Genomic DNA, 203,367 nt, shown 5'->3' with positions numbered 1-203,367 from the left:
TTCTCTTCACAAAGCTCTATTAGCCTTTGCCCTGCTTCGTTTTGAACTCCAAGGCCAAACTTACCTGTTGTTCCTTTTATCTCTTGACTCCTTACTTTAGCATTCCAATCCCCTATAATGACAAGAACATCTTTCTTTGGTGTCAATTCTAGAAGGTGTTGTAAGTCTTCATAGAATTGGTCAATTTCAGCTTCTTCAGCATTGGTGGTTGGTGCATAAACTTGGATTATTGTGATGTTGAAAGGTCTGCCTTGGATTTGTATTGAAATCATTCTCCTGTTTGCCACATCCAGCTTACCAAGGTTCATAGATTTCACATTCCAGGTTCCTATGCAGTAATTTTCTTTGCTGCATCAGACTTTCATTTCATTTCCAGGCACATCCGCAGCTGAGCATCCTTTCAGCTTTGGCCTAACCACTTCATTAGCTCTGGAGCTAATTGTACTTGTCCTCTACTCTTCCTCAGTAGCATGTTGGACACCTTCTGACCTGAGCAGCTCATCTTCCAGCATCATATCTTTTAGTCTTTCGTTTCTGTTCATGGAGTTTTCTTGGCAAAGATACTGGAGTGGCTTGCCAGTTCCTGCTCCAGGTGGATCACGATTAGTCAGAACTGTCCACTATGATCTGTCCATCTTGGGTGTCTTCAGAAGCCCATAGCTTCTCTGAATTGCTCAAGCCCCTTCTCCACGACAAGGCAGCAATCCATGAAGGTAAAACACAGTGTTTAAAGGTAAAGGTAAAGGTTCCCCTTGACAATTTTTGTCTAGTCGTGTTCGACTCTAGGGGGCAGTGCTCATCCCCATTTCCAAGCCATAGAGCCAGCATTTGTCCGAAGACAATCTTCCGTGGTCACATGGCCAGTGCGACTTAGACATGGAAAGCTGTTACCTTCCCACCGAGGTGGTCCCTATTTATCTGCTTGCATTTGCATGCTTTCGAACCGCTAGGTTGGCGAGAGCTGGGACGAAGCGATGGGAGCTCACTCCGTCGCGTGGATTCGATCTTACGACTGCTTGGTCTTCTGACCCTGCAGCACAGGCTTCTGCGGTTTAGCCCGCAGCGCCACCACGTCCCTAAACACAGTGTTTACCAACATTAAATTGCTCACTGATATGGAGCAAGGCACTTAACCCAACTTTTCTCAAATACAAGAAAAGTCTAATGGTAACAGATGTAAAGAAAAGAAACCACATCAACATTGACAGTTCATTGATAAATCTCATTCTAGAATTAGATCTGTGAGGTTCACCACATCCATCGGCACTGAGGGAGAAAAGTCCTCAAAAGAAAAGGCTTGCACCATTACTATATAGGCAGTTTCCTGTTGGAGAAATTTTATCCCCATCACCATTTTATTTTGGAGCATTTCTACATTTTTATGTGGGGGCAGATTGGCTATACCCACTCACCCCTGTTTTGATTTCCAAAGGGCACAAGGAATGAAGCACTCCAGCTGATTCTGTGGGTTGGTAGCAATCTTTCTTATCTCAGATCAACATTCAGTATTATATGTAAAAATTAAGACAGTCAGTGGCTAAGTGTCTGGAACCTGTCACTCCTATTGCTGAGAATTGATCACATTTGATGTCAAGGTCATTGATATTGGAAATTGATTTGAGTAACAGATTATCAAGATCTTCAGTATGTAAAATCTCTCAAAACCAACATTAAGTATCTAAATCACCAGAGAATGAAGTGCAGAAAAGAACTAAAAAGGTCTCTCAAATGCTTCATGTTCAAGGTAACTGATACTGAAAAGATCTCAATGCCAAGTATCAGTATGTATCTCCATTTCAGGAGTCTAATCACTCAAAGTATAAATCTAAATTGACATCCCATGTCAGTATTGAACTGTTGAATCCAGTAGTAAATATTCTCAAAATGAAGGGAAAGACACAGATAAAAGCACCAAAAATAAAATTGAAATAGTTACCTCTACTTGATCTTCAGGTCCAGATGGTCAGGATCCAATTAATGAAAAAGAAAAGTCTGAAAAAGAAAAGGAAAAGAACATCACAGAAAAACCTAAATTCTTCCAAACCTAAGGAGGATAACATGTTTTCTCCAGAGCCGACACCTTCATTAGCAATATCACTGGATTCAGATGTTAGTGACACTAATTCTCCTTTACCATCAGAAGATATCAGGTCCTTTTCAGACTAAATGCTAAGAATGGTTACATCATGACATAGAGAAATTCAAAAACCACCACCAAGATCTGATCCAGTATTTGACAAAGTGCAAAGAAATGCTGCTACTCCAGTCCAAATAGCAAAGTTCCCATCATTTTTAGACTTGGTCAAGGAGTCTTGAGAAAAAATCAACCTTTTTGCAAATTTCATGGAGAGTTGAAAATTTACATAAAATTTTAGATAAAGAAGTACAGTATGTTTTCTTTTTAAGCATCCACAATTTTATTTATTTGTTTATTTAAAATATTTTTATCATGCTTTTCTCCTTAAGAGCACTCAAGGTGGCTTACAATAATTAAAATAAAATGTAGAAGTTAAAAATAGCAAGTATACAAATATTTAAAAAGGAATTAAACAAGTATATTAAAAACAGTGAAGAGAATCAATACTAAAAACACGCTTAAGAACAACAGAGCACAACAATCCATAAAAAAAGGCCTCCCCAGGCTGCCATTTATTAAGGAAAAGCCTGCTTGAAGAGAAAGGTCTTTACCTACTTGCGGAAGGACAGCAAAGATGGGGCCAGTCTAGCTTGTCATGGGAGGGTATTCCAGATTCTTGGTGCAGCAATAGAGAAGGCCCTCTCCCATGTCCCCACCAAGCATGCCTGTGAGGGTGGTGGGACTGAAAGAATGATGATCTCAGTGCCCGGGCAGGCTCATAGAGGGAGATGCATTCTTTTAGATAGCTTGGACCCAGGTTGTTTTGGGTTTTATCGGTTATAATACCAAGTTCCATCATTGTAGAAGTGACCCAAACAAGATCAAAGGGACAAAATACCACAATACCAATTACCAGAGAAGGGTGGGAAAAGGATGTTATTGGATGGAGAATTTATTCAATGTTTGCATTGAGAATAAAAGCAAATTATCAAGCAGCTATGGCTGCATACAGCTTGTTCCTATGGGATAAGATCCAACCTCTCTTAACAGAGTTTGTCAGAGGACAAGAAGACATTAGTTTTTATCTTCCAGCAAGAAGCATGTGCATTGGCCACATACCAGATTCATTCTGCTCACCATTCCACAGATGGTGTAGCAAAAAAATATTGGCAGTCATAGCATTAAGACATTACTTGTTTAAGATTATCTGGCATTACAGAAGATTGCATATTAAAATCTTACCTTTTGACAGTGAGGGGTTGTTCAATGAAAGTGTAATGGGTGATGGGTGTAATGGGTGATCTGTTTAAAAAAAGAAACACTGCTAAGAGAGTATGGTTCTTGTCTCAATATCAGTACCCGCAGGAGAGACAATATAGGCCAGTGTAATGGGTGATCTGTTTAAAAAAAGAAACACTGCTAAGAGAGTATGGTTCTTGTCTCAATATCAGTACCCGCAGGAGAGACAATATAGGCCATCCTGGAGATTACCATCAAACATATCACCATGAGAATGACAAAGAACACTAAAGAAATAACACCCTAGTCCTACAACCAGTCATCACAACAGTCTAGATTTCAGCTTGCAGGCCCCTAAAAAAAACCTGGAAAAAAAAGAGCACTTTTTACTTTTTCAGCACTGAGATGAACAGCAAGTATGTACTTTTTAATCATCGTAGCTCAGGACTATGCAATAGAATTATATACCCTTCCACCAACATGGTAATTCATAACAATGATGCCATCTCAAATATCGGAGGAGGAAATAGCAAAGCTACTGGAGAAAGATGCAATACAAGGTCTTCAAGAACATAGGAACATGTAATTTTATTCTACTTATTTTATGCCTCCATCCCCCCCCCAAAAAAAAACCCCAGAGGTTGAAGACATATTTTGGACTAGAGAGACATCAATTCCTTAATAAACACACAAAAAATTCAGTACAGTGACATTCTCCACAATAATTCCTTTCTTGAAGAAGGGATACTGTTTTGCTGTGATAGATCTCAAGGATGCATGTTTCCGTATTTCTTTCTGACCAGACCATCATCACTTCCTCAGTTTTGCTAGTGGTAAAAGGATATTCAAATTCCTGTTCTCCCTTTTAGTTTATGTACAGTGCCCAGAGTTTGAGGAATCAGTATATTTTTGTATATCGATAATTAGCTGATTGTGGCACACTCAAAGAAGAAGAAAAAGAAGGATGTGACAAGGAACCACTACCTGATTCCTTGAGAGAAGACTCCACCAGGGCAATTATTGTCTCAACAGCTTTTTTTTTTTCATGGATCCAAGTGGAAAAAATCTGTATTGCAGTGACTTGATTCCACTCCATTATATTTGTTAAACATTATAGATTAGACACAAGAACAAAGCTTGATGCATCATTTGGTTATGCTGTAATATCTGTTTGCGTGGGTCCAATTCCAAAGGCAGATATGGCATCTGCCTCTCCAGAAGCTTGGAGTCAGATTTGGATAATGAAACTTCCAAGAGCACTCTGTTAGAGAAAACAAACCTTGGAGCCCAAGATAACAAGTTACACAGAATCTCTTATCTGGTAGCTTCAAATCCTCCCCTTTATAAACAGAGCAAAGATGCATACGTAGAAGGAAAAACATGGAAAGAGTTCTGATAAGACTGTGTATAAGCATTGGTCAGACATATATACATGGCGTTATATACATAGGCATAGATCTCTCAGAGCAACATAACATTCACAGAAAGAAAGTAATGATCACCAGACTCTCAATTGAGTGGCAAAGTGCTGTTCTCACTTTCTTGCTTAAATAGTGAGAGTAGCTTGTCACTGCAGACATAGCAGCTGAATGTGGTCGACAAGCATTACCTAAGCTTGTTCCAGGTGCATGCCATCAGTCATCCATTGACTTGATGTTTACAGGTGTGACTATGCATTCTCACTACAATATTAAATTTAACCCCTTGTTCACTTAAAGGAACAAATCTTGACAATATCACCAGTGAGTGTGACATCCTGCCAGCTGGTAAGTGAGCTTGTTAGTCACTCAGTGAGAAGAATAAAGACAGATTTCTTGTCTATAACTATACTTTGTGTGGTCATTTGAATTCACACAACCATCCAACCTTCCCTCTGACTGCCATACATGTTATCTAAGTGAGCAGCACACAAAGGAATTGAGGAATGGTGGAACATGTGCAATGTAAGTGAGTGGGGCTTACATTGCACATGTTCAAGACTTGTTAGATTCTGGAAGATTCCAAGGCAGAGTCCGGGCAGGCTTAGAAAGTCCCATTAGTGTGAATTCATAGATGACAACTGGAAGAACTATAGTTACAGGTAAGTAACCTGTATCTTGAAAATTCTGTATGAATTTCTAAGTGGCCAAGATCGCAACAGAGAAGTACACTATGTTACCTTTTAGAAAACTACTTGGTTGTTTTGAAGGGACTGTGTGTTTTATAATTTAACAATGCATAACGAAGAATTAGTGAAAGTAGAAATTTATGTGAGGGACGTGGTGGCGCTGTGGGCTAAACCGCAGAAGCCTGTGCTGCAGGGTCAGAAGACCAAGCAGTTGTAAGATCGAATCCACGCGACGGAGTGAGCGCCCGTCGCTTGTCCCAGCTCCCGCCAACCTAGCGGTTCGAAAGCATGCAAATGCGAGTAGATAAATAGGTACCATCTCGGTGGGAAGGTAAACAGCGTTCCGTGTCTAAATCACACTGGCCATGTGACCACGGAAAGATTGTCTTTGGACAAACGCTGGCTCTATGGCTTGAAGAGTGGGATGAGCACCGCCCCCTAGAGTCGGACACGACTGGACAAAAAAATTGTCAAGGGGAACCTTTACCTTTACCTTTATGTACATAGCTAATCTATTCAGTTTGTAAGGCTCTTCATAATACTGAATCCTTTTCTTCGAATTACTTCTTTTCATAGTCAGCTTCTGGCCTTTATTTCAATGATCAGTTCCAGAGATTTTTAAAATATAAATGGATTCCAAGGTATAGTTCTGTGTCTTTGATTCAAAGGCAATCTTGAAAACCATGTATAAAGGTAAAGGTTCCCCTTAACGTTTAGTCCAGTCTTGTCCAACTCTAGGGTGTGGTGCTTATCCCCATTTCCAAGTCATAGAGCCAGCATTTGTCTGAAGACAGTTTCCGTGGTCACATGGCCAGGGTGACTAGACACGGAACACCGTTACCTTCCCACCGAGGTGGTACCTATTTATCTACTTGCATTTTTACATGCTTTCAAACTACTAGGTTGGCGGGAGCTGGGACAAGCAACAGGATCTCACTCTGTCTTGTGGATTCGATCTTACGACTGCTGGTCTTCTGACTTTGCAGCACAGAGGCTTCTGGGGTTTAACCTGCAGCGCCACCATGTCCCTTGGACCAGAGCATGTCTTTTCATGTATACATAAAAATCATATATACTTTTCCACAAATAATGGTGCAGGAATATGAATTTTCTAAAGAGCATTTGGTAATCAAGAGAACAATTGGAACCAGTGCAGCAGGCATACTTTCATTTAACCGAGAGTATTTGATTTTTAATGCATCTGTAGATAGAATGCCATTTTTAAATATATAATGAAATGTAAGATTTTGTTTTTACTGTATATTCTCTCTTTTTCTGTACCTTCTAAAGACCAGTATTTTTGTAGACAACTAACCACTTTCCATAAGGATGGGAAGGTGAATCTGTAAAATTAAAATAGTCTTCAAGTAAAAACTGGCTTTGAGACATTATTTCAGTGATAGATAACATAAAACACAAAGATCTTAGTGGGCAAAAGTTGACTCCTGCCATTCTTGAGGACACTCAGTAATAGCTATGAAACATACGCCTTGTTCTGTTGAACAAGAGGGAAGTTTCTTGAGTGAAATTTAGCTGCATCAAAACTTATTATTTTATGAAACAATTTCAGTGTAGGCCTTTGGTTCTGGATGGTATATCAAAAGCCATAAGATGGGCAGGATCTCTCCCCCAAAGTGGGGAGACACAGGTTTGGGCTCAAAATAGTGCTGTGTTCTTCTTCACATTGCAGTACTGATGTTGGGAGAGGTTAAAAAAATTGAGACTACAGCAGCTGAACATTTAGCTATAGCTGCTGTATGGGGAAGATTTAGACAAGCTTTCACCCTAAAACCTTATGGAAAAGAACAATGAACGCTCCTCCCTTCTACCCTATTGGCAGCAGCCCAGCTGGTCTTAAGAAAACCTGGAGCACTCTGGGTTTGCAGCTAGATTGCCCTCTCAGGTTTTCTGTGGCATTGGACAGACATTAAGACTTCTTACCAACTTACCAATGTAATACAAAGAGAATCTGGGATGGGATTAAGACAGAAAATAGGCAGATGTAGCCATTCTTCATAATTTAATTGAAATTATTTGTTGCAAATTGAAGGGACTACCAACGGAGTCAATTCTGGGAGAAGAGGATCAAAATGTGAGATAGTTCCAGACTTCTTTTGTATCTGTTATTTTATCATATCCAGTAATCTGCATACAGAGTAGGGATGTACAAAACCATATAGATCTAGTCCAATTTTATTTTCCAACTTCTACATCTTTCTGTTTCGTTTCCTATGCACAAAAATTATCTTTGTATGGAACTTCCTCAATACATATTGTTGCATGCTATTCATCCATCATGTCCGGAACTACTTCACTTGCCCTCTTGGCTGGCTTCCTTAAAATAATAGCTAAATGTGCTAGGTTACCTGTAATGTGATGAACTTCAATTGCTTGAAATCTAAAGAGTTGAATTTTGCTCTCCAAAGAACCCCATCCTTCACTAGTCCCTCTCAGAGAGAATAATCTGCCAACACCTATCTTTGTTTGTTGTGTCATTCCCTAATTCAAAGTGGATTCTGTACACTTTTCCAAAATAAATGCACTTACACATGCAATTCATGAACCAGGAACTGCATTCACAAAATCCAGAGAGGTACAGAACCTGAAGAATGTGTTATGATCCACATACCTGCTTTGTTGTTGTTTAGTCATTAAGTCGTATCCGACTCTTTATGACCCCATGGACCAGAGCACACCAGGCCCTCCTGTCTTCCACGGCCTCCCGGAGTTGGGTCAAATTCATGTTGGTCGCTTCGATGACACAGTCCAACCATCTCGTCCTCTGTCATCCTCTTCTCCATTTGCCTTCGCACTTTCCCAACATCAGGGTCTTTTCCAGGGAGTTTTCTCTTATCATGAGATGGCCAAAGTATTGGAGCCTGAGCTTCAGGATCTGTCCTTCCATTGAGCACTCAGGGTTGAATTCCTTCAGGATGGATAGGTAATAATATAATTCAAGATGGCAAAAGTAATTAGGTGATGACAGGAGGGAATAACTGCCTAAAGAGCCAGGTCTTAAGTTTGCTCTTTAAAACACCCAGTGAGGATGCCAGACAGATCTCTGTAGGCAGACTGTTCCAGAGGTGAGGGGCTACTGCCAAGAAGGACCGGTTTCTTGTTCTTTCTTTAAAGGAGAACATGGTTAGTGGATGTCCTATCTCTCATATACTGATGTCAAAACTCCCTTTGTCTGGTTATTTGACTAGGTTATGGTCTCTTTAAATAACTACATGAATGAATGTGTTTTTAAAAATAATCATTTCTTCCTTCACTGCCATCAATGTTTAGTTGCCCCTATGAATATGTATATATGCCCCTTCACTCAGGCGCTTAACATCAACATAGCCAACCCTTAGCTATTGAGCTCCATACCACTCAGCCTGGATTAATTTAATAAGTTTTTATTAAAATATCAGAGTCTAAACATTGACTACAATTCTTGCCTCTCTCTCCCTGAAACCCCTCTTTTTTAAACTGCCCTCTTCTTGATCTTTCTAACCCCCCAGATGCTTCAAAAAAATTAACCAACACTCTACTCTAGTATCTCCCAGTCAAACAATGTGATTCTTACCAACATACCACACTCTTCACTCACTCCTTCTCACACATATTTTCATAGGCTGCCCTCCACCGTCTTGTTGGCAGCAATTGAAATTTTTTTTATTCCAACAGACTTGGTGTTTAATATCTCACTTTAACATAGCTACTTGCCCTACATTCACTGCTAATAGATCCTTTTTAATGTTTTCTTATATGCTTTTACATGTCCTAATTTTGATTTTATATTATGATTTTAATAATTCCTCGTTTAATAATTTTGAAATTGATGTTCAGTGTTGTTTACAGTTCTTCATGGGATGTTAATGATTTGTGAATCCCACTGCTGGGAGAAAGGAAGCACAGAAATGTAATAAATAAAATTACGAAACCAATATATTTCAAAATAATACACTTATTATTACCACACAAATAATACATTTAAACATAACTAGGCATCACAGTTGGCATAATGAAATCCTAGTGGGATGGAGAGAATTGGTAGGATTGTATCATGATGATGTACAGCTTATCATAGTTTTTTTTATGAAATGCCTAGGAATCACATAGGTAACATTCCGCCACATCACAAATCATCACGGCAGAGGGAGGCTTAATGCTTCCAGGGAGCATGGTTCCTCTTGAAAACACATGTTCCCAACATTTCTGGTTTACATTACAAAGAGTGGTGCGGGCTGTTGCATGTCCAGGACATGGAGAACAATGCCCTGGACATGCAAGATTGCCACCCCCTCATAAAAGAATAATTCACTATACAGTGGTGCCTCGCATAGCGAGGTTAATCCGTTCCGGATTAACCTTCGCTATAGCGAAACATTGCTGAACGGAATTAAAAAAGCCATAGAAACGCATTGAACTTTGTTCAATGCGTTCCTATGGCTTGAAAACTCACCGTTCAGTGATGTTTCTTCATAGCGCCGCCATTTTCGCGCCCTCGTTAAGCGAGGGCAGGGTGCGAAAATGCGGCGCAGACCTTCCGGCGGCCATTTTGGAACCGCCGATCAGCTGTTCTCCCCGGCTTCGTTATGCGAAGATCGCTAAGCGAATCGCTTAGCGATCTTCGCAAAGCGAAAAAACCCCATAGGGGCCATCGCTGAGCGAATGCTCCAGCGATGGCCCAGAGTGCCTCGTTAAGCGATTTCATCGCTCAGCGAGGCACTCGTTAAGCGAGGCACCACTGTATTTTAGATACAGTGGCATGTTAGAAGAAGAAATGGCATACTTTACATCAAACTTACAGGAGCCCCATCCCTGGAAATGGCCTGTGATGCACCTGCCCTTTGGACAAGTTTTATGGGTAAATGTGATTACTCAGATTGTTTTTTGCTTTCCTGGCAATAAAAGGTAAAGGTTTGCCTTCACATTTAGTCCAGTCGTGGCCAACTCTAGGGCATGGTGCTCATCCCCGTCTCCAAGCCATAGAGCCAGCGTTTGTCCATAGACAGTTTCCGTGGTCACGTGGCCAGGGTGACTAGACATGGAACACCATTACCTTCCCACTGTGGTGGTACCTATTTATCTACTCACATTTACATGCTTTCAAACTGCTAGGTTAGCAGGAGCTGGGCCAAGCGATGGGAGCTCACTCTGTTGCGTGGATTCGATCTTATGACTGCTGGTCTTCTGACCTTGCAGCACAGAAGCTTCTACAGTTTAACCCGCAGCGCCACCACGTCCATAGACCCTACCCTAAATACTAATTAATTGAATGCATTTCTTTTGAATCTCAGCAGTCTTGAGTGATAGTTGATAATAGAAAAAAATGGCTATGGATGTGTGGATTTACAACTGCCTTCTTTAAGCATGCTGACAGCCTATCTTGCTGCATGGAAGCATTTATCATGGCTCTTGCCCAGTTCCCCTTCTGGCTGCTTTTATAAGCCAAGGGCAAAGATCCAACACAGACAGTGATTCCATCACTCTCAGGATCCTGTCCACATTCTAAGGCTGCACAGACTGAAAAGTATCCATTATAACAAGAGAAGCATGAGCCAAAGGTCTGCATAAGAAGACCTGCATAACAAAGTTATTCAACAAGACCTGCATAAATGACTAAAACTAAATTAGAGTGAATCCTAGAGGACATTGCCTTGGAAATACACAAATATCCCCGATTCAGTGGCTGAAATCCTGTTCCATAACTTCCATACATAAAGCCAGTAACATCACTGGCTCTGGCAATTTTTAGTAATCAAAAATTTCTGTCTCCCTGCCAAAAGTCCTGAGGCTTCAATGGAATTCCCCTTTATTATTGGGTGCTGAAAATCACCACTGTCAGCAGTATGATCTTACTGGCACCTGCTTGTTAGGCATCCTTCAGTCTCGAAAGACTATGGTAACGTGCTCTGTATGGAGGACTTGGAACAGCGTCTAGTGTGCCTGAGGAGGCCAATTCGAGAGTGACAATCCCTTCCACACTGAAGACAAATCCAATCTGTCCCCTGTCCAGCTCCCTGGTTTTGCTGCTTTTGTAACTTCCTCTTTGCCTCGGCCTGCTGGACAAGGGTCTCTTCAAATTGGGAGAGGCCGTGATGCAGTGCCTGCCTCCAGGCTAAACACTCAGATGTCAGGGTTTCCCTTCTGTTGAGGTCTATTCCTAAGGCCTTCAGATCTCACTTGCAGATGTCTTTGTATCTCAGCTGTGGTCTCCCTCTGGGGCGCTTTCCCTGCACTAATTCTCCATACAGGAGATCCTTTGGAATCTGACCATCAGCCATTCTCACGACATGCCTAAGCCAACGTAGACGTCGCTGTTTCAGCAATGTATTCATGCTGAAAATTCCAGCTCGTTCTAGGACTACTCTGTTTGGAACTTTGTCCTGCCAGGTGATGCCAAAAATCTGTCGGAGGCAACGCATATGGAACGTGTTCAGCTTCCTCTCCTGTCGTGCACAAAGGGTCCATGACTCACTGCAGTACAGGAGTGTGCTTAGGACACAGGCTCTATAGACCTGGATCTTTGTATGTGTTGTCAGCTTCTCATTGAGCCATACTCTCTTTGTGAGTCTAGAGAACATGGTGGCTGCTTTGCCAATGCGTTTATCCAGCTCGACATCCAGAGAGAGGGTGTCAGAGATGGTTGAGCCAAGGTACACAAAATCATGAACAACCTCCAATTCTTGTGTGGAGAAATAGAAGGAGGTGAGTCCACGCCCTGGCCCATGACTTGTGTTTTCTTCAGGCTGATTGTTAGTCCAAAGTCTTGGCAGGCCTTGCTGAAACGATTCATGAGTTGTTGGAGGTCTTCGGCAGAGTGGGCAATGATGGCTGCATCATCTGCGAAGAGGAAGTCCCGCATGCATTTCAGTTGGACTTTGGTCTTCACTCTCAATCTAGAGAGATTAAAGAGCTTTCCGTCTGATCTAGTCCGGAGATAGACACCCTCGGTTGCAGTTCCAAAGGCATGCTTCAGCATGACAGCAAAAAAGATCCCAAAAAGTGTTGGTGCGAGGACACAGCCCTGTTTCACTCTGCTTCGGATGTCAAAGGGGTCTGATGTTGAGCCGTCAAAAACTACAGTGCCTTTCATTCCCTCATGGAAAGATCTGATGATGTTAAGGAGACAAGGTGGACATCCAATCTTGGGAAGTATTTTAAAAAGGCCATCCCTGCTAACCAGATCAAATGCTTTTGTAAGGTCTATGAAGGCCACTAAGAGTGGCTGTTGTTGTTCCCTGCATTTCTCCTGCAGCTGTCGGAGGGAGAATACCATGTCAGTGATGGATCTATTAGCTCGAAATCCGCACTGTGATTCTGGATAGACTCTGTCTGCAAGCACCTGGAGCCTCTTCAGAACAACACGGGCAAGCAGCTTCCCTACAACGCTAAGAAGAGAGATGCCACGGTAGTTATTGCAGTCACCCCTGTCTCCTTTGTTCTTGTACAATGTGACAATGTTTGCATCCTTCATGTCCTGTGGTACTCCACCTTCCCTCCAGCAGAGACGAAAGACTTCATACAGTTCAGTGGTGATGATCTCCTTACAGCATTTCAGCACTTCAGCAGGGATGTTATCCTTTCCAGGTGCCTTGCCGGAGGCGAGGGAGTCCAAGGCCGCTTTTATTTCTGCTAGGGTTGGTTCACTGTCCAGCTCTTCCAAGACAGGCAGGCACTCAATGTTATTTAATGCTTCTTCGGTTACTACGTTCTCTCTGGAATATAGTTCAGAGTAGTGCTGTACCCAGCGTTCCATCTGCTGTGCTCAGTCCTGGATGAGCACACCTGTAGCAGACTTCAAGGGAGCAGATTTCTTCTGTATTGGACCTAAGGCCTGCTGGATACCGTCATACATTCCTTTGATGTTACCTGTGTCCACTGCTAACTGTATCTGAGAGCAGAGCTGGAGCCAATAATCGTTGGAGCATCTCCTGGCAGCCTGTTGGACTTGGCTACGAGCAGCTCGAAGAGCTTGCAAGTTGTACTCGCTAGGACAGGCTTTGTATGCTGCTAGAGCTCTTCGCTTATCCTCAATGGCTGGCATAAACTCCTCTGAATGGGCTTCGAACCAGTCAGCCATCTTTTTGGTCTTCTTGCCAAAGGTGGACAAGGCGGTGTTGTAGACAGTGTTCTTGAAGTGTTCCCATCATTCAGGTGTATTTGCATTAGCCGGACCTGGAAGGGCTTCCTCAAGTGCTTGGGCAAATTCCTTCACTTTTCTTTGATCGCAAGTCTTGCTGATGTCAATGCATGGTCTTCCTTCCTTTTTCGTGTGATATACTCTCTTTGTTCACAGTTTTACTCTACTACACACCAGGGAGTGATCAGTATCACAATCAGCACTCTGGTAGCTGTGTGTGATCGTAATACTAGGAAGGCTGGAACGTCTAGTGAGGATTACATCGAGCTGATGCCAATGCTTCGATCTTGGATGTCTCCAGGAAACTCTGTGTTGCAGCTTCGTGTTAAAGAATGTGTTGCTGACACAAAGACCATAATAGCAGCAAAACTCCAGCAAGCGTTGGCCATTTTCATTCATCTTTCCAATGCCAAAACGGCCTACACAAGTGGGCCAAGAATTATGATCAGCACCAACTCTAGCGTTAAAGTCTCCAAGAATGTGGCACCTGCAATGTTTTGGAAATCAAATAATCTCCCCCATTTTGCTGCCCCATGGAAACTCAGGACCTTTGAAGTGAGAGGAACTGGGAATGTTGTGTATTGTAGTTCTGAAAAAATGGAATGGCTGGTGACATCATTAGCCTTGTGTGGTGTAAGTTACAGAAGAACAGGATTTCAGCCAGTTCTCTGAAGACATGGTATATCCCCAGCTGAAATAATTGTTATGGGCAATTATTTTTCTTAGCATAGGAAATGGGGGGGGGGGGAGGAGATAAGATGTTACAGCAAAAGATGTAAGACGTTCTCAGACAACATTTTTTGGAAGATAATCAGTAATGTGATGTTTCACAATGTATTTTTTGGGTGAAATGCTTTGACCGGTTTTGCCAGGAGCCAAGTTCCACTTTCTGAATGTGGAATTTTGGCAGCTTTATCAAGCTGAGGGTGCTGACGGATTGAGAAAAGTTGTTCTTGTTGAAATTTTTAGTTCTACTACTACTCCTTTTTCCTTCTCTAGCAGAGATTGGACGTCATTGTAGCAGGAAAAAAAACCAATGCTGTGGTACATCCAAACCAGACTGAGGTTCTTTAGCACATAAGTTCTCCTTTGTGTACTACTTTTCTCATTCATTACACCTTGGGTGATCATCTGTAACAATCTGCACTTTCAGTTTCTCATTCCTTGACCAAAGTATTTGACCTTATTAGTTTACAAGTTTTATGGGTTTTTTATTTCATTCCCTTTAGTATTTCTTTGTCAGTTACCTTCACAATTAAAGAAATTCTGATAACTTCACATTTCACATGCTTTTATCTTTTTCATAGTTCTTTGTGTAAAAGTCACAATTCCATGACATACACAACCACTATGGTGACTGTCCAGTGGACACATCAGCTCTATCCTTAACTATATCAGGTCACCCTGTCAAGAACTCTAGGCACATTGTCCCCCTCCCACTGACAATTGCCAAATATGGATACATATATTCATACAGTAGAGCACCATAATTTTGAAAGTCATAAATTGAGTCTGCTGGTTAGTTTATATGTCAAGCTTTCAGATGCCAGTCATGGAGCACTTACTGCTGCCATAATTTTGCTTTTCTAGACTTATTTATGGGTCAAGAAAACAGAGATGCTGGTTGGGGTCACTATGCCCTTGAATTTATAACCATTCTTTTTCCTTTCTCTTTTTTATAGTTCTTCATATTCCATCGGTTATCCAGAGTTCCCTTCTCTTTCCCTTAACTAACGATCTGCTGGCTGAAGCATTATTTATGGCCTCTTGCCTTAAGAAATGTTACCTGGTGCCATTCTGCCTTGTTCAATGTTATCATTATCTGTTTAGGGCCTTACATCAGACTGATCTCTGTGATCTGGAAAATTCCAATGAATGAGCATCATGCAGATTCTTACTTTCCCCTATTTTTCAGAGTTTCTACATAGAAGCTCTCAAAGAAAGTAGCTGACTTCATTTTGTGTTTTCTAGTATAAAACTGTACTGGTCCCAAAGAGTAAGAAATATTGGTCAAAATCCTGTTGCTTTGTGTAGTAAATCACACCAGAGTGGGCCCATTTAATCAACTGGAATTTGGTGAATCAACTCCTCCATGAATTCTATTGATTCAAATGGATTTACTCTATCTGCAACTTTAGCATAGCAAGTCAGTTACAGTAGGCCCACATGAATCGATAGAATTTATGGAGGAATTGAGTCATCAAATCCCAATTGATTCAATGGACCTGCTCTCAGAATTTACTTCCCTTCAGCTCCTGCAAGCATAGCCAATTGTGACATTCTATGGGAACTACAGTTCAGCAAATATTTGGAAAGCAACAGGTTCCCACCTCTCAGGGTGCATCCTTAGATATATTCCTTCTTTAGCGGGCACCAGAGACTCAAAAATCGCCTGAAGCTTGGGAGTCCATCTTGACCCAGCACTTACCATACAGTCCCAGGTATCATCTGTGGTCCTCACTGGCCATCTACATCTTCAGCCGATTGCCCAGCTGCGCTCCTATCTTGATGTTGGGATGCTCACTACTCTTATTTATGCACTCGTAGTCTCAAGATTAGACTACTGTAATGTGCTCTATGTGGGGCTGCCCTTGAGAATGATACTACAAATGGTCCGGAACACGACCACCAGACTATTAACTGGGGTGAAAAAATATCATCATATTTTCCCCACTCTGGCAGCCTTACACTGGTTGCCCATTTGTTTCTGCATTGACTTCAAGGTATTAATGCTTACATATACAAGAAGCCCTAAACGGTTTAGGACTTTGATACCTGCCAGAGTGCCTGCTCCCACCTAGCTCTGCTTGTGCCACTCGATCTAGCCAGGCTGGGCGGCTGAGGGGACTGACCCCGAGAGAGGCCCAGAAGGAGGGGACTAGAAATCTTCTCGGCCTTCTCGGCAGTGGCCCATTGCCTTTGGAACATCTTGCCCCTTGAGATTCGCCTGGCACCCTCGCTGGGAGTTTTCAAGAACAAGCTGAAGACTTGGTTCTTCAGGCAGGCCTTCCCCCTTTCCATCACTTAGCTCTCTGTGTTTTCCCATCTTGGACTCTGCACATCTCTCTTTTGTTCTGATATTGTCTGTTTTAATTCTTGGTTTTATATTGCTCAGACTGTAAGCCGCCCAGAATAGATTCATTTAGAACTTAGATGGGCAGGGTAAAAGCCAAACAAACAAACAAATGTTTGTTATAGGAGCATTAATGATGGTAACAAGTCATTGCATGCTAATCCAAAGAGCAGGTCCCCTCTAGCACCAGGTATCTTTTTCCAATAATGGCCAACAATATGTGCCTCAACAGTTCACAAGGGATCTTCTGGTGTGTATCTTCATCTACTAATGGCTTGCAACATGAAAACTACATTGCACATTGCACATTCCAATTGGGATTGCACATTCCATTGTATATTGTAGTGATATCCCTTTAAGACAACTGGAACAAATTCTGAGAGGGAGGCACTCTGGGAGGGCAAAGAAGGAAATAGACCAAAGGAATGGAAAGTGACCATAGTATGTGTAGGGGAGCATAGGAAGTAGATTTCTTAGATACAGTTTATGCTAATGAAAGATATATAGTATGTGCTGCCCAGTCATTTCCAACATATGGTGATTCTCTGAGGGTTCCCTAGGTATGTAACAGTAGGTATTACTCAGCCTGGGTAGCTGAGTGGTTAAGGTACCTGTCTGCAGAGTCAGAGGTTGGCATTTCAGTTCCCCACTGTACCTCCTAGGGGAAAAGCCAACCTGCGTAGCTGTGAGCAAGCTGCACAGTCCCAGGGCACCTTCAGAAGAAAAGAATTGTAAACCACTTCTGTATATTCTTTACCTAGAAAACCCTGGAAGGGGTTGCCATAAGTCAGAATTGATTCAACGCCATGCAATTTTTATTAATACTCAGTAGTTTACTAGTCTCACCTTTCGGTGGTGATCTGAAACTGTGCAGAAGGCATGGCAGCTACACATGTGATATGAACTGGCTCAACCTCAGGAAGCACAGTCGGGTTTCAAACTCCTGGCTGTGCAGCCAGGTGCTGTAACCCACTGTACTACACCAGAGAGAGAGAGAGATGTCAAGTGGTAAATGATTCCAAAGAAATTGCCGAGTGTGTAGCTTCTCCAGGCTCTCCAAGTTCTCCAGTTCTAGTGGAACAAAGACTCAGACGAGATCGTTCCCATCACCAAAGTCTATTTACAAATAAGCAAAGACGAATAGACAAACCAGCCGCTTCCCTGCTTTCAGAGCAGCTGAGTTCAGGATAGCATAGGCTCTCAAACTGAACCAAATTGTACATGTATCCATACAAACGTATACTCACAATAGCTTCACTTTTTTCTAATTAATTGCACCTGCTGTGCTTAACCTTTACTACCCATCTGTGTTAATAAATTCTAACTCTATTACAATATCAAAACCTTGACAAATCCAGCAGCATTTAATCAAAGAATCTGGTAACTCTGACATAAACATTGCAGAATTTCCCTACCACCAATCTCAGATATAACCTTGACCGGTCAGACAAAACCTTTCTTTGTGGCAGACCCCTATTTATGCAACCTCTGACCAAAGAATTTAGACTAGCACCATCTCCTGGTGATTTTAAAGTGAGTAGTAAAAATGTTCTTATTTTGGCTACTTTCACGTTTTACTGTCTCTGATGTCTTTGGTTTTAAATCTCTGTTCTGCTTTTTTACTATTCATACTGGTCATCTGGTTGTTTTGAATCTATTGTAAACTGCTTTGGGGGTTCTTTCTTATGACTGAAAGTCAGTCTAGAGTTGTTTTTATAAATAGCATATACGGTATTTATCAATGCATTTATACAAAATAAAATCTTGCAAAAGCAGATTAAAGTGCAATGTTTTATCTGTATCTCAAGCAGGGGTCTTCTGTACAGTCGATGTATTTGTAACACATTTGCCAGAGACAGGTTCATTCTGTAGTCTATGGGTTTGGATCATGTGGACTTTCAGATATTGTTGAATTGCAATTCCTGTGAACTTCAGCTAGCAGAATCAGCGGTGAAGGATGACTGGAGACCAACAACATCTAGAGGACTACAAGTAGCTAATCCCTGCAATAGTCTCTCATGCCCCTTCTTCTATGTACTGTATGTATATTTGTTCAATTAAATTACATTCTTCTTTTTTTTAAAAGTTACTGGAAATATATTGCTTACATACCATGTTTCCCCCCAAATGACAGGGTATTACAGTATATTAATTTTTGCTCCAAAAAAGACATTAGGTCTTATTTTCAGGGGATGTTTTATTTATTTTTTTCATGTACAATCTACATTTATTCAAATACAGTTGTGTCATCTTCTTCTGGTTACTGCACAATGGTGGAGGGTGGGGGTTTCACTTAACTGGAGCTTATTTTTGGGATAGGGCTTATATTACGAGCATCCTGAAAAACTATACTAGAGCTTATTTTCGGGGAGTTAGTTTCCAACCAGTGCCTCCTGAGTATCAGATTCTGTTGTAAACACAGAGAACCATTTCCCCCTTCAGTTAAGTCTAGAGGAGAGGATTGCACATTTGAACAAATAAGTAAATAAATAAATAAATAAATATAAAAATGGTATGCACCCCATTCTCTTTTCAAAGTTATTACCATTCTCCCTATTTAGTCTCAGTGGGTAGAACTGTAGTCAGAAATTCACTGCGGTGCAAATTCTTAAATCTTTCTTGCAGCATTTCACTGACTCTAAAGCATCTCATTTTAAGTTTTCTGTAAATTCTGTTTCAAGGTGAGGCAAACATAACTGTATATTGCCTTCTTTAGAAGTGTATCTTCATTTATTGACTGGTGGTACTATACTGGTTCTTGATGTTGAGGACTTTTCCTACTAACTCCTAGCAGAGAATGCTGGAGGGGAGTGATAAGCAGAAAGACAGGGGGACCCAGGTATTTCCTGTGTAACTACTTTTTCATATATACATTGCCATTCTCAATCTTTATTTCCTTTCCCCAAAAGATTAATTGTAGTCTTTCTCCTTGAAAGAGGAGCCCTTTTTAAAATGGCTGCAAATACATATGAACGTATAAATGCCAGCATTAAATTGATTCGTTGAAATATGGTGCCAGAAAGATGAACAAGTGAGTCATTTGGGGCACATCAGGTGAGATTCTCTGGAAAAGACAAAAATGCAGAGAAAGATCCAAGGCAGCAGGAAAAGAGGAAGACCAAATGCGAGATGGACTGACTCCTTAAAGGAAGCCACATACTTTGGTTTACAAGAGTTGAGCAGGGCTGTTCAGGACGGGCCATTTTGGAGATTGCTCATTCATCATAAGGGTTGCCTACTTGATACCATGTAACAACAACAGAGGTTTTTGTAAATTAAATTAGGATTTCATGTTATTTTCTTCTGCTTCATTTCTGAATGGATTTCCAGAAATAGTAAAAAGTAAGCTTTATTTTCTTGTTACTAGTTCTCAGGGTATTTGCTTCTTTAAATAAAAAATAAAAGTCAGAAGGAAAACACCTTAATGTTTCTATCAGAAACACAAAAATTCCAGTATTTAGAATATGGGAGACCTGAAAGCTGTTCTCTGTGACTAGGAGAAATGATGATGACTCGCATGGCCTCATTTCTTCATTTCACACCTCATATTAGCCATCGGAGGTAAAAGGTCTGTGGCATTTTATCAGCTATCTTTGTACCTTCGGTGTAATGTGACTCATAGTTAAAGTGTGAGTATTTGTAACCATGATAAATAGTCAGCACACCTCTGTTGTATTTTGTAAGCTGGATGATGCTTTGGGCAAATGACTTTATAATCTTTTTAATTGCAGCCATGAGATACAAGAAGAGGCCTTGCAAACATTCTGGGAATTATAAACCAAAACATCTGGAGGCCAACAGTTTCTGCCCATGAGCTGTAAGGTGCAGTACTATCCTGCCTGTGGTATGTTACTGTAAGAGTCACAGTGTGACTACAGTGGAAAGGTGAATCAGAGTGATTGAGTTTTGCTGCAATTTGATTTGCAGCCTGTAGAAATATTTCTGGTTTCGGCTCAAGATCAACTAACATTGTTTGCGATATAAATGCTTGTACTCTACCCCAACAACTTCTTACTTTCTTACATGTCCACCATATGGGAAAAAGATCCCCTTTCTTCATTACATATCCAACAAATATTAGACACTTTATACATTTTAGACAATTTATCAGGAGTTAAGTACCACCTATAAAACATTTTATATAAGTTTTCTTTAAGTGTTATTGACTTTGTGATCCTAACATTAATCTTCCATAGTTTTTCCCATTCTGCCACAGGAATTTCTGAACCAATATTCAGATCTGTTGGATTAAAGTTAGGATTAGGGAAGGCTAGGCTGAAACAGAAGCTAACATTACTTCAAACAAAACAAAACTTCTTCATCTGTTGCAGAAGTGTGTGGGCTTGTGGGCTCTTGTCATTTTGATCTTTAGATACAGCCCTTCCTTGGGAATTTCACCATTTCTCCCTTGGGCTTGTAGGTGCTGCTTCCCTTTTTAAAAAAATCCAAACCAGGCAGTTATAAATGTGTTGTGGAGAAATACCACCCACTTCTTTTCTCATGCACTTTTTGGAGATAAAAGCTGTGAAAGACACAGACAAACAAAATCATACAGTCCAAATTAAAAAGTCAAATCTTGGAAAGGGCGTTTTGGACAGCAAGTCCTAAAATACTTCAATGGTCATGCTGACTGGAGGGTTCTGGGAATTGTGGTCTAAAAAAGTAACTTCCCACACAGTACTATAGAACAGTAGGATGCAGGTGTGCTTAAAGGGTGGCAGAATTGGCAAATTCCTCTTAAAGGCCATGCGAAATACAAGGAAGTAAAGATAATGCTTCTCTCGCACCAGATATCAAGCTCCTGTTAAATGCACGGGAACAGGTCAAGCCATAATTCTGGTCAGTTGGCAACTATATCAGGGAAAGGTTCAGGTTTGGGTGAAAGCAAAGAGGTAGGGGGTTTGAATGCTGGTGGCAGCAGTTAATCTTGTAAAAATCTAAATAATTAAAGTCCATGGGATAGGGGTGTATTTACCCATCAACCAAAAAAAGAGAAAAGAAAGGAAAAAAGGAGAACATAGATTTGCACATTGTGATATACTGTATATCTGCACTAATGTTAAATTGGATTAAAAAAAAAGAATTGCAGTGCATCTCACTATGAGGGGAAGAGAGTGACCTGCTGACCTGTATGTCTGCTGCTCAGGTGGTGATTATATCTTTCAAGGTTCTCTCCTCCCTTGCAGGTTCTCTACTCTACGCCTGGTGTTGTTGAATGCCAGGTCTGTATCTAATAAAACCCAGCTAATTTACGATCTTATTCTGGAGGAAGATGCAGACCTGGCTTGCATAACCGAAACATGGATTGGCGGAGAGGGGGGTCCCCCCCTAGCCCTCATTTGCCCGCCCGGTTATGCTGTCCAACACCAGGGTAGACTAGAGGGACGGGGGGGGGGAGTAGCTATCGTTTACAAGTCTACCCTAGAGGTAGTTAGGCGCTCCTCGGTGGTAAAGCCGGGTCTTGAGGCCCTCCACGTGTGGATTGGGGCTAGGGACGGAATTGGGATCTTGCTGGGTTACCGTGCTCCCCGCGACCCAGCCATTTCCCTTCCGGAGCTGGTGGACTTTGTCTCCGCGGCATTGCTGGGTTCCCCGAGACTATTGGTCCTGGGGGACTTCAACATGCATGCGGGGGCAGAGGCTTCCGGACCAGCTCTTGAGTTCCTGGAGACCATGGCCTTCTTGAACATGTCCCAGCATGTCAACGGCCCTACACACGTGGGCGGCCACACACTAGACCTGGTTTTTTCCACCAACGGGAGTGAGAGTGGTCCGATGGTGACTGACCTCGAGTCGGTCCCCTTGTCATGGTCGGATCACCACCTAATAAAATGTGTCACCAAGATGGCTCTCCCCCCTCGCAGGGAGCAGGGACCTATTGTCATGGTCCGCCCTCGAAGGCTACTGGATCCGATTGGATTCCAGGATGCCATGAGAGGAGTTACGGCTGACCTGGCTGGTGCTCCTGTCGAGGCACTGGTTGACGGCTGGTTCACCGCCGCGGCTAGTGCCGTAGACACGATCGCGCCTAAACGCCCTCTCCGCCGCAGAGATCGCCCGGCGCCCTGGTTTAACCAGGATCTCCGGGCGTCGAAGCGGGTCAGGAGACGGCTAGAGCGCAAATGGAGAAAGGACCCGACGGGTTTCAATCGTATAGCTGTTAAGGTCGCTACTAACCTTTACCAGGCTAAGGTAAAGGCTGCCAGTCGAACTTACCTTGCTAACCGGATAAGCGAGGCGTCTAACCAGCAGGCGGAATTATTCCGTATAGTACGCGACCTATCCGGAATTGGCCCGGGTGATAGGCCTCCCCCTAGTTTTACACCGGACCAATTTGCAGCATTTTTAAAATCTAAAGTGGAGGTCATCCGCCGGGACCTCGCTCCTTTTTTGAATACAGCGAGTCGAGTTGAGATGTCCAGCGCTCCGTCTTGTCCGGTGATTTTTGATACCTTTCAGCCTGTTTCGTCCGATACTGTCGCCAGGACGCTTGATCGCTGTCGTGCCACCACCTCCTCCTTGGATCCTTGCCCGGCCTGGCTAATCAAAGCAGCCAGGCCTTCAACAACGGAATGGGCTACTGTAATAATTAATCGGTCTTTCCTTGAGGGCAGATTTCCCTCTGCCCTCAAGGAAACACTCATTAGGCCCATTAGAAAGAAACCTAGTTTGGCGGCGGACGAAATTGGCAATTATAGGCCCGTCGCCAATGTTTCTTTCTTAAGCAAGGTAGTCGAGAGGGTGGTGGCTGATCAGCTTCAGGCGTTCCTGGATGAAACAGATGCCCTGGATCCATTCCAGTCGGGCTTCAGGCCGCGCCACGGAACAGAAACGGCATTGGTCGCCCTGTGTGATGACCTATTGAGGGAGGCCGACAGGGGCAAAATGTCTCTGCTGGTCCTCCTCGATATCTCAGCGGCCTTTGATACCATTGACCACGGTATCCTCCTGGGGAGGCTCAACGAGTTGGGAATAGGTGGCCAGGCTTTCGCCTGGCTCCGTTCCTTCTTGGAGGACCGCCCCCAGAGAGTACAGCTTGGGGAGAATGTCTCGGCCCCGTGGAGCCTCAATTGTGGGGTCCCACAGGGGTCGATCATCTCCCCAATGCTGTTTAACATCTATATGAGGCCGCTGGGGCGGGTCATCAGGGGGTGTGGAGCGATGTGCCATCAATATGCGGATGACACGCAGCTCTACATCTCCTTTTTTCCAACTGCAGGAGATGCCGTTCTGTCCCTTCAGCGTTGCCTGGGGACCGTATTGGAATGGATGCAGGAGAACGGGCTGAGGCTGAACCCGGACAAGACGGAGGTACTAAGGGTGGGCGCTCCCACAGTTGGGGACTTGGGAAACTCCCTCACTTTTGGGGGTGTGACTCTGCCCGCCAGGGATGGGGTCCGCAGCTTGGGGATCCATCTGGACCCGGCGCTCACTATGGAATCTCAGGTGGCGTCTGTGGTCCGTACCGCTTTTTTCCATCTTAGGCGGATAGCCCAGCTGCGACCCTACCTTGATGTGGGGGCGCTTACTACCTTGGTGCATGCGCTCGTAATCTCAAGATTAGACCACTGTAATGCGCTCTACGTGGGGCTACCTTTGAGGTTGCTGCGGAAACTACAGGTGGTGCAGAATGCTGCGGCCAGATTACTTAGTGGAGTGAGAAGATTCCAGCATATCTCGCCCACTCTGGCCGCACTGCATTGGCTGCCCATCCGATTCCGCATCGACTTCAAAGTGTTGATGCTTACCTATAAAGCCCTAAACGGTTTAGGACCTCGATACTTGGTGGAACGCCTTCTCCCACCAAGATCTACCCGTGTCACTCGTGCGAGCCAGGAGGTGAGGCTGAGGAGCCTAACGCCGAGAGAGGCCCGGAAGGAGAAGACCAGAAATCGGGCCTTCTCGGCGGTGGCTCCTCGCCTCTGGAACAACTTACCTCCTGAGATTCGCGTGGCTCCCTCGCTGGACATTTTTAAGAAACAACTAAAAACATTGATGTATAGGCAGGCTTTCCCAACAGAAAACTCCTGACGATTTTTCTTTTCTTATATCTTTCTTTGATTTCTATCTTAGTCTAGGTGCAATGTTTTAAAATTATATTGTTTCTTTTATTGTAAGCCGCCTAGAGTGGGCTAATATGTCCAGATAGGCGGGATAGAAATAAAATAAATAAATAAATAAATAAATAAATAAATAAATTTTTAAATCTGGCTTGGACAGAACAAACTTTGAAATGGAGGTCACCTTAAAAAGGGGGAGCATCTTGTGGCAGCCCTTCAAAAAAAATTTGTCCTTTATAAAGGAGTACAAGGGCAACCCTAGGTCTGGGATTTTTACATTCAAACAAGAAAAGGCAGTGGTTGGATACATGCATGACCAGGAAGTGAGAAGAGGCAGGAAGAGTAGAAGCCACAGTTAGGAAAGAGAAGATAGCAATACAAGCTGCATGCATAATTGCTAAGGAAGGAATGAGAAGATGTATCCTGAATTTTGTAGTAAAAGAGAGAGAGAAGTATGCAACTGTTGTGCTTAATTAATTTAGTTATCCCTTGTCTGTGTGCTTCAACTATTAACTGTGGCTTAAAATTATACTGTTGCAAAATGTGCATTGGCACCTTCAGTGCTAAACCGCAGGTTGTCTCTGATTCCTCCATATTTGAACACTTAAGCATACTCTTTAATAACACATTAGCCTCCTCGATTGGACAATTCAATGGGTGTCTGTGCAGAAGATCCAGAGGCATTTCCTCCCAAATAAGTCAATGTAAAATGGCAGAACAATTTCGGAGAAAAACCAAATCCTTTTGCTCTCGACACAAAGAGTCGCTGTCCATGCTGGCTAAGGAATTCCGAGTGCTGCAGTCTTAAGGGTGCAATCCTAACTGGCTGAGGGCTGGCTGTGCTGAAGTCAAACCTTTCCCAGGCTAAGGATGTTTGAAATTACTGTACTTAGGACTCCCCTGACTGTGGTCTAAACTTTATGCTGCCATGGTGGTTATAAATCTGGGCTGAAATGGGTTTAGATGTGGTGTAAATTAGCTTTTCCTCTGCTCCACCATTTGCGGGGTGGGGAGTTGGGCTCTTCTGCAGGCTGAACTCAGCCTATACAACAGTTGTACCAGGAGAGGTGAGATTAGCCAGTACAAGGGCATTTCAGCCAACATAAGAGGCTTCTTTCAATCCCAAAACCATTACAACTGATATATCATTTGGCTTGGGTTGCACTGTAAGAAACTAACTTTCCAAGCTGTGTTACTTTATTTTCAGCTCAAGGCATACATTGCATCCAAGACTGATCAAGTGATTTTGGCACCCATGGATGTCTGTTCTGTTCCCTGGCAGTATCAACACAAAATCAGATTATATTAACTAAGCAATCATTTGCTGCCCTGAGGTGACTGCCTAATAGTAGGGCTTGGTCCCTTGTTCCAGAAGAGTCATCTTAAAATACTTGTCGTCCAGCCACATGGAATGTATGGTATTTCCTTCAAATCCATCAGGGCTATCAATAAACTGGAACACAGAGGTAATGAATCTCTGTTTTGCACATCTTTAAAATGTAAATTGACGTTGGTGTGGTTACATACATATGGTTCTTAATTCTTAGGTTTCATGAAGCAAGATTTTCTTTTTCTGAATGTGCATTTGGAAATCCAGCTACTCATCCTGCAAGTTCCCATAGTCAGCTCCAAGAAAAGGTAAAAAATAGACCCATATCAACAAACAGTTCTTTAACTATTTTCTTACAAAAATAGGTCTTTTGTATAGCTACTGGTTCTTAACTGCCTACTGAAGACCCAACCCACCTAAAATGCCTTGACTTATTACTAGGATAGCTAAACACAGTACAATCTTTTGGGTCATATTTCAAAATCCCTTCCCCCATTAACCACCTGAGCTACGAGGGGGTGCTGAAAAGTACTGAGCCTTTCCCAGAAAAAAAAAAAATCTAGGAAGCTGTAACTGCCACACTATCCTACATATTCTCCCAGGAAGTCAATGCACTTGCGACATCTGTCCTGCAGCTTCTTAAGTCCCTGCAAATAAAATTCTTCCGACTGCTGGTGTGACCACTCATTTGCAGCATTAGTTGCCTCCAGAACACTCCCAAATCGTTGTTCCTTTAGGTATTTTTTTAGTTTGGGGAACAGATAATAGCCAGAAGGAGCCAGGGCAAGAGAATAGGATGGATGGGGCATCACTTGAAAGCCTGAGGACATCAGTTTTGCCATTGTTTCACCTGCAGTGTGTGACGAGGCATTGTCATGCAACAGGATGACACCTTTGGACAGCTTTCCTAGACGTTGTTCCTTGATATTTTGCCTCAGCTTCGTCAATAGAGCACAGTAATATTTTGCTGGTAGTCCACCAGCAGAACTCCCTTCTTATCCCAAAAAACTGTTGCCATTTGCTTCTGCACTGACTTTTGCGCTTGGAACTTCTTTGGCCTGGGGGAACCACTGTGCCTCTATTCCTTAGACTGTTCCTTTGTCTCAGGATCATAACAGTAGATCCATGTCTCATCACCGATTTCCAGTTTGCCCAGGAAATCTGACTCATTTCTTGCAAAAGGTTCCAAAACAGCCACCGATGACCCACACGTTTCCTCTTTTGTTCGGTTGTCAAAAGTTTGGGGATCTACTTTGCTGCCAGCTTTCTCATTTCCAAGTCGTTGTGGATAATGGCACCAACTCTCTTGCATGATATTCTCAGATACATAGCAATACTTTTGGCTGTTCTTTTGCGGTCCTCCATGATCATGTCATGGATGGCTTTCACATTTGCAGGCACAGAGACAGAAACAGGCCTTCCACTGGGTTTCTCATTTTCAACACCAAAATGGCCAGCTTTAAATTTGACAACCCAGCGTTTAACTCTTGCATATGAAGGGCCACTGTCACCCACAGTTTGTGACATTTCATCATGGATCTGCTTTGCACCTTTCCCTTGGAGAAACAGGAACTTGCTTATGGTCCTATGCTCTTCCACACTGAACTTTTCTGGAGGTGCCGCCATGTTCACTTTGGACCTGAACATGAAAGATAAGTTAAAATAATAGGTAGTTGATTTTTGCACCATTGAATACAGACAGATTGGCCAATACACCCTGCAATGTATAGCTTCCTAGCTCAATTTTTTCTGGGAAAGGCTCAGTACTTATCAGCACCTCCTGGTAGTTTCACGGATGGTGTCAAAATAAGAGGGAACAGGAAAGGTGATATAATTGTAATGAAAAAGTGTGGTGAATTGTTGTTTTCCTACCCTGATCCCACTGAATGCAATGGGCCTCACATCTGAGAAATACTGTATAGCTTTTCTTTTAAAAAGCATTTGATGAGGTTAAGGAGACCAGATTATTCCAACCCCAGCTGTCTAGAAGTGGGCCTGCCATTTTTCAAGCTATGAGATGCCACTTGCAACATGTTCCCCCCCCCCCGCCTTCTCCAAGCGGAGGAAAAGCTTTATTTTCTGTTATTTCAGAGAACTGTTAGAGGCAGAGGGGTGCTGCAGGGCTGGGAGAGTTGGCAATCCTACTTAATAATGCCTGCCATTAATTACCCCTGCTGGCACACAGGTCCTCGCTCTATCAAACCCTGTGGCACGAAAAGATCCAGTTTCTCAAGAAGCCAGATTTGCTGGCACCCAACCAAGGCTGGGCTGAGCTTGGCTTCCCGCCTCATTTTTTTTTAAAAAAAATCCCCCTCGCAGGGAACCGGAGCGGGCGGGCCGCCTGCAACCCTCTCGGGGCTTCTCCCTCCGTCTCGCCCCCTCCTCCGCCCGAGCTCTGAACGCAGATCATCCCCCCCCCCCGCCTCCCTTCATCGGCTTTGACTCGGGTTCTCTGGCCCTGGCGGGTTCTTCTCCTTTTCCGTTTCGCGGTTTGGTCTGCCTAGGCCACCGTAGCTCCGGCGGAATCAGGCTGGCTGCGATCTGTCAGTAGTCGTGTGTGCGAGAGTCCTGCGCCAGAAGGGAACCGCGTTACGGTCGAGGCTGCTGCTGCTGCTGCCGCCGCCGCCGCCGCCGCCGCCGCCGCCAGGAGAGCGATCGCCAGCCTAGAACTTGGCGAGAGGAAACAGCTGAGCGAGGAGGGAACCCGAGCCGAGGCAGAAGCACCGGAGCCGAGCCTTTTGGGGGAGGGGGATCCGGCTGGAAACAGCAGCAGCAGCAGCAGCAGCAGCTCCGTCAGCCTTCCCTGCACGGACGCTCCGCAGCCCTTTCCAACCTCCTTGGCCGTCCACTGACAGGCGATCGTGAAATCCAGCCAGCCTTATGATGCCCTCCAAAGCCAGCCCGTTTTCTCTGCTCTCCTCCTCCTCCTCCGATCGTTAGCCATTCGTATTATTTTGGTTAAAACCTTGCTGGAGAGAAGAACTCCGGAGCGTCCGCGTCGTTTGCCTGCCCTGGCTGCCGCCTCCTTCTCCTCCTCCTCCGCCGGTTCCCCATCTCGGTGCGGTTCCCTTGATCCCCTGCAGAGCAACGTGCCCCGCGGAAGAAAAGCAGGGAGAGGGAAGGAGCTCCGGGAAGATGAGGACGCCTTTAAAGTCCACCGTGGCTTTTTTATAAAGGAGAAGCGCGCGAGGGGGGGGGTGTCTATCGCCTGCATGGACGAGCACCAGGAGAAAGCCATCATCTTCACCTCCTCTTTTCCCTCCGCTGAGTGCCGCTGCCTCTTCACCAAGGTAACAAAGGTTGATCCATAGACTGTCGAGGGGTTTCTTTTCTCTCCCTCACGTTTAATTCCGTGGGTTGGTTCAAAACTGCCCGAGTGGATTAAACGCTCTTTAAGCGCTTCTCGTTCCTGGCTGTAACGTTCATTTAGAAAAGCCCTGAAAGGGGTGGTTTAGGTTTTCATCCCGCTGACTTGGAGGTTTCTCGCCTTCCTTCCCTAAAGGAAGGAGGAAGGGCAGGAGAGGAAATCTTTCCGAACTCAGCTTGGAAAAAAATTGGATCCACCAGTTATTTTAAACGGAGGGAAAATTTTTGGGCCCCGAAGGGCCTGCAACTCTGGACTGAGGGCGACACTTTTCTGGCTAAATGAGGAATGTGGTGTGTGTGTGTGTTTGAAATAGTGTAAAGAGGGGAAATCTAACAACTCCAGCGTGTGAATTGGTCTAGCTGCTAGCACTGTCTTGGTTATGCACTGATTCGACATCTGACTTCCATTTCCTATCATTGCAGTCTAAATACCACAGCAGTGTATAATGCATTGTTACTCCACACACACACACCGGTTGTGGTAGGAGGAGTGTCTTGGATATGTAATCCTGACTCTAACTTGTGTCAGTTAATCTCTTTAATCACAGTTCCCATGTCCAGTGTGGAAGTCTGACTAGGGATTGCTGTAGTAGAAAGGCTGGGTCAGTGCTCTCCCTTTAAATCCTAACATACATAGCTGAATGTCTGTAAATGGCTTAAAATGGCCTATTCTTTAAATAGTGGCAATTCCCACAGACCTTAGTGAAAGACTGTGGCCCTTGATGTATGCTGCCTGCTATTTGTTTTTAGATAGGTGAAGCTTAAGATACCCCTGGAGATGTAATAATTGGCTTACCTTGGTCTTTCCCCCTCCCTTGTTATTTCTCAAAGGTTCATATGGATCAGAGTCTTTTGAATGGACAAAAGAAGAATCTGGAGTAATTGTAGTATAAAACTGTAAAACAGCAAGTCCTGCAGCAGGAGCCCCGTGATGAAGTGAAGGGGGAGTGCCTGGAATCTCCAAAGAGAAATGGGAAATCCTGCAAGGTTGGCTCCTTAACTGGGGTGGTGGAGGATTGTGTTTGAGAGGGGGCAACACTCCCTCCCTGCTTAGGCAATGATGTCGGTGGAAGGATCAACAATTACCAGCAGGATAAAGAACTTGCTGCGATCTCCCTCTATCAAACTGAGAAGAAGCAAACCAGGCAGCAAGCGGGAAGACATTGGAACCAAGGTGAGTTTTTAAATGAGGCCACCTCTCATTCCGAGTCCACTAAAGGCCTCCATTTTGCCTCAGTATTCAGGTGTTTTAGGAGGAGTGATGCAAACAGGGTTTATGAATGACCTAGAACAATGGTTCCTAACCTTGTATCCACAGATGTTCTTAGATTAAAACTCCCAGAAGCCTTCACCACTAGCTATGCTGGCCAGGATTTCTAAGAGTTGTAGTCTAAGAACATCTGGGGACCCAAACTTGGGAAGCATTGACCTAGAATGATGCTGATGGCAATACCTGCTGAACTATATGTCACACAGTTTGAAAGAGCACATCATTATTTGCTAGAGCATGCTTAAAGAAAGACTGGGGAGTTGTGGGCCTCCAGATATTGAGGAACTACTGCTCCTGTCATGGCTTGTTGTTGGCAAGGCTGTTTTTTAGGTTTTTGGGAACAGAAATTCAGCAACATCTGGACGGCCACATGCTGCCCAGGCATGGTCTAAAGTAATCTCTGTGTACTGAAAGGTAATTCAGGTGATAATTGGCCTGAATAAATCTGGTGGAACAACGGTGCTTTTGTAGATGATGGAAAGGAAGATGGATGGAAAGGAAAACAGAAGGTGACAACTTTCATAGGGAAGAAGTGCTAAATGTCTTCTTCACTAAAACAAAATATTTTCTTTATGTTGTATTTCATGTTCTAAGACTTGTCTCTTACCAACAACAGGTGTGTAACAATGTGTTGATTTTCAAGAGAAGAGATGCATCCTATGTTTCTAAAGCTTATTTTGTTTCCTGACGCATGATTGATTAATTTTGGCTGACAGGATTTAAAGTGTCAAAGAAGTAAGTCTGTAGTTAGGTGCTACATTCTTCAGATATAGTTATTATAATTTTGCATACAGTATTTTCTTCAGTGTTTGCTGCTTTTCTCTAGTAATAGTTTAGTGACCAAGGATTTTCTCCTTTGTTACATTTCCTTCAAGTTGTTCTCATAACATTAATGTGGGACACAGCCATGACTGTCTTCTCCTTCAGAAGATAAGCTTGTTTAATTTGTGTAATCAATTAAAGAGAACAATCAGCTTCACCATACTTAGTGATGATTACAGTAAAGGGTTGGGAATGCAAAGTCCTGGGCATTTTGTCATTGCCTAATTGCATTTTGTTAAGGAAATACACATAAGAACAAATGTCTCAGTTTCTGCATTCATAAAATCCAGTTGCACCAAATTTTGACTTAGTAATGGGTTCGTGTTCAAAGCACTTTGTACTGTTCGGATTGATTATAGCACTGTGATGTAAGATATATTCTGCATGTAACAGTTTTTGCAGTTGACTATATGCAAATGCTATTAGGTGGGATGGATTTACTCCATATAAATGTGGGTAGTACCGTCTATTAAGTTTTTAAATTTCGAAAAGTTTTATATAGTGGCCTTTTAAAATCCAAATGCCATTTTGGCTGTGTGTGGAGTTGTAATGCATTAATGGTAGTGAAGCTGACAATTGTCTTGTTCAAATATTTCCCCTCCCCTGCAACAGAAAAGGTGCACCTTCATGGCATCTTCAGTTTTCAGAAGTCATTTCTATAAAAGGTGCAAGTAGCCAGAGGTCGCTTAGGTGTCCATGTGTTTTTAAGATATGAATACCTTAAAACAAACTCCTGCCCTTCTAATGCATCTCATGGGGTTTGTCTAATTGCTAAGTGGAAACAATATTCCCCCCTTTCTTCCTCTTGACAATGGGTCTAATCCGCCTGCACCTCCTCAGTTACTGTATTTTTTGCACCATAAGACTCACTTTTTTCCCACAAAACAGGGGGGTGGAAAGTCTGTGCATCTTATGGAGCGAAGAAAACAGATTATATTTTCCTGTTTTCTTCTCCTAAAAAATCGGTGCGTCTTATGGAAAGGTGCGTCTTATGGAGCGAAAAATACGGTATATCTTTCGTGAATATTCAGCAATTGTATCCAGAACTGGGAAGGGTCTGAAATTGTTTCCAGTGTGTTTCCCTGTGAATTAAGTCAATAAAACATATGCAAATAAGTATGCAGACTTATTTTCTTAGCCAATGAATCAAATGTTTGAAGTAGAAGTAATTTATTTGTGTTTTGCAGTGTTATAGGTTTTTGGTAATTAGGACATAACAGAAACTTCAGTTCCCACCCTTCATGATACTGCTCATGGAAGGTGGGAACTGAATCTAAATCAATCAGTTCTACCTGGAGGAACCTTCCATGTGACAAGGCCTAATTCAGTCAGAGTTCCTACATCTTAGCTGCAGGGGCTGGGTGGATGGGGTAACATACACTGTGTACTTTTATATCAGGAGTTTCCAAATTTTTCAGTATGAGGGCCACAAGAGAGAAGCCTGGGGAGGGGCGGGAGCTTCATTTTTTCCCTGTGGCAGATACTCTGTTTCCCCAAAAATAAGACCTAACCTGAGAATAAGCTCTAGTATGATTTTTCAGGATGCTTGTAATATAAACCCTACCCCCAAAATAAGCCCCAGTTGAGAGAAACCCTGTCCTTCACCATTATGCAGCAACCAGAAGATGACATGACTGTATCTGAATAAATGTAGATTGTTGTACATGGAGAAGAAAAAATAGAATATCCCCTGAAAATAAGCCCTAATGTGTTTTTGGAGCAAAAATTAATATAAGACCCTGTAGCGTCCACCCTTATTATGCTAAATAAGTCATGTATTATTCATGTTTTATGTTGATATGTTGAGAGGTAGGGCCACAAGAGAGGTTAAAAGGCAGAGCCTGAGAGGAGGAGTCAGTCAAGAGTGAGTTGAGTCAGTCGGAGTGAGAGTCAGAGAGAGAAGGAATAGATACTAATAGAGTTAGAGACTGGCCAAGATAAATAGAAGGTGGAAATTATAAGGCAAGAGAATAATATGTACATATGAAGAACTTCTGTGATTAATAAATTGGCTTCACTTTAAATAAATAAGTTTTGTTTGCATTCACAATACAAGTGTCTGATCAAACGTCATTATTTTGTGGATTGAGGTAATCCAATGGTGGCAGTGAAAAGAAAACATGACTGGAGCCTTCGTGAGGGCACAAAACGTAGGTGCCTCAAGGAGGTGAACATCACAGACCCTCTTTTATTTTCCTGGAAACATGGTAGGCTGAGAGTGCGCGCGCGCATATGCGCATTAGGGCAGGGGATGAGCGGGAAACCAATCTTGTTGCCAGACACTTTTAGGAGATGCAGGGTAGGAAAGGTCCAAGAGTCTGGACTGGTTCGGATTAAAAAGGCAAGGCGGACTGGATGTGGCCCACGGGCCATAGCTTGGAGACCCATTTTATACATACAGATAAAAGCTAGGAAGAAGATGAGGGATGAACCTTCCTTCTCACACATGCTAGATTTTTGTGTGCAGGGACTTAAATGTTGCTTTTTGAGTGGTGAAACCTTAAAAGTGTCCTTCTACACTGGTAAGGTAGGTGAAGTGAAGTCACTCCCTAGACAAAGGTGTTCTGTTTTTGAAAGAAGTGTTACGTGTGATAGTGCTTTCTTCAAAATGCTGAACACACATAATAATTTCAAGCATTATTTCTTTATTCACTGCCTTCTTTGGTATAATGGCAAATTCTCTTGGCAGTGTGTTGACAGTTTTTGGCTTAAAATATTTATGGCTACTCAGGAAAAAATCAGGAACCTTCAGAGCACAATTCTCCTCATAGTAGACCACTCTTTTTTGTTTGTTCTCCTTAACTGGCACTTACTCCCTCAATAACTCACTTAGAAGAGAAGAAAATAAAAATCTTCCATTTTCTCATAGTTCTGAATCGATCACAACAAAAAGAGCATTCTGTAGAAAATAATGATTGGTTACATGAGCAGAGCTTAATTGTTTAATAGCCGCATACTGATTATCTTCCATGACTGACATAATTCAGACTGCTAACTGTATAACTGCACACAAACTGACAGGGTAAAAAATGTATTGGATTTATACCCTGCTCATCTAATGTCAAGCCGCCACCCTGGGCAGCTACAAAAAAGTAGCATAAATTTACAAACAAAATGAAAACAATAAACAAACAGTGCAAAAACAACAACAACAACAACATCCAAGAACTCGCTCTAAAAACCTCCTCTCTAACAGACATTGCTAAATCTCAAGATAACAAACCTAAGACGACTGAATCAAACAATAAATGAACCCGATTGGGCAGACAGGAAATCCCATGAAATGCGAGCCGGAGAAGAACTCTTGAGTAGAGAGACATGGCTCTCTTCAAAATCTGAGGCAGAGAGGGAACAATGGGTTGCTGCTGGATTGATTGACAGTCACCCCCCCCCCGTCCAGAAAGGTCCCTCCCAGCCAAAACCTCTTAAAGGCAGCATACGAAGATTGCTAAATTCCAACAAATTCTGCCAGTGCTACCAGCCTGACAGACATAAAAAACATATGGAAAGTGGGTTAGACAGGTCACAACCAAGAGAGCACATAGCTGGAAGAAAACTGATTCAGCGCTTTGCGGACTCCATCAGTGTGTGCCTTCTCAGCTTTTCCTCCCTGGATCTTGTTAGGAATGGGAAAGTATTTTGCTGGATTTGCATTTCTGTAGAGAAATACCAATTTTACATATCCCAAGACTGCTGATGGAGTAGAACACATGTTGCCTTGGAAATCTATACATCTGTGAGGCTTATGGTGAATTTCAGAGAGGCAAACATGAAAATAAAACTGTGCATACATTTTAAAGATATGAATGATCAACAATGCCTAGCCTACATTTTTAAAAATGCACATGAACCTGCTTTAACCAGTATAAAGATGCATATATAAATGATGAATGACAATAGTAGTGAGTGATTTGCACATTCCTAATCCTATTGCTTATTTTCATGTATTTGATGAGGGAAAGAGGGAAACCCCACTTGCTTCAACCAATGATGGTGAAAGATTTGGAAATAGGTCTGGAAAGAAACATTAGGAGAGGCAGAACATCAAACCCTCCAACTTATAGATACAATACTTGATAGTTGGAACCAACTACAATTTGTTGTGATATGCCATCAAGTTGTTTCTTTTATGGCCATCAGGTGAATTGGTGTCCTCCAAAAGGTCTTGCCATTAAAAGCTCAGCTCTTAAAAACTGAAAGCCTTTTGGAGTTAATCTGTCGCATATTTGACTCCCTTCTTTTCTGCTGCTTTCAACTTTCCCCTGCATTATCTTTTCCAATGAGTCTTCTCTTCTTCTAATGTGCCCAAAGTATGATGGATTGAGTTTAATCATTTTTGCTTCTAGTATGAGCTCAGGCTTGATTTGCTTTAATACCCACTTGTTTGTCTTTCTGGTGGTCCATGTTATCTCTAAATCTCCAATCCATTCCTACCATATTTTGAATGAATTAGGTTTTTCCCTCCAGCTTTTTTCTCTATCCATCTTTCTCATCCATTTGCATCAGCTGGGAATACAATAGTACCATACCATATAGGAGTACCATAGCATAGTAAGTCTGTTAGAGTAAGCCCATATGAAGCAATGGAATTTATGGGGGAGTTGATTCACTAAATCTGGATTGATTTAATGAGCCTACTCTAGTGCAATTTATTGTGCTAAGCAAGAAGATTTGGACCAATGATTTTTTAAAAAATACAAATTTTAGAGCTGTGATTCAGTTTGTGTACTAAGCTAGCAGCCCTCCTGAAAATTTTGATCCCCAACTTTGTTGACTTAAAGACCTGTGATGTAAAAGCCTGCTGTAAGCCATTTTCCAGAAACCTGTGTGCTTTGCTCAGAGTAACAAACTGACTTCTAGGAGTTATAGCCAGACTTTGGTCAACGAAGAGAGGAAATATTTTAACACAATTTTTATACTGAATCTACAATCTTATCTTGCATATGAGTCTGCTTGTGAAATAAACAACCCCATAATCTTGCCAAGTTTTTTAACTTCTTGCTTCTTCTCCATTCCCCACCCCACCCCCCGGGCAATTCTGCATCATCTAAACATGAAGAAGAATTCTAGAAGATTTGTAACGGTCTAACTGATGTACTGTATTCTTCATTCCTGGATTTTGTTTCTATTCATGGAGCACAAGGCTTTTTTTGCCTTTTTATTTCCTGTTGAAAAAAAGTCTTCTTTAATCCTGTCTTCTCAGACTCTTCCAGTTCAATAAAATTGGGTGGGCAAACTTTTAATCAGATTGTGCATTTGCTGCTTTTGTCTATGGCAGGGCCAGGGTGAGCGAGGTAACTAGTTAAACTACTGAGTACATCCAGTCTTCAGGAACAACGCTGTGGCTTGTTCCTTTCAGGCCTGAAGGATGCCCTTCAGACTTGATTAATCTCAATTTACTCAGTTTCCGACCTGGTAACCGAGTGTGCGTGTGGTATTTCTCACTCGCTGTCCAAGTCTTGCCGCTTGTTTAGAGAAGGATGCTGAGGTGCTTCCTCATTAATGACTGGGGCTGTGATGGCGAACTTCCCAGTCCATGTGGTACCTTCTTTGTCTTCAAAAGACTTTTTTGGAAAATGTTTAGAGAAAACTGTGGGTCCAAGGGAGGCAGGGAAGGAAGATGTAGAGTCCTGTTGTAGCCAGCTGGCTCTTATCCCCAGTACTGCCCTGTAATCTCAAGCAGAGAAGTGGACGGGTAAAAGAAGCCTACATATTTAAAACCAGCTTTAGCAGGAGTTTTAATTGACCGATGCTTAGTGATTTGAGGTAAAACGATATTTTTTTTTTGAGTACGGATGCATAGTTACTATCTGTAGCTGCTGCCTAGGCAGTGTATTGTATAGTAAGTGTATTAACCAAAGTCAGTACAAATACTTTTTTCAGTCCAAGTTTGTGCCCTTAATATTTCAGCTACACCAGAATCAGTAAACTGGGGCTTGGTAGAGACAAATCCTCTGATGTGATATCTTCTGGGTATGATTTCAAACTTTAGCATGTGCTAGTCTGGACCTTGTTCAAAACTGAATTTGCTGCAATGTTCCAAGCCCTGTTCCTAGACATCTATATACAAACCTGCATGTCTATATATATTATTTCAGTCCTCTTATAAATTTTCTGTGCCCACTAATGACTCTAGTGGGTCTAGCACTGTGTCAAATAGGTGCTCTGCAATTTATTTTTAAATTGAAGGCGTTTTGCCTTTGGCAAAGTTTGAAAAAATTATATTTTGGGATTATAACTCCCAAAATTCCTTTGTCAGAATAGCAGAGCATTTCCAAGGTCTTACTTTTGACATATATGCGCAGTGCATAGGCCTCACTCATTGTGACTTGTCTAAACTATTTAACATTGAATTTTGAATGTGTGTGTGTGTTTAGTCGTTTAGTCGTGTCCGACTCTTCGTGACCCCATGGACCAGAGCACGCCAGGCCCTCCTGTTTTCTACTGCCTCCCGGAGTTGTGTCAGGTTCATGTTGGTTGCTTCGCAGACACTGTCCAGCCATCTCATCCTCGGTCGTCCCCTTCTCCTCTTGCCATCACACCTTCCTAACATCAAGGTTTTTTCCAAGGACTCTTTTCTTCTCATGAGATGGCCAAAGTACTGGAGCCTCAGCTTCAGGATCTGTCCTTCAAGTGAGCATTCAGGGTTGATTTCCTTTAGAACTGATAGGTTTGTTCTCCTTGCAGTCCAGGGGATTCTCAAGAGCCTCCTCCAGCACCACAATTCAAAGGCATCAATTCTTCGGCGGTCTGCTTTCTTTATGGTCCAGCTCTCACTTCCATACATCACGACAGGAAAAACCATAGCTTTGACTATTCGGACTTTTGTTGGCAAGGTGATGTCTCTGCTTTTCAAGATGCTGTCAAGATTTGTCATCGCTTTCCTCCCAAGAAGAAGGCGCCTTTTAATTTCAGGGCTGCTGTCTCCATCTGCAGTGATCATGGAGCCCAGGAAGATAAAATTTGACACTGCCTCCATATCTTCCCCTTCTATTTCCCAGGAGGTGATGGGACCAGTGGCCATGATCTTAGTTTTTTTGATGTTGAGTTTCAGACCGTTTTTTGCACTCTCCTCTTTCACTCTCATTACAAGGTTCTTTAATTCCTCCTCACTTTCTGCCATCAGAGTGGTATCATCTGCATATCGGAGGTTGTTGATATTTCTTCCGGCAATCTTAATTCCGGCTTGGGTTTCTTCCAGTCCAGCCTTCCGCATGATGTATTCTGCATATAAGTTAAATAAGCTGGGGGACAATATACAGCCTTGCCGTACTCCTTTCCCAATTTTGAACCACTCAGTTGTTCCATGACCAGTTCTAACTGTTGCTTCCTGTCCCACATATAGGTTTCTCAGGAGACAGATAAAGTGGTCAGGCACTCCCATTTCTTTAAGAACTTGCCATAGTTTGCTGTGGTCCACACAGTCAAAGGCTTTCGCATAGTCAATGAAGCAGAAGTAGATATTTTTCTGGAACTCTCTGGCTTTCTCCATAATCCAGCGCAAGTTAGCAATTTGGTCTCGAGTTCCTCTGCCTCTTCGGAATCCAGCTTGTACTTCTGGGAGTTCTCGGTCCACATACTGCTGAAGCCTACCTTGTAGGATTTTGAGCATAACCTTGCTAGCGTGCGAAATGAGTGCAATTGTACGGTAGTTGGAGCATTCTTTGGCACTGCCTTTCTTTGGGATTGGGATGTAGACTGATCTTTTCCAATCCTCTGGCCACTGTTGAGTTTTCCAAACTTGCTGGCATATTGAATGTAGCACCTTAACAGCATCATCTTTCAAGATTTTAAATAGTTCAACTGGAATGCCATCACCTCCACTGGCCTTGTTGTTAGCCAGGCTTTCTAAGGCCCACTTGACTTCGCTCTCCAGGATGTCTGGCTCAAGGTCAGCAACTACATTGTCTGGGTTGTCCGGGATATCCAAATCTTTCTGATATAATTCCTCTGTGTATTCTTGCCACCTCGTCTTGACGTCTTCTGCTTCTGTTAGGTCCTTCCCATTTTTGTCTTTTATCATGTTCATCTTTGCGCAAAATGTTCCTCTAATATGTCCAATTTTCCTGAACAGATCTCTGGTCTTTCCTTTTCTGTTATCTTCCTCTATTTCTTTGCATTGTTCATTTAAGAAGGCCCTCTTGTCTCTCCTTGCTATTCTTTGGAAGTCTGCATTCAAGTTTCTGTAACTTTCCCTATCTCCCTTGCATTTTGCTTCCCTTCTCCTCTCTGCTATTTCTAAGGCCTCGATGGACAGCCACTTTGCTTTCTTGCATTTCCTTTTCTTTGGGATGGTTTTCGTTGCTGCCTCCTGGACAATGTTACGAGCCTCTATCCAAAGTTCTTCAGGCACTCTGTCCACCAAATCTAGTTCCGTAAATCTGTTCTTTACTTCCACTGTGTATTCATAAGGGATTTGGTTTAGATTATACCTGAGTGGCCCAGTGGTTTTTCCTAATCTCTTCAGTCTAAGCTTGAATTTTGCTATGAGAAGCTGATGATCAGAGCCGCAGTCAGCCCCAGGTCTTGTTTTTGCTGACTGTATAGAGCTTCTCCATCTTTGGCTGCAGAGAATATAATCAATCTGATTTCGATATTGCCCATCTGGTGATTTCCATGTATAGAGTCGCCTCTTGTGTTGTTGGAAAAGAGTGTTTGTGATGACCAGCTTATTCTCTTGACAAAACTCTATTAGCCTTTGTCCTGCTTCGTTCTGAACTCCAAGGCCAAACTTCCCTGTTGTTCCTTTTATCTCTTGGCTCCCTACTTTAGCATTCCAGTCCCCTAGAATGAGAAGAACATCTTTCTTTGGTGTCAGTTCTAGAAGGTGTTGTAAATCTTCATAGAATTGTTCAATTTCAGTCTCCTCAGCAATGCTGGTTGGTGCATAAACTTGGATTATTGTGATATTTTGAATACTTTGAATACTTTGATGAAAAAACTGGATATATTACAATGTTAATGCCCTGAAGTTCAGTGGTGGAAGAGATACTATTCTGATAAACATGCTATCATCAGGATCTCTAGTGTTTTTTTAAAAAACTGTTTTCTTTTTTTACTTTTCTTTTTACTTAATTACATGTGAATTTAATTAAAGTGACATATATTTGTTGCCTTGGTTAATGAAGCCATTCTCTGGAATAGAGATGGTGACAGTGTGGTTCTTGACCAAATTCAGTGCAAGTCTCAGACTGATTTCAAAAGCACTTTGTAAGCCATCAGTTCATCCCTCAGCATTCTGCTGCTTAGGGACTGGGAAGGAGAATTAGAGGAGGAGATGGCAGAGTCAATAGGGGAGTATGACAAGAATTGGCTTTGCCCACTTTCTACTGTCTTTGCCTACCAGCTGTGTGCAACCTGTGACAGATTAACCCCCAAAAGACTGTGGCTCTTCTCAGAAAAGCAAGCAAGCAAGCAAGCTCACATACCCATGATCTGAAGAAAAGAAAGATCAAGCAGCTATTGGGCAGAAAGTACGATCTTTTAGAGAGAAAAATAAAACATTATACTAGATCAAGGACTATGCTTGTCAGAGAGCCTTGAAGAAATTAATTCCCTGAAGATCCCATGAGTGTGGACATTAGAGCACTTTCCAAAACACTCTGAAGTTTGAAATAACACAGACATCATCTCTGCATTTCTGGTATCTGAAATCCTTGAAGCTGTTTCTTCCTTTTTGCTTTGGAAGTTCTCTTTCATTGTTTTTCTTCATCCTCGGGAGATATTATTCACACCAGTGGAACATGGAACTGCTTTTTGTTGTTCATGAGCATGCTAGTGTTAATTTGGCTTTCACAGAAGCTAGAGTGTTTCCTACATGTAATTCAGGGGTTGAGTTTGCATGTCATTTCGAGAGGGGCTCCTCTCTGATGCCTGGGACTTTGAAGCAGGGTGGCTCTCTTGATACAAGTAACGAATCAATGTGAAAGCACGAAGCTGTGTGCAAAGTCTGTGCCACACTAAGAGCCAAACATTTTAATCTGCCTCAGGAACACCTTTTTTCAAGTTGTAAGATTAGGAGATTTTGGAATATGATGCTTAAATTGTCATGTAGGTTACGCATTCCATAAAGTGCTTAATTATGGAGAGGGAAGAAAACAGTCAGACCCACAAGATTGACATGACAAAGAGGGCACTGGTCTCCACTAACAGCTTGGATTCAAGGAGCATGAATAATGCACCCAAACTGGATCATCTGCCACAAGAAATTCAGTAGTTGATATTGGTCACAGATGACTGCCTGCTTGGATTGTGTGGTTGGATATTTGTTCCTAGTCTTACATTTTATTGTTTCTTTCATGTGAGTGTTGCTCTGAGAAGTGCCTGGCAGTAGATGCAATAACCACACCTACAATGCTTGATAATTGTGCTATCTTAGTACATGCGCTCGTAATCTCTAGATTAGACCACTGTAACACGCTCTACGTGGGGCTCCCTTTGAAGCTGACGCGGAAACTTCAGGTGGTGCAGAACACAGCGGCCAGACTCCTCAATGGAGTGAGGAAATCCCAGCACATCTCTCCTATTCTGGCCAAGCTTCACTGGCTGCCCATCTGTTTCCGCATCGACTTCAAAGTGTTAATGCTTACATACAAGGCCCTAAACAGTTTAGGACCTTGATATTTGGCGGAACGCCTGCTCCCACCTAGATCTACCCGGATCACCCGCACGAGCCAGGAGGTGAGGCTGAGGAGCCTAATGCCGAGGGAGGCCCGGAAGGAAAAAACACGAAATCAGGCCTTCTCGGCGGTGGCTCCTCGCCTCTGGAATAACCTTCCTCCAGCGATTCGTGCGACCCCTACGCTGGGCATATTTAAGAGTCAACTAAAAACATGGTTATATGTTCAGGCCTTCCCTCCTGTCAATACTTAATTTCCTTTCTCTTTCCATTTATTATTTGTTTTATTATATGTAGTAAATTTTTTATGCTTTACTGTATACTTTTTATGGAAGCTGCTCAGAGTGGTCGATTTGACCAGATGAGCGGGGTATAAATCAATAATAATAATAATAATAATAATAATAATAATAATAATAATAATAATAATAATAATAATAATAATAATAATAATAATAATAATAATAATAATAATAATAATAATAATAATAATAATAATAATATCTATTCAAAGTCAGAGTGGCCTTGGCTGCCATAGATAGATAGATAGATAGATAGATAGATAGATAGATAGATAGATAGATAGATAGATAGATAGATAGATAGATAGATAGATAGATAGATAGATAGATAGATAGATAGATAGAAATCTATCAGTCAGTCACTCAGTCAGTCAATCAATCAATAAAGCCCCCAAAAGTTAAAATTTTGGACTACAGTTTTCAGAATCTTCCTGAAGAATTCTGGGAGCTATCATCTAAAAATAAGGAGATTTTCCAAGCCTTGTCCATGCTTTTTTCTGTCTAACTTCCCTTGTTTTTGGCTGTTTAAAACTGTTATTATTATTGGGGAAGACTGCTTATTTCTGTAAACAGTTGGCAGCTGGTCTTTGCTTAGGTTTTGAAATGATGCACGTGTAGCATTAAAATACCGTACATAAATGGAGACATATACAGTACTACTTTCCCATAGTTCTCCTTTTCTGGCTGCTGTTACAGAATTTTTGCAGCCTAGTAACAGTGGCATGGAAACAGTGTAATTACTGCTTTTCAAGCCAAGAATAAAAATTTAAAAGCTGGAAAAAAGAAGAAAGATAGGCTCATCCTGGTTGTAGCAGAGAAAAAAATGTAGCTCGGTTTCAGCATTGAAGAAGCACGTTGCTAAAAACATTGGCTGTGATCCAGAGGGACACGTCCATTGATGGAGCTGGTTCCCTCGGCAGAATTGGGAGACGATGATTTCCTCTCCTCTAGCAGTCCCACCAGAGCCATTTCTGGGACAGCACCCAGGATTGCAGTGAGGGGGGAAGGAAAGAAAATTATATTATGGGGGGCATTCCAACACCAGCACCACGTTGGATTTGAGCTACTAAAGAGGCACAACTTGTAACTCTTCAGAAGCAAGAAGTCTGGTAGGATGGCAGCTAGACCATAAGCACACCTTCAGATCTCTTGTTATCTAAAGATGGATAAGGAGAGCATAAAATGGGATAAATTATTGGTGTCTGTCTTCACAGTATCAGATATAGATGCTGATATCTGAGCTTGAATGGCCTTCTAAAACAAAAGGCAACTGAGAAAACTGAGGCAATAAACACCACCAAAGGATTTAGGATTCCTGACAGTATAACAAATAACTCAGTCTGGATGGAATTTAGTTAAGACTGCCTAAAAGAAACTTGATTGATTGATTGATTGATCGATTGATTGATTGATTTATCCAGCTTTTAACCCGCCCATCTAGATTCTTTTTTTAAGAGTTCAATTTTTATTTTTTTTTCTTAAACTACAACATAAACATAAATTGTTCTCTTATTGTCCCCGACAAAAATTGTAAAACCCTCATTTTCCACATCTTCCTCCATTCTTCATCATTTATTCTTTATCCTAAGGCTTGTTCCCACACTAACTTGAATCCTTCTTTCTCAGTCTCTTCTTCTTCTAGCTCAAGCAGGAATCTATAAATTTTACTCACTGCACCCTTTAAATGAATCTACTCTGTAAGTGGCTTACAGTCTGAGCAATATAAAACCAAGAATTAAAACAGATAATATCAGAACAAAAGAGCGATGAGCAGAGTCCAAGATGGCTAAGTGAGCTATGAACTAAGTGATGGAAGGGGGGAAGGCCTGCCTGAAGAACCAAGTCTTTAGCTTGTTCTTGAAAACTACTATCGAGGGTTCCAGGTGAATCTCAGGGGGCAAGATGTTCCAGAGGTGAGGGGCCACTGCCAAGAAGGCCCGGTTTCTAGTTCCCTCCTTCCGGGCCTCTCTTGGGGTCAAGCCTCTCAGCCGCCCAGCCTGGTTAGATCAAGTGACACAAGTAGGGCTAGGTGGGAGCAGGTACTCTGCTAGGTATCAAGGTCCTAAACATGATATTGCAAGTACTGTATTTCACCTGTAGTTGAAGGTATGGAACAGTTAATGGCTTATAAACATTTATCTCATAGGGAGGTGTTAGCAGTTTTATTTTTTACAAGTATCACTTAATTTTCTTTGAGGAGCTTGGTGAGATTGTCCATATGGTTATCCCATTTTCTGATTCTGGAACCCACTAGGGGCGACACCACTTCTGAAAACGAGAAGGGTGGGAGTCAAATGTTATAGAAAGTCCACTTATGCTTTCATTTTCTTAGATTTTCACTGGCAAAACTAGGCTTACAAACTGTTTTCTTGCACAGCTACCATTTCTGGAAGCTCTCAGGAGCTGAAAATTACTTTTTGATTTGTTTAAACTTTGGTGGTGGTGGGACATCAGGGGCCCACAAAAAAGGCCTTGGAGAGACGCCCCACCCCCCAGGCTGCATTTTGATAACCTTTGTTCTACAGTTTGCTGCCAATTATCTCTTTCATACTCTACTTGCTCATAGTTCTAAGATCATGATGATTCTGAGGCATTATATGTTCTTGCTACTTCTGAAGGTTTTGTGCTGGCTGCAAAGATACAGGTGTTGTGTTACAACAAGCACTGAACATTTCCCTATCTCCCAATGGCTAAAAGGCTTTTGAAAACTCTGCTTTTCAGAGGAGCGTTTCATTGTAACCATGCCTGATTTTACGTGTTGTGTTCTGCATTTTATCTTGAAACTATACCTCTTGTAGTTTCTTTATTGTCTGATAGTTTTATTTTAATTTCATTGCTATTGAGTTTTATTTTAGCACACTGTAAACCATCTAGAATAGTGTGTTGCACTAATGGGAGGGAGGGATGGAAGGAAAGCAAGAAAGAAAGAAAAAGAAAGAAACACTCAGCAGTAGACACACTCTCTCATGCTCCACCTGCTTATTCTTGGACAACTCGCACAGCTCTGCAAGAAGCAAGGGGAATGGTGTGACTACATTTCCAGACATGATTGGAAGGCAAGACATCTGTATATTTATAGTGTGTACAACAGAGATGGTCCAAAAGGCCAGAGATGTAATTTTAAATATTGATGAGGAATATTGACATTTGTTTTGTACACTTGGATATGCCTGTGTAACCTGAACAGCAGCATCCAATGGAAGGGAAGTATCAGCAAGATTGTTTAAGATAGACAGTTACATAATATGTCAGTAGCAAAACAAACTACATTGGGCATCCTCCTCTCATCCTCCTCTCTCCCCTAATGAGGTCTGGGAGTACTCATTGGCTACAATATGCTGGCTGCTTGATATGGTAGGAGGGGGACTGGATCATTTTTAGAGGTGAAATAGAGGTTAATGGAATAACATATGGCTGGCTGGAAAAGTGAATAAGAGGGTCATTCTGCAACATTTTGTTACACAGTAGGTCCCATTTTTTGAACTTAAGGTGTGAACTGATGAGGTTTTGTCCCAGTGTTTGGTCCACTGCAAGGACAGGCTGGTTTGCTCCTTTTGCTCGTAATCAGATTATGTAATTGTTAAAATGAACCATCCTATCCCCAGGGTGTTCCTATCCAACACATGCAATCACTGGAAATGAACCAAAGTGGAGCTTACTGCTTAAAGTTTCCTTCTGTTTTCAATTTCCCAATATTGTTGAGTGGCTTAACATCTTAACCACTTCATGATATTGAGAAATTAAGCACTTCCTCTGTTCCTCTCTGGAGAGGCAAAACAAGGAGCTGTAAGTTTAAAAAAAACTCTAGTAGGACAGCATACAGGCACTATACATCTTAGAATTCTTTTTTAAAACAATTAAATTCTTCCTCTTGGATTCAAGAGGAGATGAGTCACTGATGTTTTTTCCTTCATTTTCTTTTCTTTTCCTAAAGGAGGTAGACCAAATAGGATCAATTGCAGCAAATGGCATACCAGACCTCTACCTGTCCTTAAGTGATCCTATTTAGCCTGCCCGTTCCAATTGAGCTATGTAGATGAGCACCTGCAATACTAGGACTTCCTTAATTTGGTGTTTAGCTTGAATAATTTGTTTGGTATGTTACCATAGTGATGTTGTACTGTGTTACAAAAAAAAATGCTACCTTAAGGGTGTAGTATTTTTCCAAGATTCTCGCAAGAAATGTGTAAGCCTCTGTTGGTGAAACTATTCATGTGGAATGAAATTATTGTGCAGTCTTTTATTGTTATTGGTTTGTGTGTGTGTGTGTGTGTGTAGATGTTGCATTTGGGTACTGACTATTTTCCCATGCCCTTTTTAAGGCAAACTTAGGGCACTATGGAAGTTGTTTAATTTTAGCTTTGTTAGAATCAAGAGATAGAGTTGTAACACTATTGAGCACTCATCTGATTACTGCAGAATGTTTGCTTGATTAGTTTCATTTCTAGTTTGTCTACCTGGTAAAAAGAAGGAAAGAGATCCCATTTAGCTAGTTTGAAACTAAGCATTAAAATGCTAGCCTTGTCTTGCAGTTACGTTTGCCACTGACATGTAGAAAATAAAGGTTTTTGCCCACATTCTATAAACTTTAGGTAACATATAGTTATAAACATTGGAGGTGCGTCGGGGAAGAGGCTGTATCTCAGTGGCAGAGCCAGACATCTTTTCTATGTAAAAAATGCTAGAGACAATTTCTGTCACCTTTGCATAAGGTTTGGAAAGGCTGTTGTCTGAAAACCTGGAGAACCACTTCCTCTCTGTGTGACCATTTCTGTTAGATCAGTAATTTACAGACATGGAGCGCCAGATACTATTGGCCTTCAACTCCCCAAAGTCCCAGTCAGCATGGAATCTTGGGAACTGTCGCCCAACAACAGATAGCGACCCAAGGTTCGGTATCACTGTGTTAGACCAAAAATCTACCCCATCTTTTTATATTCCTATTGTGGGAAATTATTATTGACTAGGCCCATTTTGTCAGAATTATAAGTACAGTTTTAAAGATGGTTGTGTTTTACTTCTTTAGTAATTCTTCTAAACAATTCCAAAGTGGCACAAGATAAGACATCCCCTAAATCCTTAAACTACCTTTGAGCCTGAATCTGTGTCTCTTTCCGGTACCAGGAAGGAGATAATCTCTCAGGGATTAATCACCTTTCTCTGCTGCATTTCACTGTGGATGGCTGGTTGCTGAGATTCCCTTTGTTTGCAGTCATCAGGAGGGTGAAGAAATGGCTTTAAAGCAAAGCAAAACAAAATATGCTGCTTATATGCCACCTCATAGCACTTAAAGCACTCTCTGGGCGGTTTACAAGTTAATTACGCAGGCTACACATCCCACCCCCCACCCCCCGCAGCGAGCTGGGTACTCATTTTACCAAAATGGGAAAGGATAGAAGGCTGAGTCAACCTTGAGCCGACCACCTGGGATTGAACCGGGTTGTGAGCACAGTTTTGGTACAGCAGTACAGCAGTTTAACCACTGTGCCATGAGGCTCATTTAGTGGGAGGTATTGGTAAAGCAGAAAGGAAGAAAACTATCATCTCTGGAAAACGCCCATGTATTGTTCTTCTGTTTTTCTATCTTTCCTACTTTAAAACCAAGACAAATCCAAGTGAAATTGGGGAAGTATTAAATTGGCTGGATTTCAGGAGTATTTTGGAACAAGGACTTTCCTAACACTTTGGAGCTACTGTTTGGGGGAGGGGGGGAAGATGTAGAGCAATTTCCTAGTATTAGCCGTTGATTTTTGGGGTGTGGTGTTGGGAAACCTTTGGCTGCTGTCTTCTGCAGAGTGCCACTCAGGTTACATTGATGAAGAAGCGTGTCTTTGTGTGGAAAGGAGTAAATAGAGAGAAAAGGACCTCCCTGTGTGTTCTAGCTTATCCGTTACTTCTGTGATCTGGGCAAACCTTCCTTCAACATAGACGGCTATACTTAGAATTGGCAATGTCACTTTCCTTCTTTCCAATGTTTTCTCTTCACCCCTGTGGTAGAGGAGAGAGGAGAGTTTTATCTGTGTTCTTGAGAAATAAGAAGGTAGTCACAATTTAATGCATCTCTACTTTGATGAATTATAACAATAATTGAGGTAATTTCCCTATATCAATGTATTTCTCTGATAAACACTATCCTTATCTTAAAATAAAAGTGAGTGTGACATACTTTTTCCCAGAGAAGTTTACTGCTAACCATTCGGATGTCCAGGGCCTGAAACCAAAAGTTAACTTACATCCTGTCCACACTGGGAAAGTTGGCGTGATCTTGTCTACACTTAAAAGGTTCTTAACTTAAATCTGATTAGTAGCTCATCTGTTTTAAATCTCACTTGAGGGATCCTTCCATCCACACTGGAGATTGTGCGGTGGGCCCTCTTCTCCGGTGCTACAGGTCCACAGAGCACGTTCACCTAGTTTACTAGCAAACAAGTCTTACCTGGCTTATCCATGAGTAAATTTAGCTGACTTCCTTGCAAGAAAGGAAGCAGGGGGAACAGCAGCCAAGCACGGCTACAATATGAGGAGAAAATGTTGGGATGAAGATTGGGTAGACAGAAGCGAAGTAACCTTCCCTTTTCCTACTTTTCTCCTCACCTGGGGCTCTGGTGAGGGTGTGCTTCCTTCTAGGGTGGAATCCATGGAGCCTCTTTCTCTGTCTTTTCTCTTGACCGTCATTCAGGAGGCTGGGGTGATTTTCCCTTTTGTTGTGATAAAGTAAATGGCATATCAAAATGGCAATGCACCATGTTAATAGAATTTAACTGTGTCACTCAGGGAAATAATTTTTTAAAAAGAAGACAAAAATTTAGGAGTTTCTCTGCCTTCCCTTTCAATGCCACAACCCACCTAATATGTGACAGGTTTCTCACCACAGTTAACCCCACCCCACCAGTGCTATTTTGGTGAAAGGTACCCATCGGTGCAGGCTAAACAAAGAGCTATTTTAGATTGTGCTGAACTGTGTGTGCCAAGAAGAATGCATGCCCTAGCTCTATGCCCAAAATATGTTTGACAGCTTTTAAAGGGGCAGGATGGATTGTTTTAAGTAGAAACACATGAAAATGTAGTCTTTTTTTCTGATCCAAATACAGTAGTTCCAACAGAGACCCATAGAACTATCTACATGCCAATGTGGATGGGCTGAGATTGTAAAAAATATTCCCTTGGTGTCAGCCTTTGGCTATATGCTATTTTTTAAACAGACGAAACCCATCTGGAATAGAAATTTTGGCAACAAATCTATTTCATTTTGCCATTGGGGTAGGTTTTTATCCCAGTCAATGTAATGCTCTGGGAGAAAAAGTGTCACATGCTGTTCTTTTGTTATCCAGGATGCAAAGAAGTAGAAATAACATACTCTGTCACTAGATTGGCCTCATTTTGCGGGAAGGAGACATTAAAATCTCTTTGGTTTCAGGAAATGTAAGACATATACATTAGATTTCTAGCCATCACAACCCTAACTCTAGTACTGTATTAACCTTCAATATTATAAAATTCAGTGCCTTAAAATTGTCATGGAATCTGAAAATACCCCACAGTTTGCTCAGTGCATTTTTAAAAATCTTAGTAGTTTGCTTGAGACTCATCTCCCTCCATTTCTGTTTGTTCCAAATTCTTCTTCAAGTGATGTGGTTATGGTCTGGTTGCAGTTGGTCTTTGGCAAAACAGCACATACACCTGATGATAATACAATCTGCCCGGGATATCGTGGGGAGTGGGGGAGGAAGAACCTTTGCCCTTTCAGCTATTTTGGATTAGAGCTTCCATAATTTCTCATTGACCATGCAGACCTTGAAGAGTTAAAGTCTAAGTCAGTGGTTGCCAACCTTGGGTAACCAAGTGTTCTTAGATTGCAACTCCCAAAAGCCTTAATCACTAGCTGTGCTAGCCAGGGTTTCTGGGAGTTGTAGTCCAACTCCTTGGGTTACCCAAGGTTGGAAACCACTGGTCTAAGTCCTTTAGGCCAGTATTTTGTTTGCCAACTCTAAATGTCTAACCTTTCAGTGTGTGGCACTTGTTCCAAATCACTGGCAACCAGCCAGCTCCTTCTTGAGCCACTATGTGAGTAGTGTCAGGCTTCTGGGGCCTTATATATCTTACCTTATCCTTATATATATATATCTTTCCCACAATGACTTGGCCTAAGGCCCCAGAAGCCTGACACTACTCACATAATGGCTATATATAAATCTCTTCAGCCACACCCCAACAACACCTTGGCCCTGAGGGCCCCGAGGCTAGGCATTATGCACATGTCTGTCTGTGAAGTTCCTGCACTATATAGGCTGGTAGGTGTGAGTTCAAGGAGAAAAAATGCTGCTGCCACTGCATTGGCTGTTGAGGGCAAAAGGTTCTGATCTGTGTCTGTAGTTTTTGGAAGTGGGAGGTACTGTTTATAGGGCAAGAATGTATGCAACAGAAGCTTGTTTTGTGTCTCTTCTGAATATGTACCGTTTGCTTTGATGTGCCTTTTTGGTCATTGCAGTTTGTTCTAAGTGCCTTTGCTAAAATGGCTTTCCATTCTTTAAAAAAAGTAAAATGGGGCAGGAAATGAGAATAGGGGTATTACTAACATCCCACTGTAGTCAGAAGCAGAGTGGATTGATTTAAATCGGCAAGAAGTTGGTTGCTTTTTAAGGCTAATATTGGTTTAATAATTGTGGTTCAAATCTACCCTATAACCATTTAGTTTACAACTAAGCACAGGGTTATTTATGTTATGATTTCATATTTATAACCAGTCCTTGAACCTGTTTGTCACACGGTGTACATTTTGCATGCTTTTGTCTTTTTGTCTTCTCCTCCTCCTCCTCTTCTTTATAGAGGAATTGTCCTTAAAATATTCAGGAAGGTTTTTTCTTATGACTAGCATCGAAGGACATTTTGTGAGATTAAGTAAGAGTGTTTACAGATCTATACACAGGGGGTGAAAAATTTAGTAAGCAAAAATGAAGAGCCCATAGGCATAATCTGATAGTACACAAAATAGGATAATTTATTTTCGTGCATTGAAATGCCTGCTATGGTAAGTAGACTGTTTTTAGGCGTCATCAAGTCACATCCAATTTATGATGACTGTGGTAGGGTTTTCTTGATATCTTTAAGAAGTGATTTTATTATTGTCACTTCCTAATGAGTTTCCATGGCCAAGTGTACATCTGAACTCTGGTCTGTCTCTCTCTTGCTGTGCTGGTGGAGCTGTGCAGCAGAATGTTGGCCTTTGATATGTGAGTTCAGTGACTAGCATACCTGAAATCTCGTCCTTGCAAAGGTGGCGGCGGGGGGGGGGAGGCAACAAGAGTGAGCCTTATGTGCCATTACGTTTTTCCACTGAGAGTAAATAGTAACTTGGAAGTGGGATTGATTTTCTGCAGAAAATGTGAAAGGTCATTCTGTTTCAGTAGGAAATAGCATGGAAGGAAAGGACCCAGTCCAGATGAGACCATCTTTCTCTGTGGCTGTCAGTGTTGCATCTGATTTGACAGGCAGCTGAGGGGTGAAAGGCAACATATAGGTCTCAATTTCCATCTAACATCTGGTGGCTAATGACCTTATCACTTCACACTTGTCTGTAGTTCATAGCCTTTTATTTTAATGCTTGTAGAACTCCATCATGCCAGATCTGGTGGGTCGTTAATTTGTTCAGATGGACCATTTAAGACCATGCAGACAGTTGATTATGAGAGACTGAGCTGGTATTTGTTGCTTTTTTACTTTGTGTTTTTGGTTATGATTTTATTGTACTTTGCTTCAGATCTTTTTTTTCCCACTGGAAAGATAGATTATAAAATCTCTTTGTGTGCCAGTAACTTAAGTCAGGATGCCTGATGCAACACTATACAGTACTGATTGCTGTGCCTTATAAATAGCTCTGTGGAAGGGAACATTTTGCTAGGTACAACACCACTGACTTGTGCAGCACATCTGAAAGATGCCGTCCTCAACAAAATTATCCGGTCTACATTCAGCAGTTCCCAACTTTTCTAGTCTTACATCACACACCAGTCCCTTTATCAAAAAGCCTGAGTTCTACTTTGACAGAAACAAGATATCCCGCTTTTCTCAGGAAGGGCATTTATATGTTTACTAACACTCTGCTGTTGTGTCCAGCTATGGCAAGGTGGTGAGCAGCGGGGACAAGAGATTGGGAGAAACACTGTTTGAAGTTACTGTGAGGGATTATCAAAAGTTTGCAGATGGATAATCTGTGGTAATATGTCATATTATGTCAGTATGTCATATGTTCAGGTGGACATGTGTAGGATTATTATATTCCAGTTCTCCAGATCTACGTTGCCGGTTTCCTACCAATTTGTTTCAGCCTTGGCATCATTTATGTAGTAATCAGTAGAAAGCTGGTATAGTGGAATGTGGGTCTTGGAAAAGGAAGATGCAAGTTCAGATCCCAGCTTAATCACAAAGTTTGCTTGGTATTCTTGGCCAATCAGTACTTCTCAGGGTACAGGATTACCAAATTATCAAATAAAATTGGAATAAAATTGGGTGAGAGGAACCATATAGAAGGGCCATATGCATTTGTGGCACATATAAATAAGGAAATAATGACATTTGCCATACACAGGGATTCTGGGACATTCTTATGAGTGGGCTCATAAGACACTACCATCCACACTGCAATCCATAAGAATACTAGAGAAATCCCCCACAAGTGACACAGTCACAATTAACTTTCAGTAGAAAGTTGGGGCAAACTGCAGAAATCAAGGTGCCATTTAATTTCAATATACCGAATTATTATTTTATTATAACTAGAAAATAACCTAACTTAACTTTCTCTCCCTGTTTAACTTTTCATATATCCCACATGTATTTAAAAGCAAGTGCCAAGCGAATGTGGTGCCTCCTTCCTAAATCCCATTCCTGTTAGCTGCTACAGTATCTGGTTTCATTGTTATGGACTATTTTGTAGTAGGAAATGAGAGTCATAGCAGAGCTTGAAAACTTGTAAACTAGACCATCCAGAATCTCTCAGCCACAATAGTGACCATGTTGACTGAAGGATTCTGAGAGCTATAGTCCAAGAAGCAAATATATCAATTTCCTGTGAGATGTAAGACCCATTTTACTTAGTAGGATTTATGTGTGAATAAATAGTTCAGAGAGACATACTGAAACAACAATGTTAGAACTGGATCTCTGAAAAGACACTTTTAAAATTTCTTATCATGTTTGAAACCTCTTTCCAGAAATTTAAGATTCACAAAGCCATAATCTCAACAATAGCAGCAGCAATAATAATAATTAGAAGCTTCTAATAATTTATATCTCACTGCTTAATGTATGGCTTTATTGCTTTCTATGCAGTTTTGAGATGGCTTGGGAAACAGATTTCAGCTTTTTGTACAAGTATTCCCACAGTTGCAGCACATGCCCAGGGCCTTTCTTTTAGACAGCCTCTATGAAATGCTGTGAAACTGTAAGATGGCTTCTCTCCCATGGAAAAAAACTTGTTTTCTACCAAATAAGTGGCCCAAACTATGGCTGTATATTTTGCCTTCCATCTCTCATTCAGTAAGAGCAAGAAATCTCATAACTGCTAAAAATATAGAATTCCATGTTTAAAATATTTGAGCTGTTAAATGTTCCATGTCTGCAAATAGTGCTCCCTCTGTCAATAGGATTTCAGCCAATGTGGTATCTGTGCTCTTGAGTCTATGAACCATGAATCTAGTGATATTTAATAACTAGTATTACCAGATTAGCAGCATTTATTTATTTATTATTTATTTTATTTGTCTTATGCATAGGCTGCCTTTGTCTTGATTAGGGAAATCAACGTGACACAAAGTATTAAAAGAATAGAAAGAACAGTAAGTTCTACATTAAAAAAATTAAATTATAAAACTGATGAAAATATATTGAATAATTCCATTCCTTGAAATGTACAGCCCAAATCTGAGAGCTTTGCATTCTTATGATGTCACAGGGATGAAGAGCTGTAAAGACTGAACTGCACATGGATCAGGTGATTATGGAAATGGTCAGAGGAGCTGTTAAGGTAAATGTTAGTAGAAGCTGGTTAAAACCGGCTAACTAGCTAACGTGGCATTCCAGAGCCGTGTGTGTGTGTGTGTGTGTGTGTGTGTGTGTGTGTGTGTGTGTGTGTGTGTGTGTGTGTGTGTGTGTGTGTGTGTGTGTGTGTGTGTGTGTGTGTGTGTGTGTGTGTGTGTCCAGTCAGCAAAATGGACCCAAGAGTTGCAACATTTATAGCAATTCTTGTAAATGTTGCAACTCACAACTGACACAGCCTTACTTGAAGCACATGTGACACATGAAAAGATTTTCTTGACCTGTGAAGCTGCTGACAAGTACGGTGCTGATAGACATGCTTCGTTCTGAACCAGTGAAACCTGGTTGAGCCTGGGAATGAGTGAAAATGGGTGCCTAGGCGTTAAAGCCATCTCACACAGAAAAAGCTAACTTTCTCTCCCTCCAGTATTGCTCACCCTGCTATTTTAGGTTCTCCTGCTTGGAGGACCAGAGAAGTATAGCAACACTGATGCCAGCTGGTGCCCTGAGACCTGGCACCCCTAGTAGTAACAGTGGAAAAAAGGAGGTATGCTGAAAGATTTGAGGATCTGGATTAAAATGAAAGATTTCAGTTGCTGAAAATTAGAGGAAGGAAGCACAATTAGCTGGAATTGCTTTTTTACCTGTTTCTAGAAGAGTGCTCAAAGTGGGATTCGTGGATGTTCTCCCACAGAGATACAGTGGTGCCTCACTTAACAATTGCCCCACATTATGATGAACCCACTTTACGATGATGTTTTTGCGATCGCAATTGCGATCGCAAAACGATGGTCTAAATGGGGGAATTTCGCTTAGCGATGATCGGTTCCCTGCTTCGGGAACTGATTTTCACTTTACGACGATCAAAAACAGCTGATTGTCGGGTTTTCAAAATGGCCACCGGGTGCTTAAAATGGCTCCCCGCTGTGCTTAGGGACTGATTCCTCACTATACAGGCTCCGAAAATAGCCGCTGTATGGAGGATCTTCGCTGGACGGTGAGTTTTCAGCCCATTGGAATGCATTGAATGGTTTTCAATGCATTTCAGTGGGCTTTTAAATTTTGCTTTATGATGTTTTCGCTTAACAGCGATTTTCCTGGAATGGATTATCATCGTTAAGTGAGGCACTACTGTATATACATTTCAGTACTTGTGCTGGGGACAAGTGTCTGATCTACTTTGATGAAATTCTGCTGTGAAGAAATAACACACAGAAAACGCATGTGGATTTTATGCCCCAATGTGTCATTTAAAATTCCATAGATTACCTCTGGAGAGAACTGAGACTTCTGGGATTGCTAGCTTTATTGGTTTATTGTTTCCGGGAGGCTTTAAAAACCTAGGGGACTCCTTAGTTCATGCATCACTTTTTGTTGCCTTAAGGATTGTTGGCCACCAATCCCTTTTGTGTAGGATTTATTTGGTCACCCAGGTGGAGCAACCTGGTACACTGTAGCTAGCAAGGCCTATAGGAAGACAAGTGTAAATAGCACTGTACATTTTCTGGCATCAAAGGGTGAAGCTGCAAGGGAGAGAAGATGAAGTTTTGGAAAACGTAATTTTTGCAGAGGTTAGTGGCACTCAAGAGATGTTTATGTCAATGAAGGTTTGTTCTGGGGAAGAGTAGAACCATTGCTCATCGGTTACCAGAAAAGCCACAGGAGAAGAATGGATAGGAGGAAGAGCTTATGAATGAATGTTCAGGCATATTACTTTATTTTGTCTGGGAAGTAGAATAGACAAGGGGACTGTGACAAACCCAGACCTACTGGGATATGTCACACAGTTACACTAAGCTGCCACCAACCATTCCCTCTAAGAAGTCACACAGACCAGGGATGGATTTTTAAACAATAAAAAGAATAAGGTTTATTTTAAATACACACAGGGAAAAATAAACAATCAGGTGAATAGGATAAAGTAACGTGGCTTATTCTCACTCATACAAGCATACAGTTTGGTTCACCCAGAACCCTTAACTTGAAGCACAGACCCTGAACCTATCAGTTCTGGCTAACCAACAGACACCTGAACCTATCAGGTTGGTACTCTGACACACAGTAGTACCCTGTCTGACACACAGACTCCCACAACAGCTTCTTCTTCCCAGCTGCTGCTTCGTCACAACCCAGTGTCTCTCAGCATCTCTCAGCATCACATATTTATACAGTACAGCCCCTCCTCCTGATGTCCCGCCTTCCACTCCCCATAGGATGGAACTTTCCCTCCAAACCCATGACAGACAGGTAACATCAGTGCTGTTATGTAACACCTCCCCTCTTTATAAGTTGTTTTGTAGGGGGAAAGCTAACGTGCTTTTCACCAAAAAACAACCTGAATAAAACACACAACAACAGTTATACATACCATATTATACTTACTCATACTTACACTTTAAGTTAACCATAGCAATTATGCATTTAAACATTTACCATTAACATTACATCAATTTACCTTTATTCATACAAACCAAATTCAGAAAAAACATAGGTACATTTTACTTTTTGTCCACCAACATATGTACATAGTCCATGTTTCTTTCGCCGTCTTCATTCTTCAGGTCTTCTTGATAAGGCGTCAGCAACACAGTTCACTGACCCTCTGACCACCTTCACTTCAAAGTCATAGTCCTGTAGGTTTAAAGCCCACCTCATAAGTTTGCTATTGTGGGTTTTCATTGTCTTTAACCATTGCAATGGTGAATGGTCAGTACACAGAATAAAATGTCTTCCCCAGATGTAAGGCTTGGCCTTCTGGATCGCGTAGACTATGGCCAAACACTCCTTCTCCACGGTTGCCAAATGTCTCTCACCTTTTTGAAGTTTCCTACTCAGGTAGGACACTGGATGCTGGTCACCATTCTCATCCTCCTGGCACAGAACTGCTCCTACCCCGCTGTTAGACGCATCGGTGTAGATGATGAACTCCCGGTCGAAGTCTGGAGCACGCAGGACAGGATAGTTGATTAACGCCTCCTTCAACCTCTGGAACGCCGCCTCACAGTCGCTGGTCCACGGGATGCGGTCATCAGCCTTCTTCCTCGTCAGATCGGTCAGCGGAGCCGCAATCTCGCTAAACCTCGGGATGAACTTTCTGTAGTAGCCCACCAACCCAAGAAATGATTTGACTTTTTTTCTTGGTGTTGGGTCTAGGCCAATCACGAACAGCTTCTATTTTGGCCTCCAGGGGTTTTATCATTCCTCCCCCTACCATGTGACCCAAGTATTTTATTTCTGGGCTACCCAGCTGACACTTGCTGGCCTTTACTGTTAGCCCTGCTGCACTTAACCTCTGCAGCACTAACTCCAGGTGTATCAGGTGATCTTCCCAGGTATTACTGAAGATCCCTATGTCGTCAATGTAGGCCACTGTAAAGTCACTGAGCCCTGCCAAGGTCTGGTCCATCAGCCTTTGGAATGTGGCTGGTGCATTTCTGAGACCAAAGCTCAGGACTCGAAACTCATAGAGACCAAAAGGGCTGCAAAAGGCAGTCTTTTCTTGATCCCTGGGATCAATTCTTAATTGCCAATATCCCTTTACCAGGTCCAATGATGAGATGAACCGACAACCCCCTATGGTTTCAATCAGGTTGTCTAGCCTGGGCATTGGGTAGGCATCAGGAGTGGTTACACGGTTTAACTTCCTGTAATCGACACAAAACCTAATGCTCCCATCAGGCTTGTCCACAAGGACTATCGGAGAGGACCAAGGACTAGACGAGGGGACGATTATGTTCTCCCTCAGCATCTCGTCCAGCTCCTTCCGCACCTTGTCCCTATAGGGTCCCGTTACTCGGTATGGGGATACTGCCTGCGGGGGTGCATCCCCTGTGTGGATCCGATGCATCACTCCCTTCACTATCCCCGGCTTGTTGGAAAACACCTGTTGATATTTACTAAGCAGCATTTTTAGTTCTTGCTGCTGGTCTTGGGTGAGTGCAGGACTGATCTTTACCTCCTCTGGGTTGTATTTTACTTCCCCTCTACCCTCCCAGAAGGGTAATTCAGCTTCCTCACTCTCAGCTGCTTTTATCGCAAATAAAACCCTCTGTTCCCCTCTGTAGTAGGGTTTTAGGGCATTCACATGAACCACCCTCCTTGCTTGGTTCTCCTCCTGCTCTATAAGGTAGTTCAGGTCTGACATCTTGGAAATGACCCTATATGGTCCTGCCCATTTGAGCTGCAGTTTATTCTCTCTGCAGGGCCTAAGCCAAAGCACTTCCTCCCCTGGGTCAAAGTGCCTCTCTCTAGCTTTGTGGTCATACCATGTTTTCTGTCTGACCTTCTGAGCTTGCAGGTTTTCTGCTGCCAGCTCTAGATTTCTCTTTAGGTCATTCATCAAGGTGTCTATGTATGTCACAACGTCTTGTGGGTCATCCTGGGTGATCTGCTCCCAATTTTGTTTGATCAAATCAAGGGGCCCTTTCACCCCTAAGTGTGCAGCAAACATGTCAGAGTGACCCCTTTGTAAGATCATGGGGCGATACTTTTCAGGTACCACCAGCTGACTTCTGATCCCATCTCCCCCTTTTGAGATATTCCTCAGGGTTTCTCTATATAAACTCCCCTTTTTCTCCAGAAATCTCACTGGGGTTTCAGGTGTTAGCTGGGCGTCAGTCACCTGTTCAAAACACTTTTGGAGAGTGGCGTCTGCCTTTTGCTCCTGTCCAAATCTGCTGTCTGTGGTTAAGGTTTCCACCACAGCTTCTGAACTCCCCTCTGCTTCCGTCTCTGGCTCATCATTACCCCCCTGAACTGTCCCCGTGGTGGCTTGTGAGCGTGTAATCACTAGCACCCGTTTCACATGTTCAGCCAGGTCATTTCCCACGAGCACGGCTGCTGGCAGAGTCGATGAAATCGCTAGCCGCCAATCTCCCCTCCAGCCTTGAAAGTTGACAGGTACCTCTGCTACTGGCAGAGAGATTACCTGCCCCTCAATCCCTGCCACCTTCATGCTCTCATTTGGGATTATAAACTCCCTAGGGATGATATCTGGATGGCACAGGGTTACCTGGGAACAAGTGTCCCGCAGCCCCCTATACTGACGGTCAAGTATTCCTACGTCCACCCCTGCTGTCTCAAACAACTGAGAATCTGTTTTTATCAGCAAGCAGCGCTTTACCTCCACAAGAGGACCATTTTCCTCAGCCTGATCAGCAGAGGTAACTGTTCCAGACTGAGTAGCCATGGCAACAGGCTCCCTCAGTGACACTGAGCCTTGCTCTTTCTGGACACAGAACACAGCTTTTGGCTTGGTCCCACTAGACTCCTGAGGCACCATTCCTTTTAGCTGCTTTAATTTCTCACACTCTGAGATTAGATGACCCTTTCCCTGACAGAAATAACATTTTCTGGTGTATTTTGATTCTCTCTCATCTTGTTTTGGTTTTCCCTCCAAAATCTGAGGTCTTAGTTTCATGTCTGAGGGCTTCCCTTCACCATGGGCCCCTCCCCCTTGCTGGCTTTTCCCTGGTCCCTGAGAGTACTTGCTGTAGGTTTCTTTGGGTTTACCTACAGATTTCCCCTCACCCAAGGGCTTTCTTATTTGGGAAATAAAATCTGCGATCTCTGCGGCTGCTGCCACAGATTTCGGTTTCCTTTCCCTCACCTGGAATTTCAATTCCCCATGCAGGACTGAATAGAACTGTTCCAGTGCTATCAAGTCTTTAAGCTGCTCATAGGTCTCTGTTCCCTCCTGCGATAGCCATTTCTCAAGCAGCCTCACCAATTGGGCCCCCACTTGGGTAAAAGTCTGTTCTGGCTTCTTGGTTAGGGACCTGAATCTTTGTCTCAGCTGTTCCGCATTTATCCCATGTCTTGCAAACACCAGTTTCTTAAACTCTGCAAAATCTTTCATCAGTTCCTCAGGCATCTCGGCATAGACCTCAGCCAGGCTACCACTGATTAAAGATCGCATGATGGTCATCTTCTCAGTTTCCCTCACTGAGAAGTCCACAAACGCTCTTTCCACTAGGGAAAAGAACACCTCAGGACAATCTCCCTTGTGGTACACAGGGAATTTCTTCAGGTCAGCCTTAGACAATTGGCCTCCCTCAGAATCCCTATTATTATTATTGTTCTGGTTCATCAGTTCCAGTTTTCTTAATTCAAACGCCATTTTCTCTCTCTCCATTCTTTCTTCCCTCTCCATTCTCTCTCTCTCTCTCTCTAATTCAAATTGCCGCTGTTTCTCTCTTTCCCTTTCCTCCATTTCCCTCACCCTCAGTTCATGCTGTTGGGCTATGAGTATTTTTCTAAGTTCTGGGTTCTGCTCTCCTGTGCTGTCACCTTGCACTGAGCCAAATTCATCCTCAGAACCTTGGTCAATCTGGGGGTCTTTCACTTCACTCATTTCTGCCATCTGGCTTCGAGTCAAGGGCATAATCCCCCCTCAGAACAGGCTGCTTTAAAAAGTCAAGCCTCAAAATAAAACGACCACTTTTTTCCCTTCTTGCCTCAGAACCAGCTCTCCCTAGAGATTGCTGCTGTTCTTCAGCACTAATCTTGCAACAGTATCGAGTCAGAGCCTACCCCCCTCTGCTGGGCCTCTCAGCTGGCAAGCTAGCTTGCTGTTGCTACGCAGTTTTGCCTCAGCTTTTTCCCGCCAAAACTAGGCTGCCTCAGAGCACCTTAATCTAAGTCTCCCCAGTTGGCACGTTCTTCCACTAGCGCACCTCCCCGTGAGGTACACCTAGAAGATTACCTACGCGCCTCAGACTGTCCCTGACTAGACCCCCCTTGCTCTGGGCACACTTGCCAAGTCTTTGCTGGACCGCTGGACAACTGGACCAGTCGTATCCCACACGCTGGACACCAATCAATGTGACAAACCCAGACCTACTGGGATATGTCACACAGTTACACTAAGCTGCCACCAACCATTCCCTCTAAGAAGTCACACAGACCAGGGATGGATTTTTAAACAATAAAAAGAATAAGGTTTATTTTAAATACACACAGGGAAAAATAAACAATCAGGTGAATAGGATAAAGTAACGTGGCTTATTCTCACTCATACAAGCATACAGTTTGGTTCACCCAGAACCCTTAACTTGAAGCACAGACCCTGAACCTATCAGTTCTGGCTAACCAACAGACACCTGAACCTATCAGGTTGGTACTCTGACACACAGTAGTACCCTGTCTGACACACAGACTCCCACAACAGCTTCTTCTTCCCAGCTGCTGCTTCGTCACAACCCAGTGTCTCTCAGCATCTCTCAGCATCACATATTTATACAGTACAGCCCCTCCTCCTGATGTCCCGCCTTCCACTCCCCATAGGATGGAACTTTCCCTCCAAACCCATGACAGACAGGTAACATCAGTGCTGTTATGTAACAGGGACTTCGTGCAGAATGAGTGTCCTGCTGAAAACCAGAAAATGGCCTTAACATCATCACCTGACTTTGGGATTTTAATAACAGCATATAATTTTGGAACTACCCACAATAACTTGATGCACGGCCTTGAAGAAGATGATTTATCATTGAAAGCTCACTGTTTGTTTTTCATCTTTTGTTTTGTGTTCTTAATGGTCAAATAAAGGTGTCACCTGCTCAGAAAATTAATTTTTTCCTTTAAAAAGTATCTCCCTTTTCTTAAAGGGAGAGTTTCTATGTCCATCTGGGACAACACAGGACATAGTTGAGTCTTTCTTGAGTGTGTTCCATCTCATTTCTGATCTCTGTTTTTTACTCTAAGACAGTTTTATTTGTTCTTCCCCCGAAGTCAAGAGTTTGTAGGCCCAAACAGAAACGCAAGCTCATTGACAGCCTAGAAATCAAGCTCTTACTTTTCCACTTTATGGTGACAGTGTGAAAGTTGGGCTTGGGGCCAGTGTTTATGTCAAAGAAATGCTATGGTTTTGGCTTCCCAAGAGCTGGATGTCTTACATCTCCACTTCTGTTTACATAACTGAGGCTGCAGTCTTGTACTATACTTATGGGGGTGTTAGTCTCATTTGAAACAATGAGATTTATTCTGAATAGATGTAGATAAGATTGTGTTATAAATTATGTAGAGGTGTTGGGATCATGTGGGTGTAACTGACAGACAGCTATTACTATCCTGAATGAGGGAAACATGACACTATCGTGAATGCAACCAGGTGATTCCAGGCATCCAATGAATACCAGCTATTCAGACACAAAGTTATAGGGTATCCAGGTCTGGGAATATAGGGTATGGATTTTCTTTCCCAGTAAATGATAGTTTAGACAGACTGTGTGTCTCCTCTTTTATTAGCAATAAAGCACAGCACAGACGTTGATAAGCTGAAGTGTGAAATATTAAAGTGAGTTAAAAATGGCTATTCTAGATTGGAAATTTGCATCTCAACCCCATGAACTAAAAAAAAATCATTGTGTGTCTGTATTAGAAACACATGAATAGAACTCATTTCCTTTTCTCTTAATTCCTCTTGTAAAATAGGAGGCCATGGCTGGGCCTCCAGATACCCAGACCTATTCAGTTTCTGTTCACCTCTGCCTGCCCACACCAGTCTTTCCAAAGAGCTTTAACGTTTTTGCAATTGTTCACATCTGGCAGCAGGAACATACCTACATGGGATGTTCTGGAAACTTGTATATACTGTGCACCTGAAACATTTCACTCTAGTGCATGGATTCCTTATGTGTGAAATAGATATTTGCTGATGCAAATCGCAGCCGATCCTCAGGGAGATTAGGGAGAGAACTGTCATTGAATCTGGCTGAACCAAGACTTCAGAAGCAAGGTGGCTTCAGTTTGCTTGTGCATTTAAATTTTTATAGGTTTAATCCAAAACTTATGATAGCTCTATTTCTTTCTCTGGCTTCTTCTTTTTTAGGATTCCTAGTTTCACTGTTGCTTGTGTGTGTTCAACATGTTAAGCAAAGCTTCCACAGTGATATTCTATAACAGGCAGAAATAGGAGTGTTGGGAGATGAATGCTCACGAAGCTGAATGGGGGTCAAAGCAGAAATCTGTCAGGAACGTGCAGCTGCCAAGCAACTTGTAGAGCTTCGTGATGTGATGTATGTTGTCCCTGCAATAAGAGGCAATGGAGCAGTTTTCTAGCTGAGCCACAGAAGTAACAACCTTTACTTGAAGCTATTTCTAACTACTGTAGTCTGAATGTATGTGCTTCAGTGTTGGATTACATCGGTCTGGAAATAAATGCTGGGGCTTCTTTGTTTCTTTTACGGTTAACAGTAGCTGGGTTTCAGCAGCGTTGATACCAATAATGTAGATCTTTTCCCTTTCTCTCATTATAGGAATGTTGAAAACTTTAGAGGACTTCCAGAGTAGTTTTTGTAAAGTAATGCCAAACTTTCAAGAGCTCTTTTTTAGTAGGATTTAAAACCCTGAACATGAATCTGGAATATATAGAGCATGGTGATTGATAAAGTATCTGGGCATGTCTTATCAAATAATTCTGGAAATGGTTTCGGTTGCTTGATATAGTACATCCATTTGAATATTATGGTTGGTGCATCTTCTCAGTTGGTGGAGTTCTTCATTTTGGTTTGTGTAAGGGTAGTGTTGTTATAGCTGGATAGTACTTTCGTGCTATCTCTGTTCCTTTGTGTTTAGGACTCTTTTTTACCCAAGAAGTAGCTGAGCATTACAGATGGCCCTAGTGAAACCTTTATTGATCTTGTTAAGATTAACTCATGTTTCTGGATTGCTGATATTTGGTTGTGGTAGAGGAAGTGTAATAACCAGATTGCCAGTGGGTGTGTGAAATAAATTTTTAGAATATTTGTTTACATTTCTCTGCCAATAATATTTTATAAATGATCACCCATGCAACTGTGAAACATAGAAAAGAAATTCCATGTAAAATTCCACATTTGGTGCAGAAGCGCCTTGTGGACTAATAACTAGTATTTAATTATAAGCTTTCATGGACTGCAACCTATTTCATCAGATGCATAGGCAACGCAAAAAGTCATATCTTATAAATAACACTTAATGTTTGCTTGTCACCAAAAACGTCTAAAACAGTAATTTGCACATGTATTTTTCTGATCCCAGTTCTTAAAACTGTGTGGGTTATATCTTGACTGACTATTCCTACTGGAGGGTTCTGGCAGTTGTAGACTTCAAATCAAAATTGTCAAAATTCCACTATCAGAGCTAGAAACAGAAAATTGTTACATGGTTTCTTCCAGGAGTGCCTGAAGTTGATTGGCACCGACTCTCTTCACAAACTTGCTAATGAAGGGGATGTTGGTGACCGGACGGACGGTAGTTGTTAACATTGTCAGCCACTAGGTTGGGCTTTTTCTGAATTGGCTTAATGTGCATCTCCTTGAGGATAAGGGGAATCCCACCCTCAAGGAAAGACCCATTAGTGATATCTGCTGCCCACTCATTTGTTAATGATCTGGCTGCTTTCAAGAGCCAGGCCGGGGAAGGATCTAGTGAGGAGGTGGTGGCCCTACTGCAATCATTTTCCAGCTTAGATACTTTTTATCTTGACTGACTACATTGTTTGGGAGAGTCTGGGAGCTGTAATCTTATTAAGTGATGAGAAGGTAGACACTTGAAATCTGGCATGGTTACTGCTAATTTTCAGGCACAAATTATCAGACAGCTGTTTTAACTGAGAGGGATATGTAGTAGATTGAGAAGCAAAGCAAAAAAGCATGCTGGTTATATACTGCCCCATAGCGTTTCAAACACTCTCTGGGTGGTTTACAAGTTAATTATGCAGGCTACACATTGCCCCCCCCCCCAGCAAGCTGGGTCCTCATTTTACCGACCTCTGAAGGATAGAAGGCTGAGTCATCCTTGAGCTGCTACCTGGGATTGAACCCCAGGTCGTGAGCACAGTTTTGGCTGCAGTACAGCAGTTTAACCACTGCGCCACGAGGCTCCATTGAAGTATAAAGAAGTTGCATTTTTGTCCCGAAAACATTGGACTGAGTTGTGGTCTAAGTACAGAATAGATGGATGAAAAAGGACCAGCACAGAAGAGGTTTAGGATGGGGAAAGAGAGTATTGAAGTGGGGATGGGGTGAAACCGATGGGTTTCTGATGCTGGTGCAAGTTGAATGAATGCCAGCGTGGAGAATGAGGAGAGGAGAGAGAGAATAAAACCAGTGACTAAGAAAGAATTTGATAAGTAGACCAAATGAAGGAAGGCACTAGGATGAGGGTGGGACCCATGGTTTTTTTTAATTTTTAATTTGAACAATGTTTGAGCAAGGTGGCTCTTTCAAAAGGAAACCATGTATGTTTATTTGTTTACGAATAAAACAAATGGATACCAGACGGCATCAATCTGTTCTGTTTTGTTAGTGTTTGTACAGGGTTGTGAAACAGCGGTTAATATTAAGGTCACCTGAACATTTGCTTCACAACACCTACTTAAAAAAACTCTGATTATATGGAGAGCTGAAGATATGCAGTGCATGAACCTGTAGAAAGTTTTTTGTTATGCTATATGCTATCCAGTCAGAAGGACATACAGTGACCCTTATAGGGCTTTCAAAGTAAGAAAGATACTTAAGGAGGGGTTTCACCAGTTCCATCCAGCCAGTCATGGCTGAGTGGGAATTTGAAACCAGGTCTCAAGTCCTAGTCCGTCACTCTTTCAGCTACGTACAGCACACTACACTATGTATCTATAGAAAGTTTGAACATTGCCAGATTTTCACAACTGTCATTTGTTGTATATGTAGGTGCATATGTGCCTGCCATTTGGTTCACTGCATGTCCACGAACTGGGAGGTTTTCCATATGGCCAGAGCTGCTGTTATTTATATATAAGCTTGCTCTGCCTCCACAGCTTTGGATCTGGCAGGAACTTGATTACTTCTTTGTTCTTGCAGTCCCGAGCAAATAGAAGGAAAGAGAGGGTGAACTTCATCTATTGTGTATGGTTTTAGTTCCGTTATACAGAATATGCTTTTAGAAATTTGACTTTATAGAAAATGTTTTGCCTGATTTTTTTAATGCTATTTTCTTAATTTTTTAAAAAAATGTGAATTACATTTTGTTGTTATATACTGCAAGCCTCCTTGGACGATACTCAAGAAAGATGGGATTCCAATGTTAAAAAATTAATAGATTGGCATGCCATCAGTTGTGTAGAACGGATGGAGAAAAATATCTGCAGTAACACTGCAAGTAACACTTTTAATAGTGCATATTAAAAGTAGTGGAAATGCTTGCTTCCTCCAGCTTTTCTGCCAAAATTAAACCATCCTGAACTGGTCTCCATAGCTCTTAAATCTTATTACGCTACTAGGCTGTTATTTAAGCCAAGGACAGCCAGCAAGAGATTCATTTTGATAAGATGTTTTAATTGAGAATGTAATTTCTTAATCTTGCCTTTTCATATGCACAAACAAAGTGGTGTTTAAGACAGCTGACAAACATTAATTAAATCAGTATAAAACAAAATAATAGAAATAATCAAAATAATAAAAATCAACTAGCATCAACTCTATGTTAAAAGCCAGTTTGAACAGATGTGGTTTCATATTTTCCCTCAAAGTAGCAAAACTGGGAACGGATGGCATTTCTGAGGGGAGAGCATTCCACTATCTGCGAGCAACACAGCAGAATGATGTCCCCAGCATGTCTATCCGGAGATAATGGCATCTGATGACTAGTGGCCAGACAGGTCCACAGTAAGTCATATGGTCCCTTGATTAGCCAGGTCCCAAGTCTTTTAAGGGTTTGAAGCTTTAAATTTTAAGGCCAACACCTTGAACGGACCTGGATATAATTGGCAGCCAGTGGAGTTTGTTGTCTTAAATATACAGATGCATTTTGCTTCTGTAGTGCCTGCTGTCGTGCTGCAGATTGAACTAATGACCTTGAGAGCTAAATTAAGTAGGAGCCCTTGCAGGCTGACCTATAAATCCTCTAACGGTGTGGCCATTCTGCAGCAGCAGACTCTATTATACGCTGTCTGGAACTTGAAAAGAGGATTTGGATTCCCTTGAAGGGCTCTGCACACTTGTCTCTGGGCGCTGAATAATTTTGTGTTAAAACCTTCATGTCTGTCAGAAGATGAAGCCTGACATTTCCCAAATAATGTGAAAAATCAGCCCAACGGAGTGGTGGTCTTGTAATGGCCTCATATGTTTGAGACTGGCCCTCTTCCACCATTCTCTCCATCGCAGCTTCAGTCTGTGACTGTGACAATTTAACCAGTGCCCTGCTCAGGAAAGTGAAAGTAACACTAGTATAATGTTGCAGGGTGTGTATGAGGAGGAGTATCCATACTCAATCATCCCCTAATTCCTATCATTGTCAGCAAGCACAATCAGAGTTCTGAAAGCAAATGGGTGTGATTGTGCCCATTTCAAATGCAAAGCGTGTGTGGGCATGTGTGGTGATGCAGAACGAACAATTATTTGCATTACGATTATTACTCAGGTTGCAACTTCCTTCTTCCCTGTAGTATGTCTCTGTTGATCTATAGCTACCTATCACTGTTTGTTAAACATACGGAAGATGGGCTGAGTCGAAAGATTGCAGAGTCTCTTGTCCTGTAATAATGGAAAAACCTCCACCTAGCTGGCATTCAGTTGTCTAAAGAATTCTGGTCTATTGTGAATGGACCAGCAGCCTTCTGGTGCACCCTGCCTGGAGCAAGGAAGCAAGCTGAGTACCTTCCACCTGTCGTATGTTTATCATGACCTGCAGACTAAGACTGCTGGCTTGTGGCTCCCCCAATAAGCCATAGCAATAAGGCATGGTTTGTTCTTGATTTGTAGGGAGAGAAACAAACCACAGCTCCGGGCTCACATGTCCCAAAAATGTAAATAGAAGTTTTATGGTTTGCTTAACTGATCTTGCTAAGAGAATGAGTGATCAACCACCATGGATTGCTGGCATATGGTAAACCAAGGGTTCCTTGGCAACCTTGACTTATCATTTGGTGCAAAGTTGTCCTTGGTGCAAAATGTAACTGCCCAGTTGTTTATGGGGTATACACTATTGGAACATATAACTCTTACATTGTATTTGCTGTATTTGCTGTCAATTCATTTTTATATCCAATATAAAGAACAAGTGGTTACCTTTGAAACCTTAAGGCGTTGGGGACCAAGCTATTTAGAACAACAGCTGTCTGCCCAATGAATATAACTCTGAGATTGAAGAAATATTAGTTTAATGATGAGTTGTTTAGTCGTTAGGTCGTGTCCGACCCTTCGTGAGGAGTAGAGATGGGAAATTCAGTAGTGGCCCTGCATCTTTAAACTTGCTCTCCTAAACTCATATGGTGCCTACATTGCCATATATATGTGTTCAGAGAAGAAATTCTGAAGATGTGGGGCTACTACTATTTTAATCAGGCTTTGAAGATTTACATTCCAAACTGCTTTAAAAGGATACAGTACTTGCATATGGTATTCAGCTGTGTTGATATTAAATTACTGCAGATGCTAGTGTGTGTTTTTTTGAACAACACATTTGTTGTTATTAGTTTATTGACTGTATATAGGGTTTGTTTTTTGCTGGTTATACTGTAATATCTTTGGATGCATTGATGTGTTTTAGATTATAATTTTAGGGTTTGCAGTTAGTTTATAGATTATTTTAATAGGATGTAATTCATATAACAAGAGAAGGAGTAACACTGCTGTCCTGTAAACGTGGGAATAACAAACAGGCAAGCTGGGGTTTTGACTGTGAGCTGCATCCAGTCTAGTATTTGTGGGTTCATCTCTATGGTACACACCTTTTTTTACTTATACTTCACTTTTGGTCTGTGCTTTAAAATATAATTTGAGAAATAGCCATGAACATCCAAATTGAACTTCATATTTGAGGTAAATTGTTGTTTGGATCTATGGGTGAAAGCATTGAGCTGTTACATCCCTGTTCTGAAACTACTGAAACACTTTGATGCTGAATATCAAGTACAAACTTTGTGTTGTTACATGTTTCTGCCCTTCTGCCACAAGAGAAAGAAATTTGTGGGTCTCCAGATTCTGCTGTGCAACATACCTACCTACATGTTGTTATTGCTATTGTTATTTTTATTTATATAAAGCCCTGTAGTGCTAAAACGCTCTCCGTATGGTTTATAGCATAAATATGCAAAGAACATTTCCTACCCCCTAGGTATTCATTTTATTGATCTTAGAAGAATTAAACCCTGAGTCAACTTTGAGCCAGCTACATGAACATATTGGGATTGAACTCGGGTCATGAATACTTGGCTGCAGTACCTCAGTTTAATAATAGTATGATAATAATTGTGTGCTGACAACTCAATTTTGATTTATGACAACCTTTTCCAGGTTATTTTGGATAGAGAATACTCAGAAGTTATTTGCCATTGGTTGTTGTGGGTTTTCTGGGCTCTTTGGCCATGTTCCTACTCCTGTCCTCTGAAGATGCCGGCCACAGAGACTGGCAAAATGTCAGGAAGAACAGCCTTCAGGACATGGCCAAAGAACCTGAAAAACCCACAACAGCTATCAGATCCCAGCCGTGAAAGCCTTCGAGAATACATTGATTTACCATCCCTGTCCTCTGAGGGCATCCTAGGACTGTGCAGCTTGCGCAAGGCCACACAGGCTGTTCCTTCTCCCTGGAGGGACAGTGGAAAATCAAACTCCTGGCTCCTCAGCCAGATACCTGCAATTTCACATTACTAAAATATGGACAAACGTGAAAAATGGTGCAATCTAAGGAGAACAATTTTTTTATGATAAGCAACCTTGTAAAATATTGAAGGGGCACAGCCCCTGAATCAAAGTCACAAGTACTAAAGAGGTGATATTGCAGAATCTGTGTAATATTTATGTTCTGGAAGGTGCTCATCTAAAGCCCATTCTTAAAAACCTTGTTATGCTTGCTGGTATAAATTTTGACAGTTCCTGTACGAATTTGAAGTGGAAAAAATGCCAAATGTCTTCTTTGGAGGCTCCATGGTCCTTCTGTTCTAGTTTAAATACCAGTTGATGCTTTATGACGTTGTTCTAGAAGGACAGCCTATTTCTAATTAGATGCCTGCCTGATGGCTGTGGATAATGGGAGTTTTAGTGCAATATATCTCAAGGGTGCCAGCATAAGGAAGGTTCTTATGAAATGATATTCTGTAGGGGCAGCTGTGCCTGTCCTAAGTGAACTGCGTACTTTCAGCAAGTAGAATTTCTCAGACTGAACTGGAAGCTAAATGGGTATGCAGCTGCTAATTTCTGCAACATGTGAAGCAATGCTAAGGAACCTTTTATGCAAAGCTTGCATTGCGCTACTGTGGTCCAGATTCTCTCAAAATTACTGTGTATGTTAGATAACTAGGAATGCAAATACTATGTGAAATATTTTGGTACTAACCAGTGTTAACCAACTTTTTACCAATTCAGAAATTCCATTGGCAAAATATAGAGGCATATAATGGTGGCACACCAGTAGATGTGCTGTCTTTGTTTTCAAATGGATTCAGTACGATCAAGCCCCTTGGATGGCCTCTTCTCTTTTCCTCTTACCCTTCCTGTTTGCGCAGAATGATGGATATAAGGAGAGCCTTAAGTCTTAAACTGGTGGAAGGGCATTTCATGGTAATGACCCCCCTCCTTCCTAAGAAGCTTATTCAGTGGGAATGAAAACAGGGAGGGAATTGCCTCCTGCTGAGACAGGGAGCGATGCAGGGCTTGTGCAGGGGTGATTAAGGGAAGTGCTTTGGCACAGAGACTAAAGATCAGTGTTAAAATGCACACTCTAATGATAAAGCTGATCTACAGGACCTTTTTTGCGACTGCACTTGCTCTCTGCCCGTTCATTGATCTTTCTCTTTTTAGGATTAAAGCTCTACAAATCTTTGAAGTTTCTCAGTTCTGATGAAGCTCTTTTTTTCCTTCTTCATTTCGATAAACAGTGTCAAGTATCTTCAGCAAAGGTCACTTCAAACCAGATAAATTTTTGGCATATCTAATACTATCATATTGGCAGAAAGAGCCCACCAGCTCTCGCAGCTATTCTGTAATGCTACGAAACGAACTGATAGCAGAATATCTGCATAGGCGATTGTCACACAGTGGCCTATCTATATAAACGGCATGTGTCTGCGGGCATAGTTTTGTGAAGGAGCCCCAAATGAAGGCTGGTTCTCTTTCTTTCTCTCAATTCTCCGCCTGAGGCACGCTTTAGATGTTCTCCCAGCTACCCAGGAGCTTGCTAATGGTGAAGAGTTCTCCTACGATTGGGAAAACACCTGAAGAATTTTTGAAAGCAAAATGTAGTGAAATATCCCCAGGCATTTTATTTTCCCAGTGACAAATATCTTTATCCAGGTGGGTAAATCTCTCTAGTTCTTGCTGTTGGTGATGCAACTATTACATTTATAATTACTTTCAACATTATTTGCCTGCAGCAACACAGGAGCCCCTGGAATCCTTTTTGATAAGGAGATCAAACAAGTGTGGAAAACATCAAAGAGCAGCACTTGTAAAAGTGGCCAGGTTCACGCTGACATAGGAACGGGCCTTTTGTTGACATACAGGGCTCTGTCTTGTGAGCTGCAAGTAAACCAGCAACAATAGCTCAATTCAGTTGTGGTGAACCTTTGATATTTTATGTGCTACCTATCAAGGCACATAGGTCTCACCATGACAGAAATGATAAGTCCGCTTTTTATCAGAAAGAATGTTGGTTTGTTTGTGGACATAAAATTGCAATAATATTCTTCGTAGTATGCATAAACAAGCAAAAGTAATTCCATCAGTAACTAAAAATTGTAATAATTCATTTGAGTATATGTTTTTTGGTACAGTAATAGCAAAAAAGTACCCAGTGTGGTTTAAAGGATGGAGTGATGGACTAGGACTCTAGAGATGAGGGTTCGATTCCCTGCTGTGCCATTGAAATTCACTGGGGAAGCGAAACTGATAAAACCACTCCTTAAATACCTTAATTGCCTTGAAAGCCCTGTCAGGGTCACTATAAGTCAGTTTTGACTTGAGAACAAAAGATGACACACAAAGATAATACAGAAAATGTTACAGTGTTATTAATGGAAATTAAGAAAGCAAATGAAGCAGAGAAGTGTGTATGTATGACAGGTATGTATTTATGGCCAGAATCCTATTGCAGTTTTATACTTGCATAGGGGGGATTGCATTGCATCTTGACAGTAAATTACCACTCATTAATGAGGTGCTAGTTCTGTTCTTGGATGCATCTGTCTAGGGCTGTCTAATGAGTGGCAGTCTGCTGCCAAGACTTGCATAATTTCCCTTACCCAGCCATAATTGAGCAACAAGATTCTGACCAATTTATTTAGTTTATTGTTGTTCTTCCTACCAGAGGACACAAAGCAATCTACTGTAAAATAGGTAAAAACATTATTTTTAACAGATTAAAAACGATATTTAAACAAATAGGGGGTTTAACCCAGTATTATTTAAAAATGGGGGGAAATCCAGAGGCCAACTTTAAAACCAGTTTTAAACATCACACAAAACAATACGTTCAACTGGAAGCTTAATGGGTGGAGCCAGTCCAGACTTCCCATAGGAGGGAGTTCTACCATTGAGTTGTTACCATAGAGAAACAACACAGAGTTGTTACCTGTATGCTCCTTAACCAAGCCTCCTTGAGTGCTACCCAACATTGAGGATATCAAGTTTTAAATTGATTTTCAGTCCTGTGGTTTTTGTATTGCTGTTCACGTTCAAAGCACATGTAGCTTTGGTAAGCTCCATGTGGTGAGATTTTAAATCATTTCATTAACCAGTGTGTTTGCAGACTACACAGTTTCCATTTTCGCTGATCCCAGTGCATCACCAATGATTGCAACCTTCTCTTTCCCATTTGTTTTCAATGTTGTGCAGTATTTCTTGGGGTTTCAGCCATTTCTCTATTTTTTAAAAAAATAATAATTTTGAATTGACGTAGTGACATAGCAACATTACTTCAAATGGATTGATGGCGGTGTCCCTGCCACCCAAACCCCACGATTGCCCACAAAGACAATATTTAATATAACAGGAATGCCCACATTGCCCCAAGCAATTAATAAAGAATTGATTTCACAAGTGTGTTAAACTGAAAAGCCCCCCACCAGCCTCTTCAAAAAACCTGTCTTCGCAGTAAAAAAAAATAACAACTTTCACCATGCATTGTGTAGTCAGGATTTTTCACATTGATTTTAATTATGCAAAACCCGATTCAAAAGCATGTCTTTTTGTCAGTGTAACCATGCCCTGAGAGTAGGGAACTTATTTTTATTTGATCTCTACAAACAGTAATTCCAAGAACACTTTGAAAAACACCCACACTCTTTTAGAGAGAGTTGTTTTTTCTTTCAAAGCAAAAAATATGGAGAGAGTGTTGTAGTGTGATGACATTTTATTGGCATGTGTTTGAAACGACTGCTGCGTTCAAAATGTTAAAACCAATAGTGCAAGTGGGGGTGTGCTAATCATCTTGTGCGCGGCTGTGAATTTGTATGTGTATAATAAGCGAAAGCTCAAGTGGGTTCATCATAAAAGCAGGGAATTTTGAAAAAAAAATCATTTCTCCATGTGAATTGAATTCGTTGTTCACTGAGAGAATTTACTAAAAAGACGACCATCTCTATGATGCTACCATCATTTTTAGGGGACTCTAGAACCACCTCCCAGACTAGAAGTGCCGATTCAGGAAGGGTGAGTGTTGTTTAGTATGGTGAGGAAATATGCCAGCAAGAATTCCTGTTCCATCTTTGTCACCCCCCTGTGACTTCCACATGCTTTGAGATATTTGTAGCTGGTGAGGGGGAAAGGATCCAATAGATCCTTCCAACTCTGCTTCCCTGCCCTTAGCCCCCTGACAGTTTTAGTTCTCCATCCTCTCCCCCAGGTTCCCAGATAAACAATGATCATCTTTCAGTGAGTCACATATTAGTCCAATCAGCTAGCATTTTGGTTGTGTTGCAATAATTTAATTTTAGGGAAAACAACATCTGAAAGTCCCTTGAAGATGTACGATGTAATGGTGCTGCTACCTACAGAACTCTGTCTTTGTACAATTACTTCATCATAGGGTTGGATCCTAACTCAATGTTCCACCAATGGAAAACCCTTTCCAGGCATTGGGGGTCTTCCGATCCATTGGATAATCCTACTGATGGAAGACAAGATGATACCATATTTGCAGATTGTGCCAGAGGCTCTCTAACTTTCGGAGCAGCAGATTTCCAGAGGGCACAAGGGTCTGTAGGACTTAAAAGGAATCCACACTTTGCCTGTTCAGCCAGCCAGTGCACAATTTGGATCCATCTTAAATATCATGGTCAAAATCTTACTGGGGAAAACCGCATATGTATGGGTAGTAATGCAAGCAGTTTTGTTCTTTTGTTCATTTTCTATTGCACAACATTGTATATCATTTGCTGTTCCAGTGGATGGAGAGCAGCATGACAGATGGCCTGCTAAGGAGGTGGATTTGCTTGAGCAGGTGCCTGTACATGATCGCATAGAGCAATAAGATTTTGCCCATACAGGTGAAAAAGCTCCTTACAGCAAGTTTCTAATTCAGTAGAAGAATCTCATTGCTGGGAAAGGGAGGGGGACATAATTCCCATTCTCTTGTCATTCTCTGTGCCTCCTCCAAATCGCCTCCAGAGATCTGTGATATCTCCTGGAGTGGTGACCATGGGAGCTGTGTAGCAAGGAAAAAAAAATTGGGAAATATATTCTCACCTCCCATTTCTGCTGATGGGTGTTTTGGAGGAGAACTTCATTCAGCAGATGGTACTGCTGCTAGAGAATAAACTAGTTCCAGCTTGCTGTGAATAAAATTGTTGATTAGACTTGCATTCATTAAATCTATTTGTTGCAGGATTGCATCCCAGCAAAAGAATCCTTACATAGAGATGACACTCTAATGGAAGTGTACTGTACATGGGTGGGTGTACGATGGAATGTAAAAAGTATCCAACTTGATCATCTGGTGTGTGTGTGTGTGTGTGTGTGTGTGTGTGTGTGTGTGTGTGTGTGTGTGTGTGTGTGTGTGTGTGTGTGTGTGTGTGTGTGTGTGTGTGTGTGTGTGTGTGTGTGTGTGTGTGTGTGTGTGTGTGTGTGAGAGAGAGAGAGAGAGAGAACAGCTCCAGTGCCCCCCTCCATCATGACATGATGAGTACTTGCAGGAACAAGCTCTTTTATTGGAGCAACACAATTTCTTAACGAGCCCACATGGCTCAACAGTAAACGTAAAAACCTCTAGAGTTCCAGGGAGTTAACTTCACTCCCAAACAGTTCACAACAGCGGTAGCAACCTCACAACCATCTTTTACAGGGAGGAGCAGAGCCCCGCCTCCTCTTCCAATTTGAGAACATCTTTCAGCTGAGCCAGGCATTGAGTTGGATGCAGGTACTCAACTGTCCCTGGAGCAGCTTAGCATGGGCTCCTTCCCCAGCTTTCCCTTCAGAGTCACAGTTGACAGTAGCTGCTTCATTAGTGTGGTACTCCTCCTTGGAGGCACTGCCAATGTCTATCTTGACATGGATAGACTCGCCAGAGTAACAAGGTATGGATGGAGGTGATTTAGGAAGAGGGCTGGCTAGCCAGCTGGCATTGGGTATGCTGACCAGGAGGTCCTTGTTGTGGATCCACTTGCCCTTGTTGTTTCGTCTGCCAACAGTGCACCTGTTGCTGGTTTTCCAGCCTTCTAGCCTTGCCTTGTCTTGGTGTACTTGTGCTCCTTCCCCGAGGCGCACCAGGAACTCCCCCCAACATCCGGTGTCTGGATCCTGGAAATGAATAATTTTCTAGCTATCTGGAAACATGTCAACACCTCTTGGGCCACAAGCACCTCCCAGTCTATGGCGTCAGCCCAGCAATCCTCCTCGCCTACCTCACTTTCCTCCTTAAGTCCCTGCCCTGCCATGGCTACAGGGTGTCCAGGGTGTCATCTGCATCCGTGCCACCAGAGGAACTGTACGTTGGGAATCTTACCCTGATTTTCAGGGAGGACAGCCCACTTTCACCAGCAACGTGGTTTGGACTAAGAGGGCCTTGCCCAGTGCTGCATGCACTCTATTGATCCTGGGCTGTTTTAGTTTACTATGAGTGCTGAAATTCTGGCAGGAACTGAAACATCTGTCAGCAAAAGGGTGCTTTCATAGCCAAAGGGTGACTAACAGTAGTAAATCCTAGCTTCTTTATTGCTTTTGTAGAAATGAATCCAAATGGTCCTCTAAAATGATTGAATATTATACAAATTGCACTTCAGGCTGCCTTGCAACTCCTTTAGAAGCTTCCTTTTTCTTGAATTTTATCCTCAAGTTATGCTTTGTGGCTGCTTACCCTCTTCCCCCGAAAATAAGACCTAACCTGAAAATAAGCCCTAGTATGATTTTTCAGGATGCTTATAATATAAGCCCTACCCCCAAAGTAAGCCCTAGTTAAGTGAAACCCCGCCCTCCACCATTGTGCAGCAACCAGAAGAAGATAACATGACTGTATTTGAATAAATATAGATTGTTGTACATGAAAAAAATAAAACATCCCCTGAAAATAAGCCCTAATGTGTTTTTTGGAGCAAAAATTAATATAAGACCCTGTCTTATTTTCGGGAAAACATGGTACAGAAGATGTGTATAAATAGTCTGCATTTGTAGTTTCCTCCATTTTGTATTAGTGGATTAATAGAAGTATTCTGTTATCAGGTTTGCCATGTGCTGCCTTTAGAGGAGGGATGGATAACTTTTATGGGCCTAGGAGCCAATTTTGTGCCCAGGGATTCTCCAGGAACCACAGGGGCTATGAAAATTGACCGAAAGCCCCCAAAGTATCCCACAGTGGTTGAAAAACACTGGCTTTGCTTTGTCAAACAGTGTATAGGAGTGAGCAAGCCTATTAAAAAGTGAACCATGGCTCTTGAAGGCTTCCAGGAATGGCAGTTCACTGTTTTTGCTGGAACATTGTTTTGGAGGAGAAATTGGGTCCATTGGGGCATGTTGGAAGCTGTAAAACCAGTCTCAAAAGGTTGCATGGTGCTCTTAGAATGCATTTTGCCCATCCTTCCTCTAGAACAGAAAGGGCACCTGTCTAAGGTCTGATTAACAATTGGGGTTTAATCGCTCTCTTTGTGTTATTTTTCCCTCAGCAATCAGCAGTGAACCTGCCTGGAAGAGGAAGACATAGCAGGCTGTGGGAAATGGGCAGCATCCAGCCACCTTCACCCATATGCCGTTTTTCTTTTTTAAAAAGTTGTGTCCTCCAGCCCAAAGGTTTTACTGCCTCTTGCTTCATGAATGCGTGGGCGGTTTTATTCCAGGTGCACAGACTGAGTACATACAGAGTGGGTTGACAGATTAGAAATATGTCTTATAATTATTAGAAGAGGATTGAGAAGCTGAGAATAGCAGGGCCCTGTAAGAATGGAATAAGGAAAGCCATTACGGTGGATTGCTGGAGTGGGTGAGGGTGGGGGACACGTGGGAAGAAGGTAGTTCAGCAACATGTTTCCACTTAAATCTTTCCTCACGTTGCGTCTCTGCTGTGTTCTTCAGTCTTCAAGTTAATTTCATATATTACTTTGGTGGTATTAGATTATATGATAGATTGACAGGTACACCCACACAGACATTACATTGTCAGAGCTGCTGGAACAGAGACTGCTAGCGTTTTCCTATCAGTAAAGCCTCCCTCATCCCTGCTCTCACCCCTCCCACTCTGACAGTTAGTGGTGCAGTAATAGCTTTAAGTAGCATAATAGTGAAAAAATCCTGTGGCCTGTTCACAGGATATTTTGCTGCAATGTTTCTCAAGTGTTCTCAATGTTTCTCCGGTGTTCTCAGTGTTACCTTCCAGGTCATAGAGTTTAGTTGTGGGAGGGCTGCATTTGAAGATCTAACACGAAAAGAACTTTAACAAGATGTTTTACTTGTGTGTACCTGCTATAAATATTTTTATAGTGTGAGGGGTAATAATAAATACGGCCATTCATATTTTAAATGCTTTCAAACTGAGGGATAAGAAAATGGTCCAAGATATTGATTCAGTCTATAATTCATTCGCCCTTTCTCCCCACAAGAAGAATATCAATGTTTCAAAGCTTGTACTTGTTTTAAACTAGCCCTATTTATGTATTTAAGTTTTTGTGTACTCCACATACAATGAAGACAGCATGTTAGCTTCAACCCCTCGGTTATCATATTCCATACCAAAACACACACACACACAAAACAAAACAAAACAAAAAAGGATTGTCTGAAGGGGAAATCTTGTCGTCACAGTCAAGGCTGAACATGTGAGCCTGAACAGAGATGAACAGGAATTCTAGCTTGTGTGGAGATGCTACAATTAGAGCAAGATCTCTTTTTGAGACAGTCAATTTAGTGTGAGGATGGATGGGAAGGGCTAGTGTGCTCCTCTTACTACACATGGAGTACCTGAAGTAACTGGAGTGCCTGATAATCTAGCTGATAGAAAGTGGAATACATGGTATGTGGAAATCTTCTTTATTGATTAAAACTATTTTTTCCTGTTACTAACTGGAGGTGTACACCATCAGATCCCACCGGAAGCCTTTTGCGTATTTGCAGATTGATCCTGCCTATACAGTATTATTCAGATGTGAAGTCCAGCTTCTTTCAGTGGGGCTAACTAGTCAAGGTGGTTTGTAGCTCTGGTGAGAAACCCGTTATCTGTATTTTTTTTTAACTTGTTGAGTTTGGAGGGTCTGACTTCATCTCGCTAATCAACATTGCCAGTTGCAAGGCTGGCTGGGAAATCTGGGGAATCATTGTCCAAAAAAGTAACTTCTTCAAGCCCTGCCATGCAACAATATGAACCAGAGTTTGTGATGTCTCTGATTTTAAAAAAAGGTTTTGGAAGTGCTTCAGACAATTATAAAATGTTTGCTCACAGATTATAGCAGCATGTGTATACGCTGTAGGCAGCAGTGGCTCTGATGTTACCTTATGCTTTCTAAACCAGAGGCAGGTAGAAAGTAGATCAGGATGTACTGGTAAATGCCTGTGTGATTTGTATAGATCAGAAAGGGTTTCTGTCTTTAATTTGTTATTAAAAGAAGGGTTATTTTAGACATAATATTTATCCTTTCTTTCTTTGTGCCGTTCTGTGTATAATCCTTCCTAAAACCCCACTTCTCATCTCTTTTATTTTCTCTTAAAAAACCACACACACCAGTGGCTTTGTGAACTTGAAACTTCATTCCACTGGATCCTGGGGCATTAGAATTAATTAAACAAAACACAACAGGACTGGAACAAAAATGGCTACAACATTGTTGGTTACAGCTACCATAGCCCTAGCAAGAAGGATGGATTCCAGATCAGCCAACCTGCCTACCGAGTGGTGGGACCCATGATGACAACAACCAGGGGTTAACTGTGTGAAAGTACGCCACTATGTGGCCCGGCTGGTTATTTTGGGAACAAAGAGTGCACAGCAGTCTCCAATTGGGGTCTACACACAGTTTCTCCCCTTCTACTTCCAGAAAGGGAAAAGCATGTGGAGAAGGCACTGGCCCTATGCAACTCTCTTCTTCCAACCTGGATCCCTCTTCAAGCCTCAAAGCCACTATAAATAAAGTTGTGATGAAGAAAAAGGGAAACACATTGCCACCACCAAAATCCACTTAGTGATAACACACAAAGCAGGAAGGGTAGTTGGGTGAATGTCAGGTCATGACTGTGCACAGCACTCTTAAATCTTTGTCAGAGTGACTGGAGTGAAAATCTTCTCTCTGGTCTGCCTAGAATCTTTTCCCACTCATCCCTGGCTATTCTGATTGGTCAAGGCAGCAAAATGTACAAAAAAAGGCCACACCAGCCACAGAGGCTCATGGGAAAAAAGCCTTCCAGTGAATCCATGATGGTGACCACCATACCATCAGCCTCCATTGCCTCACAAATCCCACCCTTAGTAAACCTGATGCTGTCATCTTTAAGGACGGGATTAAAAGTGTTTTAAAGAGCAAATCTATTAAAAATATACATATTTTGTTCTAGATTTTGGGTGTGGGGTGGGTGTGGATAGTTTCTTTTAGCAGATTAGTGCTCATACTAAAACTTTTGAGTTGTTTTTAGTCAAGTCTCAGTGCTCCACTAATCTCCTTTGGAAATCAGACATATTTCTTACTACCTTTTTGTAGTGGAAAGGTAGTGTAAAATATGAAGACACAGAGGAACCCCGGAAACCATTTAAAATTATCTTCTGTGCTGTTTTGGATTAGCACTGGACTTCACCCCCGTGCAAAATGAAACATACTCCCTACCTCCTGGAGATGGTTTTTAAAACCTGGAAAACCAGAGTTTTTCTTACTCTTTATCACGTTGGTAATGAATTTGAGGCTTGTGTTGTCTGGATGGCACTTAGAATATCATCAGTGCACAAGATGATAGAGTAATAAATGCTGTGTCTGAATGATCCCTAACAAAACAGGGTTTTCTGCCCTAAATTAAGTTTCTTTTGGGGGGGAGTTCAGGGGTTGAGCAAAAGTGTGTTTTTGTGTGGATGTGAAATGACTTGTGAGATTGGGTCTAGTCTTCCAATCCTTGCAAATTCCTACAACAAACATACTGTTAGAGACACCCTGTTTCTTAATTCTTACTTTTGTCTTCCCACCTGATGAAAGACTTTTCATATGGCTCCGGTTGATAGAAGTACCCAGTGTAGTGGACTGGACAGAGTGACGGATTAGGATTTTGGAGACCAGGGTTCTAATCCCTGCTCAGCCATGGAAACTCACTGTGGGGGGGTGGGGAGGAGGAACTGGTAAAAGTACTCCTTAAATATCTCAGTAACCTTGAAAGCCCTATTAGGGTTGCTATTAGAGATGGGCAGGAACCACAAAAATGGTGCTTCATGTTTTGTGGCTATCCTTGAACCACGAACCATCTGAACTTTTTAAAAAAATGAAGTATGGTTTATGTTTTAAAAAGTTTGTGTCTGGTCTCCAGGCTTGCTGTGTTTCTAGCTGGTGGAGGAGGCAGAAGAGGAAGAGGCAACAGGACCCAGTAGGAAGGGGGAAAGGGCAGTGGGCAGGGGGCAGGCTGTGGGGGGGGGCAGGTAGGGAGCAAACCAGGAAATTCCTTAAGTCATTAAAAACGTTTGTGGTTCGAGTCAGTTCAGGTTTGTTTGTTGTGATAAACTCGAACCAACGAACCAGCAATTTTTAACGATATTCCTGGTTTATGTTTAGTTCATGCCCATATCTAGTTGCTATATGTTGGTTCCGAATTGACAGCACATAACAACCACCACCACCAAATGTTGGATCTCAGAAATTTAGTAGAAAACAAAGTTAAACCCGTTAGAACTTTTCTTCTGGGCTGACCCCTGTCTTAAGACAACTTATTGTCCCTGCTTCGTTCATATTTAAATTCTAAGGACTGTTCTTTGCCTAACATGGACTTCCAAGAGAGGGAACGAAACAGTATTTGACAAAGTGGTCTCAGAAAGAGCATGGAAAGATTAATTTTAGAATGATGAGCTTGTCTTCACCTGCACTACCTATTGCATGGAAAACAAATGCTGTACAGAGAAAAGTGTGTGTGTGTATATATGTGTGTGTTTGTGTGTGTGTGTGTGTGTGAGAGAGAGGGAGAGTTGCTTATCGTTTGCTCTGTAACTTATAAAGTTTTCCACTTTTAATTTTTAAATCTTTGTACTCAAAACTGAAAAGCCAGAGCCTTGTAAAAACAAAGGCATACACTCTCATTCATTTTCTTTCAAGAAATCTGATTAACAGCCAGCCCTTCTAACCCCTAGCTAAAGCCTAAAAGTGAATGTATTACAGCTGTGTTATAAAATCTGAAAATGAAGTCTTTACAGTAGAAATGCTGACAACCCTCCTGAGTAGAAGAGTGCACTGTAATTACTGTTTTGAACAGAACATGGCAAAAATGAAGCTCAGGAGAATGAAATGTAATCATCAGAGGGTTTTTTTGTTGTACACCAGTATTGAGTTGCACATTCTGGCAGTTAATCTAATTTTGTGCTGTTGTGTGTACTTCTGTACATACAACAAGTTTAGCTGTTCCCAGTTGTTAGAAAATAAAAGGCGAACAAGGGTATCCCTCCTTTTCCTTCAAGCTCGTTCTTAACATTAAATACACAGAGCATTTTGGTGCTGACAGTGCATGAGCATGCTGTGAATTTGGGGGGATTGTATGTACTCTTTCTTTAGCACGTCTGTTCTCTATAAACCATGGGATGTCTGTTCTAGCTCCCAGCTCATCTTACAAATAAGAACACTTTCAGAGATATCTACAGGTTGTGTAACCATGGTGCCATTAGGCCAAACAAACAGTTGTACAGGGATTGTGCATAGTTGAGAACTCTTCAGAAACTGTACTGGGTGGGAGCTTTTCAGAGAATTGAACGAGACACGTCTTTACACAAACTCTTTCAAGCCTATTGAACCAAAAAGTATATTGGGACAGAAAAATAAGTGTGTGCTTTCTAAGAGAGAATGGAAACTCTTCAAAAACTGGAAGGCGTTATGACAAGTTTGTAGGAGCATGCATTTGATTTTACTTGTGCCACTATGTCTTACAATAAAAAATGGTTTACAGGTTTTTGTGATGTTGTATAGCATTCATAGTGATGAAATTATAGGGGGGGGGAAGGGACAGAGAAGAGCAAAATGAAGGGGTATCTGAAAGACTAAGATATTTGTTTCAGTGTGATCTTTTGTGGATCAAACACTTCCTCAGACTATTCCTTTCAATATTTATTCTGTTGACTGTACAACATTAGGCACTAATTGCTAATAGACCCAAGCTTTTTGCATGAGTATGCAATATATATTGTCTGTCTGGCAGGGCTTTTTTTGGTAGCATTTTCGCTTGCATTATCTGTCTTGCTTTTGGCTTGTGTGACTGGTTATATTGGTCATTCTGGACTATTGTTGAGCATATCCAGATGGCATAACTGATGATGTACAGGGTTAGACATAGTATGATAGTGATCCCTACTAGAGATGAGGACGAATATGAAAACGGATCTGCTTTTTCAACGAAAATAGGCAATTCGTTAAATATTCATCCTTTCATATTCGTGGGTTCCAGAGACCCCCACGAATACGAAGGGTCGAATATTTACCCAATTTTTTTATCGTCCTTTGTATTACAAAGAAAACACAACCCCACCCATTCTGCCTACCGGGACTGTGTGATATTTGGACACTTTGTATCCACCTCCCCAGGCTAATGAAACACTGCTGTGTGAGCCAGTGCAGCAATTTAAATGTGAGGGTGTGGTGCAGTGATGTTTGCATCTGCCCTAGGATAACGTCTGTGTGGTCATGCTCACAGACTTCTTGTGTCTAGGGAAATGGATTTTGATAACTAAAATGCTACACTAAACAAACCTCTTAACCTGTAAGGAACCATAAGATTTTGTCCTTCTCTCCCTCTCTCTTTCTTATTTTGCCAGCATGCTGAATCAGGCTAAAACAGACATATTGTGTTTCCCTGAAAATAAGACAGGGTCTTATATTAATTTTAGCTCCAAAAATGCATTAGGGCTTATTTTCAGGGAATATTTTAATTTTTTTCATGTACAACAGTCTACATTTATTCAGAGATAGTCATGTCATCATCTTCTGGTTGCTGCACAATGGTGGAGGGCAGGGTTTCTCTCAACTGGGGCTTATTTTTGGGGGTAGGCCTTATATCACGAGCATCCTGAAAAATCATAGTAGGGCTTATTTTCAGGTTAGGTCTTATTTTCGGGGAAACAGGGTATCAGACATATCTTCAGAAACTTGTCCATTTTGGGTCACTTTGAAGAGAAAGATAAATATTTTAAATAGTAAATATTTTAAATAATAAGCTATATATCACTCATTCATATTATAAGAGGTGAAAGGGAAAGAGGTAAGGGGAAGACAGCTGAACAAGTCACGGTGCTGAGTGAAATAACACAAATCACTGACTGCTGGGAAACACTTTACTTATTGGTCCCAGTGTGTCTCAGCCCTTATTAAAGTGAAACAATGAAAAATGGAGTAATCAAATTCTCTCCAGGGATTATTGAGCCACTTTGTGCATTCAACATGCAAAGTGTGCTTTTAGCTCTGTATTGCTGATGTACTCCATGGTCATTTGCATAGCACATTGGAATGGCAGATTAGTTGATTACAGTGGCTGCTTGTTTTTTCTTGTTATTGAATCAAATTATTGATTGACTTACCTTTTCTTGGTTTGCACAACGTTTCCCTCATATGTTCATGTACTTGATATCAAGGAGCACTTTAATGGAGGGAGACATCTTTCTGACCACCGATTTTCTTCCTTGGGATGATTTGCAGAATCAAGGTTGTTATCTTAAGGGGGGCTGGTACCATTCAATTTTGTGGGAATGACTTGTTGGGATGGTGAGGCAATTGGATGTAACAAAATAGGAACTGATGCTTGCTACTTCTGTTTTTTTCACTGTGGTAGGCTAAGATTGGCAAATAGATCCTGACATTTACCCTCTTCTGATGCAAAACATTGGATGCCAGTTCATGTTTTACTTAATTAAAACATTTATACTCTGTTTTTCTCCTCAAGAGGACTTTTGGGGGTGGTGGTGGAAGATGTCAGAGTGAAAAGTATCTAGAAGCAGTAAAGATCTAAGCCCCTTCCCCTTAAGATATGTGCATAGTGGATTGGACCCAGACTGAACTCTGTGTGTTTATTTCATAGATAAAAAAATTAGCGTCCAATTGTACATGATGCATTTCACAGAACATTATGTATTTAGCAACACCTCTGTGCTGCGTAAATGCACACACTCTAGCGAGGAACACAAATTTAGAACTCTGCACTTTTGAGTTAAAACAACATTCAGCAGTTAGCAACTTGAGGTTCATCCAGGGGAAAATCTTTCCCAGTGTTTGGAAAAATGAATGAATGAATAAAAATAGATTTTTTTAAAAAAATCAGTTTTTTTTAAAGCTCATGGGTGATTTGTGGCTAGAGACCAGCCATAGATATGTCATTGTTATATAAATGCAAATACACAGTATTGGTAGGAGTCTCATTTACCTCATTATATCCATATTTCTTGGTTAAATGTTGGAGGCATTTCCTTGTGAAAAAGCTGATAAGGATGTTCTTTGGGGGCAACACAGGAACTATTACTTTACATTAAATTATGTTGTGGTTTTTGCTTGTATAACTGCATGTTTGTATATTCTCCAGAAAGAAATACTCATAGAAAGAAAAATGCTTGGGTTTTTGTGTGTGTTTCTCCCCCCCCCCCCGCATACTTTCAAATGGGAAGGGAGTTTTTAGATCTTTCTGCTTCAAGGCATCTAATGTGTAAACTCAGTGACACCACGGGGAAGGCATTAGGCTAGGTAATTAAAGCATTTTATCTTTAAACCACAGTTTTGGATTTAGGGTGAACAACCCAAATTAATAATGTATTTATGAAGAAGGAATGATGTAAGAAAATCTGTTGGGATGGTAAATATTGTTGCAAAAGAGCAGCCCTGTTGCAATGGGTTTCTTTCTGGATAAACACCTGAGATCTGCTGTCACTGTTTTAGGTGTGCCCTCAAGCTGTTCAGCAAGTGTGTTGTGTGGGAGGTTTTTCTTTTTTGGAAGCCTGGTGGTTTTAGAAGGTGGCTATTAGCAGTAATGAAGATAGCAGTAACTGTACCATCCATCTCTACAGGCATTTTGGAGACTTTTCAAAAGATAAAACCAACGATTGTAGGTAAAAACAGAAGAGTCAACATGAAGCCAAGTGAAATTGTGTTAGAAATGAGATATTTGTACTATTGATAAAAATCACACTCCATTTGGTAAAGGAGAACCTTGGGAACAATTGTAATTATGTGTCACAAGAAACCTTACACTAGGATTTTGCAAGGGTTGAGGATATATCACTAATGTATATCTTTTCCTGTCCCCTGGTTCTTTCGAATAAATGGGACTTGCTTTTCCCTGCATCCAAGTACCTTGCCACCATTGCAAAGCCAGGAATCAGAAACTAGTTTGTCTTGTTGTGCAACCAGAATGGTGCCATGGATAGAGGTGGTTTGGTTGGTAAGTGGGAAACATGACCTCAGTTCTCTGCTATAATTGTCATGGTCACTATTTGCTAAGTTAGTTCACAATTTGGAAATTTTTTTACTTCTTTGGTCTACAACTCCTGCAATGTTCTGACCAGTAAGGTTGTCAGCTATGCTGGCTGAGGATCTATAGCATGCAGAAGTAACATTTGCAAGCTGTGAATTAGCCTATTTTAGAGGCAGGGAGCCTATGGCTTTCCTGTTTTTGATCCCTCATCATGGGCCAGGCTGGCTGTGACTGACAGAAACTGGAGTCCAGCACACCCCAACAAGCCATAGATTCCCAGCCCTGGTGCAGTTCATATTGCTTTCCTGAAGTGATTTTCTGCTACATGCTAATGATAGGTCTGTAAATAAAAAAGTTGCTGCTTGACTAGAGGATAAGGGACTTGGACATTTGAAAGGGAGGCAGCCCAAGATTCCTAACATTACAATGTGATGCATCCTGGCCATTGATTGGCCTCATTCCATTAACTCACATTTGCCCACCTCCTTCAGAAGGCTTTGGAAAGAAGCTTCCCTAGAAATCAAACACCATACTGGTTGAAACACTTTCATACAAAGCTGCCCAAGATGCTTGAAAAGAAATTGGCAAAGACCAGAATGGCCATGGCTTAGCAGTGCTGTTTTTCTTCCAATCTCTCTCGCTGGCATTCTCCATGCCTTTTTGCTAGTTTCAATTCCTGCAATGGTTTTCCAAATCTACTACTATATCGCTCCTTGCAATGGATTTTCTGCACTTAACAATTTTCCATTGAGAGAACTGTAGATTGCATTTCTGCCAATTTATGTGTATCGTTTTGTCTTCATTGAGAGAGTTTATCCTTTGTAGAAATTGGAGCCATGCTGGCTGGGGGATTCTGGGAGATGTGGTCCAAAAGAAATTACTTTTTGAACTCAGGAAATACAATTAAGTGTGTCTCTCTGTGTGTATCTTTACTGAAGAATTGCAGATAGGCTGAAGTCCATCTCTCTGAATTACATTTTCTTTTTTCCCTTCCTGTAGGTGACATTGGAGAAGGTGTTGGGCATCACTGTCTCTGGAGGCAGAGGGTTAGCCTGTGACCCAAAGAGTGGTCTTGTTGCCTATCCAGCCGGGTGAGTCATTGGAGGTTGCTCTGAAATGACTGGAAGTTGCCAGCCTAAAGATATAGTATATGCCAGATTTGTGAGGGAAAGGAGTGATGTGTTTTATAAGCTTCTTCTAAACTCGCTCCAATTATGGTGAACATCAGCAGTGATGGTTTAAATCATTGCTAGAAGGAATACACTTTACCTGTCACAGCTAATGAAATTATCTGTGGTTTCTCCTCTTGCTTTCAGCTGTATTTAATGATTGGATTCTTTAGGAGGTTGAACTTGAAGATAGCTTGGAAAAAATGCGATTGATTCTGGGCTCCTGGTGAAATAGGAGCACGTCAAATAGTTTTATGATGTTAAAGTTCACAAACAGCGCTAGTCCCTCTTGAATGCAGATGCAGAGAGAACTATCTTTTTATCTCGCTGTATTGTTTCTAAGACTTGTATTCTTTTCTGAAGGTTTATTCAATTGTTCTCAAATTGTTGCCTATTCATAAAATAGGAAGTGGCTTATCCCCAGTAGATATTAGAGGCAGTGGTCAATGTTTTGAATGATCAATGCACTGGTCTGCTTTGTTATCCTTTCCGAAAAATTCTTCTCTTTGGATTGACATCCTCTTCATTTCTGCCATTTCAGCAAAATCTGTAAATTCTCAACATTTTACTGTCCAGATGTTTTGGATCTTAACTCCCAGAAGCTCTAGCTAGCATGGCCAATAATCAGGGATCTTGGGAGTTGAAGTCAAAAACATCCAAAGGATAAATGATTGAGAACTAATGGCTTAGGTTAAAAAGCAGCGACAAGCTCAGGTTTACCCACTGAGCCTCATTGCCAGGTTGTTCTTGCTACTTTAGGAGGAATTACGGTATACTTGAATCCCCTCAGCCTTCAATACAAAGACAAGAGGCCCTTCCCATTTGGTTTTCCACCCCAAGCTCCTGCTGACTTGTGCCCTAAGAAATGACAGTGGAATTGAGTAATTATCCCCATTGCTCTTGAGCCTGATAATCTAAAGCCAAGATAGAGAATCTATGGCCTTCCAAATGGTTGTCAAATTCTGACTTCCATTAGTACCACCCTGCACATCCAGAGTTTAGGAATGATGGAAATTGAATTCCAGCCATAGTAGGCGGACACAGATTCACCAGCCCAGTGCAAGGCAGAGAAGAAGGGATGCCAGAGTGATGCCTTTCACAGTCAGGCAGGTTTTGGGACATATATGTTGCCTCTTTCCCTGAGCCAGAGATCCCTTCTGCTAACTCACCTTCCATTGTCCTGATGCACTGTGTGCATATTAATAAGAGTAGAGAGAGTAAGAGCACTGAAAGACACAAATCCAAGTTGGAAACTGTAGGCAGACATCCAAGAAAAGCTGATGTTGGCCAGGTGTACCGGAAATTTCAAGGCAAATGGAATTCATATATTTGTAAAGTGTGCTTTTAAGAAATGCAATCTCTGTCGACCGACTGGATGTGCAGGCTGGTACTCACCATGGTGTTGAGTGCCCAACTGTGATCTTGGCTTGTATTTAGCCAGTTTTAACATTTTATTTTACTGTTGTGGCTGGCTCGCTGGCCCTAATTAATTTTCTGTGGGAAGAAAAGAAATAAAGGGCAGCCTTAGAAAGCTACTGGCTTGCCAACAATAGGCCTATAGCGGCAGCACGGCAGTCATTTTTGTCATCGCTAGCCTTGCCATGTGGTCATTTCTAAAGCTGACCCAACAAAGGTTTTTTGTCACTGTGTATGTGTTTTATAAGTATTTTCGGTACTTTGCATGGTGTTAATTTGCATGTATTTAAATTCGATCTTATGACCAAGCAGTCATAAGATCGAATCCACGCGACGGAGTGAGCGCCCGTCGCTTGTCCCAGCTCCTGCCAACCTAGCGGTTCAAAAGCATGCAAATGCAAGTAGATAAATAGGGACCACCTCGGTGGGAAGGTAACAGCGTTCCGTGTCTAAGACGCACTGGCTATGTGACCACGGAAGATTGTCTTCGGACAAAACGCTGGCTCTATGGCTTGGAAATGGGGATGAGCACCGCCCCCTAGAGTAGAACACGACTGGACAAAAATTGTCAAGGGGAACCTTTACCTAAATAGATTGCCATATAATTTATGCAGTTTATAAAAGCCCAGCAAAAAGGGGCTTCATCCTGAGGAGAGTTTGTGGAAAGACAGATTTACAAAAAGGGCTTGACACAACTTGTGGCTATATCAGTTAGGCTTGCCTTTAAAAAAGGGGTGACCAAACCTTTGTTCTGAGTGTTTAAAAATAACCTTCAGCCCACATCCTCTGGGCGTGAGTCTAATGTTTTGTCCACAGTTTTACCACTTTTAAAAATTATCTGAACTCTATATTGGGTTTCTTGGTTTCAGGTTTTGGTCCTGAGAATCAACTTTGGGGCTTAATTTTTATCTGCATTTTAAAGTACTGAATAGATACAAATTTCTTTGGCTACCTTACTCAACAAACACATAAATGGAACCAAATTGCCTGATTTGAATAGGACTTAGATCCTTGGCCAAAGTTAGGGGCCTGTAACAGTAACAAAAGACAAAACAGGTAATCTGAGATTTGTAAGAGTTTAGCTTAGAGGACCCCTTCACAGATTGCTGCCTTGTTGTGGTGAAGGGGCTTGAGTAATTCAGAGAAGCTATGGGCTATGCCATGCAGAGACACCAAAGACGGACAGGTCACAGTGGAGAGTTCTGACTAAACGCGATCCACCTGGAGCAGGAACTGGCAATGCCACTCCAGTATTTTGGCCAAGAAAACTCTTTGGACAGAAAGAAAAGGCTAAAAGACATGACGCTGGAAGATGAGCCCCTCAGGCCGGAAGGCGTCCAACATGCTACTGAGGAAGAGCAGAGGACAAGTACAAGTAGCTCCAGAGCTAATGAAGTGGTTGGGCCAAAGCCGAAAGGACACTCAGCTGTGGACGTGCCTGGAAGTGAAAGGAAAGTCCGATGCTGCAAAGAAAAATACTGTATAGGAACCCGGAATGCTAGATCTATGAACCTTGGTAAGCTGGATGTGGTCAAACAGGAGATGGCAAGAATAAACATTGACATCCTGGCCGTCAGTGAATTAAAATGGACAGGAATGGGTGAATTCAATTCAGACGATTATTATAAGCGAAGCGAAGAAGCTTATATCTACTATTGTGGACAAGAATCCCATGGAAGAAATGGAGTAGCCTCAAAAAAAGAGTGGGAAAAGCTGTACTGGGATACAATCTCAAAAATGATAGAATGATATCAATACGAATCCAAGGCAGACCTTTCAACATCACAGTAATCCAAGTTTATGCACCAACCACCGATGCTGAAGAGGCTGAAACTGACCGATTCTATGAAGACTTACGACACCTTCTAGAACTGATGGAAAGAAAATGCAAGGGAGATAGGGAAAGTTACAGAACTTTGAATGCAGACTTCCAAAAACTAGCAAGGAGAGACAAGAGGGCCTTCTTAAATGAACAGTGCAAAGAAATGGAGGAATATAATAGAAAGGGGGAAACTAGAGATCTGTTCAAGAAAATTGGAGATATTAAAGGAACATTTTGTCCAAAGAAGAACATGATAAAGGACAAAAATGGTAGGGACCTCACAGAAGCAGAAGACATCAAGAAGAGGTGGCAAGAATACACAGAGGAATTAAATCAGAAAGATTTGGATATCCCAGGCAACCCAGATACTATGGTTGCTGACCTTGAGCCAGACATCTTGGAGAGTGAAGTCAAGTGGGCCTTAGAAAGCATGGCTAACAACAAGGCCAGTGGAAATGATGGCATTCCAGTTGAACTATTTAAAATTTTAAAAGATGACACTATTAAGGTGCTACACTCAATATGCCAGCAAGTTTGGAAAACTCAGCAGTGTCCAGAGGATTGGAAAAGATCAGTCTACATCCCAATCCCAAAGAAGGGCAGTGCCAAAGAATGCTCCAACTACCATACAATTGCACTCATTTCACACACTAGCAAGGTTATGCTCAAAGTCCTCCAAGGGAGGCTTCAGCAGTATGTGGACCGAGAACTCCCAGAAGTACAAGCTGGATTTCGAAGGGGCAGAGGAGCTCGAGACCAAATTGCTAGCATGCACTGGATTATGGAGCAAGCCAGAGAGTTCCAGAAAAACATCTACTTCTGCTTCATTTACTACACAAAAGCCTTTGACTGTGTGGACCACAGCAAACTATGGCAAGTCCTTAAAGAAAAGGGAGTGCCTGACCACCTTATCTGTCTTCTGAGAAACCTATATGTGGGACAGGAAGCAACAGTTACAACTGGATATGGAACAACTGATTGATTCAAAATTGGGAAAGGAGTACGACAAGGCTGTATATTGTCTCCCTGCTTATTTAATTTATATGCAGAATAAATCATGCGAAAAGCTGGTCTGTAGGAATCCCAAACCAGAATTAAGATTGCCGGAAGAAATATCAACAACCTGCGATATGCAGATGATACCACTCTGATGGCAGAAAGTGAGGAGGAATTAAAGAACCTTGTAATGAGGGTGAAAGAGGAGCGTGCAAAAAATGGTCTGAAGTTTAGCATCAAAAAAAACTAAGATTATGGCCACTGGTCCCATCACCTCCTGGCAAATAAAAGGAGAAGATATGGAGGCAGTGACAGATTTTATTTTCCTGGGCTCCATGATCACTGCAGATGGAGACAGCAGCCACGAAATTAAAAGACATCTGCTTCTTGGGAGGAAAGCAATGACAAACCTAGACAGCATCTTAAAAAGCAGAGACATCACCTTGCCGACAAAGGTCCACATCGTCAAAGCTATGGTTATTTCAGTAGCGATGTATGAAAGTGAGAGCTGGTCCATAAAGAAGGCTGACCGCCGAAGAATTGATGCTTTTGAATTGTGGTGCTGGAGGAGGCTCTTGAAAGTCCCCTGGACAGCAAGGAGAACAAACCTATCCATTGTAAAGGAAATCAACCCTGAATGCTCACTGGAAGGACAGATCCTGAAGCTGAGGTGCCAATACTTTGGCCATCTCATGAGAAGACAAGACTCCTTGGAAATGACCCTGATGTTAGGAAAGTGTGAAGGCAAGAGGAGAAGGGGATGACAGAGGATGAGATGGTTGGACAATGTCATCGAAGCTATGAGAATGAATTTGACAGAACTCCAGGAGGCAGTGGAAGACAGGAGGGGCTGGCGTGCTCTGGTCCATGGGGTCACCAAGAGTCAGACACGACTAAACGACTAAACAACAAAGTTTAGGAGTGGGTGGAACAGACTTTGCGAGGCTTACTATGTCTACTTGTGTATAATACAGAGACTGAAATGTCACTGAGGACTGACTGGTACAGAAAATACATATTTAGAATTAAGTTTAGGACTGTATTTTGCATGCCAGATATGAATGAAGCTCACTATCCTTTCACATAGAAATCATCTCCTTTTTTTAAATCTCAAGGATACTTGATGATGGGGGAAAACATTATATTGCTGCAACTGTTAAAAGAGTTAAATAATCCTTGATGACTGCTGGAGATCAATTAGAAGTCTTCTAGTAACACTGAATTTACTTCCAGGCCCCTTCTGTATTAGGACAATGTGCTCCGTCCTTTTACTTATGCATGCGCTTCGCACTGTGTGTTGTAGCCTTCAGCCTACAGATCTCTCCCAACAGACTTGAGATGACAGATCCTGGGTGGCAGTATTTCATTAGTCTTTAAATTCTTCATCATCATAATCTCTCTCTCTCTGTCTCAAGAATGATAGCAAAATGACCTGCCTGTGTGACATCATGAAAGCCCCACCATAGGCCTCTCATTTTGTTCCTGAAATTCTGAATAGTGGAATGTTGTTCACCTGCCACACTAACCAGAATATATATATGGCAGCTCTAAATGTTGAATATTTGACTCTTACAGTGAAATTAGAAATAACCATAGATGGGAACAGTTATTGTTTTTTTTCCTCCTTGCACTTCTCAGAATAACCCAGGCAGCATGGCTAGTATTTCTTGTCTTGTATTCTGGGAGTTGTAGTCCAAAAAAATAAACTTTTTTCATCTCTACTGTCATTTTGGTGAATCGTTGTGTAGAGGTTTTTGTAGATCTGGTAGGAGTTCTGGTGGAGGAATGTTGATAATTGCTGTGGGCACGTCGGCCTTTACAAGACAAAAACAATGTGACTGTCTTTCCAAGTATGTAGGAAAGGAAACGGAACCCTGCAGCAAAAGCAAAGCAAGCCCAGAGCAAATGACAGTAGAGAGAGATTGCCCCAGAACCCTCACTCCCTCTTCCTCTCCCGACCACAAGAACTTAAAAGCCAACCATAGTTGTTTTAAGAGCAATATCTGATATCCCTAACTGGAGTCTTTGGGGAAGTGATGACTTGTCATTTGCTGCAGGGAGGTTCTTTAATTTAGATGGATGTTATCCATAGTAATAAGGTTTAATTTGGCCATGCTCAGAACTCTTTACTATGTTCCCTGTACTTTGCCAGATTGTATTCTACTGCTTTCAGGTTATATGCTATTGTGCTAATTCAAAAGGTTATTTGTATTCATCTCCTGGGAGAGATTAATATGTATATCAGCACCACAGGTGCCTGAGGATATTTGGATTCTACCCGCAGAACTGGCTAGTCAACTTACTGTTCGCTGTGCATGTTGAGTGTTGTTCGCGACACGCCAATTGTAGAAGCAGCCCGGCTGGTGGTCGTCCCCCCCCTGCACAGCCAACCACTCCTGTGAGGAGGCAGGATGATGAGTCTCCTCACTTGGCTGCTGGGTGGTCGGCTATGCAGGGAGGTGGGGAAGCAGTGGCTGGGCTACTTCCATGATTGGTGCGTCACAAATGGTGACAGCCCCATATGATGAATGGTAAGTGGATCAGCGGGTTCTGGAAGGGGGTCCAAAGGACCCCAGCACCTGTGGTGCCAATTTTCATATTTGTCTCCCCTGGGAGACAAATATGAATATCCCATGTCTGTTCAAAATGCTACATTTTTTCTGCAATGTATTGCCTGATTGTTCTTGTAGTGCATTATGTAGAATAAGGTTTGAAGAAATAGTAATGCAGGAATGGAACGCCATATGTTGGAGCATTAATGTATGGCCCTTATTGCTCCAGCTGTTTGCTTTGAGTTAGTGATAGCGACTTTCAATTACCCTTTGACTGTTATGCAAATAGGCCCCTCTCCTTTTCTCAGTGGTGTGTGTGTGTTTTGAAGTAGGACAGCAGGAATGTTTCATATTTCCATTTGATAAAGAGGTTACGGTTGGGATTCCATTCTACAACACCAACCCTAAGAAAGCCTGCAGAGACTACAACTTCCTTTTGTGGCCTTTTCTTTTTACATTTTCAGAAGAAATGTGGGGTTGGTAAAAGAGAATTGCCTCAGGAACTTTTAAAAAGAGTTTTGCATGTCTTGTTTAAAAATAAACCTCAAAGCAAGTTGCTAGTGGTTTCAAGTGATGATGGTGATGACAGGAAAACCAGAAAAGAATCTTGTGGCATTTGAAAATGAGCAAGTTTTAACTGACACAAGCTTTTGTGGACCGTAGCTCACTTTGTCAGTTGCATTTGATCACTGCACAAAATTCTATGCCTAATAAAACTGGGTAGATATGTTTTTTCCTCTTGCAGACCAAAACTGGCCAAAATCCTGTCACTTAGAGCACTGGTTCTTAACCTTTTTGAAAGAAACACCCCCTTGAGCCATTGAGGAAGTTATCATCGCCCCCTCCCCACGGTGATGATATCTTTTTATTTATTTATTTATTTATTTATTTATTTATTTATTTATTTATTTATTTATTTATTTATTTATTTATTTATTTATTTATTTATTTATTTAAGACACTTAAATCCAATGACCCCTGAAAACAAAATTCAATTCCAAGAAAATGAAATGCCCCCAAAAAGTAACATTTAATGATTTAGTTGCAAGGGAATTTTAAGACACAAAAAGAAATATAAAAAGGGTATAAAAACAAACCGCAATGCAGGAATTAAAAATTTCAAGATGCAAACTCTGAAACTAAATTAAGATTGGATGAAAATATATATTCATGCACACTGTAAAAAGGCTGCAGCCATCTTCACAGGTGTGGCTTGCTCCAGTGCCCCCTATCACCTCCCTTCTGCTCCAGCGCCCCCACGCCGCCCCATTTCGTTCTACCGCCCCCCTGAAAAATGAAATTGCCCCCTGGGGGGCATTATCGCCCACGTTAAGAACCACTTAGAGTACTAAATTGCACTACAAGAGGCCCACTGAATCAATGAGAACTTAGTGAGTCACCTCCTTTATAAGTCCCATTGGTTCAAATGGGCCTAATCTAACACCAATTTTCTGTACTAAAGTAAGTTATAGTTGGAATAAGCCCATTTGAATAAATGGAACTTACAGAGGAGTTGACTCACCAAATCCCCATTGAGTCAATGGTTCTACTGTAGTGTAATTTACAACACTATGCAACAGAATTTTGTCCACTGTTTACCTTGCCTTTCCCTGAGATGATGGCAAGTCTTGAGTTAGTCATACAAATATTGTTCTAGGGCAGTGGTTCCTAACCTTAGATAACCTTAGATAACCTTCAACCGCAGTTTCCAGAAACCGTGGCCAGCACAGCTAGTGGTGAAGGCTTCTGGGAGTTGCAGTCCAAGAACACCTGAGTTACCCAAGGTTGGGAAGCACAGTTCTAGGGAGCTAAGAGCTTACGTAACTCAGTAGGCTTCTGTAAAGGAGTCAACCTGTGGTATTTTTCAGGGGAGAGGATGTGGTTCATTCCATCAGTTTGGGAATTCCTTGGGAGAACTACGGAGGATTTCTTATTTGTGTGCCTGGTTCCAAGAGCTGCTTGTATGCTATGCTTGGCTGTTCTGTAGTAGTTATACAATTTTCAAGGCAGCACTTTTGTGTTTCGTATGCCCTTGTGATGTTATAAGACCTCAAAACATACAAAGGAAATAGTTTGCAGACCTAGTTAGGTTGCAAGATCAGTTTGTTTTATTATCTTGTTCTCAAAGGATTTATATCTTCTTGGCAGAATGCAGAGAAAGAAAAAGGAAAAAAATATTGGCATCCGTGTTGCCCTGGTTCTCTTGAGTTTTCATTCTGAGACCTTCCTAAAAAAAAAAAAAGTACAGAATTTGCTGAATGCTTGTTCCGTTTGAAGTGATGTGCATTTTGCTGGCCAGAGCAATGCGCACAATGTGTTTGACACAGTATGGTTGCCTTTTTTTCTTCCCCCAGCTTTCAGCTTTTTGTGTATGACTCAGCTCTGATCCATGTCTTTCCAGATATTCTGCTATTTGGCTCAACATTTATTTACATCTGCAGACCCTAAGGATCGGTTTTCTTCCTCTGCAAGCCAAAAGGATCGGTTTTCTTGCTCTGCAAGCCTATGTTACATAACAAACTTTTGTTGTACTGTGTAATAATTTGAAATTATCATGTTCATTTAGCATCTGCTGACCTCAGCAATCCTTAAATGCTGAAACTTTGAGAAGTCACACCAAAATCACATAATATCTCTTTGGTTTATTTTAATTTTAGCTGGTGCGTTACATGTATAAATTCCTAGTTAGACTTGGGTGTCGCTTTGGCTTCTGCTGGTTCAAAAACCTAAAAGCCACAGCCTTGTAAAATTAAATTTGAAAATTAAATCTGTCTTACACAATTGATGAAACATCAAGCATTTGATATTTCCAGTCCATCTAGTTGCACACTGGATTACAACAAGAAAAGGATCTGGTTTATATTCCATCCCTAAAGTGCAGTTTTACCACATGTTTTTTCATAGTACATATTTTTCAAAATGTGGATTGAAATGTGAAAGGCCTCTAGCATTGGGATACAAAGCACGATTGAAAGCACAGGTTCCCAGTTTTCTTTGAGGAAAAGGGTATTTTTAGTTGCAATTGTTTTTATATTTATTATATTAAATATGGTCTACACAGTGCTGTTTTATTTTAATCCTCCTGGCCCCCAGGTATATAAATCTGATCAGAAAGGGAATTGTAGGCAACACAGAGTTTTTAGTTATTTCTGTGCCCCTTTGGGTGGATTTTTCTTTTATTTATTAGTCCCCAGATATTCTTGAACTACACCTCCCAGAAATCCTGGCCAGCGCAGCTAGTGGTTAAGGCTTTTGCGAGCTTTAGTCCAAGAACATCTGGGGACCGAAGGTTGGGGACCCATCCACTAGAATGATGAGGAATTGCACCTTTGTGTGATGAGCTCACTATTCCTTCTCTGAGTTTACTGGAGAAAACAAGGGAAATAATTCACAGTTCTCCTTGGATAGTCTCTCTGCTTCCTGCTCTCTTGTTTCTACATATAAAACTAAACTCTGAATGGCTTCAAGCATCTTTATGGAAATGACATCTCGTGTGTCACAGTCAAGTCAGTTTAGGAAGGGTGGACGAGTTTGCTCCTTTTATTTATTTTAAAATATTTTATATTAAACATTCTTTGGTTACCCTCTTCCAGCTTCCCCCACTTTGCCTCCTGTGTGTGCGCGCATACATGTGGTGAATGTGTGTGTTTTGTTGATATCGCTGCTGAGATTCTGTATCCTAGGAACAAAACGTAAAGCCAAACTCAGAAATCCTCTGAGATTATTGCTGAATAGTACAAAAACAAGTGTAGCAAGAGGAGAAATCTTCCTGTTTGAATTCCAAGCCAGATGTTTTGATTATGAATCACTTTTTTTTTGTTTGCATCTTTCATAATTTTTTTAACGAAGAGATAAGATTTGCAGGCAACAAACTTTTCTTTTCATTTACATCCCACTGAACCCATTTTTATTAAGTTGATGATAACACCTGAATGGCATCTCCATACAGAAGGCAACAGTTCCATCTCCATAACCTGTAATAAGAGGACAAAATGTTGCTCGCCTATAGTTTCAATTAGTACAGTCTTGTGCTGTGTGGAAGGGAACTGGCTGCCATTTTCCCCATTTGTTTTTTTTTTTCTTTCTTTAAGTGATTCCTAACATATGACCTAATATCCCATATGGCTTTTCTCCTCTGTATTCTGGTGCTCACAACTGTATTAGCTAAGAAGTTAGAACGTTTCAAACAGTATCTCTTTTACCTCTCCCAGCTGCCCTAGTTCTTAATAGCAGGTGGTTTCTGGAAGAATAATGTTGTGCTTGTGTGCTTCAGTGTTCTGTTTCATTCCACAACACAAATACTGTAGTAGTGTTCACAGCAGAGGGCTGTCAGCCCTTGCAGTCCCTTCCATCCTTACATAAGGATGTGCTATTCATTTTCTCTAATATGAAAAGGAAACTGCCTCAGTGTTTCCTGGGAGATCTAGGGCTTTGTGGGAGATATAGTTCTCTTTCTAGAGTCTAATGAGCAGGAAGACTACACCTCCCATAAAGGGCTCCCAAGAAGCCCTGGAGGAGTTTCCTTTTTGTACAGGAAGTAGGCCTGAGAGAGCCTGGAAGATAGGCCCTGTTCCAGGTGAGTTGTGGGTGTCTGTAGCTGTGTGTCCATGGGCTGGAGCACCTGCAATTCTGCCTAAGGAATACTTGGGGAATTCTTGGAGTCCCAAAGGAAGGGAGGGAGGAAAGAAAGAAAATTAACACCCCCATTCTATGATTCTGTGAAAGGGCTCCATGTGGATGATCGGTGCATTTATGTATGGCAGTGAGGAAAATCATGGATGGTAACTAGTGGAGTGAGGAATGATATTAGAGCAGGAATAGGTGATAGTGGGACTGTAGAATTTTGCTTAAAAATGGAGGCAACATTTAAGGCAGAGACTGGGAATTTGGGTCCTCTAGGTCAGTGGTCCTCAACCTTGGGCCTCCGTATGTTCTTGGACTTCAGCTCCCAGAAATCCTAGCCAGCAGAGGTGGTGGTCAAGGCTTCTGGGAGTTGTAGTCCAAGAACATCTGGAGGCCCACGGTTGGGGACCACTGCTCTAGGTGCTTTGGACTGCAATTTACATAAACTGTCCATGTGGGTCATGCTGGTAGAAGCTCATGGGAGTTGATGTTTAAATCTTCTGGAGAGCTACAAGTTCCCCTCAGCTGGAGATGGCCTGGTGAACAAGAACTGAAGGGACTATCAAATGGCAAAAAAGCAACATAAAGGGCACTGAGAAGAGAGTGATGGAAGACATGATGAGAGAAGAAGAACTGCATGTGAGCCTGAAGCTTATGAAAAATTGTATGTGAGCCAGTGAAAGGAGTAACATAGAAAATACTCTCAAAGAACTGATGGGCTCAGAATATGTTCATTTAATTATTCAAACCATTATGTACATCTGGAGAAATACATGCATGGAGGTCATAGTCATGGCTCTTTCTGCAGTTTTACTACATCCTTTCTGTTATGTCTTCCTTGGGCTCAGTTACAGAGGAGGAGTGAGTTCACCCATGGCTCGGTACAGTGAAAGCCACTACAGGGTTAAACAAAACAGAGGTTTCTATTTACATGCCTGTGATGAAGCTAATGGGTTATTAGTTGCTTTGCAGAAAGGGTTAAAACCACTGAGCTGGGTTTCTCAATTGGAATGGAGCCAGGAGCAGGTGCAGGATGAGCTCTGCGGTCCAAAATAGTATGTACCTTCCTCTCTCTTTTTTCTTCCTCTGGAGAAAAGCATGGTTTCTAAAGTGCTGCCTCTGCCTTCTGGGGATTCCCCCTCCAGTTGTGCCTGGTGGCGATGTTGGTAAGTTTGTCCAAGGTGGGCTACGAGAGGGGAGGCTAGGAAAAGCTCCAGGGCAGAGTGGGAGCAGCCAGAATCCAAGCCCAATCAAGTAGAGTGGAGAGGACCTTCTCCTCAGGCAGTAGATATTTGGTGGTGGCGTTATCTGCTGTCGAATTGCTGCTCACTCCTATAGTCACAAGCCCTGCTGCAGTCTTGTAAAATAAAGATGTGGTGCTGGGGTTGTGGGTTATTTGGCTATTATAAAAGGGGGTTGCAACTCAAAAAAATTTGGGAAACACTGACTTAGAGTGTTGAGACTAAGATTTGGGATACCCTGGTTTCACTCCCTTGTGAGCCCCAGGTGCATGACCTTGGTCTAGCCACCCTTTCTCCCATTCTGAGCTACTTCACAGTGTTGTTTTGAGGATAACATATCTCTCCTACTCTGGCCATGTTGCACTGGCTGCCCATCCGTTTCCACATTGACTTCAAAGTGTTAATGCTTACATATAAGGCCCTAAACGGTTTAGGACCCTGATACTTGGCGGAATGCCTGCTCCCACCTAGAGCTACTCAGATCACCCACATGAGCCAGGAGGTCAGGCTGAGGAGCCTAACGCCAAGGGAGGCCCGGAAGGAAAGGACACGAAACCAGGCCTTCTCGGCGGTGGCTCCTCGCCTCTGGAATAGCCTTCCTCCGGTTATTCATGCGGCCCCTATGCTGGGCACTTTTAAGAGTCAACTAAAAACATGATTGTATGTTCAGGCCTTCCCTCCTGTCAATATTTAATGATTTCTTTATTTTTTCTTTCATTTATTATTTGTTTTATTATTGTATATGTTATGGACTGTTTGTAAAATTCTTATGTTTTATCGTATACACCTTATTGGAAGCCGCCCAGAGTGGTTGACCAGATCAGATGGGTGGGATAGAAACAAACAAACAAACAAACAAACAAACAAACAAACAAACAAACAAACAAACAAATAAATAAATAAATAAATAAACTGGGAGGCAAAGAGTGCACCTTCTTGAGCTCTTCAGAGGAAGAAGGGCAAGATCTAAATGAACTCCTATCTAAAATCAATTTTAAAGTGCATTGCTGAAAGACACAAAAAGCCTGCTCTTAACATTATCTCTCTGCAGTCTAGCTCTGATACTGGGAACCACCTCTGTTAGAAGGAAGGACTTAGCATCCCCATGGGAAAGTGGTGTTTGGCAGAAGGGGATCCTTCAGTCCTTACTCACATGCCCACCTCCCACTTACGCCAGTCACAGTCAACTCTAGCTTGGATGTTTAGGCTGAGCTGCAAAATGACTAGCCCTTGAAGTGAAGGGGTTACATCAGGGCATGCACCTTGCATTACTCTAGAACAAATTGCTGCTGCCTGCCGGTTGGACTTCAGAGTACAAGATTTTCCTCTGTCAGACGAGTGCTTGTTAACAGCGTGAGCTGCAGAATAACTGAGCGGAGTGCAAAGTGCTGTGCAATCTCTTCCATTTCCCCCTTCCAATTTTCCTTTCTAAAAATGATTTAGTTTGTGTTACAGAGCGTAACCCTCCCAAACTTGGGCAGCCTTTTTCTCCTGAGTCATGGACTTCCAAGGCCTGTTTTTTTCTAAGCTTGGGAGGTACTGTACTCAGTAGGTCAGTCAGCAGCCAAGTCAGCTGGAAAATGACAGCCATCTGTGTCACAGCTAAGGCAACGTTGGGAAAGGGGGGTGGGGTGGGTGAGTAGATCTGTCTCAGTCTTTCTTGAGCCAGAAAATCTGCTCAGCGCATACGTATTTACAGATGAAGTCTTAGTAGACTGAGTAGTAAATCTTCGGGTAAGCTGGACGGTGAACAGTTGAGTCTCTTCTTCTTTTTCTTCCACCTGCCCTTGGCTCTGGGTCTGGTCACAAATTCCTTTCAGAGGCATGTATAAGCAAACAGCGTTCTCTCCCCTACCCCCATTTTCATGATTCTCTCTCTTTAGAGTCTCCCTCTTTTCAGCATTCATAGGACATACGTAATTGCGTTAGGATCAGATAAATGGAAAAATGACCTCTTGGCCAAGTTGTAAGATGGGCACAGCACGTTTTTAGATAAGGATCCTTACTCTATGAAAAGCCTTGTCAGGAACTCAGTGTTACTGCTAATACTTCAAGGAATGAAGATTTGTACATAGCTATAAACCAAAGAAAGGTGCTATAACCGTTGCTATAGAAAAGGTGCTATAAAGAAAGGTGCTATAGAAGTTTCATGCAGCAAATTGGGCAGTTTTTTAGAATTGGGCATTGCAATACTCCTTTTACTTCAACATAATAAATCTTAATGTTTAAAGCAGGGCATGCCACAATACTGTATTCTTTTTGTTACTTCTGCTGCTGTTTTATTGACATACTGTTTTTATTTCTGTGCCTGTCTTGCACAACTGGAAGGAAGAATAAACCAGAATCCAGTTGCATCTCTGGAGGTCACAGGCTTGTCAAGGTGATATAGTTGTTGTGGTGCAAAAGCTGCCATGCCATGTTTCTTGGAAACAGAGAGTATACATTTAATAAATAGATATGAATAAACTCTGTTCAGTTACTAAACAAGCTGGTAACAAATTTTCGGTTGTTTTTCCGGTATGTTTCACGGTGTGCAAACACAGCTCCATTTTTATCCCAAGTTGACCGAACAGTACAATGTACTTCCTTCTCTCCCCGCCCGCACCCCCCCCTCCAATTTCTTGTTATTGCTCCTGTGCTTTCACCTGGTCAGATATGGAAAAGCACCACTTCTGAAATGCTCCCTACAGTAATAAAATTAGTTGCCCTGCTGTAAGATGATCCTATTGGTGCCTACAAGGGGGTCTCCTAATAAGCCAGTATTTCTACCCATTTATGCTGATTCTCTTGGGGCAGTCTAGAGATGTGAAGAATATTTGTCAGATTCATTGCTTTCCACGATATAAGTTGTCTCAACTTTACAAGATATCTCAGTGAGGAATTTGTAAGCTCTGTAACAGTTCTTCTCCTCCAGATGAGAGCAGGATAAGGTGATACTATTTTTTTTTCTCATTGAAGTCTCTAATTTGCACTAGCTATGCAAAATTAGTTCTTTCTCTTTAAGTAGCAAAGTCCACACATACAGCAAATGGAAAGCTGTCTGATTGCTTATAAGAAAGTAATAAATACACCTTTTGCTGAGCAATGTAATCAAGCAGCAACCACTGACATTTTGCCTTAAAACATTATTCATGCAAATGTGCCTAATTCGAACACCCACAATTCTTCTCTTGTGGAGAGCTCCACAAAATGCCTCAGTCTTCTCCTGGGGGGAATAATCTGTGATTCCTCATCTTTATGTCCAAGAATGAAACAAGTGAGGATTTAAATCCCTAAAACTGTTTACCAAGTCAGGAGCTTAGAAAAAAATTGTTTTGGACTCCAGCTTCCAGAATCTCAGAGCTTGGGGATTCTGCAATTTCTTGTGCAAAAAAGGTAACTTCTTTGAGCTCTGATCTGGATCCTCCTTTCTCGATTTGTTTCTCTCCAGCTGTGTTGGGCTGTAAGTCCAGAATGTCCCAGTCAGTCTAGATAATAGATCTTGTAGTCTGGCATAAGTGGAATGTTTGTTTTTCTTAATGTGGTTGCTACACTGCACCTATGCAAAAGAGTCTGTATTTCATCAGCTCAAATAAGATTTGGTTTCACAAAAGTGCATCATTCTGAGCTGTTTGCTGCATGTGCTGGATGAACAGTACACATGGTTCTTAATAAATAGCATTGAACTGCGGACACGTTGCTTGTTCTTATCCACTTTTTTTGGTCCTGGCTTCAGTCATGGATCATAGTCAAGCTTCTCTGGCATTTGAGAAATAGCATATCCTTTATCATGTGAATATCCACATAAGCACAAATGTACATTATAAAGCAGCTAGATCTGCTTATACTTTGATAAGCATTTCAGTTTTAAAAGACCACAAAAATTAATAGCTGTTCACATCATTCTTGTAAGTTGAGACAATCTGAAAGTTGGCACAGCTTCTGAGCTGGAAGACAGGATGTGGCTCACCAGCTAATAATTGTGATGTCTCATATGCTTGACATCTCCCAAATTTTTTAGAGTTCTAGGCAGAATTTTCTTTTCATCCTCTGATAAGGCAGGTAGCAAACTAAAGTAACTCTACACACATGTAGTGCTGACTGGGAATGATGTGAGTTTATACTTATATAACGTTTCTGGAAATTGTCAGGTTGGGAAAGAAAAGACTAACAGAAATTGGAAATATCTTTGGCACTTTTCTAAAGTGATCACAGATGCTTCTTCTGAGTACAAGTGGTAATCCTGCTCCAGAAACAAAGATCACTTCAGTGTTGCATGATGATTAACTCCAGATCTGATCCTGTATCAATGGGCTAGAACTTCATCCTCATTATTATCTTTCTATAAGGACATTTTTCTTCTGAAAGCCAATCCTCTCAGTGGTGTCTAGTGTTAACAAAATGTAATTGTAGTTGATCTGGATCAGCTGGCAAAGTCAAGGGACCGCTGCTGCCATTATACCTGACCAAGCTGGATAGGGCTGAAAAACTTTGGTGCAGAGAGGGAGTTTGCTTTTTTAAAAACCAAAAATATTGTGCATTTGACCTCTTGTTCAATGCATACTTTGTTTTCCGTCTGCCTTCTAAGTGGAGGGTGTCCAAGCAGAGCCTTGGGCGGGGTTCATCTTGTGCAGAATGTGGCATTAACAGCTCATTCATTCATCACAGGGATGTAGTGATTGGAATAACTTTTTTCTGCAGCTGGCTTTTGGTTTACCCTGTGCCAAAGGAAAGCAACACAGTCTGCCAGTGTTCTGAGCTGGGCTCCACAAAGAGGAACAGTAACCACCAACATCTCCCAAATAAAATGGAGCTATTGACAGTGATCTGCAGCAGACTACCTTCTGTATTTGTTTCATTTAAGTACAGAAAGGGTTGTTGTGGGTTTTTCAGGCTCTTTGGCCGTGTCCTGAAGGTTGCTCTTCCTGACATTTCACCAGTCTCTGTGGCCGGCATCTTCAGAGGACTGGAGTAGGAACTCTGTCCATGCTCTGTTGCTGTTTGTTGGATAGGTGAGTATTTATAGCTGTGGGAATAGTCTTTGTCTTTTTTCAGGAGATAGGGTGATCAGCGTGTTTTTTGTTGTGATAAGAGGGGAGAGATTATCTGTTACTGTGATTGATGGGTGTCTTTAGCTGGTCTTTTTTGTGCCATGATCCCTGGTCTTTGTGGCTGGGTAGAGTTCAGTGACCTTTTACAAGCTGTATTTTTCAATATTGGGAGCCAGGCCATGTTTAGTTTTAGGCCTTCTTCCTTTTTGTTGAAGTTCTGCTGATGTTTATGGATTGGAATGGCTTCCCTATGCAGTCTAACATAATGATTGCTGGTGTTGTCCAGTACTTCAGTATTTTGAAATAGACATTCATGTCCAGCTTGTTTTAGGGCATGCTGACAATTTTTCCAGTTGTTTTGGTCTGCAGTGTCTCTCATGTTCTTTGATTCTGGTGTGAATGCTGCATTTCGTGGTTCCAATATTGAAAAATACAGCCTTGTACGGGAGGCCGAAGCAAAGAGGCAGCTACAAAAGCAGCAAAATCAGGGAGCTGGACAGGGGACAGTTTGGATTTGTCTTCAATGTGGAAGGGATTGTCACTCTCGAATTGGCCTTCTCAGTCACACTAGACGCTGTTCCAAGTCCTTGATACAGAGCACGATACCATAGTCTTTCGAGACTGAAGGTTGCCATCGAATCGAATCGAAAAGGTCAATGAACTCTACCCAGCCACAAGGACCAGGGATCATTGCACAAAAAAGACCAGCTAACGACACCCATCAATCACAGTAACAGATAATCTCCCCCCCTTATCACAACAAAAAACATGCTGATCACCCTATCTCCTGAAAAAAGACAAAGACTATTCCCACAGCTATAAATACTCAACTATCCAACGAACAGCAACAGAGCATGGACAGAGTTCCTACTCCAGTCCTCTGAAGATGCCGGCCACAGAGACTGGTGAAACGTCAGGAAGAACAACCTTCAGAACACGGCCAAAGAACCAGAAAAACCCACAACAACCATCAGATCCCGGCGGTGAAAGCCTTCGAGAATATACAGAAAGGGTGCATGCAAATAATGGCATGAAGGAGAAATCTGTGTAAAATAAACTACCTTTTTCTTCCCTGGTGTAACTTGGTGTGTAATGATCTTATCCAGTGAGCAGAGCTTTGTAGGAAAGCTGTCATGAGCAGATCATCCTGTTGAAATCCGATCTTCTGTGTCTGCTTAGATTTGAAATGAAACTTCTGTTTGATATAAATTGCCAGAAATCGGATCCTAATGTAATTATTCCAGGGCATTTACTAAATGCAATTTCAAACTTCTAATTTGAAACACTCACTTTGAGATTGTCTTAATACTGCTTTACATTTACAGCTTTACAGCTTGCGTTTTAGATATTGCAATCTGAGATAGGAATTGGCTGTCAGTGTTGTTGGGTTTTTTTAAAAAGAAAATTTGATAAAATTTCCAGGACATGAAACCTGCTCTGGTCTGACTATGGCAGACTGTTGGAGTCAGAACTAAAATAATGAAGATTGAACCATAAGATCTGGCACTGAGGACTAGGTATCCTTAAACCGATTTTGTCCAAAACTGTATGGAAAAAAAATGGAGGTACTCTGTCTTCACATAGCTCAGTACTCTCTGCTATAACTGGCCAGGCCTTTCTGTGCATGGCTAAACAATGAATTGACCTCGGTATCTGGAGTCCTCATCTGACACTCCATCTGCTACATTACACTGGCTCTCAGTTGATTAAATACCCATTACGAGAGGGTCATTATTGGTTGAAAGTGTATTTGGGACTTGGTGACTGTACCCTTATAATACCCTATCATTTGAATACAATTTGGCAAGAATCAAAAGCCAAGAAATATAAGTACTTTATCATTAAGATTGTTTCCTTGTGCACAGTTTGACGTGTTGTCAGTGTTTGAGGTGTTGTCAGTGTTGGAATGTTGTTGGTTGCCACTGTTTGAATTGGTAGCCGATATAGTTCAGTCTTATTTGTGAAATTGACGTTTTAGTACCAGGTAGGGATAATACAAGGGAAGCAGTGAAGCAACACATCAAAGCATTAGAGCAATGCACATCTTCTTGTATCAAGAAAACACTGTTATAGGTAGGTCCTAAATCCAATTGCTAGTCCCAATGATTCACTGGGATATTTACATGTGTTTGTTTGGCTTATCACTCAGCAAATGATTAAATGGGTCTATCTTTGTTTTGGCTAGCAACTGGATTTTTAGGTTGAGGTATACTTAGGCGAAGGTATACATCAGTGACAGCTGGTTCATTAGGCTAGTCCACCTCAGCATATGCTCAGCTCCCCTCCTTGAGTTTGCCTTCTTACCAGAGTTCAATGAATCAAGACTTGTGTGCTCCTCCTACTGATGAATCTGTGGAAGTGCAACAGGGGCAAGGGGGAGAGGGAGAAGAGGGAAGCAGCAGCAGTCTGGGTGGGCTGGTACATGCAGGTGTGTGTGTGTGTGTGTGTGTGTGTGTGTGTGTGTGAGTGCGTGCGTGCATGCATGCATGCATGCATGCGTGCAGGGGAGTGGGGGGCACACATGCAGGGGGCAGGTGCATGCATACACACAAATACGCACACACACAAACACACACAGAGGTTTCTTCGGCCCTCAAAAACTGAAAATATTTGGTGTGGCCCTCACTGTAAAAAGTTTGGAGAACCCTGCCCGGGATGAATCATTTGCCCCTTTGCACCATTCTGCCATATAGTATATGGTCTGTGCACCTGACAGACGACAGAGGAAGGAGAGGTAAGGTAAAATGTTTGCAGTTGAAACTTTGCTTAACAAATATATATAGCATCTTTAAATGTCACCTGTTAAGTCACCAAATGTGTATGAACACATAAGCAACTTTTAAATATTCAAGTACAGTACCTTGGCACCAGAATGGAAATGGTATATTTCATGGATGGAAATGGTTTATTTGTGTAATGCTAACATTTCTGGTTGGACAGTGTCATCGAAGCTACCAGAATGAATTTGACACGATTCCGGGAGGCAGTGGAAGATAGGAGGGCCTGGTGCGCTCTGGTCCATGGGGTCACGAAGAGTTGGACACGACTTAACGACTAAACGATGACAAACATTTCTGGGCACTTACAGACTATGAAGGACTGTTACTTTGTTGTTGTTTAGTTGTCAAGTTGTGTCCAACTCTTCGTGACCCCATGGACCAGAGCACGCCAGGCCCTCCTGTCTCCCACTGCGTCCCGGGGTTGGGTCAAATTCATGTTGGGAGCTTCGCGGACACTGTCCAACCATCTCATCCTCGGTCGTCCCCTTCTCCTCTTGCCTTCACACTTTCCCAACATCAGGGTCTTTTCCAGAGAGTCTTCTCTTCTCATGAGATGGCCAAAGTACTGAAGCCTCAGCTTCAGTACTGTTACTGTTACTTTAGTTTGGTAAAATAAATGTATCCATACATGGCTTTTCCTTTGCTTTCATGACAAGCAACAGTTGCAATATTTGTGCTTTCTCTTTTTGCATGCTGGAACACCTGATTCTTTGTTATGTTTAAGCGTTTCTAGGTGCTTGCAAAAGGAGGGGTGAGTGGAGTTTCTTAGGCATGTTGCAATTATCCTGCCTGTGCAGGTAATGGCCTGTGCTTTTCTCTCCTTGACTTGGGAGCAACTCAGCATCCTTGGGAGCAGTTGTGCCCTGTCAGATGGAGCAATGTGATCTGTTCCAAAGCCAAGTTTAGAGTTTATATAAGGTCAAGCAAGGGGGGAAAATCTTGCTTGATTTGGGGCAAACCATGAATTCCATGTGAATGAGCAGAACTCCTGCCTGCTAGAAACATCTCAGGCTTCAGCTGAAAAACAATTTTTTTAAAAAAGCCAGCCAGAGGGGGCACTTCTGAATCACACAGATTCCCCATTGGGGATGGGGAGATTTACGTGGGCCCCAATCCACAAAGGCATATGGCAAGTTAAATTTATTATACTTTAAAGTGTGGCTTTTGGTTGTGGATTTCATGTTGGGAAATAAAGTACAGTACAGACGTTGATCTTCTCCTTTATATGTAGAATGTCTGCATAAAAATAATTCTTTAAATCTGTGTAAATAAGATAATACAAAGTGGCATAAAATTGATAAAAGACAGAAAGAAGAATTAAAGAATCTTTAACTGAATGTACATGAAGTCAAGCCATAAGCCTTTGTTGAGACAAACCCAACACCCCCCCCCAAATGTCCTTTGCTGCCAGAGAGGCGCATGGGCATTTGGAGCCCATCTCAGTACCATTCCTGAGGTACTTTGTACAGTTCGGTCTGTCAGAGATGCTGTGGCATCATCAGTTCACTGCACAATTCTATATTCTCTGTTTATGTTTTCAGTTTTGGTCCAGTGGCTGTTTGAATGTTAAGACTTCAGTCTTTCAAGGAATGAAGAGAAGCAAATGATGTAATAATGATCAATGATCTGAGAGTGGGGGTTGCTTCATTTCCTCTTCAGCACATAATTTCTTTCCCTGTTTGAACAGATGTGGTTGTAGACTAAAAAGTGCAAATAAAGGGACAACATACACCCTCTGTATTACGGATAGTTCCCTTGGTTTACACAGTTTCTCATGTGGCTTAATAAACTGAAGGAGAACTTGGAGAGTTAAATCTTATATTGCTTGTCTTACTGGTTACTGCAGTGCATTCTTGTGATAAGCTCATGCTTGAGTCCTATTTTAAGCAGTTCTTGGTTCAGTTGCTATTTAAATTGACGAGCACTTCCCTTATTGTTTGTGAGAATAGAAAATGCTGTGGTTGCTTGGTGCTAAGAGTGTAAATCCTTGCTTTTCTGGTGCTCAGAGGCAAAGATAAGGAATTACAACTTTCTTCCCCTCACTGGGGAGGTTTTCTGGAGTTCAACAGAGTTTTCCCATAACAAAAACCACGTTTTGCACCGAAATCACCAATTTTTGGACAAAACTGCGTGTTTCTTTGTACTGCACCACAGCTTTTGTGCAGAATTTTGCAATTTATGACTTGGATGAAATGGCCCAAATTAGGATGATTTTTTGTGTGTGTGTGTGTGTGTGTGTGTGTGTGTGTGTGTGTGTGTGTGTGTGTGTGTGTGTGTGTGTGTGTGTGTGTGTGTGTGTGTGTGTGTAAAAGAATTTGAAGCAATAGTTTCCTTGTTGGCATTTTTCTTACAATCAACTGCTTCTTCTGTGGTTTCTTTTTCACTGTGTGCTTTGCTTCTCAAAGGGAGAAGACTACTGTATAGAGACATTTAGCACAAATTACTGAGATCTTATGGTGGGGAATCACAGTTTGTCTCATTTGCAGATGAAGGTGAAGAAATTTGCAGGGCTTTAAAATACTTCAAGGAGGTGATTAATCAACAAGTACAAAGAATGTAAAAACAATTCTTTCCATTCTCATTTGGAACTGGAAGAAGGAGGTACTAAACTGTGTGTTCACAGGAAGATGGTGATTTTGTGTTAAGAAAATTAGGGATTAATTCATGAATATTTTCAGGCTGAAAAAAGCTGGTTTGGAGGAAGGGAGAAGTGCTGTGGATACTTTCAGTATTTTGCATCTATGAATGCTTTTAACATTTTGAACTTTTTTGCAGTTTCTATTTTCCCGGTTGGACCAGTTTTTAACAGGCTACATTTTCTTTTCATTCTTGATTACATGTTTTGAGGCAGCTGGAGATCATTTGTGAGTGATTTGGTCAAAACACTCTATTTCTGGTCCATGATGATATCTTGAGCCAGAATAACATGTCTCTTTCAGTGAGAGCTGGTATATTAAAGTGGCAGAGAGTACTGTTGCCCCTGTCTCCCTGTTGGCTACAAAGGGTAGGAGCCCACACTTTCTCCTCTAGCAGAAAATCCAGTAGGATCTCATGGAGGGCTACTGAAGCAACATAAAATAACATTCTCAGTTCATTTAAATGTTGAATATTAAAGCACTGTAACTTAGTGTTACTGTAAGGAAGAAGGATGGGAACAGAATCAGAATTAGATGGCACCACCGTCGGTTGACTTCAGTTTCTCTTGCTTTGGCCATCTTAGCCCTACCATTCAAAATGGAGACCAGCCTCAGTGGTCTCCTTTGTACGTCTTATTTTTGCTCCTTGCTTAAATTACATGAACTTTGACTTCTTCAGTACCCTTCTAAGATACTGTACATACAAGTGAAAGTAGGGAGATGGTGGGCTCCGACTGCCTGTCAGAAGTAGCTTCCATTGTATTCTCTCTGCCATATCTTTGAACAAGGTTTTTTGGAGATTCGGTCTTTAAGGATGCTCTTCGTCCTGCTTTTAGAATTTTTCTCCAGAGATCTGATGAAACTCAGCAGTCCTCGACAGCAGCAGAGTGCTCCAAACTTTGCGAAAGTTTTAGCAGGAAGTCTCTTTTGTGAGGAAAACCTTTGGTGATAGATGAGCACATTTCCTCTGGTGGTGGTTCCTGTAGTGATTTTAAGGGATTTGATAATTGGTTTCAGTATGGTTGCTAGCTTTAAATCTTTAGGATACATGATAGGTTTGAAATGAACGATATACAGTATTCCTCTGTTTTATGTTATTCTGGTATCAGCAATTGAAAGGGGGCATCTCTAAGCCTGTGGTGAGTGCATTATATTGCCTTTAGATTTCTAGATACCGTTCCTTCAGATTCCAACATTTCATTATCGTAAAATTTGCTTCTGTGTTTCTTTTTCAGAGGCTCACGTGTTCTTGGGAGAATGGTACAGTAAGATGGTTTTAAAAAATATGTACTATCAGTCTTTCTTACGAAAACATGTTTTCATCAGTAGGTGCTTTATCTGTGAGATCTCCACCCTCCCCTCCGGATTAATGGGTTTATGTGTTCTCATGATCTAAGGAATTAATGCAATTACAAAATAATTGTGCCTTTTCCTCAGGGTCATCCAATTTTGTTTATGCTTGCTAAGTATAATCTTTTGCTTTTGGTGCACAGAGCAAATGGCTGTGCTATTTTAAAACTATGTCTTTGATAGATAGGTTCTGGTGGAAGAGACAATAGTATTGATATGAGAAGATCCCTACGGGAATCACATGCTAAAAAATAAGGAAGGCTCTGGGATTCTATAGTATTTTACAGTCAGAAACCATAACAATGCAGACTTTTGCCAAGTTTGCCAACTGTTACTTCCAAATTTGTCTAGTGTTACTTATACCCTCCACAATTATCCTGACTCTCTATACTCAGCACTGAGGCCACAGAGAAGACACTACTGTATCTATTTCAGACCTGCATTTTTAGCAGAATAAAAGCCCAAAGCCTTCTCATCAGATACCTTCTAGCAAGGATCTGTGTTTTGTTTTCTCCTCCCCCCCCTCCCAGATTTGTCACCAACGTTCATTCTAATTTTTAGACTCACTGGGTGGGGCTCTGCCCGTCACATGTGCGACTTTGCCCCTGCGCATGTGTGACCCCCACCTCCCCACACAGGGCTCTGTCATGACCAGAACTAACGGGGTTGAAAATGATGGCTGTGGGTGCGTGAAGGAGGAGCCCTGCGCAGAGGGGGGCAGAATTGTGTGTGCGTATGCAGGTGCACACCTTAGAGAGAACCTTATTTCTCAAAGAAAATGACTGTGGGTGATGAAGACTAGGGACCTTTTGTTGACATTGTCATTTAGGAAAAAGAAGGCTACTGCTACATTTTAAGACTGGTGTTTTCTATGGGAGACATACAAAATAAATTGGAAGAAATGCATGGACGTCCTTAAACACCTTGATATGAATGTCTGGGGGCTTGGACCAGACAGATTTATCTGCATGTGGATGTTTAAACATACATATTTTATTTCCTGCCTTGTATTATTGGAAGACAGCAACACAGGGCCAATGTTACTTTTCTGCAGCAGTAGTGATGAGCAGTTTTACATGGTTAACATTCTCCTTGCCTATCAGCTGTTGGGCCAGATACAAGGTTTTGGCATGTACAGTGCCAAAAGAAGGCAACAAGGATGAATTATTTTATGGTTAGGCAAGCTAGTTGTTAACTTGGCCTGTGAACTTTATGAGTGAGGATCTGAATCTGGGTCTTCTGGAAACTAAAAAACAACAACTGTTTGGAAGAAGTCCACCAGTGACATGTAAATCTTTTGGAGCTGTGTTTTTAAGTTGAGGGCGTTGGATAAAAGGGAGCTGGACAAAGGGAGCCCAGTCCAGTTTCTGATTACCAGATATTGATTACTGATTTTTTTTCTTTGTAAGTCTCTCTCTTTCTCTAGGTCTGTAGTTTTGATGATTGTTGACAAATTCCGTATATAAAATGTTTGCAACAGCATAAAATGCTATGGGAAACATGCAATATTGTCTGCCTCCCATACTTGGGAGCCTAGCTACTAGAAAGGTCCAGTGGAGTCTGGGAGATGAATGAAGGCTGTCATGCTAATCTGTTTTCTTGTTAGCCTTTTTGAGAGGGAACTTTGAAGAAGCAAGGCTTAGAAGGAAGTCCTAGTTAAGGAATACTCAGACTAAGATGTGATGGCGTGAATCAAAGCACGTATAAGGGGAAGGGGAGGTAAAACATGGACAAGGATTAGCTCTTCACATGTTTGAGGGAAAGTGACAAGAGAAGAAAGAGAAACCAAATTGTGCTATTGTGTGTGTGGCTAAAGTGATACAAAGCTGCTCTTTTGAATGAGTCAGATACCAAGTAACAGTAATTCTGACTTCTAGTTCCTTGCAATTCCACTCCTAAATTTAGCTTTAATGGAAAAATTCAACCTTTATTTGTTTTCAGGTTTCCCAGAACTGTTGTAAGTATAGATAATTTTGGAGACTTTGATGGCAAGATGCTATTTGCTCTTATTCTCTCTACCATTCCTGTCCTGTGGGCAATCCTGTCTTTTGTAGAGGTGGAGGCATGCTACTGCAAAGGTTAGAAGCCTTTTCACTCAGATTCTTCAGTATAATAGAGCAGTGGTTCTTAACCTTGGGTTACTCAGGTGTTTTTGGACTGCAACTCCCAGAAGCCTTCACCACTAGCTGTGCTGGCTGGGGTTTCTGGGAGTTGCAGTTCAAAAACACCTCAGTAACCCAAGGTTAAGAACCACTGTAATAGAGTATGTGCAGAAGAAATATATGATCTCAACACCTACCTTTATTGGACCATATTCTTTATGTGCAAAAAAAATCTATATAAACATAGAAAAACAATAACAAACGCTTGAACAGATAACCATGCAGGTAAAGGATGGGGGAACAGATGACCCGGCTGACTTATACGTGTGTGTGCAATCTCCTGCACTTTTCCAATATGGATTCTTCTATGTGGAAGATGCAGCTACTCGTTAAGGATTAAAACTGAATGGAAGCATAACTCACCTCAGTTGAAAATTGTTTGTGCCTGCTTTCCTTTCTGTGTAATCCTGTATGTATTCCTGATGGCTAATGTACAATACTCCTTGACAGGGAATGCTGAGGTCTCTTCATCCTTAAGAACTTCTAAGCATTGCTGTGCTACTAGTGATGGTCTATTTCCCTTTGGTATGTTGTGGAATCATTTATTGAATCACTTGCTACATTCTCAGGTGCTCTGTGGTAACTTAGCACCAGCAACATGCCTTTCACTTTGAGATCCCACATCTGCTTTTTTCTTTAAAATGTAATGATCCAGTAGTTGTTTTTATGTTATCAGAAGAACATGGAAGAACATTTCTTTTAGAATACTGCTTTTCATGATTATGTGAGCTACCATCACACATTCCAGCAGAGAGTTTGATGCTTTCTATATGTGCCAGTTTAAACTCTGGGTGGAAATGTTTGCAACTGTGTAGTCTATATAAGCAGTCTTGTGTAAACAGACTGGATAAGACAGTGGACGTCTTGTGTGGTATGGTAGTGACCATGTAGCATTGCCACAGATAGTCTCAATAAGTTGCCTTGGAGATAAAAATGTGACAGAGAGTGGAAGTGCAGTTCAATAAGCTTGGCAATGCTAGCTTAGTGGAACAGTTCTAAGTTTGATAGAAGCATAGCTTTCTTTTCTGATAGAACTCTTTCTTCTTGCTACTCCCTTTGTCCTTACCTTCCTGCTTTGGTGAAAAGAGCAAAAACTTAATTTGCAGTTAAATAATGTTCCTTTATATTAGGGAGGAAATGGAGCAGAATTAGAACAGATCTGCTCATTTAGCTCAGACGGTACTGAAGAATTGTGTTGCTTTTTAGAATGCAAAAGGAGATAAATGTGTAATTATTAATGTGATAGAAACTCAGAAAAACTTCCCTAAATATGCAAAAGCAGCACATCAGAATGAAGGGTTACTGCTCAGACAGTTCTGTGCTGCTAATCTATGTAGAGAGAAGTTATATGATACCTGCCAGGTATGCCAACAGCCTTAAATGGTTAATGACCAGGAGAACTATACCATGTTCTTTTACCTGAACACGTATCGTAATCCTTCAAACTATTGTTATGTGTGTTTTCTCAATTTATAAAATTCTTGTTCTGTAGGTGTGTCGTCGTGCTGTTCAATCCCAGGAAAAATAAGCAACACCATATTCTCAATAGTTCCAGGTGAGTAAAACCCAGAACTCTCAAGTGCTGGCTTGCACTACTTTATAGGTATAGAAAATGTACAGTCTTCTGATAACTTCAGCAGTTAGTGAATTCTTCCTCATTAAGAAAGATTTTATGAAAACCATTGCACTTCTTTCTTATAATCTGCAGTTAATATCTGAGCATACAGTGAAAATCCTGAATTTAAAACTTTGATATTTCAGTTCTTTATGCAAATAAGTAATTAAATAAATCAGTTAATTCAACTACTATATTAAGTTCCTCAGTGAAGGAGATGGACCTCCGGGGTTGATTTATTTATTTTTTTGAAGAGTTAACTATATAGAAATACCAGTGCTAATTAGAGATGGGCATGTTTACCAGCCCCATAGCTGTTCCACAGTTTGGCACCCTGTCCCTTCCTGTGGGCACCCAGTCAGAGGCAGTGCCCGGAGGAGGTGGGGCGGGGAACCTGGGATGTTGCCTCTGAGTGGGCGCCTGCCAGTGGAGTTGGGTGTTGAACTGGAGAGCACCTGCGGAGCCAGTAAATGAACCAGTGATTCATGTCCATCTCTAGTGCTAATTCTGAAATACTGATAAGTTTGTATTTGATTTCATTACTGTATTTTTAATTTTGAAAGGCTACATCTGAAAGACCATAATTGCCTGCCCCTGATCCAGGCAAGTAGAAATGCAGTGTTTGGCATTCTCCTTGGGATAGCAGAGGATGCAGAAATGATGCTGATAAACCAATCTGAGAAAGACTGGCTCACCATTTTTCTCTCTTACCCATTCCTAATTTTCATTTGTGTTTGGACTTAGAAAATAAATTTGGTGCCTGCACTGTTTCAGAATATGTTCTTCTTTTCTTATACAGGAAGACTATCACAGCCCTTGCGTTCTCTCCTGATGGGAAATACCTGGTTACTGGAGAAGTAAGTGCTGGTGGCAACTGGGGATGGGGGAGGAGGCAAATAAATACAAGTTCAATCACACCTAGCATGTCCTTTTGGGAAGTGGGTGTGCAGTAAAGTGTGTGTACGTCCACGCATGACAGAGAGAGTGAGTTTGCTAGCAGTATAAAATGGGAGCGATCTGATGTAGGGATCACATTTGCTGAGAGAGCTTGCCTTCTTTGAAATGACTAGTCTGCTGCAGGAGAAAACTGGAGGTTTTGAGGAATTGTCATGTGTTTTGGGACTCATCTCTAACTTTTACCAAGGGAGAATAACTTTTCTTTCAGCCTTTTCTGATTTGCTTTCTGTGAAGAGTTTTTAATCACAGGCTGTACCATCACAGCAGTCATTTTATGAGTGGCCCATTCTTTTCTATAATGGTGTCCACAAACCTTTGCTCAGAATTTGAAATATGCACGTAGTACTCCCAAAGGTTGGAGATCTCAGAACCACACTGGCAGGGGATTCTAGGAATTGTTAAAAAAAAATACTGAAAAAAAAAACCAGTCAGACCTATGAGCAGCTGTCATGTGTGGTTGGGGGCGAAGAAGAGGCATAGCTTAATAATGAATTGTATGCTTTGCTTATAGGTCAAGTTCCTTGGCTCACCAGCTAAACGGTCTTGGTAAATGTGACTGGGGTACTAGAGATCTCTTGCAAACCAGAATTTAACTGAGACAATATGATAGTATGATTGGATATTTTATTTTTCTCAAGAGTAGAAAATTGCACGTTGACATATATTAAAAATCCATAATTGATGAATTGGTGTTTCGAGGTAGCAGTGGGTTAGGAAAGGGCTAATAAGTTGAAGCCACTGGCTTATGTGACACCTTTAAAAAAGTCTTACAAAATTGGTTGAAAATGCTGGTGGGTGCTCATGTACAGGATTTGGATGACACCTCCCCTGATATGGCTGCCCAGTGACTCCCACAATGTTTCTGAGCACAATTCAAAATGCTAGTGATGACTGAAAGAGTTTTAATCCTTAAATACATTGGGCCCAGGACACTGGAGGGGCACTCTGAGATTTGGATAGGGCAGCCTTTCCTTGTGTCTCAAAGTCTTCTCAGTAACTGCATCTGCATTGTGGAGTTATTTTCTCCATGAGGCTAGATTGGCATCCTGTTTCACAGCATTTTGCCATATGGAAAAGGCTTGTTTTGTTTAAGAAAAATATAACATGCTACTTATTTCTGTTTATTATTTCATTTTTGCTATTTGGGATTTTTATTGCCTTTTGTCACTGGTTTTAATTGTTATTAGCTGCCTTTCTATAAGCACTAGAAAGCTAAGGATAAAAGTCAAGGATGAAGCCCATAAATAAACATTCTTAAAATGTCCATAGTTTTACAATAACTCTCCATCTCTGTGTGTACCATGATTTGGAGCATTTAAGGAGGAAACTACCATTATCTCAGGGCTCTTCCAGATGGGGCAAAAGTGGTTTCCTAGCTGGGATAGAGTGGGTTGCTATTCACCTTGAGGGGAGTGAGAAGCGTGCTGGAATTTATGAAGGCTGAAGCCAGTTTTCCAAAAATGCTTCCTTTTAGACATCCTTGCTGAAGCTTCTTCTCTGGAGCTTTCCCCACCTCCACCAACAGACCTCTCCCAAATGCTACTTGATAAAAAGGTAACATTTGGAAGAGGGTCTGATGGTGGAAATAAACACCACAGAAAAGATAGGAAGTTCCGTAGCACTGAAATTTCTACCCTCTGGTAGTAGAACTGATTAACTGCGAAAGTGTCAGAGAGAGAAAAATGACTGGGAAGGCATGGATTTCCCCCCACCCTACCCTAACAATTGTTATAGCCTGTGAGTGGTGAGGAAAAGACCAAAATAATTGCTGGCAAACCTATTACTTTTACAGGAGATTCTTGTTACTGAGCTGCACCTTGGATTTCACCCCCTTGGGATGGAAAGATGACAAATCGAACAGACTGGTTTAGTCAGTTCCCTACGCCCCATGCCCCCCCCCCCGAAAAGCAAAGTACAGTATTATTTGAAAAATCCCCAGAGAACAGTGACAATGATGCTGGTGCCTGTCAGATTGGCAGGATTTAGTTTAGATGGTGGCAAAATGTTTTCCCCTTTTGAAAGATGCATAAAGGGAGGACAAAGATGACTGCATTCAGTTTCTAATGCAGACCAGGCACACAATACTCATACTGTATGTATTATGAAGCCTGAATTGCTGGATGCCTGAAGCCCACAAAAATGTTGACAGTCTCCTTCTTGTCCCTGTTGGATGACTGCCCTGTATCTCCCATGAGGCTGATCATTATTGGGCTCTGTACACAAAGAGTTCTTTTTATTTCTCCCAAATGCCTTGGATTTTAATATTAAATCTAAGGGGGTGGGAAGAATTACTCCCTCTATACAAGCAATACATATTTTCTGGACGTGTGCCACTGGCTAGCCTCAATGTCAGTCTTAAGGACATTTGATCTGCCTGTCTGCGGCCAGGTTAACACAAAAAATCTGTTTTGGAGATGGCATACTGGACTAAATCCAAGCATGGGCAGCTAGATGGCTATGACGGCTTGAGTCAGGATAAGGTGAATACGGATGGCCCTCTCCCATTATCTCTGTCCAATACCTGACCCCCTGAACTATATTGCTATGGGATTGTAGAGTTTCCACTCTAGTTCTGCTTCTGGCCTCTGAATTTGTTTGATCTTCAGATATTTGAAAGCTCTTCACATAATTGAAAGCTACTGTTACATCTCCTTTTATTCGTCTTTTCTCCCAGGCAGAACACACCTAGCCTTTTCAACCATTCAAGTTCCATTTTAGTTGCCATGTTGAACAACCACTGGTAGAAGTGACTATGTAATTGTCTGATCCCATTTTAGAGCCACCTACACGAGTGAGAAATATTCCATCTTGTTAGCAGACAGTGGGATGAGTTGGCTATGCAAGAGTTTATGACAACCAAGGAGAAAAGAGGCATTCTTATAGACATCTTTAAGCAGCAGTGAAGGCAGGGGCTATCACAGCCAGCACTGTGCAGAAAGAGAGTTAAAAATTAGATAATCACCTTTGGAGACATTGTGCCAAACCAGCTGTGCACTTCTATGGTGTACACACTATAACACACCATGCTTCCACTGCTGCCTCCTAGTGCATAAAAGGAAGAACAATAAATCTCCTTTCCTCTCTGTTACTATTTAGGGTGCCAGTGTCCAACCCTCTAATGAATTCCACTATGTAACCTTGCAGTGTTAGCTGTGCTTCTGCTCTCTTCTGTTGAGTCTCAATGGAGAAGAATCTTTCCTCAACGTGCTCCATATTGTTGAAAGTCATATATATTTCTCCTGTTTTCCTGTAATTCTTCTGGCCTTCATGAGACTCAAAGACCTATTTTGTAATATTTTCCTAAAAGAGAAGATTCTCCAAAGGTTGTTGGTTGGTCACTTCTAGGACTCAGCCATATTGCTGGCTCCGAGCACTCTTGGATGTGACCGCGAGGTTTCGGCATGCATGAAGAAACTCTGACCAAAGTGCATTCTGACATTTTATTTGTCCATTATGAATTAATTTTCAGCTCCATTAATATTTAAGCGAAGGTGTATATTTCAATGCATTTAAAAAAAAAACAATTGCTGAATTCAGATTTTAATTTTCTAAATGGAACTGATTTATATGATACGACAAAGGACTATGGGATGCTGACTTAACATGGATCATGGCTGATACCAGCTGCTTAAACACTTCTACCTCCAGTAGGAGTGGCTGAACAAGCAACAAAGCTTTGTTTCTTGGTTTGTTTATCATGATGTCTCAATAAAGCAATATTCCCTAACCTTAGTTTCTTTTTCTTGAAAGAAACAAACCATATATATATATATTCTTGTTCTGGTTTATTGGGAAGTAAACCATAAAATCATGGAGGGAAAGCACTTAAAGAAAGTACCCAAATTCATATGTTGTTGTTACGTATGTGCCATTAAGTCCCCTCTGACTTAGGGTGACTTTATGAATGAGAGATCTCCAAAATGCCCCGTTCTCAACAGCCTTGCTCAACTCTTGCAAATGCAAGTCTTCATACTGTTCAACCGCAGTCTCTTCTGTATCGTTCTTCACAGTTCCACCTTCTCTTTATTTTATCCTGGTCAGAAAGTGTGTTTCCCTGTTGATCATTCAGCATTCCTAGTTTAGGCTTTAATTTCCCTTTGGTTTCTTGGATCTTCTGGAAAAGAATTCCTGTTTTTCCCCTTTTGTTATTCTTCTTTGTTTCTTTGCACAGATCACTGCCATCGTTCTCTTTGTCTTTATGTGGCAGTCACTGAAAAACTGCTTTCAGGTGTCTGACCCTGTTTCTATCACCTTTTACTCCTGCTTCTCAACTGTTAAGTGTTTCTTCCATCATCCATCTAGGTGTTTCTTTTCCTACTCTAAGAATTGTATTTTTGCATTCTTTCCTAATAATGTCTCTAGTTTAAAATCATGGTCAAATGAATTCAGTAATGCAAATCTGTTCCTAATGTGGATTTTAAATTCATCAGAATGTTGTTTAAATTATATTTTGGCACTATGGATCTTTTAGTGTTCTTTTTCATCTTTACTATAATGTTGATTATTAATAGTTTATTATCAGTATCACAATCTGTTCCTGGTCTTATTTGGCACAGAGAATCCAGCGTCTCCATCTCTTCCAGAAAAGAGAATTTGTGTTGGGGCTATATAGGTAATAAGCAGAAATCAAGTTGATATACACTAGCTCATTTGGCTAGAGTGCTTGGCTGTGGAGCAAGGGCCCAGGGATTTGAACATTCACTGTGCCTCCTAAGAAGGAGGCCAAGCAAGACCAGTCAAAATTTATGTGCCTGGCAGAGTTACATGCTCTATTGGATGAATGGCCTTGTGGAAGCTGTACATTCCCTAAGTGCCACCAGAAGGAGGGACTTGCAAGCCATTTCTGAGTATGATGGCCAGTGTTCCAGCAAGAAAAGGGAGGACATGGGCCACAAAAAAAGAGGATAGGAATGTTTTTGCATTAAATCAATCTATGCTGTTTTAAATTAATATATGCAAATATCATGATAATTAAATACTATTACTATAAGTAGTAAGTATTTGTTTATGGTTGTTAACCCAATCTTACATAAATACTAAGAGATATAATACAATAAAACCGTATAAAGATATATTAGTAAAAGGATACACAGTTTACATAATAAAACCATTTATAAATAGAGCATTACAGAATCTGGCAACACAATTTGTGGTCTGTAACGACCTGTCTGAAAGAAGTAGCTTCACATAGAATTCAGTGGGCCTCCCCGGAAATTTGTGAATAACAGGATGAATAAATTTCTTACGTAGTTCTTGATAAAAAGGGCAGCATAGAAGGACGTTGGTCATGGTTTCTTCTTGGTTGCTTTTGCAAGGACATAAACACTCCGAAAAGGGGATATTTTGGAATTTCCTATTCAGAAGTTTGGAAGGGAGCATATTCAGTCTAGCTGAGGTAAAAGTTTGTATTATCTTTGTGGATATTAGGCTAGAAAAATATGAAGACATTGTAAAAGCACTGTATGTAACTACACTGTTAGTACCCATCTGGCTCACATGGTCCTGAAATTCTATATCCCAAATCCTACATTTGACTGCCGCTTTGTCGTTGGTGTAGCCCAGTGGTGTCGAACTGTGGCCCTCCAGATGTTCTTGGACTTCAACTCCCAGAAGCCTTCACCACCACCTCTGCTGGCCAGGATTTCTGGGAGTTGAAGGCCAAGAACATCTGGAGGGCCACAGTTCGACACCACTGGTGTAGCCCATCCCTATAAGGGTATTGGGAGAGAAGCCAATTTCTGTATTTCTTTGACTACAAAGGATTTCCAATCTGACTGGAAAGCATCCAAGTGGGTTAATTGTGCCAGACCTTCTGAGAAAAATACAACTTTTAACCAATAGATAATCATAGGAACTTTGACCTGTACTCTTATGGCAACTAGACCAGCCTCCAAGCGAAGGGCTACATTAGGGATACAGGGAGGCACAGCCAAAATTGATCTCAAAAATTTGGTCTGCACAATTTCAAAGGAGTGTAGAGTTGAGTGTGTAAATATTTGGGAACTGTATAACAATTGAGAAATAACCTTGCCCTTAAAAACTTGAACTGGTAAGGGGACATGGCATCCACCTTTAGAGGAGAAGAATCTAATTAGAACTGCTGTACTTTTTCTGAGCATTCAGTAACAAATGTTTTAATTAGGAAGCCCAGGAGCCTGTGGAGCTAAATACTATGCCGAAATATTTTATTACTATAAATAGATATACAATGCAACTCATCAGAGTGTAGACGATTGCCACTTGGGGTCCCAATATTGGGACAAAAAGGATGCAAGTCAAATAAATAAATAAAGCATAGAGTTTAATAACTCTCTGAATGAATGAATGCTTTATTACGGTCAAAGACCAGTAAAACTAAATCAATATAAAATAGATACATATAATTATAGTTTGGTAAAATCAGTCAGGGTAATAAAATTCCAGTAAAACATGATAAAACAACCCCTTCTTTCCAGTTAATAACATCATGTATCCTTAATACAGTGGACCCTTGACTTACAGACGGCTCGACTTACAGACTTTTAGAGTTACAGACTTCTCTGGCCACAAAATTTAGATTCGACTTGCAGCCGGAGAATCGACTTACAGACCAGAAAAAAAACAAAAAACAAAATGGAACAAAAATAGAATAAAAACTGCCAGTTATGGGATTAATCGGTTTTCAATGCATTGTAGGTCAATGGAGATTTGACCTACAGACTTTTCGACTTGCAGCCACCGTTCCAATACGGATTAATTCCGTAAGTAGAGCGTCCACTGTATAAGTAAAATCTCAAGCAGAGGTGCTTCTATACCTGGTATTTTCTGCAGCTCACTGGTTATGAATATATATAGAAAGTAAATAGCATCCATAGTATATGTAATAATATAATTTCATTGAAGCAAATTTACTGAATGTTAAGCCACAAATTACCAGCATTGTGCACTCAGAATGAATTATTACATGAAGAAATTAATTCAGTTTTAGTTCACTAGATAGTATTTATTATTCAAATTCATTGTTCATATTATTTTATTTTATTTAAAATTACTGCTAGATCTTGACTTCCCAATACAAGTTGCAGGTAAATGAATTCTGGTTCTGGAAGATGATAATAAGTATTAGAGGTTGTCATTCTACTAGTCTGACCATCTTCCTAAAAGTAATGGTTGTATAGTTATTTGAATCATGACTATGGAATGCATGGCAAAGTTTCTACTGTTTGCCAAACAATATGCCAAATGGACCATTGCTTGGTATCATGTCTAGTATGCCTCTTAAAGAAAAAGTACTATGGGGTTGCATTAAAAAAGAATTGATAATGATGTTGAAATATTCCATCATGAGGCACTGAACCATTTTAGTGATCCTACTTTCACAGACAGTAGACAACCACACATCATTGTACCCTTCCTTCTGAGGTGGTGTATGTTTTTTTCTTCTTTTGTAAAGAAGGAAAAGAAAGCAAGCTCTTGAAGGAGGACAGAGATGAAAGGAAGGAAAGGAAGAGGGGAGGAAGGCATGTTCTCTTTTTCTGGAAAGAAGATTATTCCAGGATACAAGGGTCCAAATGCTGAATGGTCTGGCTTAAATCAGGACCTCTGGGCACCCTATTTCTGAGTACTTCATATCAAAAAAATGACAAAGGTCTGCATAAGCCAGAATTTGATTTGATGCCACATAATTATTGATTAAGCAGAAATTGGTGAACATTCACAGATGGATTGATGCCTACCTATCTCAGACCCTTAAAACTAAATCTATTTGTCTCAACTGGACTAGAACCAATGAAATCAATTCAATTTGTGCTAGTTATTTATTTATTCATTTATTTAATCACACCCTGCTGTTCTTGCAGCAGAGAGACCCAATAATACAAAGAACTTTTTTAAAAAGTATCAAACTGTTCAAATATTGGTTGGTTATTGTAGGTTTTTCGGGCTGTTTGGCCATGTTCTGAAAGTTTTTCTTCCTAACACATTGCCAGTCTCTGTGGCTGGCATCTTCAGAGGACAGGAGTTAGAATTGTTGTGATAAGGAGGGTGAGATGATTTGTCACTGTGATTGATGGGTGTCGTTACCTAGCCTGGCTCCCAGCACTGAAAAATACAGCCTGCAAAGTATGCTGGTAAGGGCAGTTGGACTGAGAGAGAAGAAAGTGTGTTAGGGTTCATCTTCAAGTCCCAGAAATTCCATATGGCTGTATAATTTGGAACTAAAACTGGATAAGCGACACCACAAATCCCGTAATGCAAATACCATAAGACTTGTAAAGATCAACGTGGATGTTCAGATGACAACATTTCCATAGGGGTAGGGCCTATTTTCAGAGGCAAGGGGTTGGCATGTGGTCATGTGAGCCTGATGTTACCTCTGGCAGCCACACTTTAACACTTCAGATGTGACATGGTCAATACTTACGCACAGAGTGGTGGGCTGTTGTCATCTTTCAGTAGGCTGAAGAAGTAAAAATGAAAAGTGACAGATATTTCTACACTTGCAGAAAGAATAATCAGGAGAGCAATTCCAGGCTGTGTGCATGGAAGATGTTTTGTAAATAGTGACAATTTCATTGCTATGTACTAGGAGAAACTAGACCATTATGTCAGGTTCATTACATTATTACAAAGGCAGTAGTTTTATTCTCAGGCGTCTCTCCACATCTGAAGCATTCCTCCGTCTGCATGCTATCAAGAGACTTATGTAGTTAACACTGGCTAGAAAAGGTAAAAAAAAATTCCTGCCTGGTTGTCATGGAGATGTCGTCTAACTATTCACCTTTTTACAAGGCCTTCTGAAATCAAGAGGGAAGCCGCTGAGTAGGAGTCGGGAGTTGGGCCTGTTACTCTGTAATTTCAAATAAAAATAAATGGTTTGCATTAGATGCAGCGACAGAAGAAAGTGCTGAGTTAACAGAGCAAAACAGCAGAAAATACCTTGGCTTTTAAAATTAAAATTTTTATCATTCTGTTCTAGTTCGTCATTCAGCCTTAGCCCCCTCTCCCCTGCAAAGGTACAGACTTTTTGAATGCGATCTCTGCTCAGTTTGTAGTTCCTGGTTGCCTTGGTTAACATTGCTGCCTATTAATATAACCTTTTCTTTGGAGTCCCAGCAATGCTGATCAGGTCTTCTTAAGCCTTCCTACTTTTTTCTGGGTTCTTCCCATCTTCAAAGATTTTTTTCCATTTCTTATGTAAATTTCCCAAATCTCTTCAGCGAATGCTCCTTTTCTTGTCCTCCCACTACATTGTAAGCACATTTTATGCCAGCATTTCTTAAAGTACAGTACTCCAAGGAGTCCATCATCTGCTGCGGAACCTCTTGGCATTCTCTTAGTGTTTTACTAGGTGCCAGGTTTCCTCTTACCTTTTATCAGTCCAGGTGCCATTAGCTGTCACGATGATTCAGCAAACGTTTGCAAGCAGCTTCATAGAATCATAGAATAGTGAAGTTGGAAGGGGCTTACAAGGCCATCAAGTCCAACCCCCTGCTCAATTCAGGAATACAATCAACGCATATCTGCCAAGTGAGCTTGTCTAGATCTATGACTTTCTGTGGTTGGCCTGCGCCTCAGGGCTGCTCTAGAGGTTTCAGAATCCAGTTTAAAAAAATAAATAAACCAAGCATAGACTTGTTCAATATGTCTGTAGATGTGTAAGGAACAATATACACAGTAAAAAATAAAAAAAGTAATCCTCCTGATAATTTATAAGTTATAAAACAAATTATAGCCCGCCCTTCCTCAAAGGAACTCAGAATGATTGACTATCAACATAAAACCTCACAGTTAGATCACATGTTACAAATACTGGACTAATGAATTATCATTTAAAGTAATGTAATAACTTTGGAGACCAGACCCAACTGTTTATTTTGGTATCCAAGGTTACCAGAATAGGACTTCCTTCTCTAGTTGCAGCCCTGTGTAATGCAAAAAAGAAAAAGAAAAAAAGCCTGCTTCAGCGTATTTCCCAGTCGTCTTGAGAACGTTTTTAAAATGTACAAAGGGCTTCTTGGGTATGTGATCTTAGTGGAAACAGTAGGGAAGCAGCATCATTACATCATAACTTCCTGGCCTGAAAATGTGAAGCATATAGTTGCCTCAGTTGCCTCCAACCTGTTATCCTCCAGATACGAGGGCTAGCCACTTTGGTTTTTTTCTCAACCAGCATGGCCATCCAAAATGGAAACTAGAAACTAGAAACTATGTGAGCGATAGTGCAGTGCATCTAAAAGGCACTAGCTGGGAGAAGCATGATTTTTAAATAGGAGCCCAGGTCTTTTCACTGATAAAAAGCAAAAGTCCCACAGCTTCTTCTGTCCTCCTGGTTACTCATCTGACTATCTGTGAGGTGAACTTTACAGGGAGTGTCTGAGAAGAGAAGAGGTAGCCATATTTGCCTGTGCAAGCATATCAGGCAAAAATGAAATGAATTTTTTTTAAAAAAATACAAAAACGTTGTGGCACCTTAAAGACAAACTGTTATATTTAAATGTGAGCTTTCATGGTGGATTTGATCCATGAAAGTGCAGATTAAAATAATAGGTCCTTAAGGTGGCACAACATTTTTGTTGGTTTTTTATTAATCTTTATTTTGTTTTAGCCTGATAAGAGAAGAGGGGAATGTGTGTTACTGTTCCCTTCCTTTAGGAACCTGTCATGAAGCTTGCATGTTCCCACAATTCTGTTAGTCACTGCATAAAGGGGAATTTCTTGCTTCCTGATTCAGGAAGGAGTGGCACAGCTTTCACTGTCTCTCTGCTCTGTGGATCGTTTATCAACAATTCTGCATTTTTTTTCCTTACTAATGTTCTATGGAACCATTCATCAAAATGGGCAAACTAGGACTTCCTGCTGCAGATGGGTCTTTGTGGGTTTTAAATGTCCTTTGTTACTTCTAGTGGAGATTTATGGTGCAAATAGTTACGGCTTGTCATGCACACTTCACAAAATGTAATCAGTGTGTACTTAGAGGGATTCACCTACTTCAGGCTGAGTTTTCATCTTAGAACTATTGCTCTTTCTCTTTTTCTATTCCAGAGTGGGCACATGCCTGCTGTTCGTGTATGGGATGTTGCTGAGCGGACCCAAGTGGCTGACCTCCAAGAGCACAAGTACGGAGTGGCCTGTGTGGCATTTTCCCCGAGCTCCAAGTACATTGTCTCAGTGGGTTACCAGCATGACATGATAGTGAACGTTTGGTCATGGAAGGTAAAATGATCACTAGGTTCTTTTCAGTGTTCAGATGGATACAAATAAGAATTGCAAAAACAGTTTTCAGTCTGCAGCGCTCCTCTTCATGGAGCTGGCCAGACGGCCATACCCTCTTATAGGATCCGCTTTCCCACTCCAGATCTCGAGTTAAGAACATTTTGACTTAAGAACCGCTCTCATAGGAAAATATTGACTTGACTTAAGTACTTAGATTTGAGTTAAGAACTGAAAAAAAACCACGTGGGAGGCAGGGAAAGTGCAAAATGTGAACTTTCAGTTAACTGTTGGCCAGTGAAAAGGGTGCCTGTCTGCTTCCTCACTCCTCCCAGCGTTTAGAGAGTGGATTGGGAGACAGTCTTCGGACTGCCTGGTACTGCCTGGACTGTATTTTCCCTGCCTTCCCTGAACCCTTCTTGACCTAAGAAAAAAAGAAACAAAATATCCCCCTCTAGTGGTCGAAGGCAGAATAGCAGCTTCCCATTAGTTTCTATGGACGAAAAAGAGCAGATACGGATCAAATGGTTTTCAATGCATTCCTATGGGGAATGCAGATTTGACCTGAGAACTTTTTGACTTGAGAACCGCCTTCCAATACGGATTAAGTTCTCAAGTCAAGCCCCCACTGTAAAAGCTCTTGCCAAATAAAATGTGTTAGTCTTAAAGGAGCCACAAGAGTCATTCAAGGGAAAAAAAGGATATGTATTGTAGCCCTCCTTGGCCACCTCATGCAAGAACCCAACATTTATATTCTGTTAAAAAAAGACCTAGTTTTTATATACACTCCATAAAGTATAACCTATATATATCTGCACTCTGTGTACACATATGTAAATTGTGTGCACAAAACGGGACTGTGCAAAAATCCCCCCCCCCCCGTACCATGGTTAGTCTTTATAGCATAGACTGAAAACATACTTCCTTCACAAGGAGACACAGCGGGAGTTTTGATTTGCTTGAACATCTTCCTTTCCAGAAAAACATTGTTGTGGCAGCCAATAAAGTCTCAAGTAAAGTGACAGCTGTTTCATTCTCTGAGGACTGCAGCTACTTCGTTACAGCTGGAAACCGCCATATAAAATTTTGGTACCTTGATGATAGCAAAACCTCCAAGGTAAGGAGCAGGATGAGAACCTGCATGTCTGTAGATCAGCCTTCTCCAATGTGATGTCATCCAGGACTACAGCTTCCACCACCTACTGACAGCATGGCAGTTGGTTTGTGATGGTGGTGGTGTGGGCAGTCAAGAAGAAGAATCAAGGGAGATAACGCATTTCATTTGCTCTAGAACATTTTGTCATATGCCCATGGCCAATCATCATCTCTCAAGCAGTTTCAGATGTATGATTAACCTATTATTACCATTGTTGATGATACTGATTGTGGAGGAAGAAAATATTTTTCCTCACAACACTTTTGCCACTTTGACTAAGCATATATGAGCAGATCTCTTCCAGCCATATATACTTACCACCGCCACACAGGGCTCTAAACATGTTATTTCCTTTTGCCAGGTGAACGCGACAGTCCCCTTGCTGGGCCGTTCGGGTTTGCTGGGGGAACTGAGGAACAACTTCTTCACAGATGTAGCATGTGGCAGGGGCAAAAAAGCAGACAGCACTTTTTGTATCACTTCCTCAGGTCTCCTCTGTGAATTCAACGAAAAAAGGCTTCTGGACAAGTGGGTGGAGCTGAGAGTAAGTTTTCAATCGGTAGCCTTTGGGTTTCTGTTCAAGGTGGGAGGGGATAGGGCAGGGATGGGGAGATGATAATCCAAAGCCATAAGAGGCTGTTGTAGGGCATTTGCTGGAAGTGAATGGCGCAACGGCCTTGTTGCAATTAAGCAAGCTGTCACTGAGTAAGAGACTGCCAGAAGCTTCAGCATGGAAGAAAGGTGGACTGTAAAGTAAATAAAATGAAAATAGTCAAGCCCAAATTAGATGTGTCCCATTTTAAAGGGCCTGAGGGGTGTATATCAGTGACCTGCATTTTCTCTTGGTACTTCTGCCCTTGCTGTTCATCTTCTCCAGATGCTTTTCTCTCAGTTGGGCTCAGATAGTTGCAGTGAGTCTGGTAGGGAGATAACACCTGAGGAAGAAGACACTTTCTCACAGAGGTTTTGCTGTCTCCTTAGCACATGTGTGCCACTCTGGCCCTTTAAAAAGCACATTTACTCTTTGCTTTACATGTGAAGGGGGCACACACTGCTGGTTGGAGTTCTGCATCGTTGAATGTGCTTGATGTCTGAGAGTTATTGATATATAAGTATCAGGGGTTTCTTCTTCTCCATAACAGAGCATTTAGGCAATAACTTACTAAAGAGAGAAACTAAAATTTAGCAAAGTTACTTTCACCCAGGCACAACATTGTCTTGAAAGCGTTCCTGACTTTGGCCCCAGAGGGGGAACCCCATGAATATTTCATAAGAGTTGTCTGAAATGTTGTTATTTTAATGGTCCATAGCTGCGTTCTTCTCGCCAACAAGTATAACTTCACTTATAAATCTGGGAGTTCTTTCTTGTGTAAAGTAGCTTTACAATATTATTCCAGTCAGTCTTGTGTTATTAGTACTGTGCTTCAGACAGATAACAGAGACTGATAAATACAGTGGTGCCTCGCATAGCGAGGTTAATCCATTCCGGATTAACCCTCGCTATGTGAAAACATCGCTGAACGGATCAAGAAAACCCATTGGAACTGCCTGTCTTTGAGACATGACAAGAACTCACTTCATGCTACGGAGTATTACCTCCCTAGAAGTATCTGTTTCCTAGATTGGTACTTTTTAGATACCTATTGCTATGTTTAAAAATACAGTAACAGAGCGTCTTTGCTCATGTTCCGACTTGAATCTCTCTCTCTCTCTTTCTCTCTTCCTTCTTTTCCCTTCTGCACTGAAATCACCTTTTCCCTTTTACTTAGAACACAGACAGCTTCACAGTAAGTTGGAATGAAGTCATACCTCCAGCACTTTGCTTCCCCATCATGCTTCTCATTTTGGTGTCTTTTTTTTTCTGGTTGTCCACAGTAGGAATTGATATGGATAAATAAGTGAAATAGGGCTGAGTCCAAGCCAGGAAGGGTCTGCATGCTTCTGTACAGCCACTGCTTCCTTGTTTGAGGTGAAAACAGTTCTTCCACAATAAAGCAGATCTCCAATAAAATGTAACATTCTCAAGTGGTCCTGTTTCAATTATTGAGCAGCCATGTTCTTCTCCTTAATATGTACACCTCTCCATTTCCCCTGCCATCCAGTATTCCATGTCCTCAATAGTAGATCATTTTTCTGTGGTTACTGAATATGCTCAGTCATCATTGGTATGTTTTAGCATTCCCCCCTTTCAGGAACCTTTTTCTTTTTTGGTACATCTACAAAGGACACCTGTTGCTTCCCTCTTGTGTATCGGTGGTACTGTTTGGCTGTACAAGTGATGGTACATTCAGAATTTGGATTTAACTAAGTACAGGTGTAGTAAAACTAGTTACATATTTGGTAGCAAGTAATGTAATTAGTAGTTACGAAGTTGCTTTTTTAAAGACTAAAATAACACCTAAATTACTTAAGTGTAAAATACACAGTTACATAAATTACTTTTGAAATACATTTGAAAGCATTTTTAAAGGCTTTTTGACAATATTTTTTCACTCTTAAGCCATTATCATATCAGTCAAAGTGTGCTGCTTATACCACTCATAGCAAAGCAGACTCTGGGTGGTTTACAAGTTAATTACACAAGCTACGCATTCGGCCCCACTCCCAGCAAGCTGAGTACCCAATTTACCAATCTCAAAAGGATGGAAGGCTGCATCAGTCATAAGTAGGAGATGTATTCTTTGGTTTTGTCTTTTTCCTTTAAATATTTGCAGGATATAATATCAGAATTAGCCAGTAAAGAAACACAGAGAATATTTCCTTGTATTTTTCTGCTATATTGGTAACAACAGTGCAAACTATTCATAATACACATAGGCTAAAATCTATTGCTTAGAGTAGTAAGTCACACTAGATTAGGCCCATTGAATCAGTGGGGACTCGTTGAGTCAACTCTTCTGTAAGTTCCATGGATTCAAATGGGTCTATTCCGTTTGCAACATATTTTAGCATAGAAAATAGCAGTGAGAGGATTTCAGCCAATGTGTAATTGGAGCTCTTATATTGTATAGTCAAACAATACTGCCTGTGCATAGGAGGGAGGCAGCAAGTGACCTTTGTAGGTATAGCAAAAAGCAAGCAAGCAAACAATACAAGAAACTTACCTGCACAGAAATAAATAAGTAGTGCATTTAAGTTACTTTTAGGGTCTAACATTTGAAGCTCTGTTCACAGCCTGAACATCAGAAATAGAGGAAAGGACGATAGTTGTCCTAGAACCTACTATCTTTGGAGAATGGATCTGATAAGAAGGGATATACAGATTTTATCTCTTTTCCTTATATCTGGTTTCTCCCTCTCATCTTGCTTCATCTCTCCCTCCAGCCTTTTCTTCTCTGTCTTTTTCTGGATATTTGTTTTCCTTCTGCCTTTATGTTTTATGTGAAGACTTTGAGACAAATCTTGCTCATGTTGGTGTTTTGTGCCCTCAGACCACGGTGGCAAACTGTATCTCTGTCAATCATGATTACATCTTCTGTGGCTGTGCAGATGGAACTGTGCGGATTTTTAACCCTTTGAACCTTCACTTTGTAACTACACTCCCCAAACCACACTTTCTGGGAACAGATATTGCCAGCATCACGGAGGCCAGGTAGGAACATTTTCTCACTACAAAATGTCTTGTGCAATATTTTCTTGTATGATTGGCGGAAGAGGAAATAATGTTTGGGTTCTTGATCCTGTTTTATCCAGAGCTTGGAAAAGTAAATTTTCTGGACTACAATTCACAATATTTCCATGGAATTACTGTCCAGAGGTTTCTGGGAATTATAATTTGGAAACTAACTTTCCCAAGCACTGGTTTTATCCTGTGATCTAAAGAGCTTTTCAGCACAAACATGTTCTTGGCTTTTGTGAAAGGATCCAAATTTATGTCCTGCAACCTACAGTTCGAGCAATACGATGTGTGGTGGATTCATAAAGTAACATGACTAAACAAATCTATCTTTTTTACTGACTTACAAACTTACCATTCCTTGTGTTTCTTTCCCAAAGTACTTCCTTTTTTCTTCATTTATATTATTTTTTAAGAAAGTATTGTTTACTCCTTCCATCTCATTTGTCCATTAGCTTTTTGGGATTTGAAACTTGGAGAATGAAGAATGTCTGATTAATATATTGGAATGCCTCCCAGTATCCTATAATATCTAGTGTTGGGTATTGGGAACTGTTCAAGGCAAACACATTGAAAGTTACTTTGTTACCCTCACAAAGGGCTTTAATTATGTGCACATCTGCCCAATGAAAAATACTTAATTCAAAGAAATAATCTGAGCTTCTTTCTGCCTTCCCATATACCTCCATGCAACCTAGCTGAATGCCTTTTAGGTTTTAAATAAAATTGTGTCGCTATATTCTTAGCATGGTGCTGTCATAATGACTCCATAAAAAGGAACAGAAATAAACACAAATGTGCAAATCAAGTGTTAGGGTTTCCTTGTGGTTTTACAATACACCAGCTGTTAGGCTGTGTCTTCTTCACTGGCTCTGAAAATATGAAGCAGCCTGCAGATTAAAAAGTGACATTTCTGTTCAGCTCTGGAAGCTGTAGTTAAAAAACACCATGGCCCCTGCATACTCCAGTCCATTGACATATTCATGACTCTCTACCTTAGACTTGCAGTTTTCTCTTGTTTTGCCAGACTTCTGCTAGGAGAGCGGAATCAACCACTCATGACAGTTGCATCTTAAAATTGGCTTGGCTTGAAATGGGAAACTGAGCACGGAACATGAAGCCAGTTTGTTCCACTTCTAAAACCTCCTGCTGTTGGAGCACTTGATCAGAAAAAAAAAAACCCTGTATGCTTGCTTTTAAAGAAACAAAAACAAACAACCAGTCTCTCTCAGTCTCATGCCTGTCATTTCTTTCCAAGTAACACAAATCACATGCTTCTGCAGCTTGAGAGCTGATCACAATTATAGCTGCAGTTCCCTCCCCCCCCCTTCAGTTTAAAGGAAGCTGGAGACACACAGTCATCATTATAACCAATTTGTTCCATGCATTTTTGTGGGGTGCTTGTTTAAGTACTTGTGACAGCCCATGGCTTCTTTAATTACTGGGCTTTCAATCTCTGCTGCATCCTTGGGTCTCCTGTTGCCCAAACGTGGCCCCTTCAGCTGTTCATCTTAAACAATATCGCCATAGAAGTTTGCTACTCACTCATCCTACATGTTTCAGTTGCTATTGTATCTGTGGGCCAGGGTCTAGTAACATGGTCTGTTGGTGGTCTTCTTTTCCCTAGGATGATATCCACCCAGCATTCTCCAGAGTTTGGGCCTTTGAAGCTAACAATAATAAATTAATAATAATATAAGTTTATGATTCATTTGTTTATTTATATATATCCTACAGTCTGGCTCCCTGCTCCTGGTCTATCATTTTTATGTTGTTGTTGTTGTTTTGTCCAACATATTCACATGCAGGAGATCCACTTTGAAAATAGGTGGCAGCCATTTATTGCCCTCTATATACATAACATTTTTTAACAGAGTAACATAAGTAAAAAAAGGCAAGCTTCTTTCCTGAGCAGTTTAGTAAATAAATTTTGGGATATTAATAGGCTGGGGTGTATAAAGGGGAAAGCAAAGTTAACAGGAGAAATTGATGTTCAGATATGTAAATACAATGCAGACTTTGAAGGAAATCATGAAAGGGCAGTGGCGTGTCTGTCAGGTGGTGGCTTGTTGTTGTTGTTGTTGTTGTTCTTTCAGTGTAGTGATCAAGAAGATTGGGGGAAGGGGATGCATTAGTGGAAGAAAGCAATCTATGTTTCCATTGTCTCCCAAGATGCAAGTGCAGGAAAGCCAAGGATGCCAGGCATGTGCTTTGTACCTTTGGGAGCAAAAGGAACAGAGAGAAGGAAACATAAGAATTATGCATAGGAGTTATTCACTCGCTTTGTTTGTGCTACTGACTGTTACGGCACTAATAATTAGGGAAACTGTGTAGGGGCTTCACAAGATCAAGGAGAAGATACAATTTGTTTTGTGTTCTGTGCCTCTCATACATACATTCTCGAGATATGGTATCTTATCTCCACCATTCTGTTCCTAGTTCCCTGTAGATTTATAATTCTCCACTGTGTATGGATGTTTGTAGAGTGCAGTTCTGAAGTGACCAAGAAATGGTCTTTGTCAAGTTAGCACTCTTTAAACTGCCTCCTTTGCCTTATTTTTAACTTAAGGAAAGGTAAATACCATATATTGTGGGATTGTGAACTATGCTGCTGTGAATGGGATGACTATTGAAGCAAAGGTTTAATATTGGGAAGGAATTAGTACATTTTTCCTATGGGAGGATATGTGAGAAGGAAAGGAAGGTTTTGCCCCGGAGGCAAGGGGGAACCATCCCTGACAGAGGTTGCAGATGAAATGAGGAGACAAAATATGCCAAAGCTCATTACACTTGGGCCCTTTAGCTGGCTGTCAAGTTACATTTTAACTTGCTTGTTGGGGTGTTCATTCTGCTGAGTGGAATTAGAGGCAGTAGGATTACAAGGCTAGTTGTATGTTCTTTGTCCATTCTGGGCTGTTGAGAAGACAAAGAGATTGATTCAGCTATTCAGTGAGAAATTATAAGACTTTTATGAGGTGGGACTTCCTGCTGTAAAAGAGCATGTCCCAGGACCCTGGACTCTTTTCCCTAGGAAGCTGGGCTGAGGGCGAAGGCCAGGTCTGTTTGCATGGATGCTATGCTGAGTTTTTTTTTCCTGGGCTTTCCTTTTGTCTCCTGACCACATGGCCTGGTGGTGGGGCCTAGGGGTGGGACTTCCTGCTGTAAAAGAGCATGTCCCAGGACCCTGGACTCTTTTCCCTAGGAAGCTGGGCTGAGGGCGAAGGCCAGGTCTGTTTGCATGGATGCCATGCTGAGTTTTTTTTTCCTGGGCTTTCCTTTTGTCTCCTGACCACATGGCCTGGGGGTGGGGCCTAGGGGTGGGACTTCCTGCTGTAAAAGAGCATGTCCCAGGACCCTGGACTCTTTTCCCTAAGAAGCTGGGCTGAGGGCGAAGGCCAGGTCTGTTTGCATGGATGCCATGCTGAGTTTTTTTTTCCTGGGCTTCCCTTTTGTCTCCTGACCACATGGCCTGGGGGTGGGGCCTAGGGGTGGGACTTCCTGCTGTAAAAGAGCATGTCCCAGGACCCTGGACTCTTTTCCCTAGGAAGCTGGGCTGAGGGCGAAGGCCAGGTCTGTTTGCATGGATGCCATGCTGAGTTTTTTTTTCCTGGGCTTTCCTTTTGTCTCCTGACCACATGGCCTGGGGGTTGGGCCTAGGGGTGGGACTTCCTAATGTAAAAGAGCATGTCCCAGGACCCTGGACTCTTTTCCCTAGGAAGCTGGGCTGAGGGCGAAGGCCAGGTCTGTTTGCATGGATGCCATGCTGAGTTTTTTTTCCTGGGCTTTCCTTTTGTCTCCTGACCACATGGCCTGGGGGTGGGGCCTAGGGGTGGGACTTCCTGCTGTAAAAGAGCATGTCTCAGGACCCTGGACTCTTTTCCCTAGGAAGCTGGGCTGAGGGCGAAGGCCAGGTCTGTTTGCATGGATGCCATGCTGAGTTTTTTTTCCTGGGCTTTCCTTTTGTCTCCTGACCACATGGCCTGGGGGTGGGGCCTAGGGGTGGGACTTCCTGCTGTAAACGAGCATGTCTCAGGACCCTGGACTCTTTTCCCTAGGAAGCTGGGCTGAGGGCGAAGGCCAGGTCTGTTTGCATGGATGCCATGCTGAGTTTTTTTTTCCCTGGGCTTTCCTTTTGTCTCTTGACCACATGGCCTGGGGGTGGGGCCTAGGGGTGGGACTTCCTGCTGTAAAAGAGCATGTCCCAGGACCCTGGACTCTTTTCCCTAGGAAGCTGGGCTGAGGGCGAAGGCCAGGTCTGTTTGCATGGATGCTATGCTGAGTTTTTTTTTCCTGGGCTTTCCTTTTGTCTCCTGACCACATGGCCTGGTGGTGGGGCCTAGGGGTGGGACTTCCTGCTGTAAAAGAGCATGTCCCAGGACCCTGGACTCTTTTCCCTAGGAAGCTGGGCTGAGGGCGAAGGCCAGGTCTGTTTGCATGGATGCCATGCTGAGTTTTTTTTCCTGGGCTTTCCTTTTGTCTCCTGACCACATGGCCTGGGGGTGGGGCCTAGGGGTGGGACTTCCTGCTGTAAAAGAGCATGTCCCAGGACCCTGGACTCTCAAATTTTGTATCTGGCCTTAATATGGTAAATAGGAAAGCCAATTAGATTTGCATAAGCCGGGGAGTTAGGAAAGTTTTAAGGATCTGATCATACTTTTGCACTATTAAAGAGCAGGCCGGGTAGGTGAGGCTCGTCAGCCATGGAAGGCAGCCCATCTAGGAGAAGGAAAACTCCGATTTCAAACCTCCACTGCCTTGTGGCTATATCCACCAATGGAAAAGGCTTCAGGAGTTAACCTCGAGGCAAAATCCGGAGCTGGAGTCCCGAAGGCAGCTCGTGTCGTTCTGCCAACTCCTGCGACGTTGCTGGAACCAGTCGTATTGGCTCTTGCCTTTCCATTGGACCATTTCAGCAATGTGGAGAGGGGGGATCTGCTGCTTGGGTAACAGCCTATCCTCCATATTACCTTACCCGGGCTTTATGCTCTGGAGAGGACACTCCTCAATTCAGAGCATGTTACCATAGTCTCTCGAGACTGAAGGATGCCTATGTGTATGAGGGCAACTTCTGTCCACAGAGTGCTAGGGTTACATTCAGGTTACATGCAGAACACTTTTTATCACATTTTAATGCTATTCAGCATAATCTGAAAGCCAGTGTTAAGTACTAGAAGAAGGCCCCAATATGAGGTTTCACCACATTGAGACAGAACAGCACCGAGCTGTGAAACTGTATCTGATGGGTTCAGGATTCAACTAAAATTTTAGGAACATACAGTATGTCTTTCTTGATTGAGTATAAAGAAAGAATTTCAAGTTGCCAGTTTGGTCATGAATGCTTTCATAAATTAAGTATGTGGCCTAAAGCCAGACTCACACTCTTTGCCTTCTGTTGTTGTTACTATGTGCCATCAAGTTGAAACCGACATATAGCAACCCTAATAGGCTTTCAAGGTAAGTGAGATATTGAAGATGAGGTTTTACCAGTCCCACTCCCCCAGTGAGTTTCTATGGCTAAATGGGGATTTGAACCCAGGTCTCTTAGTCCATCACTCTACTATACCACACTGGATATCCCTTTGCCTTCTGCCCTATTTCATTTATTTATGTATTTCCCTCCTTTCTCCTCAAAAGGACCTATTGATCTGTGTTAGAGGGTTATTAAACAAAGAGGTGAGGAGTCATTGATCCTCTAGAACAGAGGTGAACAAAATGCAGCCCCAGGAGCCCAAATGCGAGGGCATAGAAGCCACGTGGTGGTGGTGCAGGTTAAACCGCAGAAGCCTCTGTGCTGTAAGGTCGGAAGACTAGCAGTCGTAAAATTGAATCCACATGATGGAGTGAGCTCCCGTTGCTTGTCCCAGCTCCTGCCAACCTAGTGCATGTAAATGCAAGTAGATAAATAGGTACCACCTTGGTGGGAAGGTCATGGTGGTCCATGTCTAGTTGTGCTGGCCACATGACCACAGAAACTGTCTTTGGACAAACGCAGGCACTGTGGCTTGGAGATGGGAATGAGCACCGTGCCCTAGAGTTGGACACAACTGGACTAAATGTCAAGGAGAACCTTTACATTTACTAGAAGCCAATTCTGCCATGTTTGTGGCTCCCCAGCAGCTCACATTGCCATGTCCCCCAACAATTTGTAACTTGTTTTGTTTTTTGAAAAATAGAGTGCTAGAGGATATAAAAAGGCTTTTTGAGTTGTTTTTAAAAAGTTTTTTAAAGGGAAAAAAAGTATTTTGGATGTGAGTGAAACATAGGTGTAGATCTGCCCTTCATGGTTCAGAGGTGGGATTGTGTGACCCTTGCATGTCTGGAATTTATCCATCCCCCATTCAAGATGTTTTGGCTTGCATTTGTTGACCTCTTCCACCTAACATGGCCAATAGTAAAAAGCTGTGGCATTTGTAGGCCAAAACCTGGAAAACAAATTCTTCCCCTCACCTATGTAAAGATTATGACAGTACAATGCTCATTGAGTGCTGGAAATAAACAAATCTTTATGTCACAATAGGAAAAATAAGTAGTGTTCTCTCCTGATTTTCCTTTGTTCTGTTTCCCTTTGCACAAATTTTATTTGCACAAAATAATACCATTTTATTCACAAGTAGCTAACTTAACAATTAACTATTGTGCTATTCTTTCACAGCCGGCTCTTCTCCAGCACGACAGATGCCAAGTATCCAGACACCATTGCCTTGACCTTTGACCCCAATAACCAATGGCTATCATGCGTTTACAATGATCACAGCTTGTATGTGTGGGATGTCAAGGACCCCAAGAAAGTGGGCAAGGTTTATTCTGCCTTATACCACTCCTCATGTGTTTGGAGTGTTGAGGTAAATAAAAACTAAGAAGATTGTGATGGGAGAGGGCAGAAAGGAAGCAGTGTCAAACAGGTGCACTGGGAGTGATTAGCAGTCTTATTATTACCTGTTACTAATTAAGACAATAATTCTCATTTTGACAAGAGACAATATTTTTCTTCTTCTGTTTATGAGTGCATGCTTCATAAAGAAGCAATATTTTGCCTGTGTAGTAATGACTGTCCAGAATCTATGGGACTGGAAAGTCCGTAATTGTAGAAGAACTGTAAGAAGAGATATAAAGAGAGAAAGAACAACCCTACATATTTAGGTGACTATAAATAGTCTGAGGCCAGGGTCCAGATTTAGGTGTTTATTGTTAGTAGTTTAAAGTCAGCTTCTGCATAACTGTACTCATACTTGCAGTGATCTGAACTGGATGACTCCCTACTTAACCACAGCCTATGTGGTTACAAAAGCCATTCAGTTTCTATCAGAGCACTTTCTATATGTGTAAAGTATGTGTATGTGTAAAGACGCAGGAGGGGCAAGTAGTCAAATATGGCGTTCAGAGGTTTCCACTTTAGAGGTGATCAGCTTTACTATCCCTGTCCTTGGGACAAGACCTAATCTTTAATTGCTTTTGTGAAATTGGCCTTCAGTCCAAGCTCCCCATTTTACGCATGTTCTGAATAACTTTTAAAAACTGATCTGCTCTTCCTTATGCCCCTAAATCCCTTCTTCGAGTTAATCAGAAAAGTAACAACAAGCAGAGTGTATGGGCTGCTCAGAGTGCACTAAATATTTTTAAGTCACTTCAGTTACACCAGCTAGAAAAAAACACACAGCTATAACGTCCTGCTGCTCCCTGCTGGCGTATGCATGTCTGCATAAGAAGGTTTAAATATCTGTGGAATTCACTTGCTCCTTTCTGCTTGCCCCTGGAAAAGACCATTCAGGATGTTATGTAATAGCAGGATTCCTTTTCAAAGAACAAATAAGCATTGTGTTCCAATTAGGTCATTCTCTATAAATTAAACATGAAGGTGTAATCTGGCTAAGAAAATTAATTTAAGTGGTAGATATAGCAGGTTTTCTCTACCTTAATTATATAGAACATGAAATTTGGGGGGCACTCTGAATTGAGACAGTGAAAAAAAAAGTCCTACCTTCCAAAATTAATTAACTAGTTATGTGCTGTCGAGTCAGAACTGATTTATGGTGACTCTAGTAGGGCTTTCAAGGCAAGTGAGATATGGTTGTTGTGGGTTTTTCGGGTTCTTTGGCCATGTTCTGAAGGTTGTTCTTCCTAACGTTTTGCCAGTCTCTGTGGCCGGCATCTTCAGAGGACAGCAAACTGTGCTGTTCTCTGAAGATGCCGGCCACAGAGACTGGCAAAACGTTAGGAAGAACAACCTTCAGAACACGGCCAAAGAACCCGAAAAACCCACAACAATCATTAGATCCCAGCTGTGAAAGCCTTCGCAAATACATAAGTGAGATATTTTGAGTGGTTTTACTAGTTCTGCACTTCCAGTGAGTTTCCATGGCTAAGCAAGGATTTCAACTCAGGCTTTCTAGTCTATTGCTCTATCGACTACACTACACTTGTGTAAAATTAGCCATCATTTAAATAGTAAGCAGCCCTATTTTTCCTTGAATGTGATCTCCCTACTTGCCTTTTGTCTTCTGTTTCAGAAAATACAGTTTCAGTTATGGTGGGTTGCTGTCAATGCATTAGAACCTGACCAGCCTTTCTTACTCTGCTTTGTTCTTTACCTTCCTCCAGGTGTACCCTGAGGTGAAGGATAGTAATCAGTCCTGTTTACCTCCAAACTCCTTCATTACTTGCTCCTCTGATAATACCATCCGCCTCTGGAACACCGAGAGCTCCAACATCCATGGTGCCACGCTGCATCGGAACATCCTGAGCCACGTAAGAATCCCTTTCAGGCTGGAATTCATAGCACACAGTTACTATTACTGCGAGGCAAAAAAGGAGAACAACAGCTGGCATGATAATGAATGTGCATTCCAGGCATTATAGCTTTCTGTTTTGTTTGATAATGTAGCTGCAGTGATCAAGTGAAAGTAGCTTATGAATAGTCGGCCAGTTGTAACCTATTCAAATTTTCTGCCTTTTTTTCAGAATGCTTTTGCTCAACAGATATGATGCAGAAAGTTATGGTGATGCTAATTCTCTTTACAAATATAATCCAACACCACTACTTTGGCCTATTTCAATATATTATATTCTGTTGTGTTTTAATAACTAAAAGACTATTACCTTTTAATACTTGATTACCTAATTAAGATGGTCCTATGAGCCATATGTAATGTCAGCATTGTAGTGTATGTTTGTATATATGAATGAGAGGTCTGTCTGTTTTAGTCAGCTGCCCAGATATTTGTGGCAGAATGCTATGGTGTTTATCCTTGGCCCTTCAACACATTTGTAGACTATTATCTCAGAGTGCAGGACACGCAACAATGGGCTCAAGTTAAAGGAAGCCAGAATTTGGTTGAATATCAGGAAAAACATCCTAGCAGTTAGAGCAGTACAACAGTGGAACCCATTACCTCAGGAGTTGGTGAGTGCTCCAACACTGGAGACATTCAGGAAAAATGTAGATAATCACCTGGCTGATATGCTTTGATTGTATTCCTGCATTGAGCAGGGGTTAGATGTGATGGCCTTATAGGCCCCTTCCAACTTCACTTTTCTATGGTTCTGTGATAAAATGGTTTGTTAATCCAAAGCTTTTCCAGAACTGACCAGATCATACTCTTGAACATAAGACGTTCACTATAATTTCCAGTTTCCATGGAAACTCAGAACTGACTCTACTATTAGGGAAGGTGAAGCATTTGCCCCAAGGCAACTGATTTCAGGTGTCCTGAAAGGGCAGCTAATTGATGGTTGTTTAATTTCCCATTATTGTTGTTTTGCTTATGGGAACAGGTACTACAGTATGATGTTTTTTTGCCTCATACGTCAATATTAAGTTACCTGACTTTGGCTGCTTTACTTCTTATCATTGCTGCGTAGGTGTCATTTGGTATTACACCTCAGGCAGCAAAATCTTCTGGGCTGGCCCTATGTATATTGATGCTGAATGAAAGATATTTCCTCTTCAGTCAGAAGTATTAGTGTTAAAATTTGAAAAATGGAAAAGAGGGATGAAGGCAAATAATATTATAGCATATTAGGGCTTGCTCCATAAATCAGTTACTCTGTAAAATTTCAAAATGTGACCCCTAAGGATCTCCAGCTCTGTTCTTCCATTTTTGTGTTCTACCTTGTATTACAAAGTCTTGTGCTGATCCTTCCTCTGAATTGAATCTTCCTGTAGTGCAACAAAAGTGTAAGTGAGGACTGTTTCCCAGGCCTCACAATGCTTGCAGTCATTTTACTCTAGAAAATAGCCGTATGTTTCAAGTATCAAATGGCTGCTTTCTGTAGTCTCTGTACGCAGTGGACACAGTAGAGTGTTGTTTTCAGCCCCTCACATCTTATTCTTCTGGTACACCTTATATTTTTCAGTGGTCTGCTGTTCTGGGTTTCACCTAAACTTACTAAAATTTCATTTAGGTTCTTTTTGTGTTGCTTGAATGTGTGTGTTGAAAGACCATTGGCATAGTTAGAATAAGAGAGACAGCATGCGTGTTTCTGGCTTTGTACACACAGTTGTAATTGCTGCTGATTCAAGAGAATGTATGTTTCATCAATGCAATTTTAATTTTTTGTCTTACTCACTTCATATGGCAACTCTTTGTTTTTTTCACTAGGACCTGATGAAGATCATTTATGTAGATGAAAACACTCAAGCTCTCCTGGATACAGAGTACAACATGGGTGGAGGTGTGGACAAGGCTGACACACAGACCTTGGATGCAAAAGTAGGGATTCGCACAGTGTGTGTGAGCCCAACTGGGGAACACCTGGCCTCAGGTGATAGAATAGGCACCCTCAGGTATGTCTTGGAATCTTGGAGAAGCCTGGCCTTTGGTAGTAGCATAGAAAGATATTTTCTGACCATCTGCTGATACTCCTTCCAGGATCCATGAGTTGAAGTCCCTGAGAGAGTTGCTGAAGGTGGAAGCCCATGATTCTGAGATCCTCTGCCTTGAATACTCCAGACCTGAGACAGGTAAGATGGGTTTCAGCACTCACTCTCTTCCTGCTAGTTTAACATCATATTACTAATCAATTGCTTTCTCTTCCATCAAGCTATGTTGTTCTCTTAGCTGAGAAAGATTATACAATGCTATATGTAAAAGATGAAAATATGAAGGAGATGCTTTTGAAGAGGTCATTAATTTGTTGAGATTGCATGATGAACATGGACAAAAAATTGCCTGTGCGCTCAGCTCTATGGTTCAAAAACACATTACGCTGCTTCTGAACATCAGCATAGTAGATACTTCCTAAAGATGAGGCCCGAGGAAGTATCAGTTTTCAATATGGATTTTATTCTTTTCTTAACATAATAACAGGACTGAAACTTCTAGCATCAGCGAGCCGGGACAGGCTGATCCATGTTTTGGATGCAGGAAAAGATTATAGCTTGCAACAAACCCTGGATGAGCATTCATCCTCCATCACAGCAGTCAAGTTTGCAGGTATTTGAACTATGCATTTTGGGACGTAGCTCATGGGAGGTCATTAAAATTTTCTCCACATTTTCTCTACAATGCCTCATTTTTTCGCCTTTCATTCTCTAAAGTGTTAGAATTTGTCCGGGTAGTGAGAGTAACTGGCTAGTGGTAAAAGATGAGCAAAACGGTATTCAAGATATATGTCATATCAACCCTAACTTGCATAGGCGACAGTGAGGTTGCAGCCACAGATGCATCTGAGAGACCACAAATTTCCTGCCCTGGTATAGAGTTTCTGTGTTCTTCATGCAGGCTTTATCGAGTGATGTTGTGCAGATATTTGCAGATAGGTCCTGTGACAGATCTTCCCCATTTGGGGTTTGAAATTTAAAAGTTGATTTCAAATAAATAGCTGCAAGTAATGAGTTTATAGTGATTCATTCCTTTTTTTGAATGATGAAGACATAAGTGGAGTAAATTGCCATTCTAATTCGGCACTTCTTATGTAGTGTAACAGTAACGTTTTTAGTCATTTCTAAAATTACAGGGATACATGGTTCCAAAATGGTAGAGGAAAAATATAATGTAATTCATATGCTGCTGAGAAATAGAGAAAGTAAAGTAACTTTTTAAGAGCAACAGTAGTAGTAACTAATCAGGGGTGTCATGAAACTAGAGCTAGAACTAATTATTTTCCTGCTTGCATATAATCTCTTTTGATCTAGTGCAAGAGTGGACAATCTCCAGAAGTGTGGGAGTTGCAAAAACATCTCCCTCAACCTTGGAGGACTGCATCTATGGCTGCACCTCCAACTCTGTAATTTTTTTCTTACAAAAAATTTTTTAAAACTAAAATATTCCCTTAGTGGCCAATACTGTATTGGTTTTTTTTAAAGAGTTAAAAAAACATATGGGGGAACAAGTGCAGTTGGATCTCGTTTGTCCTTTGAGGACTGCATGAAGTCCATTGGCTGCATGTTGCTCATCCCTGATCTAGGAAGAGTAATCTGTTATATGCAGGCACTAATGTGGTGCATACTGTGCAGGACAATAAGGAAAATAGAAAGGCAGATGGAAGATATTGAAAGAGAATTGTTGGGAGGCTCCTTATTCATGGTCTCCAATATATTTGTCTCCCTCTAGCCAATGATGGAAAGGTGCGGATGATAAGCTGTGGAGCAGATAAGAGCATCTATTTCCGTACCGCACAGAAGGTAATTCCATTAATCTTTTCTCTTTATATAACTTATTGAGTGGTTCTGTTTTAAGAGTGAAGGTCTAAGCAAAAGTTGTGGGTGATGTTCCAGGCCATGTTTCTTTCCATCTTGACCATTTAGAAAACTTTATAAGAAGCTGTGTAGGACTGCTGGTTGTGGACCAAATTAGTCACCATCCCATTTTTGTCTCTTTTCGAAACTGTTACTTCAAAGGGCACCTTTATTTCTTGCTTGCGGAGAGAGGAGAGACTGGCTAAGCATTTGGGTTTCACTATGTGTCTGTTTCCTGTGCTTAGACAGGTGATGGGGTTCATTTTACTCGCACACACCATGTTGTCAGGAAAACCACTCTTTATGACATGGATGTGGACCCTAATTGGAAATATGCTGCTATTGGATGTCAAGACCGTAACATCAGGTTAGTTCACTAATTTCTATGGAGCCTCATGTGACTCTTAAAAACCTGTCTATGATGCTTAGTTCATTAACCTCAAGGTCTCATTCACTCAGGGCTCGATTCAGTTATGTTCAGGTGTGCTTAGGGAAAAGGAAATAATTTATGTGAGATAGTGACCAATAATTTACTAATAATGATGGCAAATGGATTTAGTAAGTAGACAGTATGAGGGAAATGAAGCTTACATTCACCCATCACAATTTACATGTACTCCCAAGGTAAAGTGAATGCGCTCTGGTGCAAAAAATCTCTTGGGGATTAGGACCCATCATCCTATCATAAAAGCTGAGGCAAATCTTACTCTCAAGGAATTATATACGTTTGTCCCACTGGCAAAAGCTGAAAACAAACAAGTGGAAAACTTGTCAGAGGCTTTTGTCCTCCTGACTGCCAACCATTGTGAGCTTCCTGGGGACACTTGGCTTGCTGTTGTTAGAAACAGACCTTCTCAGACCAGATGTGTAACTTTGATGTCTTGTCACAGAGCTTTACTTAGGATTACAACTTTTGATTTCCTTTTCAGGATTTTCAATATTAGCAGCGGGAAGCAAAAGAAGCTATATAAGGGATCCCAAAGTGAAGATGGCACCTTAATTAAAGTAAGGCCTTTTCTGGTTTCAGCACAGTCTCTATTGGGTTTATTCCTCCTGTTTCTCTTGATTTATGCCTTTTCTTGTATGCAGCTTTAATGGAGGAACTGGATTTCACCTTAATTTCATGTAAAGCTTTAAACTTTCTGATATAAAGATACTATTCAGTGATTGCATTTTGTGTGTAAATGAGTTGCAAGAAAGCTTATCTGTTATCAAGACATTCCAATTGTAAATTAAAGGTATCATGGTTTACAAATCCAAGCAAAAATAGCATGACTGATGTCTAATTATTATTCCAGAAAGTGATTAACGAAATTTATGGGCATGGTATCTTAAACCTTCTACATTAAAATAGGAACAAACGAATAAATATTGGCTAGAGGTTGCTTAGTTTAAGTGCTTTGTTTTTAAAATGGCTACTGCAGCAGATTTCTGCTCTACTGCAGTTGTCATTTTTACAGTGGGTTGTGCTGCGTAAGCGTATTTGAGATATTTGCATTTTCCCCACTGCATATGTACGCCTTGGAATCCTGGGGCAATTCATCTACTCACTTTGGAAGATCAATGCATGCTGTGTCGTGGCACATGTATAGTAGCTCTGTGTTCCACCATTTCCTTTCTAGCTTTTTAAACAACTCCCCTAGAGTTTATTCAGGAAGAACCCTTTCTAGCCACACCAGTTTGCCTGCTTTCACAATCATTTGAACAATGCAAACTGTTAGCAATCTGCGAAATTGAGGAACTGACAGTATCCTCAAGAGGAGACATCTTGGAATGAACAACATCCATTGAAGTTCAGTTCTAATCTCTCTTACTTCAGAAGAATGCCTGACTTTGAATGCCTGATGTAGCCTGAAGAGCAGAAATAAAATAGAAAATAACAGACTGTGTGGCCTCTTTAAGACTAGCACATTTATTATAGCATGAGTTTTGTTATGTATGTGTGCATACCTGGAGTATTTTTTATCAAGTCATAGATCCTGCTTCTCATCTAGTGCTGCTGTAGTTAACAAGCAGAGTAAGGGAAGGGTTTCTTTAAACAGACATTCTTACTGTTTAGCTGCACTCTCATTTTTGTATTAATATGTTTTGGGCTGAATTTAGTAGGGTCTGTCTTCTTGTGTTTTAAGGTAGCACTGTGCTCTCTAGAACAATTTATGTAAGTTGCTGTAAATTCATTCCCTGAATTGGTATAATTAGTCAGACTCTTTGTAACAGTCATTTTTGTACCAGTGAGGTAAGAGTACAGTGCACAAGTTGTAGGCTGGCAATATATGATTGTTTCTCTCAATTCTTGTCTTGAATAGGAAAGACCTAATCCAGTATCTATGGGTTAACAAACAAAACGGGCAAGTTTTCAGGTTCTCTAGAACTCTCTATCAGGCAGATGGTAAAATTAGAACTGGGGGAAGTTATGGAGGTTTGGCTGTATATCTTAAGGTATAGAGGTATGTAATAAAACTCAGTCTCGGCTTGATGAATCAGAGAGGTATGCAGGTATTACATAATCTCCGGCAAAACTCAGGATGCAGAAAGAATTTTGCTCCAAGCCAAACCAAATTCCTCCAGTTATTGTGCTTGGTATGGGATTATGAGCCAAGAACACCGACAGTGGAGCAGACATCATGGCATGTCTTCTGCAGAAGCATTTGTCCCCAAATAGTTGCAGCCACAATTGAGTGCTTCACTGTCTGAAGAAAGCATTGCTGGCTCCCCAGTTCAAGCCAAGGTAAAACTTTCCTTGCAGCAGAGAAGGGGTCCTGCCTGCAAATCCCAGTGAGAGGCTTCTCTGGAAGACAAAGAGATCGTTAACCAGGAGCGGGTGGGCAGTGCTTGGCTGGAGGGCAGCACAGGGCACAAGTAGCTGCCACCAGTGGCCTAATATGGAATGTGATACCCAGATTGTGCTGATCAGCCTCATGGAGGCCTGAAAGCTGCCTTATGTCATTTTTTAAGTGGTGTGGGAAGTGCATCTTTAGGATATACTGTACACTTGTTTCTGGCTTGGACCAGAATGCCAGGGCCCTGCTGAGCTTCCACTGAATGGAAAGTCCCTTCAGCATAGTAATGTGGGATTGCACTCCATTAAGTTTAAATTCCTGTAAGCACAATTTTTGGAGCAGAGGAACTCTGCCATACATACAGTATATTAGACTCAATTCTCCCAGCCCTTGTTCTGTTTGTTTCAGGTGCAAACAGATCCCTCTGGTCTTTATATTGCAACAAGCTGCTCTGACAAGAATCTTTCCATCTTTGATTTCTACTCAGGCGAGTGTGTGGCCACAATGTATGGGCACTCAGGTACGTTGCAAACCTTTATTGTTGATGAGTTGAGCATTCTTTGGAGGCTATTTTTAAAGTGCAGGAAGTAGATTTTTTCAACCACATGTTGGTTTATTACAACATGGGAAGGCATCATGCAGTCAGCAGATTTCATTTACTCCCAGAACTGGTTCTCTCGGCCCCTATGACTGCTACTTAATTTCATGGTACAGTGATTGAAGTGGTTGAAAGGGGAAACAAAGCCTGGATTTTGTTTCTAAACCAGGTAGCCAGGTTTGCTTTAGTTTGAAGGACACTTTTGCTCTTGGAAGATTCTCCAGGAAAGAGAGCTATCGTTTAAAACAAAGTGATTTTGTTCTTTATTTCTAAACTGATCTTTTGGATCCAACAGTGAGGGGGACATTTCTTCCATATAATGTTGATGTTTCAGCAGTGGCAGTGGAGCAAAGAATTGATATCAAAGCAAACAAGGTGCCCTTCTCCTGCATACAGTTATTTTCACTCAATTCCTTAGAAGATTTGTGTTCTGCTCTTTGGCTAATGGCCCCAAAGCACATCCCACTACTAAGGAAATGGGGGACGGGGACGGTGTTGTGGCATCTTAAGGACTAAGGTGTTTTATTCAGCATAACCATTTTATGCACTACAACTTATTTCTTTGATATCATTTTTGTAATCCTTGTTTTTACTACAGCAGGATATCATTGCTACCCCTTGGAAATGAAATGTGATTAATGCACTAAAAGCCACACACATAAAATAAAACAAATCCTGCCAACTTGAGCAGCCGTAAGGTGCTGTTTCTGCCTGCCTTCCTTTTTATTAGACTGGTGCTGGTTGGCTAAGATGTTAGCTGGAGCTGGAGCAAACAATTATGTATTCTTTGCCTGCTTCCTTCTCTTTCCTCACTAATCCTTCAGATCTGGACTTCTAGTTCAGTTTTATGTGTAAAATGACCCAGTGTGGAGGAGTCAGGCTGGTGAACTAGGATTTGATTGATGTATACCAATTGCACCAAAATGTACAGCTGACAAACTCTAAACTGTTGAGTTGACGACATTGTGCATGGGCAAATTCTGAGAACTGTTCTCCTTGGCCTCCTAATTTTTACAGAGATTGTAACAGGGATGATGTTCAGCAATGATTGTAAACACTTGATCTCAGTCTCTGGTGACAGGTAAGCCAACAGGCATTTCTGTTTTAACAATCTCTTTTATTTATTAAATAGAAGCTAGTGCATGTACACATAAGTATGCCCATGGGTATGCACACAGAGAGAGAGAGAGAGATGCATTTATTTGATGTGAATGTCAATGTCCAAATGTCAGCTTTCCAAAGCAAGATTTGTTCAATGTATTGGGAATATTGAGGAAGCGTGTATAAAACGATAGCATTCAGGAATTTTTGCAGTGTCCAGATGAAGGGAGGTGGTGGGTTCCAGGTGAGTAAGAGTGCACTAAAGAGTAGGCATCAAGGAGGGGAATACAGACAGAGCCTCATGGCACAGTGGTTAAAGTGCAGTACTGCTGCCAAAACTCTGCTCACAATCTGGGTTCAATCTCAGGTAGCCAGCTCCAGGTCCACTCAGCCTTCCATCCTTCCAAGGTCAGTAAATAAGTACCCATCATGCTGTGAGGGCAGTGTGTGCCCTGCATAATTAAGTTAACTGCCCAGAGAGTCCTTTAAGTGCTATGGGGCAGTATTTAAGCAGCACACTTTTTATTGAAGCTTGCAGAGCATGTATCGGCACATTGCAGGAAAGGATCAGGATCTGTGCCACAAACTGTGGCTCTCCAGATGCTGTTGAACTAGAATTCTCATCATGCCTCATTATTGAGCAGACTGGTTTGGGCTGATGACTCCAGCTGTATGCTAAACACTTCATATACTTCTCTGGCTTCCAGCTGTATTTTCATCTGGCGTCTGAGTTCTGAAATGACAATCAACATGCGGCAGCGGCTGGCAGACATGAAACAAAGAGGAAAGCAGGCAGAGAAAGCACAACCAGGCAAAACCACTGGTGTCACCAGGTAGGAGGAGGTTGCACACCTGCTTCAACAGTTTTTATTTTTCTACTTACTGCTTTGAATGTGTTTTTGGTGTTGCTTCAATTTACCTTTTATAGTGTGGCATTTATTTGTTCCTTTTTAGTATTTGTTTACTTACTGTTAGATTTAAATATTGTTTTTTAGTGCTGTAAGCCAAGCCGTCTTGGGTCCTTTCTGAGGAAAAAGGCAGGGTAAAAATATTTAAATACGTTAATAAATAAAATTAGTAACTGAAAATGACTCACTTTGTATTTATTGATGACCTGATGCAAGTATCTTCTGTTGAATGTTTTGTGTCTGTATTGAGAATGGGCTAAAGCTGTCAGGATGTCATCTTCTGCAAAATATATTCTCTGCTCTCTCAAAATAATGTTGCTAGGGAGATATTATGGGACAAAGAAACCTCGTTGTATGGAAATATCACCATAGTGGTCACACACACAACAATGTCCAGGCAGTGTGCTATTTTACATTATCTTCCTTCACATCATCTCTTCTTTAGCTGGTTACTCTGTTTTATCAAAAATATTGAATGTTATCCAATAATCCATGAAAAAAGCAATTGCCGACACTTTTAATTCTATGATGTGCAGGGTCATATATGTGATGTTTGCCAGGTGTTTGTCTGTCTCACTTCAGGGGACAGGTATGATAGCAACAAGCAGATTTAGTTGGAAGCAGAGAAATCTGTAGTGTGATAAAACTTCTGTGGTTTTAGAAAAGGTAGTGGGGTGAGAGAAATAATTTGAAGCAGTCAAGTGGCTGGACTGCTTCAAATGGATTTTTGGACATGTGAAGAATTATGAATACCTCCATGTCAGAAGATGGGGTCTTACGAAGCAAAGGACTTCCTCATTTCTCTTAGGCAAATATGTTTTATGCTATGAACTCTCATTAGCTTCTAAAAAGAAATGACGGCTGAAGCCTATCCAAAATTCATACCACCTGCAGAGTTAACTTCTTCAGTAGAATTGGTAGTAGAGGGAGGCAGCAAGAAACAGGGGAGGATGGAGGAAGAAACTCTCAGCGTATGCTCAGGAGTGCTCTGATCTGTCTACATCTCTCCAGGGTGAGCTTTGTAACTGCAAGAATCTGCTTCCTGTTGAGTCACTGGTGACATTAAAACCCAGATGTTGTGTCTATAATAGCCTTGCCTCTTTGCCTCAGTTTGTTATTTAGTTCTGGAGGACCTTTTTCAAGCCAAAAATGCTGGCGCTGTAGATCAGTGTTCTTTTTTTAGCAAGCCCTGCACCATTCCAGCAGCTGCTCAGCTTTGCCTTTTTTTGAGGTGCAGCCTGTATCAGACACTCCCGCTTTCCGTCAATATTATAAGGCTCATTTGTCACATGTTCTCACTTAGAGGGTTGCGTCTGTGACATATCAAACCCTGCAGCTTGTTGGAAAACACGTTTGGTGACCTCTTTGCTTAAGCTAGATACTTTCTGTTGGACCAGCTTTGCCAAGAGTTGTTTTCTGCACTGGCCTCGGTTGAATACAACTAGAGAGCTGAGAATGCTGGTTGCTGAACTTTGGATGTAAGCTGCTATCAGAGCATCACTGTATGGAGCTAAAAGGCTGTGGAACTTTTGTAAGGCACGTTTCTGCATTGTTTCTTTTTTATATATATAAAATTGAGCTTTATTTGTGTAAGTTTGGAGATTGATAGATCTTTGTTGCTTCTCAGTATTTGTAAAGATACCAGTGTAGCCTAGGAGAAAGATCTGCAGGAACATTAAGCTGGCCTGGAATAATTTTAGCTGACCTCTCTAGTTCCATTATTTAGCCTTTGTATAAGAAACAAGATAATGGATGGAATATATTTCTGGAAACCTGCTAATCCTTTAAACAGGTCTATAAAATGGATGGGTCAAGTAGGAACTCTTGGGAAAGTTGTGGGACTGAGGCTGCTGATTTGGTAAGTGGGAGAATGGAAGATTTTAGACTGGAAACTGAATGTTCTCTGTTCTGAAAATGATATATCATGAATGAGATCCTAACAGTCTGGAGTTTTAGGACTATGGTCTTGAATTCACATGGTCCCTTCCCAGCCCTTGCCCTTATCCTCTGTTATTTAATTTTCTCCAATCCATAGTTTATCATAATGTTTGACCTGGCAAATGGTGGATGATACATTGCTATCATTTTTTCAAACTGACCAGAGTGGGCTGTTTTCAAGTAGTGGTAACCATAGTCTGCTGATTCAGATGCTGCAGTAGACTGAGGATTAGCAAACCAAGAAGCCGAACAGATAAGTGAAAGGGAGGAGGAAGAGAAGGATGTGAGTCCACAGCACATTGGCAAGTCTTCATAGTTTGGGAGAACGAGTCTGGGCCACTGGAGTGAAATGTTCGGCTGATGATCACTAAGAATGACATGGGACCTTTCATCTGTTTATCTAATAACAAATCTTTTTATTGTACAGATTTTTAAAAATGTCTTTCAATTATGCTTTGCTCAAGGTTGAGGTTCTACTGTCGAGAGTTTTATGATCCATTCCCCTCCCCACCCCCAAACAATCAAGTTGCTCTTTTATGTAGAAGCTGGTTAGGGAATAAATCCATTCTGCACAATAAGCACTGTTGATTTTTAGGCCAAGACTCGTACAAAATGCATTCTGCTTTCTTAGTTGCTTTCTTCTTCATTTTTGTTTGTGGAACCATTTCTTTTTAAACCATGCAAGCAAAGTTATATATTGATTTTACTGTGTAACATGTTGGGACATTTATGCCTTGTTTGCTGGAAATGCCTTGTCATTTATGAACAAATATGAAGTTTCCTTTCCTTTGTGATTGTTAGAAAAAATGAACCTTTTGCAATTTCCAGGAAAGTGTACATTCTAAACTGTTAAAACTGACTGTGACCAGTAAATAAAGGTAGACAATTTGTACTATTCTGTGAAAGTCTTGTTTCCCCCAGAGTTATTGGCAGCATATGAGTTCTTTCTAGAAAAATTGGATTGTATCCATTTTTTTTCTTTTACATTGGTGGTCTTGTCACTTCCTTGTGATGGATGTCTGTTCAACTACCTTTGTTGAGTTTTTTGCTTTTTGGAATATGTAGTTTTAGGGAATATTAAGGACTGTGGTTGAGAGAGGGTTAAGCGCTGAAGAACTTCTCCTGTATTGTTTACTACCTGCAAGAGCTGCTACTTATTGCCAGTGGCTACCAAGGCCCTGGAGGAGATAAAGTTCAAAGTAACAATCAGGACGCCTTTCTGTCATAGACAGCGATGATCTCTGCCTTACGTACACAGATCTGAGGCAGATAAAAGGTAGTGTGGGAGTTTCTCTGAGGCAGAAACAAATGAAACAGCACCTTTGCAGTTAGAGGTGGAGCAGTTAAGAAGGAAAAGACATCTCATTATTTTCCAGCAAGTTGCAAAATAGCTTGATTTTGTTTGATGCCATTGCAGGTAAATATTAGCCTTTATTTGCATGTTGATTTTGCAAAGACTGCCACTACTGGAAATGCATATGTGGAAAGATAACCTTTCATCACCTTCTGCTAGCTAAGCAGCTTTAGGTGATTTGTGGCAGTTTGGCAAGGGTACACATGGCACATCAGATGGGGACTCAGGAGAGGGCTTTGTCTGTTGTTGCTCCCAGACTTTGGAACTCCCTCCCACAAGAGACCAGACTGGCCACATCTTTGCTGTTGTTTCCCAGGCAGAATTGCAGATGAGAGATTGGGTCTCAGGATGTAAAAAAGACATGATAAATTTTTATACTTATTTTAAAAGCTTGACATGTTTCAACAAATGGCCTTCTTCGGGAGCTCAGCATTAAAATAGAAATAAATTAGTCAAGAAACAGCAAGCAAGGGACAACTGCAAATAATATGGTATTATATTACTATATTAGTAATATATTACTATACCTTGAGCTTTTAAACAAGAATAAAATTTATCATGTCTTTTTTTATATCTTGAGATCCTATCTCTCATTTGAATTCTGCCACAGGTGGATATACCAGTCCTCTGGTTTTTGTTTCCGCAAGCAGGCAAAGATCTTTCTCTTCTGGCAAACTTTCCCTCAGTGGCTAGCTACATGAATGACTTTTAGATGGATTGTTATGCATTACTGCTGTGACTGGGTCTTTAGTATTACTTGTGTTCCCATCTCTCAGAATGGTATTTGTTTGTACCTCTTTAATATTTATATACTTGCTGTTCTAACTTTAATATTATCCTTTAACGATGTAAGCTGCCTCTTTATACTCATTGTTTTCAGCATGTCTTTCAATGATGTAAACTGCTTTGGGTTCCTTTTTAAGGAGAAAGGCAGAGTAAAAATATTCTAAACAAACAAACAAATGAGTGTTTCTGCCCACACATTACTTAACAATAGCAACAGTTAATTTTATTTAACCAGCATAGCTAGCGGGTGTGTGAAATTAGTGATGTGCCCTGATGGCATCAAGCAGAGAGTGAGAGCTCTCTTGGTGCCCGTTTGCCCTACTTTTCATATTTTTGGCAAGCTACACTTTGCTGAGGAAGCTGCTCCTTAGCCAGACTGTCCCATATTTGGTAGATCAAGTTATTTCTGTCTTCTGAATAAGGTCTTCGACTAGGCACTGATCTGTCATGCTTCATAAAAGTTGCTAGTGGCATGCTGGGCTTTCTGATGGAAGGTCACAGAAGAAGTGTGATGTTTGTGGATGTGACATGACTTGGAACTGGGCAATTGTAGCTGTTAAGTCAGTACTTGGAGTGGATGAAAGGGAAAAAATGTGAGTCTTTCTGATGAATGTTTATCCTTATGGCTCATACTAGGAATTCCTGTTTTATCTGTTTTGATTAAAGTTCTATGATAGGTATGCTAGGCACTCTTTTATTGCGTCTCAGGATAATGAGCAATGCAACATAAGACCGATCTGTAATGTTAAGTGTCTGCCGCTAGGTTTATAGTGCAGTCTTTCTTATTACATTGCAGATTTTACCTCCCTTTCCCCACAGTGGTTAAACTGCCTTTGTGTGGCATGGCAACTGCTATATTGTCTTCCTAAAATGAAGCATAAAAGAATGAGAGGAAATAGTTAAGGCCACAACTTAATTGACATGCCATCAACTTTTAGTGGGAGAGAGTAACATGTTGATATAACATTCAAGGTTTTCACAGAAAGGGAAATAAATTTCTTACTTTTGCTTTGCTGTTGGGCTTGGCAGTGGTAATGTTTCAAATAAAAAGATGTCTTAATCACCAGCTCTGATATGTGTTTCTAACCTACCAATACGATTTTAAGATAGGTCTCTGAATGACTTAACATTCAATTCCTCCTGCCTCCCAACCTCTCCAGTTTGGACATCCTCTTTTTGAGTCGTGGAGCTTCATATGAGACTGTTTTGGATAAAGAATTGTGTGGTTCATCATGTAATTTATGAACATTCTCCTTTTCATTCTGCTTTTTAGGCATGAATCAGCCTCTGTCCTCTCATCTGCACCGGTGCTCTCATCGGACAGCGAGAAAGATGGTGAAGATGAAGGGAATGATGAGGATGAGTTACATGGTCTGCAAGCCTTCCAAAGGCAGACCAGCTGCAACACTGAAAGGGATTCAGGTAAAAGAGGAAAGGAGGGTGGTGCCGTGGAAAGAAGAATAAATGTGGAGAGAAAATTAAGCATTGGAGAGGGTTGCTGATGGTTTGCACAGTGATGTACTTCTTGATTTTTTTCTTCATGACATTTTTCATGGAGTTGCATAGGCCTAGTTGTATGGACCACCAGTACACAGGACGCCAGACAGAAATTTGATCATAATTGTACCAACATGTGGAGGAACACTGAGTTTTTGAGAATTTTTGCAGTGCACCCATTTACTGCCATATCTCACAAAGTATTTCTCCAAAAAAATTGTGCCCTTGGGAATAATATACTATATGTAGAGAGAAAACGGCAGATAATGACTGTGAGCCATCTCGGAGGGTGTGGGAAGAATTAGGAGTATGACTGTGTGCCTAGGGTTTGCATGCACAGTTGACATCCCAGGTGTTTGCTGAGCTGAAATGTAAATTGGTACTGTCACTTCCACTAGGGAATCATACATATGCTAAGCAGGTTGCTACTCAATTAGCTTACTAAATAGAGGAATGCAACTCTGTGTGTGTTTTGTGTGTATTTAGTGACATTTCAGTGAAAGCAAATCATTCTTCAAAAAAAAATTTTAAGTGGGTTGTGATTTCTTGTACATAGCTAAACATAAAGTGTTCCGTGTTTGGTGTTGGGTGCATGAAGAACTGAAGGCAGGGAATGAAAAAAACAGAAGAGGTTTATGTATTGGAATCTGACTGCTCTGTTCTGGTTTTTCTCCTAGGTTCAGACCTTTCTCTTTCAAGAAGTTTATCCCACTGGGAAATGAGGAGGGTGAGCTTTAATACACATTTTAGAAATGACTGAAAGGTGGATAGATGTAGATGGAGTTAGTTTGTCCTAAGATGCATGATGTGTTGCTGTGACATGCCATTTTCTCTGTGTTGTGGCATTCTTAGAATAAATTGACAATACGTCAGGGGATTCAACTTATCTAGCACACTTCATTTAGTACAGTATCTGTCTGCAGGTCATTGTCCATTATGTGAAAATAGGTGTTCTCATGTTACTTTTGCATTGGCTCCCTTCTTACACAAGGCAGGAACTGCTATTCTTAGAAAGCTGGTTGTCATTGATAAGATACATGTTCTGAGTGGTTTGCCTGCTTCAAATAAGAACAGCCCCCAAAAATGAATTGTTTATACATCAGTAACATCACTTTCCCATCCATTCTAAGACAAGCTTATTCAGTGCAGAAGCTATAGTGGTAAATAGAATGATTCTAGTGTATGAAACTGATGCTGAGGTTTTTATAAGAAGGCCTGTGCCATACTCTGAGGGTGATAGGTTAATCCACCCACTGTCTGTCTTTATGTTTAGTCGCATCACAAACAGTGTATGAGAGACTTTTCGCCTTAGTTAGTGTTAGACCATATCCATTATGGACATACTTTATTTATAAATGCAGTAGAACTAGATTATGTAACTCCTCAGCAGCTCCAAGGTCATTGTTCGAGAAAAATATAGAGAAATCACCTACTCCCAGTGGTCTCCCATTCTTCTGAGAGTCTTTCAGATACCCCAGGACTGGATCAGGAGTATGGAAACCATGTCCTTTTGAAAACATGACTAATGTTTAAATTCTAATAATACAATTTCCCCCTTTGGCCGAAATGGGGCTCTTATCTCATTCCCTAGCTCTAATGATGAATGTTGATTCTTCTGGCCTGGTCTTGAGCCTGAAAATGCACCCTCTTCCTCCCTCCCTCATTGTTTTGGAGCAATATGACTCTCTGAGCAAGTTCATTTTTAAAAGACCCTGGTTTGCCGGTTTATTTTAAACTGCCTTTTTTTTAATCTTAGGCAAAAGAAATGGCATTGATCCAGGGTTCAGAGACTGCTATGAGCAAGGCACCTCGGCAGCGTGGCCGCTGGTCCCAGCCCACAAGCAGCCTAGAGATGACAGTTAAATCCATGCTTGATTTACGCCAGCTGGAGTCTTTCTCAGTCTCCCGTTCTGCTAGTCACGATTCCCTTTCTCAAGTCAGCGTTGGGGATGACCAAGAAGAACATCCTGATCTCTCTCTGTGTGTCAATAATGTAAGAAATGAGAAGATATCATTGGAATATATCATATGGGGGAGGGGTTTGGGATTATGTTTTACACCAAGTTTGGTGACCTCATGAAATTCAGATTATTACAGACTGTCATAAAACTGAAACTATGTTGGTAGGGGAGCAATGTACAGAAATACCCTGCTTAACACATCAGTTTAACACTGTTTTGTTATAACATGTTTTCATCACCCTCTCAAGAGTCCATCCATCAATCATTCTTTGATTGGGACAAATTGCCCATTTTTTTTCTCCATCTCCTCTCTCCGTCTCTCTGCTTCTGCCTCCTCCCTCAGCTCCCTTTCACATGCAGTCTTCCAGACTGGAACACACATACTACCCACACATATACAAGCACATACAGAAGGAGGCAAGCAAGTGGTCAGTTGTTCAGGACTTCTCCCATAGCTCCTTCTTCCTCACCAGCCCCTTCTCACATGGTAAAAGAGTCAAAAGCACCCAATGTATGGGCCAGCTCTGGCAGCTCCTTTTTTTTTATCTTACCTTTCAGGCCTCTTTTCCCCTGACACACAACACACACTCCCTCTTTCTCATTTCTTCTTCCACTCTTTCACCAGTCCTATAAAGTATAATGTTTTTACTTTTTACTGATATTTTGGTTAGCACTCCACATTCCAGGATTATTTCCTCAGCACTAACTGGGGTATTACTGTATGAGGCCACAGATAGGAGATGCTCAGTTTTAAGGTACCTTCGTAGTAGTCGTGAGTCCTATGTTTGGTTGTTGTGGGTTTTTCTGTGTTCTGGAGGTTTTTCTTCCTAACTTTTCACCAGTCTCTGTGGCCGGCATCTTCAAAGTACAGGAGTTAGACCTCTGTATTCTGGTGTAATGTGTGGGATAGTTGAGTATTTGTAGCTGTGGGATCAGCTTTTTATCCTTTTCGGGATATTGTGTGATTATGATGATCAGGGTGCTTTTTTGTTATGGGTGTATTGTTGTGATAAGGGGGGAGATAATCTGTCACTGTGATTGATAAGTCTCGTTAGCTAGTCTTTTGTGTGCAGGCCACAGAGATTGGCGAAACGTTGGGAAGAAAAACCTCCAGAACATGGCCAAACAGCTCGAAAAACCTACAACAACCACTGGATCCTGGCTGTGAAAGCCTTAGAGAATACATTCCTATGTTTGCTGTTATTGAATGACTATAGAAGTATGAGTAAATGAGAAAGCTCTTTCTTCTTTACTTTTGTTAATTGAAGAGATGCAGTAGCTGGAGGAGCATGTGAGCAAGACCAATAGATTAGCTCATGTATTTCCTAAATTGTTAGCTACAGTTTTTCTTCTACATGTCAGGCAAAAAATATTGTGCATTGTTTTATTGTAGCAAAGGCAACAAGGCTCACCTCTACCTTGTTATACAGGTTGGAAGCTCCACAGCTCCTCAGGAAAACCAGCCTTGTGTTCGACCCCAAATTATTCGGCTTGTGTCCTGTGAAGGTGGAATTTTCCCACAGGAACTTGAGCCTTCAGAGAGCGAGGAATGTGTGATTTACCCAGAACAAGATGAGATTCACCCTACAGACATTAGCAGGTCAAAATTTAATTCATTTTGGTATCTTGAATTGAGCTGCCTAGACTGTTGTTTTCCTCCTTCAGTTTTAATGATTTGATGATTGGGATGAGGTAGCCTGTTGTTGGCTACATATGAAGAGTTATTAAAGGATTGTAATTCTGGGAATATAGTGAGCTGAGGCCCAATGAACTAGTATTTGCTTGTGTCATATTTCTCCTTGGATGAATGTCTTGTGGGTCTCTTGTTCTCTCTTGTTCTCTGTTCTCTTTCACCCTTGTCTAGTTGAAATTGTTTGACCCTCTCCTGGAAACAACCAAAACAGAGAGGGTGTTTGGAAATGCTAATAACATGACTTGGAAAACTCAGGTGGTAACAAAGAGAAAACCAGGAGAGAATACTTTCCCTAGTCTCCTTCCATGAACCTCACCCTTTTAAGATTTAACCCTGACATCCCTGTTTCTTTCTTACAGCAAATTTCACTGTAGTTATTTTACACTTCCTTCCATTCCCTATAAACATAAAATGCAATGGTGGGCTCTGGATGTGCTTGCATTGAGCTATTGCATTCCAGTGTTTTTTAAAGGCAAAACCATTAGTTGCCCTCCCACCTCTTCCCCACTCCCTTTGCTTCAGATAGGTATTCAGTGTTACAATTCTAATATTTAAACGACGCAGGATGTGATTTTTCAGAGTAGTTAGAACGTGAGGGAGGTGCACTCTGGACAGCACCGCAGATGTGCTGCTTACATAATTTGTGAAAGACTGAGTAGTGTGAGTAAATAATATACTCAACAATAGTAGTCTTCATGCTTGGGTAGAAATATAGTAATTAAGATGTTTATGTCTACTTATCAAGCTAAAGGAAAATGTGTGGGGCATCAGCTGACATACATTCTGCTGGACCTCACTGCAAGATTTGTTACGGTGATGTATCAAATTGCTGATTGAAAATTGCTGTGTTTGCTCATTGGCTGGTTTATCTGTAAGGGACACCGTGATAATGTGCAAAGGTGGTTGTTTTAAGTCTAAGACACCATACAGATGGTCTCTTAAATCATGACTTATTGGTATGTGAGGAAGATACAGAATGTACTAAATATTTTACTCAACAAAACTGAACGTTCTCCTGCAGTGTTGGAAAGCTGTAATAAGAGTAGCATTGGCTTAGTCTCTGAGAACCAGCATCTGAGTAAAACTGACAACACAGAACATAAGCAAAATAGTCAAAATATCACTGTCCAATTTTTTGGAAATGAAAGCTTTGCATAAATGGTGAAGAATTTAGGCTTTAATAGTTACTTCACAATGAAGGAAGGTTGTTATTACAGGTAAGGTCTTTCAGTGTCCACTTATTTTTAAAAAAAAGAGGAAATGAAAGCTCTGATTCTCATACCGTGTCCTTCCCCCCTTTCACAGTGAGTTCCAGGTAAAAGCACTTCCTCATGGGAAACTAGGTAGAGCGTACAACAGCAATGGGTGCCCAGACAAACACAGCCCTGACAGCGCCTGCTCCATGGATTACAGTAGCAGCCGATTGTCGAGTCCAAATGAAGGTGAGAGATTTGAATAATTTTTTTCATTTGGACTTGCCATCTACATCATTCTGAAAATGTGCATCCATGTAGTGCGTCATTTAGCAGGTATAAGAAGAATAAAGTAGAGGAAACTGAGAAAATAACATGTCAAGCCCATGTGAGGTTAGCTGCCAGAAGCCACACCATCTGAAAAGATTTTGCAGTGTTTTCATGTGTTTGAAATTGGGCGATGCCACCTTTCTCCATAAACTGTAGTGTGCCTCTTCTTGAATGGCATTTAAAAAATATATTTATATATTTCCATCATATGCTGCCTTTCTCCCTGAATTGGGACCCATTACTTGAGCATGGTAGATACTTGCAAGTCAATTTTTACCTGAGCTGGTTCCCATTTTAGGTGCTTTGCCTTCCATTACAGTTCTGTCAGCCTTACATTAATTTTCCTGCTATCTCCCTCTCCCTCTCCCTTCCTCTCTCATAATATTTTGGAGCTGTGCTAGATATGACCCTGTTCAAGAAAAAAGGAGTAGCATGGATGCTTTTGAAAAAGGATGGAAAGATGAATATTCTAGTTTGGCTTGGGATTGTGGCAAGGACAGGCTAAACCTTTCCTAAACAAAGAAAGCTTTAGCCTGTTTCCAACCACGTCCTCCTGTTTTGAGAGACAGCTATATACAGCATCTTGAGTTTATCAGAGGAAAGGGGGATATAAGTGTAACAAAGTACCAAATAATAAAAAGGAACAATAGCTAATGATAACACTCCAGCACTGCCTGGAGGGACCATACATTCCCCACCCCCTGCTCTAATGCCATTGAGTACAATAGGGAAATTCTGAGGCTGTGCAAAGTAGAAAAGAAGTATTCTTCCCCACTCCCTGGCAACATGCTGCTGGAACAGAATCCAACAGCTCTTCCTATGAGAGGCTGATACCGTGCTTCAGTTCCCACATGTGTCAATTCTCGATGGCATCCTTCAGTCTCGAAAGACTATGGTATCGTGCTCTGTATCGAGGACTTGGAACAGCGTCTAGTGTGGCTGAGAAGGCCAATTTGAGAGTGACAATCCCTTCCACACTGAAGACAAATCCAATCTGTCCCTATCCAGCTCCTTGGTTTTGCTGCTTTCGCAACTGCCTCTTTGCCTCAGCCTGCTGGACAAGGGTCTCTTCAAATTGGGAGAGGCCATGATGCGCCGCTTGCCTCCAGGCTGAACGCTCAGATGTCAGGATTTCCCATCTGTTGAGATCCATTCCTAAGGCCTTCGGATCCCGCTTGCAGATGTCCTTGTATCGAAGTCTATTGTATAAACCTTGTTTGTGTTGTGTTTTCCATTTCAGATTCTGAGAGTACAGAACCTCTCAGCGTGGATGGCACCTCAGACTTTGATGAACAGGTGGGAGAAGATGAGGAGGAGGACATAAGCACCGGATTGTTGGAAGGAGACACCCCCAGGACTCCAGATCAGGAGAAGTTCCTCAAGCAGCATTTTGAGACTCTAGCCAGTGATGGTGATAAGGGTATGTTTGCAATGCTAGTGGAGAATCCTGTCTTCTCTGTGTCCCCCCCCCCCCCAAAAATTAGTTTCTTGCAAAATTCCTTCTGGGCCCTCTGTGCTAACAGAGGATAAGGAGGGCGAATTAGAAATAGTGTAGAAAAATCTGCCAGATTTCTTGCAAGCAGTAAATATATCCTGTGTTCTTATATGAAGGCTCTCTAGAAGATGTCCATCCGTCTTGCCAAATGCTTGATGTGATTGGCTTTCTCACTGAATCAAATGCAAATGCAGTCCCTCACTGTGGAAGAATAGGGCAGTGCAAATACTATAGTGGACAATAGGAATATAAAAGCAATCTCCTGTGGCACCTTGAAGATGACCAAATATAGCTAAAGGTGCAGGCTGTGACAATTACATTAAAACATAAAGGTTTGCATAATACTGACAGTAAATATAGCACTTTAAGAGACACAGCAACATGCTAGCATTGGTAATCTCACTAACACCTGTCATAGGATCCCACCCATCTGTGATACTACTGGCTTGTACAGTTGCCCTCTGGCTATGGAGAGGTTAAAAACATTATGAAGCAAAAGAGAACAATAGTGAAGATTCATTCTTTCATCCATATTTGGATATACCAAGTAGAGTCTCATATGATGTATAGTTTGAGATAGGATAGTTTCTCATATTTAGTAATATGCAGCATTAGAAGAAGAGAAATACTGGTAAATAAAGGGATTACTGAACTGACAGTTAGTTCTAAACAGGAAATATTGTTTAATGTTCCTTAACATTGTGGTAAACAGTTTCATAGGGTTATGTTAGGGGGAAATGGTCACAGTTCAATGGTAGAGCATATATGTTCCACAGAAAACCCTGGTTGAATTCCCAGCTTCTCCAGTTAGGTCCATGAGGAAAATCCATCTGAAAGCAAGGTTCTGCCAGTCATTGTAAAGAGTGTGGACTTTATGTGGCCTCACTTCCTGTATTTTTATCTGGGGCTTTTCTTATCTTAGGTTTTAATAACAATTTCATATCTTAAATGTGCATAGGGACTAAACTGAGAGCATATGTCCATAGGTTAATCGTGCCTCAGGTATTTTATGCATAAAGTCTGCAGTCACATGCATGCTTATGTAGTAATAAGTCCCATAGAATCTAGCAAGGTTTATGACTGAACATGCACAGGGACAAGATGTATGGGCAACAAAGTATAGCACTGCTTTAGAGATTTACATGTACCATCTCCATAACGCAATGAACATTTCTTGCTGAAATGCCACATCAGAAGAGGTGTCATTTCCCACTAACATGCATGTGTCTTCTTTTTAATTGGCAGGTGGTTCATGTAGGAACTTGGAGAGAACAGAGAAGAGTATTTCTTCTCGTTTCCTATCCCAGACCCCAGCTGCAAGGTAGGTTCTCATTGCTCCTCAGCGCTGGATAGTCTGGTTATGGTTTGGCTTGGACAGGACAATCTCAAATCTTCTGCATCCTGATCTTGGCGCCTCTTAGCAAAGTGGATAACTTTCATGAAGATTCCAGCCTCTTTTAGATGCCTCTTTTTAATAGGATGAAGGCCAGAGTTTCTTGAGTTTGATCATGAGTGTTGTCATTACTTTTCTTTCTTCAGTCTTCCAGCAAACTTCAGGAGAATATAGATAAATAAAATCTGGCTTATATAAGAACTGAACATTGCCATCTCATTTACTCTTCACCATTTATGCACTTTGATTTATTTTTGCATTTTATTCAACTTGGACAGTGAAAAAACATACTATTCACTTCTTTTTACTGATCAGCTTTAATCTGGTTTCCTTACCTTGGCAAATTCAACTGACTGAGCTCCAAACACTGCATGAGAATTTTATGACTTTTTAAAAAATCCAACCTTTTTTACTTGATAGAATTGATTGGGGAAAACTATCAAATTGTGAATTGGAGAAAGGGTAGTTATGAATGTTCGGCTGTATAGAGCTTTTTGTGATATTTCCAAGAGAAGTACAAGATATACTGAGTAGCCATAACTATTTGCCAAAACCTTCAGGTTAATGTTAAATTTTGGGGTTTGAGGTAGAAAAAGAGGCAGATTTTTCATTATGCAATCCTGGGAAGTAGACACACATGTCCCATGTGGACAAAAGAGATGATTTAGATCAGCTAAGACATTTAATGGAGAGGAATGTACCTTGGTTATAACTATAGCTTCTCTTCCCTCACTGGAACCTCCCTTTCTTCCCTCTTTCACTAAATCCTATCATATATAGTGGTCTTGTGTATGACTAGTCTTTGTTCCCCTACTGATTGTTCTGTTAACATCCAAGGGGAAACCGTTTGTTAAGAAATTTTGACTTTTAGAGTTGTCTTGTGTTTTTGTAACCACCAGTTACAGAGGCTATTTTGTTTTTTGTTTTTTAAACGGGAAACAGTATTGCAACCTTACATATTCTGTCCTGTCTTTATTTCTGCAGGCAGCTATCACTTTCTTCATCAAATCTAGTGCTGGATCGGAAGTCAAGTGAGGGCCTTGCCATGCCAAAACACATTTCTGCTGATCTTCTGAAAAATGGGATTGAGCACCAGAATTCAACCATAGAGAATGGCATTTTTCAAAATGATACTAATTCCTTTAGGTCACTTTATATGCAAAGAAAGAGGAAGCCTGCTTTAGAGATCAGCAGAGGCCCGGGAAGATCCATGGGGCCTTTCCCAGATAGTGATGGGTCAGTGGTGATGAGAAAATCCCAATCAGTTCATGACCTGGTTCACAATGGTAAGGAAGTGGTTTGATACTGTGATGAAATAGTCAAGAGTGACTAGTCGTACAAACCTGTCCAGCCTTAGAGAGGAGAACAAGTAATTTCCAGCTCAGATGCCTGTATGTGTGCGAACATAGAGGTATCTGAATATCTTGGGTTAGGGTGAGCTGGAAATGCACAGAACAAAAGGAATTGCGAATTTCCATTTTTACTGGTAGAATAAGGAGCTTATCCTCTCAAAATCAGCCATTTTAAGTAGTTGACCAGCATGTTGCTTGGCAGAAAGACAGACCAAAACCAGAAACATTGCCATTTATTTTTATGCCTCTTCAGCAGGACAATTATAGCAGATCTCTCTCAATTTATAGCAGATGTGTGATTTGTTTATAATTTAGGCTATGCTCTTATTATGTGTGGTGCTTTGCATACAGGCATAAACCAGATGGCTGTTTTTCATTCTAAAGAAGAAATACTGTTGCATATACTAGGTGGAATAACCTACACCTTCCAAAATCAAACATATTATATCACCTCTACTCTCATCTTTAATATGTAGACAGTAGTGTGTTTAGGAAGACTATCTATAAGGTGAAGTTGCTGCACAGAATGATTCCGTGATTATTGTCACTTTACTGCTGCTCAAAGCTGAGTGGAAAATAATTATGCTTAAAAGCTGGAGCTGTTTTAAATCTCTCTGCACAAATTGCTCTGTATGGGTTGTGTCCATTTATTTCTTCCATTTCTACAGATAAAGGCCCAGGGGTGATGCCTTCTGCCAGGCAGCGTCCTCAAACGCTAATGGTAGGTGACAAGGACCCAAGGTCAAATAACTGTCGGGTGTCGCCTACAGTTTTCTTGAAGATGGATGGCTCCAATCCTCTGCAAACCAAAGACAGCAAAGCTATGAAACCAAAGTCTTACATGAGCCCCACCACTAGCTTCATGGCCAAGATGTCCCGTAGTGTATCCATGGGAGAGAATCTATGCCTTGGTGACTCTGCAGAGAATCTGACTGAGGTGAAAGTTACTCCACAAGTACCAGAAAAGAAACAATTAAGTCCTGCAGGCGACACCGAGAAAAACAAAGGCCTTGTAAAAGAAAATGGCCCAGTGAAACCTGCTCTTCAGCAAGCCACAAGCACTTCATCGCCGAAGTCCTTTCACAACAAGTTAGCATCTAACCGTGCCCATTTGATCCTTGACATCCCTAAACCTTTGCCCGACAGACCAACATTGGCTTCTTTTTCACCAACCGCCAAATCAAAAACACACCTAGAATCCGAGCCTCCCCACTCCCCTGCTGGTGTTGGTAAAAAGAAACACTCCTCTACAGAAGGATGGCCCTTCAAGGCAGAAGGCCAAGCCGTTGGTTCTCCAGCAAATCCTCACACCAGCACTCTAAAAGAGAACCAGGCATTGATGCAAACCAAAGGCCAGCTTGAACCAGGAGCAGCTAATCCCAAACTGGAGGAGTTTTCAGATCGCCTGCTTCCAAAGTCTCCTGTGAAAACGCCAGATGGATGCAGAGAGAAAGCTGCCAGCCCTGGTGGCATGCCAGATAATCAGCGTGAGCTTTGTTCTTGTGAACCAAGTGGGCCAAATTCTCCAACAACTGTGGCAGCGCTGGCAGAGGACTCAGGTGTGCACGGATATCCGTCTCTAATCTTCTTTCCCCTACTGTCGCCTGTCTTTGTGAATCGCTTCACACTTCCATCACATTTCTTTACGTCCAGCTTCTGGCCTGTCTCGTCCTGTCTGCACCTGTCTCGTTCCATAAGCCATCCTTTCAATGGTGAGACATTTCAGCCTGACATTCATTATCTCTGTACTCAGTTTCTGCTCCCTGTTTATCTTGTGTTCTGTCTTAGTGCATGCAAACTGTGTAGTTCACACCTATTTCCTGCTTGCAAGATGGGTGTAAGAATGGCACAAGAGTATGTTGCCTGATCCTTCAAAGCTATGTTTCCATCTTTGCTGTTGCCTCTTGTCGAATGGCATATAGTATCTAGATACAATGGTTAAAAGCTACCAGTTCTGCTTAGGTGTACATTTAAAATGGTACTTTTAGCTGGAAGAACTGAGTTATTTAATACCTCTGTAATGTTTGTTGCTGAGAAGATAATTCAGCCTGCAACAAATAGCAGTAAATTCTCACTCTTCTGAGTTTTTTTAAGCTGTTACTGAATAAGTTCTAGGGGTTCATTTTGTAAAGAGAGGTTGTAATGGCACAATGTGATACAAAGTGCATTGGCAACAGTAAAATCCAACAGTATCTGTCAGTGGAACAACTGCCCCTGACAAAATGTATTCTGCCTCCGTCTGTGGCCCCTCGTGCATCCCCAAAATCTGCTATGGAAATTTCAAAAGCTTTAAGAGTAGATTTTGGGGGCATTTGTGATACAGAGATGAGGCCATCTGTATAAACAGAAATCTCCTCACATAGTCGATTTTCCTTATAGAATTCTTCCACCTTTCTGTTGCATTTGGTGACTGTGTATGTAAAAAAACAATTTCACAAGCCATTTGAGTCTTTTTATATCACAGATCATATGAATTGGGTTACTTACGTATTTTTCCCTGTATAAAATGATACTTTTTCCTTAAATAATTTGAGAAAAATTGAGGGTCGTTTTATACACGGAAGACAGCTCTTCACCATTGCCTTTTGCGAAGGGACAGGGCTTTACCAAAAAGGAAGGGGAGCCATTGCTCCCTTTTTGCTAACCTCTGTGCCTTCTCAAAAGGCAAGGCAGCTTTACCAAAAAGGAAGGGGAGGTGTTGCTCCCTTCCTTTTTGCTAAGCTCCGTGCCTTCTCAAAAGGCAAGGAAAAGCAGCAGTCACTTTGACAGCCGTTTTCCTTGCCTTTTGCCAAGGCGCGGGGCTTAGCAAAAAGGGAGCCCTTTGATCCCTGCTTTTTCTAATTTGGGGTTAGAAAAAGGGGGGTTCGTCTTATACTTTGGGTCATCTTATACACAGAAAAAATACGGTAATAAGCATTGGGATTTAAAGCTCTACTATAATGAAATATATCACTTTCTTGCAAGGGGCCTAAAATTTTCTGTTTAAGTTTTTAAAAATCAAACTGGAAGTGTGTGGCATAGTATATTTCCATATTTGATTTTGGGTTTTCTAGAGTATCTGAAAACCATGGCTCCTGGGGACATTCCAGGGCAGAAGGACACGTTTTAGTCACTAGATTTTTCCCTCCAAAAAGTGTTGGGGTGTATAAGTACTCTGTGAATGTTAGGTGTGTGTGGCAAAAAGGTCCTGAGGGGAGCATGTGGCCTGTGAATCATATCTTGTCAGTTTCTGCTTCATCATTTCTCCATCCCATATTGATAAAGTAAGGGGAGGAGAACTGGGTGGAAGGAGTTCACTAATCTGTATTACACTGATATTTTTCACCTCCCTAAGGTAGTTAACACACAATAAAAACATACAATAGAAAACATTAATTAACAAATAATGTACCAAAATATTGCTTAAAAAAGACAAATGTCAACTAAAAATGGTTTTCTCATAAAGTATCATTATCATAAAAAAGCATTAAGCTCATACTTTGAAGAGGCTTTGCTTTAATGAGCTTTAATGAACTATGTAGCACAGTCCTGTGGCTAACAAGAAACTATGTTAACATCCGGTGAACAGAGCACAATTTTTGCTCAGTTTTAGAGGGCAGGGATAGGGGACTGACATCTCACATTCTGCTTTGCTATTGGCTTGCATGTAACTTTGGCACAAAGTTACGTAACACATCTGCTTTCAGTCTTTTTCCATCTTCGAGGCGTGCACATACTACTCCTCACACTGTGCATTCAGTCTGAGAGGAAAATCCTCTCAGACATATGTTTCCAGTGGCCCCCATTTTATAGTCATGTCTGAAAGTACATTTTCACGGCTTCAGAAGTTTTGTCGCTCATTCATCCAAGAACCTGCAACGATTAAATAATGTTCACCAACTGCTCCATGTTTTTTGGGTGCTGGCTTTCAATAATCTCAGCGGCAATGTAAATGGATAGCAATCATTGGAGATGTCCCCAGATGATGAGAAGAGATTGATTACTTTTCTTATTTAGCAAGAACAAGATAGATGAAGCCAATGATTCACACTATAATTTAACAAGACTATGAAGAATACATGGATTTAGAAATGCTAGCTGGTGCTATTTGCTTTGCTTCATATTTGGCATGGGATATACAAGACTATCCCTAGATTTTCAGCAGGACAGTAACAAAAGTTAAATCATACCTCTGTGTGTGTGTGTGTCTCTGTTTATATGTCAATCAGTGTGTGCTTTCATATGTTAGAGCAGAGGCAGGTCACCTCTGGCCCTGGGGCCAAATTTAACTATCCTAGCATACCATTCAAGCCTTCTGGACTCCCCCAGATGGCCATGATATAATCATTTAACAATTACCCATTTTAATGGGGTTTTCCTCATAAACAGTTGAAACATTATCCTTAAAGCTCATTATTGCTAGGAACAACTTTAAACTAAAATATGCTTATATGTTTCTGGCTCTTCTAACTGCTGGAATGCACCGTCCCAAGAACTTCTCTGAAGTTGCATTTGGACGTCATAGCTGAAAGTGTCCCCCCCCTTCTGTTAGACCTTACTGGGTTAATGCAACAGCAGCTCAGGAGAAAAAGCTATTTTCCTTCTAATAACTGAAGGACAATAATGTAATGTTAATCTTCCCTCCTCCATATGTTGCATCTCACTGCAAAAGATTATTGTATAGAAAAAAATACCTAGTTAGGCTCTGTTGCCTGTTTGGTGTGGGCTCGCTACTATCAGAGCTTCGGCCAAAGAGTCCCTAACATTTGAAAGCTGCAGCACAACTATTCCTTGATTACATTTTCTGGTACACTATTGCACGTGGATTTATAGTCTCCTACACAGGCTGTCTAGGAGACGATTTACAATGAGATGGTTTGCATTTTGTTGTGTTGCCTAACATTCTTAATGTATTTAATGTGTTTAATTTTTTGAATTCACTGTTTTTAGCTTTAGTGTTGTGTTTCAAGCTACCTTGGGTCCTTTCTTAGGAGAAAGGCCAGCCAAAACTATTTTAAATAAATACATAAATTTACTTTCTAAAAGGAAGCATTACTCTCCTTAGCAAAGTCTAGCCTGTGGTTCTGCAGGTATTATGGTTTGGGGTATCCTCCCCAGTTGTAAAGAGGCAAGAATACAGTAGAGCCTTGGGTACAGAGGTACTGTGCACAGCCTCTCTACTGATAGCCGCCTAGAGTGGTCGTTCGACTAGATAGGCGGGGTATAAATAAATAAATAAATAAATACATACATACATACATACATACATACATACATACATACATACATACATACATACATACATACATACATACATACATACATACATACATACATTTATTTTCCTGAATCTGGAATAAGTTGAGTGATATAACTCCACATGGTGCAGGCATGTGGCATTAATTTCTGCAGGCTACCACTCTCATGGATTATTATTATTATTATTATTATTATTATTATTATTATTATTATTATTATTATTATTATTATTATTATTATTATTATTATTATTATTATTATTATTATTATTATTATTATTATTATTATTATTATTATTATTTATTGGTGTGGTCAGAGAGGCTGAATAGCTATTTGAATATTCTATTTCTCACCAGAAAAAGATAGTTCATCATTTCGGAATTAGTACAGTATTATAGGTCTTATCCATAAGTACTTATCCATAGGAACTTATACAAGCTTAATTTTAGAGCCACTGCATTATCTGGAATGAATCATCTTTGTTTTAGACGTGCTTAGCAAGGGCTGGAAATGAGAAAGCCAAAATAAAAAAATTGTGAATGTGCAACAAATTGATCCACATGCTGAAAGAGTCCAGAATCACTTTGGTGGCAGTGGGGAGGAGAGAGAAAACCACATACATTTCTGCATTGTTATTTACAATTTTTCATGTAATGGCTACATTTTCAGGACGTTTGTCTCCTAGCGAGACAGTGGGCAAGGATGGAATGATATTTAGGTCCATGGCTTAGGACCTGTGTTGTCTTGTTCCCTATCTCTTACAGGAGACTCTCCTGTCAGTGTTGAGCAGTGCAAGCACGTTGTATCTGAGCTTCAAGACAGTATGCGCAAAGCTATTCATCTATACCATCTGGTAAGTTACCTCTTTATTCCAGGTTGTCAGTTAACATATGATACTTATACAGTATATGATTGACTATATTAGGGAAGTCAGCAACAAGTCCTCTAAATACTCATTCAGAAGTATACATCTGTGCCTATTTTGATCTGTGTCTACAGATGTAACTGCAGTAACCATCCTGTTGCTATTCAATAGCTACAGGCTGTAATCTAGTATAGAATTTACTCTTCTTATAAATGAAAACGAGGTATTTTATTTGCCCCAGTGAGTGAATGGTGTAACCAGACATGATCTGAGGCTATTTACAAGTGCAATTAATTTGAAGATTTATTTAAATTACAGCAGGTACACAGGGAATAAGATCCATTAAATTCAAGCACAATGTAAAAGAAATCAAAGGAAAATCAATGAATGTCTAACACAATGCAATGTAATGATGAAATGAAAAGTGTAAAGCAGAAGAATCTGGCTTTAAGTATTAGATGCCATTCCATGGGCAGGTCATTCTGCAAGCCAGTAGTCCATTCCAGAGGCCATATATCTGTAGACCAATCCAATTCACATGTCCACATGGCTTTTGTTCAGTGTACCATTGTACCCTAAAAGTAGGACCTGATTAACAACATATACGGGGCCAGGTTAATGTTACATTACATATGCAAGTACTGTATTTCTCTCTCCAAAAGTAAGGGCACAGGGGCTGGGCTGAGGCTGGGACCGTCATGTGCAAGGAAGGATGGTTTAAATCTTTCTTCCTCCAGATATTTTCCCTGTACTCACGAGGGAAGGAGAGTTTTAAAAGGTGAGGGAAAGCCTTTGACACTGGAAGATTTTTTTTTAAAGCTCCCACATGTGGGGAGGGAGACATCAGGGAGATATGTAAGCTACTCTTATTTTCAGATAAAGAAACAGTAGAGCGGCAGTTGCATGCTATGTATTTGTAGTTCAGTTAAACTAACATGTAGTTTAGTAACTGCCAAAATCTGAGCTGAAATCCCATTTAGAGGTGCAACGAGATGCATTTGTGTGGACTGTTTTTCAAGAATCAAGTCAGTACAAGAGTGAGCATTAAGTGACTGGAATGGTGTTTTTACAAATGATTTGATATGTGTTGCCAGACACAAAAAGATTCCTGTACATGATCAGAATTCCCTGCTAGAGAACTGTAGTGCTGTAGTTCAAGAGAGTGGAGTAGAACCTGAAACAGAAAATTATAAATATTCCGCCAGACTAATGACTCTGGGATGAGCCAGTGGTACAAGAGCTGAAGTGGTATCAAACTCTTAATAACTCTGTAGTGTGCATATCCTCTTTGTAACAAACCCATTGCCTTCAAGACATGCCAGACTGATGCCCTTGGGAAGGCCTAACTGCTCTTCTCCACCACCACCCCTTGATTATTTTCTAGGTCTCTGCTGATACGGAGTCTTCAGCTGACAAACATGAAATTGCTGGCCTCCTGATGGATACCTTCTCTGTGATGAAAAAGGAGCTGGATTCCCTGAAGGATGAGAAACAGATGCAAAGAGAGAAAGAAGCATTGGGGGAGCCACCAGAGACAGTTATAATGCCACTGGCTGAGGGAGGTGGTTCTGCTTTACCCAGTCCACGCCATTTTGGAAATGAGCAAACTCTTGCTTTGTTGGAACAGTACTCGGAGCTGTTGCTACAAGCTGTTGAGCGACGTATGGATAAAAAACTCTAAGGAGTATTTCTAATCAACATAAGCTTATGATAGAACACTAGTCCCCACACAAATCCATTTCATGGGTCAGGTTCATGGCAGAAGCCTTGAATGAATGCTATTATTTGTTTTTATGGGGATTTTTTTAAAGCAACAAACAGTTATTTTGTCTTCTTTTTTTTTTTTTTTTGAAATGTGCTGGTCACAGTACTAATTTTTCTGAGCCCCACTGTTTCACTTTTGAGTGCTACGCAAACCTCTTTGAAAACTATTTCTCATAGACAAAATATTTAGTCCCCGCCCCCAAAACAACAACAACCAGAAAGCACTCCACTTGTGGCCCAACCTGTAGCTGCTGACATGACAGAAAGAGATCAAGATGACCCCAATCATTCCCCTGCAGCACTCTTTCTGTTTATGCAGACTATTAAATCTTTTATTTATTAATTTATTTTTGTGAGTGTTGCTCTAAAACCTTTTGTGAGCACTTCGTAGCCATAACTATTTCTGCATCTTTCCTACAATGTCTAGTAAGACTAATTTTGTTACTAGTACTAGTAGATGAGGAGGTAAGATGATTCAACTACTTTCCAGTGAACACTGCCTTGATGAAATCTGTTCCCTTATACCTGGATTTACAATGTATAGGGTATTTTTGTATTTATGTATTTACAAAGTCTTGTTCTCTCAGCTTTGCTTTTTATTTTAAAGAAGAGCCATGCTTTATCCATATTGACTACTTCTACAGGACAGTGAATCCTTTGGATCAAGCTCTGGAGATCTGTTACATGGTTATTGGCAAATGGATTGGCTTTTTGAGAAGAAGTTTTCAGCATTTTTTCAGGTTTTATATAAACTCTAAGGAGTATTTCTAATCAACATAAGCACCTGGCTTCCTGTTGGATCCCAAAGGTTTAAAAAGAAGAAAAAGAAGAATTGTCCACATTTGTTACGAAGCTCTTATTAGTGTTGCTCAAATGTAGATGCATACTGGGCTCTGCTCTGGGTCTTAGGAAGATTCTGACTTTGGGAATGTAGAACTTGAGGAACAGGGTGAGCATATATACCATACAGGATAGTTCCAGATTTTATTTATAGCTTTGAATCCACTGTAATATGAATTTAAACAATTATCGAGGACAGTCTTGTGTTATTAAATTCTCTTTGCAAAAATCATAAGATGTATCTAATATCCCAAGAGGGTGATTCCTTTGGCTTGTCTCTATGGCTAAAACCAGAAAATTAAGTGTGAGAGGCCAGCAAATGCAGACTGTTGTGATGTAACCATCTCTGTTCCTTTTTTCCATAACAAATCTTTTGGAAGGATTTTTTTTTAATGTCAGTGGGGTGGGAATTTTGTATGTAATAGTGTTCAGTGACAACCACACTTTGTCCAACTGCTCCAATTTCTATATCAATTGGTGCTGTTGTTTTTCAAATAAAGTACAAAAGAATGGATCTTTTTCAGTTAATCAAAAAAAGAAAAGAAAAGAAAATTCCCTTCCTGGAAGGAAGATGTGAATATTTTTTAATTTATTATGTCGTGTTTTTATCTCTTTCCCTCTGTGTATTTTTTTTTATGTCGCAAACACAGCACAATTCCTTATGCAATGAATTATTAGCATTATATTGTTCCCAAAGTATTGGCTGATACTGAGTAAAACCATTTAAAAATGTTTTTACTAACTTTTTAGTGCTACTCCCTCTGGTCAGAGAGCAGGTACATATGTTGTTATCAGTGTGGATGTCTGGCATTATTGATATAGTGCTTTCTGAATATGTCCCCTATCCGCCCCACCCCTGTCTTGTACTTTTGAAATTATCATGGTAGTTTTGTGCTTCACTGCCTCACAGGCCTGGTAAACTGCAGTGCACACCTTCTTATCTGGCTCTCATTTTGTGGTGCTTCAGTGCCGAGGGGCCTGCAAAGCAGACTTCGTCTTGGCTGGCTGGCCAGCCCACCATCTTTAATTGAGTTCCAAGGCTGGGGACTTGGGATGTTTTTAGTCATTTTCAGCATGTTTGTCCCAGATACTTCTGGCTCTGTCTTGGTCACATTATTTCTCTGAACAGACTTGAATGGTAGCTAAGATGCACTCACCAGAATTGAGATTTCCTAGTGTTTTCCATCTGCAGGTGAGCATGGAGTAGGTCAAGGTCACAGCTGGCACCTGTGGCAGAGGAATCTGATTGCCAGGAATTGTCAGCTGGAGTAATCCCCACAATTCTTGCACATAAGTTAATCAAAAAGCAGGATGGATCTCCTTTTCATGTACATGTCAGAAAAAAGGCTTAGTAGGCAAAACACCTTCCTTTCCCTGTTCACATTTATACTGTGAAATACTTTCGTGCTCAGGAAACTTTATTATTCTGATACACACAAACATTCAGGTAATGAACCATATTTCCAACATGGGTATGCCCATGGTGTGAAAAAGGGAGATCTAGAGGTTCTTCAGATAATCTTAAGTCCCTCTGTGTACTGGTGTGGGATCAGAAGCAAAATGTTGGAAGACTGTACCTTAATGCTATTGATACTTCAGCAGTCACTTGGTAATGATTTATCTGATACTGTCGTGGATGAAAGGCAATATCAAATAAATTGCACATTAGTGTCAAACCAAGGTTTCCAGCAGGAAAAATTTTTGAAATTGAGTACACTTTCATGGATCCAAGTGGGAAAATAATACATGGAGTCTGAGGGTGAACTAGAATAGTAGTTTTATGTGGTTTTGAGTAAGTAGATGTGTAAAGAGGTATGGATGGGCCTATAGTTTCTAGCATTGCATTAAAGAGTATAAGCAAGACTTCTAGAAATGTAGTAGTAGGGCAAGGAATGTGGTGAGCTCGAAAGGCAAAATACTGATGGAATGGTTCTAAAATAGGAGAGAGGCAGTACAAGCAAGCAGAACTCAGAACGAATGTGTAAATTAAAAGATGAAAAGATATGTTGGTGTTATCCTTTATTTTCCCACTTGTATCCATGGTTAAGACTCTGAGGATGTACGAATATCAAAGGCCAGTCAGTTTACCCAAGCTGGTTAATTTCCACTGAGATTCCTAGCTTCCCCCAAGTTTGTACCATTAGAAGCCATGGCTGAGAGGATGCAGGATAAAAGAGTACATTTTATTTATCAAAAATACTTCAGTATAAAAAATGATTTATCATGGAAGGCACTCTGCTGCTACTTATAGCAAATGGCTCAAATATTGAATTCGGCGCATTGTAAGAAATATTTTTGTAAGACTATAATCAAATGTTCGCTACTATACTCTTTGTTTTGAATTGCATGCCTATTTATTGTCTTCATTATAGATGTCCCCTTTTAGGAAAATCTCAACATCTGCAAGACGGAGAAATATAATTGCATGTAGTAATTGAATCTGGCCCACTTCTGTTTAGTTTTTAAAATGTGTGCATGCAATTTTACTATATTAAGACAGCTCAGAAAAGTCAGTATAAAAATATGGAACCATCACAGAATCCAAATTTCATGTCAACTCTTTGTTTTCTGAGCAGTGTGGTTTAAATTTCATTCTTAGAATATCCTGCTTTTCTCTTAAAGGGGATCCTTTAAAAAAGAAAATACCTGCACACTTGAACGGGCTGTCCATTTTTCTACAGAAACATATCTTTATTGCTTTGGAAACAAAGCTGTGTTAATGCCAACCAGCAGTATATGTAACTGGTGCTACTGGATGTGGACATTTTGCTCTTTACTCCCTATCTCTGGCTCCTTTAACCCTTTTGTTTTCTTCTAAATATTCTTCTAATAGTAAGGCCCATTCACTTCTCCCAAATAAATATATTTCTTCCTAAAGAAAATTTTAATCTTAGAGCAATCTTGTCACTCAGAGAAACCCAGATTCAGCAGCTGGATTTCCTAGTATCTGGTACTAACACTCATTTTTGAAGGGAGAATACCTGCCATGTGGCCCTTCAGGTACTGGGTTGTTTCAACAAACCCTCCCATTCCTCACTTGTTTCCTCAGATAAAAAATCTTTCTGCAGATTACAACTAGTATATTCAAAATCCTGTACTGTTTATACCTAACATTCTAGCTGTAGGCTGTCTGGAGCTAAATCACAGACAGTGATGCATGGACAAGCAACCTTAGGAATAAGCCATGTCTACTCAAGCATGTCACATCCTTTTAAAATCTGTGTTATTTCAACACACCTTCCTGTTCTCCACTTGTTTAAAAGGAGGTAGCAAACCTGAAACTTTGTTCATTTATAAACGTGTGTTTTCTACCTTGGCTTTAAGAAATTAAAAAAAAGAGAACCTTTTTGGAAAAAACTTTTTAATTATTTGAAACAATTGTTTTATGTTTGTGGGGTTTTTGCACTGTGAGCCACCTTGCTGGGGCTGTTTTTAATTCTGTATTCATTTGTACTCTGGGTCTTAAATAGTTTCAATAAAAAGTGTGATTCTTTGTTACAATTTTATTCATGCTACTGTCTTGCTGAGGCACTGGCTAGTTTCAAAATGCTTGCAAAATATTTGAATTGCATATGCTAGATGGGAAATGGAGTGGAGAGGGCTATCTGTTCATCATTAATGGATGTGACTTCAAGTATTGATCTGAACATTTGAATTAACCATCACAGAACAGCCACCCTGGATACAACTTTCATTAGAAAACCATAGAAATTTCACATCAAGCCATCATGTTAGTGTGAATCTGCCCAGAAAATTTCATACCAGCATAATAGCACAGTAATGGGTGGATGGTGGCAGAAGCAGACATAATACGTAAGTAACCCATCATTAGAGTTGAAAATTCATTAGTTTTGGAGAGAAGTGATTCAGACAGACGTTTGTGTTTAAGAAATCAGACTTCAAAGGAATCTCATACTTAAGTTCTGAAGACTATTCTCAAAACAAAGCAAGATAAGTTGCAAACTCAAGGAGATTAGATAAACTTCAGTTCTTAAGAATTTCCTTTTTCTAAGGAAGGGTTGTCTGCCATGTCTGCTTCTGTCTTAAGTGATTGTGAACAATTGAGTTGCACAACATTCCTATGAAAGGCAAGACATTTTGGGAGTCCCTTACTACAAAATATACATTTGTTTGGCTCAAAGGAAATTGTACAACTATATACTGTAGTTCCAACTAGTTGCATTGATTCTGTTATCTCATCTCAAAGCAAGAAGTTATAAAGTCATTAGGTATTACTATCAGCTGGCTTACAATGACCTTGTTAAACAATAAATAGGTCAAACTTGCCTGGTAGCCTGTAAGAAAGGATCAACAGGCAGGAAAAATGTGTGAACTGAGACTGTTCATACTTTCTTTGGGGTCATTGCTGGAGCATAAAATACTAAAAAGGGACAAGAGTAGAAAAGGTTTACAGATCTGAAAGGTTTATTTATATCCTAGTATATGCTGCTGCAGTAGATAACAAGACTAGCAGCAGCAGGAGAAGCAGCTGTTCTATTGGGAATTTCTTTTGTGGTCCTCCTCTTATGGTAAGTAGGTAATGATGGCAAATGGAAATATTTCAGCATTGAAGTCTTCCAAAGTCTCTGTTAAACTGAACTGTTTTGTTCTTAGCTATGCCCAACTTTTAGATCTCTTTCTCCCTTTGTATATAATCTCAATGAATGCTTTAAAATCTTTTTTCTTAGAATTAAAGCAGAAAGTAATGTAAAACAGCAACTGAACTAATAGGTAAATTGTGTAATAAATATCCAAAGGGTTAAAGACAAAAGAGACAATTGAAAGGATCTCAAATACTATTAAAGGCAAGGGACAACAAGGGTGGGCTTTGAAGCTGCTATAGAGCTGCAGCCTAAAGGCATTGTAGAACTGCTTAATTTCATTTATTGCATTATTTTAAATATTTTTTGCTTCCAAGGATCTCAGGTAGTAGGCATCACTCTGCGATGTCATCTGTGTGTCCATCTTTTAAACCAAGGCAGACTACCACAGTCCTCCAAATTTTTCAAATGGTTAACTGTTTTAGTCTTGCTTCAGCGGTTTTAACAAAAGCAAAACAACACAGCACCTAAGTACCTGTGTTACATTGTGCTTCATTATTAGTCCCTGTGGGATTTTTTTTGTTGATCCTTTCTAGATTAAAACTCCTTGTAGTTATATAATTTAAAATGTCCTATTCCATTCCACTTTAGTTAACTCATACCACATGTGCTTATACTGTACAATCCATTCCAATTTTACAATTTTGAGTTTATCTTGATTCATAGCTTTCACATTTCAAGGTCCAATTATGTAATCTTTCAACTTCAGACTTTCCTTTCACATACATTTGCACACAACAGCAACTGAACATCCTTTCAGCTTTTATCGAGTTGCTTCATGAAGAATGATGCCACCTGTATTTTTCCTTTGCTCTTTCGTGGTAGCTGATGAAGTAACTTCCAACCTAAGAGTCTTATCTTCCAGGGTCTTCTGGCTTAGCAGTGTCTCAGAGGCATTCAGAAAATGCCAAATACACTTTTTTCCAGCTGCCTGTATGGATCAAAAACACTTTTTCATATTATAACAGGTTGCTTTTCAGTTTGGGTTTTGCTGTTGAGGTTACTGAAGAGGAAAGCCAACCCAGGGCAAAATTCGAGCCTTTTAAGCAAACCAAAATTTATTTAAATTTATTTTATTTAAAATATTTCTAGCCCGCCTTTCTACTTAAAAAGGACCCAAGGCGGCTTACATTATTAAAAGACAATATTTACAGCTAAAAATAAGGATACTGTACAAATATTTAAAAGCCATTTTGAATTATACATGGCTTGTTTTGCGGGAAGCGCTAAGCCCTTGGCAGTCAAGGTGGAGCTGTCGCCCCCGCCGCCTAGGACAGAAGCCCATCTTCCGCCGGCTAAGCTCCGGTCGGAGGCCCTCCCGGGACGCCCTTCCTCCGCAGCTCGGCCAGCCTGCGGGCGGGGCGAACGGGAAAGCTCTCCCCGAGCAGCGGCGGCGGCTTGTCGCGGGGAGGAAGTGAGGGCACGGGAGGTGGAAACTCGGCCCTTTTTTTTTTTTGCCAGCAGCCACCATAGACGCAGCCGCTCTATGGCCGAAACCGGCGCGGAAGAGGAAGCGCTGCGGGAAGTGAGGCGCTGCCTGGCGGGCTTTCCGGCCGAGGCGAGGGGTGAGCGGCGGGAATTAAAAAGAGAGAGCTTTTTTGAGGGGAAGCTTGTTTAAAGCAAGCTGCGCATACTGCAGGGAAGGGGTCTCCTTGGGAAAGCGGTCCGAGAGGAGCGGTGGCTTGCGCTTCTTCTCGTATTCCCTTTGGCAAAGACTGTGTGTCGTATCTCTCAATGTATGAATACTGTATCCGTGTAGGTGAAATTTCAAAATGGTGGGTGCCGGAATTTTCAAAAAGAGTTAGAGATGCTGAGATTTTAAGCAGATGTGCACGTTCTCTAGCAGCTGATATAAATGTATTTACATAGGCGATGCCTGCCATGGGTAGTTGCTGAGCCCATGGACATGGCAACGGATGAAGCCCAACCGGGTGCTGTAGTGAAGTTTTCTTGAAAAGTCCTATTTCCAGTAGTGACCCTCGGATAAAATCAGCTGCTGGAGAACAATCCCGCCAATTCAGACTAGAAACCTCTCTCAGTTTGTATCCTGTTCCCCACAGAGGGCAGCTGCAAAGAAATCTCACAAAAAGGGCACCTGGAGAGTAGTCTTCCCTGACCATTTTTCTCCAATGACTGGTATTTAAAGAGATGCTGCCAACATGCTGTAAAGATATATGTCCATCATTTTAGACATCAGTAGTTTTATTCTGCCTGAATTGGTGTAATACCCTTACCTGGAGCTAAGTTGCCAACAGCATATCTTTATAATGAAATATGATGGACGGATACATACAGATCTATGTATATTCTCCCAAAAATGTCTGAAATTTCTGCTCAGAAAAGTTCTTCACACAAAGGCAACCCTAGAAATTTTTCTGAGAGTGGGCACAAAAATAGGTAGATATATTACCATAATTTACAATCATAGCTATTGTACACCTAGCAAGGGTGACACAGTGTACACAGTGTTAACTGTCCTTCTGCAGGCAGGTAAACACCTTTCTCTTCAGGCAAGCTTTTCTTTAATGACTGGTGGTCTTAGAGAGGGTTTAAATGGATTGTTGTGCTCTGTTGTTTTAAAATTGATCTTAATTACCATTTTAATATATTGTATTTTTTTAAAAAATATTTGTATACTTACTGTTTCCAGCTTTTAAATTCTGTTTTAATGATCTAAGGCACCTTATTTATTTATTTATTTATTTATTTATTTTATTTCTATCCCGCCTATCTGGTCGTACTAGACCACTCTAGGCGGCTTACAACAAACAACAACAACATAATTTTAAAACATTACAATTTAAGAAAGATAGAAATTAAAAAGATATAGAGAGAAAATCGTCAGGAGTTTTCTGTTGGAAAGGCCCGCTTATACAACAGCGTTTTTAGTTGTTTCTTGAACATGCCCAGCAAGGGAGCCGCGCGAATCTCAGGAGGTAAGTTGTTCCAGAGGCGAGGAGCCACCGCCGAGAAGGCCCTATTTCTGGTCTTTTCCTTCCGGGCCTCTCTCGGCGTTAGGCTCCTCAGCCTCACCTCCTGGCTTGCACGAGTGACACGGGTAGATCTTGGTGGGAGAAGGCGTTCCATCAAGTATCGAGGTCCTAAACCGTTTAGGGCTTTATAAGTAAGCATCAAGACTTTGAAGTCGATGCAGAATCGGATGGGCAGCCAATGCAATGCGGCCAGAGTGGGGGAGATATGTTGGTATCTTCTCACTCCACTGAGTAATCTGGCCGCAGCATTCTGCACCACCTGTAGTTTCCGCAGCAGCCTCAAAGGTAGCCCCACGTAGAGCGCATTACAGTGGTCTAATCTTGAGATTACAAGCGCATGCACCAAAGTGGTGAGAGCCCCAACATCAAGGTAGGGTCGCAGCTGGGCTATCCACCTAAGATGAAAGAAAGCGGTGCGGACCACGGACGCCACCTGGGATTCATGGTGAGCGCCGGGTCCAGATGGATCCCCAAGCTGCGGACCCCATCCCTGGCGGGCAGAGTCACCCCCCCAAAAGTGAGGGAGTTTCCCATATCCCCAAGTGTGGGGGCGCCCACCCTCAGTACCTCCGTCTTGTCCGGGTTCAGCCTCAGCCCGTTCTCCTGCATCCATTCCAGTACGGACTCCAGGCAACGCTGAAGGGACAGAACGGCATCTCCTGCAGTTGGAAAAAAGGAGATGTAGAGCTGTGTGTCATCCGCATATTGGTGGCACAGTGCCCCACACCTCCTGATGACCCCACCCAGCGGCCTCATATAGATGTTGAACAGCATTGGGGAGATGATCGACCCCTGTGGGACCCCACAATTGAGGCTCCACGGGGCCGAGACAGCCTCCCCAAGCTGTACTCTCTGGGGACGGTCCTCCAAGAAGGAACGGAGCCAGGCCAGTGCGAGGCCACCAATTCCCAACTCAGAGAGCCTCCCCAGGAGGATACCGTGGTCAGTGGTATCAAAGGCCGCTGAGATATCGAGGAGGACCAGCAGAGACACTTTGCCCCTGTCGGCCTCCCTCAATAGGTCATCACACAGGGCGACCAATGCCGTTTCTGTTCCATGGCGCGGCCTGAAGCCCGACTGGAATGGATCCAGGGCATCTGTTTCATCCAGGAGCGCCTGAAGCTGATCGGCCACCACCCTCTCGACTACCTTGCTCAAGAAAGAAACATTGGCGACGGGCCTATAATTGCCAATTTCGTCCGCCGCCAAACTAGGTTTCTTTCTGATGGGCCTAATGAGTGTTTCCTTGAGGGCAGAAGGAAATCTGCCCTCAAGGAAAGACCCATTAATTATTACAGTAGCCCATTCTGTTGTTGAAGGCCTGGCTGCCTTGATTAGCCAGGCCGGGCAAGGGTCCAAGGAGGAGGTGGTGGCACGACAGCGATCAAGCGTCCTGGCCACAGTGTCGGGCGAGACGGGCTGAAAGGAGTCAAAAGTCACCGGACAAGACGGAGCGCTGGACATCTCAGCTCGACTCACTGTATTCAAAAAAGGGGAGAGGTCCCGGCGGATGGCCTCCACTTTAGATTTTAAAAATGCTGCAAATTGGTCCGGTGTAAAACTAGGGGGAGGCCTATCACCCGGGCCAATTCCGGATAGGTCACGTACTATACGGAATAATTCCGCCTGCTGGTTGGATGCCTCACTTATCCGGTTAGTGAGGTAAGTTCGACTGGCAGCCTTTACCTTGGTTTGGTAAAGGTTAGTAGCGACCTTAACAGCTATACGATTAAAAACCGTCGGGTCCTTTCTCCATTTGCGCTCTAGCCGTCTCCTGACCCGCTTCGACGTCCGGAGATCCTGGTTAAACCAGGGCGCCGGGCGATCTCTGCGGCGGAGAGGGCGTTTAGGCGCGATCGCGTTTAGGCACTAGCTGCGGCAGTGAACCAGCCGTCGACCAGAGCCTCGACAGGAGCGCCAACCAGGTCAGCCGTAACCCCTCTCATGGCATCCTGGAATCCAGTCGGATCCAGTAGCCTTCAAGGGCGGACCATGACAATAGGTCCTTGCTCCCTGCGAGGGGGGAGAACCTTGGGTTCTTTTGGGGAGAAAAATGGGATAGAAGTATTTTAAATAAATAATAAAATATTAAAAACATGCCATGTACATATTAAAATAATGTTTCCTTTTAAAATAATATATACTGTACTGCATTGCCCAGCTTGCACAACAGTAGTGATGTCATCACCAGCTGCAGATTGCTGCAAATTGAAGAGTTGCCTTTTCAATGTTGTGGTGTCAGTGACTCGATCTCAAGTCACTTGTGCCCTATATTGAAAAAGAAGCTCTTTAATAAATGCCAATGTGCCACTGATGGTGACATCACAATGATCACGCAAATGGAGCAGTGCAATAGGATATCTCTAGGAAAGAATTATTTCACATAATTATTTTTAGCAAAATTTGTAAATTGCTTAAATGGTTGCAAAATTATTTTCTAGCACTCTTTTGTCTTTTTCCTGGATAGAGTTATGTTTTACGGAGTCTGTGCCCTACCTTGATAGCCTTCCATCCCCCCTCGAGTTCTTTCGAGAATGGGTGTGTCCAAACAAGCCGTGTATAATTCAGAATGCAATCAAACACTGGCCAGCTCTGAAGAAGTGGACATTAGCTTACTTGCGGTGGGTATCTATGAAGCCATACGTTGTTTCAGTTTTTTAAAATTCCATGTATGTAGAAGATTATTGCATGAAACTTGAGACCACCATGAAATCACTGAACAGGGTGAGCCTGTTGCATTCCAAGGTAGCAGGAACTGGTATAGGGTGCTATTCTGTAATTTTACTTCTTATCATAATTGTCAGCTTCTTGCACAGCTGTGAATTTCATCTGTGTTTTGGTGCAGGGACATAGTGAACTCCAAGTTGGTGAGTGTAGCAGTAACTCCAAATGGTTATGCTGATGCGGTTTATCAGGACTGGTTTGTTATGCCAGAAGAACGACACATGCCTTTCAGTACTTTCTTGGACATTGTGGAGAAAAAAGTAATTTTACCAGGAGTATTCTATGTACAGAAACAGTGTTCAAACTTGACAGAGGAATTTCCTGAACTTATGGATGACGTAGAGCCTGAGATACCTTGGATGAGCCAGGCACTTGGTAAATATCAAAATTCTAGTTTTATCTGTGGCTTGGAGGATTGCGAAGCTCATTTAAAGGCTGTACCTAGGGCTCACTGAGCAGTTCCACTTTTTGTGCTTGTTTTCAATTACCACCTGCACACTCCCAGCTCCAGTGGAAAAGCACTTTGCCTTCTGCATTCTTAGCCTTCAGCATGCTCTGAAATGCTGGAGTGTGTTAGTGAATTTGTAGTGGGAGGAATTGATGGCTTTGTTCATGCCAATTTCTGTATCAATAATAAGCAAAACAAACTCGTCGTGTGAATTAAATGCTAACATATGCTTCTGATAATTGCAGTAGAAGAGGAGAAAGAAGAATTTGTAAGAGGAGGAAATGTGGGAGGCTAACAATGGCTCCGGAGCTATCCAGCTAACCCATGGCTTGATTGGAATTGCTTGAGAATGAGTGCCTACGAACTAAAGTGCGGGCTCTGAAGGCTATTATATTTATGTATTTATGTAATTATTAAAAGATTTTTACAGCAAATGTATGGTGTCTCACCCCCTTCCTATTATTTGGTGCCAAGATTCAGCAAGCAAAGTGTTGCTTGTACATTCACAGTGGCAAGGAGGTCTGTATTTGCCTATACGGTGCCCAGATACATTCAACTGTTTCTTAGGGTGTGTGCTAGCCTCCTATACTGGGATAAACCCATTCCCCCACTCCCATGCCCATGCTTAGCTTATGAAGAGGGGCAATGTTTGGGGAAAATATGGGCATTTGGTTGTTCTCCCAGTGTCTTTATTGAGCAAGATAAGAGGGTTCTGCTTTCACTAGACATCTTACCCATGGTTAGGTGTCCCACTTACCCAAAGCATGGTTCTTCACTTTGTGAGAAAGGTACAAGTATACATGGTCACACATACCCCTGAGTTGTCAATGGTTAGTTTTCAATTGCTCTTGTTTATGTAATAAAAAGCTCAGTATCTGTTATCTGCGTTTTTCAGTGGTTACAGTGATGTGCTTCAGCCAACCATTTAACTTACCTCTTCAAGACAGGAAAAATGGAGGCAGGAACTAAGTGAACATGTTTTTAAATGGATAATCTTTCAGTCCAAAATAATTCAAATGCATTCTCTAATTTATTATTGTTTTTCTTTCTCAACAGGAAAAAAGCCGGATGCAGTGAATTTCTGGCTAGGAGAATCTACTGCAGTGACATCTTGTATGTACCATGAGGGAAATGCATTCTTATCTACAGTTTGAGGGCAAGTCTAGATAGGATACCATTTTAGGGAAAAGAACTCTACACAAGCACAGAGGAGTTTCACTTTAACAAATGTTATTTTATTGTTGGAATGTCTTATCCTCTGCATTACCTTGGCTCCCTTCGATGCTAGCACAGATTCAGTGCAGTAAAAATCACGAAGTACCTGAGATCTAATGGTTTTTCCAGTTTATAATTTATGTATATTGTATTATATATTAGCTTCATTCATAAAATTTCCTACTAGCTTGAAGAGTATGGGATGTAAGAACAGTGAAATCCATGTCTATAAGAAATAAAAAGAATTTTTATAAGATTGTTTGGTGATGGTACTTAACTCCAATGAAACTAAATCAAGTAAATAAAAATTACTCTTATGTTGTGCTGGAGGGGATGCCAGAAAACTGGCACATATTTTCATATGTGGTGGGAATGTGACAGTGTGTTGAAATTTTGGCAAATAATATTTGGAGAAATAAGAGAAATAACCAATCAAAATGTAGAAGTTTGTCCTAAAATAGCACTTCTATCAATATTTGACAAGGTGGAATATAATTGGGCAACTATAGAATTAATTTCTAATTTAGTCACAGCTGCTAGGTTAATTATGGCCAAGTACTGGAAGACAAGACATAATTTTCAATTAAGTGAATGGTATACAGAAGTATGGAATATAGCTATTAATGACAAATTAACATGCAATATTAAAGTGAAAAAGGGAGTGTCTAAAAGATATACTTTTGCAGAAATTTGGGGAGATTTTATTGATTATGCATTAATAAAGGGGAAGGGAAGAGCACCATCGCAGGAAACATTACAATTTTGGAAGGGGAAGGGGAATCCTTGAAATGGAGGAAAAGCTCCAGAGATTCAAAAAAGAAGAATAAGAAAAGCAGTAGAGGCACTAAAATTATGTGGATTCTTACAGATGTACAGCTTTGTTTTAAACGGAGATAAGGGGGACTATTATTTCCCCTCCTCCTTTCCATCCATACCTTCATTTTTCCCTCTCTCCTTCCAACTGTAGTGCATAAAGACCATTATGAAAACTTGTACTGTGTCATTTCTGGAGAAAAACATTTTCTGCTACATCCACCAAGTGATCGTCCATTCATCCCATATGGTATGTCTCCTGAGAAGGAGAATGTTGTTGTGTTTTATTGGGTTTTACTCCTGGAGTCATTCGAATTATAAAGTGGGGGTGGATTTTAGCAGTGTTTTACTATCCAGCTAATGTTTCATTTTAAAAGTAAGATGGGGTGGATGTTACAAGTGGCGCTGTCAGCTGGAGTTTGTGGCATGCCAGGGAGGGAAGGGAGATGTGGGGATCTTATTATGATGTAGCAATAGGCTCAAACTTGTATTCTATAGTTTTCTGTTGTGGTCTTTAGCTAACCAGAGTAGAGGCCATACCATACTAAGCCACAAGAGGCTGTAATGGACCACTACTTTGTGTCGTGCATAAAACTTGGTGGGAAGCTGTCCCCAAAGGGATTACCAAGTTTCTCAAAGGGAAAGTAGCTACAGATTACAAGTGATCTGTGATTGTTTCGTTCCCATAATTTTAAAAAAATTCTTTGAGAGGCAACTGAAAGGAAGGAACGATTTGAATCAGTCCTGCACTGTGAAAGAGGGACAGACCAAAACCTGCTTCCATGTGCATTATAGAGAAGGAGATGGATCAAACACTTTGTCTCTTAATTCTTTCCCTTAAATCCCACTCCTTTAAGCTGCTATTGGCCATGGAAAGAAAACTTCAAACATAATTATTACTCACATAAGTTTTTAAGTCTGGGGCTTATAGTTGGGTTTTTCATTAGGGCTGTAGGATGGAAAGAGAGAATCTGGCTTGGACTTAGTCTGTCCATCTGTCCCCTGCAATCTGTTGTATTTCAAGAAGTGGGGAATCAGAGAGTTCATAGGATGTCCACATAATATCTAGGTTGTCTTCAAAATCTGTAACAAATGGCTGAACTAATTCTGACCCAGTACATTGACTGAGATGAACTCTACTCATATACTTTTAGTGTACATCATACTAAGCCCTGAAAGTCCTTTATCTCTGCCCCCAAAATATTGTGTTCCCAAAACATGGGAACTGTTCTAACAGTTCCCATATTTTGCATTCCAGAAATGTATCCACCAGCAACATACCATATGTTGGAAGATGGTTCATTTGAGGTTGTGGATGATAAAACTGCAGAGAAGGTATTGAGAGATTTTGTACTGAACACTATCCATGGAGATACAAGTACTAAGAAATATCTTAGGAAAGATTTAGTTTTATTTTTACCTCCTATCAGGTAAAGCTGTTTTTCAGCCATCTAAAAGTAAGTATGAATAAAAGCAAAGAAGTGTTATTTGTATTACTTAGACTTGTAAGGGCTTCCAAACTCATTATTTATTAATATGTAACATTCACCAAATTTGACTTTAGGACAGTTCACAGTTTAAAGAAATTTAAAGAAAATAGAATAATACACATAGTAAAATGTGCACATCAGCATATATGAACAAACACTCATGTTCGGTTGTTTTACTAATGATGATTCACCACCAGTTTTCAGGAGGAGGTTGATTTATTATTATTATTATTATTATTATTATTATTATTATTATTATTATTATTATTATTATTATTATTATTATTATTATTATTATTATAGATGAGATGCTCTTGATTCACAGTGAATGTATATGTCAGTGCAAAGCTGATCAGAATTTATTCACATGTAAAGAAAAACAGATTAAGCATGCTGCTGAAACAAGTACTGATAGGTTAGTATACTTCTATATTAAAATGTAATCAAACTAAAGAAGTACAGTGGTGCCTTGCTTAGCGACGTTAATCCGTTCCAGGAAAAACGTTGCTGACTGATTTACCGGTAATCGCTAAGCGATTTTAAAAAGCCCATAGAAACGCATTAAAACGTGTTTAATGTGTTCCTATGGGCTTAAAAACTGACCTTATGCGAAGATCCTCCATAGGGGCGGCCATTTTCGGTGCCTCTAAAGCGAGGCAAAACAGCAGGCGGCCATTTTATTTTTCTGGCGGCCATTTTGGAACTGCCGATCAGCTGTGCAAAAAGGGTCGCTTTGCCATGATCGCTTCCCCGCGATCATTGCAAAGCGATTTTTCCCCATAGGGGCCATCGCTAAGCGATCGCTCTGGCGATGGCCAAAACCCCATCGCTAAGTGATTTCATCGCTCAACGGAGCGATCGCTAAGCGAGGCACCACTGTATTGAATTAAAAACTATTTAACATATAGCCATTTTTGAAAAAGGAAGGAGTACATCATGAGTGTGTTAAAAATGTAAGAGCTCATCTAAATATATCACCTTCCAGAACTCCTCTAAGTAGCTATTTAGTTGCCCAAAGCTGCCTAGTGGTATAAGTAAAGATGTAAGGACAGAAGGGAGAGGTTGATCGAGCTTCGCTCAGCGGGGAATACCTAAGTCTGGGAGACTTAGCCATCAAGAGGGCCCTCTCTTACATCCATACGAAATATGTTTGCAAGGATGGCAGGACTGAGAGAGGGGTGTCTCCAAAGACCTCAGAGCCTGTGAAGACTTATATGGGAGAAGATGGCTCATCAGATAAACTGGACCCAAGTCACATAGAGCTTGATAGTAAAAAATAAAATTTTAGACAGGTGGAAAGCTCATTGCTATTAATGTGCCATCAAGTCGGAACTGGCTTATAGTGACCCTAATAGAGTTTTCAAGGTAAATGAGGTATTTAAGAAGTGGTTTTACCAGGGCCCCGCACCCCCAGTGAGTTGCCCCAGAAGACCCAAGTCTTGCGAGTCCTGGTCCATTACTCTTATCTACTATACCATACTGGGTACCCAGAAAGCACATTAGGGATGAATAAAAAGCAAGATATTGTAGATAGCTGGTAGGGGGGGAAAAGGTGTTTCTCACATTTTTTGTCACCAGAGGAAAAAAATATTGATTAGTTTCTTCAGGGGTGAGATACAATTTCCCTTAAGAGAAACTAGGTATGTTGCATTAATTTTCTTACCAACAGGTGCCATGGATTCCATTGGATCCTTTAAATCCAGATTTGGAACGATACCCAGAATATGCCCAGACAAAACCTTTGCAATGCACTGTAAAAGCTGGAGACATGTTGTATCTCCCTTCTCTCTGGTTCCATCATGTTCGACAGTCACATGGCTGCATAGCAGGTAAGAAAAATGGTGCATGCCAAAAGGATCTTTAATCTGTAGTAGCTACAACCAGATATATTCACTAGATATCTTAGGTCATACTTTTGTCTACCCAGATTCAACTTCTTCTTCCCTTCTACCAGTGGGCATCTGCCTTGAAAAAAGATACTTTCTTTTTGTTGAATCTCAACTCAGGATCTAAGCCAGAAGGTTTCAGTAGATGAAGCCTGAGTTCTCTGAACATAATTTGGTACCTGAAAATTCAAATTATTTCCCCTTTTAGAAATTAATTGGTGAAGGACACAATTCAACAACTCCTGGCTGATCTCAAGTGTAAGTTGCATAATAAGAGATTTATTTCACATGGGACTTATGTAAAAGAAGCTCATTAAAGATTCTGTAAATTGAGTCTTTCTGCTTTTTTCTCCAAGTAACCCAATTTGAACTTCACTGTCTTTAGTCATTAATATGTTCTTTCTACAATTGGTAAATTGAAGATGGAATAATAATTTTTATGAGGCTGCCAAGTAACAACACAGCTGTTCAGTGACTGCAGTGTAATTCGTCAACTACAGTACTCTGCTTATACTTGATTGCCTTTAAATCTTTTGTCAGAAGGATTATTAATTCACGTTATTAGATTATTAGAGCAGTAGCTACTTGAAAATAAGATTCCCATGCCATTCTGGGTGGAAAGCTGTATACAGTGGATATAAAAAGTTTGCACACCTGTTAAAATGTCAAGTGTCTGTGATGTAAAAAAATGGGACAAAGATAAATCATTTCAGAACTTTTTCCACCCTCAGTGCTATGAACTGTACATCTCAGTTGAACAACAAACTGAAATCTTTTAGGTAAAGGGAAGTAAAAATTAAAAACTAAAATAATATGGTTGCATCTGTGTGCACACCCTCTTATAACTGGGGATGTAGCTGTGTTTAGCAGTAAGCAATCACATTCAAACTCATGTTAAGTAGGAGTCAGTACACCCCTGCCATCATTTAAAATGCCTCTAAGGAATCATAAATAAAGATCAGCTATGCTAATAGGTCTTTCCTGACATTTTCTTAGTCACATTCTATAACAGAAGAGAGCTTCCAAAGCATCAGAGGGATCTCATTGTTAAAAGGTATCAGTTAGGAGAAGGGTACAAAAGAATTTCAAAGGCATTAGATATACCATGGAACACAGTGAAGACAATCATCAAGTGGAGAAACTATGGGACAACAGTGACATTACCAAAAACTGGACGTCCGTGCAAAATTGATGAAAAGACTAGAAGAAAATTGATCAGGGAGGCTGTCAGGAGGCCTACAGCAACATTAAAGGAGCTGCAGGAAAATCTGGCAAGTACTGGCTGTGTGTGACAACAATCTCCCATATTCTTCATATGTCTGGGCTATGGGGTAGAGTGGCAAGGTGGAAGCTTTTTCTTACGAAGAAAAACATCCAAGCCTGGCCAAATTTTACAAAAACACATCTGAAGTCTCCCAAAAGCATGTGGAAAAAGGTTTTATGATCTGATGAAACCAAGGATGAACTTTTCGGCCCCAATTCCAAAAAATATGTTTGGCGCAAAAACAGCACTGCGCATCACTAAAAGAACACCATACCCACAGTGAAGCATGGTGGTGGCAGCATCGTGCATTGGGGCTGTTTTTCTTCAGCTGGGACAGGGACCTTAGTCAAGGTAGAGGGAATTATGAACAGTTCCAAATGCCAGTCAATACTGGCACAAAACCATTAGGCTTCTGCTAGAAAGCTGAACATGGGGAGGAACTTCATCCTTCAGCATGACAACCACTCAAAGCAAACATCCAAATCAACAAAGGCTTCACCAGAAGAAGATTAACAGTTTAGAATGGCCTAGCCAGAGCCCAGACCTGAATCTGATTGAATATCTGTGGGGTGATCTGAAGACAACTGTGCATAGGAGACACCCTTGCAATCTGATAGAATTGGAGCATTTTTGCAAAGAAGAGTGGGCAAACATTGCCAAGTCAAAATGTGCCATACTGGTAGACTCATACCCCAAATGAGTGAGTGCTGCAATAAAATCAAAAGGTGCTTCGACAAAGTATTAATTTAAGGATGTGTACACAGATTTAACCATATTTCAGTTTTTTATTTTTACTTCCCTCCACCGAAAAGATTTCAGTTTATTGTTCAACTGAGTTGTACAGTTCACAGGTCTCATTAAAGGTGGAAAAAGTTCTGAAATGATTCATCTTTGTCTCATTTTTTTACATCACGGACACTTGACATTTTAACAGGGGTGTGTAAACTTTTTATATCCACTGTATGGGAAGCAGTTTCCTATATTACTCAGCTGATTCAGATTAAACCACACACCGCTAAAATCCTTTTCTCATAGATTCCAGTAAGATTGTTTAAATTACTTGATCAGAATAGGAAGTTGTTACACATAAAAATAGCTTTTATATGTAAGGCAGGTCTATTTTGAAGTGCCTGCCATATTTCTAATGAAACATGTTGTGTTTGAACCTCTTGTCATCTGGGGTTTGGGACTAATCATACAAAATTCATCTAAAAACTATGAAAATTATGGATGGGAGGGGTCAATTTTTCTAAAACCAAGATTAGCTTTTTCCAGATACAGTTTGTAGGGTCTTGCTTACATTGTTTTCTTTTTTCCTCAGTGAATTATTGGTATGATATGGAATATGATCTAAAATATTCATATTATCAGCTGTTGGATTCACTCACAAAAGCCGTGGAACTAAAGTAGCACAGTCATGCGATCGGATCTTGGAACAGCTACCTTTCTACATTCAATGTGGGGATCTAATTTATGTTTTTTTAAATGAGCTGAACATGCATAATTTAGGAATGGTCTAACAAATCACGACAAAAGACAACTGTTCTGATGTCATATGAACATTAGAGGAGTGTTCACAATAAATCTAGATTAAATTATGCCTTACATGGTTATTTACCTTGAGTGACCTTTGAAATCAATACCGCATTGCTTTGTTATGTCACTGGTGCTTTTTCAGTTAGCAAATCAAAGTCTGAACTAAATAGTATTGCCTTTAAGGATAAAACAGATTTTCTGAAACCATCAGAAATAGGTTTCAAGATCATAGATCAATTTCTAGACACTTGAAATCTTTTAATTTTAATATTATGAATTACATGTATGATACTTGTGGCACAAGGATTTCTGTTTATTTCAAAATAGTCAGAGTGATGTCAGAGTATGTGAATGACTGCCAGCTTTTTGTATCTTTACTGTTAAGTCTTCAAGCAGTGAGTCACTCAAACAGCTCCAGTGGATTGTTGGCTGTTGTGGGTTTTTTGGGCTCTTTGGCCGTTTTCTGAAGGTTGTTCTTCCTAACGTTTCGCCAGTCTCTGTGGCCGGCATCTTCAGAGGATAGCATTCTGTGCTCTGGTGTAGTTGGCATGGGAGTGCAGTACAGTGGTGCCTCGCACAACGGGCGCCTCGTAGAGCGATGAATTTGCTCTACGAGGCTGTTTTAGCGATCGCAAATGCGATCGCAAAACGGTGCCCGTATAGGCGGGAAATCGCAGAACGAAGGTTGGTAAGCTGCTCGTTTACCGACCTTTGCTTTGCGACCCGCCGGTCAGCTGTTCCGCGGCTTCAAAATGGCCGCCGGAACAGCTGAAAGGGGCCGGGGTGCAGCTTTTTCGTGCCCTTGGTAAGCAAGGGGAGTGCACGAAAACGCTGCGGAAGCCCCGAAATGGCTGCGCGCAACCATTTCAGGGCTTCCGGCAGCGTTTTCGCGCGCTCCCCTTGCTTACCAAGGGCACGAAAACGCTGCACCCCGGGTCCTTTCGGCTGTTCTGGCGGCCATTTTGGACGCGCCGGACAGCTGATGGCAGCCATTTTGGCGCCCTCGTTGTGCGAGGGGAGGGCACGAAAATGGCTGCCGGCCCCTGGGAAACATCGCACAACGGTAAGTATTTTATGGCATTGGAACGCATTAAACGCTGTTTAATGTGTTCCAATGCCTTTTTCTGTTCCGTAGTGCAATGTTTCCCACAGCGAAGGTTAATCCGGAACGGATTAACCTCGCTGTGCGGGGCACCACTGTATTTATGGCTGTGAGATAGGCTTTTGTCTTTTTCGTAGATGGGTGATTAGTGTCTTGTGGGTTTATTGTGCTAAAGAGAAGAGATCATCTGTCACTGTGGCTGATGGGTGTCATTAGCTGGTCTTTTGTGTGTAGTGATCCCCTGTCCTTGTGGCTGGGTAGAGTTCGTTGACCTTTTGCACGCTGTATTTTTTAGAGCTGGGAGCCAAGTTTTGTTGAGCTTCACACTTTTCTCTTTTTTTGTTGAAGTTCTGCTGGTGCTTGTGGATTTAGCACAACAATACACCCACAACAAGACACAATAATCATCCATGTACAGAAAAAGACAAAAGCCTATCTCACAGCCATAAATACTGCACTCCCAAAGCCAACTACACCAGAGCACAGAGTGCTGTCCTCTGAAGATGCTGGCCACAGAGACTGGCAAAACGTTAGGAAGAAAACCTTCAGAACATGGCCAAAGAGCCCGAAAAACCCACAACAACCATTAGTTCCCGGCTGTGAAAGCCTTCGTGAATAGCTCCAGTGGACTCAATAAATGTTAATAAACTGAAGTTGAATCTAGATAGGATGTTGGTTTGTTGCTGTTTAATAAAGGGGAGGATTGCCTGTCCAGAGTACAGTCAACTTTTGGTTTCCTGTCTGTTGGTGGCAGGAGCTTTATTCTGGTTGCTGGCATGTGGAGTTAAAACCAGGCAGGGATGCAACTAAGCCTCTGAACTTTGCTGCACTTCCATAAACATTCTGGACCTTTGTGTGTTGAGTGCAAAGATCTGTACAGCGCTCTGTAACTGCATTCAGCTGTTCACAGAGCCTTATTTAAACTTTCTAGAATGCCACATTGTGACATTTGGAGGCAGGGCTTATACGTGCATCCACTTTTCCATCTTACATATGCATCTACATTTCCACAATCCCACACACTAACAATAAAATGGCAAATGCTTGAATAAAGGCTAGAGTGACCAGGACTGCTTTTATCACCACAAGCGTCAGTTGCCCAGGGACTACTGGCAAGAGGCACAATTTGGCTCTCTGTTCACCAAGCGGAAGACTAAGGGTGGCTGGGTTGTGTGTATCATTACAATCTGTGGTAAAATTAATATGTTACTCTGGAAGTGTCATACTTGAATTTTCCTGGAGAATACAGAGTATAGTGATGGGCTGCTCCAGGGCTCTTTCGTGTGGCTCTGCCTTTTATGGCTTCGAGGCTTCAACTCAAGGAGAAAGTTCCTGCCTGTTTTCTGGTGAAGATGGGCCTCAAGAAGGCATTTAACTTCAACACTGGATGAATCTGTACCTACTTTCTGTTGTCCATCAACAACAGTTAAGGGAGCCATTTTGGCCCTATATAACCCTCACTTTATTTGGCCCCAGAATAATTTTAAGAAAGCCTTTGGTCATTTATCCTCAGGATTTACAAGTTAAGGCTGGCATAAGTTAATAAACAGGCTATTTTCCATGGTGGGATACCATTTTTAGACCTGTCTTTGGGGAGGCATACATGAAGATGGTGCTTGGTGTACAGTATAATGGTGGTCAGTTACTAACATTGAGCAAGACCCATGTTTGGAACGAGCAAAGGGTAAAGGGCCAGGAAGATTGGTTGTGATCTTTGACTTCCAGATGAAATGATGAAACAGACACACGCACAAAATCTTCCACAGATTGAATATTATTACCAGCTTGGTGAATTCACTATCTTTGTTAGGGGTTTCTGTCTATTCTAAGACAGTAAAGAAGTTTTGTCAAATACTTTCTTAAGAATCTGAATAGCAATAGAGGTTCTGCTCGGATGAACTACATTACCCAGAAGGCTTCGCTCCGCTGCTCCCTCGGGCGCCCCGCTGCCTGCACCCTTTGGACTTTTGCAGGCTGCGAAAAAAAAGTGCCAGCGGAGAGAAGGGGGCGAGGAGCGCGTGGCGCCGCGCTTTGCTGTCCCGGGCGAGAGCGCTCCTTGCCGGCGCCGGGTGGCCCCACATGGCGGCGCGGATCCGCGTCCTGCCTTCCCCCACGTGCCTGTACGACGAGCCCGTCCGAGTGACGCTCGAGGGCCTCCCGCCGCTGCGGGAGGTGACGGTGCGAGCCTGGCTGGAAGATGAGAGCGGCGAGCGGTTCCAGTCCACGGCGTACTACCGAGCCGGCGGCCAGGGCGAGCTGGACCTCAGCCGCTGCGCCGCGCTGGGCGGCGGGAGCTACGAGGGCCTGGAGCCCATGGGCTTGCTGTGGTCCCTGGCCCCGCAGACGCCTTGGAAGCGCCTGAGCAAGCGGGACGTCCTCACCCCTTTCGTCGTCACCTACGAGGTGTACGAGGGGCGCGGCGGCGCGGAGGCCGCCAGCCGGCTCCTGGGCAGCTGCCGCAGCGAGCGGTGGTTCCTGGCCGAGGGCGTGAGGCGGGTGGCCGTGCGGGAGGGCCGGCTCAGGGCCACCCTCTTTCTGCCCCCCGGTGAGTGGCGGGCCTCGTCGGAGGGAGCTTTTGAAGGCTGGCGCGTAACTCTTTCCCCGGGTCGTCGGGAGAGGATGGCCAGAGAGGGCTGCCTGCGCCCACAGGGGCTCCGTTTAGTTTTCCCCTTAGTTAAGGACTAGGGATACATAAGCAATACACAGGGCAGTTTCCAAAGAAACATCCGTTAATAAACAACAGTTCTACCAATTTCTCGAAGAATGAAAGTGTCGGTGCCAGTATATAAAACTAGAAAGAGGGCTTCATAAATGGGTGCCTAAATGTCTCTTGTGATATCTGGGTGATTCTGTGCTGACAAAGGGCCATTGCATAAAAGAAACATTTTAATGTACCCTAATGCTCTCGTTCTAGGCCCTGGACCATTCCCGGGACTCATCGACCTGTATGGATCTAGTGGGGGGCTGGTGGAATACAGAGCAAGTCTTTTGGCCAGCCGAGGTTTTGTGACGCTGGCCGTTGCTTACTTAGCCTTTGAGGATCTCCCTGCTCTGCCAGAGGTCATTGAACTGGATTATTTTGGTGAGGCGGTAGAGTTCCTGCAGAAGCAGAAGCAGGTGAGTGCCCTGATAGATCTTTGCTCTGAAGCCCTCAGTCTTTTAGTCATAAGATCCTGATATTTGAATTGGTGTGAAATTCTGGATATTGGCTAGAGGATTCTGGTTATTATAACTGTTACCATTACAGAGAGCAGGGGGAGATACAGAGTTGGGGGGCATCAATGCCATCATGGGAGAAGGGTAGATAATAAAGTGCTGGTTTCTGCCCCCCCCCCCAATTGTCTCCCAAATCAAGTAGCCTGGATAACCTTGATGGCAAGCCTCCTGAGTTGAAGGTACTGTTGTTATATGCCAGTTCACTTAAATGCCAGGTCAGCTAACATCCTGGATCTGCTCATGGATGAACATGCTGACCTGGTGTGTATTGACCTGGGTGGATTAAGCTGAAGGAGTAAGTCTCAGCTTTGCCCATCTGGGTTCTATGTGAAGGCAAACCCTGGGGGTTGTATGTGGGGAGGACTTGCAATATTCTTTCAAAATTCAGTCACCCTTACCCGATACCCTCTCCCAGAGACTGTGGAGTATGAGTTCATGTACTTGAGAGTGGGAGCCCTTGACAGAATAGGGAATCTGTTTGGTGTGCAACCCACCTGCATAACAGTCTCCCTGCATGAGCTGGCTGAGTTGGTGTCAAGTGTGGTGTTGCAGTTTCCTTGGGTTGTTGTGCTGGGGTACTTCAGTATCCATATAGAGACCAGTTTCTCAGGAGCAGCTCAGGATTTCATGTTTACCATGATGACCATGGGGCTGTTCCAGCTGGTGTCTGTCCTCTCTCGTGTTGCAGGGCACACTCTCAACCTAGTTTTCTGTCAGTGACAGGATAGTGAGTGGTGAGGAATTTCCGGTAGTTCCATTGTCATGGACAGATCTCTACCTGAAATAAAAGGGGGCCAAGTGGCCATTGCAAAATACAAATGCAAGACTAGCTGATACCTTTGTAGATAACTTTTTGAAAACATGGTATACAGTAATATGCTTAGTTTTGTGGATCAGGACCATCCACTTCATCAGGCATATACCAGTGTGGAGAATGTAAAGTCCAAATGTTCTTGGCAATATTAATTTTGCCAGTTACATCTTCCTTAGATGTAATTCAGGAAAGATGCAGGGTGCATTGGGGTTGTTTTAAGGTTACAGCTGAGGCAGCTTGGATATCACACCCCAGTTCTTCAAACAAGTGGAGGCAGGCTGATGCATATACTTTCCCATATGGCCTTCCTTTGAAATGACATGGTTTTGTTTGGTTGGTATGTGTGTGACACAGAACACCTGATACATACATGCCTGACAAAGTGGATTATCCTAATCCATGAAAGCTAGTAGACTGTGTGATTTATTTATTATTATTTTTAGTGGTCTGTAAAGGTATCACCTACTCTTGTGTTCGTAGATCACTACCTGGTAAGGTTTGAGTATATTGGAACTTTGAGCCTCTGCAGGAGTCGAAAGCCAATTAAAATGGTCCACTCTATGAGACTGATCAATCCAAATGGTTTCCTGCTGTCTTGATAAGTGTGCAGTGTGCAGGTTGCTGTCTTCTGAAGATGCCGGCCACAGAGACTGGCGAAACGTCAGGAAGAACAACCTTCAGAACACGGCCAAAGAGCCCAAAAAACTCAGAACAACCATTAGATCCCGGCCATGAAAGGCTTCATGAATAGATCCTTTCAAGGCCTTGGTGGATCTCTGGAATATGGAACCGGCCAGAACTATTGACAAGATCACTCCTAAATGTCCCCTCCCACAAAATGCGACCAAACTATCTCCTTGGTTTACTAAAGAGTTGAGGATGATAGAACGAGTGGGATGGAAACTTGAGCAGCAATAGTGGAAAACTAAGAAAAACCGATGGAACACAGGGTAGAGCTCATTGGAAACTACTGTGTGGCAGTGGTGGTGGGAAAGAAGCTATTCTGCTCTGCCACCATTGCATCTGTACAGAGCTCTTTCAGGTTATCATGGGCCTTTTGCACAGATGGCTGAAGGAGAAGGACACTGACTGACTATTCAACGGTCTGCTCTGAAGATTTTCCACTGCACTTTGCAGAGGAAGTTGCTTGGATCACCTCTGACCTAGATGCTGTAGTTGGCCCAGGTCCTGTTGATATAACTTTGGCCCCGGCTTGCCCTGTTAAATGGATTTGTTTCAGTTGGTGCAGCCGGAGGATTTGGACAGGATCTCTGGAGAGGTAAAGGGCACTGCACGTGTGCTGGATCCTTTCCCTTCTTGGACTGGCTGAGTGGGTTAAAGAAGGGAATGCTTCCTTCCAACAGAATGCATAAAGGAGGGTGTGACGTGGCCCTCTTTCCTGTGTGCCTCCAGGTTGTTTCATTAATCCAAGGCACACAAGTCATGTTCCCTTTTTAATTCACGCTACCACCAGTTGGTCCTTACCAACACAATTTACAGTGGTGCCCCTCATAGCGATGTTAATCCGTTCCGGATTAATCGTCGCTATGCAGAAACATCGCTAAACGGAACGGAAAAACCCATAGGAACGGAAAAACCCATAGGAACGCATTAAACTTTGTTTAATGTGTTCCTATGGGGCCCAAACTCACAGTTCAGCGAAGATCCTCCATAGTGCCGCCATTTTCACGCCCTCGGTAAGTGAGGAAACCGTGCAAAAATGGTTGCGGCGGCCATTTTGGGCACCCGGTGGCCATTTTGGAACCGCCAATCAGCTGTTTTAGAAACATTGTAATGCAAAGATCGATAAGCGAAACGCAATGCGATGTTTTCCTGTTCAGAACATAGCAATGTGATCGCATTAGCGATCTAAAAAAATAGATCGCTATGCGGATTCGTCGTTAAATGGTGCGCTCGTTATGCGAGGCACCACTGTACTCAGAAATATTGAAGTCCATACGCTGAGTGACTTTCAACATAAAACAGGTTTATTGATTACAGTTCATTTGAATAAACTGTTAAAAGACGTTAAGGCATTTATTGGCTTTTTAATAACTTATTTCTTATTTAACTTTCTTTAATGTTCTCACTCTCAACCACTACCTTTAACTTTTCACAGCCTAACTGTCCACTTCACAGTTAATTCTCTAATTGTCAAGCCTATAGTTCTCTAACTCCAACTCTGTCTCACTCTAACTCACCCCTCCCTTCTAGTTTTACTTTGGCTCCGCCTCCCAACAACTCCCATTGGTGCAGGCTAATACCTTTACATATACAGTCGTGCCTCGCAAGACGATTGCCTCACAGGACAAAAAACCCGCAAGACGACTGGTTTTTTGCAATCGCTATGGTGCCTCGCCTAGAGTGGTCCATCGGTCCAGATAGGCGGGGTATAAATCAAATAAATAAATAAGACGGTTTTCTGTGGCCATGCTTTGCAATCCTTTTTTTTCCCGAGACCGATGCCTCACAAGACGAATAAATTTCATTTGTCTTTCGAGGTTCCCAAATCGCAAGATGAATTTTTTGCAAGACAGCACTTCTCACGGAATGAATTATAATCATTTGTGAGGCACCACTGTATGGGAAGGCAGGGTGTTCGCTACAGAGGACCTTTGTTTAAAAAAGTCATCCCTGGACCCGATATCTCCTCTTACTCTCCCTCACTCCCTTCCCTCCTTGTTGCTACTGTATAAAACTCTTGGTTTCACAACCTTCCCAAACTTGTTTGGCAAGGGCACAAGATAGGATTTATATATGAGATAAGATGGGGTGCAGGAGTGTTATACAGTAGCAGCAAGGAGTTCTTAATGGGTAGTTTTAAAAAATGGGAAAAGAAGTGGCAGATGTAGAACTGATGCTAATCCTTCTCTGATTGTTTTTCCCCTGCAGGTGAAATCTACAGGGATTGGAGTTCTTGGACTCTCTAAAGGTGCAGATCTGGCCATCGCGCTGGCCACTTTTTCACCTGCTGTCCGAGCAGCTGTTTGCATTTCTGGCTCAGGTGTTAATTCTTTTATCCCCCTGCAAGTGAAGGGGCTCACTATTCCTCTTCATCCCTATGACCTGAGGAAATGCAAGACCATTGGTGACTCTGGAATTCTGGATTTCTCAGAAATCTTGGATGACCCCAGAGATCCAGCAACCTGGCCATGCCGCATCCCTGTGGAGAAATCTCTGAGCACGTTCCTCTTCTTATCAGGACAAGATGACAGAAACTTGCAAAGTGAGCTGTTCTGCCGGGAAGTTGTCCAGCGTCTTAGGGAGAGTGGACATCATGTGGAGTTCTGCTCCTACCCTGGGGCTGGGCACCTCCTGGAGCCACCCTACTTGCCACTGTGCCAGGTTTCCATTTACAGGCCATTACAAACGCCTGTGCTTTGGGGAGGAGAATGGAGAGAACATGCAAAGGCTCAGGAAGATGTATGGCAAAAGATACTGGCCTTTTTCAGGCAACATTTGTCAGATGCTACTATAAAAAGTCAATTATAGATTACAGCTTTACATGGGTGAAAAGGAATTGTGTGTGGATCTAATAGTGTGTACTGTCCTAGGAAGTCAGGAAAAGGTAGCAGAATAAAAGCTAGGATGATAGCTTCTACAAATGCATACTATGTCAAGCCTTTCTGGGTATGCTAATAAGGTACAGTGGGTCTCCGCTAGAGGGTTAGCAAAATCGCTGTGCTATTTGGGAGATTTGGAGAGTTGTAGCCAAAAAAAGTGCCTTTGCCAGCTCTCTGGTAAACATTTTATCCTAACAATGATTCCATATGGATGGTCTTGAGCACCTTATCAGGGTTTAAATGTAATATATTGTATCTACCTCTCTCAAGTTATGAATAAATATATTAGTACATGTCAATGGCCAAAATCCTGTTGCTTAATAGAGTAACTTGCAACTAAAGTAAGTCCATTTGAATCAATGGAACTTGAGGAACTGGGTCACCAAATGCCCATTGATTCAGTGGGCCTACTCTAGTGCAATTTATAATGCTAGGCAACAGGATTTCAGACACTATATTGGAAAAGTCTACACTGTTTGTTATAATTCACGACCCAGCTTCCTGTTAAGGAGAACTTCGTCGGTGGACAGAGAGTAATTGGGAGCCTGAGTACCCCTAGACAGCTGGGTAGGGTCCTGGTGATCTCAGCCAGGGCGTAGAACAAACCCCTTCTTACAAGTCTGCTCCCAAAAGATACTTGCTTATGCTTAATTGAGTTCAGCAAGAAGTTAACATGAGCTTTGTAGTCCTAAAATCTACTAAGCTCAATTAGGTAGGACTCAGTAACGTACTGTGGCCTTGCCTCTCCCTCTGGGAATGACTGCGACAGGCTTTACTGTTCAAGAGACCAAAATTTTTTATAATTTATCTTTTTTATTGAACACAATACAGATTTACAGAATAAAGTCAGTTTGATGCAAAAGCATAGCAATAATACATTTTCAAGGCTTGTTTACAATTACAATTAAGGCAACTAATTCCATTTTGATTACAAAAGCTCTAAAAAATCTCCAAAAGCTTCCTCCTCCTCTTTCTTTAACTCTCTACATCTCCCCAAGGCAGCAGGAAAAAAAGACCCAGAAAAATCTCTGGTTCCAACAAAGGAAAAAATCGAAACAAGGCGGAACACTGCATATGGCAAAAGTTCATTTTTCTATCTTCTAGACTCCTCCCATCTTCGTCTCCCATGCTGTCATCCAATCACAGTGTAAGGTGGTAGAAGTAATCCCCTCCTTCTCATGAGAAACAGGTGTTGTTTGCCTCCGTC

At 41.5% G+C, this 203,367-nt stretch overlaps 3 protein-coding genes across 8 annotated transcripts; all 3 read left to right on the top strand.

Moving 5' to 3' along the window:
* Positions 1 to 28,605: 28,605 nt before the first annotated feature.
* Positions 28,606 to 178,001, top strand: MAPKBP1 (mitogen-activated protein kinase binding protein 1). Of its 5 annotated transcripts, none has more exons than XM_078391337.1 (32): positions 28,606 to 29,310; positions 30,218 to 30,560; positions 87,422 to 87,513; positions 115,692 to 115,754; positions 116,614 to 116,671; positions 127,794 to 127,964; positions 128,941 to 129,078; positions 129,479 to 129,661; positions 130,887 to 130,904; positions 132,549 to 132,709; positions 139,386 to 139,575; positions 141,332 to 141,478; positions 143,332 to 143,516; positions 143,602 to 143,693; positions 144,040 to 144,165; positions 145,285 to 145,355; positions 145,655 to 145,776; positions 146,339 to 146,414; positions 148,598 to 148,709; positions 149,805 to 149,868; positions 150,596 to 150,721; positions 156,148 to 156,296; positions 157,049 to 157,098; positions 158,128 to 158,364; positions 159,763 to 159,932; positions 161,331 to 161,467; positions 162,789 to 162,968; positions 164,289 to 164,364; positions 165,421 to 165,722; positions 166,457 to 167,500; positions 171,791 to 171,879; positions 173,276 to 178,001. In XM_078391337.1, the coding sequence occupies exons 2-32, from the start codon at positions 30,444 to 30,446 to the stop codon at positions 173,570 to 173,572; spliced, it is 5,043 nt and encodes a 1,680-aa protein (XP_078247463.1). In that variant the 5' UTR covers positions 28,606 to 29,310; positions 30,218 to 30,443; the 3' UTR covers positions 173,573 to 178,001. The 5 variants fall into 5 exon arrangements, with proteins under 5 accessions (XP_078247463.1, XP_020649382.3, XP_078247464.1 ...); XM_020793723.3 differs by having other exon boundaries at positions 28,853 to 29,310; positions 166,457 to 167,347; XM_078391338.1 differs by lacking the exon at positions 130,887 to 130,904 and having other exon boundaries at positions 28,853 to 29,310.
* Positions 178,002 to 179,615: 1,614 nt separating this feature from the next.
* JMJD7 (jumonji domain containing 7) lies at positions 179,616 to 193,534 on the top strand. 2 transcript variants are annotated; one of them, XR_013543989.1, is made up of 8 exons: positions 179,616 to 180,661; positions 184,557 to 184,710; positions 184,935 to 185,188; positions 186,318 to 186,374; positions 187,444 to 187,539; positions 188,548 to 188,624; positions 189,083 to 189,194; positions 190,449 to 190,586. XR_013543989.1 is itself a non-coding variant. In XM_020793721.3 (8 exons), the coding sequence occupies exons 1-8, from the start codon at positions 180,301 to 180,303 to the stop codon at positions 193,337 to 193,339; spliced, it is 1,248 nt and encodes a 415-aa protein (XP_020649380.3). In that variant the 5' UTR covers positions 179,616 to 180,300; the 3' UTR covers positions 193,340 to 193,534. The 2 variants fall into 2 exon arrangements, 1 of the variants encoding a protein (XP_020649380.3); XM_020793721.3 differs by lacking the exon at positions 189,083 to 189,194 and adding an exon at positions 193,251 to 193,534 and having other exon boundaries at positions 190,449 to 190,608.
* Positions 193,535 to 196,551: 3,017 nt separating this feature from the next.
* On the top strand, positions 196,552 to 203,022 carry LOC110078999 (peroxisomal succinyl-coenzyme A thioesterase). The gene is made up of 3 exons (XM_020793720.3): positions 196,552 to 197,112; positions 197,482 to 197,684; positions 201,490 to 203,022. The coding sequence occupies exons 1-3, from the start codon at positions 196,647 to 196,649 to the stop codon at positions 202,087 to 202,089; spliced, it is 1,269 nt and encodes a 422-aa protein (XP_020649379.3). The 5' UTR covers positions 196,552 to 196,646; the 3' UTR covers positions 202,090 to 203,022.
* Positions 203,023 to 203,367: the final 345 nt, after the last annotated feature.

Source organism: Pogona vitticeps, chromosome 1, assembly GCF_051106095.1.
Source record: "Pogona vitticeps strain Pit_001003342236 chromosome 1, PviZW2.1, whole genome shotgun sequence".
Taxonomy (NCBI): domain Eukaryota; kingdom Metazoa; phylum Chordata; class Lepidosauria; order Squamata; family Agamidae; genus Pogona; species Pogona vitticeps.
The sequence above is the reverse complement of the archived record's forward strand: the minus strand, read 5'-3'. Positions and strand labels throughout refer to the sequence as shown.

What these genes read in the sequence shown, in the direction of transcription:
- MAPKBP1 (XM_078391337.1), top strand. Translation starts at nt 30,444, where the DNA reads ATGATGTCGGTGGAAGGATCAACAATTACCAGCAGGATAAAGAACTTG. An exon ending in CATATTCTCAATAGTTCCAG is followed by an intron (nt 115,755 to 116,613) that starts GTGAGTAAAACC and finishes TTTCTTATACAG; the next exon opens with GAAGACTATCACAGCCCTTG. An exon ending in AAGATGGCACCTTAATTAAA is followed by an intron (nt 146,415 to 148,597) that starts GTAAGGCCTTTT and finishes TGTTTGTTTCAG; the next exon opens with GTGCAAACAGATCCCTCTGG.
- JMJD7 (XM_020793721.3), top strand. Translation starts at nt 180,301, where the DNA reads ATGGCTTGTTTTGCGGGAAGCGCTAAGCCCTTGGCAGTCAAGGTGGAG. An exon ending in CTTTCCGGCCGAGGCGAGGG is followed by an intron (nt 180,662 to 184,556) that starts GTGAGCGGCGGG and finishes TTTCCTGGATAG; the next exon opens with AGTTATGTTTTACGGAGTCT. An exon ending in GTCACATGGCTGCATAGCAG is followed by an intron (nt 190,609 to 193,250) that starts GTAAGAAAAATG and finishes TTTTTTCCTCAG; the next exon opens with TGAATTATTGGTATGATATG.
- LOC110078999 (XM_020793720.3), top strand. Translation starts at nt 196,647, where the DNA reads ATGGCGGCGCGGATCCGCGTCCTGCCTTCCCCCACGTGCCTGTACGAC. An exon ending in CACCCTCTTTCTGCCCCCCG is followed by an intron (nt 197,113 to 197,481) that starts GTGAGTGGCGGG and finishes CTCTCGTTCTAG; the next exon opens with GCCCTGGACCATTCCCGGGA. An exon ending in TCCTGCAGAAGCAGAAGCAG is followed by an intron (nt 197,685 to 201,489) that starts GTGAGTGCCCTG and finishes TTTCCCCTGCAG; the next exon opens with GTGAAATCTACAGGGATTGG.